General features: G+C 40.1%; 1 protein-coding gene across 3 annotated transcripts; it reads right to left on the reverse strand.

Annotated features, from left to right (window-relative positions):
* Positions 1 to 28992: 28992 nt before the first annotated feature.
* cdh24b (cadherin 24, type 2b) lies at positions 28993 to 185525 on the reverse strand. 3 transcript variants are annotated; one of them, XM_077614898.1, is made up of 14 exons: positions 185427 to 185525; positions 109879 to 111650; positions 97866 to 98160; positions 94836 to 94955; positions 87924 to 88091; positions 65587 to 65768; positions 55423 to 55679; positions 53903 to 54039; positions 49507 to 49628; positions 48327 to 48444; positions 41579 to 41899; positions 38381 to 38588; positions 33306 to 33795; positions 28993 to 30320 (listed from the first exon to the last, which is right to left on the reverse strand). In XM_077614898.1, the coding sequence occupies exons 2-14, from the start codon at positions 111367 to 111369 to the stop codon at positions 29340 to 29342; spliced, it is 4890 nt and encodes a 1629-aa protein (XP_077471024.1). In that variant the 5' UTR covers positions 111370 to 111650; positions 185427 to 185525; the 3' UTR covers positions 28993 to 29339. The 3 variants fall into 3 exon arrangements, with proteins under 3 accessions (XP_077471024.1, XP_077471023.1, XP_077471025.1); XM_077614897.1 differs by having other exon boundaries at positions 28993 to 30380; XM_077614899.1 differs by lacking the exon at positions 28993 to 30320 and adding an exon at positions 32423 to 33196.
* Positions 185526 to 245906: the final 60381 nt, after the last annotated feature.

The following is a 245906-nucleotide window of genomic DNA, read 5'->3' on the forward strand; positions in this document are numbered from 1 at the left end:
TGTTGGGTGGAACGCAGTAGAGTGTAAAAAGTAAAACAAATACATTAAAGGAAGACTAACACTGCCGCTGTAAGCATCTATTTTTTCCGTCCAACCGAGTGGTGAACTTGGTGAACTGGACATAGGGAAGTATATCAGCTAGTAAGTACGACTCTATTCTGTTGTTTTAGTCCTCAAGACTGCTATGACCAATGGTCAGTCAATGAGTTGGAGTGTTTTTTTATTACCTAAACTGTGTTAAAAGGTTATTATCCAGGCTTGTTCGTTAATGGCATGAGAACCAAAACAACAAGGCTTTAGCTGGCTTTGACAAAACCGCACTAATAAAAGATCCCATTCTTAATTTTAGATTTAAAAAAATATTTTTACGGTGGCCAGGTGTTGAGTGGTGGTGGTTAGCAGTCCGGCTTCACAGTTCCGAACACAAGAATTCAATCCCTGGTTTGCTCCTGCTTGGAGTGTGGATTATCACTCTGGGTTTCCATGTGTTTTCATTGGGTACACCAGTTTCCTCCGACATCCAAAAAACAATGCATAGCAGGCTGGTTGAATTCTCTAAATTGCCCCTAGCTATGAGTTTGAGCATAATTCTCCTTGTGCCCTGCGATTGGTTGGCAACTAATTTATCGTATTTATTCGAGTATAATGCGCAAAATTTTGTACCAAAAAACTGAAACAAAGGGTGAGCGTCATACACGAAGTGTTCGCTTTTATGACCAAATCCTGGTGAAAAACTGCCCTCCGCCGGTGAAAAAGTTACCTCCACAGCTATGATAATGGGGGATGTAAAACCCGTCTTTGTCCGCCAGATGGCGAAAATCTACCTTCTTTTACAAAAGCCAACCCTCTCCAAATAGCCTTCGGTTTAGGGGTAAAAGGGATAAAAATTTGAAAAATGGAGCTCCAGGGAAACGTTAACGGGGCACCTGCTCACACGAGTCCGCCCAGGGATCGCTATCCTCACTCAAGAAGAATGGAATCAATTGTTTGGTGAATCTGATGATGATGAATCAGACTTTGAAACATTTTAAATTTTATGATGATGAAGTAGACATAAGGATTTAAAATGGTAAACTCCATTTGAGAACTGTGTTCATACTGGTAGTAGTTTGTTTTACCAGGTTTCCGTACCATATGTTGTGAATAAATGTTTTGTCATGGCGACATGTGTTTGGCATTGGCCAGTTGGTGCAATCCTTGTTGTGAGAAAAACTGAAAAACAATTATATCAATTTTTAGTCACAAATAATGGGTGCGCGTTATACACGGGTGTGCGTTATACACAGGTGCATGTTATACATGGGGGCACGTTATACATGGGTGCGCGTTATACACGGGTGCACGTTATACATAGGTGCGCCTCATACTCAAATAAATACGGTAAGGTGTCCCGAGCTATTTTAATCAATTGGACAAAGAAGGCGGATTCATGTTCTGCTGTTCTGATGGTAACTTTGGAAGGTACTCTCTTTTTTTACCCCACCAAGTAAAAGGTCAGACACAGCCTAATGAATAGGGTGACACACTTCCACCGCATGGCACTCCCACAGAATACAGCAAATAGCACCGTTACCACACCTGCCTATTGCGCAAAGTGGGCTAAAATAGGCTCCAGAACTCCCCATGACCATTGTGGTATGGAGAATGAAATAATGAATGAATCAAAATTATTAGATTTACAATCGCCATGCATTAAAAAGTTAATTCATTTTCATATCCTCACAACAGTCGTGGGGATGCTGGAGCCTAACCCAGCCAACTATGGGCACCAGGCAGGGGACACTCAATCACTGAATCAGTGGCCAGCCATTGATGGACAACCATTCACGCTCAGACTCATACTTATAGTTGCAATTTGGAGTGTTCTTCAGAGTACTCGGAGAAACCCACGCATGCAAACTCCATACAGTGACGACACTGACCTCAGAACCCTTGACCTCAGAACTATGAGGCAGATGCGCTAACCCAGGGGTGGGCAAAACGGTCCTTGAGGGCCGCTGTGGGTGCATGTTTTTGTTCCAACCGATCTAGCACAGACACTTTGATCAATTAGATTTCTGTAGAAAACAAGAAGCACCTGACTGCAATCCACTGATTGCACTTGAAGGACACCAGATTGGTGAAAAGGTGTCCTCTTTACAGGTTGGAATGAAAACCTGCACCCACTGCGGCCCTTTGTGGAATAATTTGCCCACCTCTGCGCTAACCACTTCTCTACCAGACCACCAACATTTAAATGTTGAGTGTCAATATTTCGAGTTTTAACCTAGATAGAGTACTAACTAATCTATGGAGTGTACAACACCTCTGAAGGCAGAGTTAAAAGTGAGTTTAAAAATTGTGTCAAAATAATTCAACTCTATGCCGTGTTGTTGATGCATGCCACTTTGAGCATGAATTTTGGATGCTCTGCTGCACACAGAAAGATTCACTTCCTTCTAAAATTGTTCATTATTGTTGACTGAGTACTGTACTGCCCTCGAGTTAGGGTTTTGTGTCAGAAACAGAAAAGTGCCAAGACGGGCAAATGTTGCTTACTCTCTTTATTTCTCTCTCTCTATTTAACTATATATATTTGTTTTTTATGAATGAGTCTGAGATAATAATTTATCCATTTGAGTTATAGTGCAGCTTCAACAATTAAATATTGCTTATGTGTATGTTCATCCATTCATTCATTTCATTGCTTATCCTCACAAGGGTCGCAGGGGTGCTGGAGCCTATCCGAGCCAACAACGGGCACCAGGCGCAGGATACCTTGAATCGGTGGCCAGCCAATCGGAGGGCACAAGGAATCGGACAACCATTCACACTTATATGAGTAATTTATCATATGGATAATTAATCATATGGGTAATTTAGAGTGTTCAACCGACCCTGCATGTTTTGGGGTATGTGGGCGGAAACAGAGTTGTTAGAACACCTGCCTCACAGTTCTGGGATCATGGGTTCAATCCCCTGGATCCACAGAGGAGCGTCCTGTGTGGAGTTTGAATGTTCTCCCCAGGCTTGCATGGGTTTTCTCCAAGTACTCCGGTTTCCTCCCACTTCCTAAAAACATGTATGGTAGGCTGGTTGAACACTCTGAATTGCCCTGGGTATGAGTGCGAGTGGCTGGGATAGGCTCCAGCACCCCCGAACCTTGTGAGTGGTTCAGAAAATTAATGAAGGAATATATGGCCAACTGATGGTGAAGTGGTTCACTCACTTATACTAGTTGCGGGCTCGTTTCCCGTTGGTGCCGGTATGGTTGTGCAAATGGTCATCTGTCTCTCTATGTGCCTTGTGGTTGACTGGCGACGAGTCTGGGATGTAGCCTGCCTTGCACCCGAAGTCATCTTGGATAGGCTTCAGCAATGGCTGCAACCCTTAAGAGGATGTGCCTACGGATGATGGATAGTCCTATTTTTTAAAGTTGTTAAAATCTTGCTTCATCAGAAGTGGGCTGTTAAATGGACTGCTGATACTCCTGTTTTCAATCACCCCCAGATGATTATTTATCAATATAATCATTTATTCATTCATTCATTTTCTGAACTGCTTATCCGCACAAAACTCGCGTCACGGTTGGTTCCTGGACACCCTGAATTGGTCGCCAGCCAATTGCAGAACACTAGGAGACAGACAACCATTCACACTCACACTCATACCTAGGGGCAATTTAGAGTGTTCAACTAGCCTACTTTGCATGTTTTTGTAATGTACCTGGGGAAAATCCACGCAAGCCTGTGGAGAACATCCAAACTCGCCACAGTGAGGACCTGAGAATCGAACACACTACCCCAGCAGAACTGTGAGGCCGACACGCTAACCACTCATCCGCCCGTTATAGTATGTATGTGTCTATACACACACACACACACACACACACACACACACACACACACACACACACACACACACACACACACACACACACACACACACACACACACACACACACACAAAATATTGCAAAAAAAAGTTTAAGTACTTACTGCTATCACTCCATATCCGAATATCCGTATTTGATATGTACAAAATTTGTCAAAACTGCGGATTCTTATGACCACCATGGCACTACACAAATAAGGATTTTTTTTGTGTCTGTCTACTATTTGGACCTGTTTACCGTCACTTCAGAGCTGATATAGACTGTCCTCTTGTGGCCATGTGATGCAACAGTGGTCCTACGCCGGGTCCTCTTTAAAGCTACAATATGGAAGCCAGTCATGAATTAGAACGTATTTAACTTAAGGGCAATTGGAATATATTCATCTATATCTTTTTTGCCATTATCACACTCCTTATGCAGGTAAAACAAATCAAGTATAATTGTGATATTCATTAATTCATTCATTCATTTATTTTCTGAGCCGCTTTGTCCTCATTAGGGTCGCAGGGGCTGCTGGAGCCTATCCCAGCGGACTACGGGCCAGAGGCGGGGGAAACCCTGAATCGGCGGCCAGTCGATCGCAGGGCACAAGGATACGGACAACCATGCACACTCACACCCATACCTAGGGGCAATTTAGAGTGTCCAATCAGCCTACGATGCATGTTTTTGGAATGTGGGAGGAAACCGGATTACCCATAGGAAACCCACGCAGGCCCGGGGAGAACATTGAATTGAATTGATTAAAATTGAATTGATTTATTGTCATTATACAAGTACTATAATGAGATTTAAAGTGTTCACCACGTAGGTGGACCGACCTAGTTTTGAACCCAGGACCGTGAGAACGACATGCTAACCTCAGCCGCCAGCCTGCCCTTAATAGAGACTCTTATATCACAAAACATGCCTGAGATTTTTCTCCTCCAGTTAAATCTGCTTTAATCCATTCCTTCACTGTTCTACGACACTCACTATTGGTCTGAGTTTGTATTGCTCAGTAATTTGGAGTCCTATGTACTATCTCAGAGTTGGAAAAACTATTCTACAAGGGGTTACAGTGAGTGCAGGTTTTAATTCCAAACATTCAAGAGGAGAAGTTTTCACAGCCTGTTGTTTTACAAATGTAATCAGTTGATTGCAGTCAGATTCTGCTTATTTCAATAGAAACCTTAATGGTTAAACTATCTGTGCTGGAACAGAAAAAAATGCATATGTTGTATGTGTCATGTTCTGGTCATATGTGTGTCTGGGCAGATTTCTTTATACATGTATTCTATTTCATTGTGAGGAGGATGCCCTGCGATGATTGGAAGCTTCAGTTGACAGCAGCAGTTCACCATCTCTGTGTCAACGATGCGGTAACATTACAAAATATTAAAAAAAGACATTTTCTCAAAATGTAACCAGTATCATAGTCACAATAGTACAGTTTGTTCTAACCAACCCCTTTGTAAATATATATATATATATATATATATATATATATATATATATATATATATATATATATATATATATATATATATATATATATATATATATATATATATATATATATATATATTTTAAATGGCATGTTGACGCTTTCAAAGCAACAGTTCACATGCTATGTGGTAGGTTAGGTAATGTTCAAAGAGCATATTACATAAAGCCTAAAGCAAATGCCACACCGTTCTCCTTGAAAGCTCTTAAAGAGAATTCCCTTGCCGCTGGTGTCTTCCGCCATGTGGTGGGACCAACAGAGTGGTGTGCTGTCATTGTTAGGGACACTCCCCATCCCCTCCTGAGACCTGCCTCACCCAGGGTAGTACTAGCCTGAACGAGTACGTATTACGTATTTGTAACTAAAAAAAGATGACTGAATCAAGGGTACGGCTTATATGAGCACAAGACTTGTAGCGTTGCTATATACTCTTTTTCACCAGTAGATATTGGCAAATTACAATTTACTATTTGATGGTTATTTTCTGTTTTGCAGTGAGAAAACAATAATTACTGGATGACTGTGTTTTTGATTCATACAGTATCCCAGAAATACCACGTGAAATTATTTTTCTTAAAATGTTCCCTTCAAAGTAACACATTTGTACTGCCTATTAAAACCATGAATATGGAGGTGAAAATTGTGAATCAGGGGGCGGCTTATACGCGAGAAATTGTAACAATAAATGATTTGAAGGCAATTTTAAGGGTGCGGCTTATACAGGGGTGGTTTATATGCGAGAAAATGCAGTATGTGTGCCGTGAAAAGTACAGATTATCGTTTGTTTAACAGAGCCTTGGCATGCTTTGTGGAGCCAAAGTGTTCAGCAAGCTAAAATTTAATGTATGAGGTTCTGGCAGATTCCACTGAAAGAAGAATGAATTAAGTACACAATAATGTGCCCAAAAGGAAGATCAGTCAAAGGAGGCCAGCGAACAGGAACAGGTTGATTTGCAGACAAACTGACACTGAATGTCAGGAGACTGATCCCTAAATAAATCCAACAGAGCAGATGGTAACCACGTCTACATGGTGGTGATTCGGAGTAATTAGCTTCCTAAAAATTGGAATAGCAGCGGGGTGTGGCTGAATCTCTCCAGTAGTGGAGTCGAAAGCAAAATCATCAGTTCAATCCGTTTGTAACAATTCACACTCACAATCTCACCGCCACCATGTGGCAATCGATCCCACGTTGCCTGCACTGAAGTCAGGTGAAGGAACTACTGAACCACTGGGTTATTTATTTAATGCATTTGATTCTTTTTTTAACTATCCAGTTTAGCTGCTTAACCCATTTTAACACAATGTCATTTGAGGACAGCCTGTCATTTTTTTCTTTCTTGATATAAAGGAGTTTTCTCACATCATGCATTTCAAGTCAACTATGGAGAATACCAGATACGTTACAAAAATTTAAAAATTCTTGACTTGGTTTAAAATGGGTTAATATGGCAAATGTGAATCTTAGTGTCTTTATAAACTGAACAGTTTTAATATACTATGTGGGCATTTGGTATCCTCCCATTGTAGTTTTTCATTTACTCATTCATTTTCTGAATCACTTTTCCTCACAAGGGTCGCGCGGGGTACTGGAGCCCGTCCAAGCCAACGACAGGCAGTAGGCAGAGAACACCTGAATTGGTTGCCAGTCGATCACACTGTTGGTTGAAATTGTTTTTTTGTTTTTTGAAGAATGCATGGCCAGGAAGGGGTTTTTGGGTGACAGAGAAAAATACTTGTTTTAACAGTCCGAATAATTAATGAGTATTGTTTGATAACCCGCTCAATAAAGTCACACTAATGAGGGAATAAAACAAATTACCTGCCAGGACATCTGGATCTTTAAGCATCTTTCTGGATTCCGCATGTTTATTAATGGTGCTTTTCAATGATGTATGGTACATTAAATTATAGACCAGCTGTACCAAACACTAAACCGCATCTGCCTCTTAAACCCAACTTTCTACACACTCATTTAGTCTCTCCCTCTATTTCTACCCTTGATTTTATTGACAGATTGCTTTACCGATGCCCGGCAGAAGGAATCAAAGGAGCATCTGGGATATATATTTTCCACCAATGCAACAGTGAGGGACTAATGACAGTAATAAAAAAACACTATTGGTGAAAAGACAGGACATAAAATGCACAGTCTAAAAGGTTGCTTAACTAATTGGCTGGGAGAGGCTGGGAGTCGAAATATCACTGCAAGCCTATTCTAGTCGGGCCTGATTTTTGCTATGGGAAATCAGGACATCCACCCAGAGTGCAATTTATGTGGGAGCGCAAGAGTGCCCTATTTTTTTTTTCAATTGTGTTACCAGTTGTCCATAATATTAGCATAACACACCGTATTTTTTCGCATATAAGCCATATTTGTAACAAACAAAAAAATGATGACAGAATACACGCACAAGATTTACAGCGTTGCTATACTCTTTTTCATCAGTTCTTTTTCACACAATCACTTCACTCATCCGCCGGACCCCATCAATCAAATTCAATTTGACTTAAATTAAATAATGATTTTCTTATTTTATAACTGTTTTTTTTCTCTTTTTTTTAGATCAAATGTTCCAAGTCCTCATTCAATTGTTAGTTTAAAAAATTGATTAATTCCACCAGATGGCAGTAAGAGAACACGGGACAAATGATTTTCTTCACACAACAGTCATTTTGAACCAAGTTCCAATATATACATCCACCAAACGCAATTATAACCCCCCTTCGGCGAAAAACATGTCTCAAAAATAAAAATGTTTAATGTTTCTGTCAGTAAGCACGTGTTCATTAATATTTTACAGAACTACTACTCCAGTGTGTATCACATTATCCTTAAAGGTCTGTTTCTTAGATTTTATATTAACTTGCACAAGTATATATACATATAATTTTTTCTTTGGGTATTTTTTAAATGTATTCTTTTGATTTTCCCATTAAACTCTATAATTCATAATTCACCAAGGCAATAAAAATGACAAAATTCATGCATGAAAAAAAAGTACATTGATACAAAGAATACAGCATGATATTCTGAAAGAAATTAACCAAGCATAGTCTTCAATAAGGGTTGAAAAATCTAAACATTACCATGAACTACATCTTTTAAAATGACTCATCACTGCCATAGCTTGTGAAACAGAACATGCTCACAAGGAAGGTCAATCTTCGCAACCTAATTCCTTTCCCTAATTAATCAAGTCAAAAGATTTCATGAGAAGTCTACAAAAGTTGGAACTTTAAAGTCACTTTCCTGGTGTCACCTTCCCCCTAGTATCCAAAATTACAAATTCCTTTACGGTTCTTTAGCAACTTCCCTACATGTCATGAATAATTGGTGTCACTCTTTGACTGCTTAACATAGCACACCTAGCAGACATTTCTACCAACCACTCCCCATTCCCTTTTGCATTGATGTTGAAAGAAATGATTAATTATCAAGTCCATAAAACATTGAGCAAAGTCGCATTTAATTTTTAACCAAAAAACAAACAAACAAAACAAAACTAAATTAAAAAAAAACTAGGATGCTCAATCCTACTCAGCCCACATTAGCCCAATAGTGAAATAATATTTGGTGCAATCTTATTTCTTCCTGGTTATTTCTCTGCTAATTTCCTGGGTAGATTGACAAAACTAAAATTTCATCTACGCAGAGACACGCATACACACAAAGATGACAGAATTTTCATCCTAAGTCATCAGCTGCCACAGCAACATTACTACTACAGATATGATCACCCTGCTTGGAGCAATGGACAAGCTTGGCACCATGGAACCCACGCAAATCAAATAAATGAAACCAAGGTCCAGACTCTATCTTATGCCCTTACCCCATGGCAATACGTATCTTTACTTTTGTGTCTGGAAAAAAAAAACAGCAGGTGGACAGCTAGACAAATATTTTGTGTGGCGATTTTTTGGTGTTGTGGTAATGTGAACTGCACTAGCTGGGCTTATGAGATTGTTGCTCTGGGTACAGTACGAAACGTGGGGGTATGTTTATGTTTTGGATTGGATTGTATGACTTTATTCATCCCGTACCCGGTTTTGCAAGAAAAGATAAACAAAGGCCACAAAATCTAAACAGTGCCCTGATTCCGGATAAGAAAATATTTATAAGAAAAAAAAATCACGTGATACTTTTTGACAGGCAAAGTGCTCAAAATATGCTTGGAAATTCATTGAAAGTGATTTCATAGCACGCTCTAGAATCAAGGCGGCCCGGTGGTGCGAGTGGTTAGCGTGTTGGCTCACAGCTTTATGGTCCTGGGTGCAAATCCAGGTCACGTCCACCTGTGTGGAGTTTGCATGTTCTCCCGGGCCTGCGTGGGTTTCCTCCGGGTACTCCAGTTTCCTCCCACATTCCAAAAACATGCATGGTAGGCTGATTGGACACTCTAAATTTCCCCTAGGTATGGGTGTGGGTGTGCATGGTTGTCCGTCTCCTTGTGCCCTGGGATCGTCTGGGTGTCCCCCGCCTCTGGCCCGGAGTCAGGTGGGATAGGCTCCAGCACCCCTCGCGACCCTAATGAGGATGAAGCGGTTCAGAAAATGAGATGAGACTCTAGAATCAATGGTTTATTGTTGATAAATAAAATAATTATAAGGAAGTTTATGGTAAAGCACCACCAATTTCGTCATACGCAGTTTCTGGGTGTGATGACAAGTAGGCTTTTTTTGTTGTTGATGATGACGACAGGGCCTATGTCCGATTATTATTATTATTAAAAAAAATATTCAAAATGTTCAAGTAAGAGAAAGCTTAAAATCTCAAAATAAACTTGCACTTTACCAACAGTTACCTGTGTTGACAACTGTGTGAGCATGGACACGAGTGTGCGTTTATTCGGAGATAAAGGCAGACTTATGAATTGAACCTCTGAAAAGAGAGAATAGTGAAAAGTACTATAGACCTCTTTGGTAGCTGTGAAAAGGCAACTTCCTATTCAAAAAAATGATACAGATTGAAATAATTCCTTTTCTTAGACTTCTCTCGACTCAATGCCACTTTAGCCAAACCTGAAAGGCACTTCAGTTATTTACCTTTTTCATTCATTTATCATGTTTATAAAGTGTAAATACCTTTAGTCTTTTACATTGAAGGTGGCTAATTACCCCTCTAATCCTCCTCCACCAAGAACAAACCAACTCCCACACCAGGTTTCCCCCTCTTACACTATAGATTCCCTGTCGGTTTTGCATTAGGAGATCGAACACTAATTAAGATTGTTAATGAAGATTTAATTTTCAACTTCTAATGAGTCAGTGAACTCTAAAGAGCTACGCGCTTGAGCAAGAGACCACGAGTAAGCAAGACTGAGTGGAGGTGATGGTAGAACACCAGAGAAGAAAAGGTGAGGATCATTACAGCAATATTACATGAGGGGTCAAAATATCATTATGGTCACAATGGGAGACACACAGACGAGGAATGACTGCAATGTTCAGTTACCACCACCGAAGAGATGTTAATCATAATCTAATTCATTGTTAATGAAACCATGAATGAAATATTTAATGAGACAAATTTAATTGATGCAGAATATATATATATATATATATATATATATAATAATAATAATAATAATAATAATCGGACATAGGCCATGTCGTCATTACCACAACACAAAAAAGCCTACTTGTCATCACACGCAGAAACTGCGTGTGACGAAATTGATGGTGCTTCTCCATAAGCTACGTTTAGTCGGCAAAAGACCTAAATAAGTGTAAGTTACGGACTTGTAATTTGTCATTCCGCTGTTGTGGATACAGGTCGCTTACCTCGCGATTACATACAGGTCGCTTACCTCTCGATTACCGCACACTGTCTGCCACTTACCTTCCTTCAAGTCAGCTAGGAGGCGGCAGATCACCAACCAAACATCTATTCATATGCCGCAGAAGGGAATGTGTGTATGTTGGCGCGAGTTTAGATGTCTGATGGATGTGGGGAAAAAGCTATCCTTAAGCCTATTTGTCCGAGCTTTGTGGGACCTATAGCGTCTGCCAGAGGGCAGCAGCTGGAACAGATTGTGACCAGGGTGGTAAGGGTCCCCTATGATGTGCTTGGCTCTGCTGAGGTAACGCGGGCTGGCAATGTCTTCAAGTGAGGGCAGAGAGCAGCCGACAATCCTCTGGGCAGTGTTAATCACTTTCTGCATGGCCTTTTTGTCTGCCGCCGTGCTTCCAGCGTACCACACTGTGATGCTGTACGCCAGGATGCTCTCTACAGTGGTTCTATAGAAGGTTCTCAGAAGATTGGAGCCCAAGTTGTTCTTCCTGAGCACCCTGAGGAAATGGAGTCGTGTCTGAGCCTTCTTCACCACTGCCGTGGTGTTTGTAGACCATGAGAGCTTGTCCGTGACGTGGACCCCCAGGAATTTAAAGGACTGGACCCTGTCTACACATACTCCATTTATGAGGAGTGGGGCCAGATCTGTGCCGTGTTTGCGAAAGTCCAAGATTATTTCTTTAGTTTTCGTGGTGTTCAGTGTGAGATTGTTCACCGAGCACCACGAAGACAAATTGTTGACCTCATCTCTGTAAGCCGACTCATCCCCTCCTGAGATGAGTCCGACCACAGTGGTGTCGTCAGCGAATTTGATGATGGCGTTAGACTGGTGGGTGGGTGCACAGTCGTAGGTGTACAGGGAGTACAGAAGAGGACTCAGTACACAGCCTTGAGGGGAGCCAGTGCTTAGTGTAATGGAGGAAGAGAGGTGGGGACCAAGTCTAACAGTCTGTGGGCGGTTGGTCAAGAAGTCCTTTATCCAGCAGCAGATTGAAGAGGATAGTCCAAGGTGGGAGAGTTTGTTAGTCAGAATGTCCGGTTTTATGGTATTGAAGGCTGAGCTGTAGTCAATGAAGAGCATCCTCACGTAGTTCCCAGGGTGTTCCAGATGGCTCAGTGCTGTATGAAGAGCAATGGCAATAGCATCATCAGTGGACCTGTTTGCCCTGTAAGCAAACTGGTGAGGGTCAATTGAGGGAGAGATTGTATTCCTGATATGGCGGGCTACCAACTTTTCAAAGCACTTCATGATCACAGGCGTGAGGGCAACAGGCCTATAATCATTCATGCTGCCAATGGTTGGCTTTTTGGGGACAGGGATGACGGTGGCAGATTTCAGACAAGATGGAATGATGGATAGTTGCAGGGAACAATTGAAAATATTTGTCAAGACTCCAGCCAGCTGGTCAGCACAGGCTTTGAGCACCTTCCCAGGTACTCCGTCAGGGCCCGCAGCCTTCCTGGTGTTCACAGACCGCATTACCAGTCTGACTTCCTGTTCCCGGAACGTCAGTGTATTGCTGCAGGGTGGTGGTGGGGGTGTTGAGACTGGGCCTGATTTGTCAGTCTCAAAGCGGGCAAAGAAACGGTTCAAATTCTCCGCTAGTGAGGCATCTGCATTAACAGACATAGTATTGTTGTTGTAGTTGGTTATGTGTCGTATTCCTTGCCACATCTTCTTTGGGTTATTTTCTGTGAAGTGCTCCTCAATTTTTTTGGTATATGCTGCCTTGGCCTTTTTAATGCCTCTTTTCAGCTCAGCTCTGGCAGCGCTATATTTTATCTTGTCCCCTGATCTAAAGGCGGAATTACGGCATTTGATGAGTGCCTGTGTCTCATTGGTCATCCAGGGTTTTTGGTTAGGAAAAACCCGTATTCGTTTATCTATAGTGACGTTGTCGATGCAGTTTTTTATGTAAGAAAGAACAGAGTCCGTGTAGTCCTGGAGGTTGTCGTGTACAAAAAGTTCCCAGTTGGTGCGGGAAAAGCAGTCCTGCAGCTGAGAGAGTGCGTTGTCGGGCCAAGTTTTTATTGTCTTTATTTGTGGCGTTGTTTGCCTCCGGAGTGGTGTGTAAGCGGGGGTGAGAGATAGGCAGAGGTGATCTGATCCAGCTAGGTGGGGTAGGGAAGTGGCTTTGTAAGCATGTTTGATGTTAGAATAGACATGGTCAAGAGTTTTGTCTCCTCTAGTATTACAATTTACGTATTGAATAAACTTAGGTAAAACAGTCTTTAAACACGCCTTGTTGAAATCACCAGCGACAAGAAAAACTCCATCGGGGTGAGCAAGCTGTTGTTTGTTAACAGCCGCTAGCAGGAGGTTAAGTGCCGTGTTAACGTTAGCATTCGGAGGTATATAGACAGCCGTTGCTATGACGACGGTAAGCTCTCTTGGAAGATAATAGGGCCTACATCGTATTGCTAATAACTCTAAATCCGGGGAACAGTGAGTGTCAATAATTTTACTGTCGCAACACCATTCATTATGTACATACATGCACAGTCCACCGCCCTTGCTTTTGCCTGTTAATACTTTAGAACGGTCGTTGCGAAAAAGCGTACGGCTAGCTAGCGATACCGCCGCGTCGGGGATATGCGGATGTAGCCACGTTTCGGAGATGATAATAATATTACAGTTTCTAACAAAGCTGTTGGTAGCAATACGAAGTTCCAACTCATCCATTTTGTGGGTGATGGATCGGGCGTTGGTCAAAAGGATACTTGGAAGCGGAGCTCGGTGTGGTTGTTGTTTGAGCTTAGCAGCAAACCCCCCCCGGCAGCCTCGCTTCTGTTTCCTATCCCTTCGCCGCCTGCGACGTGCTTTTGGTGGGCTGGCTAGCCACGGAGATCCCGGAGAGTGTGTTAAGAAATCGGATGTATCGCATATCCTTCGGATAGTGAGTAAATCCTGGCGACTGTAAGATAACGAACGACACCGAACTGGAGAGCTTAGAGCCGCAGCGTCAGTGCGCGCCGCCATCTTGCATATATATATATATATATATATATATATATATATATATATATATATATATATATATATATATATATATATATATATATATATATATATATATATATATATATATATATATATATATATATATGTGTGTGTGTGTGTGTGTGTGTGTGTGTTTGCATGTGCAGGAAGTGCAGATTTATTAGGCAAATTAGTATTTTGAACACATCATCCTCTTTAGGCATGTTGTCTTATTCCAAGATGTATAGGCTCGAAAGCCCACTACAGTAATACAGGCTTAATGCATTTCGGGACCGAGCGCGTATGCCAATTTCCACGTATCTCAAATCATTTTTTCCCATAGAATATAACCAAATACAAATTAATCCATTCCCACCGTCTGAAAACACAGCAAAAGCAGGATATTATAATGGGGAAAAACATCATTTTATTTGTTCTAATTCAACACCCACTCACAAAGTAACAAATACCTATCTAGTGGTTATGATGTTCAATACTAAAATGTGACATTATTCATTACAGACACATGGTAGAAAGAGAGAGAGATAAAGAGAGACTGAGAGAGAGAGACTGAGAGAAAGAGAGAGAGATAAAGAGAGACTGAGAGAAAGAGAGAGAGAGACTGAGAGAGAGAGAGAGATAAAGAGAGACTGAGAGAAAGAGAGAGAGATAAAGAGAGACTGAGAGAAAGAGAGAGAGAGACTGAGAGAGAGAGAGAGATAAAGAGAGACTGAGAGAAAGAGAGAGAGATAAAGAGAGACTGAGAGAAAGAGAGAGAGATTAAGAGACGGAGAGAGAGAAAGAGAGAGAGATTAAGAGACGGAGAGAGAGAAAGAGAAAGAGATTAAGAGACGGAGAGAGAGAAAGAGAGAGAGAGAGATTAAGAGAGACTGAGAGAGAGATAAAGAGAGACTGATAGACAGAGCGAGAGAGAGAGATAAAGAGAGACTGATAGACAGAGAAAGAGAGAGAGAGAGAGATAAGAGAGACTGAGAGAGAGAGAGAGAGAGAGAGAGAAGAGAGACTGAGAGAGAGAAAAAGAGAGAGAGATAAAGAGAGACTGAGAGAAAAAGAGAGGGAGATAAAGAGAGACTGAGAGAAAAAGAGAGAGAGATAAAGAGAGACTGAGAGACTGAGAGACTGAGAGACTGAGAGACTGAGAGACTGAGACTTGATGGACGACAATGAATTTAGATTACGATACACACACTTGTATTGCTAATGTATTCAGCCGCGGCTTTCGAGTTGGAACTTGCTGTTTCTCCATGCCTCAGAACCAAGTGTATCCCCCCAAAACAACACATATAATGAAAGTTTAACCTTGTACCTCAGGTCAGGTAGTGCATCAAAATTCTTAAATTCTAGTTCAATTTTCTGAGTGTCAAAAATTCTCTAAATTCTTCGTCTGACTGGTTAAAACCCACCTGTGAAACGTGGAATTATTAAAGAAATACAAAGATGAATGAGTGGAAGTCCAGCAATACATTCCGAAACACACATTTTAATGGAGCAGAATTGCCACAGGGATTCGTTGTAAGGTTCAAACAGAATAAAAAATCAATGTACTTGAATTCAGCACTCACACATAACAGCTCACCAACTTGAGTGCCATGTGATGCAATCAAACAGAACCCTGTGTGTGTGCTTCAGTCACAACTAGTGTCATTGCCAGCTGTACACAGTGTGCCTTTCATCTCCATTGTTGCCATTATGCATGCAGTAATTATTGACAGTATTATTACAGCATATTTTACCTAGAATGCTGGATTGCAATGTTGGTGTTTGGGGGTACAATAAACATACCAACTGTAGTTGTAAATCACTCAGAATGTTTTTTTGGTTTCAGGTGATTGTTTTATCAGTTTATCTGTGTGTGTCTGTGTATCTGTGTGAGTAGCAGACAGCAGGTCAGAGTCAAAACTATTTTGCCTCCAAATAATTTGCCATCCATTTTAGACACCGTCTCTACCTTTATTCCTACTCCTCATATATCAGTGGCGGGCCGTCAGAGCCTTCAAAGCCTTCTCTGCTGGCCTAAGAAATATCTGAATCATATATTGTATTTTGTCCATCAATACTTCCAAATTGTCTGTTAGCTTCCTTTCATTGCTTTCCCCCCTGGTTGCACTGCTTCCAGATGTGTGTTTTCATATTGAAGCATTTAACCAATCACATTTCAGCCATTATTTGTTGCCAGGGTCAGAAACCTGCCTCAAGGCCTTCACAATCAGTTCTGCGGGCTCTGCCGCTTTAATCAAGCGTCGATAAGACTGTTGCTTTAACCAATCAGATTTCGAGTTGGCAACACCACAATGCATTGTCGCAAATATATTGTTGTGTTAATTTAAAGCCATTTTCAAGACGGACTATGCCAGAAATACGACAGGACAGGCTCGACTTTCAGCATTAGCTTCGATGGCGATAGAAAAGAAGGAAGAAAGAAAGGAGGATGGATCTTGTGTACAGTTAAAAAGGATTTTTGGTGAGTAAAATATGGCTATATTCCTAAATAATATTTCAATTGTGGGCCAGGTTCTGATATCTGAAAAGCTCCAGTGTTTGTATTTAAGCTCCAGTGTTTGTATTTAATCACTAAATGCTGCTAGGAAGTGGATTTTACCCCATTTTAGTACAATTTTGGCCGTTTCGCGTATGGACGTTCATCGCTGTCTTTTTCCCGGGGAAATGATACTCCGGGCCCGGTTCTGATGTCTAAAAAGCTCCAGTATTTGTATTTAATCAATAAATCCTGTTTTTGGCTGGATTTTACCCCATTTTCGGGCAATGTTTGCTGGTACGCCATTGACGTTCATCGCGGTCTTTTCCCGGGAAAATCACCCCCCGGCCCGGTTGTAATGTCTGAAAAGCTCCAGTATTTGTATTTAATCATTAAATGCTGCTACGAAGTGGATTTTACCCGTTGAAAGTGCTATGAGAAAATGCACGGACTGCCACTGTCATATATACTGCATATTTTCTTGCTGTGGTTGTCTCTTGCACAATGCATTATCATTTCAGACCTAATTACAAATACATTTTGATGAAATGCAATATTCTTTCAGATTAAGATCTAATATGCTTGTCTGTAGCTGCCTCTTGTTTCTGACTTGAGGCGAGCATAATCATTATTAAATGGCGGCCCGGCTAACATAATAATTTTCTAAACATTCTTGTAGAAATAATCCCCCTTCATATGTGATTATTTCAACAGATCTTTTTAACCAGCCGTTGAGTCACATCCCATGAAATCATCATTTGCAATAAATGATGTAGAATGAGGATTACACTCTTGGATAGAAGTCTTTGCATCAGAATTCCATCTGCACGTGTCAGTTACTAAAGTTTAAAAACAGTGCAAATTAAATAGCTTCACTTTGTGTGAACTCAGCTTTTTATTACTAATTTCACATTTGATGACTCGCGGCCCGGTAGCACGAGCGGTTAGCAGTCGACCTCACAGCTCTGGGGTCCTGTGTTCAAGTCCAGATCGTTCCACCTGTGTAGAGTTTGCATGTTCTCCCCGGGGTTACGTAGGTTTCCTCTGGGTACTCCAGTTTCCTCCCACATTCCAGAAACATGCATGGTAGGCTGATTGGACACTCTAAATTGCCCCTAGTGTGAGTGTGCATGGTTGTTCGTCTCCTTGTGCCCTGCGATCGGCTGGCCACCGATTCAGGGTGCCCCCCGCCTCTGGCCTGGAGACAGCTGGAATTAGCTCCAGCACCCCCTGCGACCCTAATGAGGATAAAGCGGTTCAGAAAATGAGATAATATTTCCTGACTCACAGCAAATATATTTTTCCTTCATCCTGCAGGCGACATACAAACAGTTAGTCACACACAAGCATAATTAGTGGGCAAGACCTGTGAGGGTAAATTTGTATGTACCCCACAGCTCTCACTGTTGCTCCCTCTCTATCTAACCATACCAAAAACACATGCACACTCAAAGCCAGGAGCACTTGAAAATCAAATTTAAGCACCAGAACTCTGATTATCCAGTAATTTGGGAGACAGCAGAAGAAGCACACAGTGAGCCTGATTCATGTCTTTGAAATAGTTGCTTTTTTATTCAAATTTACAAAAAGAACAAGCTCAGTTGAAATAAATACACTTTGTACATGCTATTTTAGAACTCTATTAAAGTTGCACAGAAACCACAACACAAAGTGGGGGTGCAAAACCAGTTGACTTTTTATTTCAAATTAAATGGCTCTCTGTGGCATATATTTTAAAACATTCATATAGCATCCAGAAATCCTTACTGCTGTGTGTTTAAATCACTGTCGTGAATGATGTAGGGAGCTCCAGCTTGTACGTCATTTTCTGCAATTTCAAGTTAATAACACATTTGATGGAATCAATTAGTCTTGATTATGAATTTTATTAATTAGTTCTGTTAAGTGGTTTTATTTGCTTAGTGCTGCATAATTTCAGTGACTTATTGCTTTGATTCAATCAGACGGTATAACAGCTTGGTTTTGAATTAGGCAAATAAGCGGAAATAAAGGATCTGGAGTCAATTGTGCATGTGGAACCATGTGTAGTGTGATTAATATGTAAAATACAAATAGGCCTATTAGATATTTATTGTTGCACTTCAATTGAGCTGATTGCCTTTGGAATTGTGCCTTAAAAATTTCTTTGGGCATCTATGTTGAAATAGTTAAAAGCCAAATATACACAAAAGCTTAATCATCAAGGAATGATTAAAATTTGTAAAATGATATAGCGATTAGATTTTACTATATTCTGGCAAAATCAGGGGTTAAAAGATAAGAACTCAAACGCAAATCATTATTCATGGCCAATTTATTTGGTTCCCAAATGATTGAATTGACTGTATTTGTCAATTTTAACCAGTTGTAGTCCAATGAGGTTCTGCACCCCCAGTATTTTCCATGTAGCATCCAGTTTAAATTTGTTTGATTCCAAGGCTCAGAAAAACCGTAGACAGGTCTACACAGTATATAAGGTTGAATTCATCTTGTAGTCTGACAGGTGTAAGCAGATTGGACTATATGTTGGACCAAAGAATTAGACTAAGTTCAACAGGGATGCTATACAACAAGGCTGTGAGGATTCTTGTTTTCTATGGCACAAGGAATCATATTCATTCACAGATTCATTTTATTGGATTTGGAATGTTTCACAAATCTCCCAATTTACAAGTACATACAGATTCGAAAACATACAAAAATATTTAATGATCATGAATGTTTTTTTGTCTCCTTGTGCCCTGCGATTGGCTAGCCACCAATTCAGGGTGTCCCCCGCCTCTAGCCCAAATTCAGCTAAGATAGGCTCCAGTATCCCTCGTGACCCTAGTGAGGCTAAAGCGGTTCAGAAAATGAGATGAAATGAGACTCCTTGGCATGGCCTCTCTGCGTTGAACGATGAGATGGAGACACTTTGGAGTTCTATTTAATGTTGTTTTGAATTCATCATTTGAAGTTGTTTAGATGTGTGTTTATGTGCATATATTCGTGTGCGTTGTCTGTTGCTAACATTAGCTACCTCCTTACACTTATGCACTTGGACGAATAATAAATGTTTTTGCATGTTAGTTATTTATTTTAATAAAAAAAATTCTTATCATTTTCTTTCATTTTTGTGTTTCTCACATCTTTCATATAAAATTGGGACACTGAGCATTTTTAAACCATTTACTTGGTAGTTTTTTTTTAAGACCATGGAACGAATTAGATAATTTACATATAAAGTCCTGCTCTATTGGCGAAAAATCCAAGTCACAAAAAAAGTTTTGAAACCAATTATTTGTGAAAGTAGATGTACCACTGTAGGACAAATAGTAACCAATAAAGAAAATTAAATGTGCCATGAAGCCTTTGACAGTGTGGGTGGCTTTGTATTTGGTGACATATCCTTGCACCCCAAAATCATGAGATTTGCTTGAAAGGCGCCCTTATCACAAGGGGTTGGGGGATACTTCACTGACTTCTATAAATTGGACTTCGCTGAGCCAGAACCCATAGTCATTTTCTTTGTAAGATAGACCTAACAAGCGCAAAAACAGTTCTAACCATATTTCGCCGTTGGGAGTTTACTCTGGCAGTTTTTTGTTTAGTTTTTTTTTTTTTTTTACAAAAATTTTGATCGTTTTATCAAAATATGGTAAATATGTGTTAGATAGGAATTTGGAACAACACAAATACTGCCAGAATCAGGAGTAGTGGAGCACCCACTAAGTACTGTTGTTGTAATCTGAATATTTTCCTCAAATTTGCGACAAATAACGAGTGGCCAATGAGTTAGGCTTTATTTTGAGCTAAATTGCAGAAAAAAACATACCAGTGTTAGATGGATAACATGCAGGCTAGCTGCCCTAGTCAATGGCATGGGAACCAAAAGGCTTTGGCCGGATTCATTATTCCAGCTGGCGTCACAGAAAGTACAACATAAAAAAAATCCTCATTTAAATTTCATATATTCTATTAGATTTTTAATCGCCAGCTTTGCTTGTAGAGTTGAGGGTCGTGAATGTAAGATATTTGCCATTCAGTAGATCCTATGTCGGGGTGGGCAAACCAGTCCTCAAGGGCCACTGTGGTTCCAAGTTTTTGTTCCAACTGATAAAGCACAGTTTAACCAATGATGTTTCTGTGAAAACCAGAAGCAACTGACTGCAATCCAATGATTGCACTTGCAGGACATCCGATTTGTGGAAAGGTGTCCTCATGATGGGTTGGAACGAAAAACCGCACCCACTGGGACTGTGTCTCCTTTTCTCTGACTCACATGGGCTGTGCACCTTGTCGTGCCTCAGCCTCCAGTTTGAATGTGTATAGTACAATCTCATGTTTTCTGGACCAACTTCCAATTTTGTTTTCCATGATAAAACCAATACAAACTTGTCTATACAACGTTTCTATTGATGATACGTGCTGTCTCCTCTACTCTTTTTACGTCATTGTTTGTGTCAGGCCCCGTGCTAGACGGGTGGGTGCACGCGCCTGTCACCCAATTACTGGTCCAGCACCAGATGGTTCAAGCAGCACCAGGTGTTACTCCTCACTATTACTGACCTACTTAAGCCACACAGAGCTTGACCACATCGCTGGATCGCCGCTATCATTTTACTGTCCATGCATTCTCGTATTACTTCTTGTTTTCCCTGCCTGATCTCTGACTTCTTGTTTTTGTCCTAGGACCACATCTACGCCTCTTGCACCTTTACCATGTATTTTCCTACGGACATCACAGTTCAACGACCTGCCTATGCTCCTTCCCTTGTGCTTTCGCTCTGTCGGGGAACATTGCAGTAAAGAGAAATCGCCACGATCTCAGCTGTCCTTGTGCTTGATTCGGGGCCCTCCGCCCACGACCGTACCAGTTTGATAAGAAAGCTAATGGTGACATTACACATTTTTTTATATAATTCCAATAATTATGGATCGGTGTGAGTCTTGATTGTTTATTTTTTAATCCTCCTTGACAGGATCTATCATTTAATTGGTGTGGAAAAATCCCCAAAAGTTGGCCTCTCAAGGTCTTTACTTTTCTGTGGACTGGACTTTCCAATAGGACATGGGTCGGGAACATATGTTTGTGAGCTATATCATCTTTTGATGAGCGCATCTGTTTTTCTCGCTGACTGGCTGGCTCGCCTAACATGAATGAGCTGTGACAAACTGCTCGTGCACACATTGATGTTGGGCACTTCAAACACAATATGTCGTAATAATATGCCTACATTCGACATCCATTGGTGGGTGCAATAGTGTTTGCCTTGCGAGAGTCAAAGCTGTTTGTCAAGAAAGTTTGTTAACCTGTGCTCAGTCTATAGCTGGGCTGGCTCCCCCGAATTCAGTGCTTAGCGAATTGTAGTATTTAAAAATGTGCAGGCATTAATGTGATTAATTAAATCACAACAGTGATCCTTCCGGTACCCCAAGTAACACACATGAGAATATGTATGATCAGTTCAACCTTTATCAGGCATACCATTTGTTGGCAGTCAAATTCATGTGAGAGGCCATACCAGCCATACCAGTGTTGCTACATAACAAAACCCAGTCCTTTCTAGGAGTTGTGTACTAAATGATGAATACAGTAATACCTTGAGATACGAGCTTAATGCATTCCGGGATTGAGCTCGTATGTCAATTTACTCGTATCTCAAATCATTTTCCCATAGAAATTAACTAACTACAAATTAACCTGTTCCCACACCACACCAAAAACAGGATATTACAATGATAAAAAAATATTTGTATTTGTTCTAATTCACCATCTACTCACAAAGTAACAAATACCTATCTAGACGTTTTGATCTTCCATACTAAATTGTGACATTATTCAGTACAAACAGACTTGCTTTAAAGCAGGGGTCTCAAACTTGCGGCCCGCGGGCCAACTGCGGCCCTCGGGACGATAATTTGCGGCCCCCGTCTTAATATGAAAGATTAATGTTCGTGCGGCCCGCAAAATTGATATGAATGACACTTGTGTTCGGAGCAATGTTCCCTCTAAGCTGCACGCGTGCGCAATTGCGCACTACTCTCGTCTTCTCTGCGCAGTAGCAATCATATGGCGCGCAGTAAAAAAAAAAATCGATTTTTTTTAATTTTTTTTTTTTTTTTTTACCCCTTTCCCCATGATGGCGCCGTTTAAGTGGCAGCCAGTGGCAGTAGCTCTGTCCACTCATGTTTTTCGTGTTTTACAGCATGTTTTACATGAAAAATTAGAGGGAACATTGACATGCACCTGCTTGTGGCAGGTGTGATACTGGTGTGCCCATAGCGAGCAATGATGATGTCGTGACCGGATGATTCGCCTAAAGACGTTTCGCCGACGGACGTTTGACAGACGGACAGGTCGTACTAGTATTTGTTAGTTTAATGATTAAATACAAATACTAGTATTTGTATTTAATCATTAAACGCTGTTTTCAGCTGGATTTGACCGAATTTGAGAGCATTTTGAGCCGTTTGGCGAATGGACGTCTATAGACGTTTTTTTGCCTCCATCGCTATATCATCCAGTATTTGTATTTAATCATTAAATGCTGTTTTAGGATGGATTTGACCCGATTCCTGTCATTTTACGGCTCGGTTCTGCTACATCTGCCTGCCCAAGAGTGCTTATTCCCGGACTGCCATGCCCGCCCAAGAGTGCTTATTCCCGGGCTGCCATTGATGGTAGACGAACATTGATTTTTACTATAATTTGGACAACACCGGCGGCGGGCCGGATTCAAAATCCTAACGGGCCGTGTTTGGCCCGCGGGCCGAGGTTGAAAAACTTGTACACACACGATCCGGCGGGGCGAGCGTTCGAATCCCGTTTCGGCGAAACCTCCGTTCGGCCGAATGAACGTTCGGTGGAACGTCCATTCGGCGACCTGCCCGTCTGTCAAACGTCCGTCGGCGAAACGTCTTTAGGCGAATCATCAGAGTACCGATGATGTCGCTCACACTGGTACTCAGTGCGCTCAGGGAGGTTGTCTTTCTGCTCAGACCAACAAAAAATTAGAGGGAACTTTGGTTGGAATGTTTTATCAGTGCTTTTCTTGAGGAAATCCTGATGCGGCCCAGTCTCACCCAGACTCGGCCTCTAGCGGCCCCCAGGTAAATTGAGTTCGAGACCCCTGCTTTAAAGGGTTTCGCTGGTGTCTGTTTCAGATGCTTGCTTTGCTTTCAAGTCCATGTAGATTCCGCTGTCTTTTTTGCAGATTATCGACTCGGTCACGCTATCTCTAGTAAAAAAGGCAACCTGTTCCTCGTGGATATCTTTACACAAGAGAGATGCGGTGAGAAAGACAGAGCGATGATGTTCTCAGAAGCAGCCTCTCGCATACTTGGCCACCTGGATGCTGCATCGGGAACAATCTGGTATGCTCGTATCTCAAGGCAAAAATTTGCTCGGAATTTTCTCGTATCTCAAATTTCTTGCATGTTGAGACACTTGTATGTCAAAGTATTACTGTATATTGTTTTCAGACCACATATACATTATATTTTTTCATTTATTTCCTTCTCATCTAGTGTGCATACAGACAGTTCTAACAGTGATTGATTTGGACGTGTACATTAAATTATACTTCTAATGATGATAAACAAAACCCATTAAGCAGTCTCTTTCAATAATAATACCCAGCACTATTTACATTTAAATTGTTTTTACATAGTCAAATATTTATTTGTCTTTAATCCACATCTTGTGAAGACAACAATTATTTTGAACACAATTCATCATCTATTACATAGCATGAAAGTGCATTCTAGCCCAAGGATTTTCATCCTGACCTTTTACAGCAAAACAAAGAGTCAAAATAACGTTGCTTTAACTGCACGGATCATTATTTGGGCAGGATGATGATTAAAGTAAAACTATTTTGAGGGGTTTCAAATTTATCAAAACCATGCATTCATTCCCATTGAGGCATCAAAAGAGAATATAGTTCTTCTATTAAACATTTTATGACATCAGTAATGAAATCATTATCAATCAGTACAGTAGATGTTTGTGTGTATTTTTTAAATTTTCATAACTGATTGGGGTACAATCAAAGCCTTAGTGCGTAAATTTCCATTTGTGCCGAAGTATGTATGTAGTATATTTGTAAACATAACAAGACTCAATTACTAAAGAAGCGTGGAAACGAGAGGGATTGGTGAGGGAAATCACATACAAAACTACTTAAATTTTAACAATCTGTTTTCCATGAGGGCTGAAAGGAGTTTCAATGTGTGTATGATTCAGTTATCATTTAGAATAAAACAACAAGCTAAAAAGTACTCCAGTGGAAAAAAAGCTTTTTTTGTAACCCCTTTACTTACAGCAGTAATATTCCCTGACCATCTCTATCCCTGTGAGGCTGACATGCTAACCATTCGGCCGCCGGGCCGTCTATATATTATTGGTTGGTTAGAGCATCGGCCTCACAGTTCTGGGTTTGATCCCAGGATGGTCCTCTCTGTGCTTGTGTGGCTTTTCTCCAGGTACTCCAGCTTCCTCCCACATCCCAATAACATATATATATATATATATATATATATATATATATATATATATATATATATATATATATATACACACCTATATATATACATATACACCTATATATACATATATATATATATATATATATATATATATATATATATATATGTACGCGATTTTCTCGCATATAAGCCGCACGCTTAAAATTACTGCAATAGTTGTCACATTCAAACAAGAAATAAAAATAAAACAAATAAAAGCGGAATTATTTAGTTCATAATCACAAATGTACAGTCACGCAGCTAAACCTTGAAAATCTTACATCCAGCAAGTGTGTCTGTAGCGGTCTACTTAAAACAAGTCTGCAATAATAGTATGAGATGCACATTATGCAGGTGTCAGGGCTGATATCTTAACGATTGACCACAAGACCTTCGATCAGCCTTAACAACTATTGTTGCTGTGCTGTGCTGACATGGTAAACGCTACAAACACATCTATCAAGGCTGCTCGCATCCTGACAGTCAGAGCACCTTTAACTACGGGACGATGGCGACGCCCTGAGCAAGCAGTGACAGGCACAAGTGAGGTTTTTTTTACATTTTTCTTGAATTTCATTCATAGACGTCAAAATATATGTTGTTTAGCGTTTTATCGGTTTCTCTTTTCTCCATTTTGAAATAAATGACCTTATCGGCTGCATTGTCTTGCATTAGGGCGTTTCGTCTTCGTCACCTTGCAGTTTTGTGCATGTCAAGTCTAATTTATGCACATATAAGCCGTAACCTGGATTCAGTCATCATTTTTTCAGCGACAAATACGGCTTAAATGCCACAAAATACAATATATATATTTTCATCCTTAGTGTAATACATAGACCGGTGAATGAAATCAACACTTAATTTAACAGTGAATCGATGTACCCTAATATTTTCATCACAGCACAAATGTTAACTTACACACATTGTTGTGGAGATGTTACGCCAGACCAGAGGAGCTGACGAGAGTGGTTTCTGCAGACGATGAAGAGGAGGTGGCGTGAGAAACAGGGTGTAGGGTTAGCTCAAGATTCTGTTTGAAGTTTACAAAACCATCCTTTCTAAACTGTTCACTTGCTACACGGGCGGCTTCCGTCCCCCTTTGTTTTCGGAACAGTTGGTATACTCCGTTAGTCGACTGCAGTGTCACCAAATTTTGAGAAGGGGTTACGAACACATCTTTATCCCACTTCTGACAGTAATATGTGGTTGTTGATTTTTTCAGTGGGTCCTAGATGATTACGACAGCACATCGATGACTTTTGAATCAAAACTCATTTGTTCTCAGGTTGCGCCCATGATTTCAGTTCTTTTTTTAAAAGATTTCATTTATTTCGGAAAAACAAAACAAAATGACCTTACACAATCTTTAAATGAGCCTATCACTTGAAGTAACTTTCACTCCCAGAATCCTAGAAAGTCTCTTATATGTAGGTGTTTTTTCTATGACAAGCTTCTTAGCTTATGGGCATGCAAGAAAACATCCATCTATCAATTGCTTAACACCCCTCGTCTTGTCAAGGTTGCTGTGTGCTGGAGCCTGTTGCACACAGAGAAAACAAATGCAAGCCTTCCCCATAAATGACACCAACTAGGTGCATTCACACGGGACTTTTAATTTTTTTAGCAACAGGCATACAAGTTGACAGCTGGATTGACTTGGCTTGAATGCAGCAAAAGGAAACAGTGAATTTTGGGAAGGTAGCAACAAAAATCAAAAGTACAATGTGAATGCTCTAGGTAGCAGCATATAGATTTCAAATCTAGCGCTCTATATTTTTTTAGCATTTTAATTTTCTGTACTGCTTATCTTCACAAGAGTCATGATGGGGCATTGAAGCCTATCGCAACCAACCAATCATTGAAGAAATATTGTGGTTAGAAGAGGGACTTCTTAGCAGAGGCCCACATTTGACTCTTTGTCAAGTTAATTACAAATCTAACTTTTGGCAGGTTCGCACGCTTTCATTGTTTTATTCAAACCCGTAAGTAAGTGATCACTCGTGACCTCGTATACATTTCAAGATGAGCAGATAAATGCTTTTATGTTATAGTTATTTAAAATCACCGCGCGCCACTCTAAATCCTGAGCGACTAACAACCATCAAAAACGATCAACCACATGACTAGAAGCACCAAAAAATGATCAACTACGGTCAAATTGTGGAACTCGAGTGGTAGCTTGAAGGACAAAATCATATTAAGTTACATTTTAAATGGGAAAATTAAAGCATTTTTAAAACAGGAGATACAATTTTAACCAGCAAAAGTGCCGTTTTCATCACGAGGGAGCTACGAGGTCAAATAATAATAAAATACTGGATGAATGATAACAAAATAAACAATGCGGGCGGAATTTCACTAATGCTGCAGCAGAGGTGACGGCAAATATTAGAACTACAGTACAAAGTGTTACTCTCACTTCCAAATATCGGTCAAGTATGAGGATTTTTTTCTTTTGTTGTCGTACTGTAGTACTGTCCTACTGTACTCATACTGTAGTCATTGACAAACACAGTGGACAGAAGTTGTAATTGTTTTGACCACCTAATATAGGTAGGAATGTTTCCATAGCCTCTTTACACAATTCTATACACTTGAAGTCATGTGTAACACCGCTCCCCGGCCTACTGACTGTTTGATCGCTAGTGGGATAATTTTATTAAGAATTCGAATTTGAAACAATAAAAGCAATTTGTCAAAAAATGAATTGATTTTTACAATAATTTAGAGAGTTTAAGAGAAGTGGTTTATGTATTTATACAATTACATCCACATCACATGGCACCAGATCTGCATAGCTGTGCGCCTGCACTGCACAAGATCAGTGGTCTATACTGAATGAAACATCGACCCCCAAATTCGTCGGCATTGCAACAGTGACTCAGCAAGAACACACATTTGCCGAGAAGCCGATAATGGTGCCGACCGGTCTACAAAATTCCAAAATCTACAAAGTGGGCTGTGCTGGTATGAAATTACACTTGTGGCATGTTTCATGAGGGAACAGGATACAAAAGCCCAAAATAAAAATGCTGTTAGAAAGACTGAAAACAAAAAAACTACCATCGATATGATGATATCAACCATTAAGCAACAGATATTTAATATTTACTGCTAGTAGCAATAGAAATTGAATATTCATTTGAACTAGGACACCAATATGTAGTAACAGAGAGAATGTATAACTTTACTTTGCATTCAATTCTAATATGTGTTCCTCTTTCAGCCATGCCAATGACTAGCACATTGAAATCAAGCTTGCATCCAAGTGGAGTTGGGATAGTCTGTACTTCTTGTTTTATTAAGTATAGTACTAATTTTGTGATCAGGACCACACTATACAAGATTTTCCTTGGAACAGAACTCACCGAGACCATGACATTTGCGGGTCAAGAAACACCACCAAGACAGACTGAGACAAGACAAAGACTATTAAAATAAATTTAAAAAAGGAGACCAAGATACCTCAAAATGTTATCTTGAGAATAACAATACTAGAGAGTGCTAATTTTCTTAACACAAAACATATAACAAATCTTCCTAATTGCTTTTGGGTGCTGGAATTGATTCATGATGTTTCAATTCAAATAGGAAAGTTGATTTTAGATGCAAAGGATTTGATTTACAAGCGTTGTCTAGCTAAACTTGAAAGTCAAAGAAACTGTCTTAGTTGTCTTCTATCATCTTCATTTATCTGAATTAACATTTTTCTTGACCTCAGTCTTGTCTTTGTTCGGCATATATACAGATAGAAATATACTGTGCGGACAAAAGACAATCACAAGCTTATTCTTATTTACTTACCTTCTAAAAACATATTTTAAATGACAAACAGTTTTTCCTGCTGTCACATGTGCACTGCAGATTCAATCATATATTGTTTATTTGGGTTGTTTTTCTGTGTACCAAGTTTTAACAACCAGTTGAAAGTTCCAGCAAAAGCATGCTCCTGCATTGTCTCAGTATTTGTGTTCAAGCGCTTTAACACTTATTGCTTTAAATTACATCAATCATTCCCTCCCCCCTTCCCTTGCTTTCTTCACCCTCCCTAGTCTCATTTTTCATTGTCTCTTTTTATTACGTTGCCTCTTCATCTTTCTCCCCTTGAACTTGTCTTCGCATTACTTTAGTTCTGGTATTCTTTTTATCACTTTCTTTCCTCAACTTCACTTTCTCCCCTTTACCTCCATTTTCCTTCTTTTATCCTTCTTCAATCTTTACTTTCGTTTCAAGCCCTTTTTCCTTTCTTCCCCTCACTCTTTTATTTGAAAACCCTTTGTCGTCTTTGTCAGTGTCTTCAATTTTTTCATTCTCTTCTTTTTCTTTCTCTCGGTCCCGAAATAGTTGAGCTAACTTATGGAACTGGGGCCCCCACTCTTCCAATCCCGCACCCCAGTCCTCGTTATCTACTTCCTTCTCACCTTCACTCTCAAGTGAGCTTAGGGATCCAGCCTGGGAACCATTACCCTCCAGGCCATAGATCTGCACTGAGTCATATGGTGGTTGTGTGGGGTCAAATGTGACCTGGGCAAGACGTAGACGTAGAAATTCGCCCACCCTCAGAGCCAAAGGAGTACCTGCAGCTCCTGGGGCTGCTCTTGCTGCCTCAATACCTGGAACCCAACCAGGACCAATGCCTACCACTCCCCCATAAGCTCCTCTGGGATGACCTTGGAAAGGCAATAACTGGGGTGTCATATCCATTCTTGCCAATACATAGCCACCCAAAGCCACTCGATCACACCAATCACCAATCAAACCAGGTGATTCTGGGTAAACAGATGGACGTGCAGTCAAAGATATCCCACTGCCTTCTCTGTCTGGCCTTGCCACAGTAAAGCTGCTCCCCATCTGTAGTCCTCCTCTTTCCAGATTGCCACGGTACTCCTTCTGCCCACGCCCGTCCACTTGCAACAGCGTGGCGTAATTTCGACCATTTGTAGCCTTCTGTTGCACATCGGCGGAAATAGTCCCACTTTCATTTCCACTTCCAACGGCTCCTCCGCTGCAGTCTGAATCAGCAACTTTTGGAGATGAGCCACCGCGTGAGCCTTTACGTCCTGCCATTGGGAGGGTGGCTGAATCGCAGACCCAACCCCCTACTCCATGACCTTGACCAATGATAGAGCCGGATCGCGTCAGGACAAGGTTATGCTCCCTTGGTAGCGTCTCCGACTGCACCTGTAAGGGATGAAGGTGAGCACGAATGGTTTCATTTTCGGATTGGGGTAGGGTAAAATACTTTCAGGTGGAGTCACAAATTAACCAGGCAAGGTGGATGATTTAGGAAGGATTATACATATGGAGAAACAAGAGTAAAAGCAATTTCAAATGAGAGGAAGGGAAGAGGTAGGAATTGAAACATACAGAAAAGAAAGGCGAGTGAGAAAAGGCATAGATTTAGATTTATTATACTTACTGTAATTTACACTACACAGTGAAAGTGAGATGGCAAAGGCTAAGATATAAATGAAGTAAATAGAAATGATGTGATGTTGCCTAATAAAAATTACAAAATATGATGGGAAAAAACACACAATTTCTTCACTTATCATCACATCTCAACTTTGTCTTCAAACTAAATATGATATGGACAGAGCTGAGAACAGAACAATGAGGTTAAATCCCAACCTAACTGTTACAAATTGCTCCTCTTGTTTGTGTATTTTATCCAAAATTAATTGTTAAAACAATATAATCTATTAATACATTTCAAATTCATGAGTTATTTACTCAAATTCTCTGGATCTAGTAAGAAGATGACAAATATACATTGATTCATTTTCTGTACTGCCTATCCTCACAAGGGTCACTGGGGTGCGGTAGCCTATCCAAGCTGACTTCGGGCACCGGGGGGCCGACACCCTGAATTCGGTAGCAAATTGCAGGGCACAAGGAGACGGACAACCATTCATGTTCACACTTATATCTAGCAGCAATTTAGAGTGTTCAACCAACCTACACTGCATTTTTTCGGGATATGGGAGGAAACTGGAGTACCTGGAGAAAACCGACACAAACCTGGTGAGAACATGCAAACACCACATAGGAAGGTCCGGACCTAGGATTGAACCATTGATCTCAGAACTGTGAGGCCGTCACCCAAGGCTCCCGCGCACAAAAAGAAATATGTTTTTATATTTTTTGTTTGAAAAATCGGGAGGGGGGTGGGGGGGAGAAATTTTGAACCTGAGTAGCAATGACTTCAACCAACAATTTCCGTGACCGGACAATTTGCCAAAATACGTTTCTTTCGCCGACGGACGTTTGGCTGGCAGACAGTTCGCCGAACGGACGTTTCGCCGAAACGGGATTCTCGCCCCGCCCCCGGATCGTGTGTGTACATGTTTTTCAACCTCGGCCCGCGCGCCGTATACGGCCCGTTACAGATAACATTCATTTAGGAATAACAAGGGCATGTACTGCCCCCCGCTGGACATATTTCTAAATACAAGTACGTTCTACAATGTGCTGCCAATTTTTTATATTTTTTATTTTATCCTTGCATATGTAATTTATCAAAGCTGGGGATTGATGTCTGACACTGAGAAAAAACAACACTAGAAGACTTATGTGAAATTCTAAGTGCCTTGGACAGACTAGAGGGCTTAGAGAACAATACCTGAAAACGCCATGGAACACACTTACTTCTAGTTTAATTTTAAATAATTTCCCATTATTTTAGGAAATACATATTCAAAATGATTTGCTGAGAACCTTAATTCAAAGATTAATCTCAACGTTTTCTATGCTGGTGTAAGTTTTCTGGAGTAAGATTTCTGGATTTACAAATTCATTACAGTCGTATTTACTGTTACTACTACTTTATTTTCTCTATTTCTTCTGTCACGTACTGTTCTGCGTGATCTCCAAATGGCTACTACTTTAAACGCAAGGATAAAATAAAAAATATAAAAAATTGGCAGCACATTGTAGTACATACTTGTATTTAGAAATATGTCCAGCGGGGGGCAGTACATGCCCTTGTATTCCTAAATGAACGTTATCTGTAACGGGCCGTATATGGCCCGCGGGCCGAGGTTGAAAAACATGTACACACGATCCGGGGGCGGGGCGAACGCACGAATCCTGTTTCGGCGAAACGTCCGTTCGGCGAACTGTCTGTCGGCCAAAGGTCCGTCGGCGAAACGTCTTTTGGCGAATCGTCCGAGTACCAACAATTTCATGTAATTGAAGGTCGGACATTCTAAACCATCAGGATGAATCTTGAATTATTCTCAGAACCAGATTTTTTTTTCCCAGCAAAATTCATAGGATATCTAGTGTACATAAATCTCATAATATCAATTCTGAATTAGGTTGAGGGGTGAACTATATATAAATTTGGAAAATTTTACAAAATGATCTTTAATTAAAAATATTAATATTCTATTAATCTATGATTTTACACATTACAAATGAATCGATAAAGATCCATAGTGGTCTGTCACGATGAAAAAGAAGAACCCTACAATGTCATACAAAGACTTTCAATACAATAACTGGAACATACCAACATATCTGTTGACAAAATTATCATACTTTAAAAAATGTACTATCACGGGCTTAGCATTGGAGAATAACGAAGAGGAAGCCATTTCTGTCTAAGTTTTCTTTTTCTGTTTGGTATTAGTTTAACCATAATCTGTTTCTTTTTGTCTTTTCTTTTCGAGTTTTGAGGCTTTCATCCATTCAATAATTTTCTGAACCATCTATTCTCACAAGGCTTGTGGGGTGTGCTGGAACCTATACCAGCTAACTATGGGGAGCAGGTGGGGGACACCCTGAATCAGTGGCCGGCCAATCGCAGAGCACAAGGAGATAGACAACCACTCACACTTTGAGGCAATTTAGTGTTAAACCAGCCTACCATGCATGCTTTTGGGATGTGGGAGGAAACCGGAGCACTCTGAGAAAACCTGTGAGCCCGGTGAGAACACGCAAACTCACACAGTGAGGACCCACCTAGGATCGAACCCTCGACCCCAGAACTGTGACACACTAACCACTCGACCAGCGGGCTGCCCTAGTTTCGATGTATTTCAGGTCAATTCATGCTGGAAATTAAAAAATTACAGACAGTTCAGAAACTTTTGTCCTTGCGGTGGAAAAACATATTTTAAAAAGAAAGGTTTAAAAAGAGGAGCGCTACTGTATAATGCTTACCCAGTCCATATCATGACTGCTGTGGATTTTGTCTTCACTGCTCTCCTCAGTACAGTTGCTCGATGTCCCCATTTTTCGACGTGTCTCCTGGCTGTCACTATTTCGAGGCGTTCCTTCATCTGATGTGCTTACACCACTCTGGGTTGCAGTCCCATCACGGCTGCCCGCATGGCTTCCCGTTCGGCTCCCTGTGCTGAGATCTGCTGGGGTGACATAAACAGTCCCAGGCTCCATTGGGCCAACCATTGCACCCTGGTTTTGGATCACCAGTGAGTGGTCCGGTTGACCTCCAGGAAAGCGGTATCCAAGCTCTGCCAGACCTGGTTGAAATATTTCGCCTGGTGTGCGGCGTAAAACTGGTAATGTGTGGCTACTGTAGCACACGCGCCCGTAAAAGGGTCCTCCTGGGCCCGAGTAATTGTGATCCACAATTTGATTTTGACCCCAGCTTGAAGTACGACTTTTATCTTGGCAACGTTGAGTGTAGCGTCTGAAAAAAACAAAAAACAATTCTAGTAACTTTTCTCTTTTGGACTTTTGAATGGATTCAATCTAAAGAGAGGTGACTGGAATGAATTGCAATGTTTTGCATTTTTGTAAGTGGATTAGATGAATAAGCCGAGTGGTTAGCACATCGGCCTCACAGTTCTGAGTTCGTGGGTTCAAGCCTAGGTGGGTTCCAACCTTCCTGTGAGAAATTTGCTTGTTCTCCGGGTACTTGGGTTTCCTCCCCATGCCTTGCGATTGGCTGGCCACCAATTTATACACTTTAAATTGCCCCTAGGTATGGGTGTGAGTGTACATGGTTGTCCGTCTCCTCGTGCCCTGCGATCGTCTGGCCACCGATTCAGGGTGTCCCCCGCCTCTGGCCCGTATACAGCTGGGATTGGCTCCAGCAGCCCCCGTGACCCTAATGAGGATAAAGCGGTTCAAAACATGAGATGATAAAATGGAAAACAACAAGATAAATAAGAATCTGTTAACATAGGTTTTTCAGGTAACTACAGCCTAAAAAAACAGGCAAGTTGCACTTTAGTATTAGACAGCCATGAAGCGAAACCATGAAAAAAGTGAGATTTATGGTCTAGAAAATATTGTACATAATTTATCAAAATCATTTTTCCAATTTTCAGTTTTTAAATTTTTTATTTTGTTTGGAACTATATTTACATCACAGGTGTCAAAGTGGCGACCCGGGGGCCAAATCTGGCCCGCCGTATCATTTTGTGCGGCCCAGAAAGTAAATCATGAGTGCCGACTTTCTGTTTTAGGATCAAATTAAAATGAAGAGTATAGATGTATATACATTTCCTGATTTTCCCTCTTTTAAATCAATAATTGTAATTTTTTAATAAAAAAATTTCTGTGTTTTTAGTTCAAAAAATGATTTTGTAAAATCTAAAAATATTAAAAAAAAGCTAAAATAAACATTGTTTTAGATCTATAAAAAACGGAATATTCAGGCCCTTTAATTTAGTTCATTTAATCGATTTATAAAAAAAAATCTAAATATTATATCTAAAATGGTCCGGCCCACATGAAATTGAGTTGACGTTAAAGCGGCCCACGAACCAACCCGAGTCTGACACCCTTGATTTACATGGATGGTTTCTTTTATCTAATGTGTATTGCATAAGTCACAGCAATAATAACAACACATGGTTGAGTTGGCCCGCTCTCAGAAACAAAAGCATGAATTGCATGAAATTACATTATATTTGAGGGGGGTGTTCCATGTTCTTTTTTCTATAAATGGCAAAGGAATGAATCATTAAAATTTGATTAACTAAAAGCAGTCTTCGTTCGTTTTCTGGCCTCTACAAAGCACTTGCATGATTTCACTGAAGCAAATCATTATACCAAAGGCAATTAAATGAACATCAAAAAGGCTAAAAACAAGTCATTGATGTAGCACAGAATAAGCAAGCTTTAACAAAATGAAAATAACAATGTGGCTCATGAGGACTATTTGGTTTGTTAGCACATATATGATGCCTGATCTTAACCTTGAATTTATGGCTTGATCACGTCCAAAAGTGGATCCATCATTGTACAAGTGGAGATTCAAGGTTCCACACTATACAAGTAAATTATTCCTTTTGAGGCCTCCTTCTTTGGCATGAGAAAAAGTGACAGGTCACGTCACTAGGCTTGTACATGATATTGTAACTTTTGGGAATGAATGGCTTGTCACCTGAGTGATACCATTTTCTATGTAATAATGGAAAATTAACTCATAAATTGGAAATACTAACACAAACCCCAGCTAATATAAAACTAGTCTTTGCGTTACGAACGAGTTTTATAATTTTTCTATTCTTTTGACTGAACCTAGATGACACAGCTTACTTCTTCGGGGCCATAATGTGAAAAAAAGAGAGCAAAAAAGGAAAAAAATATTCCCAGCCCAGAAACCAAGAAAAGGACTAAGAGGAGCTATGCAGAAACTATGGTCCAAGGGACTTAATGGAACACGAGGCACCAAGTCGTAAAGTCCATACGTCCTATCTTGAGGACATCACATCTCCAGGAATCCCTGTAACTACAAATCATGTATGCAAGGCCTTCCTCCCATCAGCTGTCAGGCTCTTTAACAAAAAAATGGCTGTGTGTTAAGACCTACCGTATGCATGCATGTACATTTATGTGTATGTATGTATATATGTGCTAAGCAACACGCTTATTTAATTATATATTTATTCATGTATTTATTTCTTGACCTACTTATTACCTATCTATTTATGTGTAAAATGCCTTTCCTATTCCTGCATCCTCACCGTCTTGCCACTGGAACAACGAAATTTCCCGAATACGGGATGAATAAAGTTATCCAATCCAATCCAATCCAAAACAAAAACTATTTTTTTGACTAGGTAATCATATAACTGTACTTTAACTTAAACTAATGATGCATCTTATTTTGCAATGGAGTTAGTCTTTTTTTTCTAAAGACAATTTTCCAGTGTACATAGGCTACCACATGACGGAAGTATTATGGAGGGACCTCCGAGTCGCATAAGACTACACAGTAATACCTTGACATACTAGTGTGCCAATTTATGAGAAATTTGAGATACGAGAAAAGCCCCTAGCATTTTTTTTCCATAATATACGAGACAAATTTGAGATACGAGATGGTTCCCGATGAAGCTGTCTGGGTGGTAGAGTATGTGAGAGGTTGCTTATGAGAACAGCATCACTCTGTCTTTCTCGCTCCATCACCCTTGTGTAAAAATATCTACGAGCAGCGGCCATACAGGTTCCATTTTTTACATGTTTTTTTGCATTAATCAGTGCAGAATTAAGGGGAAAACAATGGTTACAAAGCAAGCCAGTGCAATGAAGAGTAGTGCGAAGAATGACAATCGATATTAAGCACAAAATGATAGTGTTCTACACGTGACTGAGCTGGCTCGCCTATACAAGAGTGGTACCTCAACAATATGTACCATTTTCAAGCAGTAGGATGCTATAAAGATTATCAAGCCTTCCAAAGGACCATCATTTCCAAGCTGCGCACTGACATTCATAACAAAACGGAGAGCCTTCTTTTAATATGGATAAAAGATAAACAGTAAGCGGGAGAACTGGGATACACTCGGTATCAAGTTCCGACTCGAAAGCCGCGGTGGAATCCATTAACACATTTGCCTTGGTTATCGCACAAAAAAGTTTAAGTTTAGTGTAACGTATAGTGATCTAAGTTAATTTGAGTTAAATTTAAAGTTTATGTTTTGTTACGAGCGCATTGCCATCAAGTCTCTCTCCTGTCCTTTCTCTCTCATCCGTGTTAAGACGCTACCGTCTGTCTGTACTGAATAATGTCACATTTTAGTATTGAACATCATAACCACTAGATAGGTAATTGTTACTTTGTGAGTAGGTGGTCAATTAGAACAAATAAAAAGGTGTTTTTCCATTGTAACATTCTGTTTTTGCTGTTTTTTCAGAGTGGGAACGGATTAATTTGTATTTAGTTATTTCCAATGGGAAAAATTGATTTGAGATACGAGTAAATTGACATTTGAGGTTGGTCCTGGAGCGCATTAATCTCGTAGCTCAAGGTATTACTGTACTTCTAATCAACCAAATCCTTTTTTGTCATATTTTTCCTAAAATAGGGGTCAATGAAATCAAAAGAATTCACGTTTTGCCAGTCAAATGCCAACAATGTAAAAGTATTTTTTATTCATTAGCCTACTATGCAGCACAGAATCAGGTAACTATGTTAATTTCAGAATTTATTTAAGAGATAACCGATCAAACATGCAGAGTTAATTGAGAATAGAACAAATGTATATGCAATTTAGAAACTAAAACTGTCTAGGCCATTTCTCAGGGACGTCCCTACTTATTTGAGCAAGACAAAGTCACCTGCACAAAAATGGCTCTGTATCAAAAGAGTGTAAACTACTACTCCACTCTCGATTTATACTAAAGGTTACTGCGGACATGGCAAATTCATAATAGACTAGCTAAAGAAACCGACAGATGGGAGGGATCAGATGTTTTTGTCATGTGATCTACCAAGAGTACCATGGCGATCTACCGATAGTTCCTTGACAATCTATCGGTAGATGGCAATCTACGCATTGTACATTAACCACAAATTGAAAATAATTCCACCTAAAATGCTGCCACAATTATTCTTTTCAGTTCTGAAAAGGCCTATTTGGTGTTGTTAAAAGTAAAAGTGATATCACTCCTCAAACCACCATTGGTAACCATGCAACAGTGGAATGAAGGAAACATAAAAAAAAAAACATCCTACTCTTTTAATGGATTTTATGTTATTTCATAAATTAACTTATAAAATCATTTCCATCCTTCCCGGTCCAAACGGATTGGACATATGCAGAGAAACACATAACCACAAGTAAACTAACTATTCGACTGGATAATTGTCTTGGGACCTCAGGTAACTGTGGATATGTAGAAAACATGGAGCTTTGTTTTTTTCGTAGCAGAAATTGTCTCCTGTACTGTTCCATTTCTTACTCCAATTACTATGACTTGTTTTGAAAACCCATGATGGAATAAGCCAGTAGCCACAAGGACAACAATAAACAACTTACATGTTCCTGCTGTCCAGTGTGCGATAGCCATGTGACCGTGAGCTGTGGGGAGCACTCTGGAGTGCCGCGATGTCGAAGGCAGCCGTGTCTGCTTCTCCGCCGCCCTCGTCGTCATATGTTATAATGTTCTCACGGACGTCATCATCCTCCAGTGGTGATAGTGAGTCCCGCTTCTGACGCCTCAATGACAATGACAGGGCACTCACCGCTATGGTGTGATGGCAGCAGGAACAAAGAAAATCCAAGGGAAATTGTGGGAAGAAATTGAAAAAAGAATGATGAAAAGGGTAAAAATAAGTCATGGGGGAAATAAAATGAAGGAAGAGGAAAAGGGGTGGAGACACATTAAGGTAGACAAAGAGGTGAGACAAAACAAATTCAGAAAAGGCCTTGGGTTAGAGGGCAGGTGCATCATATCAGCAGGCTGCAAGCCAGCACTCTGTATTTTACTTTGAGCTAGGCCAACAGAAGCTTTATTCTCCTGTGACTCTGGATGTTCAAAACAGAATAAAATCTTACTGGGAATAAAACATACTGCAGTGCCTCGGATGGCCAATGATGAGAATAGATTCATTCATTCATTTATTCATCTTCCATACCACCCATCCTCCAAAAGTTGTGGGGGTTGCTGGAGCCTAACCCAGCTGTTTTCGGGCGAAAGACAGACTACACTCTAAACTGGTCGCCAGTCAGTCATAGGGCACACATGAATAGATCTGTGTCTAAATATATCTGGAGAGCTACAGAACATAAAAGGGGCAAAAACACTAATGAAGGCTACATACCATGAAAAGTAATTGGCTTCAAATAGACCAAAAAATCCAAGATCACATTTTGAAAGTCTTGGTTTTGTCTCAAGTCTTGCTTTGGTGTTGTCTCGTCCTCAGTTTGGCTGGCAGAGCAAACTGCATGATTCGTCAAGACCAACACTGATTTGCTATTCTTCAACTTTATTAATGTAAATCTTAAAGGAAAATCACTTGTAAAACTAGATTGAAATTCAGTTCTAGCAATCTATTTTCCCCCCATTTTAAAATTGATATTTCCATCTTGACTCGGGCGTAACTCACAAAAGTCTTGATCTTACTGCATTCTGGTCTCAGGCAAGTCTGGGTTAGGGTTGTGTGGTCTCAAGCACAATACCAGACTCAAAAATTTGACATCCACTATAACACTTCATTATTTGTCAACATCGGTAGGCATGCATTTGCATTCCTACAAGGCAAAGATTCTAATAAATTTGAAAAGGAATACCGTATTTTCATGGCTATAGCGCGCATTTAAAAGTGTAAACTTTTGTCTAAAATGGACGGGGCACCCATTCAGTCATGTGTATGTGCGCCTTATGTATGCACTAAATTCAGGATTCTGTGGATGTCGCTGTATGACCCTGACCATTTGACTGTCAGGGTACATTTCTTGCCGACACGCTGCTATATATAAGAAAACAGTGAATTTCCCGAATACGGGATAAATAAAGTTATCTAATCTAATCTCATCTAATCTAAATAGGAACATATTTAGTTATACATTTTGCAAAACGATATTGGTTTGACCCCCGAAAATGGCACCTGCAAAGAGATACGCTTACGAGGCACAGTTCAATCTGGGTGCTATCTGCTAAGCGGAGGAAGCTGGGAAATCGAGCTGCAACAAGGCACCTCAACAAAAACAAGTCCATGGTTCGCAAGTGGCAGAGGCTGGAAAATCAGACTCGAGAAGTAAAAAAGATGACGCTGAATGTATGGCGAACGATTTGGGAGCGATAGATGTCCTATGGCAATCATAGTTATATAAAAGAATGACAGGCAGTGCCGAGGGAGTTACGCGACGATTTGTGAAGGGTTGTGAATGCCTGGGCTAAAGTGTCGGCTAGCAAGGTGAGCATTTACCTAAGCCGGTCGGCATCACGACAGCCCACTGTGACAACTCTGACTTGGACGGATTTGTATGTTTGAATGCTTTGACGTATATTATTGTGAGTACACATTACGTCAATAACGCACAATCAAACTCAGTTTTGCTCCTGTTGTCTTTGTTAAAACATACGCATCATTACAATAGTATGAGCATGAAACATGGATGCTAGTGTATGTTTCATGCTAGCACTACCCTATGTTGCGCCCATTAAGGCCGAAGCGCCCTCTGTAAGGACAAAATACAGAAATTTCACCCGCAACTGAGACATCACCCTTTAAGTTGGTAAACCCTGTAAGTGTGAAAATACGGTACCTTAATATAGAATGGTCAATCCACCTCGTGGTGTAGAGGTTCACACGCCAGACTTTGGCTTAATTCCCGCTGTTGGCGGTATGACTGTGAGTGCGAATGGTTGTTTGTCTCTCCGTGTGTCCTATGGCTGATTGGCGACCAGTCTAGGGTGTAGACTGCATTTTGCCCGAAGTCAGCTGGGTTAGGCTCCAGCAACCCCCACAACCCTTTCGAGGATGCGAGGTATGGAGAATGGATGAATGAATGAATATAGAATTGTCCAATTAAGAATATTTGCTATTATGGCAATAATTTCACTAAAGGTTAGGGTTTAGCGTTATGCTAAACAATTCCATATACTTGAACTGGTTTACTATCTTAATACATTAAAAATCTCTGTGCAGCACCATCATTCTTTATTGCATTCTTATGTGAGTGAAAATGATTCCATCAGATTGGTAATGTTACTCTCAACAAGGCATCAGTAGGGATTTAACAGTATAAATAGAAATGATAATGATCCTGGTTTTGAGCTGGCAGTTTTTTTGTTTTTTGTTTTTTAGCACCTGGACATAATTCAATTGAACATTTTATGAATTCCTGCTCAGGTGAAAGTACCATTTCATTGTGCTGGTACCCAAAACATGAGCTGAGAAAATCAAGACTAATCGTTATGTTATAAGTAATTAGGGGAAAATAACAGTACCCTTCATGCAGCTGTGACTATGAAATAGTTATTACGTGCTTTCATATGGAAATTAAGCACGCTGGCAGTGGTTCAACAATAAATGTTCTTAAGTCTGTTTATTTGCCTCTTTAGATTCTAAAAAAAAGGTTTTTCAGTCTTTCAGATTTAATCACATAACTCGAACATCCATTGTATTGATTTGCATTGTAAAAACTATTCACAATATAAAACCGGCATTTTTGTTTATGTTGCGGTTTCTGACAACTATTTTATTTAACTTTTATATAAATAATACTTACCTAATAGTGTTGCAATACACGCTAATATAGCCAGCAGAGCTGCAGTGCTGAGGCCAGGCGAAGGCAACATGGAGTGCTGAGGAAGACATACTGCTTCTCGTTCCCAGTCCCATTCACCCTCAGCCTGTTTTCCCTTCTCCCTATCACCGGTCTTTGCGCCTCCTCTCAGGCAGGGACAGACAGAGACCGTGGCAGTGCCGGTGCTGGTCAGGCCTGATGTACCATCCCGTAAAACTAGCGGCACATAGATTGTTAGGGTGGAAGATGGAGACCGGGACAGTGGCTGTAGCTGAGACATCAAGACCAAGCTTGCTGTGGGCCCTGCAGAGATATCATTAAGGTGAAATTTCAAATAAGGGTAAGGTAATTTTTTTCAATACTTGCAGAAGCACAGAAATCTGACCGTGAAAATATTTATTCATTCGGTTTAGTTTCTTCAATTGCTCAGCTGGGTAAATTCTTTGTCCAAAAACAAATGATAAATGAAAACAATATATTTAGCTCAACAATTTAAATGAGTTCTAATCTTAATCATCAAGTATATCCCAGCAGCAAGAAGGGTTTAAGAATTTGATAACAAACTGAATTAATATTAATATGTTAGAGGGAAGAAAATACAATAGTCCAAAAATACACTGTTCAAACAAAAAGAATATCTATGAAAAGGGAAGGGTGGCCGAGTAGTTAACATGTCAGCCTCACAGTTGTGAGATCGAGGGTTCGATCGCAGGTCTGGACGTTCCTGTGGGGAGTTTGCATGTTCTCCCCGGGCTTGCGTGGGTTTTATCCGGGAACTCCGGTTTCTTTCCACATTCCCAAAACATTCTTGGTAGGCTGGTTGAACACTCTAAATTGCGCCTAGGTATGAGTGTGAGTGTGATTTGTTGTGTGTCTCCTTGTGCCCTGCGATTGGCTGGCCACCAATTCACGGTGTCTCTCGCCTGGTACCCCTAGTTCAGGGGTGGCCAACTCCGGCACCCCCCGCGACCCTTGTGAAGAAAAACGGCAAGGAAAATGAATGAATAAATGAAAAGGTGGATTTTTTGTTGTTGTTGAGCAGTATTGACCACTGGTGTAACTTTCTGATTTTCTCGTGAAAATGGAAAGTATGGAGAGACTGTGATCCTTGTAGACAACAGTGCTTTATTTTAAAAGGAAATAAGTTTTATTTTGTGCCAATGCTAAACATCCTTTCCATGAAGAAGGTATTGTGTGAACCTCATAAGGTCAGGTGTTAGGACACCATCCACAAATATATATTTCTGCGTCAAGCCTAGTTTCATCTGCCACGTTTTACACATTTTTGCAGGCAGTTAAATTTGTGAGTGATTAGTATGCTTGAGAATACCTACAACTCTGTGAATGCAACCTATCTTGTCTTAGCTTTAACTGATGTAATCTAGCCTTTAGACATGCGACATCTACAAACCCAACCGTACTGAGACTTTTAGCTCCCTTTTCTCATTTTTCAGGTTTAGAAACAGCATTATCATATTTATAGATCATCTCATGCTGTTTGAGCTATTACTTTTCACAGCTGGTACCTATATCAATCTACAAGTACCTTCTTGATCTTTTTCCACAAGAAAACCAAAGTTGGGGAAAAAAGATACTGCAATGACTTAATAATAAGGAATTGCTTACTCAACAAAAACTTATCTTAGGCTTCAAATTACAATTTCCACGTGAACACTCATTCGCACTCACAGTCATAAAAGATATACATACTACTTTTTATTGAATACCATATTTTGTATCAGCATATACATCTTGGTTCAAGAAAGGGAAAAGCTCAATCCTCTTATTAACTGGCAAAAAATGCAACCGAGTCAGAGATCTTCAGTCTGCAATTGCCATTTTCACCTACATAATGTGCTAATGTTATCAAAACAACCCCCAACTCAAAAGTCAAATGCTGACTTGAATTTAAAAAAAAACTATCCTTGATGACAGGTAAAGAGGAAAAAAAAGGTAAAAAACAAGTCTGAATATTTTTTGATTATGTTTTTATTCTTTTCTTTTCTACACTTGAATATTACAATGAAGACCTACAATGAAGAAACTGGAAAAAATAAATGATTTCAAATTGAAGTAACCTTGAATAACGTCCATAACTTATTTAGTACAACCTGAAGTTTTAACTCAATTTACACCATATTTTCACACCTAAAGGGCGGACTTAAAAGGATAAAATGTTCTGTAAAATGGACGCTGTGCCGAATAAGTTGGTGTGCGCCTGGTGTTTGCACTAAATTCAAAATTTTGTATGACCCTGACGGCTTGACTAACTGGTTTCATTTCTTGCCGACACGCTACTTACTGCGGTCAACCCAGCGGACGTTCATGTCCTCGTGGTCAAATGAGCAGACCCTAAAAATAGCCCGCCCGGATACTCCAAGCATTACGTTAAATTCAAAACATCGTGGACGAGTGATGAGGCAGTTGACTTTCATGTGCTCGCAGCTTTATTAACCCTTAAAACAGCCCCAATAGTCAAAGAAACGACACCTTATAGCACATGTGTCAAAGTGGCGGCCCGGGGGCCAAATCTGGCCCGCCGCAACATTTTGTGTGGCCCGGGAAAGTAAATCATGAGTGCTGACTTTCTGTTTTCGGATCAAATTAAAATGAAGAGTATAGATGTATATTAAATTACCCAATTTCCCCCTTTTAAATCGAGCATTGCTATTTTTTCAATCCATATTTTCTTTGTTTTTAGTTCAAAAATCATTTTGTAAAATCTAAAAATATATTTAAAAAAAGCTAAAATAAACATTGTTTTAGATCTATAAAAAACTGAATATTCAGGGCCTTTAATCCAGTTCATTTAATCCATTTATTAAAAAAAATCTAAATATTATATCTAAAATGGTCCGCCCCACATGAAATCAAGTTGACGTTAAAGCGGCCCGCGAACAAACCCGAGTCTGACACCCTTGCCTTATAGCTATACAGAGGAAAGGCCTGACGAGAATAACAAAAGGATGCCGGTGTGAATGCTTGGAAGATGGACTCAAGTCATGAATCGAACACGAAAGAGCAGCCGAGAGAAGCAGCGTTGCGAACAGTTTGGGAGCGATGGATGTCGGATGGTAAACATAGTTACATACAAAGACTAGCGTGTCGGCGAGCACTTTAGTTTGAGCTTTTGTCAAAGGTGGAATCACGATTACGAAACCCCACGGCAAAAACTCTGAACCTGACAATGAGATGGAACCTTGGTAAACGCGCCCACTTGGCCAAACTCTTTATGTCGGATACAGAAGATGAGGACTTTGATGGATTTATAGATGTTTGAATGCTTAAATACACATTACATCGATAAAACACAATCCAACTCAGTTTTTGCTAGCCACGACCGTTGCTGGGCGTCCATCGAGCCGAAGTGCGTTTTTTTCTGGGCAAAAAACATAAATTGCGCCCGCAACTGAGACAGTGCCCTTTCAGTTGGTGCGTCCTTAAGGGGTAAACGTACTGTAATCAAATTTCTTAAGCCACTTACAGACATATATATAAGTCAGGGTAATGTGTTCCAAGTTGAAACACAAATCTGACACAGAGATTAGCCCGAACATTACCAACTTTAGACCCTGTCACATGTGTGGCACATCATCACTGTCTGAATACACCAGGCAATGTTTGACTTCAGAACAAGGTTGATGACATAATTATTATGTGAGTAAAGTGTGCTGCACAACAATCCTTATATTTCTTCACCCTGACACAAAATAACAGTTGACGAGCAGCAAATAAATCACGTATTAACTACTAAGATATAAACAAACTAGAATTGACCATTGCTTGGTGATCTTAGAGTTTAGGAAGCGACTTTTGAAACGGACAGTCCGGGAATCAGCTGAGCAGAGGCAGGACGAGTGCTACCAATTGCAAAACCTACCGTTCACAGATTGGCGTGCAAAGAGTAAAATAAATAAGTAAATAAATATAATAAAAAGACTAATGCACACACATTATGAATTAATGAATAATATGTTTTGTTGGCAGCCTAATGACTTGTAATCAAACCTCATTTATTCTAATCCCATTCTCAGTGATTCACATTCATTTAATGTTTCTTTTTTTTCTTGATATGAATTGTGGAGATAAACAACTACAGTAATCCCTTGAATATCACGGATAATGTAGACCAGACATGGCCGTGATCATTGATAAACCGCAAAATAGGATCACACCTATAATTAATATCATACTACATGTTTTTGCGCCTATACAAACATACAAGTACACAATTACAATTATAGAGAATTGGATTTATTTAATATTACAGTTACAGTCGTACCTTTACTTACTAATGCCTCTAGGTACGCAATTTTCAGGTAAGAAACCTTTTGAGATGAAAATGAGTGTCTCAAGATCAATGTTCCCTCTATTTTTTTGTTTGTCTGGGCAGAAAGACAACCTCCCTGAGCACACTGAGTATCGGTGTGAGCACCATCATAATTGCTCGCTATGGGCACACACCAGTATCACTATACAGTATGTCTACTACACATAAATGATTTAGTAATAATAAAATGTAATGATTAATATCTATGAATGGGCGGCCCGGCGGATGAGTGGTTCACGCGTCAGCCTCACAGCTAAAGAAAAAAATAATAATAATAATTGGGATTTTATTTTGTGCGCTCCATACGATTTGCTGTGCGCAGAGAAGACGAGAGTAATGCGCAATTGCGCACGCGCGCAGCTTAGAGGGAACATTGCTCAAGATACGAAAACGTGATACATTTCCTGTATCCGTTATTTCATTTAAAAATTGTCATGGATGCATTGTTTCTTGCTTGACAATTTCATTCCACTCTACTGGGCTCCCATTGGCTGTCTCACAACAACAGCTCTCCATGTTTCTTTGACCGCCATTCGTCGTTGTGTGTTTGAACTTATGCTTGGAGGAAGCTGTGGGCGAGTGTCTTTGATGGACTCGCAGTCGAGCCTCAACCTGAACTGTAGGCTGCGGTGGTCGAAATTGTGTCGCGGGGGCAGGCAATAGAGCGAGTGGTCAGTGAGGAGGACATTGACGAGTTGGTCGAGGGGCACCAAAACGAACTCTCAACGGAGCAGGTGTTAATGCAATGCTCGGCAATACATGAGGAATTCTGCAATGCTCGGGCAATACATGAGGAATTCAACGAGAAGGCAAAAGAGGAGGAAGCAGCCACCACTCCAACAGCACAAATCAGAAAAAAATGGGGGAGAAATTTTACGAACTTTCCGACTTTGTGACAAAACATCGCTCACTTTGACCATGTTTGTGTTGTGCATTTTAGAAACATTATTAAAAGTTGTCAAAGGCAATTGTCTCTAGATCAATTTTTCTCAAAACGACCGTCAACAAGCACTGCCAAAGGCAAACTTATACCCAAACAGGTAAAAGCAGCGGTGATAAATAAAATGGGGGGAAAATTAGATGCCAAAGAAATCATAAAATGTTAATGAAAAATATTAAAAGTTCAACATAATGTTGTTTTGAATTCTTTATTTTATGTTTATTAGATGTGTGCATATGTTAGTGTGATCTGACTCTGTTGCCAACCGTTAGCTTCCTGACACTCGTGCACCTGCGTTTCAACATGAATAGATTTTGCACGTTTATTATTCATTTTAATGGCTTATTAAATAATATCATGATCATTTTCTCTCATTTTTGTGTCTTCACATGATTAATTTTAAAGGGTTTACTTTTGTCAAGACTGTGGAACGTATCAGAGAATTTACATTCAGTACTTTAAGTACTGCTATGCTTTCCAAAGTTTTCACTCAGGAAAAAAGTTCTGGAACCAATTCATTTCGTAAGTAGAGGTACGACTATATGTGCATATGAAGACTGTAATGTAATAATATTTAAATATAATCTATAAATAAAAAAAATGTTGGGGGGATTGAGTGACTTTCGAGCAGTCTGTTGACGTCCTCTCATCATGCAACCCCCACGACCTTATCTATCTATCTATCCCTCCCTCATAATGCTAGGTCATTTTTATTCCTAGTGGTTATCACCCAGCAGGGGTGTCAAACCAGTCCCCAAATGACCGCAGTGGGTGCAGGTTTTCATTCCAATTGAATGAGGATAACTTTTGCAAGAGTAATCAGTTGATTAAAGTCTGGTACTGCTTATTGTAGAAGACACCTCATTGGTTAAACTGTGAGCACTGGATCGGTTGGAACAAAGACCAGGACCCACTGCGGCCCTCTGCGGAATCGGTTTGACACGCCTGTTCTACGGTGTAATATCGCTTCTTCAGCGCTGAGTGCCACCCAATTCAGCACCGAAGAATAAGCAGGGCCCTGACTTCCGCCATTTTTATATTCCCTGTCTTCTGCTTGTGTGTTTCAGTGTGAATTTTGACATTTTTATGAACTTTTTTTTATACTTAATTTAAAAACAACAACAATGTACTGAAGCCGCGAACTGTTGAAGGATGAACGTAGTACAGCATATGAGACAAACATGGACAATATGTTACATGTCCCAGGACCTTTCTCAGCTTTGTATTAGCAGTATGTATTGACATAAAGCAGGTAAATAATAAGATCAAGTGGTACAACAGAGGTGATATATGGAATTAAAGTAGGTATGGTGATTGAAGCTTAGGAAGAAAAAGAACCAAACTAGAAAAGGATCATCTACTACAGGTATGGAAAAAGAGGCAGAATGAACAAATGATTGATTGATGAAACAAAAATGAATCAAGATTAATATAGTGATGAGGAAAGATTGAGTGCTTACCACCACTTTCCCTGACACTGAAGTTGAGGGCAGCCCGGGACTCGAGCGGGATGCTGAAATACACGGTGCTGTCATTCCCTCCCTCATCTCTATCAATTGCCCGCAACACCTGCACCACCTGAAACCCAAATATAGAGGGTCTGTTTGTGTGTGTATGGGGTGAGTTGTAAAAGCAGCTAGATGAGAAAGAAAGTCTAATGAGAAAAACACATACAAATTGCTTTCAGGAAGAAATTAAACCATTAGCTGGCATCAGCGGAAATAAAAACAAGCCAAACAATTAGTATATCAGCACGTGTGCATTAAGTATAATACACCAAATAAATTATATATATATATATATATATATATATATATATATATACATACATATACATACACACACACACACACACACACACACACACACACACACACAACACAAGAAAGAACATGCAAACTCCACATATTCCACCATCGACCCCAGAAACTGTGCTGCTGACATGCTAACCACTCAGCCGCCAGGCTGGCCACACACTTTAATATTTTTTTTCTTTTTTAATTCTTGTAATTCATATAAAAAGCATGTGTGTAGTCATAAATCCTTGTGTAGTTTTGGACTTTCAAAATGTCTTTTTCAAAATACACATTGACTTGGAAATTGAAAAGGCCTTTTGATTTTTGAAACCTGGTCCCATTAATAGGTATGGAAGAGTTCAAAATTGATCAATCAATTGAATTTAATTTTGAATATCAATTGAATATTTTATTCTGTCGCTAGATAACATTTCCTTTGTTCCACGCACTACGCGCCTCGAGCAAAACTAGAAGTGTTGCGTAGGGCTTAAAAATGCCAGGGCAGGAATGCATCTGAACAGGCAAAACACAGGTTGTGCAATAAAACAGCTAAATTCTAATGGTTGTATATTTAATCAAGCTTGCGTTCACTGCCAGATCACAGTCATTCTGAATACAATGAAACTGAACCTTTGTAAGTGAAGAGTCTGGTTAATTTTACGTGTGATGCTTTGATGAAAGTTAAAGCAATCCCATAATTAATACCTTTGTTTCTCCATTATGTGTTGGTTCAAAATGTCCCAGTTGGACTAATGAACTGCTATTTTAATCCATGAATCCAGTATTCCAATACTGTTGTTGACATTTGAACTAGTGCGTAAAATACCATGTAGGACATATTTACCTTTCCAATGGTGGATGAGTCGCATATGGCTGTTGTGTATTGTCTGTCCAGCTCAGGAGCATTGTCATTCAAGTCTAACGTCTCAATTGCAATTACAACTCGGGACACCTGGCTGGGGTTGTCTAAAAGAGATATTATAAAACAGATTGCTTACAACACAAAGTTTACATGAACAGTTACAAGTATAAAATTATATGAACAAAATTTGCACTTGCAATAAACATACATGTGAATGTAGGCACACTCCAAATACCCGCTCTATTGTACTGATGGGTAAACTCAACCATTTTGATGTTAATTCAATTCTTAGCACTCAGATCCCATTAGTGAATTTGCTGAATCTAAAGTCTGATTTGGCTGATGATGTGGTCTTTAAGTCCTCAGCTGGAAAAAAATGACGTTTTCCACTGCACACGGCAAAAATAATACTATCTATTTCTGAGGTAGAACAGCCTGAATTTTGTGTATGGAGAAAATGCAGAACATAGCCTGCATCTGCATGGAGTTACACAGTGTCGTTTAAATGGATTAGCAAAGGGTCTTCCATAGCTCTTTCACATGGATTGACACACTTGAACGCGCTCTCACAGCCTCGCTTGAATTGTGTGAGGTCCCATTCAGAGCTCAAAATTCACTCCTTTTCGACCAGGCAGAGCACAATTCTGGCTGATCAACACAATCTGGCCACACACAAAAAACAGCTCTCTCTTATTCACTTACACCCACAAACGAACATGGACATTTGATTAGTGTTTCCCATTCTTGAAAACAACTCCTAGTGTATCGTTATGCTATCAGGAGTGAACGGCTTGCCTTTGGCCATCCAGACAACTGCTGTGCTCATGTCATCACTCCCTCCAATAGTTTGTTTATTAGATGAAGCTCCTTATTAAAGACAGAAACTTAATATGCTTCTATGACAGAAAAAACACTGCCACCAACACAACCACTACTATAATTAAAGCAAAATGTAAGTTTATCCATGGCAAAACATATTGAGAAAAAAACGACTAAATCAGAATATCACTCTTTGAGTTGGTATAATGCAGTGGTCCCCAACCACCAGTCCGCAAGCCACCCCATGCTTGTCCGACAGAGAAACAATATTAACCTTTTCGACCTCATGCACACGAGGCACCCTCGACACTTGAGTATAGAGATGATGAGCCAATGCCACACTGCACCTAAGGTTTTCCAGATGACAAAAACTCCAAATCAATCTCAACATAAATATAACCCACTCAGTTTGGCGGGAAGCTCGCCCAATTTGTCAACACTGCTACATCTAAATGTGCACACACTCAATCATGTGCATTTCATAGGACAAATAAATGTTGCAGCTTGAAACAACAATAGGACTGCTGAGTTGATTTTGTCAATATTCCAAACTTTATTTTGCTTTCGATGAGGTGTGCACTAACTCCTATTTCTGACAACATTGCACTTTTCTCTTCTTTTATAACAACAAGATGTGTGCCTTGAGTGAGCTTGGAAATCACCATCTCACAAACAATAATTGAACTGAATTGAATGCTTTTATTGTCATTATAGTATAATGAGATTTAATTCTTCACCATGGGGTGCACAAATAACAGCAACAAACAAACAAACTTCAATTGCAATGCGGAAATACAAATAATATGGACAGAACATACAAGATTTATAAAATTTGGGGATTGCATGTGAAGCCTCTCATCTCCTCTTATTTTCTGAACCGCTTAATCCTCATTAGGGCTGCGGGGGATGCTGGAGCCTATCCCAGCTGACTCTGGGCCAGAGGTGGGGACACCCCAAATCCGTGTGCGGTCGTTTGGTCGCCGTCACAAACAAACTTCAATTGCAATGCGGAAATACAAATAATATGGACAGAACATACAAGATTTATAAAATGTGGGGATTGCATGTGAAGCCTCTCATCTCCTCTTATTTTCTGAACCGCTTAATCCTCATTAGGGCTGCGGGGGATGCTGGAGCCTATCCCAGCTGACTCTGGGCCAGAGGTGGGGACACCCCAAATCCGTGTGCGGTCGTTTGGTCGCCGTCTTTTGGTCGCCGGACTTTTGGTCGCGGTCTTTTGGTCGCCCGGACCCAAACAACGGGCGACCAAAAGACCGGCGACAAAACAAAGTAAAACAACACGGTCTACGCATCAATAAAAGCCAACAATGGCCCTGAGCAGTTTTACTGAGCGGACGTGTGAGTGTATAAGAGTTTGTATGTACATGAGTTGTCTCCTTAGGAAGGGACGTCAGTCAGGGTCTTAACAAGTTCTCCGAAAAAAAACCAATAATAGTCTGGGAAATTTGGAGCTTTTCTTTAGCCTAATAATTAATAGGGCATTAAGTATGACTAAATAGTAATTCACAGTTTGTATTTAGGGAATTTGAGCAACGATTTAAATGGTAATTATCACTTACCTTCCGGGCGACCAAAAGACTGGCGACCAAACGACCGAGTACCCCCCGAATCGGTGGCCAGCCGATCGTAGGGCACAAGGAGACGGACAACCATGCACACTCACACCCATACCTAGGGGCAATTTAGAGTGTCCAATCAGCCTACCATTGCAGGTTTTGTGAATGTGGGAGGAAACCGGAGTACCCAGAGGAAACCCACACAGGCCGGGGGAGAACATGCAAACTCCACACAGGTGGACGTGACCTGGATTTGAACCCAGGCCCCTATAGCTGTGAGGCCAACACACTAACCACTCGCCCCACCACGCCAGCTGCATGTGAAGCCAAGAAAAACAAATCATCTCTAACATAAGGCTGGTGAGATTTTTTAAATGTATTTTTACTACTGCACTTTTGGGGTGCATTGTTTTCAATTACCAAGTCATTGTTAAAAAAACTATTTACTGGCAAACCATCATTTGTCACCTGGTCAAAGTGATCGTCATCAAACTAAATGGATGTGGGCGCAGCATGCAAAAAAAGTCAACTGACTGTGTGGCTTCCTGCCCAACAGCAAATTAGGATTAAAAATATTGCTCTTTTTTGGTTGATTTTAAAAAGAGAATGACTACGGATTGTGGCTCAATTAAACCTAATCTATCAAATGCATTAAAGTGCTTCCTGAGGTGCTAGTGGGACTTTAATGATCCATCTATACCCTGCTGGAAGTGTCCATAATAACATTTCTCACTTTTCAAAGTTCAGATTTCAGTTTATACAGTTGAATTATAATTTCAGTATATGTTTAAATGTCCCCACCCAAATATCCCCACTGTGGAAGAGGAAAAATCCCGATTACGAGATGAATAAAATGTAATCTAATCTAATCTATTTAAATTGACCCTAGTAAGACAGTCCCCAAAGTCAGAAACCAGAAAAGTTTATGCAAATTAACACCATACAATTACTCGCAACAGTGCAGGATGATTACCATTTATTAATTCACTCATGTCTAAATGAAAGCATATTTTCAGCTTTCTTTCTTTGGGAATTTGTTGCAATAAAATACAATGCAAATAGAAGTGCTAATGCATTATTGCAAAGGGAATGGCTGGAATAATGAGATTCCACATGAAATGCACAAAATAAATGCTGTACGTGTCACTCACGTCCTAATATTGGTTTGTGTGTGTGTGTGTGTGTTTCATTAATTGTGTTATAGTGGAGAGTGAGTTTTAGTTATGTCTACGAGTCCGGATAAATTTATTCTTCATCTGCTATTTTTTGCCGTTGACTACCTCTTGATTACTTTGCTGAGCTGTCCAAGGTTTGACATAATACTAAGATGTTTGGAGGGGATTTGGAGGGTGTGGGGGGGTTTGGGCAAGCTTATATTATTCACAGACGAGCACCTAAAACCCCTGCGAATTAAAGTACTTCTCATCGTTGCTTCCTTTTTCATGTTTACTTTTTCTTTTCAGGTTGAATGTATGGCCTAATTGTATTGTTCCTTAGGGGTGTTGGGGGGATGGGGGGTGGGGGGGTGATGCGCTACCCTTAAGTTAAACTGATCCACAAAATAGATATGTTGTGTCTTTTGGCAAACTTTAATCTGAAGTTTTCACACTTTAAACACCCACTGTTGATTGGACATAGAGGTCAGCAGTGATAAACAATGGATTGATCACAAGCAGCGTACATCTATGTGTATGTATGTATATATATACATATATATATATATATATATATATATATATATATATATATATATATATATATATATATATATATATTAGCAACACATTTATTTATATATTTATTTATGTCTAAAATGTCTTTTCATGTGTCTGTATTCTCACCCTCTTGTTACTGTGACAATGACATTTCCCGAATACGGGATGAATAAAGTTATCTAATCTAAAAAAAAATAAAAAAGTTCAAGAGATCATGCTCTCATGATGTTGTCATCGTTAAGTGACAGGCAAAGAACGACTTCTAACCTCTCTGTGTGCCGATGACAGTAATGTTGTGCCAGTGCTCGCGTTCCCGATCTAGTTCCATGGCTGTAGTGATGAGCCCAGAATCTGGGGTGATATGAAATAGAGCCTCTGGGTCTGACTGAGGATCAATGGAAAACCTGAAAAAAAGAGACAAAGAAAAACTCTTCTGAGAGAAGAAAGGTGAAGTAAGGTACAAGAAAAAAGCGAGCATAGAGAAGTAAATTACAATAATAAAAAAAGATGCTGTGGGGAAGATGGGAAAACAAGCACTGTGGAAGAAGAAAACAGGGCACCAGTGTGCGTGGGAGTGATAAGAGAAAGTCTGCATTTATAAATGGCCAAAGAATTAATATGAGGAGATTATCAAAGCTGATATGGACTCTTTTGAAATGCAACGGATCATGTGAATAACTCTTTTGGTACATCAACCATCATTTTTTTCTCCATACACTCACTATTACCATTTCGCCTAAGCTAATTGGGGCAAAATTAGTTTTTGTTGTTGTCAAATAATTATCAACTACATCGGGACAAACTGTTAACTCTTGCTAAAGCCTGATCTACAAAAGTGTCTGAATAAATGTTGATTTTTTTTTCTTTTTCTGATAAGTTAAAAAACTAATGTTAAGTTTTTTTGTTGCGAGAAAAACATATACCTAAAATATGAATCTGTGGAAGGATATGGCTTTTTTAAAATGCAGGGTATAGAGAGCAATACATGTTTGTATATTGAAAGCAGTCCCCTGATGGTTTAGTGATTAACTCAACTGAATTCATTGTGGGCAAGCATGGGATCGATTCTCACTTTTTGCAGTATGATTGTGAGTGCAAGTGGTTGTCTATCTCTTTGTGGCCTATGTCTGACTGGCAACCAGTCTAGGCTGTAGTTCGCCTTTCGCCCGAGGTAGGCAGGGATAAGCTCCGGCAACCCTTGCAAGGATGTGCGCTACGGATGATGAATTAATGAATACATTGACCTGTGTGTTTAATCCTTTAGGCAACAAACTTGATCATCTGCTATATACATATAGACGTTTTGCTAAATATTAGGAAAAAGATTGTGGTGTGTATATATTCTATATTACTATTATTATTTTTAATGGAAATAAATGAAATTCACCATGATATCCACATTTGGGAAAAAAATGTGTGTTTAATCCTTTAGGCAACAAAATTGTTGATCAACTGCTATATACATATAGACTTTTTGCTAAATATTAAGAAAAAGATTATTGTGTGTGTATATATATATATATATATATATATATATATATATATATATATATATATATATATAATATATAATTATTATTTTTAATGGAAATAAATGAAATGCATCATGATATCCACATTTGGGAAATGTAATTTTTGGGAAAATGTTTTATATGTGTATTTGTAAAGTAACACAATTAGAGTGTTACCCAATTGAGTAATAACTTAAAGAGCATGAGACTTAGTTTGTTTATTTACCCATAGTTAATAGAAGCAATCTACTATCTGGATAGGAGATTTGAATATACCTGATGTTATTAGTCAGACCAGTGTCTGGGTCGACAGCACTGACTCGGCCTACAGTGCAGGCTGGAGGGCAGTTTTCTGAAACATCCATGTGGTATCTTGTCCTAGAAAACCTTGGAGGTTCATCTGCATCCAGAACAGCTACTCTGATTGAAGCTCGGTCTTTAATCGCCCCTCTACGCAAGAAGCGAGGGTCCACAGTTGGGTTGAGAACCTCCACAGAGAAAGCGTACGAACTTCTGCTTTCGTAGTCTACAGCCTGGAAAGGAAATGAATGTGTTCAGACTTTTTTTTCATTTTCTGAACCACTTATCCTCACAGGGGTCGTGGGGCATGCTGGAGCCAACTATGGGCATCAGACAGGGGACACCCTGAATCAGTGGCCAGCCAATCGCAGGGCACACAGAGATGAGCAACCATTCATGCTCACACTCATTCCTAGAGGCAATTTAGAGTGTTCAACCAGCCTAAAATGCATGTTTTTGGAATGTGGAAGGAAACCAGAGTACCGGAGAAAACCCACACAAGCCCGAAGAGAACATGCAAAATCCACACAGTGAGGACCCACCAGCGTTACGAACCCTTGACCCCAAAACTGTGAGGCCGACGCGCTAACCACTCAGCCGCCGGGCTGCCTTTAGACAAGTAAAATTCTTCAAGATGAAGTGAAAACCCTTTGTTACATAGCTGTACAGATTACTGAGTGCTGCATTTAAGAGAAGCAATATGGACGTAATCCCCCCTCTCTAACTCTATATGCCTTTATTAGCTCCAAAAACAACAAGTGTGTGTTTTCATATCAAAAGCAGAAAAATGGAAAATAAAATTACTGGGAGACACAACAACTCAAAAGTAAAATCAGCTTAAGACTGGACATTCTTTTACTCTGATATAAAGTGATTAAGATGCATTATGGCTTTATTCTACTGAAAAGAATACATGCAAAATTTAATATAATATTACATTAATACACACCAGAAAGTGTAAAAAAACAGATTTACTAGTTAATGCAACTTTAAATAGTAGCAGGTATTGTAATGATCAAATAATATAGGAAACAAAACTGATCCATAAAGCCGTTAAACCATCTGGATTTTTAAAAGCGCATATTTAAAAATAGAAGATCGTTGGTGTTATGTGGGAGGTATGCGGGTAGGTGGCATTAATGCAGAAAGCTATGTGCATGTTATGGAGCTGTATGTGTCATTCAAGCGAGGTCTTTTTCATGAATGTCCGTGCTTTTAAAGTGAGACAAAGCCAAGCGTCATTCTACACGTGTTATGCCATATGACTTGTAACAAATAGTGCAAATGGTCCGCTATAAAACCGAGATTCTTATTAAACCTGAGGAGATGAGTATATGAGTCCTGTTTTCTTAACAGTTGCTTGAAATCACATAACAAAAATTAAACAGAAAGTTTATTTTTATTTATTTTTTCTACAGAAAAATAAATTTTATTCTAATGTGTTTTTTTAAAGAGCATCAGTATGCTATTCATTCATTTGCTGTATTGCTTATACGCACGAGGGTCTCGGGGGGTGCTGGTTTTGGTGGACTTTCCACGACAACGCACTCGTAACCGAACAAACAGATTTAAATTAACTTGGATTAATATATACAGACACTCAAACATACGTTTAATGTAACTTTACACAAAACTGAATTCTAATTTTGTTTTACATTTTTATACCTTCTCCTGGCCGGGTTAGCTGTTTGCCACGCCTCCACCCTCACGTTCGCTATCGATGGGCTGTTTGCTGTTGTATTCCCTTCAAAATATTCAGAAAATGATGCACACAAAAGTCCTCAATAGGATAACGCACGACCACTTGCCAATGAGAAGTAGTCTTGAATGAGCGATCGCGGCAGCTAACAGGCTGAGGAAGGAAAAACACTGAAAAAATGCAACAGCTCAACCTACCCAGGTATTGATTGTGGGTAATGAAGTTTTATTCTGAGAAGGGGTGCCATTGGCTATCGGTGTTGTGTGCATGAGTATACTTCATTACCCAGAAAGCCCTCTTTTGCCCGTGCATGCGCGTTGTGCTTTTTCTGGTCCATGTGTAGGAGAAACTCATGTGAAGAAACCGTTCAGTGCCCGTAGGTATCTGTTATACACGAAAGAGATGCGGCAAAAGGCGCTACAATGATAAACAGCCTCATGTCATGGCCACCTGGCTTTCTCGGATCTCTAAATTTGTCTGGTATCTAGAGCTAATTATTTGCACGAAATTTTGCTTGTGTCTCGAGCATCTCGTAGGTATAGCTGCTCATATGTAGAGGTACCACTGTGTGTATGTGTGTGTATATATATATATATATATATATATATATATATATATATATATATATATATATATATATATATATATATATATATATATATATACAGTTGTGGTCAAAAGTTTACATACACTGTTAACCCATAATAAAGTCATAAAAGAACCAAACTTCATGAATGTTTTTTGTGACAAAGAAGTATCTGTTCCAATCACTCTATCAGAGAAAAATCAGAGTTGTAGAAATAACTGGAAACTCAAGAGAGCCATGCCACTATGTTCTTCATAGTATGTAAACTTTTGACCACAACTGTGTGTGTGTGTGGATATATATATATATATATATATATATATATATATATATATATATATATATATATATATATATATATATATATATATATGTATATAGTGTGCCATCAATGCACAAGAAAACCTCATTTTTACATCACAAGGTGGTTTTCTAGCCAAGCATAAGACTATACTAGTCAAACAGGTTTGGCTAATAGTAATTGATGATCTACTCAAGTGAAAATAATAGTTTGAATGCAAGGAGTACAGATTTGCTCACAGTTCACCACAGGCTGCTTTACTCCTAGAACATGTGTCCTGTTGTCCTTGGTCTTTTGTTTTCACTGCATACGCTAAATCAAAATCATACATCAAATTTGTCTTACGACAAGTGCTTTGGACGTTTCTGCCAACCACCATACCTCGAGTAATTGAAACAACAAAGCTTCCTCTTAATCTCCCTTTTGACTTTATTCTCCCTCTTACTGTCTTCACTCTTCTTTGCTCATGGTCTCTGTTCTTGTGCATCTCTCTCATTACACCGAAATGCAATGAGACTCCAATTTAAAACTACAGACTAAGACATTAGGGCGACCCAGTGCAGCAAGTGGTTAGCGCGTCGGCCTCACAGGGTTCTAATCCAGGTCATGTCCATCTGTGTGGAGTTTGCATGTTCTCCCCGGGCCTGTGTGAGTTTCCTCCGGGTGCTCCGGTTTCCTCCCACATTCCAAAAACATGAATGGTAGGCTGATTGGACACTCTAAATTTCCCCTAGGTATGGCTGTGAGTGTGCATGGTTGTCCGTCTCCTTATCCCTTGTGATTGGATGGCCACCGATTCAGGGTGTCCCCCGCCTCTGGCTCGGAGACAGTTAGGGTTGGCTCCAGCGCCCCCACGACCATAATGAGGAAAAAGCAGTTCAGAAAATGAGATGAGATGAGACGAAGACATTGGTCGCTCTCTTCTTTTATGCCATCTTCTTTTATGCCATCTTCTTGTGAGAAAACAAACAGATAATCCTGGGCTCGTTGCTGGTGTGTGACCAAGGATTAGCCAGCCGTTTTAAGGATGAGCATACGGAAATAATAACCACAAACTGACACATGCAAAGATTGCATGTCCCTCAGGTACATACGAGATTCTGTAGGTGCATAAACAGCAGGATTGCAAACGCTTCTCAAAATTGTATAATGATTCATGTTGATTAACATCGTTTTATTTCCGTGGTTTACTATTTTGTCCTGTCTACACCTATTCAGTCTTGTCACACCTGAGTGCCCACACCTGTGTGTCAATAGACCTGGTCTGTAAGTACCTCTCTTGCCCATTGTCTTTCACTAGTGCATCACCTATGGTCAAGGAACTCCGAAACAGTGTGACCACATAATGCCCTGCCCTATGTCTTTGTCTTTTGCCCTGGCTCTTGATTATTTTTTTGGTGCCAGATTATTTTTTGTTGTAATTTGTAGTTGGCCTGTGGACTTGTGCCAGGCTAATAAACATTTGTTCATGGCCTGCCCTTCACCATTGTCTTTTGCATTTGACTGATCCAACTGTGTTTTCAGTGTGACAGAACGCACTGGCCATAATGGATTCAGCCGAGAACGAAAACCTAAGAGGCGCCATTGAGGCCAAAGCAGTCAAAACATCTCAATACACTACGGCAGGCAGTCAAACAGACAGGCGGACAAAATAGTTTGTTTTCCATGTCTCAGTATGTGAGAGTCAGTGTGGATATTGGGAAACCTGTGGCAGGGAAAGTTCGGTGTGGCCGAATACGCAATCCATTTTCAGGCTGCAGCGGAACTCCATCCGTTGCGCGCTCTGCGAGTATATTTAAGAGATCTCAGCAGACCTGGAATCCATGGAGGTTTTGGCTTCGTGCTAGGTTTTTCTTCTCCGTAAATGAGAGAACGAGCAGCATCGCACCACAATGCAACGTCAAGCCCATCTGCCATCGCCAATTGATGTGAAACCACCCACCATCCCATCCAAGGAGCCTATGCAAAATCAGATGACCCAGGAGGAGACAATTGTATCTGCGAGAGAAGTGTTGCTTCTACTGTGGAGATGAGCGACATCAGAATGCATCATGCCTTGTAAGAAAGTCACGTTCAGCTTGGTATTCCCCTGTTCTAGAAAAAAAGTGTCACATGCCACCCGTTCCGAACACCTAGTCGTGATACCTGACTTGGGTAGATAAAAACACTATGATAATTGACAACCATGTGGAAAGGTAGGCGTTTCATGTAATCTGTTCTCCTACGCACCAGTTAGTTCTTGGCTTCCGATGGCTCAGAAAACAGAATCAGACTTTGAATTGGAGGGTTACAGCGTGGGTAAGTGGATATGAGATACCCTGTCTCATACTCCCCCATAAACTCCTTGAATATACAAACCAACAGCTGTTATGCACCCACAATTTCTGTCAGCCCATTTGGGGGCACTACTAAAGTCAAGGAGCAAATGCACCTTAGAGGCCTATGCTAATTCTGTAATTATGTTTCATTTCTATTTTGGCCTTGTTCAATTTCTCTATCAAAACTAAATTAGGTATATAAGGCAAAACATTGTAGCAAATGAGTGGGTTGTAAGGAATATTTACCAATTATAGCAACAACGACAAAAAAACTAAATAGACAACATGGAACATGGAATGAATTTGAAAATGTCTAGTTTCATTTACATTGTGCAGTGTATGTGGGCGTGCTCGCGTATGCGTTTGAAGGCGAGTGAGAGAGAGAGAGAGATTGTGAGAGAGGGGGAGAGAGAGAAAGAGAGAGAGACTGAGAGAGGGAGAGGGGGAGAGGGAGAGAGGGAGAGAGGGAGAGAGGGAGAGAGAGAGAGAGAGAGAGAGAGACAGTGAGAGAGAGACAGTGAGAGAGAGATTGTGACTCAGGCTTAGTCACACACAAACAATCCTTACTCTCTGACATGGCCTGTAGACACAAAATCCAGCACAGATGATGCAAGAGAGGAGGGAGAAAAGGGATGGAGAAGATTTCTTTGTGAGATTCCATCTGCTTGCATTTAAACGTGTGTGTCTATTTGTGGACACATTGGTCAGAGAGGGCGAAAGTAACGAAATGCATAGAGACAGTGGCTGATGATAGCTGGAGAAGGTGAGGGGGGCAGTAAGAGTAGATAGATATGTTTTTGTTGCTTGAGGTTTCTGGGGGACAGAAAGTAAATCAATAGTGATAAGCAGCTTCATCCTGTAGCTAGACTTGCAGGGTTTTAATGGCTTGCCTTCTTTGCTGCGTCATTTTTCAGTTGCCTCCACTGGCTCCCTTTATATCTCCATTTGCTATAGTTCCCCCCTTTACTCTTCCAATCTCGTTTTATAATTCTTTACATTATCTGTTTCTCTCAACCAGTTTAATGTCCCATCCAAGTCTTTTACCCACCTGTCACTGACATCCCATAGAGAGGTTCCATCCTTCTTCCTTTCCTTAAACGAACAATCTCACTTCATATCATCCTCATAGGTTAAATGGGCAGCGGCAAGGTCAAGTGTAATATTATGTGTCTGTGTGTACTTCTCTTCCTGTGTTTTATCAGTGCTTGTGTTTGACTACAATTTGTGTGTCCAGCACACGTCTGAGCTATCTTAGATCAGCTGTTAACAAGATTCAACCCACAGCAGTGATGTCAACAGGGGTGAAGGCTAACTTTGCAGCAACACAAATTGTTCAGCGCAGAAGTCCCTCTCGTCTCTGAAGTGATAAGGGCAAACTGATTCATTATCCTTACAGCTGACTGGCGACCTATCTAGGGTGTTGCCCAAAGTCAGCTGGGTTAGGCTCCAGCAACACTTTCGAGGATGCGTCATATAAATACTAAAAAGTATACAGTGATACCTCTATATATGAACTTAATTCGTTCCGGGACTGAGCTCGTATGTCGATATTCTCGTAACTCGAACAAACGTTTCCCATTGAAATGAACTAAACACAGATTAATTTGTTTGAAAAAACAGCAAAAACAGGATATTGGATTGGAAAAAAATGTTTTATTTCTTCTAATCGCCATCTATTAACAAAGTAACACATAACTATTGGTTTAATATTACTAAAATGTGTTTAATAGAACTAAAATTAGACGGATTGCGCGGAGGGTAGAGCGAGGGACAGAGTGGGAGGAGGGGGGGGGACTTTCCACGGCAACGCACTCGTAACAGAACAAACTAATTTAAATTAACTTGGATTAATATATAGAGACACTCAAACATATGTTTAATGTAACTTTACACAAAACTGAATTCTAATTTTGTTTTATATTTTTAGATCTTCTCCTGGCCGGTTAGCTGTTTGCCATGCCTCCACCCTCACGTTCGCTATTGATGGGCTGTTTGCCGTTGTATTCCCTTCAAAATAATCCGAAAATGATGCACACAAATGTCCTCACAATAGGATAACGCACAACCACTTGCCAACGAGAAGTAGTCTTTATCTGGTAGTAATCTTCTAATTAGCGATCGCGCCGCTAACGGGAGCTAACAGGCTAAGGGGGGAAAAAACACTGAAAAAATGCAACCCTCCTCTCAGTGCTCCCAGAGACGTTACAAAAATGTAGTTGCGACCAGAGATATTACACTAGGAGTTGCGGGGGAGAGAGCCAGTGCCCCTGATGTTCTTATGAGCAGCCAACGAGAAGTAATATACTATACTGCTCGTATTAGAGATCGCTCCGGGCTTCGCACTGAGTGACGGAAAAAAACACTGAAAAAAATGCAACGCTCCGCCCAGTGCTCGTAGATATCTGTTATACACGAAAGAGATACGGCAAAAAAGACAAAAAGTGTGCTACAATGATAAACAGCCTCTCATGTCTTGGCCACCTGGCTTTGTCGCATCTCGAATTTTTTCACATATCTAGAGATAATTATTTGCTCGAAATTTTCCTCGTATCTCGAAATGCTCGTATGTAGAGGTGCTCGTATGTAGATGAACCACTGTAGTTGGATTCATGATACGTGTGCAATGTCCATATTTCTTCTCAACACCTTGTGTGTGCTAGTTTATCAGAATTCATTCTAAATGACACACACAGCAAGCTGCAAAATGCTAAATCTTATCCTCTCGAGGGCCCTTGACTACTCATCAGGAAAATATAAATACAAACAACAATTCACAATTAGGAACAATTTAGAGTCTTCAATAAACTTACATTAGCAGACATCATGCAAACACCAGAAAGGCTGAAATCAAGATTTGGACTGCTGTACCTCTGAACTCAGGGGTGTCTGTCAGCCACCTATTCACGTCATGTTGAGTTGTAGAATCTCACAAAAGTGTAAAATTCTGAATATTGTAGCCATGTCAGTGCTGTCTGCCGAATGTAAATTTCAGGAAATGCTGTTTGTAATTTGTAGCATATAACATTATTCAATGTGAGAACCTTGAATCATGGTTCACTAGGGAATGCTAGTGGTTACCAATTCTGGTACATTTCTCTTCTTTTCATAGAACAGTAGCTCCAAAAATACATAAATACATCGATACTGCACCTACAGTCCGTGCAAAGATATGCACACACAGCATAGACTAGCACAGAACAAGAGAGATAGCAAGTATCCATTAAACACGTATTTCATAGTGTTCATTAACACAGGAGAAAATTCCTGGTTTTAGTAATTATCTTCACGTTTACTGAATTAATATCTTCAATGCATTGTGCATCTTGAATTTAGATAACATTTACACTCCTCAAATATGATCCTTTAATTTTTGTGTGTACTGGGGTGGCGAAAAAGTTAGACAAAAAGAGCAAAAATTTTAAACTGTGATAATCACAGAGCCCCACCTTACAGCACAAGCAGCATAAAAAAAATCCAATCTACCAAATTATTTTTAAATATAATTTCTTATTACCGTATTTTCACGACTATAAGGCGCACTTAAAAGTCTTAAATTTTCTCCAAAATAGACATATAATAATATATAATCCAGTGCGCTTTATATATGGACCAATGCTAAAATTGTTATCACGATAAAATAAAAAAATCAGTCGATAGGGTACACCATCCTCTACAGCTCTCACAACTACGGCAAGCAGCCCCCGACTCTACTATTTTCTCCGTAGAAAAAGTACTGCGCAGTGACTGCTGGGATATATAGTTCTTTTGTCAATACACCCAGTATGAAGGAGAGCACACTAATTTGGTGTTCGCCGTCATTCCGGCTGGATTTACAAAAGAACTCCTGCCGCTAGATGTTGGCGTGGACATTGACATCAACACAGCTTTGAAGCGTGGCAGGCAGCGCCGGGCTAGTTACGCTAGCTACTAGCTAGCTACTAGCTAGCTAGCTACTAGCTAGCTACTAGCTAGCTACTATTTGCGAATGGATTGTGGCCGCCTGGACAAACGTATAAAACTCAGCGTTTTCGATGACTCATTTGGACAATTGTTCAATTCGGACACAGAAAATGAGGACTTTGATGGATTTGTGATGATGACGTGAGTACATTGTAAAATGGCTAAATAAAGTACAACCGAACTCAGTTTTGCTTCCGTTGCCTTTTTAAAAAAGTGTTTTTAGCGTGTGTCCGTATGTTTAACCTGCGTACCCGGACATTTCGTCGACGAACACTTCGTCGCCGGACACTTCGTCACCAGACAGTTCGCCTAACCTTAGCCACTATTAAAGAAGACAAAGGAAATTCACATATTCTTTATTAAAGAAAATAAAACAGCAAAAACTCGCTCGACAGAATCAACGTGACAACAACTTAGATGTCACATTGATTCTTCATAACAACTAGGGAGACATCTTGCAACAGACGAGTTCTCAGGGACACTGAGTGACTCCGCTAAATTACTATTAACTTTGGTTTTTAATCGCGAATTGATGTGGCTACGATTCTGACTGGATGCTGATATTTGTTATGAAGTATGCCAAAAATACTGCAGCTCTGACTTTGATATAGACGCACATGTTTGATTTTAAATCAAGCAATCTATTGTCCTTTCAAAGAACAAATTCTATTGACTCTATTAATAGGAGCGAATGGGCCTGTTCTTAAAATGGCCGGCAAGCGACGACGTCTAGCTCCGTTGCCTCACAACGCGCATCAGAAATCTAGTCTGTATACACGATACCTATGGGAATACCAAGCAAAAAAAAAGGAGGAAGATGACGAAGAATATGTGAATTTCCTTTGTCTTCTTTTTAATAAAATTTTTAATAAAATAATTTTATTTATTGCCTTTTATTTTAAAAACAATCGTTCGCGAGTCCGGCGACGAATTGTCCATCGACGAAATGTCCGGTCACCTTAAGCTGGTGTATGTTTTGCCATGCCTGGCTGCGTCTTTAAAAACGGTGAGTCCTTTGTGTGTTTCAAATACAGAAATAGCACTCGTTACTGACACTGCGGCTTTAGATGCGATGCGCCATATAGTCGTGAAAATACGGTAGTTTTTATTGGGCCCTGATGAACCTGAGTGTGCTTTAAGAGAGAATAAAAATAAGAGAACCATGAAACAACAGTACATTCAAACTATGATAAGAACCAAAAGCCACGTGTTGGCCACGCCTGCTATAGTAAGTACAAGAAGGTACAAATGCAAATACGAAGATAATATTGTTCACCTTGTTGAGCATGATGATCGCCTCTTGATTTACTCCTGTGATATTGAACGTGTCACTTGTCTCACCATCCAAGATGGTAAAATCTAACTTGGCATTTTCCCCGAGGTCAGCGTCACTTGCTGAGATACGTCCTATTTCAGCACCTGGGATTGCCAGTTCGGATACAGAGAAGGACCACATACCTGAGGCGGAAATGAAAAATACATTAAGGGAAGCTGGGTCTCCACAATTCCACAATCTCATTAGTGTTACACTTGTGAGTTAAACATCAAAATTTTCTTTAGAAGGGTTTATCACGTGCAGTGAGTGAATATCTATGGCAATAATATTCTATGCAGATAATGTAGCCTTTGATGTCACATACTTGAGAGGATTAGATAGATAAAAGATAATGAGGCAAGGGTTCAAATTGATGTGTTTCTAAAAAGGTATTTTATGCCCAAATTATTCCCTGTATATTAGACCTGGGCGATAAAACGATTATGAAAATTATCGTCAAATAACTTTGTTAACAATAATAATAAAAATTGTGATCAGCTGGCCATCGATTCAGGGTGTGTCCACCGCCTCTGGCCCGGAGTCAGCTGGGAAAGGCTCCAGCAGGTTTGGCTTATAATAATATTTGTATTATTATTTATTTTGAAATTGGCGCGGTAACGTTGTGCTCTGCTTGACCCTGACACTGTATTTTTCTTTAGTTTTTCGAGCGTGGTTAGGACCTGGCGTCCACATGTGTGGACATCACATTTTTGGCTGTCACAAGACTACAATGTTAAATTTTGGACTACAAGGGTCTGGCATCCACTTATGATGTGGACATCATTTTTCTCAGAAACTACATCATGTAAAAAGTGAATTCTTTGTTTTTATGCTCATCGGGTCCCAATTAGCCTATATATCAAAGAGAAAATAAAAATGCATGCCTTGCAAGAGTTTGGGTCTTAGGAGGTAAAGCAACTTTATTCCTAATTTAAAATTATTGGTCCGAATGATGAAGAATCGGGCCCTGTTATCCATCCATGACTGATATTGCAAAGCAATACGACCGTAATCCCCCTACCAGCGCTACAATATTGAAGCAGAAGGAAGCATAAGAAGCGACAACTCCTTTGTATCGCCTCTCTGTACTAAACGACAAAACGGAGAGACTGTTATTTCTTCAGATAGAGGAAGAAATTGGTGAACATACAGTGACAGAGTTGACTATTTCTGAAAAATCAGCTATTTGATGACAAGCTGTTTTGAAGTCATATGTTTAGATGTGTGCTCATACACGTGTTCGTGTGCTTTGTCTGTTGCCTAACGTTAGCATGATCCTTACATGAATGCACCTGCACAAATTGAAAATGTTCTTCCATACATAATTACATCATTTTCTCTCATTTTCCTCCTTTTTCACATCTTTCATACAAAATTGGGACATTTTGAAATGTAGTTTTAAATAATTCAGTTGGTAGTTTTTTTAGGACCGTGGAACAAATTAGAGAATTTACCTCTGCCCTATTTACAAAAAATCCAAGTTGCGAAATAAATTCTGGAATGAATTAATTTCATAAGTAGAGGTAACATTGCATTTTTATTGTAATTGTGCAACTTTTGCAAAACCATCTTGTTTTTGGGACATATTTAGGCTACTATCCTGTAAGCGGCCCAATGAGGAGTGGTTAGAACGTCCGCCTCACAGTTGTGACATTGAGGGTGCAATCTCTGTAGGGTTCCAACTGTTTGCGTGTTCTCCCCGTAGCTGCTTGGGTTTTCCCTGGGTTCTCCGGTTTCCTCCCACATCCCAAAAACACTCTAAATGTTCCCTAGGTATGAGTGTGAGTGTAAACGGCCGTTCGTCTCATTGTGGCCTCTGATTGGCTGCCAACCAAATCCCTTGCCTACATCTCACAGTTGGCTGAGACAGCCTCAGCCCCAAACCCTTTTTAAAGATGTTTTAATCCTTCATCATTATCAATAATTTGAACATATAGTGGAAAAGCACAGATTACCACCTGGAAACATTTGTAAAAAGCCTTCGTATAGAGGAAGGCCCAATATATTTTCAAACGTTTTGATTAAAAATAGAATACCACCCACCACATTGAAGAAATACAATCTCTCTTGATGTTTTTGATTCATGCATGGCCCAGAATTAAGTTTCCAAAGACTCAGTAGTTATTTGGCTAACAGATAAACTCCCCCACAAACATATCCTGCTGAGCATAGGCATAACGCTCTTTCTGAAAGATGCAGCGTTGACATTTTTGTTTAAACTGAAAAGCAAGGCTGCTTTTCTATCTGCAGATATTTAAATGAGCAGTTAAAAGTAAGAAAGACTAACCCCATCTTTCAGACAAGCATATTTAATGGTGTATCAGCTGAATAGAAGTATAAAAAGGGAAATCATGCGTTAGAGTGAAATGACCATACATTGATCAATTTGAGAATTAACATGCTTTTGTGTTTTGAATATTTTTATTGTGGCTTCCTTTTCTGAGAAGAGATCTCAGTACAGATCTAATCTCAAGTTTGTATACATTCCTCTAGTGCAGGGGTAGGGAACCTATGGCTCGGGAGCCACATGTGGCTCTTTTGATGGGTGCATTTGGCTCTTTGCTAACCTGTGAGCTAAAATATGGAAATTGCTGGTGACAGAACTGAGATATTACATCTAGAACTGCTTTAATATTCATTTTTTTTCCAGTAGACTCTTATGGAATGCATCCTCTCACTGATTAGCAATAGCATAAGAATCTTTAAAAAATATTCAGTTTTTTCCACTTTAATAGTGGTGAAATTACAAAAAATAATTGAAAAGGCACTCGTTTACATGTATGTATTTTGACTTTTAAATTCGTAGTATGGCTCCCAAGGAATAACATTGGAAAATATGAATTGTTTGTGGCTCTCTTTGTCAAAAAGGTTCCCAACCCCTGCTCTAGTGGGTGCTGCTAACGAGCTTTGGTATATTAGTCAAACACCTCTCAGTGTATTTAGAATAAAGCAACACCTATACAAATTTTACCAGCACAATGTTCAGTTTCTAGCAAGCACTAAAGGAGCTTCTCTGCAAACATTATAAGCAGTAAAATTGACAGGCATGTTAAACTCATTGTTGGCCTTGTAGCTCAAAAAAGGCATTAAAAACCCAACTGATCTTTCTCAAACTCCAACCCAAATATAAATCTTGACCAAACATACGCCCTTGCAACCGTTTTTATGGCACAGTTTCTGTCAAGCACCTTTCATTTTCCCATTGTCACAATGTGTTTCTGTGGTTAATATAAGCGTTACCCAACTTCTACCTGAAATACAACTTTACGAAAGACTTGGAAGGGATAAATGAGCAGCCAATGTCCAAAATGGTGACGTGGTGCATGTAAATTTGACAGGTAGCCCAAGAGTTTATCTGGGGGAGAGCAATTTTTCCCTAGACAAAGTAAAAAAACTACTATATTTCAAATTACAATCTGGACTTGAAGTGTCAGTCTTAGCTAACTATCTCTAAAATAAACAAGATTAAACTAACAACAGAGGCTAACTAGTGAACTGTCTTTCTTAAATTTCACGAAGAGGCAAGAATATTTATAAAACCAGATAATGTTTTACTGTCATCAAATATCATGTCTTAGTAGGTTGACATCACTATAACATCTAAGTATATAGCTGTTTTGCTGGTTATAAATGATTGACTTCATGTACTCGTTCTATAAGTGTGCTACTATTAAAGCGATGCTTTTTTATCATGCTTTAAAAAACAAGAACAAAGCCTATGTTTTGACCGATTCGTTCAGAACAGACAATGATGTTTTTTTAGGTCGTTTTGTTACCTGACACGTTTCCATCCCACGCTTAGCCAGGCGAGTACAGTAATCCCTCGAATATCGCAGACAATGGACCCATGGCCACAAGAAGACAAAGGACTTGGAATAAAACTCCTATTAACCTGTTTTTTGGATTGATATCAAGCGGAGAGGAATTATTTTATTTTATATATATATATATATATATATATATATATATATATATTTATATTTATATATATAAATATATATATATATATATATATATATATATTTATATTTATATATATAAATATATATATATATATATATATATATGTATATATATATATATATATATATATATATATATATATATATATATATATATATATATATATCAGTGGCGGGCCATCAGGGCCTTCAAGGCAATCATTACTTATTAAATAATTCCAAATTGTCTGTTAGCTTCCTTTCATTGCTTTCCACCTGGTTGCACTGCTTCCAGATGTGTGTTTTCATATTGAAGCATTTAACCATTCACATTTCAGCCATTATTTGTTGCCAGGGTCAGAAATCTGCCTCAAGGGCTTCACAATTAGTTCTGCAGGCTCTGCTGCATTAAACAAGTGTCGATAAGACTTGCTTTAACCAATCAGATTTCGAGTTGGCAAAACCACAATGCCTTCTCGCAGGCGTAGGGATACGTCATTGCCTTCTCACAGGCGTAGGGATACGTCATCGCTTTCACCAACTATGATTGGCTAGTGATAGAGTAGGCAGGCCAAAGCCAGAGTGAGCCAGCTAAACTCAACCCACAATGGCCGACGGAGGAAAACAAATGGATTTGGTGGCAGATTTTCTCACAAAGCCATTTTCCAGATGGAATTTTCCAGAAAAAAATGGACATCATTAAGAAAGGGCAGTCAACTCCGAAACTAGCAAGCCTGTTACAGCGGCAAAAAGGTGTGTTTGCCACTTACAGTGCGCTAACTACAAAGAGCTACCAAACTGTATTTAGAGCTAGCTGCATAAGCAAACATATTGTTGTGTTGATTTAAAGCCATTTTCAAGACGGACTATGCCGGAAATATGACAGGACAGGCTCGACTTTCATCATTAGCTTCGATGGCGATAGAAAAGAAGGAAGAAAGAAAGGAGGATGGATATTGTGTACAGTTAAAAAGGATTTTTGGTGAGTAAAATATGGCTATATTCCTAAATAATATTTCAATTGTGGGCCCGGTTCTGATATCTGAAAAGCTCCAGTGTTTGTATTTAAGCTCCAGTGTTTGTATTTAATCAATAAATGCTGCTAGGAAGTGGATTTTACCCCAGTTTAATTTTTGCTTTTTCGCCATTGACGTCCATCGCTGTATTTTCTCGGGGAAATCACCTCCCTGGCCTGGTTGTAATGTCTCAAAAGCTTCAGTATTTGTATTCAATCAATAAATGCTGCTAGGAAGTGGATTTTACCTCATTTTAGTGCATTTTTTCACGTATGGACATATATGGACATATCGACGTTCATCGCTGTCTTTTTCCGGGGAAATGATACTCCGGCCCCGGTTCTGATGTCTAAAAAGCTCCAGTATTTGTATTTAATGGATGATATGTTGAAGGCGCTACGAGAAAATGCACCGACCGCCACTGATATATATATATATATATATATATATATATATATATATATATATATATATATATATATATATATATATATATATATATATATATATATATATATATATATATTTAAATCCATCAGCACACCGCACAGAATCAATCACCATTACCGAGAAAAACAGTACTTTTATTTCCCTTCTCATCTCTTCCTCCATCACTTCAGCAATAGCAGTGATCAGGTTGTTTTGTATTTTGCCCAACATGTCACTAAACACTTTATTAGTGGACAGGTGGTAATGTAAATCTGTGTTTCTCTCAGCAATGAGAGAAACAAGTTCCACATAATTTCCTTTCTTTGGGGATGCAGCGCTTTCATCCTTTCATTTCATGAAAGTTTACCTAGTCTTTCAAACTTTTTAAGATTTCCCTATTTTTCTTTACCTTTTCGTTGTGGCGCTCCTTTTCCCTGCCCCCTTGCTCGCTGAACTCGGGTTTCCCAAAAGGTTTTGGAGAGCACCGTTGGTGTCTCATTGCTGCTTTGGTTAAACAAGTCAAATTTGCAAATGCAGTGTTGCTCCAAACACCATGTCGATCGGTGGCAAATAACAAGCACTCCCAGCAATACAATTTGCAATGTTCCTCTGAGCCCGTGAGCCAGGAGTAGCGCTCGAATTGAAAGTGGCGGACACACCCTTTTCCCGGCTGTAACAGGCTTGCTAGCTTCGGACTTGACCGCCCTTTCTTAATGATGTCCATTTTTTTCTGGAAAAGTCCGTCTGGAAAATAGCTTTGTGAACAAATCTGCAACCAAATCTGTCAGCCATTGTGGGTGGAGTTTGCAATCTCTGGCTGCCTCCACATCCGGGTTTGGCCCGCCTACTAGCCAATCATAGTTGGTGAAAGCAATGAAGTATCCCAGCCAGCAAAATGCTAACGCCTATGAAAAATCATTGTGGGGTTGCCAACTCAAAATCTGATTGGTTAAAAGCAACAGTCTTGTTTAATGCAGCAGACCCCGCAGAACTGATTGTGAAGGCTTTGAGGCAGATCTGATCTGGCAACAAATAACGGCTGAAATGTGATTGGTTAAATGCTTCAATATGAAAACACACATCTGGAAGCAATGCAAACAGGGGGAAAAGCAATGAAAGGAAGCTAACAGACCATTTGGAATAATAAGTATTGATGGACAAAATATAATATGATTCAGATATTTCTTAGGCCAGCAGAGAAGGCCTTGAAGGCCCTGACGGCCCGCCACTGATATATATATATATATACATACATACATATATAGCAGTCTTTTGATATGATTATAGCTGTAATATTTAATAATTTGGATAATTGTACTTGTGTACTTTATTTCTGTATAGGCACGGAAACATGTATTGTGGTAGTAATAATGTGGGTGATCCTTCTTCGCGTTTTCTTTGTCCGAGGGATTACTGTATTTGGATTTAGTGTCAGGGGCCTAAACGGGTAATTTCAGAGGTTGAACAGTTTCCAGGAATTGAGTGATGCTATTAATATTGACTTTCTCAGAATGTCAACAACCTACCAAGTGTGGGTGACAAAATGACAGATGATGCAATATCGTTTTTGTATGTCTGAATCACTTTAATCACTTTTCTTAGTCACACTGCCATCATTCAAAAGTCTTGATGAGTGATTGAACATTTGGATGGGTGGCTAAAAGGCTTTAAAAAACTGACTGGCTCAGGAGGGCCTTGATGCTAAATGACAAAGTGTCAGGATGGCTGTTTGAATGAGTGACTGATGTGAACAAGAAAGGAGAAAGAACTGTCCGGAACCAGCTCAAGCCATTTATACTCTCTCCACCTGAGAGAACAAAGCAGTGCTCAATAGAGACATACGTATATGGCTAGAGCTTAAAGAGAGACAATACAAGTTATGACTAAGATGAAAGAATGACAGAAAGGATGAAAGCTAGTGTTTGTAAATATACATTTCCTTTGGTGAAAATATCATCACTGAATAGAAACAAAATAATTTGATATCTCATTGGCTGCTATGGGCCAATTCATTTTGACTGGGAGAGTTAGTTGTGATTTTTTTTAATGAATTAAGTAAATTTATATAAATGCCAGCAAAAATATAGAAAAATGAAATTATTCAAAGCATGCTGTTATTACCAAGCACTATTTTTATTTGCTAAGCCTTTTAACTTAACTGTGAAGATGTGAAACATAATTAAGGAATTATAATTATTGGGAATGGTTGCTCATTATTAACATAATCATTGTTAGTATTTGCAGATGCAACCAAGGAAAAGACCTCCAGAGATGTGTCAACCCTTTTTAACAATCCAACACTCAATTTTTCTCCATGCTAGACCATAAATTACGCAAAGGCAGAGGTTGGGTTCAATTAACACCATTTAACTCGAAGGAAGCCGATAGACTACACCTGATGGGCATAATTCCTCTCGAGATGAAATAAAAATAACAATAAAATGAAAATGTTGCTGACAATGTTATCTTAATGGCACTAAAATCAAATAAGTCTGCCCAAATATTAACTCAATATTCAAACATTAGAACTTGTTCGATATGGAGAGACACAAATTAAAAACTTTAAATGTACGCATCACAGTTTGTATTTACATCATGAAGAATAATAGATATTTTATCCTAATCCATGTAGATAAATAGATGTTTATCATGAAAAAATATTTATCAAAATAATTATACAAAATATACACAATCCTAATGTGTGTTTGATCAATAATTGCATTCTCTTTGAAGAAAAGTGATTCTGATGAGAATTGAAATCTCTAATTGGCAGAGCAGGGTTTATAACACACGCAGCCAATATTGGCAAAAGTAGGTTGAAAGAAAAGAATGTGCAGGTGCAGGAAAAATGCAGGAAAAATTTACATGCAAACCTGAGTGTCCTTTCTGTCTTTTCTCCTCAATGTTGTATCTAAGATTATTTCTCCTCAATGTTGTATCTAAGATTAATTAAGTCATAGCAGTCTATTCATTACTCTGAGTGACAGTATGATGTTATATTTGGGACAGGCCGTCTTTCCTGAGGCTTGAATTTTTCATTTGTATGTAAACATAAAAATGTTCACAATAAACTGCTGGAAAGCCCTACAGAGTCCAAAATGAAATTACATTCTTTAAAATCTTCAAAGTTCATGATCCAGCATCCATTAAATAATCATGTTTACACAGTTGAGATGAATGTAAGATTTATGAGGAAAGAGCAAAAGGATATTTACGCTTACCATCTTTTACATTATGTTTAAGGGATGAGGACATGGCGGTGAGATGATTCGTTTTGCACCCCTGGAGCAGAGCAGTTTACGCACTGCTGTTTTTCTGACAGAAACCTTGTAATAGATGGAGCCATTTAGCCCCTCGGGAGGAGACAGTTGACTCTTGGATCAGTTTGGGATGAGGCTCAAGCGTTTGGGAAAAGGTAGTTTGAGAAGGCCTTTGTGTGTATGTTCATTTGGAATTGCAAATTCACTAAGTGTATGGGAGCAACTGTCACCCAAATGGCAGTGATGATCAACCAATTTGTCTCACAAACTTGTGGAAACAACCATAAACGGCCCATAAGGATAAATTGTAACAATGCATTTATTGCTTTGCAAACTGGTCAATATTGTTATGCTGTGTTCAGAAGGGTTGCATTGATAGGTTCCCATAAAAAGTTAATGTAAACAAGCATGGAAAGGCAATGGATGGCCTAGTGACCAGTGATAAGCACCTTGCGCAACGCAATATTAAAAGTTTGACTAATTGGGCTCCAACACCCGATGAATTTACATGCTGCAAGGAAGATGGCTTGGTTGATTTTTCTGCGACAGATTTGAGCGACGACGAGTATAGTGGCAATAAAACACATTTCTTTCATGTGACTTCAGCTGCCGAGCCAGAATCCCATCGCAACTTCAGGGCAAGAAAGATCCAAAGAAAGAAAGAAAATGAATGAGACTATGAGAATGGTTATAATACTATGAGATTTAAGTTGCAATACAGTACACTTCTTTTATCGTGGTTAATAGGTTCCAAGAATAGGTGAATAACTGCGATGTATTTGTGGTGTTTAATATTATTTTTAAACCTTTCAGTACTATTATTTAACACACACATTTAAATACTGTTCAAAATTCCTGCACTAACAAGAACAATTGTTAAGAAATAACAATTAAAATTATATACAGTAAAGTTTGTTCTGTACTCTTTATTGTTGCCATGGCTAGTTTTGTTGCGTTTTTGTTGTGTCTTTGGGTAGTCGGCTATACATATTGTATTTTGCCACTTTGGCTAGTATCTCGACTCTTCCTTTATCCATAAACACACTGAATTGATACTAATAGCAGAAAAATAGCAGTACATTAGCGTGCATTGTGGAATACACCTTTAGTTTTGTCTTCAAGTGATAGCATTTCTAAAGCTACTTTTCCAAGAAGAACAGTTTTTTTCTTTTTTACAGGTACATGCCAACTTCTTGTCAAAGGAAAATCCTTAGTGCATCTACAGAGGAATGATTTAAGGCTAATCGTGGGTGGTTAGTACAATGAATGGCTATTCACATATGACAAAGCCTCTTTGTTATGCTTTCGATAGTCAAGTTAATGAAGCCTTACAGTGTACTACAAGGAAAGTTGCAATACTACTGGGACTAACTGAATCATCAAGCATTTGGGGATTTTACAGCAGGAGAAAGCTACGTTAGCAGAAAGAAAAAACCTCAAGTTAAAGTGCACTTTATGTTTTATTCTTTGTGATCTCAAAGACCTGTTTTTTTATTTATTTAGTTTTTTATAGTATGTTTGTACTACTGATAATGTTAATTAGATTTATATATAATATATATATATATATATATATATATATATATATATATATATATATATATATATATATATATATATATATAAATGTGGAGTTTGTATGTTTCTGGGTTGATTACAATAAGTAGCGTGTCGGAAATAAAACCTGTCACTCAAGGGGTCAGGGTCATACAAAAATTTAAACTTAGTGCACAAACAAGGCGCACTGACCGATTTAATTTGGGATAGTATATTTATATATATATATATATATATATATATATATATATATATATACAGTGGTACCTCGTCATACGACCGTTCGTCATACGGAATGCTCGTCTTACGGGGGAAATTTCGATCGAATAATTCGCCCGTGATGCGGTCAAAATTTCGTGATGCGCCCAAGCCAGGTTGCCATGGCATTTTTTTTGGCATATCTTTCGTGTATAACAATATTTACGAGCACCGGATGAGCTATTCAGACCAGGAAACGCACAACGCGCATGCGCGGTGAAAAGAGGGCTTTCTGGGTAATGAAGTATACTCGTGCTCACAAAAGCATCCCCGGTAGCAACTCTATCATAGGCGCCGTTCGAGGGGATGCGAACACAGATGCTACAAGCTAAAAGGAGCCGCTAGCCAGCGCCCCCGAAGCTCCCATAAGCAACGGGGCGATCGCTGATAAAAGACTCTGCTCGTTGGCTGCTCATAAGAACATCGGGGGCACTGGCTCGCTACAGCATCCCCGGTAGCAACTCTATCATAGGCGCCGTTCGAGGGGATGCGAACACAGATGCTACAAGCTAAAAGGGAGCCGCTAGCCAGCGCCCCCGAAGATCCCATGAGCAGCGGGGCGATCGCTGATAAGACTGCTGCTCGTTGGCAAGTGGTCGTGCGTTCTCCGATTGTGAGGACATTTTTGTGCATCATTTTCGGAATATTTTGAAGGGAATAGTACGACAGCAAACAGCCCATGGATAGGGAACGTGAGGGTGGAGTGTTTGTTCTGTTTACGAGTGCGTCGTGTGGAAAACAAACCGAAGCCCCCCGCCCCTTTTGTGCGTCTCTCTCTCCCCTCGGCGAAATCCGGCCAATTTTAGTTAGATTAAACACTTTATTTCTATTAAACCACTCGTTATTTATTACTTTGTCAATATATGGCGAATTATAAGAAATAAAACATTTTTTTCAATCCAATATCCTGTTTTTGGTGTTTTTTTCAGAGAGTTGGAACGAATTAATTTGTTTCCCATTCATTTCAATGGGAAACTTTACCTCGAGTTACGAGTATCTTGTCATACGAGCTCAGTCCCGGAACGGATTAAGCTCGTATCTCGAGGTACCACTGTATATATATATATACTATCCCAAATTAAATTGATTTTTTACATGACTAATGAGTATTATAATTACCTTGCAAGGTCAAAAAGACTCAAAGCAGGACTGGTGGAAGAAACCTAGACATCCCTAAAGGTACTTGGATTAGGGGTTTAATGCTTGAATTGCTCAGCACCACTCAGAAAAAACAAATCTACATGAATAAAATTTATCCAAACAATGATGGGAAGCACCTTTGTAGTGGGCCACCATACGCTGTTGGGATGTGCCTCTCTCAGTCCAGTGAGTCTATTCATCGTGTGCTCGACACACGGACGAGAGTGAGAGTCGGAGGAGGAAGAAATGATGTAAACAGACTGAGGCCGAAAGGTAACTTTGCAGGACAAAGAGCAGGATAAGAGAGTATTCAAGGACCGGTGAGCAAGTGAAATTGTGTGTGTTCAAGAGACAGGAAGTGAGGATGGACTGATGAAGAGAGAGAGAAAAGGGGAAAGTTCTATTAACATGGAAATCACTTCCTCTTCTGAGACTATCTGTGGCTCACTGATGGCTTTAGCTTCTATTATTCTGTGAGGGTATACGCTGCCAGGTGGCTCACTGATGACTTTAGCTTCTATTATTCTGTGTAAGTGTGAACGCTGCCAGGTCAGAAGTAATAAGAATAAAAATATGAAATTGTTAAAATGGTCTCTTTGCACCATGCCTTTTTTGTTCTGTGGGAGCAAAGGCCAGAACAGATGCTCTAAAACATGCAGTATGTGATCTAATCATTTCCTTTCTACACAGTGGAAGAGAATTGACCCCATTTATTAGGTTAAATAAAGGTTTACATTTTCCAGGGTTTCCTCAGAGGTGGCAGGTAAAGAAAGCATGGGATCATAGGAAAGTGCAAAGAATTTAAAACCAAATGGCGTTAAGAGGCTCAATTACCGCAATTGGATGTCTATTGGAAACAATTTTCTGTGTGTGAGATTACTGCACGATGAATTTTCTTCTCACAGGCTGTTTTGGATGGAGGAAGAAAATCCCATTTAAAAGCAAGACTGAGTTTGGATTGTATATACTCAGCAGTTGCTGATTTGATGCAGCTCTAATGCAACTGTGCATGCAAGTGAGTGAAAGAAGCACAGGAATATGGAGAGAGAGGGGTCATAAGCAGAACCACGAGAACAAAAAATGCCAATGCACTTACAGGACAAACTAACAACGGACTTAGTGGGCTGCAGCAGCACTCTCACCCAGCCAGCGTGAGGGCAAAGAGGAATTTATCCAAGCAGCCGTTGGTAATGCGCTACCATTGACTCCAGGGCAAAGGCTTTGCAATAGAAGACCCAACTGTGCGTTATGATATAAGGGAGCAATTTCTGTTTGGAAAGCATTTTCTTGCCTGAACAATGTCCTCTTCCCATGAGTAGAAGCCTTATACACATAGACGTGGACAATTTACAAGAATGCTCAGCACTGTGTGTTCTTCTGTAGGGGTGTGCGTTTGTGGGTTGTCACAATTCTAGAAATACATTTTCATTAAAATAATAATAATCTTCATTTTGGATCAGAACTCTCAGATTAGCATCCACACAAATGTATTTTTTGGGGTGTACTGCAGTTCTACAGCCCTTCAAACTAAAACTATAACATGTGATTTTTCTTTTTACCATTTCTTTTTTATTGTTCTAGCCAGAAAACAGTGGGCACTAAGATTTATCCAACCACTCTAGTGTTTCTCAAATTGTGGACCAAGATAATATTAAGGCTCCAATTTTTGCATTGGTGAATCCGAGTGTGAATGGTGGTAAATTTATGCGTCTGTTGATTTACTTTCACAGAGATGGTCATGCACCTTAACTCTCAGCTATATTATAGCAATATTATAACATATAGATGTCTCGTGTATTGATGACCCATTTGTAAAATGACTTTGTGCAAATAAAGAGAAATTCAAATGTTTCACAACCTTTTTTTTTGTTTAATTGCTTTCCTTTTCATTGTACTCTTACAATGTAGTAACTTAAATTTAGGTATTTATTTGATTCATGCTGAATGCAAAATGGTTAGTAAATATTGCATTTAAAATGGGATTGTAATTATTTGGACAATTTATTGATTTATTGTTGTTATTTTCCTCCTATGTGAAATAACAAAGGATTAATAATTATATTTGCGCATATAAACGTTGTAGATGTGTGTTTCCAAAGACAAGCTCGTGTTTATAAAGGTTTCCATCCATCAAAATGGGTTATGACTGAGAGCGCACCCACCCTCGGCTATTCGCTGCATCATGTCAAATTCTATTGTGCAAGGTGGCTGTTATCATTACCAACTAGAGCAGTCTTAATAACTATAAAGTGTACATTGACCTTATTTTTAGTTATTGTTTTTGACTACATATAAATCTTGAGTATTATACTCTCTACTGGGCATAGTGTCAGCGATCATGACGAACTCCAGTGAGAAGGGAAATCATTAGTGATCATGTATTCATTTATATGATTCAGGAGGTAGCAATAATTATTTGTGCTAGGCAAAGGACCAAGCATGCCAGAGAAGAGAAAGGGTCCCAATCAAAGGATTCACACCAGTGAAATGCAATAGGCTAAGGCACAGTTTGGGTGAGCTATTGTTTAGTCAATCCATTATGATCCTAGGAAAATGTGAGCCCAGGGTGAGACCAAAATTCTTGCTTTCCACAATTTGTCTATACTGTATGTAAAAAATTGCATGTTTAAACACACTACCTGCACTGGCTTTTAAAATCCAATAAAAACGGCAACATTCAATTTTGCAGCATCCACTCAACTCAGTGTGAAATTGACGTGCATTTCAGTGGGCCTGATTGTCAGTGTCAACCCATTAGCTTTCCTTTTTTCCTTTCTTTCCATTACCTTCTCCCTTTTTTCCATCCTTCCATCACGTTGTCTCTTTCCTCCCTCCTTCACGCATTGTTGCACTTCCCCTTGAGAGTTACTTTCATGCATTTTAAAGAGTGACAGCGTTCTGCCCCTTATCGTGCCATTACAAACAATGGCAGACATCAGCATGCGTATGATGGTCAATGGGAAGAATGACAAGGCACAGGAAAAAAAAATCACTGTACCCACAAGCCTAGCCCTTGATTTAACACACCCAGTTCGTTGAACGTGATCTTTATTTTTTAACATTTTACTAAGACTTATAATGGATTCAAAAGACATAACAACGCCTCTTCAATTAACACTTGTATTTGGTCCACATTGGAACTGTTTGCTTTGACAACAACAGGTCCCGGGACCCTAACACCCCCAACACTGGAAAACAATAATTAAAACGAAAAAAAGATGATTTGCAAAGTTGATTTACAAGCAAGATAGGAACCAATTGTTGAAGTTTAGGGACGATGTTCAGTTGAATAAAAGTCAATCGTGCTTGCTCACAGTGGGTCTTACGTCCATTCATAAAAAAGGCTCTTCATCTGGATCACGTAAGTAAAGCGGTTATGTGGATAACGCTTGTACAATAACTATGGGGCCATTACAGGATGAAAAATGTGAGGCATTACGTTAGATGTCACAGCAAAAAAAGTAGTTTTTTTTAATGGTACGTGACACATGTATTGGGGTTCCAACCCTGGTAATTTGTCTGCATCAACATTTTGTGTGACACTAAAATGATAGTTGGCTGTTAAAGCAGCATGTCAAAGCAGCAATTGATGGAGAGTGCCTATTATAAGAGACACTATGGTACTGGGTGTGAACAGACGACAGAAGGAATGATGTGTGCGTGTGGAACTGCATGTGTATGGGATTCCAAGCGTGTGACATTTTAGACCAAAGACGAGTTAATTGGGAACACAGGTCATGACCACAGCAACTGTGAGAGCCGGGCTAACTTTACTTGTGGGGGCTGACTGATATGTGGTGTATAAAGTAGTGATGAGGGGAAAAGGTAAAGGTCTGGTTACAGAATAAACTACAGTTGTGCGTGAAGGGGTCGGCAATAAATAATTGGTAGAAAATTATTGCAGTATATTGCCATAAATATATTTTCAATTGGGTTTTCACGATGTAAATATATTCATGGTTATGCTAAAAAAATAAAAATTATTGGTCGACGAACAAAAATTATTTCCAATAATTTTCACCCGGCCATTTTCCGTAGCGTGCGAGAAATTCCTAAACTTCAAAATCGACGAGCTAACACAGCAGGAAGAGGCAACCGTTGAGCCGTCAAACTGGATGCGAATTCATCAGATGATGGTGAAAATTTGTCGTCTGGAGAGTCCGAGATGTCCTTTGGCTAAAGTCTACTAAAGATAGGTCGTCGTCTTGGCATGCAGAAGCCCAGTCGCACCCAGTTTATGGACTCATTCTTCATATTGACAACTTCCAATATTGTTGAATGTTTTTTCAGTAGTTTTCTATTTTTCTATTCTTAACTTCGGGGTTGTAGTCCCAGGGGTCATCCAAATTAAATTTTGGCGTTTAAATCTATTTTTTCCATTAAAAAATAATAAAGATTTTCTCACGCTAAGCACCAATATAATTTTCGCCCAATTATTGAAATATATTTTGATTAATTTCTTACAGTGGCGTACTGAGGAATTTTGCGGCCTGGAGCAAGTTCTAAACGTGCCCCCTCAATGTCAGAACTCGAATGGAAAGGTAGCCAAATGTGATACATTTCCTTGAAACTTAGCGAGTTTCACACTGATTTTCTTTTGTAAATTTCCCAAATATTAAAAATTTGATTTAGAAATATATTGCTGTAATTTTCAATTATTGTTTTCTACGGCAAAAAAAATAATATATTTATTTTCTGCGGCTTAAATTAAAATATATTTATTTTGCGAGACAAATATATTTCTGACACAAAAATTTATATTTTCTAGGCTGTGTGTGTGACTTGGGTCAGGGAATCACTACTGCAAGGAGAATAAATGATAAATTTATGCAATCCTCAGTGTTATTGTACAATGATGTCCATTGGAGATGAACCACGGTTAAAGTATGGCTACCATGTTCAGAAAAGAGGCATTGGTCTATTGAAGTTTTAAATCGCCCCTAGTGTGAATTTGAATTGTTATTTTTGAGTTTGTCCTGTAAATTGACTGGCAGCCACTTGAGTGGTTAACCTTCAGAAGTATCAAGAAACACCAATGCAGACAATCGCACCCACAAAACTATAGAAAAAGTGAAAAAATATGTTCCTGAGAATTAATAAGTTTGATGCTTGCAAGTGCAAGTCACTTCAATCTTTGGATTTCTGTAGACACTTTCTTTTATAAAACTGGCGATGCTTTTGCCAAACACAATGTGTGAATCTTGATATTATTCTATAAATTATCTGACCTCATTTTTAGGCAGTACTGTATATATTTCATATTTTCCAGAAGACAAATCCTAATAAAATATTATGGCTCTCCCTCCGTTCATCTTGCTATGCTCCTCTCTGCTACCTTTCTTGTATACTTATCTCTACCTATCCAGTGTCTTTGGGTTTTCCACTCACATTTGTTTTTCTCGTGTCTCACTTCTTTAACAATTCTACCATACACTTATTGTTACACTTTACGAGTCAATGAATTTTACCAATTTTGATATCCAAACAGAATATTGACTTGCAAACAATTCCTCTCTAGATTTTCCAAAGCCATGATTTAGATCTGTTTATGACAAGTTGCTGATCAAACTACTCATATCCCTTCCCGCACTACTCGTCAACTCCTCCACACATAAAATGACACTGATCTTATCAGAGGTACATGTATAGTCATCTGTCAGCCCATTAATCTTTGGATCCATCACACCCTTGGGAGAGTGATGCTCCCTCAAATATATTTATGTGGCACTGTTGGCAAGCCAAGGCTGTTTGAAAACTACATCAAACTTCAAGATGGCATACCCATCTTTTGTAGAAGTAATGAGGAGCTCAAAATTGAACAGGTTCATGTTATAAGGGCCCATATAGACTTGGGAGTTTGGTGTGCATAGCTATGAAGCATAAACAAAAGCTCTCCCAAATGTCCTGATGAAGTAAATTTAAGTTTTACCCTTTGATAGGTCAAATCTCACGAACTGGGACTTTGCGACATCAGATGTTGACATTTAATCAAGCACAAGCAGTCAAAGGATGGCATTTCACTTTTTGATTTTCACACAGAATATAATGGTTCTGGAATGTCATTTTATTTTCAATTAAGGAATATAGCTTAAAGCAGGGGTGGCCAACTCTGGTCATCGAGAGGCGCTATCTGGTCTGTTTTCCATATCTCCCTCCTCATTCTCACATTTTAATCTAGAAATTGCTGAAGGATAATAATACAACAATAAAAAATGAAATACAATTTCATGTTTTGCTACTTAATGACGCTGAAAAATTTGACAATTCATGACAGGAAAACACAACAACTGGTGATATTTATGCTACATAGTTATTTCGTACATAGACTGGGTGTACTTCTGGATGACTCAATTTAGAGTCGTTATCTCCAAGACGAAGGCCCTCGCTACTAAATTAAGTGAAAATCGTATTCTTTGACAGAATGCTAAAAGTATTTTCCAATTAATTCTGGAGGGAATTCAGCAATACAGAAGACGGGACCATAAATTATTCAGAGATTGTAAACATGAAAAACTATGTCTGGATAAATGACTTGGTAATTAGATTCCAACTCTGCCCATCAACACAGTCGCAGTAGTACACAGCAAGACAACAGCATGAACGTTCCATCATTGTAATTTCCCTATGGATCGCTACAACAGGCACACATGATCTCATCAATGCCAATGCTTTGTAATAAGACGATGATCACTTGAAATGTGATTTGAGGCCCAACACGCTTGCTTGCGTTCTGACAATTCAGTATTCCACAACACTGCTTTCCCATAATAAAGATGGTAATTAGGCAGTAAGCTCATACTACCTCCCTCTTCGATCGAATTTGTAAAAAAAATAATAATAATTGAAAAGGGAGCTGAGTCCAATTAACCTCATGGAAAATGCTATTAAGAATCCAACTAAAATGCAAGTAGTAAGATGTGGAAAATAACAATGATTCAGTTATATTTATGAAATGCTGAGATCAAAAAATAGTTTGGCTTGAATAGTTTGACTGGGATAAATATATAAAGGGTTCTATTTTTTTGCTTATTATATTTGTCTAGGTGAACTTATTCAAAAGAAGCTTTTAACATTTAAAAGCTCATTTGATATGGATGAAGATTAAATTAAAATTTTATTTTTTGACATTTGAAAAGTACACACAAGGTAACTCAGTGATGAAACATCAAAAATATTTTGCTGTCCAAACACATTTGGAATATAGTGTGTCATTTGATAATGGGAACCAAAGGAAGCATCTCAAAATATCCCAGTTTACCCTCATCATTTGACAAAAAAACATCTTCTGTAGCCTACTTTTCCTCTCTACCTCCTCTAAGACATAAAAAAATCCCTTGATAAATTCCAAAAATATTCCCATAACACTTAGTCCCTCGAATCATGCTTTGAAGGATGAGAAACTTTAACATGTACTTTTCCTATCTACCTCCTTTAAGACATGAAATAATATTACTTGATAAATTCCAGAACTATTCCCATAACATTTAGTCCCTCAAATCATACTTTAAAGGCTAAGAAACTTTAACACGCTGGGAGAAAAGCCCACAAAGCAGGGGTTTTTATTTATTTATGTAGTCATACCTCTACTTATGAATGTCTCTAGGTACGGAATTTTCAGGTTACAAAAGCAAATGAGTGCCTCGGGATATGAAAAAGATCTAAGTTATGAAATCCCACAAAATTAAATGCATTTCCTGTTATTTTAATTTGAAATTGTGGCGGATGCATTGATTCTCAGTTTATAACCTCGCTACGCTCTACCAGGCTCTCATTGTCTGTCTCACAACAACCCTCCATGTTTCTTTGACCCATTGTCTGCTTAAACTTATGCTTAGAAGAAGCTGTGGCCAAGTGCCTTGGACGGACTCGCAGTCGACAACAACTCTTCATGTTTCAAGATTCTCTAATGGTTTTTTTTCACCGCCGTTCGTTGTCTTGAAGTCTTTCTTGGAGGAAACTGCGGTTACCGACAGCCTTCGACGCACACACAGTCGAGCCTCAACCTGAACCGCTATCTGCGGTGGGCAAAATTGTGTCGCGGAGGCAGGCGATAGGGCTTGTGGTCAGTGAGGACGTTGACGAGTTGGTCGAGGGGAGCCAAAACAAACTCTCAATGGAGCAGAAGTTAATGAAACGCTCGGCAATACACGTGGAATTCAACAAGAAGGCGGCTGAAGAGGGAGAAGCCACCATTCCAACAGCATAAATCAGGAAAAAAATGGGGGAGAAATGAACTTTCCGACCACGTGGAAAAAACATCCAGAAAGTGTGCACGAGCCATGCGATCGCCCACTTTGATGACATTTGTCTGTTGCATTATAGAAACATTATTAAAAGTCGCCAAAGGCAATTGTCTTTGGATAGTTTTTTTTTTCAAAATGTCCATCAACCAGCACTGCAGAAGGGCAACTTAAATCCAAACAGGTAAAAACCAGTAGCGACTAATAAAAAGGGTGAAAAATTAAATTCCAAATAAATCATAAAACGTTAATGTTTTTTTTGTTGATTAATGTTGTTGTTTGAATTTTTAATGTTGCGTTCATGTGTTCATGTTTATGTTGCCTACCGTTAGCTTCCTCTTGTTCCCCTGCGTTTAAAATTTGATAGATTTTGTATGCTTGGTATTCCTTTTAAGACATTAATAAATCATTTTCTTATAATTTTCTCTCATTTTGTGTGTTCCTCACATCTTTTATACAAAATTGGGACACTGACCAATTTTAAAGGGTTTAGTTGGTAGTTGTGTGAGGACCGTGGAATGAATTAGAGAATTTACATATTAAGTACTGCTCCACTTATGACATTTTCATGTTCTGGAACCAATTAACTTCGTAAGTGGAGGTACGGCTGTATTTATTCTTTTAATCGTGGTAAACCAATCATCTATAGTTGATATCTGGTTTGTATGCACCAATGTAATCCTCCCCTTCTTGTAAATGTCACAAGGAATCAACGTGACCATGGGAGACATGAGAGCTCGATCTGAAAGACAGATCTGAGTAACTTTTTTGCCTCCACGTGTCATAGGGTGGAAAGGGTTGCCGTCAATTGTGTATGAGGAAGCACAGAGACTAAAATAGATGTATTTTTTAAAAGAACACAAAAAGAAGATACAAACAAAGCAGTGTGTAAATACGCAAACATATAAACCAAATGAGGAAAGAAACAAAAGACATAATTGGATGCATTGACAGCAGGATGTGATTATGCCACATGCAGTATATGCAGTATATGATGCTTCAAGGAAGAAAATGTGCTTTTTTCCCCCTGTTTCAGCAACTTGGGGTCTCTTATTCACCAGAGTTATGAGAGTAATCCCAGATTTCATCGAAGAAACTTTTGCAATCCAAAACCCAATCTTTGAAAGGGGTTCAATTTGACAAGCACTCGGCCCACCGCAGGACATCATTAGTCCAATTTTGGCACTAAAGCCAAGATTCGGCTACGCAAGAGACAAGCTGCCGAGTCGTCAGCCTTTGCTAAGCCTCCTCTTGACTCACAATTCTCTGCTACAAATGCTGAAGTTTACATACAGTTTTAAAATGTTCCTAATAATATTTGTTTCGCGATTCTCGCATTACTCATTTCAACTTCACACAGACACACCTGACTTTATGTAATGTGTTACAAATGCTTACATGCACAAATACCCCCACACAAACCCGCACACATGCGCACAGGATATTTGAGTCATTTTTTTGTTAATTTACATTCCACTATAAACTGTGGCATTATCAAACATTGAACCACTGATATGAGCGTAATAGCACGTAAAAAAAAAATATAGCACTTAAATATAAGACATGCCCATAGTATTCCCCAATCAGTAGGTGATAAAATAACAATAGCTAAATCATTTGTGAAGGCTCAGGGATCTTAATATTTCCTTGACTTCATTCCGTGTAAACACAAAATGTGTAAACTACTACAAGCAACTTTATCAAACGCAATTAGGTATACGCCGATATTATTAAGTGCTATGGGCAACATTAATTAATGGCTAATATTTTAAGCGAAAACTTAATGAGGATTTTGGTGTATCCAAACTTGTGTGCAGCCTGTCAATGTTGCTCTCTTGTTAATCATTCTTTTTCTCTGCAGTTTAAAAAAATATTTAAAACACTCAAGCAGTCTTATAAATGTGTCACCGAGGGTAAACCAAGATGGTATTGTGAAAAAAATATAAACAATACTAATACACATGCATACATTATTATCCATAAATATTATTATTCATTGTTCAAAACACACATATTGAACTTATACTGAACATTGAGGTACTTTCCATGATCGCAATTTAAAAATACATAGGGATCTCGTTAAATTAAATTAAAAGAACCACAAGTACGAGCGAATATATGATTCTACAAAAGAGTGACCTAAAGGGTGAGGAAGCATTTCATGGCCCTGGGGGAGAATTCTCTGCCTGACTACTGCCGTGAAACTCTTAGTAGGACCTGTCTGTCATAAAGAGTCAAGAATATTTAGGGGTGTTTTAGTCAGCATGAGACAAACATGACGAAATAGTTTCAGCTGTTTGTTATTGGCTCTCATAAGGTGATTTCTTGTTGGAGGTCATTTATTCAGCATCTATTTTAGTTTGTCATTTATTTCTGAGGCATTGCTATATAAATATGGTATCATCCAACTGTAGAAGATTCTGTTATTGATTATTGATGTGAGATGTAGTTACTCACTCTGAGTGAAGCGTGGAGGGTTGTCATTGACATCAGAAAGGGTAACTGTGACTGTTGTTGTACCAGATAATCCCCCCAAGTGGCCCCCCATGTCCTTGGCTTGGAGGACTACAAGGTAATGGTCCTGGGTCTCCCTGTCCATGTCAGGGACTGCTGTTCGAAGAATACCTGGGGGAAAAAATATATATCAAAAGTAAAATTCTATTAAAAAATCATGGTCTGTTTTGACCAAGGTACACGGTCGATTGGTCGCCAGTCTTTTGGTCGCCGATCTTTTGGTCGCCAGTCTTTTGGTCGCCCGGAAGGTAAATGATAATTACCATTTAAATCGTTGCTCAAATTCCCTAAATACAAACTGCGAATTACTATTTAGTCATACTTAATGCCCTAGTAATTATTAGGCTAAAGAAAAGCTCAAAATTTCCCGGACTTTTATTGTTTTTTGTTGGAGAACTTGTTAAGACCCTGAATGACGTAGCTTCTTAAAGGGAAAACGAATGTACATACAAACTCTTATACACTCACACGTCGGCTCAGTGAAACTGCTCATGGCCATTGTTGGCTTTTATTGATGCGTAGACCGTATTCTTTTACCTTGTTTTGTCGCCGGTCTTTGGTCGTCGGTCTTTTGGTCGCCGGTCTTTTGGTCGCCCCGACCGCGACAACGGGCGACCAAAAGACCGGCGACCAAAAGACGGCGACCAAAAGACCGCGACCAAAAGACCGCGACCAAAAGACCGCGACCAAAAGACCGCGACCAAAAGACCGCGACCAAAAGACCGGCGACCAATCGACTGCACACGTTTGACCAAAATACAAAATTTCAGCTGCCTAATGGTTTAATGGTTCACTTTCCTGAAATGGGTCTGGGCAGCTCGATTTCCACTCTATGATCGTGGGTGTGAATGGTCGTTTGTCTCTGTGTGCGCTACAGCTGACTGGTGACCAGTCTAGGGTTTGGTCTGCCTGAAATCAGCTGGGAAACTGTCCGACAACCCCCTTTTAAAAAGTCAATTGTGTCTTGAATTTTCTTTTTTACATTTTACATGTTTCACTTTGCCACTTACCATGTTTAGAATAAACAGTTGTGAACCATAGCTATAGCTACTCATAAACTCCAATCTGCCGACCTCTTTTTTTCGAAGGAGAGAACAAAGAATTCTTTTAGGTCCCGAAACCCACGTAGTTTACTTTTTTACATTGTGACATATAAAAAGACTTCAGGTGAATATTAACTTTAATGATCAATTATGTCATGTTGTTTTTTATATATCTTGGATAGACATACAATTCTTATCCATGTAGGTATGAGCCCAGTTCAGGTTTGAAATCAATTACATTTTTTATTCATACTACATGAAAAATAAAAACAGATGTGTCACATATGGAAAAATAATTCTGAATTACCCTGCAGTGTAAGTTCCTCTCAAGGATCATTAAAAGCCTGAGTGTTGTGTGGTGTATAGCCACCTTCATTGTCATTCAGCAACAGCCCTCGGCAGTCTCGTTTTTTTCCCCACAATACCTTGTTCACTCAATTGATTGGCATTATTAGTTTAAAAGATTTTAGAATAGGTATATTTCTAGTAGCTTTCTACTGAATTGCTCTCTGGCAGCAAGCAATATGTAATCATATTTACAAAATTAAGTGTGACCGCAAGGGGAGGTTATATGCATCACATTACGATAGACAACCCTGCTAGTTTACACGTGACCTGCTAATAATGACAATCACAAGTGAGCCTTAAATACAGTAAAAATATATTTGTAATCTTGTCCTCAATCACTAGTAACTTGTAATTTAACATTGATCAAGACAAATGTCATTTAATACAAAATATTGCCAAATTGTTGTACCTCTGCAATGCTTAATCCATCATTTTTCTCAAATACACAGCTCTTGATGGTTGTACATTATCATATCTTAAAAAGATCTTGACGGCCCGGCGATTAAGTGGTTAGCGCGTCGTGCTCACAATTCTGGAGTCGAGGATTTGATCCCAGGTCGGTCCTCACTGTGTAGAGTTTGCATGTTCTCATTGGGCTTGCATGGGTTTGTTCCAGGTACTCTGGTTTCCTCCCACATCCCAAAAGCATGCACACTAGGGTGGTTGAGCACTCTAAATTGCCCCTAACCTATAAGTGATTGTTTGTTTGTCTTCTTGTGCCCTGTGATTGGCTGGCTATCAATTCAGGGTGTCCTCCTCCTGGTGCCTGAAGTCACCTGGGATAGGCTCTAGTACCCCCCGCAACCCTTTGTGAGGATAAGCGGCACAGAAACTGAATCAATGAATTAAGAGCTCTTTGTACCTAATCACACATTTGGTAGATAACAAGAAAATAACTGATTTTGTTTCTAAAATACTATAAACGATAGAAGTCAAGGAGTGATTTTAGCTGACTAATCTTTAAAGAAAACATTTTTCCGCGTTTAGTTGACAGGGAAGGATTTCCTACTTAGCCCCAATTTTCCTATTTGGGGTTAAGGTTAGAGCATTTTAGAGAAAATTGAGTCAGAATTGCCCTGAACTCTTCATTAATTCTGCAGCTTTCGACTGCCAGAGGACAGTGTAACACAGAAAACTCCACTGCTCACTTTCCCTCTAATCTACATGTACTGTATGTATGTATTAAAGCATTATATGAAACCTCTGGTAATTTAGCACTGTCTCGTTTTTTAATTTGTAGCCAGTGTTGAATCGCATACTCTAATTAAAGTTAGGTTTCATGAAAACCTATGAAAATTATCATATTATTGGAAAACACTGGACATGCCGATTTACCATATACATTTTGATAACTTCTTTGATGATGCGGCAAACCTCAAATCCTTCCACACATGAACTATGTCCCACCGTTCATCTTTAAAAGGCAGATCCACCACTTCTAGTTACTAACAGTAGACAAAAGTCATCAATCAACCATGTCCAATTTGCTTAACTCATCTAAAGATTTTAGTCATACTCATTCATCTTCTATACCACGAATCCTCAAAAGGGTTGCGGTTGCTGGAGCCTAATCCATCTGACGAAAGGCAGACTACATCCTAGATTGGTCGCCAGTCAGCCATAGGGCACACAGAGAGACAAACGCCCATCCGCACTCACCATCATACCGCCACCAGCGGGAAATGAGCCTGCGCTTGCCCGCACCGAAGTCAGGCGAGTGAACCTCCACACCAAGAGGCAGCTTTAAGGATTTTATGACCATCTTTAACAAAAGGCACAGTTCTAATGTGCTGCACAACATGACAATGTTAAGTATAATCCTAATAGGATAAAAAATAAATAAATATAATTTAATCTAATAATACATCTAAATTAGTGGTTCATAACCTGGGTTACCCCTAGGGGTTTGACCGAACCCTAGGGGTTCGGTGGAGCCTCTGCCACGGAGGTCAAGGCACATCGGCTCATCATGTCTATTCTCGATAACATGCCTCGCTTGACCACCACTGGCTGCAGATGATTATGTGACATTGCTTGGCCAATCGGTACACGGTCGATTGGTCGCCGGTCTTTTGGTCGCCGGTCTTTTGGTCGCCGATCTTTTGATCGCCGGTCTTTTGGTCGCCCGGAAGGTTATTGATAATTACCATTTAAATTGTTGCTCAAATTCCCTAAATACAAACTGTGAATTACTATTTAGTCATACTTAATGCCCTGGTAACTATTAGGCTAAAGAAAAGCTCCAAATTTCCCGGACTTTTATTGTTTTATGTTGGAGAACTTGTTAAGACCATGACTGACGTACCTTCTTAAAAGGACAACTCATGTACATACAAACTCTTATACATTCACACGTCGGCTCAGTGAAACTGCTCATGGCCATTGTTGGCTTTTATTGATGCGTAGACCGTGTTGTTTTACCCTGTTTTGTCGCCGGTCTTTTGGTCGTCGGTCTTTTGGTCGCCGGTCTTTTGGTCGCCCGTTGTCGCGGTCAGGGGCGACCAAAAGACCGCGACCAAAAGACCGCGACCAAAAGACCGCGACCAAAAGACCGCGACCAAATGCCGGCGACCAAAAAACGGCGACCAGAAGACCGGCGACCAATCGACCGGCGACCAATCGACCGCACACGGGCCAATCAGTGCTGCAAGGAATTCATATATCTTGAATATGAAAAAAAACATATTTCATTTTAATCAAATTTTACACTAAAGCAGGGTTCGGTGAATGCACATGAAACTGGTGGGCTTTGGTAGCTCCAACAAGGTTAAGAACCACTGATCTAAATGAAATTTTATTGCCATGTGCAGAGGTAGAATATTCTTTTTCCAAAACCGATTAAGAGTAAAATAATGGATACAAAGATTTCGGATAGCTGTTATCTGGTACATGCTCTGTCTTGACTTAGATGAGCAGTGACATTTAGGGGGGCTTCCAATACATGGGAATCTGGCAATTTTAATGATTATTTAATGCACAGGTGTCAAACTGATTCCAGAACGGGCCAAGAGGGTGCAGGTTTTCCTTCCTACTGAAACAGCGCAGACAGTTAGGGCAATGAGGAGGTCTGCTGGAAAAAGCAGAGAAAAGATTGGTGAAAAGGTGTTGTCTTGGTGGGTTGGAACGAAAACCTGCACCCACTTGGCTGTTTCTGGAGTGAGTTTGACACCTATGCTTTAATGTGATCTGAATTCTTCATTAAGAAATCAATGCTGCTCAGAGTCAGTCCATTTATAGGTATTATTGACATTTTTGTCTATCTTTAGAGCAGTGTATCAGACAGAGTTGTTTTTATTTGTTGCTGGAGTGACTTGCCGCCAAAGAAAGTATTTTTGAGTATTCCTATGTATCGTTTATTGGTGTGAAAATACGGTACATTAAACGCTTCATTTTAATGATGATTTTGTTTCTTTAGGATTTTGTGGTAATATTGATAAGTTAACAACTTTGTACATTTACACACATTTACAAACACTGTGAACCCTAGAATGGTAACCCTCTATTTCAGGGGTTAACTTTCACGCTTCTGAAATAGAGGGTTACCATGGTTACCGAGGGAAAACAATGGGTACCCTTCATTGCACCATCTTGCTTAGGACCCCTTTTTCCCCCCCGGTAACCATGGTAACCTTCTATTTCAGAAGCGTGAAAGGTAACCCCTGCAATTGAGGGTTACCATTCTAGGGTTAAATGCCAAATTAACAGAGGTAGCACAGCATTTAAAACTCGTTCAGGAATAAACAACAGCTCAAGTGTTCTTCATGGATATCAGTGCCGTTTGATTAGCGTGGCTCCGTCAATGTTACAGTGATATTTCGAAGCGAAGTGGTACAGTGGTAGCTCAACTTACGAATACTTTTACATGTGAAATTTTCATTTTACAAAACCCTTTGATATTAAAATTACTGTTCTAATATACCAAAACAAGGTCCCAGTTACAAAATCCCGCAAAACTTAAATACATTTTATTTTGAAATAGTTGCGGTAGCATTCCATCCTGCTTGATAATCTCCCTACACTGCACTGGCCTCCCATTGGCTGTCTCAACAGCAACAACCCTCTGTGTTTTTTTTAAATGAGGAAGCAGGCTTTCTGTTATCCATCATTGATTGATATTTCTAGGCAATATGGCCGTACCGCTCCTCCCATCGCTATGAAATTGAAGCAAAAGGAAGCATTAAAAGTGACGACTCTTTAGCATTGCCTCGCTGTGATTTTGAAAAAAGAGGTCACCAGTGAACAACGAGATAGAGAGACTGTTACTCCTTTGGAAAGAGGGGGAAGAAATTGCAGGACATACAGTGACGGAGGGGAATGTAAACTCAAACAGGTAAAGAATGAAAAAATAAATGCGAAAAACATCATAAAACAGAAAGACGTTAATAAAAAAGATATGTTCTACTTAATACTAAGTTGCCTTGAATTTGTAATTTGAAATTGTTTAGATGTTTTTTTATGTGCATGTGCTCATGTGCTTTGTCTATTGCTTAATGTTAGCTTCCTCCTTAAACTAATGCGGCTGCACGAATAGAAAATGTTTTTGCATGCTCGTTATTCATTTTAATACATTAACAAATCATTTTCAAACGTTTAGTTGGTAGTTTTGGTTGAGTACAGTGGAACAAATTAGAGAATTTACATGTATTACATACATATTTATATATGAATACTGCTCTATTTACGAAAAAGTTAGGAAACACGTTCTGGAACCAATTAATTTCATAAGTAGAGGTACCACTGTAATTCTACATTTCTGTCCATCCAAACTGCCAGGCTGCCATTAGGATTCAGCTGCTAGATGTGTTGAGGAAAAAGAGATGTCTGCAAAATTGTCTGCACATACAATGCGAGCTGAGGAGGATGTTGTCAAGGAAATGTCTAGTATTGCTGGTCATGTTTGAAAATTCCAAAGCATGCCATTGCATGGCATAAGTACTACCTTGTTTTTATGCAGACTTGCAGCGTCGTTCAAACGAAAAACGAAATCAAGCTCTACTTGTCTGTAATGAGGCTTTTTCTGTTGATTTGGTCAGAGCATCTTCATATAAACAGACCTTAAATGTAAACAACTGAACTATTTTAGCAACGGCTACTAGTCCCTCATTAGTGAGTATAAAGGTATATTTATGTCTACAGTTGAGCGAACAGGATTGTATTGGGTCTACTTTTTTTCATACCAAAACCGGTGAATCTCGAACCAAAAATAATACACTTGAAATAACATACAACCAAATTATTTTCAGGCTTAGAATTTGATCCACTAGCAATAGCTATGCATCTATTTATTTAAATGTTTTGACCATATATATATATATATATATATATATATATATATATATATATATATATATATATATATATATATATATATAGTCAGCTGGGATAGGCTTCAGCACCCCCCGCAATCCGGTACAGAAAATGATTAAATTAATGAATTGCAAGTGAAACAGAGAGGCACACTCACCTGTCTGGGGATCAACAGAGAAGTATTGCTGGCCTTGTACCAGTGTGTACACTAGCCTGGCGCTATTCCCATAAGTCGGGTCATCAGCATCTGTCGCTGTCACTTGGATTATCGAAGTGCCTGCAGGGAGGAAAGAAAAGGATGAAAGGACAGGAAGAAGGAAAACAGAGGGAATTGTGGTTGGAATAAGGACCATGTCAAATAAAACTAAAGAATAGTCAAGTCATCTTCCATACCGCGCATCCTCGAAAGTGTTGCGGGGGTTGCTGGAGCCTAACCAAGCTGACTTCAGGCAAAAGGCAGAATACACCATACACTGGTCGCCAGTCAGCCGTAGGGCACAAATGACCATACGCACTCACAATCATACCACCACCAGTGGGAATTGAGCCTGCGCCTGCCCGCACCAAAGTCAGGCGAGTGAACCTCTCCACCATGAGGCGACCAAACTAATGAATATTTGTAGTGAAATTGTCACTATACAGCACCACTTATGGTATATTCGACATTTGCTGTGCTATTTCCACACAAACACTTACTTTATTCACCAAATCTAAACACCCATACAAACACACCTTCCTCTCCCAGTGTTAAACTCCCTTCCCCTCCGGTCTCTCTCTGTCTCAGTTCATTTTTCTTCATTTCCCTCTCCAATTTCTTTTTGCTACCTTTTTGCTGGACCGTCGGAGATTTGGATCCCAGAGGCTCTTTTGTGCTGTTTGGCACAAAGTATCAACCCACTAAATGTAATAGCTGTAGGTTCAAATACAAGGAGGCCCCAATTTTTTTTTATTTTCAAGGGAGCACTGTCGAGCCAATTTGTGTGTTTTTGTTCTCTCGAAACCAAAAAATTATAAAATGACAAAGTTAGAAATGTTGTCAACATTTGAATATGTTAAAACCTCCAAATTGGCCCATTTTAATTGCTAGGAAAAATAATAATAAAGACCCTTAGAATTGCAATAGGGGCGACCTGGTGGAGCAGGTGTTTAGCGCGCCGGCCTCACAGCTCTGGGGTCCTGTGTTCAAATCCAGGTCACGTCCACCTGTGTGGAGTTTGCATGTTCTCCCCGGGCCTGTGTGGGTTTCCTCCGGGTACTCCGGTTTCCTCCCACATTTCAAAAACCTGCATGGTAGGCTGATTGGACACTCTAAATTGCCCCTAGGTATGGGTGTGAGTGTGAATGGTTGTCCGTCTCCTTGCCGTGCCCTGCGATCGGCTGGCCAGCGATTCAGGGTGTCTCCCGCCTCTGGCCCGGAGGCAGCTGGGATTGGCTCCAGCACCCCCCGCGACCCTAATGAGGATAAAGCGGTTCAGAAAATGAGAGAGATGAGAGAGAGAATTGCAATAGAGCTGGGGTGGCCAAGTCCGGTCCTCGAGACCCCCTATTCGGTCTATTTTCCATATCTCCCTCCACCAACACACCTGAATCAAATAATCTGGATCGGTATCAAGCTTCTGGACAGCTTGCTGATGAGTTGATCATTTGATTCAGGTGTGGTAGAGGAGGGAGATATGGAAAACAGACTTAATATGGGGCTATCAAGGACTGGACTTGGCCGCCCCTGAAATACAGCCTATCGCACCCAAGTATGCTCGGGCCCTAATAAAGTAGTAAGTGCCCATTTTAATTGCTAGGAAAAATAATAATAAAGACCTTTAGAATTGCAATACAGGCTATCGCACCCAAATATGCTCTGGCCCTGATAAAGTAGTATGTGCAAACCAATGGGTATACTGCCAGTTTTTTTTTGTAGGCAGCTGAATTGAAAAAAAAAAGTCTGATTGATGAGGGCCTCTCAATGTCAGGAAGTGACATGTGAATCGGTCTCTGTGTGACATCAGAAAAGTCGAGACATAAGAGGTTATCTCAGCCACCTATTTAAATTACCCCGCAACTCCACATTGTCGCCAGATCAATTCTTTTGGCTTTGTATCGGCTGCATCCTGCACTTCTTTTTGCACTCTTTTTATTGATCTTTCATAAGCGGATCTTTGTTCGACTTCAAGCTTGTGTGTGTCAAAAAGTCAGAGGAGCAGTTCATGTCTAATCCCCAAAGCACTTGGCAGATTTGCAGATTTTTCTGTGAGTTCTGCACTCCGAAAAATTTGTGCCCTCAATGATTTCCTTAAGGATGAGATGGCTTTCTTGGAAGAATCTTCCTCCCTTGAGAGAGTTTCTAACCTTACCACGTCAAAAAGTTAGAATAATATTTGACCATAAATAGCATGAAGCTATATCTTGACCCATAGTATGTACAAGTGTTTCAAGTTGACTTTTTTTCCAAAGTCTGAGCTGCTACTTGGTTAGCTTGCCTTCTGTTGTGGCTCAAAATCTAAGATACAAACATGTACAGATATTCCACTGTTCCAATGAAGTGGGTAAGAAATGTGACACTCTATGTACAGCCATGTAGTATATGTACATAGTCTATTGTGTGTATCACATTTGTAACTTTGACCACAAGTCAAATAACTGTAGATTTTAAACCTAATGTTGTTGGGATAGATTAGTGAAATTTAAATGCCTCGAAATTCACACCATCGCTACGGCCTCCGCCATCTTACTTACCCATTCTATTCAACTACACTGTAAACTGGATGAATTTGGTAACACGAGTGCATTGTGAATCATCTGAGCATGATAATAACAGTTTGATGTAAATCGTCCTACGTTTTTTTTTTTTTACATTTCATATCGATTTTGTGTGAATCGCATTCACTCCTGATGAAAACATAAAACTCCTGGGTACTCCCGAAATGTGGTCGATGAAGGTTGGCAGCTCTGCATTTGTACTCCCTATTAAACCGTGAATATGGAGGTGAAAATTGTGAATCAAGGGGAGTATTATTCGAGAGAAATTGTCAAATTCAACGATTTTAAGGCAATTTTAAGGGTACGGCTTATACGCAGAGGCGGCTAATATGCGAAAAAATACAGTAGCTAAAAAAGTAACCAATTCTGCTTGATGTTGTTGACTTGATTTCAAAAAAGGATAATGAAGAAAAAAAGTACTTCAATTATGTACCTATATTTGCCATCTCAGGCACGGTGGCGCTGTAAGGACCTTCGTCGAAGATAGGTGGGTTGTCGTTGATATCCTGCACTCGAATTATGAACTGTGATGAGGGCTCTAGGGCACGGTCTGTCTGCCTGTCAGTGGCCGTGGCAATGAGACGGTACTCATCCTTCTCCTCCCGGTCCAGTGGCTTGGTGACGTGGATGTTACCTGTCTTCTCATCAATCACAAAGACAGAGCCAGCCCCCTCACCTCGTAGGACATATTTAGTCCTTCCATCATTCCTGTCCATGTCAGTGTGCAGCTAGAGAAGAGAAAACAGTCAGGAAAAAAATATTAAGATCACAAGCAAAAATCATTAAAACACTTTGCTGCTTTTCCTGTTTTAGGTGGGGCTTGAATCAGAAAACATTCTATTCGAGTGGAAAATTGGGAATTAAAAAGACAACCACATGGTGTAAGGTTGACTAAGGGAAATATACACATCAGGAACTGTAAAAATTGCATTTCTGTCTTTCAGGGCCCATGTTAGCAATTTTTAGCCAAATTATTCATCGCTAATCATTCATTCATTTTCCAAACCGCTTATCCTCACAACGGTTGTGAGGGGTGCTGGCGCATATCCCAGCTGACTTCGGGCACCAGGCGGGGGACACCCTGAATTGATAGCCAGCCAATCGCAAGGCACGAGGAGATGCCTTCTCCAAGTCCACAAAGCACATGTAGACTGGTTGGGCAAACTCCCATTCCCAGACGAGGACCCTCCTGAGGGTGTAGAGCTGATCCACTGCTTCACAGCCAGGATGAAAACCACACGACTCCTCCTGTATCCGAGATTCGACCTCCGGGTGGACCTTCCTCTCCAATACCCCAGAATAGACCTTCCTGGGGAGGTTGAGGAGTGTGATTCCCCTATAATTGGAACACACCCTCCTTTTTAAAAGGGGGAACCACCACCCCGCTCTGCCAATCCAGAGGCACTGTCCCCAATGTCCACAATATGGTGCAGAGGTGTGTCAACCAAGAGCGTCACAGCCCCACAACATCCAGAGCATTTAGAACCTCCAGGTGAATCTCATCCAACCCTGGGGCCTTGCCACTGAGGAGCTTTTTAACCACCTCAGTGACGTCAACCCCAGAGATATGAGAATTTGCCCCAGGGTCCCCTGGCTCTGCTTCCTCATGGGAAGGTGTGTCGGTGGAGTTGAGGAGGTCTTCAAAGTATCCGGCCCACCGATTCACATCGCAAGTCGATGTCAGCAGCGCACTATCCCCACTACACACTGTTGATGGTGCACTGCTTCCCCCTCCTGAGACGTCAGATGGTGGACCAAAATTTCCTTGAAACCACCCGGAAGTCATTCTCCATGGCCTCACCGGACTCCTCTGGAGTCCCATGGGCCAACAAGGTCTAATAGGACTCCTTTTTCAGTCTGACGGCATCCCTTTCAGCCGGTGTCCACGTTCCCTGCAGACCCTCACAGAACGTTTGGGTCTACCGGGCCACACGAGCATCCACTCCCACCAACGGAGCCAACTCACCACCAGGTGGTGATCGGTTGACGGCTCCGCCCCTCTTTTTACCCGAGTCTCCAAGAAATGCAGAGTTAAGTTTGTTTTATTGTTCCGACAATATGAACATTTTATATTACATGTCTGTTTTTAGTTTTGAGATTTATCAAATAAATGTCCCCCAAAAATGTGATTTTTACTCCAGTGCGATTTGATATGTTTTTCCCCTTTCTTTTAACATTTTTTGGCGAGCGCAACTTATACAATTTATAGTCCAAAAAAATACGGTAGTATATTGGAAACTGAATATTCTATTGCACTATGCACACTGTCCCTTTAGATCACATTAGATCGATAATATTGCCTGGCTCTAGCTAAAACGCTAACTAAAAAGTTATTTTCTCCTCCTGTTTTTTTTAACGTCTTGCTGTCAGATTTGTTAGCATCCTGTCACTGCTGATGATCTGCTGAGTCATAAGCTATTTTCTAACGGTTGTCTTATCATTACTGCTATTTATTGGAGTCCACATTCCACCTACAAGAACGGAATATTTATAGCAGAGATTCTGTGTTTGACAGATTGCAACGAAACCAGTCATCACAAACAATTATATATCACGTCAGAGATCACATTTGCATGTGAGTCACTAATAGAAATATTATTTGAGCATTCTGTTGAAAATTCCATGTGTTTTTTGAAAAAATAGGATAGCTTAATTTTACACAAGTTTGTTCTGCACTTAAAGAATTAATAAATGGGGACATTTCAGGGTGAGTGCGACCCCAAAAGAGTTTATTCATTCATTCATTTTCTGAACCGCTTCATCCTCACAAGGTTCACAGGGGGTGCTGGAGCCCATCCTAATTGACTTTGGGCCAGGGGCCCTGAACCGGTTGGCCAGCCGATCGCAGGGCACAAGTAGACGGACAACCATTCACACTCATACCAAGGGGCAATTTAGAGGTTACAAGTAACCTGTTTTTGGAATGTGGGAGGAAACCGGAGTACCTGGAGAAAACCCACCCAGGCCCGGGGAGCGACCTGGATTCAAACCAAGGACCCCAGAGCTGTGAGGCCGACACGCTAATCACTCATCCGCCAGGCCTCCCAAAAGAATTTAATTGAATGGATTATATATGCGTGTGCTTGCCTATTTGTTTTGGATTTAAGTTCTCATTAAAATACAATTAGCACACTTTCCGACTGACTTCTTGGGTTTAAAATCTCACCTCAACACCAGCCAATGATCTATAACAGATCCATGTCAGCAAAAGCTATCGTCCAATTTCACTTGTCTTTGCATGGTTCCCCATCGGTGGACATCTATAATAATGCTGGTCAATCTCTCACATCTTTTTTTCCTCTCAGTGGTAGTATTGCAGGAACATTTGTTTACACAAGCTCATTCATTTATTTATTAGTCTGTCCATTAGAATAATGGGGTTCATGTGAGTGCTAGAGCATATTGCAGATGACTAAAGGGGAGGCAGGGTAAACTATTAAATTATTGCCAGTCAATCACAGGCTACAAAGAGAAAAATATATAATTATTAATATTTACAAGTGGCCCAGTGGTCGAGTTCTTAGCGCGTTGGTCAACGCATTGGTCAACGCATTGGTCAACGCATTCGTCAACGCGTTGGTCTCACAAGTACTGGGGTCGAGGGTTTGACCCCAGGTAGGTCCTTACTGTGTATTTTGCATGTTCTCTGGGCTTGCGTGGGTTTTCTCTGGGTAGTCCCATTTCCTACCCACATCCCAAAACACACAGCCCGTTGGTTCAACACTCTAAATTACCCCAAGGTATGAGTGTAAGCATGAGTGGTTGTCTGTCTCCTTGTGCCCTGCGATTGGATGGCCATCGATTCAGGTTGTCCCCGGCCTGGTGCCCGTAGTCGGCTGGGATAGGCTCCAGCACCCCCAAGACCCTTGTGAGGATAAGCAGTTCAGAAAACGAATGAACTACTAAATTTACACTCGCCAGAAAACACGATCCCCAAGAAAACTCAGAGGCACAGAGAGAAAATAAAAACTCCATAATCAAGGATTAAGCCTTATAATGGAAAGTTTATTTATCACTCAACTGTGAGGCACGCACTAACCAGTCATCCACTATGCTGTCAGTCAATTTCTGTGAGTTGCTTCAAAATGAGAATTTATCAGTCTTGTATTTATCAATTCAATTTATCAGTAAGTTATAAAACAAGTGATAACATAAGATAAAAAATACAATTTTGAATTTTAAAAAAAAATTAATAGCAGAAAAAAATCGCGAATAAGTGAAATCGCGATAATCGAGGAAGACTGTGAGTAAACTTGTTATCAGGCTCCACTGAAGATCCATTTGAGGTTCAATTATAGCTGGTAATAGTTTCACTAAATTCAACCTATTGAAACTTTTTTAACAGCACTGAACAGTATTTATTCGTCTATTACACAGGTATTTTTCCAACCACAAGTTCCTCTTAGAACGTTTTTTAAAAACTTGTTCAAGTTTTCTCTCATCCTTCATCTGACAAAAAACACTAAGGCAATGGACCATCCAGAATCTCCTGGGAAGCCTCACTTCTCTCTCTTCTGAATTAAGAGCCATTAACAATCAAAGCATTAACAGCCCTACTGCTTAACGACGGGACTTAATGAGCTTCTTAATGAAGCCCAGCATCATTACCAGAGTGAGTGGTGGCAGTCGTGATCGAAAGGTTTCCTTAGATTCATTCTCTACCAGGAGAGGCTTCTGTTTCACATCTATTTAACACTGACCTATCAACATTATCTTTGCTCCAAAGATTAATACAACGTAATAAAAGGAAAAACTATTATCTTGATTTCAATTTCAGACCCAACAAGGTACATGATTCCTCCCAAAACATTCAGGTTAGCTTTATGATGGTAGTTGGTAATTGAGTATATAATAAACTGTGTGGGTTTATTTATTTTAGGGTATTTCGGATCAGCTCCCTACAAATCTCTGTGAATACAGTCAACCAAGAACAACTGCAATGCATTTTTACGACCTCAAGAATCACAGCTCGTCTGTACCAAGTGTTTGAACCATCACTGAAAAGATGGTATTTCAGTAGAGTAGTACTACTAACTTAATGCGTTATGAGACCGAGCTCGTATGTCGAATTACTTTGCCTCGCTTCCACCTTCACTTTTAGCCGGAATTTTTAAAAGGGACCTATTTTGTTTGCTTTTGTCTTCCTTTCAAAATATTACAAAGATGGCGCACACAAATGTCCTCACAATAGGATAACGCACGACCACTTGCCAATTTGTCCGGTTGCTCCTCTCGTATTGGCAAGCCAGCTCCGTCACGTGTATACAACTCTCATGTTTTTCGATTATTTCATGATTAATATCGATTGTCATCATACGCCTTTTCTTCGCACTACCCTTCATTGAACCTGCTTGCTTTGGACCTATTGTTTTTCCCTTAAACACGCAAAAAAATGCAACGCTCTGCCCAGTGCTCGTAGATATCTTTACACAAGGGAGATCCGGCGATAAAGACAGTGCACTGTTATCATAAGCAGCCTCTCGCGTCTCAGCCACCTGGCTGTCTCGTATCTCAAGGCAAATATTTGCTGGGAATTTTACTCGTATCTCAAGGCAAATATTTGCTCGGAATTTTACTCGTATCTCAAATTTCACGTATGTTGGGGCACTCATATGTCAAGGTATTACTGTATTCTACCCAAATACCAACATGCAATAAAAATGAGCACGTGGATGTGGATATTTGGATTGAGAATGTTCTATATTGTTTTATGAAAATGTTCTTTGGCGGCCCGGCGACTAAGGCCTCACAGTTCTGGGGTTCTGGGTTCGAATCCAGGTCGGTCCATCTGTATGGAGTTTGCATGTTCTCCCTTAGCATGCATGGGTACTCCGGTTTCCTCTCACATTCCAAAAACATGCAGGGTAAGCTGATTGGTCACTATAATTTGCCTATAGGTATGAGTGTGAGAGGAAATGGTTTTCCGTATCCTTGTGCCCTGTGATCGGCTGGCCACCGATTCAGGGTGTCCCCCAGTCCGGAGTCAGCTGGGATAGGCTCAGCACCCTCCGCGACCTTTGTGAGTGAGGATAAGGAGTTCAGAAAATGAATGAATGTAATGTTCTTTGTAATTGTCAGAATATTAAGCATTGCTGCTATCTTGGTCCAAGGCTCACTTGGAAAAGAGATTGCCAATCTCAAAGAGTGTTCCTGATTAAATAATGGTTAAATTAAAAAAAAAGATATAGACGGGTGGACCAGTACATGATATATATTCCCAAATCAGCTAAAATAGATCTAAGCTCACACACAACCCTAATAACATTTAAGCCTTTTGTGCTTACTGTATTACAGTGACTATCAGGCAAGTTCTTAAGTGCAATACAAGCAGAGAAAAGATTTCTATCTGTAATTTACTCATCATAATTTACCATTGCCATATGACTATGGTATTCTGCTTGGTTGAGTACTTGTTCCTTTGATACAACTATTTTTCCTGTTTCCTTACAAGAAAATCATTTGTTACCTAAGTATAAAGTGAAGCATGGTTTGTTATTGGGTCTGGTTGGTGAAAGAGAAGGTGTCGGGAGAGAAAACAGAGAGAGAAACCACTCAGACCACCACTGCCAAGCATACCTGCCAATGTCAAATCTATTGAAAACAAAATGGACGATTTGGAATTAGAGCTTGCTCCTAATCGCTACACTCACGAATACTCCATGCTAATAATCACAGAGACGTCGCTACACCCACAAGTACCCGACACTACTCAGATCAGACAGGATGTGAAAAAAAGAGGTGGTGGGCTTTGCATTTATGTGAATGAGGGATGGTGTAACAGCTGCAATGTTCTCGATAGACACTGTTCCCCAGGCATGGAATTCATGTCGGTGAGATGCATACCCTTCTTTCTGCCCAGAGATAGCCATTGTTATCATCACTGCTGCCTATATCCCACCAGACGCTAAAGTAAGTACCGCTCTCTCCCCACTAATTGACACAATGAACACTCGTCTACCCACGTGCCGCGCACATAACTGCAGTGGATTATATATATATATATATATATATATATATATATATATATATATATATATATATGTATATATATATATGTATGTATATATATGTATATATATATGTATGTATATATATATATATATATATATATATATATATATATATATATATATATATATATGTGGTCAGGTAAAGTAAACGCAGTTTAAAATGATCAAATTTTCATTGTTATAATTTTATCGCCCAGTTCTAGGTGAATAAAATGGTTTTGTGTGTTTTTGTGTGTCTGTCTGTCTGATTTGGCAGGTCATCGCATGGTGTGGCTCTTTGACTCCCACAGTTTAAAATATTAGCTCTTTGTGTCGAACTTGTTCAACACCCCTGGTGTAGTGGTTCATTCACCCCACTTTGGTTTGGGCAGCTTAGGATTGATCCCTACTAAGTAGCAGTGTGATCGTGAGCGCTAATGGTTACCTTTCTAGTTTAGAGTGTTGTCTTTTGCCAAAAGTCAGCTGGTATAGGTTTCAGCACCCTGTAGCCATGGTGTTGAAAAATAATGGAAAAAAAAGAATGTCTCTCTCTCACACACTCTTTTTCCCTCTCTCTCTCTCTTTTCCCCTATATTTAATAACAGAAAAAAGTATAAAAAGTACTTCTTTCCTGAAGCAGCATGTCATACTAAACAAACACTATCCTTGAAGGACATATCAAGGGCCTCGCAGTCAGACAGTTTATCATTTATTAGTTGCACATTTAGTTTAACATCAAATTTATTGTACTTTAAAACAAAGTGGAAGGAGAGGAAGCACTCTTTAAAATTTATCCTCAGTGCTGTCACTGGTTCCACAAAGTTAGTCCTAACCATTAGATCATTTTTAGTTTAGTATGGAGCATTTGTCCTGTATTGACACCGTAGATTATAGCCTTGGCTCCTATTTCCAGCTTTAGAGATTTATCCAAACCGAATTTTCTGGGATAATACAAAAACAGCATAATTCAACGTGAGCATAAAAAACATGCATTGTATGATTTTCATTTTAGTAAACAAACCATGAACATGTAAATTATGACTTGCTAGCAATTGTTGGAGAGTTGACCTTTTAGCAATTATTTCCCTTTTTAAACATAACCAGGTTCCTAATAAAGTGTAAAAAGGCATGTTCATATTTATCTCCTTACCTATAGTGGGTGCCTACATGAGTGCTGATCAGGAGATTAAAAATTCATAAGTATAATAGGATTTCTAAGAGCATTATTTTCTCTTGTGTGCCACAACAGTCTAATACAACTGGGTCTAATAGTATGCATTTCAAGCCCAGGATACTCACATAATGGGTGTATTCCAAATATCAGCATCATAATATGAGTTTGAGTGTGTGGTCTGGCTTTGTTCCCTCTTTGAGAAATAGTTGATGGTCTAAAATGGTTTGACATGTAGGGTGAACTGAAAAATGTTTTGTTTGTGATTTCAAATGGTAAAAGTCCAATATTTTAGGTGTTCTCTTTTAGGATAGGCATAAATCAAATAAAGAACTTTCTCACAATTGCAAAAATGTCTTCCAAAATGGTCCACCAGCCTGTAGGCTCTGGAAATTTTCCTTTGCCGATTCAGATAAAATAGATTTTTATCTGTGATGTCAGTACAATAACGGTGATTGTTCCAAATGAAATGCAAGACAACAAAAACAATGAACTCGCAGGAGGACAGCGAATACAGTGATAAAAGTGTTTCTATTCTTTTTCTCATGCCTCAGGAATGTTTGACTTCGACTATGAAGCCATATCAGTTCAAACCCAACTCTCGACACCAAATAAGGATGAATGAAATTCAGAACACAAATCAGGAAGTGAAACAAAACGAGACACGCTTTGGAATATTTTTTAGTCTAATGTATTTTTTTTCATGCCTTATATCAGGGGTAGGGAACCTATGGCTCTCGAGCCAGATGTGGCTCTTTTGATGGGTGTATATGGCTCTTGGAGTTCTGAACGCACCAATAGGAGCGTCAAGTCGCACTGTGGCGCCGACTCCCTCTAGCGCCGCTAATGATAAATTTTTCTTCATTAAACTCTTTTGCATGCACCCTCATTGATTATCAATGGCGTAACCATGTTGTCATAAGAATTCAGAGACTTTTTGTACTTGGAAAGTGGTGAAACAACTAAAAAGGCACACATTTTCATGTATTTTGACTTTTGAATGCTGAGTATGGCTCTCCAGGAATAAAATTTGACAATCGGAATTGTTTACCGCTCTCTCCGTCAAAAAGGTTCCTGACCACCTGCGAGGACACTTTGTCAGCAAAAAGGAGTGCATAATTTTAGCAGTGTGCGGCCAGCACATACTTGGTAATACATGTGTTCTGGGGAGCCACCTGATGGTGTAGAGCAGGGGTCCCCAAACTTTTTCCTGTGAGGGCCACATAACTTTTCCCTTCTCTGATGGGGGGCCGGGGTCAGTTTGTAACAGAAAAAGTGTGACGATCGTAGGGGAGCTTAACATTTTTATTGTTTTCCAGAAAGCCACACAAAACCAAATAACCCTTTCCAGGTTCTTTACAGAAAAAAAGTCAGGAAACAAATAATAGCACTTAATGAAATAAATAATAACTAAATAACCCTCTCTGAGTTCTTCACAGAAAAAAACAGGAAATAAATAACACTATTTATGAAATAAATAATAACTAAATAACTCTCTCTGGGTTCTTCATAGAAAAAAAAGCCATGGAACATTAACTTTCAGTTGTGCCATGCACAATCTTCTCCCTTTGCTCTGAAGTTTATGCACGACACCACAACCTTCATTACAGAATCCCACGTCAACACTTTGCAGCACAGTGCTTGCTGGTGAATTAGGCAGTGGACTCGTAGCGGGGCAGTGAGACCCCTTTTTTCCAACTCTCGGTTCATGCGTCCTATTAGACCGTGAGTTTTGCCCACCATGCTAGGAGCCCCGTCAGTCGTGATGCTAGCTAGCTTTGACCAGTCCAGGTCCAACTTCTCCATGGTTTGGCACACTTTGTCAAAAATATCCTCTCCCGTTGTAGTCCCTTTGAGACTTTGGAGGGCTGCCAGATCCTTGCATATCTCAAAGTTTGCGCTAACTCCACGAATAAAAATGAGCAGTTGCGCTGTGTCTTGCACGTCCGTGCTTTCATCCAGTGCTAATGAAAAAAAGTCAAATTCTTCCGTCTTCTGCTGCAGCTGGGCATATACATTACTCCCGATTTCTTCAACGCGTCTGGTCATTGTACTCACCGACAGACTTACGGCATTAAATGCATCTCTTCACCTCCTCCGCGACAGCATCCATTTATTTCTTAACAAACTCTCCGTCAGTGAAAGGCTTGCCGCTGCTTGCTATCAGTTTAGCAACCCGAAAGCTGGCCCGAACGGATGCCTGGTTCAGCTGAGCTTGGCGTACAAATGTATTCTGCTGAGATAGTAGTCCACTTTTTAGCTTTGAGAGTTTGTCTGCTCGTATTTGACCTTGCAAGCTATAGTACTTATCTTTGTGACGGGATTCATAGTGTCGGTGAAGATTGTATTCTTTGAATACCGCCACCGTCTCTTGACAGATGAGACAAACAGCCTTTCCTTTGCATTGAACAAAAAAATAATCGTTTGTCCACTCCAGGTTAAATACCCTGCATTCTGAATCAATTTTTCTCTTACCTAACTTTTTCGCCATTATTCCTTTCTCTCTTTGACAGGGCGGGGCCTAGGATTTTTTTTCTGGAGGCCAAATAGGAAAAAAATCCGATAGCATCTCTGGTATTGTTCAGAGGGCCGGGCCAAATGTGCTGACGGGCCGTATCCGGCCCGCGGGCCGTAGTTTGGTGACCCCTGGTGTAGAGGTTCACTCGCCTGACTTCGGTGCGGGCAGGTGCGGGCAGGCGCAGGCTCGATTCCCACTGGTGGCTATATGATTGTGAGTGCGAATGGTCGTCTGTCTCTTTGTGTGCCCTCTAATCCTGACTGGCACCCAGCCTACGGTGTAGTCTGCCTTCCGCCCGATGTTGGCTGGGATAGGCTCCAGTAACCTCCGCAACCCTTATGAGTGATGCACGTTAGGAAAGATGAAACTACTTTCCTCAGATATTCCTAAAATAGTCATAGAAGGCTAGTTGAACGCTTTTAAATTGCCCTAGATATGAGTGTGTCCATCTCCCCGTGCCTTGGCTGGCCACCGATTCAGGGTGTTCCCCGTCTGGTGGCCAAAGTCAGCTGGGATAGGCGCTAGCACCCCCCGCCCCCCCCCCCCCAACCCTTGTGAGGATAAGAGGTTCAGAAAATGAATCAATGTTTTCCGGAATAAAATTTTTAAATAACACCAGTGTGAAAAATTGTTGGTGTTCTACATTGAAGATCCCAAATATTAGGATGTAGTGGAACCAAGGTAATTACTTTTATTTGTTAAAACAAGGTTTAAAACAGTATCTCTGTAATTTCCCACACCAGATTGAACTCTCAATCTCAAAAATGTGCGGCCAACGCCCTAACCACTCTTCAAGTGTTAATATAGCACTTTTATTGAATGGCAAAATAACAATAGCATTGGCAAATCTGTGATCAATCCAGTGTGGTTGGACACATAAATTGGATATTTTGACAATAGACTACAGTTATTGTCCACTGTGAGGTTTAAAGAAGCCTACAGCACTTATTCAGGGCTCATTAATACTCGTTTGATTAGCAAAATAGCGACTCAGGATTACAATTCACTTTCTATTGAGTACCGAGATGGTTGTAGGATAACACTAGGAGAACAGACCATCTATAACACCTGTCTCATTCTCATGACTGTCATTATGTTTCTCCATCGTTAATAGCGGAGCGTAATACACTCTAGGGATAATATGTGTAACCAGTTAGTCAGTAACGAATTACACAGAAAAAAGGATATGACTATAATCTCTTGTTTGTTGAGCTGAAAATATAGTGATAAATCCTTTTAAACCTGGAGTAAATCAGTTTTGATTGCATAGCCTTATTGGCACGAGACCATGAGGGACTTAAATTGACATACAGGAATACTCAGTTTGTGCCTTGGGGTAACGATCATTGCTGGAAGAGGGAATGTAAGACTGTTAGTTCAAGTGGTTATGTCAGTACCCAAAGGTGGGAGCAGATTGGTAGTAATCATGACCAAACCCTTGGTCAAATGGAATATTGGGATTATGTTGCATCTCAATTAACCATTGATTAGTTGAAGATTTGACATCTTCCTTTTAAGGCACAGTAGTAACCTGGCAAAATGATGATCATTTTCAATGGCAAATGTAAAACAATCCATTAAAAAAACTGCAGGGTTAGATTACGTAAAACACATCTTGTAAAATGAGTACCTGAGGGAACCTAAATTTAGATATTTTATGCAAATTGCTTGTAATAAAACCATCAGCCGTGTCATATTCATTTAAAAAAACATATCCACACAAAAATGAACCCATGTAAATGAGGAATCAAATGCATATTTTACTTACCCGGCCAATGAGGACAGGTTCAGGTCCAGCATATTCTTCAATCACAAAGAACTGGTTCCAAATCCAACTTCTCCTGCTACGAGAACGTGACTTCTTTTCTTTCAAGGGATCTTCAGAATCCTCCTTGCTTTCGGCTTCCTCGAACACAAGGCCATTCTCATTGTCTGGATCCAGCACCTGCACCCCAGAATCTTGAGAAGAGTGGTCCCATTCTGGAGCTGGATGGAGCCTCAGGACATGACTGCTGTTGACAGTCTTTCTGTCTTCATCTAGTGAGTAGTGAGTAGTGCCAAGTTCTGTTTGAGTAGTTTGAACTGACTTTGTTAATAGGTCTCTAAGGGCATCTGCCGTTCTGTTCCAAGGTCTTACTCCCTGGGGTTGGGTTGTCAGCATTGATGGAGTCGAGTCATTTGTTTCAGCAGGAATATGCAGTGGCAAATGTTTTGTCATCTGGAGAGGGGATTCTGTTTGGGTGATTGGCACTTCTTTGTTCAAGATGAGATTGACGTTGTCACGAGGTTCTGACATGAACAGCACATGTTTATTCACACTATCACTACCATCTGATACTTGTAGATCAACATTGTCTGTCCCTTTACTGAAACCTGGACCCATCACTCTTGGATTAACATAAGTGTTAGAACTCTGTTTCCGATTAAGATCTGGAGTGCTGACCAAATTTAGATATGGAAATGCAGTTTGATTATCATGTCCAGTATGTGTCTGAATGATAGGCGTATCTTGCCTTCCGATTTGAAGTGCCTCTAACTGCCTGTGATTAACGTCAATCAAATCTCTCTTTCTGCTCCGATTACTCTTACTGTTATGTTTCAGACTGGGAAGATTCTGCATTTGAGAATTAACTATCCTCACAAGGTTATCTTTTGACAGAACTTTCAGAACCTCATAAGTTCCACTGAAGTTAAGTTTTCGGTTTAATTCAATGCCCAATCCCTTCCCTGGTACACCTGTTACATGGACACTCATATCGGGTCTGCTTTTGTTTCTTGAACTCAATCTTATGTGACTTTTATTAGAATGTAAATCAAGTTTATGGTGCAATATGTTTCCTTTTCCAATTTTGGCCTCAACACTTTTTGTATTATTCTTCATTTTTAAATCATGACTTAGCTCCTTGCGCAGATTCACCTCTTTATTGCTGCAAGACTCAGCCTCCTTCTTAGCCATGGCATCTAGCCTCTCCTTGATAACAGCAGATGGAGTTGCATGATTGGGCAATGCTTTGGAGTGGGAAAGAGGCCCAAAGACACCTGCCTGTGCATGACTGATCAAATTTCTCAGAGTGACCATAGGCATTGCATTTGTGTCCATGCTCCCTTCCTTTTGGACTGGAGTTCGGTTGTCCTCTACCTTCATTATGTGTGAGCCACCTACTTCTTTCAATCGGACAACCTTACTGGCCGAGGTGACGCTCCACGGTCCTTCACATAGGCAGATGCAAATCAATAAGAGCAGATTGCTTTTAATCATCTTGTTTGAAGCGAGGTTTCCTAATTGGAGCAAGATATGCTTTGAGGAAGGCCTGGTTTTCCAGCTGTCTTCATTCTTTCTGTTTGTTTCCCTTTTTTCATGCCCTACCTGTCACGCTTTTAATCTTTGACATCCACTAAGCATGAGAGCAGGTGTCACTTTTTTGTTGCTTTGGCCACCACTTAATGTCTCTCTATCTTGCTCTGTGCTTTCTCTGATATTTCTTTTTATTTTACTCCACAGGGCCTTTAGTGATCGTCATTCAAAGAAGGTTGAACAACCTAAGAGAAAAATGATAAAGATAATCAAGGTCAAACTATAATCATGGCACTCAGTTAATTAAAAGTGGATAGACAGGTAAGGACACTCATGGTTGGGAGGGTTGATACATCAACAGAGGCGTAATCTCATTTCACAAATGAATGATAAAATCTAGAATACATTGTGTATCTTGATAATGACCTAAGTAGTGTTACGCTTGTATTTCTATAAACCGCACAATGGAAAAAATGAAATCCAATGTTGCACTCATTTGCATTACTTTTATAGATAAATTTCAAAGCATTTCAAACTGCTGTTTTAATTTCCTTTACATCCTTGATTAATTACCTGGATTAATATCGAAATGTTGATTCGTCACATACAAGTGCATGCCAAGGCAAATGCAAGCTATTCAAGCCGAGGGACTTAACATTGTCAGAAACTTTTAACATGTCTCTCTCATAATGTGACGTCTGCAGAGAATTCATACGCCACATCAACAAGTCATGTCACTCGTTTGAAAATTAGATCACAAATCAAAAGTTTGACCACCTTCGTATCACACCTAATAATTCATTGTCAGTCACGCTTACTCATCAAATGCAAGAACACAAAAACACAAACTTTCTGCTGCTTGTATTAAGGTATGGTCACACTATAACATACCTGTCAACCTCGGGAAATTGCTGCCGTTATTAATGATTGCAATTCCCCTTATTAACCGATAATAAACTGTACAAATCCAACGGTACACATAGTATTTATGCACATAGGACATACTTAAAAGTCCAAAATTTTCCTCAAAGTGAACGTAGTGCCCAATCAGTCGGTATGCCTTTTGTATGCATATCTTTATATAGTGAAAATGCAGACGTGTGGAAAGGGGAATGCCCGTGCGCATATCATGCTTAAAGCATAACAATATTAGCTGTCGACAATGACATTTTTGTCTCCTACAAGTTACCAAGACGATCCGGATTGGCCAAAACAAGATCGGTTTTACAAATAAAAGTATTTTAAAAAATCCTGTACAAAAGTTGTTATACGGCGTACACAATTTGAAATGATCAAAAAGCGTATAAAATACAGGAAAAACATATAAGTTGACAGGTATGCTATAAACACCCACTCCACGGAAAAATAATAGGTATAGTCGATGTTGCTCCCCCAAAAGAGTATGGCTTATGTGATGCATTGCATGACGGACAAGTACTTGACCAGATGTTGCCGCCACATGCCAAACATGGCCGCACACACATTGTAACATTCAACAATTTTAAGGCAATTTTAAGGGTGCGGCTCATATGCGCGGGCAGGTTCTATGCAATTAAATACTGTGTATTAAAAATAATAATTGTACAAGCAATGCATAACATGTCATTTGCAAGGTAGTTTATTGTTGAATACGAAATCGTACATTGTTTTCACCATTAGCCTCAATCGGTGCGGATAAATGCACAAAGCATATTGAATTTCTAGGCGCAATGTATGGTAATTATAATACTCCTAAAGTCAGACAAGGCATATACATGGCATTGACTGATTCAACGGTGATTCGAAGATTTACGTGGAAGTGGTGAAAACACTTAGCAGTAGTTTTCTTCTTCATTGGTGGATTAGCTCTGGATTTAACTGAAAGGACTGACTGCCCACCTTCAGAGGAAAACAAAGTTAGAGGTCGGTCGTATGACTTTGGTCAAATGACTAGGGTATATATTGTTGTGTATTGTATTATTTAAAAAGTGGTTACTTTATTGCCTCGCTCTCAGCAGCGCCACAACAACATACAAAATAGCCTCTTGAACTCAATTGGTCCATACAGCATGTAAGAAACATTGACAAGCGATATTAACACTGAGAAGTAAAGAGTGTGTGAGAAATATGGAACTGCCTACAGGACCCCACCCACTCAAACAAAAGGCCACAAGAGGAGCTCCACCCCTCCCCGCCCAAGCATTACGGTTAGGACACTTAATGAAATCTGTCATAAACTATCATTCATGTTGATTAGAGCTGTCACATCATCATTATGATAGTCTTATGGCTCTGCCCTAAGAAGCATTCAAATTATGTGTTACCCAGAATCCGTCAATGACATTGAGAACCCCAACCCCCTCAAGTAAATTCTACTACTTGCATCCAGTGCTGGCGTTTCATATCACACCAGAAGCACAATTTCCATCCAAGCCTGTGCGTTGTGTTTTACTTGTCAAACATACTGTATTTCATTTTGGCAATGTCAGATTCTGTTAGCAATTCACAGGAGTCTGACTGAAGTAAGGGTGATCGAAGGGATAATATTCTACCCCCTTTTTCTGAACTTGTATTGAAGCCTCTTTTTATCGCTACAAACAAACTTATGATTAACTGAATAGGGAAGGAAATATTATCCTTCCCTCTCTGTTTTCTGTGTTGTCTCTTTCCACATCTCCCACACACCAACTGTCGTCCTCTCAGCTCATTTAGGTACTTATCTCACAGCTCTTTAACTCATTTTGTTTTAACCTCCTCGTCTCTTGCCTGCTAGTTTGTCTCCCTTAAATCTGTGTCAATCACAAGGCTGTCACCATGTCCGTCACCCTTAGAGCACTGACGCTTCCATCAATCAGCCAATCTCATTCCTGGGCCTTGTAACATTGGACGTGACAGGGCTAGCGCCTCTTGACAAGAAGGCTACCGGAACATATATCTGCTGGGAAAAAAGCACAAAAATACATCTAGTATTGACATCGAAATAAACGGAAAATGTCTGATATTTGATAAAATATAAATATCATTGGAGCGAGTACAATGGTATGACATTGAATTCCACATTTGTGTTATCTCCAATGTACAGCATGAGGTGATGATCAGAGTGAATTCAATGACAGTGCCTTTTTCCCACCCAGAGGAACTTATCAGCAGGGATTTTGATGGCCAAGCAATCATTGCTAGGGGCACCTTGTTAACAAGCCTCGGGCAGGTGGTGGGTTTGTAGAGGAGCATATCAACATGGCACAGCTGAGCACAATTTTTTGAGGGGGAGGTTTTGCCAATTTGGTATTTATGTATATCACACGAAGTTAACATTAATCAAGAAACAATGATTCTTTTAAAAACAAAGCTAGTATGCTAGATATTTAAAATGTATACAAATTAATGGCGTAGTTTGTTACACAGGGCTTTGTTGAATACTGAAAGGTACTTATTGTCACATGTACAATGGAACAGATGACTGAGGTCACAAAAAGCGGGATAGACAATGGTGAGTTGATTGTATCCCACCTGACTGAGAGAGAAGTGGATACAACCTAAACTGGTTGCTACTTTCTCACTGGACATGTCATTTGGAGGCAAAAATAGCCAGTTAGATTCATAGCCTATGACAAGAATTTAAAGACTGAAATTAAATTATTGGTCATTAAAACGAAGTGCTTTGTCTTTGTTACATAATAATTACAGTTGCACTGGTTTTATGCGTGTATGTCTGTTAAAAATTTGAGGTTTCACAAAGCACGAGTTTGACCCAAAAATAAATGGTTAAAAGTCCATGTATTGCTATGCTCGGTGATTTTTTACCATTATCAGTATTAGTAATGAGAGAACCAAAACCCAGAGTGGAGCAGCTTTCTCATATTACATACCACCACTGTGCAACAGTGTATTTCAGCAAACTCATTTCATTTTAGATTATATAATAAAATGCTTTCAATTACATCTAATGTTATTTCCTCCTTTTACAAACGTTTAACAAAGAATGTCATCCCTCACCACTTCCCGGCTTCAACATTTGCAGCTTCAGTCTATCGCGGTATTTTATATTAAGTATCAAAATCAAAAGTGTTCATAAAAATGGGAAAATTCAACTGAAACTCGCAAGCAGAAAACAGGGAACCGCCACTCAACTCAGCGCCAATAAAGAAAGGGCGGCGAAGAAGAATTCCCCCAAAATAGAAAAATGTCGGCGAAGAAAAATTCCGCCGAATTAAAAAAAAATAGCTGAATAAGAAAAACTATGCCGTAGAAGAATGGCCGTAAAAGGAGAATAATGCCATTAATGATACTAAAGGCGAACGCCGTCAGCCTTATCTGAAAATAGATCCCTCTGGCCGAACAAGAAGTCGCGGAGGAGTGGAGTGGAATTTGGATTTCCCCCAAAGTGCGGGCACTGAGCGGACGCTATTGCTCTTGTCCAAAAATAAAGCTTTGTGGGTGGACAAGACGGCTGGACGCCGCGGAGGAGCGGAGTGGAAGTTGGATTTCCCCCAAAACGAAGACGTCAATAAGGATAAAGAATGTGGTCTTAGAACTTTGAACAATTGCCAAGAGATTTTCAATATAGCACACAGTTTGCAGAAAAGTGCCCCGAAGATTGATGACAGCATGGTCAAAGCCATCAAATTTGGCAATCGTCTTGACGGTGTCATGTCATGTCCAATTGAGATATAGCATGTGGAGCCTACAACCTATGTAAATTACATACCGAAAATTAAGTACATGCTACAGTCTTCAAATGCACCAGAATTTAAATTGCCCTTGGGCGTTGGTGCAAAAACAATCATTTTTACCGAGATAGGTTAGCGCAAAAAGAGTTACGAACACAGGTTAGTTTCTCATACTGTACTTTTCTCAACCAAATAACACACTAACAGATAATATTTCATTTGGTAATGCATTGACAGCATCCACAAAGACAACTTCATTGTTCCGTCCATTTTTGTCAGGAGTGGCCTGTTTGTCCCTCCTGACGTGCCGTCAGAGAGCAGATGCAGTCAATCTGCTGATTGCTTCCTGTTTTGTTATTTAAGGAGCAATGAGTCATAGGACCATTGCCGGATCGTACTTCTGTTCATGCGTGCGCGCAGCATGCTGCCGTTTTGTTTCCATGCCATTGTTGATTTATAGATCCCTGTTGATTTATTAAAGGATGTCGTTTGAAGCCAACTGGCTCGATTCAACTCCCGTTTATATTCCCGATCGCGCCGCGACGACGCAGCGAGATCGTAACAATTTTAATTTAAATTACTGACCAACACACTAACTTTGCTCTGGTCAACGGGCCCTGATACTACACAATGTTAGTACAAAGATGCCAACTATCTTTATTTTCCTATTGTCATTTTACCATACAGGAATGCATTAGAGGAAAAAACTAAAATCTCCATCACATTTCAAGGAGAAGTCTGACAATTTTGGCTTATAATTTCTCTCCATTGTTGAATGCATCCCCAAACCATATCCTTGTTTTTTTTCTGGATTTTTCATGGCAAATATGTATATATCAGAGATATATGTTGTTTTTTTTTATTGGTACATAACATTGTTATTTTGGACTGTGAATGTGGTAATAACCTGGATAGCCTAAAATCAAAACAAAATATCTCAGCTTAACCATTGAGAATTGTGTTAAAGGTTGAAAAAGACATGTTTCCTTGTGTCTATTAAAATGTTAATGTGATTTAACGAACAATTTAAGTACAAAAATAACATAATGCTACTTTAAATGAGCATTTTAAAACATGTGTATTTTCAGTCCTGTTTTCCGAGACACAATATTGCACTTATGTATATCTTCAATAGAAAAGTATAAGTGTAGTGGATCTCTCAGTGAGTTGATTAATTGGAGCCATAAATATCTTAATTAAATTTCCACTACCAGTCCCAGCCCACTTAAAAAGTAAATGATCTCAGGGTGTGTTAGTACTGGAGGCAGATCCTTACCATTGATTGTTCTGTGTCATCTGACTAACGAGACTGGAAATTGTAATTACGATTTACATCCTTGCTCACTGTCTTTTACTTCTGCTAACCCTCCTCTCTCCCACAGAGCAAGACACTGACTGAGTAGGAAGCCCACGCACACCCATTTCACAACAAGAAAAATCCCCAAAAATAAATTGTGTACTCTTCTACTCACTTGCTAAAAAGGCTAGGCTCATTGAAGACTATCATCCACTATCAGCCTCTCAAATAACCGTATTAAAGAGGCTCCAGAATAAACAGAAACCTCCAAACAAGGAAAAAACCTTTTGGGCTGCTTATGAAAGCAAAGAAAGCTCAGAGGAATGCCTCTCTGGCCTCAGCGAAGTCAAAGAGAAAACTGGAGTCAGCTCCCACACAAGAAAAAATGGACCTCAAAAGAATTATGTATAGCTTCAGAAGGTCAAATACCAGCAAAAAAGCCAAGAAAGATATAGGGAAGTTCTGAAGAAGTGATTGCGTGTCAATGGATCCAAATGTAGGGAAAGCCTGCATTGGAAGAGCACCCCTGGTGCTTCAGTGCAAAATGGTGTGCTGGTTTTTCCTTGAACCTTGGCAGATAAAAGTATAGCTGTCCATAAGTAAAGATAGGGGAAAAGCTCGGGAGCTCATTCCCTTTCTAATGCATGAATACTTGATTCAAATGGGTCCCAGCCTTGGCTTTGTTTCAGCCATGAAACCTTGAAAGGGGATTGGTTGCCAAATAAAGGGCAAAAAAGCCCTTTTCAAACTATAGTACAAAATATTACGTTATCATCTGTAGTAGTGACACTGTATGGCACTTCAGACTTGCACAATATATGTATTTTACATAAAGTATTTGGACAAAAGTAGTGGTGCTTAGCATCTTTAGAGCTGCACTATTGAAGAAAACATATTTCCATTACAGCTGCCTCGTAGTGTAGTGGTTCATTCGCCTGACTTTGATGAGGGCAGATGTGGGCTGAATTCCCACTGGTGGCGGGAGTATTGGGGATGCGTATGGTCGTTTGTCTCTCTGAGGGTACCTATGACTGACTGGCGACCAGTCTAGGGTGTAGTCTGAAGACAGCTGGGTTAGGCTCCAGCAACCCCTGCAACCCTTTCAAGGATGGGACGTTTGGAAGATGAATGAATGAATGAAAAATATTTCCACTACTTTGATGGTTGATAAGTGGTTCCAGCAAACAATATTTATTCAATTCATCATGTTTTTCTGTTTTTAATATTTGACACAATTGGACTCAACGCTATTCATTCTAGCGGAATGAAAATGCAGCGATGAACTATTGTATTCAAATGTTAAACCCTCTTTGAAGAGTAAATTGAAAAATTAAGATTCACCGCCACTAACTTCGTGGGAATAAGCTACATATGGAAGTTGAAAGAATGAATGTTTGTAAACAGTGCAGTATGAGATAACAAAAAGAAAAACTAAGAAGAAAAAGATGCAAAGGCTCATTTGCAATGAGTGTAATAACCTGGTACTATACAACCCTCCCAGCCATGGTTATGTTGCTTATCCTCACTATGATTGTATGGGTGATTGAACCAGTTGGGGTAAACCCTGGATTGGTCGTCGGCCAATCACAATGTATAGAGAAAAAAAAACCTCTTAACCGATACACAAATGAGTCTTGAATTAATAATCTTTTCCATGAATGGGATGTGGGAGAAAACCGGAATACCCTGAGAAAATTCACGTGGGCGCACGAACTGCCTGAAGAAACAGGCCACCCCTCTACTACAAGTTGGATGTACTAACATCAACTAGAGCTGGGCGATATGACAAAAACTGTTATCACGATAAAAAAATAATCAGTCTATTGATATTTATCACAATAACAATCACATCCTTTTTTGTTTCAAATTTGAAACTTCAGATGTCTGTGAATTAGTAAAAAAATACTTTTCTCCTTATTCAAATAAGAAAGTAACTATGTTACCTTACTTTATAAGAAAAGACAATATGAAATATGATGATTTTAAAAAGAATTTTTGTTGTTCTGTTGTGCAATAAAGATAAGACAACTCCCTCCTTACACTATGAAAAGTAAAGAATAAAACCTGCAGAAATTTTGACAGGCATCTTCATTTTTATAAATTTGCCTTCAAACCAAAAGTTGCTGTGCAGTATGAAATAAATAAAATAATCAACTGAAAACATCACCATTGGCAAGCTAAATAAACTATCTTCAGCCTCACGAAAAGAAATACACTCACAGCCATGCCTAGGGGCAATTTAGAGTCTCCAATCAGCCTACCATGCATGTTTTTTTGGAAAGTGGGAGGAAACCGGAGTCCCCAGAGGAAACCATTTAAAACATTTAAAAATGTCATCTTCAAATTACTGGTCAACACAAAACATCCAACACTTGTTGTGCAAAATAAGTTGTAACACTTGGCAGCGACTGGACTAGTCTTAAGTTGGTACAACAGCATTTCATACACTGCCTAATAGAAAATACAAGCTCCTCTCTCACTGCTTCCACTGCTGTAACTTAGGTTACGCTGAAGTGAGAGGCGCAATAAAAATCTAATAAATCTTGACAGGAGCGTTCAGAGAACCACAATGCCAGTGGGTCGTGACAGAGACTACGTTTGTGGACCATGTTTTACTGCCTTGGCCCAAGTGCAAGTTTTTCTAACACTGTTTGTGTGGTTGTAACATCTACTATTGCGGACGCGCTTTGTTGTCAAACCCAGTGATGGCTTTTAATCTGAAGCCTGATTTGGCTCATAATTTTTTAATGAAATAATGTGAAATATCAAAATAGTTATAAAGAAGTAAAGTTTTACATAACAATAAAAATAATTACGATAACTTTTTGCCTCTTTTCTTGAATGATTTGAAGAATAATTTTACAATATCCATCGCTATAGGTATTTAAGAGTGGGCTCCAACACAATGACTGTGAAGCGTTTAGTGTGAATACAGGTCACATTTTCCTGCCAAAATTGAGACTGTTCTCCATGCTCTCCGCTATTTAGACAACTTTAACATGTAGAGAACACACTCCTTTCCAAAATTTAGACTATATTCTTCATGCTATTTGGAGAACTTTGACATAGACTAGGCGATAAATCGATAATGATAATTATTGTCAAATATTTTTTGTCAACAAAAAAACGAAATTTCCCGAATACGGAATGAATAAAGTTATCCAATCCAATCCAATTATAATAAACACTTTTGATAAAATTTTATAAATTGAAACTGCAATTACAGCACACGAACACCACAAATAACGGGGCTGCTGATGCGACGTGAACGCTAGTTCCAGACCAACATTCAGTAGAAGAAGATGGTAAGCAAAAGCTTTTTTAGCATGGTTAGCAAAAGAGCCCCTAACACTGAGCATAAGAGTAAAAAGACTAATACAGTCAAAATGAGCGATTAGGAAATGCTGGACAACAGTGATCCAAGTGAAGTCTCCCCATCGTTATCTTTCTTTGTTTTTTTTAATCCCTCTTAAATACATTTGCACAAACAGCTGCCCTATTGAAACACTCTTTAACCCATTTCAACCCACACTGCTCATTTGAAGACAGTCTGTAATTCTTCTGTAATTTGATAACAAGGAGTTTCCCCATTTGGGCGGCCTGGCAGCTGAGTGGTTAGCGCGTCGGCCTCACAGTCGGGGACTTGCGTTCAAATCCATTTTGATCCACCTGTGTGGAGTTTGCATGTTCTCCCCGGGCCTGGGTGGGTTTTCTCCAGGTACTCTGGTTTCCTCCCATATTCCAAAGACATGCATGGTAGGCTGATTGGACGATCTAAATTGCACCTATGTATGAGTGTGAGCGTTGATGAATGTTTGTCTCCTTGTGACCTGCGATTGGCAGGCCACCAATTCAGGGTGTCCCCCACCTGTGTCCCAAAGTCAGCTCTGATAGGCTCCAGCACCCCCCGCCACCCTAGTGAGGATAGAACGGTTCATAAAATGAGATGAGATGAGATGAGTTTCCCCATGTTATGCAAATGTTCTTACAGTATTGCAAAAATGTAAACCTTGTTACCTTGGGTTAAAATGGGTTAAGTTCATCCTATTTTTTAAATGCCCATATGTGAGGTAAATTGACAGTTTCTTTTTGTGAGGCTGAAAATTGTCTGCTTGCCAATGCTGATGATGTCCTAAGTTGATTTTTTATTTCATATTGCACAGCAAGTTTTTGTTTGAAGGCACATTTATAAAAATAAAGACGCCTGTCAAAATATCTGTATGTTTTATTATATTTTACTTTTCATAGTGGGGGGGAGTTGTCTTATCTTTATTGCACAACATAACAACAAAACTACCTTTTAAAATGATCAAATGTTATATTCTCTTTTCTTATAAAGTATGGTAGCATAGTTACTTTCATAAGTCAATAATGTGGTAGAAGTAATTTATTCACAGAAGTGTAGAATTTGAAAGACAATGTGATAGTTATCGTAATAATCATCAATAATGACTGATTTAAAAAAAAAAAAAAAATCGTGATAACAATTTTTGTCATATCCCCCAGGTCTTGAGAGTGCAGTGGATGTCCTCACACAGCATCAATAATCTAAGTGGTCTTGATAGATATAAGACAATTTATGTCTTTGTTGGTTACAACTGGTAACCGATAAATCATGTATTAACCTTTGTTTTTGCGACATCGTGAAATGTGTGAAGAATGACACCCAACATTCAGAACATTGAATGCAAGATAAATATAAAATAAATTCACTCATCTTAAAAATCACAAAGCTTGCTCAAGTACAACTAAACATAATTTACAGTCAAGTCAAAGGGCTACACTTTTAAATTAAACACCTTCTTCTATGGCATCTAGAATAATTGACTTGTAAGGAATATATGCAAGAAAAGGTATAACGTGCAAATTCTGGATTCAAACAATTGTTTTAACTTTAGGAGCAGTCGTCATTTTGCCATGTTTCACCAAAAAGCTAATCATTATTGAATGTCTCGAAGAGTTTGAAGGAAAAATGTTTTGTGGAACACAGTATTGAAAAAATATTCTCATCTCATTTTCTGAACTGCTTTATCCACATTAGGGTCGTGAGGGTGCTGGAGCCTATCCCAGCTGATTCCGGGCCAGAGGCAGGGGACACCCTGAATCGGTGGCCAGCTGATCGCAGGGCACAAGGAGGCGGACAACATGTGGGAGGAAAGCGGAGTACCCGGAGGAAACCCACGCAGGCCCGGGGAGAACATGCAAACTCCCCATAGATAACCTGGATTTGAACCCAGGACCCCAGAGCTGTGAGGCCGATGCGCTAACCACTAATTTTGTAAATATGACAAATTATCATAATAATAACTTCATGTGTAAAACATGTGGTGTACTTGACATAGTTAAAATTAGCATGTAACAGCTAACAGATAAACAACTTATTTTCGTTTGGGCTTAATGACGAGCCACTAAAAGAGGAATGACTGAATATGACATGATTAGTTTCAGTTTCTGGATTTTTATTATAATCGGTGGCTGTTAAAACCAAATAGCCCCTTTTATTTTATGGTCAATGAAAATAAAAACGGTGCCTCACAGATTCCTATTCAACTCGACTTTACTTCCTGGGAACTTCATGAACAACTGTAGCTATAAGAAAATCTCATCTCATTTTCTGAACAGCTTTATCCTCACTAGGGTCGCGGGCGGTGCTGGAGACTATCTCAGCTGACTTCAGGCCAGAGGCTGGGGACACCCTGAATTGGTGGCCAGCCAATCGCAGGGCACAAGGAGACAAACAACCATTTACCCTCACACTACCATGCATGTGTTTGGAATGAGGGAGGAAACCGGAGTACCTGGAGAAAACCTACGCAGGCCCGGGGAGAAAATGCAAACTCCACACAGGTGGACCGACCCGGATTTGAACCTAGGTCCCCACTGGAATGCCGACGCGCTAACCACTCAGCCGCTGGGTCGCCAATGAATGAATAAATAAAATAATTAATATTTGGAAATAATATAAATAAAGTAAATTTTCAGTAGCCTAGAATCTAGATATCGCATTGATATGTATACAGTGGAAGAGCATTCAAATATGCATACAGCTATTTTACATTATTATAATTTTCCCATACAGCAAAAACATCTGAGGGCTCTTCAGCTTGAGCCTCTCTGAAGAGCTATGAGGCTCGTCAGTAACTATGTTTTACATGTGCAAAGTTCAGTGGATGTTTAGTGTCAGGGACATACTCTGATTGTTGCCAATGTCTTTCTTGGTTATACGTAAGGCCCTTCTTTTTTTTTCTCTAAATGTTGAATCATCTGCTGCCAAAAACCTTAGTGCAATTACACCTGATGCTTAATAAGCTTTTCTCGCTTCCTCTTCTGCCTGGCTGCATATGCAGCATCAAAAAGCTATGGGATCCTTTCAACACGCTGGCTGCTTTTCAGCTGCCGAGGACTCCACAGTACTGCTCCAGACTTTGTCCTCAGTCATTCAGCCGTATGCACCCATTAGTGTGTTAGAAAAAGTGCGCACAAGTAAAATAATGACATAGTAATATCTTTTAAATAAATGTTAGACATAAGCTCCATTTATTTGTCCTGCTCCTTTTATTCTTTGTGAATCCCATCTTTGTAGTCTAAATACTGTGGAAAATCTTAGTTACAAAAGCATCCGATATCACCTCGCTCCTAATCGTATCCATGCCCCAGTAACACCACCCCTTGCAGCCACTGCCATTTTCACATTTTTTACTTATCATTGCATGTTTTTCTTCATCCCAACCAAATTTCTCTTGTGACTCCAATTTAAAGTCATTAAAGGCATGAATGACTTTACCAGGATAATGATTTTAAATGCCTTGTTTGATACACTGATAGGCAGTTTTTTTCTCCAACTCAACAGTGTTTCATCAGTGTTACTTCAGTTTTTACCATGTTTATCAAATGTAAGGTTGCAAAGACATCTGGCCTAATCCTAGAATGTTTTCATTGACCCATCACAGTGTTATAAGGGCATTAAGACTTTATTGTGGAGACCAAGACCATAACTAAGTCTTGTTAAAGTCGAGCTAGGAAATAACCACAACCTTCCAAATGTTGTTTTAAGAGTTAGGGTTAGGTTATCTACAATGTACAAGACTAGGATATGACCATCTTTCCCCTTGTAAAATACTTGCAGTATGTCAGGTTTGCTATTAGACATTCCCAAATTCACACACAAATAAAGAGGAAAAAGACAGTCTTCTGGATTTTACTTGCAAGGAGAAAGACCGTTGAGCCAGCCTCCCAACTCTGTTCTGACCTTGCACATCTTTTCTGTTATTTTATTAAATTTGAGGGCTCTAATTACAATGTACGTCTCAACTCTAAGGGGAGGGGTGAAAACACAAATGGGACGTTTGAGCATGCGTGTGCATTGATATATGTGTAGTCAAAACAGGTGAAGGTCTGGAAGCCTTGTGGAGTGTATGTGGTGGATGCAGGTGCAGTCCAAGGCGTTCTGGATCCTCTTTGTTTAGTCTAACCAAGGTTTTCAGATTTTACTTTGTTGCAAGCAAGTATGATACTGTCAGGAGCGGCCCGTTTGTCCCTCCTGGCTTGCCGTCAAGGCAAAGCAGCAGCCATCAATCTGTGATTACCTCCTGAGTTTGTATTTAAACACCAATGAGTTTTAGTATTATTGTCGGATCGTCCTGCATATTCCTGGATGTCACTGCGTAGATTCCATGGTACACGGTCGGTTGGTCGCCGGTCTTTAGGTTGCCGGTCTTTTGGTCACCGAATCTTTTGGTCGCCGGTCTTTTGGTCGCCCGGAAGGTAAGTGATAATTACCATTTAAATCGTTGCTCAAATTCCCTAAATACAAACTGCAAATCACTATTTAGTCATATTTAATGCCCTATTAATTATTAGGCTAAAGAAAAGCTCCAAATTTCCCGGACTTTTATTGTTTTTTGTTGGAGAACTTGTTAAGACTCTGACTGACGTACTTTCCTAAGGGGACAACTCATGTACACACAAACTTATACACTCACACGTCGGCTCAGTGAAACTGCTCATGGCCATTGTTGGCTTTTATTGATGCGTAGACCATGTTGTTTACCTTGTTTTGTCGCCGGTCTTTTGGTCGTCGGTCTTTTGGTCGCCGGTCTTTTGGTCGCCCGTTGTCGCAGTCGGGGCGACCAAAAGACCGCGACCAAAAGACCGCGACCAAAAGACCGCGACCAAAAGACCGCGACCAAAAGACCGCGACCAAAAGACCGGCGACCAAAAGACCGGCGACCAAAAGACCGGCGACCAAAAGACCGGCGACCAAAAGACCGGCGACCAATCGACCGCACACGAGATTCCATAGCCATGCAGCCACGCTACCCTTCTCCTCGATACCACTTGTTCTCCTGTTTCCGGTTTGGTTTCGTTCCCGTTTCACAAGACCTCGTTTGTTTTGTAAGATCCCTTCTCAGTTATTAAAGTTGTTGTTTTGAAGCTAATTGCCTCATCCTGCTTCCCTGCAACTGGGTCCTAATCCTTTCCCGATCGCGCCGCGACGTCGTGGCAAACAGCTGTAACAGATACTAATAATGATGAGCAAAGCAAATGTATAATAACATTAAAGAAAATCCTGACACAATAGAACCTGGCGGGGATATTTTTACTAGGCAGTCAGAGCAAATGTAAGGCTTGCTCGGGACCCACTGAAATAATTTGTACTAAACATTGCAGTTGGCCTCCCAACAACAAACATCTTTGAGAATTGCGGACAATGCATTAACCTTTTTTTCCCAGCAAGGTGAGATGGATCATGACCCAGTTCTGACAAATTTTCGATGTGTGAAAGAACTTTATTTGAGGGGTCGTAAAACATACAAATAGATTTGTTGTCTGTCTGTCTCTCTCTCTTTCTCATGCAAACGGTTGCCATTGCATAATTGGCACCAAGCAGTTCTCTTTGAGTGATATTTCCTAGGGTTCAGTTTGTGAAAATGCCACAGCAGATATTTGTCAGTCTTGATCACCCTTTGTTAGAAGAATTTGTTTTCCTACCCTCATTAGATGTCATGTTTTGTTGGGGTTTTGTCGTTTGGGTGTTTTTCCTTTTGTGTCATGTCCATGTGATTACCCATTAGTTTCACCTGCTGTGTCTCTCCTGCTTGCCTTCCCTCGTGTGACCCAGGTGTTTCCTATTGTCTTGTCAACCCCTGCTGGTGTATTTAAATCCCACATCTCAGTCAGCCCTTGTTGGGCTATTTTTTGAGTAATGTCATGTTTGAGTTGTTTGTTTGTTTTTGCATTTAGCTGGTGTTATGTTGGTGTGCTTTGTGTCCCGTCGTGTTTTCCCACAGTGAGTTTAATTTTGTTGTGTCGGTATTTTTCCCAGTTTTTTGTATGTAAAGTTTTATTTTGGTAAACTGCCTTTGTTTATTATTATTACATTAGTGCACCCGTACTCCTTTTGTCCGCCTGATTTGCTGTATCGGGATCCGACTTTGTTCCACTCACCGCTTCATAACAACATGAGGTGTCTGAGAACCAAAAATAAACAGGAAATATGATTTTAATTGTCATTACCACACTTAAAATTATTAATTTAAACTATGTTTTGTACTTGAATTTGCTCTGGGTAACTAATATGCTTTGTATCATAAAACCATTAGCTGTAACGTCATTTGACATGCAGCAAAGACTTGGAGTATAGATAGTCATTAATGATTAAGCAATAGGTAACATCATTCAGTACTGAACATGTTTTGGGCAGATTACTGATGGAATATGGTATTCTTCAGATTACTGATGGAATATGATATTCTCCAGATTACTGATGCAATATGGTATTCATTCATTCATTTTTCGAACACCTTATGCTCACATCAGTCGCAGGGGGTGCTGGAGTCTATCACAGCTAACTGTGGGCAACATGCGGGGGACACCCTGAATAGGTGGCCAATCAAGGGACATGGAGATGGACAACCAACCAATTCACGCTCACACTCATAACAAGAGCAATTTGACGTGTTCAACCAGCCTACCATTGATGTGGGAGGAAACCGGAGTACAAAACCCATGCAAACCCAGGGACAGCATGCAAACTCCACACAATGAAACCAACCTGAGATCAAACTCTCAACCCCAGAACTGAGAGGCCAACGTGCTAACCAATCGGTCACTGGGCCACCCTGAATGTGGTATATTTTGATTAAATATAGTCCCCTTGGTACAAACCAGGTGCATTCATTTGTTTTATGAATAATCCTAAATGTCCCCAAAGTCACTAAAATTGGCTGGAGTTTAGGATTTAGGACAAGGACTATAAGGAAACTGTTACTTTGATCATATTTGACCATAATTAATTCATTAGGAAATAGGTTTAGCAGTCAATTCATCTATTTTCTTATATATGAATATATCAATATCAATATATCTTATTGTAACTTTCTCTATGATTCGCATTCCTTGAAGGCACACGTTACAATTGTTTACTTTTAATTTAGTATAAAAGTAAATTTGATTCGGCGACATACCAGGAAAAGCTTGACTTCATAGGACTTGAAGATGATTAATCTAAGTTTTAATAAATCACTGTCCCCCACTGCATTTTACAACTTCAGAGGCATTTGAATAGAACACAGCCAAGGTTGTCTGTGATTTTGAGTGATGGTTCGCCAAGCAGGAGCTGGCTGCTTTAGGACTCTCCTCTTGGCCTCGAAGGAGACTAAATAATGACACTCAATTATTATCCTCAATCTCATCTGAATTTCATCCCTTTAAAGTACATTTGAGTCATATTTTCATGTCTATCTCCAGCAGAACTGTGAAAGTGAAAAACTCGAGCTGTCTCTTTTAACAGCTATCAGAAATCTATGTATATACCTCTAATGTGCTTTGAAAACTGTGTGTTCACGTTTAGTTTTATGGTGGCAAAATACAGAGCAGTTAAAACTATTTGAAATATTAAATGTCAAACAATGCAGTCACAAAACTCCTTTTATGTCATGGTGAGCGATAATGTTGGTGCCTAGGCCTTTATTTAATTTACTGAAATTAACCCACCTTAAATACTGGCCCTATCACATCGCAATTATTAACCTTAAAGCATAATTTTTGCATAGTGTTGCCTGTGGGCGTGGTTGGGGTTAGTATAGGAAATAGTTAGGCTTAGTCATGTTACACCTTCTTAAGCATTTTACGTCCCTGAGAACACGTTAGAAACCCGTCTTTCAGGACGGTCTGACGGGTGTAACGATTAAAAAGATCATGGAAACCCACCCAAGGAATGTTCTTAAAACTGTGGCAGCAAACCCAATACATTTAATTAATAATTACAATTAGTGCATAATTGATATAATGTCAACTGCTAGTTATCCTAATGCAAGCATACATACAAGAAGTAAAGTGACAAGTGAAGACCATAAAAAAAGAGGAATGATCTCTTCAAATGTCCGTAAACACAGCCATGAAATAACTGATTGCTGAAGTACATATTCTGTATTTTATTTCCCACATATATCTTTTTATGACTAATGTCCCATTTGTGCAATTAAACCGATCACTGCTTGCCAACAACCATATTCCCCATAATTTTAAAGTGTTTTAAATGTCCTATAAAATTTCCCTTTACTGACGTCTTGTGAAATGTTTGAAGATGTGATGAAAATATGTGACATGGCTGACATTTTATTTCTGATTCACCGAGGTGTAGCATTAAACACCTTTTCACAAAATCATTCTGCATTTGGCTTGGCCAAACGGAATCATTTGTTGAATAAGTTGTTGCTGCTAAACAGTGTCAATTACTCTTTCAAGCAGGGCCAGGAGGCTTCAATTGGGTTTGCTTCCCTCAAAAAATTAAAATCTTTCATTCATTCATCTAGCCTACCACCCATCCTCATAAGGGTTGCGTGGATTTGCCGGAACCTATCCCAGCTGACTTCCGGCGAAAGTCAAACAAGTACACCCTAGACTGGTCGCTGGGCAGTCATGCTATTAAGGATATCAAATCAAGCCTTCCAAAGACTAACCATAATTTCCAAGCTGCGCAGTGACATTCATAACGAGATGGAGAGCCTTCTTTTAATATGGATAAAAGATAAACAGTTAGCAGGAGATAGCGTGACCGAGTCGATAAAATGCGAAAAAGCCAGCGGAATTTACATCAATTTAAAAGCAAAGCAAGCATCCGAAAAAGGGGAGCCTTCAACATCACCGAACCCTTCATTTAAGTTCTCTCTCTCGCTCTCTTTTTCTCCTGCGTGCAGCCTGCGTTGTACTGAATATAATGTGTAATTTTAGTATTAAACATCATAACCACTAGTTATTTGTTACTCTGTTAGTAGATGGTGAATCAAAACCAATAAAAATGTTTTTCCATTGTAATATCCTGTTTTTTTTGCGTGTTTTTTCAGAGGTTGGGAACGAATTTGTTTGTATTTAGTTCATTTCTATGGGAAATGTTGATTTGAGATACGTACGAGTAAATCGAGCTCGGTCCCAGAACGCATTAAGCTCGTATCTCAGGGTACAACTGTACTTACCTTTGCTTAACAACAGAGTCATATAGGATTGATGATGACTTATGAATTGACTGTATTGTTTTGCTTTTTGGCCCCTCATAATGTGTGTTCTAGATTAGTTATGAACACATGCCTGGAAGCTTGGTTTGCCAATGATATATATATAAATAATCCATACTACTGTTAGAAAGTCACTAGAGTACACACGCCACCCTTCTCCTGTAATTTTTGTCATCTTAATTAGTGGAACTGTGAAATGTGTGTTGATGTATTCCTGTTTACTCTGACAGTATATTTTTTTCCGGGCACTATTCATTCATCTTATGTACCGCGCATCCCCGTCAGGGTTGCTGGAGCCTATCACAGCTGACTCTGGGCGAAAGGCAGACTACACCCTAGGGCAACCAGAGGGCATACAGAGAGACAAATGAACCATCCGCGCGGGAATCGAGCTCGCGCCTCCCCACAATGAACTCAGGTGAGTGAAACTCTACACCAGGGGTCCCCAAACCGGTCCTCGAGGGCCGCTGTGGGTGTAGGTTTTTGTTCCAACCGATCCAGCACAGACACTTTGACCAATGATATTTCTGCAGAAAACAAGAAGCACCTGACTGCAATCCACTGATTGCACTTGTAGGACACCAGATTGGCGAAAAAAGGTGTTCTCTTTCTGGGTGGAAATGAAAACCCGCACCCACAGCGGCCCTTTGTGGAATAGTTTGAAGACCACTGCTCTACACCATCAAGCGGCTTCATGCCTCTACCTATAATAAATTCAATTTTTTGCAGAGCAAAGGAGGGGCTTGGATGGGAGTTTTTGCAGGATGCATGCATTTCTGATGTTGGCTTGCCAAGGTAACTATGTGACTACTATGAGTAAATGAGACCTAATACATCAGACACATGAAAAAGGAAATAGCCTGAGAACAAAAATGCATATGGGACAGAAAGTAAGTTTCTTGTCACCTTTCAGTGGTGAGCTCCTCCTCAGTCTAGGTGCGATAATGAACCCACCTTCATCACATGGCTGTGAGGTAAAGTCATACTCAAAGTTGTACCCTGGAAGCCCTAAATTCCTCGGCTTTAGGGATTTGGATGGAAGACATCACACAGTGGTGACAGATGGAGATGAACCCCACTCCACCCTTTGCTTTTGTCTCCAATATTGTGCTAACAGGGCCACTCTGTACGGAAAAGTCATGTGTTTCTAGCACAAAATCCACATCATGGTCCGTTGAAAAGCTTACACTTTAATCTTGCATGACGGATTGAACCTACCACTGCAAAAGTCGCTTTCTTCCCTTCCAAATTCTCTTATAGACACTTGTGTGTGAGTTAAAGGCTGTGTGTTTGTGTGGCCACATCAAAGTGAATATGATGTATACCATACACTTTCTCACACATCTCTATCAAATGAGTGTATGCCCTTCCTTCCATTCCTTGCTTTAAATATATTCAGCAGCCTATAGCTATTGAATTTTTGCAGCTATACTCGAAAGTGTGAATAAACAGATGACAGTGGCAAGAAATGGAAAATGGGTACCCTCCCCCCTTTTTTCACAGGGAAAAGAACAGAATGTAAAATAGACCGTCACACAGACTTGGTCTGTACGAGAGAACAAATCCCTACGGAAAATATCCAAGGAGGCATGCAGATGACCTGGATTTTGTTTCTACTCTCGTGTGGCATGGATTTTAGTACACTAGCAGAAATGGTCTTTGAGATAAGGAACGTTCGTACACTTGCAAATAAATGCTCTACCTGTGTGCTAATCTATGCCAAATCACCTATTTGTTCCTTCCCTCTTGCATATATTCTTTCTATTTCAAAATCTTCAGGTCTCTGTCACTGTGGGCATTAGGAATTCAAAGATATTTCTGTTGCATGCAATAGTAGTTATCACTGCATCTCTTTCCCTTCCTTACTCTTTCTCTCTAATCTTCCTTAATCTCCCTGCCCAGGGTGAAGTGAGAATTAGTTTCTCAACCTCTTTCATCAATCTTTCACAGCCGCTTCTCCTTCCATCTAACTCTCGTCACTTAACTTTTCTTGGACCCGTTCTCCTCCAAATTCACCAATAGTGTTGTTATTAGTTAGTTTGATTCTTCTTTTTTGAGCAATAGTGGTCCATTCGGTTTCACACCAGTGTCATTCTTCACTTTTCTTTGTTCGTCACCACTTTTGCATCTGTTAGGCTTAAAGTTTGTCTCTACTGCAATTGGGGTGTCATTTGTGGTGTGCTGCGCAAGACCCTGCACATATTCTATTCAGCAAACATACTGAACATTTTGCTGTTGCTTTGTTGGAAGAGATTGACCTGAGCCTTGCATTCTACCAACAAAAGGTAAAACATCAAAAGCTAAGGTACACTTGATTGTGTATGAGCACAAGGGCTTAAATAATCATCTTGTTCTTTTCTTACTTAATCGAGGGATTACTGTATATGTCCAGCCACATCCGGAACTAATGCAAGAAGTATTTAATTAACACAAATTAAGTGAAGTGGGAATGGTTGGCTTTCTCTATGCATACCCTACAGATGACTGGCGACCTGTAGTCCACCTTTCACACGAAGTCATCAGGGATAGGCTCCAGCATGCTGTGACTCTGACAAAGATAGATGGTGTTGAAAATGAATGAATGTATGGATAAATACCTACCATTGATTTGTCATGTAAATGTATGCACAAAACACAAACGTGCATGTCTTATATCCAAAGCGCTAATTATGTTCCTCAACTTTTATAATAATATAACAGTAATATTGGCGGCCATGCGGCTTGAGTAGTCAGCACGTCAGCCTCACAGCTCTGGGGTCCTAGGTTCAAATTCAAGTCGGTCCACCTGTGTCGAGTTTGCATGTTCTCTCCGGAACTAAGTTGGTTTTCTCCGGGCACTCTGGTCTCGTCCCACATTCCAAAAACATGCATGGTAGGCTGATTGGACACTCTAAACTGCCCCTAGGTATGAGTGTGAGAGTGAATGGTTGTCCGTCTGCTTGTGCCCTGCGATCGACTGGCCACCGATTGATTCAGGGTGTCCCCCGCCTCTGGTCCGAAGTCAGCTGAGATAGGCTCCAGCACCCCCCGTGACCTTAGTGAGGATAAATGGGTTCAGAAAATGAAATGAGATGAGAATAGTAATATTCTAAATCTTGTGTATTTTTTAAAGTGTCCCTCTGGCCTTAATGTCTAATGCCAAAACTTGCATTCAACCAACACTGCCGACATCCTATAAGTCCCCTTGCACTCATTTTGTTCTTTTAAGTATGCAGTTAATGTGCAGCTGAAGGGAAACGCTGAGCAAAGCCAAGAGACACATGAGAGTGGATACGATAAGAGTCAGAAAAAGGGAACACTGGGCATTAATGAAAACAGTAAGTAGTGGGAAGGGGCTGCTGTGAAGATTAGCTGTAGTGGGAAAAATAGGCTGTACAACAAAGTTAACAGAAATTGGAGAAATGCCCAAAAAACTGATGTAATAACTAACTCAATGTATTTCAGTTTTATTCCTCTTTTGTAAAAATAAAAAAGGATGAGAAGGAAAATAATTCAGGAATGAGTAAGAGAAAATGGGGATAGGCCTCAAGAACTAAGATTGATAAAGAGCTGCTTAGGCAGTAAATAAATGTTCACCAGGATTGAATCAGTATTTGTGAATACTGTATACCGATAGGTTGGCTTAATTCAGTGCCAAAGCTTTTGAGTAATAGCGGGAGATAGTTTGGGCTGTAGAAATCAACCAAGAGATGCGTGTTCGTTATTAGCATGTGTGTTAGAAGAAAGCATGAGAAATCACATTAATGGCGAAGAATGCTAATGAAAGTGATTGGCGTAATCAAAGCAACAAGAGCGGAAGGAAAAAGACACCAGGCGGTATCATCTCATTTGCTAATACAAAAAACGTTTTGAACAATTGAAAAAACATTTACTATGTATTTTGAAAACTGATCAATAAAATTCCCTATTATTGAAGTGTTATCGTGAGGGCTAGGCGTTATGACAAAAATTGTTATCATGATCAAAAAATGTATCAGCTGATATTGATAATTATCAAGATAACTATCACATTTTTTCTTTCATATTTGAAGCCTCAAGCTTCTATGAATAAGTGAATAGATTACTTTTCGCATTATTCAATTACGAAAGTAACTACATCACCTTACTTTATCAGAAAAGAGAATATGATGATTTTAAAAAGTATTTTTGTTGTTCTGTTGTGCAACAAGGATAAGACAAGTCCCTCCTTACACTATGAAAAGTAATGAATAATACAACCCTTAGAAATTTTGACAGGTGTCTTTATTTTTATAAATTGGCCTTCAAACTAAAAGTTGCTATGCAATATGAAATAAATAAAATAATCAACTGAAGACCTCATCACCAATGGCAAGAAGACTACTTTCAGCCTCACTAAAAGAAACGATGTAAATTTACCTCACGTAGCCATTTATTTTATTTTTTTTATGTTGGATGAACGTACCCAACTTAACTAGTTTTAGATTTTTGCAACGTTTTCATAAAGTTAGCATAAATTGGGGAAACTCATTGATATCAAGTAAGAAAAGAATTACAGACTGACCTTAAATGAGGAGAGGGTTAAAATGGGTTTTGACATTTTTATGAACTTTTTTAAGATAACAAAAACCACGATGTACTGAAGCCACGAATGTTGAAGCCACGAAGTGGTGAAAGATCAAAGTATCGGAACCATTATAAACCAAGGATAGGTTTTTTGTTTGTTTGTTTGTTTGTTTTTTAAGTTACTTGATCATTGGAATTGAAAAATGATTTTAGATTTGATTTTTGCTCATACAATCAATAATAAAGACGTGTAAAACTAATAGAAATATTTATTATTGGAGCATGTTCACACAATGACCCTCACTTACAAATGGTTGCCTCTCTGCAACTCATCATAACAACTGCCTTGTTGCATTCTAAAAGAATGATAACAATATGGTTTGGGAGCATGCCCCCAACCTGGAGCATGAAAAGGTGCATTTTCACACCATTCCCAGGCTAGTACTGTTATGTCTGTGTCTGGTTGCTTGAAATAAAGACGCCTGGCAAAACATCTTTTAAGACAACCATAAGAGTCCGGTTGTGATCGGTGCATTGCCTAGAGCAGGGGTAGGGAACCTATGGCTCGGGAGCCATATGTGGCTCTTTCCATGGGTGCATATGGCTCTCCACTCACCTGTGAGGTAAAATATGAAAATCAATGGTGAGAGAGCTGAGTCCCAAACATACTAATAGGAGCATCATTGTGGCGTTGACACTACCTCTACCACCACTTTAATCATAATTTTGTTTTTTATTACACTTCTGCATGCATGATATCATTGATACTGATTTATTAGCAACGTCATAAAAATGTTGTCAAACAAATTCGGAGACTTTTTATACTTAAAAGTGGTGAAAGGACAAAAAGATCACACATTTTCATGTAATTTTACTTTTCAATTCTGATAATGGCTCTCAAGAAATAACATTAGAAAATATGTATTGTTTATGGCTCTCTCCGTCAAAAAGGTTCCCGACCCCTGGCCTAGAGGTTGATTATCATATCAATGATCATATGTATGATCATTGGGTTGTTTAAATATTCGGGTGCCAACATTGAATATCTAAATTGAATATAGCTGTGAACTTCCTAATAACAAATGACGTGCCAGTTGCATTCCTGGTGGGATCCCGGGGGCACAGTATATCAACAATGAAGCCAATTAACCTGTATACATCTACTGGGATTGCTTGCTGTGGGGAATGACAATACTGTAGTTAAACAATGTAACATATGTACTAAAGTCAGGCTAGCAGAGGGCATCTGTTCAACAAATCAGCAAAGCTAGTACTTCTAATCACATTTCACACCACACTAATCACTTCAACCTAATTCATCATCCATATGAAATCAACCCTATGTTTTAAGACATAGAGGTGGAGGAAAAGGATTGGGGATGTAGATGAAGGGAAAAAATGGATAAAAGAAAAGAGAAGTGTATAAATGTCTTGATTTTTTTTTTTTTAACTGGTATTTTTTTATCTGAAGCTCACTAATTTAATCTCAGAACGCATGTGATTGACAAAACTCTAAGGCCTTTGAGCTACTACCAATTCAAGAACAGAATTCTGAAAATCCCTAATCCTTCTCCCGATAGCAACAGCCCGCAAGGAGGAGGCCACCTCAAAAGGAACCAAGAAACATGATGGAGGAGAATTTGGAAGAAAATGAACCCCGCCTGCTGCTTACATAAAATTCCTCTTTAATTAAAAGTCTAAATCCCCTTTACTTTAAACCCCTTAATAATTAAAACTGTGATCTCTCTCTTCCCCCACCCTCGCACAAAATTGAAAAACAATATCAAACTTTTGCAATTTTTGCTTAAAAACTCATTAATTAAATATTGCAAATGAACAGAGGTGCCATATCGAGGCAGAACCCCACTTTTCTCATTACCCGCTGGTTAAGTGATCCTAACGGCAATGTTTACCAAAGGGACACTAAAGAGGAAAATATTATAATTTTACCCCCGCTAATTGCAGTCGTTATAGTAAGGGGGCCAAAAGGGATATTCTGTATGACTGAGATCACAGGGAAAGTGGATTTCAGATGATCCGCTGCGGTTTCGTCTCCAAGGCTTCACGTTTTATAGCACTTATGAAATGTTATGAGATATTCAATATTACATTCCCAAACAATTTCGCAGGGGAACAAGGCGGGTAAAGTACCACAATCTTGGTATAATTCCGAAATGATCTTCATAAATATCCTCTGTTAAAAGTAAGATGATTAAATTTCCTCTACAACAATGTCAGTCAGAGCCCACTAATAATACTTTATCTAGTTTGCACAAATCAAATGTTCACTTTGCAAAAGGTTGCTTTTCATCTTGATGTTTATGCATTTTCCTTGCCTACCTTCTCACTGTGTTTCTTATGGGTTAAAAATAGAGATGCAGTGTGTTCGTTTCATGCTGGCACAATATTTTGCCAAATGACAAGTCACACAACAAAGCCACTGTTTCTCCTAATGTATGCACTTGTATTTCTAACCTAAGTTCAATAAGATCATAACCACAATGGTAAAACGCAAAAATATTACTGCCGCCAAAATACACTGCTTGATTTTATATTAAGCATTTTAAGTAAGTAACTCTTAAACTTCCATTTAATAGAATATTCTGGGGTCTTGGGTTCAAATCCAAGTCACGTCCACCTGTGTGGAGTTTGCATGTTCTCCGTTATTCTCCCCCCGCGACCCTGAGGATAAAGTGGTTCAGAAAAATGAGATAAATGAATACATCAATAAAGAAATAAAGAAATAAATCGTATTAGCAAGACCACAATTTAAACGGGTTAGCAGTAGAGCAGGGGTGCTCAATATATTGATCGCATGCCTCAGTAAGATTTGATCCAAGGATTGGATTTGTAATAGAATTTCATATGGGACTTGAGCTGGGAAATAGCGCCATTGCAAGTCCAAGCACAATTACTACCTGCTTAAGCTATGTTGGGTCCTGCTGGCATCAGGTATATATAGTACATAACTGCTGTGCTTTGTCAGGGGCCCGGAAAAAAAGGTAGATCGCGCAAAGTTGGCTCCCTGAAGAGTAGATCTTTGAGCAAAAAAGTTTGAGCACAACTGCAGTAGAGGATAATGATAAAAGTCCACAGTTTAGAGAGGTCAAATCATAGCATTCAGTAACTATATTGACATGTTTGTTAAAGATTGACTCAACACTGTGAAATGTATGAAATAAAATCCTTTGAATGTTGTGTGCAGTCATGAAAAAGGCCCGTCAAATTCACTTTAGGTACACAGATTTCTACAGGGATCCAACACACAGATTTCTACAGGGATCCAACACACAGATTTCTATAGGGATCCGACACACAGATTTCTACAGGGATCCAACACCCAATCACATTTTATTAATGAACCTTCCAATTCTCCAATATTAAATATCTAATTCCATTTTCCACAAAAATTTGGACATTTATTTTGCTCCCACTTTATCTTATCACCTGCTGGTTGCTCTCAAAGGACAAGGTGTGAATGTACAAAGTGTCTTTTGGTCATCTCACCGTGAAAGCCTGTTATGAAAAATTCAAGGCACTTGCTGTTTTGGCCACCGCAGAGCTTTCCTCTGTCATTCAAAGACTACAGAGCAGCTCTATTCTCATATCCAGTGGCTGTCCGTGCATTTCCTAGTGACGCCTTCAGCAAAAACAATTTTATGGCTATAAAACCTCTAATGCAGCTACAGCTGTGACACATAAAAAATAATCAATAATAACCTCATACAATTGAAATATGATTTAGGAATATAGCCATATTTTATTCACCAAAAATCATTTTTAACTGTACACAATAGACTCCTTTCTTTCCTCCTTTTCTATCGCCATCGAAGCTAATGCTGAAAGTCGAGCCTGTCCTGTCGTATTTCTGGCATACGTTTTTATTCGATTTAGTGCTGAAAATGTTTGTTCCCGATTGTGACAGGCTTGCTTGCTTTGGAGTTGTCCCACCTTTCTTAATGATGTCCAGCTTTTTTCTTGAAAAGTCTGTCTTGAAAATGGCTTTAAATCAACACAACAATATATTTGCTTGTGCAGCTCGCTCCAGATACAGTTTGGCAGCTCTGGCTAGTCCACGCTATCACTAGCCAATCATAGTTGGTGAAAGCGATGACGTATCCCTACGCCTACGAGAAGGCAATGACGTATCCCTACGCCTGTGAGAAGGCATTGTGGTGTTGCCAACTCGAAATATCTGATTGGTTAAAGCAACAGTCTTATCGACGCTTGTTTAATGCAGCAGAGCCTGCAGAACTGATTGTGAAGGCCTTGAGGCAGATTTCTGACCCTGGCAACAAATAATGGCTGAAATGTGATTGGTTAAATGCTTCAATATGAAAACACACATCTGAAAGCAGTGCAACCAGGGGGAAAAGCAATGAAAGGAAGCTAACAGACAATTTGGAATTATTTAATAAGTATTCATGGAAAAAATATAATTAACACCAGTGTGTGATTCAGATATTTCTTAGGCCAGCAGAGAAGGCCTTGAAGGCCCTGACGGCACACGACTGCTCATATCAATAGTCGATCCATTTTCCAGGTGAAAATATTATTGACTATATTAACATTCATCCCCATATTATTGGACTTTTTCCCCTAGCTTCTGCTACATGGTTTCATTTAACTACCACTCTTGATTTCTTATTTCAATCGATTTCTTCCCCTACCTATTTGCATCATTTGTAGGGCAGTGTAAGGTTTCACTCAGATTATTGTCATCCGTCGACAATGATCGACAGCAAAAGATGCTATTTTAAAAGGTACTTAATATTATTCACCAGGGTAAGATCGATCAAAAGAAAAGCATGCTGTGTTATTAACATGAGTGATGACATTTGCGTGTTGCACAGCCCTGTCACATTGTGAGCATGTTTGCAGTATGCCGTAAAAATTTGATCACAGGCTTTGGCTTTGATCCATTGCATTGCTGAATCGGGATAGAACCAAGGGACAGAACCACCAACAGCCACATGCTAACTAAAAAATAAAAGGAGAGGAATTTCAGGCAAACATATTCAAAAAACAGTCATTCCACTCCAACTAGATGGTTAGAATTCATCACTGTGGGCCATTCAACACACCAACTGCAATCTACTGTTCTGTTCACTGAAGTGGAAGCACCATATTTGTGTTGGCTTATTTGTTTGACCCAGTAGTAGCAATCAGCATTGAATGGCCTGAATTCTAAATTACCACAAACACAGGAGAATGCCTATAAGAAAGGTAACTTCTCATGCAAAATACAATACTAGCATTTGAACATAAATCCATGAAGATTACCAGTTCAATAATAAGAAAATAATGACTAAAGCTAATAAAAGATTTTTGAATGGCACCATTGGTACCATTCATTCTGCGTAATTGACAAAATCATTCATTCATTTTCTGAACCGGTATATCCTCACTAGGGTCACGGGGGGTGCTGAAACCTATCCAAGCTGAATTCGGGCCAGATCTGGGGGACACCCTAAATCAATCGGTGGCCAGCCGATCGCAGGGCACAAGCAGACGGACAAACATTCGCATTCACGCTCATACCTAGGGGCAATTTAGAGCGTCCAATCAGCCTACCATGCATGTTTTTTTTGGAATGTGGGATGAAACTGGAGTACCCAGAAGAAACCTACGTAGGCCACGCAGGAGAACATGCAAATTCCACACAGGTGGACCAACCTGGATTTGAACCTAGGACCCCAGAGCTGTGAGGCCGAGGCGCTAACCACTCGAGTCGCTGGGCCACCTTGACAAAATCAACAATCCAAGAACACCTAAATTGAATTTGATGAGGTTTGACTTCAAAAAGGCATTTAAATCTGTTTGGTGCCCCGCGATTGGCTGGATACCAATTCAGGGTGTTGCCCGCCTACTACCCACAGTTGGCCGTGTGTGGGTAAATGGTACAGAAACGTAATGATTGAATGAATATGTTTGGTCTGCTGACCCCAAAAAAATAACTACATGCAAAATAAAGAAAATCAAAGACAATTCAATAACTTCCCATTTTATTATTTTGGGGTTTTTGTTTTGTCAATTTGTGCTAAAAGTAACACATTTGACACAATAGTTTTGAGACATTCTTAGCATTCTAGAACATTAGCTATCCTGAAATTTCAATTACTAATTAGATATATATTTCTGCCGTTCTATTCCTGTTTGGCGCGTGCTAAACTGTAAAACTTGATTTGGCCCGGCATCGACGAAGCAGAAAATAGACCTGCTCCTTTTTTTTCATCGGGGACCGAAAAAACGCAGAGCTTAACTGAGTAGATGGAATTTCTCATATTGTAGACAATGGCAACATATTTGCTACATTGGCTGGAGCGGACTTTGTGGGATTTGGGGGTTAGGAAAACTGATGACACGAACTAACCACAAACAGACTCAAACCCTGACTTACTGTTTCTTCCTCATTGTGAAACTGAATTTTATTTGTTGTGCTTGTATTTGTTGTATGAAAAACCTCTGTGTTACCTAGGTTATCTGTCTTCTGTTAATTGACAATGCACTGTAGGTGGCAATAGATGATTCAACAGTGACAAAGGTTTGTGTGCATTTCTAAGTATTCCATTTTATATTGTCCCTATCTCAGAAAATGCATTCACACATTCATTCCCTTGCTCTATTATATTTTCATTTTCTCATGGTAATGATTTTTCTTCTTTCTTAGGGTATCTTAAGGCTTATGAAAGCTCTGTTGCTCACACTTCTTAAATGTAAGTGTCATTTGTGGTCAAACTAACTCAATAATGATTGATTACATAATTGCAACTCTTTAAGTTTGAATCAGACTGGAGCTCTAAAGGAAAATTGGCGTTTCAAACCCGCTTTTCTGTCTCTTCCCGCCTCCCTCGGAACAACAGCTACTTTACTTAAAGCCAATGCCACAATGGGAGGCTCATGTTAACTACTACTCATTTGTTTGGATTAAACTTCTGTTTCAAAACAAAAGCGCTCGTTTGCTTACTTTTGACAGGTACTATAGAGTAAGAAAAATGTCTACTTTTATGACTGTATAATTCTAAAATATTGAGAAAAATCTTTTTTTATTTAGATGTACACAGCCTTGAAGTTAAAAATATTGCCAAGACTGATTGGATAACTTTATTCATCCCGTATTCGGGAAATTTCGTTGTTCCAGTGGCAAGAGGGTGAGGATGCAGGAATAGCAAAGGCATTTTAGACATGAATAGATAGATAATAAGTAGGTCAAGAAATAAATACATGAATAAATATATAATTAAATAAGCGTGTTGCTTAGCACATATATATATACAGACATACATACACATAAATGTAGATGCATGCATACGGTAGGTCTTAACACACAGCCATTTTTTTGTTAAAGAGCCTGACAGCTGATGGGAGGAAGGATCTGCGGAAGCGCTCCTTCCTGCAATGAGGGTGCCGCAGTCTATTGCTAAAGGAGCTTCGGAGGGACTCCACAGACTCATGCAGTGGGTGGGAGGTGCTGTCCATGATGGACATCATCCTGGTCAGCATCCTCCGCTCTCCCACTTCCTCCACAGAGTCCAAAGGACAGCCCAGAACAGAGCTGGCCCTCCTGACCAGCTTATTCAGCCTGTTCCTGTCCCTCTCCGTGCTCCCGCATCCCCAACAAAGCACATCATATTGTAGCATTATACAAACATTGACCCAGGAAATAAAAATAATAGTAATGAACCAAATTTTGCTTCTTTGATGCCTGTTTCTTAGGTGCATTCTTTAAAACTGAGTTCACAACTTGAATAGATTATTGTCCATTATTCCAATGGAGTAACCATCAGAATAATGTCAATATGTGTCAATATTTCATTATTTAACCTAAAATCTTCCACTTTGTCCTTGATACATGCATGCGTCTACTAAAGCTGTCTACATTTGCGGCTTTAGTACATTGCATTTTTTTATATTAAGTATCCAAATCAAAAATTTTATAAAAATGTCAAAATTCATGCTGAAACTCACAAGCAAACGAAACTTCCCTGTCTGCCATTTGCCAAGCAGAAAAATGACAGAAGACCCGGGACTGTGATTCAACTCAGCCCCTAAGAAGAAAATTGGCGTCGCTTTTATCCGGAAATAGAGCTCTCTGAGCAGACTGGACGGCAGGGAGCCTTAGTGAAGATGGATTTTTTAAAGAAATGCAAGCACGGTGGAATTTCCCAAAAATATTTTTCAAGTGCAAGCTGCAGGCGACGTTACGGCGGACGCAAGATGCCGCGCAGCACCAAAGTGAAATTTTAACTTCCCCAAAAACAATGACGGCGATAATGATGAAGAATGTGTTCTTGGTACTTTGTTAAGTCGGCAAGAAATTTTAATTATTGCTCACAGTTTGAAACAAAGTTTTCATGAGATTGATGACAACATGGTCATAGCCATCAAATTTTGCAATTGTCTTGACATTGTCATGTCATTGTACAAAAGCATATTTGTACCAAAAAAAGAAACAGTGGTCACAACTTCCTATCCACATCTTTCTTGTGCACCGAAAACCTCTCACAAAAGCTCCTCCTCTACGGCGCCTCCTGAAGACTGCATCGATGATTCAATGCGAATCGAATCTGACAAAAAAAGACTTGGACTAAAGCTCCCAATAACCGTTTTCATACCTGTCAACCTCTGCCGATAACTGCCCTTATAAATGATTATGATTCCCCTTACAAACCCCCAAAAAACCTTACCTTTGTAAGGTATGCGTTTTTTTTAATTCAATTCAAGCGGAGAGGAACTATTTTTACTGTGAGTATAGTACTTGAAGTATTTACACTTTGTTTTAATATATAGACCAGGGGTGGCCAAGTCCGGTCCTTGAGAGCCCCTATCTGGTCTGTTTTCCATATCTCCCTCCACCAACACACCTGAATCAAATAATCCGGATTGGTATCAAGCTTCTGGACAGCTTGCTGATGAGTTGATCATTTGATTCAGGTGTGGTAGAGGAGGCAGATATGGAAAACAGACTGGATAGGGGCTCTCGAGGACCGGAGTTTGCCACCCCTGATATAGACTATATTTTGATATACATTGCAGTCTTTTCATTTGCCTTTAACTGATCCTACTTTGCAATTTTTCGAGGATCGCCGCCATGTCTGGACTACATAATTCGCAAAATTCCATGAACTACTGTACATTTAATGATTAATTCAGTTTTGTCATTATACTGTTTACATTTAGTTTTGTCTCTACATCATGTTATGTTAACCTGTTCTATTTACAGTACTCTTTTATATCTGCAGTTGTTCTTAAAGTACTTTACTGTCTAAACAAAAGTTGAATGTTATGTATATTGAGAGGTGGCCCAGGGAACGAGTAATTAGGGCGTTGGCCAGTGTCTTTGAGCAACCGTCTTTAAGATGGTCATTTACAGTATGTGTTGTCTGTCCGTTAAGTTTTTTAATTTCCTCTCATACATCTGAAATTAAATTTAAGGGTTTTCAGACCACTCAACCATGAATATTTATTCAAATCTGCGTAATACTAATGTGTTTTAAGTGTTCTCCTCTCTGGTGCTGTCACACTGTTTCCCTGAAAGTACTCTCAGGTCCTTCTCACTATTTTCACTTCATGTCTCCCTTTAACCTCCTTCCCATCCACAACACCACACAATTTTCTATTTTATATTCTCCTCTGTCATCATCTCTCAGTCTCATCGTCACTTAAAGCCCCATGTCCACAACACTTACCCCAACCCCTCTCTTACATTTAGATTCAAATACAGCCTGCCAGATGCCTCGATCGTTCAATGAAGGCAGCAGGGTGTTGCTGTTATCGTTACCACTAATAATGAAGCCCCCAAACAGCTAGTCTGATGCCAGACCGCCACAATCATGATCATCAATAGATGCCATTCCTCTTTTTGCTCTTCCTAAGCAATCACCAGCCTTATTACCATCATCTGAGCACAAACACAGACACAGTCGGGGGTGACACACTCACACACACACACACACCAATATGTCTGTATGAAGAGAATAAGACAAGCAAGTGGGGTAGATGGATAGATGGAGAGCCTGAGGAGGAGACAGGAAGAAGAATGAAACTGGAAGACAGTGGATGGAATGACAGAATAGATGTATATGTATGGAGGGAGTGTGTGTGTATGTGTGGTGGGGTTGTTGAGTGGGTGTGTTTATTGGGTGGATGGAATGACAGAATAGAGGTGTATGTATGGAGGGAGTGTGTGTGTATGTGTGGTTGGATAGTTGAGTGGGTAAGTGTTTATTGGGTTGGTTGGTGAGTGAGTAATATAGAGTGACAGAGCTAGTGGTGTGATGAGATTAAAATGTGAGTGTTAGACTCACACACACTGCGTCTTTGCGTCGATGTGAGTGTGTACCCAAGAATACCGGAGTGGCAGGCAGGGGATGCGGGAGGAGATGTTCGAGTGTGTACCAGCAGAGTGAAGCCCCTTGAGGCCATTGTTGCATTCTGAATCCAGGATGTACATCGACATGAATGTAATTGGTGGAAACTAGCTCAGTGTGTGGTTGAACTGAAACGGAGGCTCAGTAGTCTTAAGATTTGTCAAGCCTACTTTGTTCCTTTTTATCACACCAAACTGATATACTATTCTCCACTTGGCCCCTTTTGACCTCTTTCTAGACTTAAATGCTATGCTCCATGAGCCTCTAATATATATTAAACCTGTATGATGAAGTATGGGCCCTGAACTTGCACCATATCAACTAGACTGATTCCCCTATAATTCGAAAACACCAACTGGCCCCCTTTTTAAAAGGGGGAACCACCACCTGCCAATACAGAGACATTGTCCACAATGTCCACGCGATCTTGCAGAGGCATCTCTATCAAGACAACCAACAACATCCAGAGCCTTTATAAACTCCAAGCGGATCTCATCCACCCCCAGGGCCTTGCCACTGAGGAGCTTTTTAACCAATCCCTGAAATTGGAGAATCCACCTCAGAGTCTCCAGGCTTTACTTTCTCATGGGAAGGCATATCAGTGCTGATGAGGGGGTTTTCAAAGTACTCAGCCTACCGGCTCACAACATCCCAAGTTGAGGTCAGCAGTGCCCCATCATCACTATACACAGTCTTCATGGTGCACCGCTTTCCACTCCTGAGACATCAGATGCTGGACCAAAATTTCCTTGAAGCCATGCAGAAGTCGATCTCCATGGCCTCGCCGAACTCCTCACCGTGTTTGCTTCAGAATAAAAACCAGGCCCGAGTGCCAAAAAGGCCCGAAGAACTTCGTCTCTTAACACTGGTGTCCAATGGGATTCCCGCCACAACAGGCACTGACCACCCTGCAGCCGCAACTTTTGTCAATCGCCTCGGCAATAGGCTCTCCCTGGACATAAGAGAAGCTCTCTCAAAGGTGGGATTCGAAACTCCTTCTGATGGGGGACTCTGCCAGGCGTTTCCAGCAGACTCTCACAAAACATTTGAGTCTGCTGGACCAGAGCGCCATCTTCCTCCACTAAGGCTGCAACAATTAATCGATAAAAAATGATTATTAAATTTGTTGCCCACGAATTTGATTATCGATTATTATCGGCTACTATTTGCGGGTGTACACAATGTACTCAAAGATGGGTGGAAAAATGGGTGGTACACACTCTTGTACAGTAGGTGGCAGTATGCACTTCTGCTCTTTAATCATGTGATCAGCGGTGGCAGTATGTACCTAATTAAATATGGAGATGCTAAACTTCCTCTGTTTTAATAACCTACCATCGGAGCCAACTCACCACCAGGTGGTGATCGGTTGACAGCTCCGCCCTCTCTATCCCGAATGTCCAAGATATGCAGCCGCAAGTCCAATGACAAGACTACAAAATCCATCATCAAACTGTGGCCCCGGGTGTCCTGATGACAAGTGCACACACCCTTATGCTTGAACCTGTTGTCCATTATTGACAATCCACAGTGGGTGCAGAAGTCCAACATTACCAATGTCAAGTAAAAATTAATAAAAGGGTGAGTTGATAGGGTCACGGGGGTGTTGGAGCCTCTACCAGCCAACTGTGGGCAGTAGGCGTGCAACATGCTGAATTGGTTGCCAAGACAGGGCACATAGAGATGAATAACTATTCACTCGCACACTTATACGTTATACGTAATTTAGTGGTCAATCAGCATACCACGCATGTTTTTGGGATGTTGTAGGAACTAGCTGGAGTGCACGGAGTGTGTGCAAACTCCACATTGGTAGATCAAAACCCACTGGGAATTAATAACCACTTGAAAAGAATTATTTGAATTTAGTTTGATTCAAAATTTGATTTACATGGTTTCAAATCTGTGTACTTTCAGTTTATTAGACCCAAACATGGTGTGATCACACATCAGATGATTTTGTTTACACTCTTTATATAATAAAAACATGTATGTCACAATATAAAAAATGTACACTTCTAAAAGTGTGAAATACCTCCTGTGTATATTTTGTGTTTGTTTGTTCCTTTCTTTGGCAGAGCAGATTTCTTGCAAGTGTCCACATAGCCTTCTGTTATGGCAGCAATATGACGAAACCATTGATCACACAGAAAGGTGATTTTTTTTTCACTCACAATGAATAGCAATTAACTTAGTTGAACACTGGAAGTCTATTTAGCCTCTGAACAAAACAAATTCACTGTTGCACAGCACCTTTCCAATACCAGGCTCTTACCAGATTTCCGAAGAGAAACGTTCACAGGTTAATTCCTACACTAAAATGTACTCTGATGTGTCAACATTCAATTACCTTTGGTTAATAGACTCATTCAACCTCCTCTGTGAGTGATGGAGAGAAATGATCCTTTAAATTCAGTTTAGAAGAACGCAAGGAAATGTAGAAATAAAACAACTGACATGATGCACTCTGCTTTTTGGAGTCATGCTGACTGCTGTCAAGCGTATTGATGGAGTGGCAGAGCAAGTTAATATGAGATGCCCCAAGAACCTGTACCGTGCAAGTGGTGTACAAAATGTATTTGCCTTTGGTCATCTGAATGGCATACTCTCAAAGGTACTAACAATTGTTAGGAATGTTCCAAATATAAGTATAAAGTATAGTCTTCTGAGTAGAATACATGCTAACACACAATTGTGTACTGTGTGTCTCTATCATAGGATATTTATGTCAGTGCCAGTAAAGCACTTCATCCTCCTCAAAGCTGGAATGAAACCAGGGCTATAAATGTACACTGGGAAACGCATCCCAGACGTGCACCAATATTAAAATAAGTTGTGCTTACTGTTAAAGTTTATTTACAGTTTATGACATCATATAACCCTCTGTAAAATCAGCAGCGAGTGAGAAATAACTCCTGACTGAATGAATAACTATAGGCTTCGTTGAACACAAATCTTTGAAGGTGATAGAAACGAAATATATAATAACATAAACAAATATATCTAATCAAATACAACTGTTGAAAATTAAGAGAAAATAGGAATTAATTATGAGTCTGACTTTGTCTTAGTTTCTCTCTGTACTTATTAGGGGCTGACACCACAAAGCCCTTTTGAACTTTTCATAACACGACGACACTAAATGCCCATAAAAAGGGAGCTGAGGAAAAGAAAGGCTCCAGAGTCACTCTTTTCTAAGGGCTGGCGTTTTTCCTTTATTTTAAGGAAATGTCTGAGACCAATTTGAACTTATATTCATATTCAGTCCAAGTCGTCAAAGCAAGGTAATGACAAAAAATATTCTAAATTCTGTGCCATAAGGCTTCAGTGTGTAGTAATATGTTGTATACAATGTAGCATAAAGTTTTATACAGGTCAATCAATTTGGGTTGGTTGTTTAAAAAGTCCATAGTTTGTGTGGGCACCCCCTGCTTCATAGAGTCACAGTGCAACAGAGTTCCATTAATTATAAATGTGTCATTTATTCAGGGCATGATTAAAAAGTGGCGATCTGTGTTTTTGCGATAAAGACTAGGGTAGATGAAGAGATATGAACAGTGCATGCTCAATAAAAGAAACCGAAAGATGAGGCCTGGAGGATATGCATGATGGTTCATAATCCAGCGCCTACAGGAGGTCACTAGTGGGAAGCGGTACTAAGGGGCGGATAAATAAAATAAAGTAAGGTTCATACTCCAAGTTTACTGCATTACTATTGCCAATGTGTGAAGAGTAAATGTTCTGAGAAAATATCATCCCATAAAATAGGTGTGATGGTATAAATATGTGAGAACCTTCTATAATGCTCATAGAGATCTTTGATTACCTTCCCAGTGCACTGACATGAGTATTTATTCAGTAAAAACTTGAGTTAACCATATCCCGCTGTTTTGCCATGCAAATGCTAGATGTGTAGAACCAGTAATTATTTTGTGTCAACTATACCGTTTTGTACATCACAGTTCAGCATTTAGATCAGTATTTGCCAACCGTTTTTGAGCTGGGGGCCCTTTTTGCATTGAAAAAATCTCACTCACGCTAACAATTGAAAATCTACTAATTTAAGACTGTCGCATATATTACCAATATAAAGTTGTTTTCATCAAAGTTTTTAAAACAGGGATCAAATTATTACAAAATCATTTTTTTCACACGGACCTAATGTTGAGATCTGCGGAGCACGGACAACTTCCAGTTCGAATTATGTTAAAATAAGTAATGTAACGAAGTAATTTTATGACATTTTCTCCCAAAATTACTTAAATCTCCAAATATTACGCAAAAACCAATGTTGTGCTCAACAGACTTTATGTATGTCGCCAAAAGTCTATCCCTTTGAAACCAAACAAATTCTGGTTAAAATAACGTAAAAACAAGAAAAGACGTTAAATCTTGTAAAGTTACGACTTTTTTACTCCCAATATTATTTTAACTTTCCAACATTACACGAAGAGCAATGTTCCCTCTAAGCTGCGCGCGTGCGCAATTGCGCACTACTCTCGTCTTCTCTGCGCACAGCAAATCATATGGAGCGCACAAAATAAAATAATTTTTTTTAGCGTTGAGGATGACGCGCGAACCACTCATCCGCCGGCCCGCCCATTCATAGATATTAATCATTACATTTCATTATTACTAAATCATTTATGTGTAGTAGACATGCACCTGCTTATGGCAGGTGTGATACTGGTGTGTGCCCATAGCGAGCAATGATGATGTTGCTCACACCGGTACTCAGTAAGGTTGTCTTTCTGCCCAGACAAACAAAAAATTAGAGGGAACATTGACAAAGAGCAGTTTTGTGCTCACAGACTTATCGTCGACAAAAGTTGAAGTCCGTGAAGCCAAACAACTTCCAGTTCATATTACAGAAAAATAAGAAATAAAATGACTTTAATCTCAATTTGAATCAATTTATGATTTATAGTTTGTCATATTTTGACCTTTTAACCTTGTAATACTTAAATTTTAACCTCATAACAGTTCATTTTTAATTTCCTAATATTAAGATTTTTCTCTTGGGAATATTACAATGTATGACTTCTTGTAATTTACAACAAGCGGCACAGTGGTTAGGAAACACTGATGTCACTAAAATTTCATTTTAAAGCAAACTTGGAGAACTATGATTGTTTTTAGGATTTTTTTCTCTGATTCCATTTTAGCCAATATCAGGCTACCAAGTGAGTAAAGCTAATGTGGAAAAAGACTTGGCTTGACTTCTCTGACTTCTCTCAATCATTTTTCCTTTGTTGCCCTTCTCCTTTGTTGCTTGTTGTCCCTAACGGTAAGATACTAAATCCCTGGACAATTATCCATATGTATGCTGTACAGCTCTTAGCTCTTTGTGGCTAGTTTTTATTCATGAGGAGGTGAAGCAACAGAGCCAGAATTACTGTTTTCAATGTCTCAGCAAAAGTTGAAATGATCTTGTGGATGGCTCACGATTAACCACAGGCTGAGAGAAGTCAGACATCAATGCAACTTGTAGAAAGCGAGAGTGAGAGTGAGAGTGAATCTTTATAAATGAATTGAATAGTAGCAGTTGAAAAAAATCATTTAATTATGACAAAAATTGTGACATTGGGAGATGAAGTGCATAGAAGTGAACATATATTCTGAACTTTTTGTTCATGCGTAATCTTCCAATTTTCTCAGATACTAAAGTTTAGCCTTTAGAAAAAATCCATTTAGTTTAATATTTCAATTGCCATTATTATGTGTCATAATTGGTTATAATGTATCTCACATTCTGGAAGGTCTGAAAATAAAACATTCATGCTTTTTCCAAACATTATTTTTTTTCATAAGTCGCACCTGCACTTTGTGGTTCAAATACATATCAAATATAAGGTTGGCAAGGATTTAAAGGAAAAGCACAATCTAAAAATGTGCCATTGTACAAATGCTTCTACAACATACGCTTTTTTTACCATTAGACTAGTTCTTGTGTTCAATAATTTTGTGGTATGTCTGCTCTTCATCATATTTGTTTAAGGAATAAGAATGTCACTAAAACAAAGGAGAGAACTTCCATTTTTTTCTGCGTATATAAATGGGTATACACAGCATTATCACAATTCTGAGAATTGTTCAACCAATATGTTTTAACTATATTTGTTCATCTGCATCATTAAATTTAAATAAGACAAACCTCCCTTGCATTTGTTCAAATTTGAACGTATACAGTACACATCTGTGATTCAGCTGTATTTTAATTTGCCAAGTTCCAAACAAAAAAGTCTACAAAGGATTCTACATTAAGGGGAGAGAAGCAAAGGAAGGTGAATAAATAACAGTACAATGTTTGGGTTTTTTTTGCTTTTGTTGAAGAAGTTGAAAGTGTGTACACAATGCAGAATAGACCCTGCAATTATGATGACTGTTCAATAGAGAACAAGTGACTTAATAGACAATGAAAGTCAAGGTAATTTGTCAGGCATAGTTCATGAAAGAGGGAAATAAGACATTTGTTAAGGCAGCCATTCTATTTAGCAAAACCCTTCAACTGAAGTATTGTAAGGAGTCAGCTTCATGATCACGAGAAGCCACACAATACCATTCAACAAATACGCAAAAACACGCACACAGCAACAGAAGTATCAATCTAGCTTTTCCAACACTATCTCACACATTCACTCACATGTGGCCACAAGCGACAGGGACTGTAGTGCATGAACACACAAACGATATATCTCTGGCGGTAAAACAAAAATCCAGAGACCTGACACGAAAAGTCAAAAGGGATCTAAAGCCTTGAGGCAGAGGAAGCGCGGATGAAGCAAGGGACAGCAGATGACGGTTGAAGGGAGGAAGAACGATTTGTGGGTCTACAAAGACATGGGGGGATGAAAAGGAAAGGGAGGGTTGGAAAGTAACGACGCAGGTGGGCGATGTGGAAAAAGTGTGGGAGGACGCGGAGATGCAAAACTGTGGAGACGGAAGAGATGCTAAAGAATGAACAAGTGTGGGAGGAATAGGAATGGTATGAGGACAAGTAAAAAGAACAAAAAGAGGGGTAGCAGAGGAGATACATTTGGAGATTTTAAGTGGTCGGGTTGGGAGGAGAAAGAGACGCTCTGCAGATGAGAGCAGAGGAGACAAGGTGATGAAGCGTCAAATCAAACCACGAAACCAGAGTGACAGTAGGGAAGCCTTTATGCATTTAGATGTTAGTGGTGCATGTGCAAATGGCCTGAGTGGGGCTAAAACATGCAGTGGCATGAGTGAATGATGGTAAGCAAGGTAAAAAAGAGGGACAAAGTGAGTTGGGGAGATTGTGGCGGGGATTCATTGATGCTATCTAGCTAGGCACAGAGATGTGTGTGACACAATCTCAAATTGGAAATCGCTGTTTCAATCTCGCCTCACTCGCTGCTTGGCTACTCGCTCCACTGATAACAAATGGCCTAATTCTATTAAAAATATCCCATGAGTGAAAAGTTATGTATTAGGAGTGAGGGTGACGGTATGAGATGAGGGCAGCGTGGAAAAAGGAGGCCTGTGACCAAGCAGCAAAAGAAATGTGAAAGACAAGCAAGCTGAAAGTCCAAGAAGAAACTTTGGCTAGTCTGTCACTATCTTTATTTCCCATCACCTTTCTACCTGACAAATCACTCCCTACATATTCTCTATCAAATTACCTATTTGTCTATTTATCGCTGCATGTATTTTTGAGCTCATATCACCCCAGAGTTGACTCATCTCCTTTCTCTTTCCATCCTTCCCTTCTATTGTACATTGCATTTCACCCTACAGATATACTTTCCATTAACTCCATTAACTTTATCTGGTTTTCATACAAGACTCTTACTGTACGTCCGGGACAACATGTGCACTGTAACTCATCATCACGTATTACCGTCTTTACGGAAGTTCGGCGAAGATTACGCCACAAAGCAATTTAGAGGTTTTATGCTGCAAGAGCTTAGTAGTTCTTGGGTTCTTTTTTTTACTAGAAGCTTCACATGTATTATCAAGAAAAATAATTTTATGCACCTTCTTCTACCTTTGATGATTTGAGTCTTGAACCGCTTTATCCTCACTAGGGTCGTGGCGGGTGCTGGGGCCTATCCCAGCTGACTTCGGGCCATAGGTGGGGGACACCCTGAATTGGTGGCCAGCCAATCGCAGGGCACAAGAAGACAAACAACCATTCACGCTCACAATCATACCTAGGGGAAAATTAGAGTGTCCAATCAGCCTACCATGCATGCCTTTGGAATGTGGGAGGAAACCGGAGTACCCGGAGAAAACTCACACACGGCCATGGAGAACATGCAAACTCCACACAGGTGGACCGACCTGGATTTGAACCCAGGTCTGCCACTGTGAGGCCGACGCACTAACCACTCAGTCACCGGGCCGCCCTGATTTGAGTCTGTTATTTCTTTTATTGAAAAGTGCTGACAGATGTTACTAGTTAATAAATGGTAAATGGTGAGTACTTATATAGCGTATTAATCCATGTGACTTTACCATGCCCAAAATGCTTTAGCACCCATTCACCAACGCATTCACATACCTATGGTGCTGCTGCCATGTAAGAGGCTGCCAAGTCACTGGGGGCACAATAGGGGTCAGTGCCCTGCCCAAGGGCACTTCAAAATAGGGCAGTCTTAGCCAGGAATCACTGACCCTTCACATCCAGGACAATTCAAGCTACCAACTGCAGCACGGCTTCCCGGTGGTCCCTCATGTCGATGACTTGAGGGTCGTATTCATGCATTCATAATCAAGTTATACCGATTCTTACCAATATACCAATGGCGGATATGAAAAAAAAATTGGGCTCTTCAATCAAATACTACTGTGAAAAAGAAATCTGATCTTCATTACATATGTGGAAGGAAATCAGAATAGACTCGCAGTTTGAATGCAGCTAAAATTGTCAAATAATAAGAAAGTGGGTCCAATTACATTTTACACATTCCATTAGATACTTTCATTTGTGGTCCAGATTCTAAAATGATGCCATTTCCTCACAGGTTAAATGTGAGATGTGTCACTGAGCGCTTTTATCTACAACATTAGTGTGCCCAATTTCTCTTTCACTAACACCCATTTAAACACACATTAATACATCAGTTGACTGCCGCCATGGAACACGTTTCCGTGTTCTCTGGGAGAAACTTAAGGATGACCTACTCAACCAGATGTGCTGCACCCGCCCTACAATTAAACAGACAAATTCATTTCCATTGGAGCATCGACATCAGTAGCTCCAATGTCATTTCACAGAAGAGAGGTGATGTTTACAATGTCATAAAAATTACAATTTCTGGCAGTTTTTATGAGACAAAAGCAGGATTTTTGTGCTTTTCATGTTTTATGGGCATTCAGTTCTCTTTCTGGAGTTGCAGGACACTCAAAATTGATAAAGAAGTTAGTGAGGTGTTATACTCTAAAACATGTCTCACTTTAATGATAAACTTTTACAATTGTATGGGCTTTAGAAATGTGAAAAGATTATTTAAAACATGGCTTGTGCAGTGTAAAAATATTTTAAGATGGGGAAAATTTAACCTTAGAGCTATTTTTTTTTTTTCTAACGGGAACTTGAATACCATTTATAATTGACTTTTTTCTGGTAACATACTTTGCATATGTACATGCAAAATGCGATTAATGCTTTTTGAATAAGAAAACAGCACATTGGTGAGAGCAGCATTTCAATAAAGCAAGCTCAGTGCTTTTTTTAATGTTGTAATTTTACAGTAAAATAGGGCTGTATGAATATTGGCTCGTGTTAGAAAAATAAACAGTCATGACTCCAGAACCTGGCAATAAAGTGTTAGCCTAATGAATTAATCAAACAGTCATTAGTTCCCAGCTAATGTTGTATTTGCTGGCCATTCTCGCTCTTAAAAGAAAGAGAAAACAGGGCATGCTGGGAGTGGATGCTCATTCAGCTGTGAAAGAGGCTGTGTGTTTTAAGTGTGTGTGTGTGCATATGCGTGTGTATGTGTGTCCACCCACTGCCAACCTGCCTCTGTGGTGAACTACTGTGGCTGGTTTACATGAGTGGATGCGTGCTTGCACCCATTACGCTTAGTAGTTTCCTGCTGATGATGGCCTGTCATACCAATAAACTCCTTCTGAGAGCCTGAGAGGGAGGGGGCATCTGTTTAATGTAGATGGCACAAAGACAAGGTCAAGTATGGGTGGGAAAGGGAGGTGGGGGATGGCCCTGAAAGGGCAGACAGGATAGGATGGGATGGAAGAATTCGGTGCACAGTGGGGGGAGACTCAAAGATGAGCCGTAAAATACTTGGATTAGCAAAGTGAGAGATGAAGAGATTGAGAAGAAACCGCTTGTGTAATCTTGGCCTTTAAAAATGAGTCGGCTACTTCTGTGGTCACATGAGGGAGATTATATCTAAGGGATTGACTGCAGAGAAATAGTGATATGGTGCCACTAATAATGACAAAGAGAATTGGGGGTTTAAGACGATAGCCGGTTCTCAGATAGTACGTCAAATAATACTTAATCTCTTTGAAAGATCTCTTCATTTTGTGGCAGAAGAAGCAATTGTACACAGGCAATAAATTCACAAGAATGCAACACGTTGAAAACCAATTGTTTGTCCCAATGTTTCTCTTTTGGTTGTTCTCAAATTGTAGCCTATGCCACTAAACTCAGTGACATAACAAAGTACTGCACACATGCTTCAATTATTAGGCTGCATGCAAATTAAATACAAATAAGGGGGAAAAAGAAAGCGATACAAACAAAACAGAATAAATGAATTTATATAGGTATGAATGTACTGTCTCCTGCATTATTCACAAAAAATCCATTTGACAAAAAGACATGAAAAATGATTTTGGTTTGAGCTGAAGCACTGCCATAACAATTCTTAAAAAATGCAATGAAAATCATAAAACATAGGTTCCAACATTTGAATGTCTTAAAGCCCACTTTTGTCAAAACATATTGAATACCTAAATCTTCCACATTAGGCAATAATGTCCCCCCTCCTTTAATGGTATAACGCCATGGTTTTTAATGGATGTTTTACTTTCTTAAGAGGGTCGGTTAATTAAATAAACAAAAAACTTGCACTCCTCAAAGCAATAAATTCAAAATTTTGGAGGTTTAAAGATACTTTTATATATATATATATATATATATATATATATATATATATGATATATATAATTTACATTAAGCATACATTATTGTGTTAGAACTGTTTTTAAAAATTATATATGTGCATAGTTTTTAAGAAATACAATAGACCCCCACCCCACATTTCGTGTGGTTAGGGACCAAGCATTGTCGCGAATATTTCGAAATTGCAAATGCATCAAACCTCCTTAAAATCGCTGAAGACGCCTTCGTTAAATGTCTGTTGTCTAATTGCCAATATGCTCAAACTCCTTAAAGCTGCTTACAACAGCAAATTTTGATTCCTTAACCAAGGCCAGAGGTCACCAACTCCAGTCATTAAGGTCACCTATCCACTCTGTTTTCCATGTCTCATTCCTGAAACTTGCCTGAATCAACCAGAAGCCTGATAACGATCCTGATGAAGAAGCCAGTTGCTAGAAATGGACGTTCAGTATAACTTGGAAAGACTTTAAATGCAGAAAACTTTAATTCCATTCACCAGTGTTGTTTAGGTCAGTGTTTCCCGCGGCACACCTGAGCGACGCTCAGGTGTGCCGCGGGAAATTACAAGAAGTCATACATCGTAATAATCTAAGAGAGAAATCTCAATATTAAGAGATTAAAATTGAACTATTACGAGGCTAAAATTGAAATATGAATACATAGATTGTACTATAACAAGATTCAAATTCATGAGATTAAAGTCATTTTGTTGCTTAGTTTTATGTAAAGTAAACCGGAAGCTCTTTGGTTTTCCAGGCTTCAACTTTTGTCGACGTTAAGTTTGTGTGAGCACAAAACAGCTTTTCTCGTAATGTTAGGTGGTGGAAGTAATATTGGGAAGAAAAAATGTCGTAAAATACGACATCTAAGTCATTGTCCTGTTTTCACGGTACGTGAACCAGAAGTTGTTTGGTTTCGGGGGCATCAACTTTTGGCGACATCAAGTCTCTGTGAGCACATTACTTTTTGCGTAATTTTGGGAGAAAAAGTCAAAAATTAAAATAAGTTTAAAAAACATTGCATTACCGTATTTTCACGACTATAAGGCACACTAAAAAGTCTTAAATTTTCTCCAAAATAGACAGGGCGCCTTATAATGCGGAGCGCCGTGTGTAAGCTCTAAAGCCTGACTGAGAGCACTTCTTGCCAACACGCTTCTTATATAGAGAGAAGGCGGACGTGGGTGGGGTCAGACGCTAAAGGCACGCCCCTACAGGGTACCCGTATATAGTGTGGGCATGTGTTTATTGCAAAACAATTTCGGTTTGGTTTCTAAGGCCCCCCGAAAATGAATATAATACAAATAGACACGCTTACGAAGCTCAGTTCAAACTTCAAGCCATCAATTATGTAGGGGAACATGGGAATAGAGCAGCCGCGAGGGAATTTTAGATCAACGAATCCATGGTTAGCAAATGGAGGTAGCAGGAGAACGAGCTTCGCCAAGTCAAGAAGAAGAAGCTGAGTTGATTTGTGCGTGGCCATCTCGCAGCAGCGGTGAAAAACCATTTCACGAAAATGAACGCCGTCATTCCCGGAGGCTTAACTAAAGCGTTACGCCACTATTTGCGAATGGATTGTGTGGCCGCTTGGACGAACGTGTCTGCTTGCACTGTTGTTAAAGGCACTAACAACAGATGCTTGAAAACCGCTGGACATCGGCATCAACCGGGCGTTCAAAGCAAAGTTGCGAGCGGCATGGAAACAATGGATGATAGGTGGCGAACACAACTTTACGAAGGGTGGCATGCAACGCCGGGCTAGTTACGCCACTATTTGCGAATGGATTGTGGCCGCTTGGACGAACGTGTCTGCTTGCACTGTTATTTGAGCTTTTGCCAAAGCTGGCATCATTTCTGTGGAGCCACATGGCAATGACAGTGACTCTGACAACTTCCGTTGCCTTTTTAAAAACATGTTTTAGCGTGAGTCCGTATGTTTAAGCTGGTGTATGTTTTGCCATGCCTGGCTGCGCCTTTAAATGCGGTGCGTCTTGTGTGTGTGTGTCAAATAAAGAAATAGCACTCGTTACTGACACTGCGCCTTTAAATGCGGTGCGCCATATAGTCGTGAAAATACGGTAATTATTTTAACATCAGTCTAACTGAAAGCTGTTTGGGGTCTACGGACATCAACTTTGATGACGTTAAATCGGTGTGAAAAAAATAGATTTGGGAATAATTTGGTGGGGATTATTTAATTCCTGTTAATAAAACTTTGATGAGAATGACTTTTTAATGTTAATATAGGTGACGTAGTTTTAAATTAGAAGATTTTCAACAAGTGGTGTGCCTTGAGATTTTTTCAATGCAACAAATGTGTTGCGGCTCAAAAAAGGTTGGGAAACACTGGCTTAGGTGACTAATATTTGCATGAAAACACTATGTTCAAGATTGACATGGTAAAACGGCGGGAGGATATTTCAAACGCAGTATTTGTACTGAAAAAAAAATGTTTTGTGTGTGTTCTGTAAGGTAAAACAGGTATGTGTTGGTCTGTGTTGTACTACTGTTTCCAATTTCAATCAATGCATCAATCAAGGGATAGGATGGAAGGGAGATATTGAGTGAGAAAACATGCGTGCCTTCAAGCTGATGGTTAGAGTTTGTTGTTTGTTTTCCTTGACTGCGGCACACAGTTACCGTCCCAGCTGTCTCCGGGCCAGAGGCGGTGGACACCCAGAATCGGTGGCCAGCCGATCACAGGGCGCAAGCAGATGGACAACCATGTACACTCACACCCATACCTATGGGAAATTTAGAGTATCCAATCAGCCTACCATGCATGTTTTTTGGAATGTGGGAAGAAACCGGAGTACCCGGAGGAAACCCACGCAGGCCCGGGGAGAACATGCAAACTCCACACAGATGGACATGACCTGGATTTGAACCCAGGACCCCAGAGTTGTGAGGTCGACGCGTTAACCACTCGCTCCACCGGGCCGCCAGTTACAGTGTTCTATGGCCATATAACCATGAAAAAGGTTGAGTCTAATATAGATAATGATAATCTAACCCAATACGTATATACATATGTATATATTTTTCATCGTATTTTGTATTTTATTCGTATTTTTCATACGAATATTCCTTGTTTTGCCTATTTGTCTTTGAATTCTTTTAGTTCCCCTGTACAATCGGGCCGCAATTAACGTCAAACCATAGGTATAATTTGCACTTGACCAAATGGAGCAATCAGAGCAACAAAGTTGGTTTTAACTGAACAAAATCAGACAAATACCAACACAGACAAAATCATTTGTTAACTAAAGCTGCAAAAAGCCCTTCAATCTTGAGAGAAAGCATATAGGAGGTTTAATTTGCAAATGATATGGATTAGATGTATCTGGTCATCTCCAAAACTGTCTACATGTCGCTCTAAAAAAATGCATCAATAGTCTGCATCGATGGCTTCAAAGATTTAGCCTAAGCACTCCTCCATCTTAAACAGCCTGTCATTCACCGTTGGCTGGACTTGCACATCCTATTTAACGGCAGACAGGCTTCTGACTATGGGTGGAAAAGTGCTTGCAAAAAAGAGATGTTAGTTTTATGGGGAGGGTTAAAGTAGGAGTCAGGGTTCTCAATCTGTGAGGAGGCAAAAAGAGGAGGCAGTGCCGTGGAGAAGATTCACGGTTTTAAAAAAAGCCCACTCATAGTAGATGTAACCAGGAAATCATGACCACGGCATTTGGTTAAGGGTCTCGCTTGTTGTTATAGTAAAATATGATGCTGTGACAAAAGACAGGGTTGACAGGTGTGACTTCTGGTTCCAGCTACAGATAGTCTTATTTTGTTGAACACAGACCGCCTTTCCTACAACGGGCAGCACAATGAATGGAGTATTGGCATATGAAAGGAAGCCAAGATTTGCTTGCGGATTAATCCTTTCATTAGCGATAGTGAGGAGTTAATTGCGGTCGCAGCTGCATCTCTCATGTTTACACAAGTGACAGTTTTACACCAAGCCTTGAAAGAGACAAAAAGCAATTATCAAAAAATGCAGGGCAATTTTGGCATGATAAATTGAAGTTAAATTAGCCTTTCTTCTTTAGAACAGATTTGTCATCAACAGCTGTGTTGACTGGCAATGTAGTCTTTTCCGGGTGAATCGTCACACAACAAAGATAAAACACTTGACGTGTGCTGAAGAGTTCCCAGTGAGAGTGATCAAAGGTGAGCTAGCGACATGATTTCAAGCTCTTCATGAGACTCAGAAGAGAAAGCAGGGAGGCTGGGGATGGGGTGGTGTCAGGAATGTTGGGTTGTTATAAACTGCAGAACAAGAGCTTCAACAAAAATTCGTGCTTTTCAGACATCTGCCAGAAAACTAAACAACAAAGTTTTTTCAGACAATTTAGAGATGTTATTTGTGTTTTAGTGAAAATGGAAACTAGAATGAATATCAGCAAAGTATAAAACATAGCCAAGCCTTTACTCCTGCTAAAATGTTGACCGAATTTGAGATATTTGTCTGGCCTTTCGGCCCATTTTGAAGGCTCCATTATTGCAGATAAAGAAGAAGAATTTACCGTATTCATCATTACAGTAATCCCTCAATATCGCGGCTTCGACTATCTTCTACTATATATATTTTTTTAAATTGAGGTTTTTCGTTTATTGCGGCCATGTCTGGTCTACATTAACCGCAATAATCTGGGGATTACTGAAATAGGATTCATTTTAAGTTGTATTCTAATTAATGGTTAATTTGAGTGGCTCTTTTTCTAACTAGCTGGCAGAACAACAGTCGACTGACACGTAATTCTTAAAGATGGTGGTGAGACAGTACACAAATTGGCCACAATTTCTTTTGTTTTTTAACAGTAAACATTTAGCTAGGGCGGCCCGGCAGCTTGAGTGGTTAGCACATTGTCTTCACAACTCTAGGGTCCTGGGTTCAAATCCAGGTCGGTCCACCTGTGTGGAGTTTCTATGTTCTTCCCGGGTCTGCGTGGGTTTTCTCCGGGTACTCCAGTTTCCGCCCACATTCCAAAGACATGCATGGCAGGCTGATTGGACACTCTAAATTGCCCCTATGTATGGGTGTGAGTGTGAATGGTTGTCTATCTGCTGGTGCCCTGCGATTGGCTGCCCACCAATACAGGGTTTGTGTCCCACCTCTGGCCCAAAGTCAACTGGGATAAGCTCCAGCACCCCCACGACCCCGGTGTGGATAAAGTGGTTCATAAAAAGGAATGAATGAATATTTAGATAATTGTTCTACCATAATGTATACATGATTAGAGACAGATTACCCATTGTCATTATGTTATATCGTTTCAAGACACCTTGAGGTGATGCAGCAGTAACAGTAATGATTGTTATGTAATGAGGTGAGTGAAGCAGGACCCAAGTGCAGGTAATCAGGCTGACACATGGGAGTGCAGGTGCACTGACATAACATTCCATAACAAAGGCAATCCACAAAACAGTCTTCAATCCAAAAAGCAGGGAAAAAGTAATAACAACAAGGAAATTAAACCTACTGGGGAAAACACGACGGGACACGAGGCACGCCAACATAACAAATGCCAAACGCAAAGCAATACTCTGACAGTGGATTCACCGAGACACAGGGTTTAAATACACCAACAGGGTTTGACAAGACAATTAGAAACACCTGGGTCACATGACAGAAGGCCAGCAGGAAAAAGTCAGAAGGTGAAACTAATGGACAGGACACTCAAGGGAAACGCCCAAACTACAAAAACCCAACAAAACATGACAATAATAGCATGTAACAAAATGTAATCATTTAAAACTATCATTGCTAAATAACTGAGTTAAATTCTCATCTAATTTTCTGAATCGCTTTATCCTCTTTAGGTTCACGGGGAGTGCTGGAGCCTATCCCAGGTGACATCGGGCCAGAGGCAGGGGACACCCTGAATTGGTGGCCAGCCAATCGCAGGGCACAAGGAGACAAACAACCATTCACGCTCACACTCGTACCTAGGGGTAATTTAGTGTCCAACTAGCCTACCGTGCATGTTTTTTGTAATGTGGGAGGAAACTGGTGTACTCGAAGAAAACCCACGCAGGCCTGGGGAGAACGTGCAAACTCCACACAGGTGGACCGACCTGGATTTGAACCCAGGTCCCCCACTGTGAGGCCACGCGCTAACCACTCAACCGCCGGGCCACCCTACTATTCAAAATGAATGATCAAAACTCATACAGATCCATTATTATTGACATTATGCAATAAATAAAATTGAAATGGATTGCCTGTGCAACATAGTGTTTTTGGTTATAGTCCAAAAGACTGAAACAGAATGATGTGATGATCTATGCAAACCCCTGAGCTCTGACAGGCCACCTACTTGTTATTTTTCTTAAATCTAAACTTATGCTGAGCTCAGCATGTGGCAAATATCCTCTTGATCAGTAAGTAAGGATTCAGGGTGGAGAGAGTGATCCCTCCTCTATCTAGCAAGCCGTGTGCGGTATTTTGGTCGCCGGTGTTTTGGTCGCCATCTTTTGGTCGCCGTCTTTTGGTCGCCGTCTTTTGGTCGCCGGTCTTTTGGTCGCGGTCTTTTGGTCGCCCGGACCGCGACAACGGGCGACCAAAATACCGGCGACAAAACAAGGTAAAACAACACGGTCTACACATCAATAAAAGCCAACAATGGCCATGAGCAGTTTCACTGAGCCGACGTGTGTGTATAAGAGTTTGTATGTGCATGAGTTGTCCCCTTAGGAAGGTACGTCAGTCGGGGTCTTAACAAGTCCGGGAAATTTGGAGCTTTTCTTTAGCCTAATAATTAATAGGGCATTAAGTATGACTAAATAGTATTTCGCAGTTTGTATTTAGGGAATTTGAGCAACGATTTAAATGGTAATTATCAATAACCTTCCGGGCGACAAAAAGACTGGCGACCAAAAGATCGGCGACCAAAAGACCGGCGACCAATCGACCGTGTACCCTGGCAAGCACCGGAGTTGTCCCACCAGCTGGCGTCACAAGCGACTGTTAGGGAGGACTACTATAAAATACCATGAAGTGGATTTTTTTTTAAATGCAATAATTGGACCATTGCGATTAATTAATCAATTAATTAAGAGGAAGAAACATTTGGAGACGTGTTGCCCAAGGATCATGTCTTTTATAAGATGAACAAGAAGATCAAATACCTGTCCAATACAGAGATAAACACTGAAATATAACATTTGGGGCGGCCCAGTGGAGCAAGTGGTTAGCGCGTCGGCCTCACAGCTCTGGGGTTCTGGGTTCAAATCCAGGTCATGTCCATCTGTGTGGAGCTTGCTCCGGGTACTCCAGTTTCCTCCCACATTCCAAAAACATGCATGGTAGGCTGATTGGACACTCTAAATTGGCCCTAGGTATGGGTGTGAGAGTGCATGGTTGTCCGTCTCCTTGTGCCCTGCGATGGGCTGGCCACCGATCCAGGGTATCCCCCGCCTCTGGCCCGGAGTCAGCTGGGATGGGCTCCAGCACCCCCTGCGACCCTAATGAGGATGAAGCAGTTCAGAAAGTGAGATGAAATGGGGGAGATATAAAATTTGATATTCTTACAGTTAGCCTATTAAATTAGAAGAAAAAAATCAAAGGCTACCCATAGACGGGTGATAAAACGATAATGACAATTATCTTCAAATATTTTTGCTAACAATAAAAACATTCGATAAAATTCGATAAATTTAAACTGCAATTAAACACCGAACATCACAAAGAATGGGCGCGCTGATGCGACCTGAACGCTAGTTGCACACCAACGTTCAGTAGACGAAGAAGATGGTAAGGAACAAACAGCTGTTTTTAGCATGGTTTGCTATAGAGCAGCTAACACAGAGCATAATGGCAAAAAGACTACAACACAGCCAAAATGAGCGATTATGAGATGCAGGGCAACACGGAACCTACCCCCATAAAAGATCCAAGTGAAGTCTCCCTGTCATTTTCTTTCATTCGTTGGTTTTTTAATAGACTCTCCTCATTTGTGGACAGCCTGTTATTCTTTTCCTACTTGATATCAAGGAGTTTCCCCATTTTATGCAAATGTAGTAAAAACTCTGGTAACAAAAACTACCTTAAAATACATTTTCTGTTATAAACAAATAAGTCAAAACATAAATCTAAAATTTGTTAACTTAGGTTAAAAATTAAATGGCCATGTAAAGTAAATTCACATTGTTTTTTGTGAGGCTGAAAATAATCTGCTTGGAAATGGTGATATCATAGGTTGAATTTTTTTATTTTTTCATATTGCACAGCAACCTTTGGTTTGAAGACAAATTCATAAAAATATAGATGCCTGTCAAAATTTATGCAGGTTTTAATATTAATTAGTTTTCATAGTGTAAGGATTGAGTTGTCTTATCTTTATTGCACAACAACAACAACAAAAAATGAAAATCATCATATTTTATATTTTCTTTTCTTTTAAAGTTAGGTAAAGTTATTACTTTCATAATTGAATAACGAGGAAAGTAATTTATTTACTCATTCACAGAAGTTTGAAGTTTCAAATTTGAAAGAAAAAAGATGTAATACCGTATTTTCACGACTATGAGGCGCACATAAAAGTCTTGAATTTTCTCCAAAATAGACAGGGCGCCTTATAATCCAGTGCGCTTTATATATGGACCAATACTAAAATTGTTATCTCGATTAAAATAAAATAAATCAGTCGATAGGGTACTCCATCCTCTACAGCTCTCACAACTACGGCAAACAGCCCCCGACTCTACTATTTTCCCCGTAGAAAAAGTACTGCACAGTGACTGCTGGGATATATAGTTCTTTTGTCAATACACCCAATGGATTGTGGCCTGGACATCGACATCAACACAGCTTTTCGAAGCATGGAAGGCAGCGTTGGAATAGTTACGCTAGCTACTATTTGCGAATGGATTGTGGTCTGGACATTGACATCAACACAGCTTTACGAAGCATGGAAGGCAGCGTTGGAATAGTTACGCTAGCTACTAACTAGCTACTATTTGCGAATTGATTGTGGCTGCCTGGACGAACGTATAAAACTCAGCGTTTTCGATGACTCATTTGGACAATTGTTCAATTCGGACACAGAAAATTAGGACTTTGATGGATTTGTGGGTGATGATGACGTGACTAAGTTGTAAAATGGCTACATAAAGTACAACCGAACTCAGTTTTGCTTCTGTTGCCTTTTTAAAAACGTGTTTTTAGCGTGTGGGTGTAGCGTGTATGTTTAAGCTGGTGTATGTTTTGCCATGCCTGGCTGCATCTATAAAAACGGTGCGTCCTTGGTGTGTAAAACACAGAAATAGCACTTGTTACTGACACTGCGGCAAAAAATACGATGCGCTGTATAGTCGTGAAAATACGGTAGTTATCATGATAATTATCAATAACGATTGTTTTTGTTGTTTTTTTATCGTGATTAAAATGTTTGTCATATCGCCGAGCGACCTATGAAGTGGTTCATTTACCTGACTTTGGTGCGGACAGCGTGGGATTGATTCCCACTCGGTGGCGGTGATTGTGAGTGTGAATGGTGTTCTGTCAATGTCTGCCCTGACTGACTGACGACCAGTCTAGGGTGCGCCTTTCGGCTGTAGTCAGCTGGGATAGACTCATGGGACCCAGCGACCCTTTGGAGGGCAATCGGTGTGAAAATGTATGAATGAATAAATTGTGAAAGGCTTGAAGCCTAAAGCTGAAAGAATTGGCCTGAAGATATGCTTGGTGGACAGAGAACACATCACTGTTGAGAAGACAAAGAGACACACACTGTTACAGCTGATCAATTTCCCATCCTCTCTATAATAGATGTGACCAGGACTGAAGGCTGTTATCTGTCAGGCTTGACTGACCGAAATAAGATCACCACTGGGAGCTCACCCATACGCACAAACACACTTGCAAGCTTGCACACAATCACAAAACATTAGATTTCAACACACACCACTTGCTAGTTTGATTACTTCTAAGCTAAGATTTGGAGAATATTGCAGCAGAAATAGAGGAATATGATACAAGATCATAGAGAGTGACTCTTTCTATGTCATTTCCATGGTCACGCACTGATACACACACAAATTCATCAAGTAAACTTGATCCATTTCAGATAAAATGAACTCTAAATGGCTCAGATTTCTCTCTCTTGTGGCATATACTTCTAATCTCTCAGAATCTTCTGAAGAAGTAAATCTTTTGCATTCACACCCATCTTTCTAAGCATTAAATGGTGCATGCCTTAACATGGCTGATACCATCAGGTTGCCAGATAGTTAGCGGTTGTGTGGAGTGACAGCATGAGGTGAGCATGTTTGAGAAGTCTCAGTGAGTCAAGGCAGATTGTGAGCGGGCTCTTGCTCAGCCCATATCTGTCAGGACCCCCTTGCGTCGCTTTACCCAGATGTGTCAAACCACAACACTGGCACACACGACACATATTTCCTTCATTGCCAGCTGTCCCCCTGCAAATGTACAATGATTATAAATCTTCACATAAAGATCTGTTTGTTCCAACATTTGGGATGTGATTTTTGCTATACTACCTGTCACAACTACATTATATCTATATGGATGCATTCAAAGAAAAAGTAACAGATGGAGAACAGGGGGATTTGTTAATATAGATGGCGTTGGGACAACATGCTACGGAAAATGTCAGCCCAATGAAATCAAGAATTTCAATAAGAGCTGTTGTGTAAGTCGAGTCAAATATTAGGGTTAGACCAGTAAACTGTTCAAAAGTCAGCAAAATCTGAAAGATGTCAGGTTCAAAAGTGTAAACATTAAATACAAGTCAGCTTTTTCATTATCACAGCGTGTGTGTAACTGAACAGAAGGTGATGGCTCTGAATTAAAGCATCTCTCATGGTGACACCTCTCCCACCAATCATTCAAATAATAAATTGCTTATGCCTAACACAAGAGAAGTTATCAAACACTGTTTGGGAAAAAAAGTAAGGTTTGGTTAGATCTCATGTTGTCTGATTATTGTGCTAAATATTAATTCTTGGGACGAGTGCAGTTTTGGCCTCACACTTTTTCTGTTACAAACTGACACCGGCACCCCATCAGAGAAGGGAAAAGTTATGTGGCCCTCACAGGAAAAAGTTTGGGGACCCCTGCCTTAGACAAAGTACTGCGCAGTGACTGCTGGGATACGTAGTAGTTCTTTTGTCAATACACCCAATGGATTGTGGCCTGTATACATCGACATCAGTACAGCATGACGAAGCATGGAAAGCACCGTTGGAAAAGTTACGCTAGCTACCAGCTAGCTACTATTTGCGAATGGATTGTGGTCTGGACATTGACATCAACACCGCTTTACGAAGCATGGAAGGCAGCGTTGGAATAGTTACGCTAGCTACTAACTAGCTACAATTTGCGAATTGATTGTGGCTGCCTGGACGAACGTATAAAACTCAGCGTTTTCGATGACTAATTTGGACAATTGTTCAATTCGGACACAGAAAATTAGGACTTTGATGGATTTGTGGGTGATGATGACGTGACTAAGTTGTAAAATGGCTAAATAAAGTACAACCAAACTCAGTTTTGCTTCCGTTGCCTTTTTAAAAACGTGTTTTTAGCGTGTGGTTGTAACGTGCAAGAACCATATATCCCATCAGTAAAATAAAGATACAGAAATAGCACTCGTTACTGACACTGCGGCTAAAAATACGACGCGCCATATAGTCGTGAAAATACGGTAATTGTCATCATACCCAGAAACTGCGTATGACGAAATTGGTAGTGCTTCTCCATAAGGTGCGTTTTCCCGGCCAAAAAAAATATACATGTTATTATTATTATTATTATTAAGATGAAGGATTGTTTCTGTATACGTATGTGAAATACGTTGGAAAGTGCCAGATGGGGGCCAAGGTTTAGACCATCTGCTGAATTGAAGAAGCTCATTTTCAGCTTCTCAAACAGCTGGATTTTTTTTAAGTGCGCCTGAAGTGGTTCCCAAGTGACAGCACATCCTCCTCAGCTAGCCCAAACCACTAGAAAAAGTTAAATGCCACATGGCTATTCGATAAATTGCTTCCTCATTTAGTTTGTTATTAAGCTACTTATGAGTGATAGACTCCATATCCCCAAATACATTCTTGCATGTTTGTGTAATGTGGACTTTGTGTAATAATTTTGAAACTTTATTACCGATACTTAGCAATGTTTTCGTTTAAGCAAATTTGGCATTCCTGTTAAACAACATTCTTTTACTTTTGCCCCATCAAATGATTTATTACTGTTGACTCAATTGCATAGTCCTTCAAATCAATGCCCTAATTTCTGATCCTGCCGATTACAATTTCATTTTATTTTATTTATTTATGACCACAGATGCACACTAAAATGACAAGAATACAATAGGGGTCAGTCTCAAAGGGTATCCTTTCTGACAGCAATCATCCCCCTCTCATGGAACTTAAGCTTTTGCCTTCTGCCTCCAAGTACAGATGACCCCATTAAAAGCAATAGGTTTAGAAATGCTGCCCCTGTATCTCTTTTACACACAGGTAGAGGGATAAGTTAGGGTAGGGCCACCTGACACACAACTATATATACATTTTTACGCATTCATTTTTAGGTTTAGTATAATGTTGGTGTTCAGGCTGCCTCTGATTGTCATCATTATATTCAGACTTCATTCTAGCCGAGGCATGGGCAAACCGGTCCTCGAGGGCCGGTGTGGGTGCAGGTTTTTGTTCCAACCGATATAGCACAGAGAGTTTAAGCAATGAGATTCCCGCAGAAAACAAGAAGCACCTGACTGCAATCCACTGATTGCACTTGTAGGACACCAGATTGGTGAAAAGGTGCCCTCTCAATGGGTTGAAATGAAAACCCGCACCCACTGCGGCCCTTTGTGGAATAGTTTGCACACCCCTGTTCTAGACCTTACCCATGTCTCTTCCAGTACGTACTTTGCTGAACCAATGACTTTCAAGCAATCTCACAAATACAGTACTCCCTCGAATATCGCAATTAATGTAGACCAGACATGGCCGCGATAATCGAAAAATCACGAAGTAGGGTCAACCCAATTATAACTACGTATTTTTTTCAGTGCTGAGTCCTAGTAGCAAGCGGAAGACAGGGGAGTGGCTTGCGGTTGCGAGTTTCAGCGTGGATTTTCATATTTTTATGAACTTTAAAAAAGTAATAATAATAATTGAAATAATTAATAGCAGAAAAAAATCGCCATGAAGAAAATTCGCGATAATTGAAGTCGCAATAATTGAGGCAAGACTACAAATAAAAACATTTGACTTAAACTCAATGTTTGGCCTTCTCATCTGCTGATTGGTTGGCTCATTGTCCTACTGTAGATCTTGTGTTGAGTGTCGTTAAAAAGCTGTGCATAACTGCAGAATGGGGCACGCAGTTCTCCTGCCTCATCATTAGCCGGTGATAGTGAGACAAAAAATCTAAAATCAAAAATCAAAAGCCTTTATTTTCATTATACAACAGCTGCGTATGACGAAATTAGTGGTGCTACTCCACAAAGTGAGTGTTTGTCAGTAAAAACATAAATAAGTAATATAAAAAGTCACGTCCGGGAAAGGTAAATTCTAAGATATTGCACATTGGTATTGAACACCACGAGGTTATTGCACAGAAGGGATTGTGTGTTGTGCTAATGCAAGTTCAGAGCCCTGATGGCTCTGGGAAAAAAACTGTCCCTAAGTCTATTTGTCCGTGTTTTGTGAGACCTGTAGCATCTACCAGAGGGCAGCAGCTGGAACAGGTTGTGACCAGAAGAGACCAGGGAAATTTGACTGTACCTCACCAGGCATGAACCTCACCATATGTCACTGGAGATCACCCATATCATGGTGACCCTACAAAGTAATAGTGTAATAGTAATATAGCAGCCCATCAACTACTTAAGTGAAACAGCATGACCACACACATTTCTCATTACGAGGACTCTGAAGGCTTTGACAATGAAATAAGTATCCTATTCTCTGTACAGCATCATATTGATTTATTTTCAGTGATTTCAAAGTAGGGGCAGCCCGGTGGAGTGAAAGGTTAGCGCGTCGGCCTCACAGCTCTGGGCTCTGCAGGTCAAATCCACCTGTGTGAAATTTGCATGTTCTCTCCGGGCCTGCGTGGGTTTCCTCTGGGTGCTCTAGTTTCCTCCCACATTCCAAAAAATGCATGGTAGGCTGATTGGACACTCTAAATTGCCCCGAGGTATGGGTGTGAGTGTGCATGGTTGTCCAACTCCTTGTGCCCTGCGATCGGCTGGCCACCGATCCAGGGTTCCCCCGCCTCTGGCCCTGAGTCAGCTGGGATAGGCTGCAGCACCCCCCACGACCCTAATGAAGATAAAGCGGTTCAGCAAATGAAATGACATGAGATAAGATTTCAAAGTAATAACAGGGCATGATGTTAAAGCAATGTATTTTTGAAAAATTTCATGGTGTCAGTGTTCAAACTCTGCCTCAAGTATTTGTTGAATTTTTACGTCAGTGTGACTGTTTCCCTCAAAGAGATGCTTGTGCTCATACACATTAGTATTTATTTATCATAGACTGCGACCCATGTGGGGATTAACGGTGCACAAAATGAATGAATAAACTTAGAGGTGGATCCCAAAATTTGGTTTTCAAATACCTCTTTACTCTATTGAATTCCTACAAGGCAATGTTACATATTGCATACAGACAGTGGCAGCTGGTGACGTTTACTCTAATAAAAACGTTTTATTTCATTTTTTTTACATTATTTCTACATCCCTAAATGCCAGTTTAAAAGGTTTGCGTGACTGCAAAGAAAACATCTAAAATGTCATTTTTTTAAACCCAATTCAGTTGGTCCTTTTTTTTGCGTTTGTCATTAATATGCCATCGAGTTAATCTAATTTGAATATTCTTATTAGTGAGTGCGTGGGTCAATGACACCAAGCTTTTGCAACTTCGCAATGATACAAAAAAAAATAGTATTTATTTATTTAGTCACTCACTTATTAAACTTTACTATATTACTTCCACAAAATGTGTCTTAAGGCAGCCCGGCGACTTGAGTGGTTAGCATGTCGGCCTCACAGCTCTGGGGTCCTGGGTTAAAATCCAGGTCGGTATGACAACCTGGTTAAATTAGTATATTCAAATAAAACATTCACTTACTGTACATTCACTTCTGAAAATAGAATGGGGTTCCAGGGTAGACCCAAGAAGGGAAAATAGCATTAGCCTATTTTGACATTTCAAACACAAGAACAATTCACCGTTTATAAAATAAGGGTGTTTCCCAACATTAAAAAAGTAACGCCAGGACTATCATAAATAACGATTCAAGCCCTGTTCCACTGCACTGTTTTCACCATGTAGGCCAAGTCAAAACAAATGTGACGCTACTGCGATAATGAACGAGCTTTGTGTTTGAGTGGAACCGTGATAATTAGTCTCAAGATGGTGCATTTGTCAAGAGATGGTTCATAAAATATAGAGGCCATTTGGCAAGCACTCAAGAACAAATTTGTATTCTGAGCAGGAGAAGTGTTACGCAAATGCTCAACTGTTTATATCTGGCAGAAGCAACAAAGCTCTGACAATTGCAGGTAAATACAATTAAGAAAGAAACCTTCACCATGGTTGAACTCACGCTTGAGACGTCTGCCTTCATAATCTCGATTTTTAATTTGTCTAAAGGACTGTGTGTGCATCACGGTAAAAGGGTTTAGACCAAAGTTGGGGCTGCTTAAGTGAGCAATGACCCAAGGTCAGAAGAATGATAATGATATTTATGAAGTCTCTTATGTCGAAATCCACAAAATCTGATTCTGCTTTTACATCTTTCCAAGTGCCCAGACACGGTTTAGTGTTTAGAAACACAAGTGTTGTCTCCAGTACTATACTCAAATTAAGGAAAACACATATACCATAGAGGCTGGGTTGGGAAAAAAATCACTCTTTTGAAAATCTGTACCTTTCCAATCTTGACTTAAAAAAGAAGTAGCTCAAAATAAACTTCATTGTCATTAAAGTTTATTTATGAGTAGTTCATACCTAAAACCAGTATTCCATGAAAAATGAATTAAAATTAATTCAGGAAATCACTTCCACACTGGGCGGACAAGTTGTTAGCGCATTGGCTTCACAGTTCTGGGAATGAGGGTTTGATCCCAGGTCAGTTCTCACTGTGTGGAGTTTCCATGTTCTCGCCGGGCTTGCGGGAGTTTTTTTTCTGGGTACTTCGGTTTCCTCCCACATTGACATGCATGGTAGGCTGATTGAACACTATAAATTTCCCCTCGGTATGAATGTGAGTGTAAAGGGTTGTCCATCTCCTTGTGCCCTGCGATTTGCTGGCCACCGATTCAAGGTGTCCCCCGTCTGGGGCCCAAAGTTTGCTCGGATAGGCACTGGCACCCCCCGCAACCCTTGTAGGGATAAACACTTCAGAACATGAATGATTGCTGTGGGGTAACTATTTGTTCACAAATAAACAAAAAGCTCACTCTTAGAGTCAACCTTTGGCTGGCTGCACTTCACAAAAACCACCGGACGATGGCTAGTAACTGGAAAAATAAAGTCAGGTTACCACTGTGCACATTAAAGCTAATAAATCCAGGATGCTGCACAATGCACCATTTATGGCAGATGCATTGGGTAGCCACCATCCTTCTTTGTGCATGCATCTATCATCCACAGCCACTACGCTGAGCTCTCCCAGCGGCAGTCAACGTTTTGAAGTGACTTGTCTTTTACTCAATTTAAATTGCACAAAGGCAAAAAAATGTTGTATCACAAGATTATTGCCCCAAGCTTTAAAAAAAAATTGCCCCTAGGTATGAGTGCAAGCGTGAATGCTTTTCTCTCTCGTTGTGTACTGCGATTGGCTGGCCACCGATTCAGCGTGACCCCCCGCCTGGTGCCCAGTTAACTGGGATAGGCTCCAGCACCCCCACTACCCTTGTGAAGATAAGCGGTTCAGAAAATAAACAAATGAATGAATAATTAGCGTTAACGTTTTATCGGCCAGGTCTAGTTTAACAGCTACAGGTCGACTCTTGAATATAGCCCATTAAACAGGATATATGCTGTATCGTCTTGATGGAAAACAGTATTTTCTTTGAGAATTTCATTTTGTCTTTTCATTCCAATTATATTAATGATTCATGAGTTTCTGATTAAACTATCAAAATGAAAAAACTTAAGTGTACGAGAGGATTTCAGATAGAAGACTTGCCACATCTAATTGGACTGTTCTTTGATAGCATCAAAAACTCAGGGACTAAAAACAATGATAATCAGTTGGAGTTCTAAGTGGATAGAAAGCTCGGCTGAGACACTCAGCACGCTGCGACACAAGGACAGTCTTATTAGATCAATGTTGATTATCTAAATAAACTTAGAATAATAATGAACATTCACCCAGTGGGTGTATATATAGTAAAAATCTTATCCAAATTAAACATGTGCATCCAACTGTGTTTGACCACAATTGCCTCAAAAATTCTTTTCAAACTGCAACACAGAAATATACGTTTTATTGCCATTGTGTCGGTAGAAACCCAATTACAATTATATTCTGCATTGTTGGCTCCTCAGGGTTTGTGGTATCGATGATTCATTTTGTGTTTTATCAAAGAAAGAAGAGTGTCATTAAAAAGAGATCAGTCAGCCAGCAGGCATGAGGACTCAGAGACTAATTGCCCATTCATCAAAAAAGCCACCTCAAGAGGATTGTAGGACTGAAATATCACGCATGACAATTGAACCGCAACCGATTAATCCCAATATTGATGAACTTCATGCTCTGAAGCGTGCCCTCCTGTGAAAGAGCTCTGAAAAGGCTGGAAAATGAACAGACACAAACAAACCTGGACATAGGCATTTACAGCATGAAACATAGATATGCCATCTTGTCTTTACAGAGTAAAGTGACTTCCACTATTAAACTCGTTAATTATGTTTGTAATTTTGTACAGTATTCTCTTTATTGTTGTGGATTCTTAGCTCTGCGTGGAGCTGACAGTTCATTAGCTTGGCTGTGACAGCAATAAATCTGTTTTAAAATAGCCCCTTTAACCATTGGACTTCACATGAACAGCTGTTTTTTAGAGGGATTGAATACAGTGGTACCTCTACTTACGAATGTCTCTATATACGTAATATTCAGATTACAAAACGTCTCATTATGAAAATAAAAGTCAATTGAAGAAACATGAAATCTTAAAATCATCCCGCAAAGTGTAAATACACATGTAGCATCCTGTATTTTAATTTGAAATTACTGTGATAGAGTTGCTCTTCCATTTCCCAACACCTCACTGGCCTCCCATTGTCTCAGAGGGAACCGTGGCTATATGATGCCTCCATGTGCATTTGACCCTCACTCATCACGGAGTTCTATCATGCTGTTTTGTGAGTTTCTCTGAGTGTGCTTGATGCAACTTTATTCTCTGATTTCATCATGGGCCCCAAAAAAGTAATTCCCGGTGCAATTTAAAAGATGCAGAGGGCTCTTCATAGTGTTCACGAGTCGTGCTATCGCCCAGTTTGACAATGTATGCCTTCCGCATTTTAGGCAAATTATGAAAGGACGTCAAAGGCAATGGGCATTGGATCGATATTTCGCCAAATGTAACATAATTATAAACTGTTAAGTTTTGGGTTTTCGTCCGTGTATGTATGTTTTCTCAGCTGCTAAACATTTGCCTCCTCTCTCCCTCAGCCACCACCAACTCACCCTTCCAACTAAAAGGAAAATGTCAGTGTATGTCTTATGCTATTTCATCTCATCTCATTTTCTGAACCGGTTTATCCTCACTAGGGTCGCGGGGGGTGCTGGAGCCTATCCCAGCTGACTTCGGGCCAGAGGCGGGGGACACCCTGAATTGGTGGCCAGCCAATCACAGGGCACAAAGAGACAAACAACCTTTCACGCTTGCACTCATAACTAGGGGCAATTTAGAGTGTCCAATCAGCCTACCATGCATGGAATGTGGGAGGAAACTGGAGTACCTGGAGAAAACCCACGCATGCCCGGGGAGAAGATGAAAACTCCACACAGGTGGACCGACCTGGGTTTGAACCCAGGTCCCTCACTGTGAGGCCGACGCGCTAACCACTCATCCGCCGGGCTGCCCCTTATTCAAATTAACGGCTTAATATATTTACTTTTCATTTTTTGTCTTTCTCAAATATTTCATACAAAATTGGTATACTTTTATACCATATAAAGGATTTAGGTTAGGGGAGGGCAATTATCTTTTCCGGCGGGACAAAAAGCTGATTATATTGCGCTAAAAGTTTGAAATCTACTCTGTTTAACGATTTTATGTCTACGTTATAATAAGTAAATTTCATTGGTTAGAGAAGCTGCATATGTGCAATTTTTAGATAACAATAAATATTCTGTGACATTTTTGCAAGTCAATGGTAATTGTGCAACAGTTGTAACTATTTTTCAGTAACATTAACACTACAGTGCTTTTTGTTTTGAACTTACTTTTAAGATACCCCAACGTCTTTGTATGCCAGTAATAATGTAACATTTTTGTTCCAACTGCCAAACAATGTAGTGTTTTTTAGTTTGTTTGTTTTGCATTTTCTTGTTTAATTAGAAAACTCTAACCTATATATATACACATATGTGTGTGTGTGTTTTGTGTGTGTGTGTGTTTGATTAAAGGCGGCCGAGTGGTTAGCGCGTCAGTCCTCACTGTGTGGAATTTGCATGTTATCCCATGGCTTGCATGGGTTTTCTCTGGGTACCGTATTTTGATGTTTAATATACCCCCCATTTAATATACCTGGGTATATTAAACGGCAGGGGTATATTAAACGGCAGGGGTATATTAAATGGCGCACAAACGGGAAGGTACGATCTGCTACGCACTCTTTATGCCGTGACGGGGTAAGAGAAAGTCTGTTGCTGACAGCGATTTGGAGTCTTTGTCCGACTGGTAACTACTACTTACTGCTGAATAAAGTCTGACTTGGAATTTTAATGAACTTAAGTATCTATAATTATGCCCCCATGAACACCATACAAATCTTGCCAAAAAAGCTGAGTTGTCATTTAACATACCCGAGTATATTAAACGGCAGGGGTATATTAAATGGCGCACAAATGGGAGGCTCAAAAAAGCAAAAATCATTCAATATACCCGGTATATTAAACGGCAAAATACGGTACTCTGGTTTCCTCCCACATCCTGCTGTGTTACATTGTGCTTAGCATTGAGCAGCCATTTTGGCTGACTTTAGGCCAGACATTTGGGCTTTGGAGTGATATCTATGCAAATAGTCTTTCCTTTGTCATGTCACCTGAATAAATGGCACTTGCCAGTTTGAGAGCCCAGAGTTTTTTACCATGAGGAATGGTGGTGAGGTCTCTCCAAAAAGACAATGCTTCCCCTGAATTTTTCTCTATAGTTATCTTACACAAGTAAGAATTAAATAGAATTATACATGCTGCTTCTGTTTCTCACACACACATACTCTAGATGTGAACATCTGCATCTGGGTTAGAGGATTCACTCAGCAAGCTCTGCATCTCTCATTTTTCTAGCTTGGGCAATTTTGACCCTATTCCCCCAATTTTCCCAAACTGCTGCATCAGCTGGAGCTAAACAGTAAACCCTTGCCCTGAGGCAAGGAAAAATAGGCACCCGATGCGTGTGTGACTACTGTGAAACTTCGTTTAAAACAGGATTAAAAGAGTCAAATGTGACTTTGATTGCAAGTTCACTTTCATACCAGCTATTTGATTTAAAAATGACCTTGTCACTAACGTTTTGTTGGGGTTTTTGGGTGGAGGTGTGTGTGTGTGTTTGTGTTTTCCTTGTGTGTGCTGTCTGGGTGATGTGTGCGTCTCACCTCTTGTGTCCCTTCTGGTTTCCCTTCCTCTCGTAAACCAGCTGCGCTTGTTTATCATTACCCCTGGTTATATTAATTGTAGCATAATTTTCCAGTATGAAAAATTCTGGCATCGGATTGGTATTGGTTAAGTATCAGCAAAAATATCTTGAAAAAAATCTGATCTGATCGCAAATCAAAAAACTCAAATCTGAACAGTAATTACTGAAATCTACCTTGCATTGAAAAACCTCACTCGATGATTCTGTCCTGTGAGACAGGCACTCAAACATAATTAGATATTTCTAATAAGGTTCGGGAAATTAAAAAGAGCAGCAATCAATTGATAGCATTCAATTCCTGGCACCTGTTCAACATTACATCAAAAATAACTCTGGAATATTGTTACTTTGGCTTGCTGATCCTATTCTTCATCCAGTGGTAGCAAACCAAACCTTCAGCACACACACACACAAGAGCAAAAGAGGGATCAGCTTTCCAGTTCTGTCATTGTGTGATTTTCTGGTCTATTCGTTTTCAACACTGTAAATACACTAACAACACACACATTTCGCCCTGAGCCTCCTGCTGTCCTTCTCAATAGCTGGGTCTCCTATGAAGAGAAATTCTGCATCGTTGGAGTCATCCTTCATCTCACCCATCCAAATAACCATCCGCCTGAGCGCTCAATGTACTCAATAAAGTATACTTTCACAACACAACATTAGAAAAAGAGGATGTGCTTTGGCAATTCCTGCTAAGAAAAATCCAAATAATTCTTTATCTACAGTAATCCCTCAAATTTCGCAGATAATATAGACCAGGCATGGCTCGCCATAATCCAAACACCGCAAAGTATGATCACCCCTATTATGAATATCATACTACAGTAATACCTTGACATAAGAGTGTCCCAACATGTGAGAAACTTGAGATACGAGGAAAATTCTGAGCAAATTTTTACCTTGAGATACGAATATACGAGATGGTTGCCGATGCGGACGCCAGGTGGCCGAGTATGCGAGAGGCAGCTTATGAGAACAGCATTACTCTGACTTTCTCACCACATCTTCGTCGCGTAAAGATGTCTCTGAGCATCGGCCATAAAGTTTGCATTTTTTACATCTTTTTTGCGTTAAATAGTGCATATTTAAGTGGAAAAAAATGAGTCCAGAGCAAGCCGGCACAATGAAGAAGAAAAAGCATATGATGACAATTGATTTTAAGCATAAAATAATAGAAAAACATGAGTAGTGTACACGTGACTGAACTGGCTCGCCAACGTAAGATTACAACATATTTGGAAGTGTGTGTATATTAATTATATTATATTAATTATTAGTTCATTTAAGTTAAATGTAAAGTTTAAGTTATGTTATGTTTCGTGGTGTCACAAAAGTGTAGCGACCCGAATATGTTGCCGCAAGTCTCCCTCCTGCCCTTTCTTCTCCTCCTCCACACACACCGCCGTTAACCGCAACCGTCTGTCTCGAAGGTAAGAACTCCATACAGTACTGTACATAATAATGTCACATTTTATTGCAGATCATAACCACTAGATAGATATTTGTTACTTTGTGAGTGTAGATTGTGAATTAGAACAATTAAAAACATTTTCCATTGTAATATCCTATTTTTAGGTGTTTTTTTTCAGAGGGTGGGAACGAATTAATTTGTATTTGGTTATTTTATATGGGAAAAAATGATTTGAGATACGAGTGAATTGACATACGAGCAGTCCCAGAACACATTAAGCTCATATTTCAAGATATTATTGTATATGTTCTCGCGGCTATACAAGAATACAAGTACACAAGTATAAATATCAAGAAATGTTTATATTTAATGTTACAGTTATAGAACATGAAAAGACTGTAATGTATATCTAAATATAATCTCTTGAGATACGAGTTTAATGCATTTCGGGACCAAGCTCAAATCAACTTTTTCTATAGAAATGTACTAAATACAAATTAATTCATTCCCACCCTCTGAAAAACATCAAAAACAGGATATTACAATGGAATTTTTTTTTTATTGGTTCTAATTCACCACCAACTAACAGAGTAACAAATAACTATCAAGTTGTTGTACTAAAATGAGACATTATTCAGCTATTCACATATTGTTTTTCCCTTAATTCTGCACTGACTAATGCAAGAAAAAAAGCACGGAAAAAATGCAACGCTCTTCCCAGTGCTCGTAGATAACTTTACACAAGGGAAATGTGACGAGAAAAACTGCATTGTTATCATAAGCAGCCACCTGGCTGTGTCGTATGCTCGTATCTCAAAATGTGTCTCGTGTCTCAAGGCAAATATTTGCTCGGAATTTTAAACGTATCTCAAATTTCTCGTGTCAAGGTATTACTTTATATTAAAAAATTGTAAATACTTTAAGTACTCACAGTGAAAATAGTTCCTCTCTGCTTAATTTAAATAGAAAAAAACAGGTAATTGGGAGCTTTAGTCCAAGTCCTTTTTGTCAGATTCGAGAGGCATTGGATCATCGATGAAACATTTCTGGGAAATTCCACCATCAGCTCCACTACCCGGAGGCTCTTGGCCATCTTAGCCGCTCAGAGAGCTCTATTTTCGGATAAAGGCGACAGCGCCCGCAGTACGACGTCACCCAGAGCTTGCACTTTGAAACATTGCCGGGAAATTTCACCATCATCTCCGCTACCCGGAGGCTCCCGACCGTCCACTAAGAGAGCTCTTTTTTCGATTAAGAACGATGGCGTCCGCTGTAAGGTCGCCCAGGGCTCGCATTTCTGAAAAAAATCCACCCTCACCGAGGCTCCCTGCCGTCCAGTTCTCTCAGAGAGCTCTATTTTCAGATAAAAGCGATGGCCACAGCCCGCTGCCTACCATTTTTCTTCTTCGTTGCGGAGTTGAGGGACAGGAACCTGTCTTTCGCCATTTTTTGAGTGGCAAGCGGAAGACAGGTAAGTGTTTTCTGCTTGCGAGTTTCAGCGTGAATTTTGACATTTTTATTAACATTTTTAATTTGGATACTTAATATAAAAACATGATGTACCAAAGCCGCAAAGTGGTGAAGGATAACAGTATGACTCTTCAAGCATGGTTAAAATGCACGCCACCATGCGTATTGGAGTAAACACAGCGTCAGACTAAAAACAGTCCGAGCGTGACCGACAGCGACACCATCTGAAAACAGCCCTCACAGAGGAAAATCTCCATTCAACTGTATCCTCTAAATGACCATGCGCTTTTGCTCCCTCCCTTACTGCCACTTCCATCCTCATTTCTCGACAACCCAGGATGAGTTCGCCATGTCCCTTTCTAACCCCAATCTCGGGAGAACATTGCATCACAGGGACTACAGAGGAAAACAGAGGGTTTGACGCTTTGATCTCTTCCAGTCATTTACAAAGGAGCATTACCAATCATGTGTCTTCACCTGTTTTGATTGATCAGCATCAAAAGGGAAGCCTAGGAAACATGTCCCTCCTCATCTTCCACATCTATGAGAATTTTAAATCAAGCAGCAAGAAGCTACGGGTGAAAAATCACTCGTCAGTCATTCGCCTCGAGGATGTAATTGGAGAAGATATAGCAGAGAATCCATGTCTTGCAAAGTCAATGCCAAGTAACTAGGCTTTTCCCTCTCACTTTAAAAGCCCGACACAAGATGATATGCACTTTACTAAAGGTTTGATGAAGCTTATAAAATCTTTGCTGTTCCTAGGAATCAAGAAAGAACTTATAAGATGTTAAGAGATTCCTTTATTTCTTTTCTTATATGAATCAATTGCATCGGGAATGCTACCATTATCTTACCGCTTGCCCTAAGGGAGTATTCATGTCTCAATCACTAAGAATTTGTTTTTTCATTCCTAGGAGGCGATGATGTCTGATTCATTTTGCAGAATTGTCAGCTAATGAATGGTGCTCGTCCATTGTTTGCTGCACACTCAACCTGCAGTGTAAAGCCCCCATGGGTGCTCGTCTTGGGGGTTCTCCCACTCTCATTAGGAGCGAATAAAATGGAAGTAAAGGTTCACTGATCATTTACACACATTCCCTGTGTGCTTTTTCAAATATTGAGGGTGGGTATCTTTTCCTAAAAAGCAAATGATCATCAGTAAACATTTTAAAGGATGAATCACTGATGGGAACGGCATCATTTTTTCTTAGAACGGTCTTTAACAGCTATTTCTGCCATGCTGGCAAAACATTAAAACCAAGGCAATAATTATTTGAAGCACATAGTAACATCTCTCAGTTTCTTTACATTTTTTCACCTTAGCTATAATTCCAACCAAGTTGGACTTACTTTTACATTGGAGCGGTCAGGATGATTTCTAAATGTCAAGTCCCCCACCAACCCAATTTGTAACAATGAAATTGTAACTTTTATTTGTATCCCCATGTTTGAATAAATGTTTGCTAACTTTACTTTCACAAAAAAAATATTAATAATGAAACACAATGGATCTAGAATAGGCACAAATTAAGCCTTTCTTTGGGTAAATTGTGGTAAAAGACATTGGTATGAGGTAAGCGGGGCCACCATCATTTTTACTCCATATGATCAAATTGTGGCGGACGAGTGATTAGCACATTCGCCTCACAGTTATGAGGTCGAGGGTTCGATCCCAGTTCGATACTCACCGTGTGGAGATTGCATGTTGCTTGGGTTTCCTCCCACATCCCAAAAACATGTAGAGTAGGATGATTGAACACTCAAAATTGCCCCTACATATGCGTGAGCATGAATGGTTGTCCATCTCCTTGTGCACCGCGATTGGCTGGCCACCGATTCAGTGTCCCCCGCCTGGTGCCTGTAGTTAGCTGGAATAGACTCCAGCACCCCCTGCGACCCATGTGAGGATAAGTGACTTCATAAAATGAATGATCAAATTGTTTATTATTTAAATTGGATGCAATACATGTAAAATGTGACAGCACATCATGAACATTAGACAATAAAAACTACAAAATATATTATAAATTGTCACAACATTATGGATATCTTGACCAACAGCTTCAGTGACATTATTCTAATCCTAGGCTATCCATTCACTGATGTAGGGTCTCTAAGAAAGCAGCCACCAAGATTATGTTCAGATTTGACCTTGGTCGATTTACCATTGATAACGTCGAGACAATTTAGTAAATATTTTCTAGTTTTTAAACTCTAGTTAATGATGTGTTACTCTGTCACATTATATACTTTATATCTCATCTCATTTTCTGAGCCACTTTATCCGCATCAGGGTCACGGGGGGTGCTGGAGCCTATCCCAGCTGACTACGGGCCAGAGGCAGGGGAGGGCATCCAATCGCAGGGCACAGGTAGTCAAACAACCATTCATGCTCACACTCATACCTAGGGGCAATTTAGAGTGTCCAATCAGCCTACCATGCATGTCTTTGGAATGTGGGAAGAAACCGGAGTACCCAGAGCCAACCCAAACAGGCCCGGGGAGAACATGCAAACAGATGGACATGACCTGGATTTAAACCCAGGACCCCAGGGTTGTGAGGCCGATGCGCTAATCACTCGCGCCATGGTTATATATATATATATATATATATATATATATATATATATATATATATATATATATATATATATATATATATATATATATATACATAATATAATATATATAATGTGGCATTGGTGGGTGCATTATCTTCCCCAATATTCAAATTGAACAAAATAAAATTTGAGAAGAGGTGTTTTGTGGCAGTGTTTCTTAAAAAAAGGGTAATATGTTTTGACATAATCTCAGCAACCCACTGAGAAAGAGAGTGTCAAATATTATGCATCAAAACATGTTTTAACCCAAAAATAACTAATGCCTTGAAGTGCAGCCGACAAACAGGAACAATGTGGCAAATATATTTTAGGGGGGTTTGTACAAGTGAAGAAAAATTTAAATCATAATTAGTTTTTGCAAAAAAAAGTCCTACGGAAAAAATTACTATGTGGTATTAATTACCCAAGAAGCTCATATGGGAATAAATGTGCGTTTAATGTAATTGAGACTTAATCAACCACACCACTGAGCTAACAGCCAAAATATATAGAAAGTTTCCACACAATCTGAAAAGTGATTGACAAGTTGTGATTTGGTGCTCTCTTCAAATTTAGTCCAGTAACTTTACAACACATTTCCAATATGAACATAAATATAAATGTGCTTTTTTAAACTATGTATTATCAACATTGATTTGGCGAAATTTGTGCTCGCTGCAATTGAAATGACTTTTTTGCAAGGTGCTACAGTTATCAGAAACTGCTTTTTTAAATTTTCAGCCCTGAAAATTGATTGTTGCCAAGTGAAGAAGCCAATGGAGAACTCGATCATAGAAAATTAATCATTTGATTACTCTGCCCCAGTGGCGCGCTGGATTTTAACTGCAGACCTCAGATAAAAGCAGACGATTAAGCGCATGTCTGTGCTATTACGCTAGTGAGCCGCAAACCTAGATGGCACAAACGATATAACTATCATATCAAAATGAGAAGTATAAGACGGGGGATTCAGTATTCTTTAAGCATCCAGACTATGTATATGCCCTGCTTCCATCCTTTCTATAATTCCATCCGCAGCTGTAGCAATGTCCATGAGATTTGAAATAACTGTCTCATCAGTTTCTCGACCACACATCTTCTCCCTTACCATTCATTCAATTTTAACGCTGTTTATGGTGGTCAGGGTCGTGGGGTGCTGGAACCTATCCCAACTGACTTCGGGCAAAAGCCAGGCTACACCCTAAATTGGTTGCCAGTCAATCATGGAGCATACACAGAGACACAACCATTTGCATACACAATCACACCGCCAATGAGCGGGATTCGCTCGCACGCTGCCCGGACCAAACTCAGTTGAACGAGCCAATAGACTAACAGGTAAATAAATCCTCTGTATCAAGGCTAGCTAGTATTAAGAAAAAAATCAGCTATTCCTCCTTTCAAATAACCTCTTTGTTATGCCCCTTGGCATTTTTGGGGCAAAATGTGTGAAAAGTATTTATTCATTCATACTGCATTCCACGCATCCATGTAGCGGATGCGAGGATTGCTGGAGCCGATCACAGGTGACTTCGGGCGAAAGGCAGACTTTTCCCTAGACTGGTCGCCAGTCAACCGTAGGGCACCGTGTGAAAAGTATTGGCTGAATGTTGCCAAACAAACACGAGCACTGCACAAGCAATCTGTTTGTAAGTCTAAAATATGATTTTGCATGTAATATTTCACTAACATAATATTGAACCAAGATATTGAAGCCGACTAGAAAGTCTCATGCGCAATTCATGACACTTAAAACAAGCAAAAGGTGTCATGACATTGACACACACAATTGCCGCCTGATGCAAGAGGAATGAATGTATAATACATGAGCTTTCGGCATACATAAACATGCCTGGCACTGATCAGACTCATTACAGTCACTTAAAGCCCATCTTATGCATGCATATGTATGTGATCGCATTCATTTCCCACATTAGTTTTTGTGTTGCACATTAGGCTTTAAATGCACATTTTTCTCTATTGAGAATTGACCCTTCTTTCATATATATATATATATATATATATATATATATATATATATATATATATATATATATATATATATACATATATATATATATATATATATATATATATATATATATATATATATATATATATATATATATATGTGTGTCTGTGTGTGTGGCAGAGCCACTTTTCCTGCTCTTACAAAGACATAGTACATGGCGGGCAGTAATAATCGATATAACCTGGGAAAATGGGTCATAAATCCAAGCAAATTTATTTCCCACAGGCACAATAGAGTCCTGTGATGCTGCACAAACAGAAACATTAGTAGGTAGGTACTCATATAGAAAGGGTACAAATGATCCTTTTGCACAAGAGAAAACGGCTTACATCCTCCGGATATGAGACGAAGTACTTATCAGCGACTTCTCAGGTCGCGTAATAAATGGATGCAATCCAGTGGGGAGTTTGTAGCCGATTAAGCTCATTAGAGACGCGACGAAGCGTGTGTAAATTGCACATACGGGAGGTAAGGAGGTAAAAAAAATATTCTTCCCCTCGGGGACCGGTGTCGTTGCTCGGTGTGTGACAGACAGTCAGTCCGCTTGTAGACAAGCAGGGTGGGTGGCGGAGGGGCGCGTACGCCGTCTGTTCCGAGTCCTCTCACGCGTAAAAGATGTCCAATTGTCACAAAAAAATAGGAAGCCTCCCGTTTGCTGTAATCGTTAATAATCGATCAACACATCATCGACGTATCGAGTCAAAGCGATGGATAGGATAGGAACAATAATACAAGACCAAAGCGCGGCAGTTCAAAGATCTCTATTAATCATAAATAATAACTAATTTGGATTGTGACCTTCATTTAAACGTAATCATCACACTGATCTTATATCAAGTCATTGAAAAGTAAAGTCCCATCCAGGTGGGAGAGCTGGATTTTGTAAGGACGGACGGACAACTCAGGACGGACGGACAACTCAACGTCAAAAACACGTCTTTTGAAATTTCATCGCTCCAGTTAAACGTTACGCAAAGTGTATGTGCCGCAGCTTAATTCGAAATGATTAATTTACTGCGGAGTGATGATAGGTGCACATAGGAAGAGGCAAGAGAGACACAGACTTCTTAACGAGGGGAAACTGGGGCTTGATCCTCATTCGGTCTGACCTCTGCTAAACACGCTCATGTCGACAGGACGACGTGCAATTAGTAGTTCGATAAACTGGTCGAAATGTTACCTTAGACGGGAGATCTGTTGTAATGGTCTCAAGTTGTCACGACCGCTTCAGTATGGCGCGCTCCTCTTCTCAGCGGCGAAAACCTGCACGAGTCCAACCAAAAGGGACGCGTGCACACGCGCGCGCGCGCACGTAAAGATTCAGTCGCTCTCTCTTGATGTTCCTCCCTTTCCCGCTTTCCTCTCTAGAGTTAGGTCGTCTCATATTTGAACAGTGCTCGATTTTTTTATTTAAAATTATTGTCAAACAGGAGCGACTAGAGAATATAAGGGATGTTAAAATATTCAAACCCTTCGTTTCAACTGTCAAAATAATGAGCACACGCAAAACCTTTTTTATTACAGTAGTGCCTCTACATATGAATGCTACCACATGTGATATATTCAAACTCTTTGCTCCAAGATACGAAAAACTGCCCAAATTGCGAAACATCAACAAACAAATCAAACAGCCCCCAAAACGTGAACATTATTGTCAAACAGGAGCGACTATAGAACATAAGGGATGCTCAACTGTCAAAATAATGAGCACTCCATACATCCTTTAGTTACAGTTGTGCTTCTACATATGAATGCTACTACATATGAAATATTCAAACTCTTTGTTCCAAGACATGGAAAAACTGCCCAAATTGCAAAACATCAAACAGCCCCCAAAACGTGAACATTATTGTCAAACAGAAGCGACTATAGAACATACGGGATGCTCAACTGTCAAAATTATGAACACTCGCTACATCTTTTAATTGCAGTAGTGCCTCTACTTCTGAATGCTACTACATATGAAATATTCAAACTCTTTGTTCCAAGATACAAAAAACTGTCCAAATTGCGAAACATAAAAAAAATCAAACAGCCCCCAAAAGGTGAAAATTATTGTCAAACAGGACACAAGAGATGCTCAACTGTCAAAATAATGAGCACACGCAACACCTTTTAATTACAGTAGTGCCTCTACATATGAATGCTACTACATATGAAATATTCAAACTCACTGTTCCAAGATACGAAAAACTGCCCAAATTGCGAAAAATCAAACAGCCCCCAAAACGTGAACATTATTGTCAAACAGGATCGACTATAGAACATAAGGGATGCTTAACTGTCAAAATAATGAGCACTCCATACATCCTTTAATTACAGTTGTGCTTCTACTTATGAATGCTACTACATATGAAATATTCAAACTCTTTGTTCCAAGATACAAAAAACTGTCCAAATAGCGAAACATTAAAAAAAATCAAACAGCCCCCAAAAGGTGAAAATTATTGTCAAACAGGAGCAACTACAGGACACAAGAGATGCTCAACTGTCAAAATAATGAGCACCCACAACACATTTTAATTACAGTAGTGCCTCTACTTATGAATGCTACTACATCTGAAATATTGAAACCCTTTATTCCAAGAAGGAAAAACTGTCCAAATTGCAAAACATCAAACAAAATCAAACAGCCGTCATAACTTATATGCACTTCCTGTATCCAGTATTTTTTAAAATTGACGTGCTAGAGTTGGTTTCCCATTGGCTATTTCCCAACACATCGCTGTCCTCCCATGTCCCCTGTTAGCAGGAAGCTGCATTTCCATGATGCTGGAACCGCGGTTAGCACAGAGTAGGCAAAAATTAGCTAGCTTGTTCAGGGTAGCCAACCAAAAATAGCATGCTCCAGGTGGACATCTGGACACCAGAGCCAGCCCAAAATGGGATTGTGCCCACCAGCGGCATATGAACCAACCATAAAAAGTCCCTTTTCCTGCGCTTTTTAAACTTCTCCAGGACCATGAGTGATCAGCTCCGGCTGGCGGTAAGTTACTGACTTGCGTTCCTTTAAACCTTGTTTGTCACAGATTTCTAACACATTTATTGAATTTTTCTTAGTGTACGCAACATAGATTTAAGTTGTGTGTTTACAATGGTGTGTGTGTTACATATGCCGGGGTATGGAGCGTGGTAGGACCCAAAAGCAGTGAAGCGGGCAGAGACAGGGAATTAAGTTGTACTAACAAAACTTTAATCACTTGGCAGGCTCTCAAAGATAACCAAGACTTAACAACCAAGAGAACAAAACTAAACCTTGATGGAGAAAACACAGAGAGACTAGGAGCACAGGATACAGGGGAACATAGGTGAACACAGGTTGACACAAGCGACATAAGCGACACAAGGAACGATCGAACCAGGATTGACGAATACACAGGGTTTAAATAGACAGACGTGGATTGACGAGACAATCAGAAACACCTGGGTCACATGAGCGGTAGTAAGCAGGAGATACATAAGGGGCGGGGAAATGACAGATGAACTCAATGGCCAATCACAAGGACAGGTCACACACACGGGAAAAAAACCCAACAAAACCTGACCAACCCAATGTGTAACAGTGCGTGCATGCGTGCGCGCGTGTGTGTTTGTGTGTGTGTGTGTGTGTTTTTTGTGTGTGTTTGTGTGTGTGTGTGTGTACGTATGCTTACTCAGCTGTCACTCACAATTCAAGCCCAGTAGAAAATGACTTTACAGTTATTTCTCATTTCTGTCTCTCTCTCATTTTATGGACCGCTTTGGCTCCAGCACCCCCCGTGTCCCCCTGGTGGAATAGCTGTTTGAAAGATGAATGCATTTTTTTAAACTGTGAACTGCAAGTCTTCTTTTCCAACGGTCACCAGCAACCAACATTTCCACAATGGGTGTCACTCGTTTTAATGCAGTGGTCCCCACCACCGAGCTGTGAGGCATTTATTTCAAGAAGGATGTGTTTTCACGTGACCGGACATTTCGTCGAAAGACGTTTGGTCCCTGGACGTTTGGCCCCCGGACGTTTGGTCGACCGGACGTTTGGTCGACCGGACGTTTGGTAGAACGGACGTTTGGTCGCCGGGTTCGCTCGCTGTCAAATTATGACAGAGAGTTTACTGCTGATATTTTGATATTAGATATTTAGATATTAAACTCTCTCTCTCTCATGATTATAATTTTGAGAGCTGGTTTCAACAGTAACAACCCGGCGACCAAACGTCCGTTCTACCAAACGTCCGTTCTACCAAACGTCCGTTCTACCAAACGTCCGTTCTACCAAACGTCCGTTCTACCAAACGTCCGTTCTACCAAACGTCCGTTCTACCAAACGTCCGTTCTACCAAACGTCCGTTCTACCAAACGTCCGTTCTACCAAACGTCCGTTCTACCAAACGTCCGTTCTACCAAACGTCCGGTCGACCAAACGTCTTTCGAAGAAACGTCCGAGTACCGTGTTTTAATGTGGTGTATAATTTATTTTCTAATCAGATGAACTTGAATTTTCAAAAACAACTAACGTAACAGTGCCTCTGCCTTTTCATCAAAATGCCTGTAGTCACAACTGGTTATTCCAAAATAAAACAAAAACCTGTAAATGTGAGTAAAAAAATGGGGGGAAGAACTTTTTTGGAAAATAAAATGGCTATCTGCGGGGTCAGAAAAGGAACTTCGGACCTCCCAGGAAAAGAACGCTTGTGTTAACAGACAGAGACATGCCATTAGATAGTGATTACCATTTCATTTTAATTTCATAAAATATATTTGGTGCTGGGCGGCCTGGTGGGTGAGTGGTTAGCGTGTCGGCCTCACAGTGGGGGACCTGATTTCAAATTCAGGTCGGTCCACCTGCGTGGAGTTTGCCTGTTCTCCCCCAGCCTGTTGAGGTTTTCTCCGAGTACTCTGGTTTCCTCCCACATTCCAAAGACACTCATGGTAGGCTGATTGGACACTCTAAATGGCCCATAGGTAGGAGTGTGAGCGTGAATGATTGTTTGTCTCCTTGTGCCCTGCGATTTGCTGGCCACCAATCCAGGGTGCCCCCCGCCTCTGGCCCAAAGTCAGCTAGGATAGGGCTCCAGCACCCCCCACGACCCTAGTGAGGATAAGCAGTTCAGAAGATGAGACGAGATGAGAAAAATAACTATTAAATTAACTGAAATGGACTCACAAACTAAAACAAACACAACTGAAAAGTAATTGTTACAGTTGTTTGGAATTTCTCTTATTGGTGAATTGGGCAGTCGATATGTGGAGAGCCCACCCATCCAAAAAAAAAATCCACACTCTTAATTGCTTATTTTGACCATATGTATTTATTAACACTTCACATGTCAATGAGTAAAAGCAATTATCAATGTCATAAAATCTAGTGTCACAGTGTTATTGAACATCAGTAATGAGACATTGCTACTGCATATATCACCAGAGTACCCGGAGAAGAGCTACGTAAGCCCGGGTAGAACATGCAAACTCCCCACAGGAAGGTCCAAACCCGTAATTGAACCTTCGATATCAGAACTGTGAGGCCGACACTTGCCCACTAAGCCGCTAATAGTATTATATCATTTTATATTCTTTATTAAATAAATAAAAAAGAGCACTACGTACTAGTACATTCGCTCTCACACTCACATTGTCACTGGGATTCATGTTATGCCCTAGGCATCATTCCATCCAGGACAACCCCTGGGTATAAAGGAGGCATTGCTTTATTTTTACCTTCCAGTAAAACAATGTTTGAACTAATAAAATTGCCCTTGTCAAAGATGAAAATAATTTGACCACAATACTACATTTTTATTTTTTGAAAACACTGTAGTGAGATGATTTGTGCATCACAACTCAATTTTCATGGGTCTCCCATTAACCAGTGTTCCGCAAACAACACATTCAATTATTCATTGTTCAAATCGCTTATCCTAACAAGAGCCGCAGGGGGTGCTGGAGCCTCTCCGAGCTAACTACGGCAACCAGGCGAGGTACGCCAACCAATCCCAGGGCACAAGGCTCACACTCATACCTAGGGGACATTTAGAGTTTTCAAACAGCCTGCTTGCATGTTTTGGGGATATGGAAGGAAACCGGAGTACCCGGAGAAAACGCCCGCAAACCCAAGAAAAACATGCAAACTCAAAAACACCTGTTGTTTCTTCGATACAAAAGATTGAATTTCGTGGGTAAAAATAACTAAAATGCTCGCCAATGAGGCTAAACCCCTGCGCATTAAATATCATGCCTTTTCTTACTTACACCACGTCCAGTTACTGACTCTAGGTTCTTAGCTATAAGCGAAATGGGATTGAAACTGTGTTTGGCACATTTATGGTTTATTTTGCAAAGAAAAGCACGATGAGTTGAGGAATTCAGTAAAGTCCCCCTGTTGTGTTTGAAGGACTTCAAATTGCAATGGTGGTGGACTTATCCCCTCTGGGGTCGCCTAGCTGAAACCATTGAAAGCATGCAAATGTTCACAATAGATTTTAGGTCACAAACATCGTCTAGAGCACATGTGTCAAAGTGGCGGCCCGGGGGCCAAATCTGGCCCGCCGCATCATTTTGTGTGGCCCGGGAAAGTAAATCATGAGTGCCGACTTTCTGTTTTAGGATCAAATTAAAATGAAGAGTATAGATGTATAATAAATTTCCTGATTTTCCCCCTTTTAAATCAATAATTGTAATTTTTTAATCAATTTTTTCTGTGTTTTTAGTTCAAAAATCATTTTGTAAAATCTAGAAATATATTTAAATAAATGCTAAAATAAACATTGTTTTAGATCTATTAAAAAAAACTGAATATTCAGGGCTTTTAATCCAGTTCTTTTAACCCATTTATTTAAAAAAATCTAAATATTATTTCTAAAATGGTCCGGCCCACATGAAATCGAGTTGACGTTAACGCGGCTCGCGAACCAACCCGAGTCTGACACCCCTGGTCTAGAGTATCTGGACATACAAGATATGGAATACATTGATAGATATTGTATTTACTAGATTTGTTTGCTGAAGAAAACTGTTAGTAAAACATGATGAGTACTTGGTAGCATCATTTGAAATTTTTTCATTCATTTTCTGAACCGCTTTATCCTCACTAGGGTTGTGGGGGGTGCTGGAGCCTATCCCCTCTGACTCCAGGCCAGAGGCGGGGGAAATTCTGAATCGGTGGCCAGCCGATCGCAGCAACACTCTCCTGTCCAGGTCATTATTCAATTTGTAGTATATAGGATAAAACCATACTAAGAATGAGACCTACTTGTCAGCTGTTTTGAGACAATTTGGAACATAAAACGCTATAAGAGTGATACCTCCACTCACGAATGCTTCCACATCCAAAACATTAAGGTTATGAAAAGCTTTGAAGGGTAACCTTTTTCTTTGAAGATACAAAAAAATGTCCAAATGATAAAGATCAAACTAAAATTTTAAAAAATAAAACTAAAAAATACACTTCCTGAATCCTGTGAGTTGCTTTCCCATTTGCTATCTTCCATGATGGCGGAACCAGAGCTTAGCGCGCTGTAGGCGAACGAGAGCTAGCTTGTGCAGCCGCCGGCTGCGACAAGGGAGCACGATGCCAAGCTCTAAAACGGCGCACTCCAGGCGGACGCCAGACCCAATGCTGGAACATTTTCAAAACTGCGAGTGTGAGTGAGGTTGCACGTGAGTGTGCAGACAAACTGAGTGTAGGATTGACACAGTGGCATCCACGAGGTTGAAAACTACAAGAATAACAATAGGCCTTTATTCTACAGCACTTTGAAACCCACGGTCCTACCTATCCATGTTATAGCTAGGTTGGCATGAATAATGAGTCCCTGAAAATAAAAAAGCTGAATCTACCAACACCATATCATATATTGAAAGGGAACCTGATACCAGAAGGTAAAATGAATTTATTTGTAGATCATCTATTATTAATATAATCCATTTATTTATTTGTTATGTATATTCAACATTGACATTCAATAGTTTCCAGCTTGCAACATCATGACATATTAAACAAATATGAGCAATCAAGCCGTAATGAACACAACTTATCACAGTAACTACCTTTCAAAGAAACAAACAAACACTTTTAACAGTGTTGTTCATTGGCTGTTCAAACTTGTGCTCTTTAAATATTAAACCACAGCTTTAAAGAAATAGAAAGTGTCCTCTTGTGCCATTAAAAACCATTCAACATAAATGAAAAGTGTTTCAACAAAAAAAATGGAGTCTTTCTCCATCTGACGTTTAAAAAAAAATCAGGAGTGTGCAGGCATCTTAGTCAAAAAATAAAAAATATCATTAATTCAACTTTAACCCAGAAAAAAAATTGTTGTATCTACCATTAGGTCTTTTTATGGATAGTTAATTTATATTTTTTGACACTTTTGTTTGGTAGTGTTAAAGCATTTTTTAATGTGAAAATTGTTCAATGGCTCAATAAAGGCCAGAAATGATCAAAAACTGCCTAAAGCAGCTACATACTCTTAAAAATTGGTTTGGTTCTAAAATTACCCTTTTTTTCTTTTTTTTCTAACAAATATAAATGCAAATCCATGCAATTCAAATCTCTTCAGTTACTTTTTTCAATAGTTGGAGTTCAAAACTTCTCTTATGTCATTTTAGTCTATACAATGGATTACTAGCTGTAACATAAACGTGAACACAGAGCTATCAAATGACTACACTTTGCCATCACTTTACAATGTTTCTTCTCTTCTCTCTCTTCCCTTCTCTCTAAGTAATATACAAGTATGACCTCTCAAAAGAAAAATGAAACTCCAATGACTACTGTTTCTGTTTTAAACTGTTCTGTTGTACACTGATAGATTCCTTAAAAGCAACCCTTTGAAGAAGTGCGAGAAAATGAAGGCGACACAAGTGTGGCCATTACAATGGAAAATAAGAGAAAGCGCATTATGGAATTACAGAGTACAACAGCCCAGGCTCAGCTGAACAACTGAGAATGAAAGTAACGATTTCACTAGTCAGAGAGAGCGAGAGAGACAGAAATACAAACAGCAGACAGACAGACAAAGAGAGATAGAACACAAGATTCATCAAGAGGAAATGTAATCTCTTCTTTGCTGCCCTACTGCTCACATGTAATTTGTGATTGTTCTTGTTTTCCCCTAGCAAGCAGGCCTGGATAGAACACATCTTTTTGAAACCAGGAAAGTCGGTTTTGTCATACATACTATACAGCCCTTGTCTGTCTATTTAAACCTCGTGTGTTTTTTTTAGACATTGTCGGATCGTTTGCTTTGCTTGCTTCATGCCACGTTGCCCTGCCATGCTCCATGTTCCATGTTTCTTGTTTTTCCATGTCTTCCATGTCAGGTTTGATTTTGTTATTTATTGCTAAGTCATTGTTATTTTCTCGAATCCCCTCCTGCCTCATTTATTAAAAGTTTTGTGAGTGCACTCCATTCCACGTCCTCGATTGCCTCCCTGCAATTGGGTCCTCCAACCTCGTTCCACGCTCGACGCCACACTTAACGTAACAGAGCCGCTATTTTGACATGTTGTTGCCCCTAGCCACAATGCATCTATTACCCCTATTTACTCAAATGACTTAAATTAGTTAAAATTAAATAGTACGTCCACAGTAGGAAACAATAGCAGAGCTGCCAAATGTCAATATTTCATATTGGGTAAAGAGAATTTTCAGATTTTGTGACCCTTTTTCCTAGTGGCATTTACCAATGACGTGTGCAAATATAAAGCTCAATATTATGTAATTTTCTAATACTTATCAAATTGTCTCCTTTTTTTCAATATTTATTTCTTACAAAGAAATAAAAAACATAAACAGAAAATCAACTATCACTCATGTTTTCGTTTTGTGGACATAGCTAAACCAAATCACTCCTTTCAACAACTGATAAGAATTAACATATTGTTAAAAAAATAATTGAGCACGCTACTTACATTTAAAAAAAATGCGTATTTAGTAATTTGGAACCTATTATTGCCAGATGGAACCAACAGTGCTATTTTGTACAAATGTGACCAGCTGTACTGCAATCCAACCCTTCGATAACAGGCTCACTGTGGTGCATCACTTTGAATATTTTCCACATGTGCATGTGTGAACAACAATCTATATAAATCTGCAGAGCCACTTTGTCTTTCTGACAATTTTTTTCCATCTATCTCCCCTAATTCAGATCTTCATTACTGGCAGGGAAAAAGGATTTGGCCGGGCAGCAGAACCAAGCTGGCCATACCGTGCGGCGTGCACATACCCAGAAAAATCATCTCGCCTCTCTCAAAGATAGCCTACTACATGGGAGTCTTTAATTCTGTCATGTTTCCCAGTCTTTAACCTCCTAGAACCTGGCGTCCACATGTGTGTGGACATCACATTTTTGGTTGTCACAAGACTACAATGTTAAATATTGGCCTACAAGTGTCTGGTGTCCACTTATGATGTGGAAATCATTTTTCTCAGAAATTAAATCATGTAAAAAGATAATTCTTTGTTTTTTACACTCATTAGGTCCCAATTAGCCTAAATATGAAAGGGAAAACAAAAATGCATGCTTTGCAAGAGTCTGGGTCTTAGGAGGTTAAACCTGGTGGGTTTCCTCCGGGTACTCCGGTTTCCTCTCACATTCCAAAAACATGCATGGTAGGCTGATTGGACACTCTAAATTGCCCCTAGGTATGGGTGTGAGTGTGCATGGTTGTCCATCTCCTTGTGCCCTGCGATCGGCTGGCCACCGATTCAGGGTGTCCACCGCCTCTGGCCCGGAGACAGCTGGGATAGGCTCCAGCACCCCCCGCGACCCTAATGAGGATAAAGCGGTTCAGATAATTAGATGAGATGAGAGACATTTTCAAAACCCCTCACAGTGTCATGCCATCTACAATAAATTGGATGTTTTCAAGATAACAATTACAAAGATCTCAGCCTTCACTCTCCTACTCAGAGATGAATTGTAATGTACTTGGGTGGTTGTGCTCTCAATCATAAAAAATTACATTTCAAAGAAAATTGACAGAGTTATTTCTTCTTAGAATCAGCATAACATCCTGGATATGGAAAGTCAATTGCTAAGAAGCCCTAAGACCTCCTTAAACATAGACTGCTTGAATATATACAGTAATTCCTCATTTATCGTGGCTAATAGGTTCCAAGACCTGCCAGAATAGGTGAATAACTGCGATGTAGGCACAGTGTTTTTCATGTCTGTTTAATATTTGCTGAAGGTACACTTACCCCTAGTGGCCAGTGAAATACTTTCCAATTGTCACTTGCCATTTTCCCCATTTCATGTTTGTATTATTGTTCATACAATATAAACCTTTCATATATTTGGCGGATGCAAGCTGCGATGTAATGAGTCCATGATAGTTGATCTGATAAGTGATCAGGTATTCTCATTCTCATTTTCTCAAATCCTCATTAGGGTCGTGGGTGGTGTTGGAGCCAAACCCAGCTGTCTCCGGGCCAGAGGGGGGGGGGACACCCTGAATCGTTGGCCAGCCGATCGCAGTGCACAAGGAGACAGACAACCATGCACACTCACAGCCATACCTAGGGGCAATTTAGAGTGTACAATCAGCCTACCATACAGGTTTTTGGAATGTCGGAGGAAACCGGAGTACCCGGAGGAAACCCACACAGGCCTGGGGAGAACATGCAAACTCCACACAGATGGACATGACCTGGATTTGAACCCAGGACCCCAGAGTCTAGAAAGTTTATACTGCATTATAGGTTCATCCTTAAATTTCACTATGTAGCTAAATATATAAATACAGTAATACCTTATCAGAGGCGGCCCAGTGGCGCGACTGGTTAGCGCGTCGGCCTCACAGCTCTGGGGTCCTGGGTTCAAATCCAGGTCATGTTCATCTGTGTGGAGTTTGCATGTTCTCCCTGGGCCTGCATGGGTTTCCTCTGGGTGCACCGGTTTCCTCCCACATTCCAAAAACATGCATGGTAGGCTGATTGGACACTCTAAATTGCCCCTAGGTATGGGTTGTCTGTCTCCTTGTGACCTTGTGATCGGCTGGCCACCGATTCAGGGTGTCCCCCGCCTCTGGCCCGGAGAAGCCTGGAATTGGCTCCAGCACCCCCCGTGACCCTAATGAGGAAATAGCGGTTCAGAAAATGAGATAAGGTGTAGGAAATTTAACCAATGTAAACACTGCCAATATAAACCTCTGCTTTTTTCCATCAGACCAAGCGGTAAAATGAGTGGCTTAACCACTTAGAAAGTAGTGGACCAGCCGATAAGTAGCCTACTCGGTTGTTTTGATAAAAACATTTTGTGGAAGACTGCTTTGACGAAGTGACAAATGACAAGTGGCCATTTTTCATCTTCCGTGCTGTGCATACTCGTGAGAGTTGCCCTCTCTGGATTTAGCAAGCAAGACAGGCACACTTGCAACTCACCTCATTCTCAACATCCACGCAACATAGCCTCACTGACACCTATTTACCCTCAAGGCGTTGTACCCATCAGCCCTTGCTCCCGTGAATGCATTGAATCGCCACACACAAGCTATGCTACAATACACTTCCTGCACCTGATATGTTTTGTTTTTTTAATTTTTGTGCTGGAGTCGGTTTCCTATTACTTCCCATTCGCAGTGGCTCTATTAATGTGCAAGGTTAGCACCTTCTAGGTCTAGAAGCAGGCCAGTTTAGCAGAGTAGCCATCACGTCAAAGAGTAACTGCTCAGTCAAGATAGACTGTCCTTGTCTCTTTGGCAGTGATTCATGATTCTTGTGCCGCTCTTCATTCATCACGGAGTTGTTACTTGAGTTTTTGTCAGTGTGCCTAACGTAATTTGAAGTAGTGGGTTTTTTATTGGGGTGGGTACATTATTATATTTATTATTTGTTTACATAATGTAAATAATTGGGTTCTTGAGTTGATATAAATGCTGCTCCGCGTGAGTGACATAAAAGTTAAAGAGAAAGAGCGAGTGAGCAAGAGCGAGAGAGAGAGATAGCAACAGTCCAAAAGAGCAGGACTTGGTTTTTTTTGGTTCAGTATTGTGGCATCATTTTAATGACTTTAAAATAGTTTTGTTATATTTCTGCTCTTTTTTGCCATCATTTTAATGGCTTAAAAACAATTTTCTTATATTTCTGCTCTGTTTTTGCATACTGACATACATTTGCATACGTATTTCATACAATATTGGTATACATTCATCATTTTTAAACGGTTGTTAGTGACTAGTATTAAAAATTGTGGAACAAATTATGCTAATTCAATGTGGAATGCTGCTCTTATGAAAAATCCAAGTTACAAAACAAGGTCTGAAAGAAATTAATTTTGTTAGTGGGGGTACCACTGGATTTACCATTCAGTAGGCACCCGAGAGCCGATGTTAATGAAGTCTAGGATACTTCCATGTCGACAAATTTTTGAGTCACCCGATGGTGCAGTGGTTCTTTCGCCTGACTTTGGCTCGGGCTGTGTGGGAACAATTCCCACTCAGTGTCGGTGTGCTTGGGCGTGTCAATGGTTGCTTGTCTCTGTGTGCTCTTTGACTGACTAGCCAACTGTTTAGGATGTAGTCACGCCTATCACCTGAAGTCAGGTGGGATAGGCTCTGGCGCCCCACAAACCTGGCGAGGACCCCCTGATGGAAATGATTGAATGAACAAATTTCGTTAGGGACTGTCATCGTACCCTCGTATACTTTACGGAGTATTAATAACTTTAAAATGTAGACATAATAAAATTTCACCAATGAGTGGTTAAGTTTGCTTTGTCATTGACATGTATAGGATGGCAGAGCCAAAACTACCCCGGCCAGATTCTAGTCAACGGGGGCCGTGAGACAGACAAATTTTGAACATTTATGGATAGACATTTCACACTGTTATGAAAATGTCTCTATAAGTGTGCAATGGGAATTAACTTATTTCTATGGTGTTAATTAGTGTTAGGGGAAACAAACTGATATTCAAATGACAGCAAGGGTGGTAATCACATGTTGGTTTCTTTTTCACAGACAATATTAGATTAGATTATATAACTTTATTCATCCCGTATTCGGAAAATTTCACTGTCACAGTAGCAAGAGGGTGATAATACAGACACAGGAAAAGACATTTAGATATAAATAAATAGGTAATAAATAAGTTCATAAATAAATAAATTAATAAATAAGCATGTTGCTGATATATATATATATATATATATATATATATATATATATATATATATGTGTGTGTGTATATATATGTATATATACATATGTATACATATATATATATATATATATATATATATATATATATAAATATATACATACACATATTTTGGAGATGTCTAGTTTCTCTTCAATTGTTTACAAATTATTGCCAAAATACCACAATATCCCTATAAATATATCCAACTATTGCCAATTAGCCTAGATATGAAAGGGAAAATAAAAATGCATGCCTTGCAACATTCTGGGTCTTAGGAGGTTAAACTTGGTGGGTTTCTTCTGAGTACTCCGGTTTCCTCCCACATTCCAAAAACATGCATTAGGCTGATTGGACACTCGAAATTGCCCCTAGGTATGGGTGTGAGTGTGCATGGTTGTCCGTCTCCTCATTAGCTAGCACATAAAGCACATCTGTGACTGTGCAAAGGGTGCATAATGACAACATGGATGTTGTAAAAAGCACTGTCGTCAGTTGTAGGGAGGAGGAAGGAGGATTCAGCCCGCTGCAACTTCAAAGCCCTGATCAGTATATTTCTGGACATAAAAAAATCCATGTCTGACAAAAGTCATGCACATACTGGAAGTTTTAATATATAAGAACCATAAGGAAAGAAGCATAGGATACATCTTATCGACAAGTGGGTGGGCTAAACATGTCCATACTGGCAAAAGAAACATTCAGCCTTCCAGGCAGACAAAAATGAGGGGAGACAGGCAGAGTGACAGATAGCATGAGGGAAGCAGAAGGCTATGCTATTGCGTGATGGTGTTCCACATCTACGGCCTGCTACAGCTCCTAATACGAATAGCAGTCAGTACGACATGGACAGGTGAGACGCGATAGATATAGTTTGAACGGAGAGGAGACAGACAGATGCCCTTCTCTAAGCTGGAAAGTTGCCATGCCTCTGCATACATACACACACAAACACACACACACATTATCTACCTCCCCTACACCTGTCTGCCCCTTGCTGTCAGGCCGCCAGACACAAGGTGATGTTTGCTCCCTCGGGTGCTGTCGTTTTCTCTTTTTCTCTCATTCATACCTCATTTTATATGCTTTCCCTTCCCCTTATTTCGTGTGGCATTTACCATTTAAAGTGTCCTCAGAATAATGGCGCGAAGAGTGACAGCACAGCACAAACTAGTTCACTGGTATCTGCGCATGGCCAGATTTGAGATATGCCCAAGGACTTTGTGTCAGAAGAGGAGCATGGACAGTTGTCTGAATGCAAATGAATATAAATGGATGCATTCACATATTTTCATTTCAATCTGTATCTTTGTGGGTCATCCAGTGGACAAGTGGTTAGCGCGCCAGCCTCACAATTCTGAGATCGAGGGTTCAATCCCAGATTCGGTCCTTACTGTGTGGAGTTTCCATGTCTTCACCCTGCTTGCATTGGCTTTCTTCCACATCCCAAAGACATGCATGCTAGGATGGTTGGACAGTCTAAATTGCCCCTACCTATAAGCTTTAGCCTGAATAGTTGGTTGTTTGTCTCATTGTGAATATGAGCACTTGGCTGCATGCAATTCAGGGGCCTGGTGCCTGTAGTTCGCTGGGATCCAGCACCCCTCGGGACCCAGCACCTACTGCGATCTACTTGTGAGGATAAGCGGTACGGATAATGAATGTATATGTCACTGGGTCTAAAAGCAGATATTATTCAGGAATCATGTCAACACCTGAAAAATTGTTGTTCTGCAAAAGTAATGAAGATCTGAATTAGGAGAGATAGATGGAAAAAAATTGTCAGAAAGACAAAGTGGCTCTGCAGATTTATATAGATTGTTGTCCACACATGCACATGTGGAAAATATTCAAAGTGATGCACCACAGTGAGCCTGTTATGGAAGGGTTGGATTGCAGTACAGCTGGTCACATTTGTACAAAATAGCACTGTTGGTTCCATCTGGCAATAATGGGTTCCAAATTACTAAATACGCTTTTTTTTAAATGTAAGTAGGGTGCTCAATTATTTTTTCAACAACACGTTAATTCTTATCAGTTGTTGAAAGGAGTGATTTGGTTTAGCTATGTCCACAAAACGAAAACATGAGTGATAGTTGATTTTCTGTTTATTTCTTTGGAAGAAATAAATATTGAAAAAAAAGGAAACAATTTGATAAGCATTAGAAAATTACATAATATTGAGCTTTATTTTTGCACACGTCATTGGTAAATGCCACTAGGAAAAAGGGTCACAAAATCTGAAAATTCTCTTTACCCAATATGAAATATTGACATTTGGCAGCTCTGCTATTGTTTCCTACTGTGCACGTACTATTTTATTTTAACAAATTTAAGTCATTTGAGTAAATAGCGGTAATAGATGCATTGTGGCTAGGGGCAACAACATGTCAAAATAGCGGGTCTGTTACGTTAAGTGTGGCACGAGCGTGGAACGAGGTTGGATGACCCAATTGCAGGGAAGCAATTGAGGACGTGGAATGGAGTGCACTCACAAAACTTTTAAGAAATGAGGCAGGAGGGGATTCGAGAAAATAACAATGACTTAGCAATAAATAACAAAATCAAACCTGACATGGAAGACATGGAGAAACAAGAAACATGGAACATGGAGCATGGCATGGCAACGTGGCATGAAGCAAGCAAAGCAAACGATCCGACAATGTCTAAAAAAAAACACACACACGAGGTTTAAATAGACAGACAAGGGCTGATTACAAAGTACACTTTGCTGGTTACGAGAGGAAGAGAAGCCCGGAGGGACACAAGAGGCGAAAAGCAAACAAATGTACAAGCAACACAAAGTACGAGTATGCATTATTTTTCCACTCGCCAACATGTTGCTACCGTAACCGTCCCTGGTCGTGACCGGACGTTTTGTCGAAAGACGTTTGGTCCCCGGACGTTTGGTCCCGGGACATTTGCTCGACCGGATGTTTGGTCGCAAGCAATTGATAGATTTTAACATTGGGTGAATAGGGATTTAATGACTATTATTTAACATTGAGTGAATAGGGTTAGGGTTAACAAATGAATGTCTCGTGACTCAAACCTCGGGACTCGCGAACCCGTCCTACCAAACGTCCGTTCTACCAAACGTCCGTTCTACCAAACGTCTGTTCTACCAAACGTCAGTTCTACCAAACGTCCGTTCTACCAAACGTCCGGTCGACCAAACGTCTTTGGGGAGGTTGAGTTCAGTCTGTTTAAAGGTGCAGATTTTTTTCAGTTTTCACACATTAAAAGTGACATAAAGTAAACCTTTTCCAGTAAGAAAATTTTTTCCAGTTGCTCTAGTAACATGAAACCAGTGGATCACAAGCCCAATGTCAACTGTAGGCATTTCGGGGACAAGTAATTATTTACACATTGCTTCCAAATATGTATATTAATTATATTTATCAATAATGCCAATTTTGAGGAAAAAACGACTTCAAGTACGTATGTACGTATGAAAAAATGGACCATCATGGCTGAGGGTTCCCTCTACGTTGTGATGAAACACATTGTATTTTAGGCGTCCCTTTAAATCAGGGGTGTCAAACTCATTTTTTGTCGCGGGCCGTTTTGTCTTCCAACTAGGCTGCCAAAATTAATCGATTAATAAATTGACAGCTTTCTCGATTGTGCTAATCAATAGATCATTTTTGGACATTTAAATTAGTACAAATTGTTTGCAATTATTGATTTAAAATGAGGAAACACAGGAAAAAATCTACAATCTTCATTTGGAATTTCATCATAAAACAGAAAGTTGGCACTCATCATTTACTTTCTCGAGGCCACACAAAATGATGCGGTGGGCCAGATTTGGCCCGTGGGCCGCCACTTTGACACATGTGCTTTAAATCATCAAAGATTTACTGGTCATAACATTTTTTAATTAGCTTCATGTTAAGAGTCTAGTTTTTATATCAAATTGAAACATCTGGATCAGCCAGCATTCACTCCTGTTTGAAACACACATCATCATTCTGAAAATTTACAGTAAAGTAAGACATACAGTAAAGTCTTGCTATTTCCAGAGCATAGAGACTTTCTGCCAGTGCTCTGTAGGTTTGACCAATATAGCTCTTACTTCATACCACAGCTTGAAGTGACCCAAATCGGATCTTAGTGCATTTAAGTTACTCGAGTGAAGTTCTTCCATGAGTGTCTAATTCGTCTGGAGGAATATCTGATCTGGATTTATTTCATGTTTTTAATTCTGACACAGGTTTGATTTTTCTGGATTTGACTGCAGTATGGCAACTTGATGTTGTAGTGGTTCACTTGCCTGACTTTAGTGTGGGCAGCATCGGATCGATTCCAGTGTTGAAAATGAATGACTGACTCCAGTATGAATTGTTCAGTGACCCAAAATCAGAATGGATGCAAAGATGACCACAGCAGTAGCGTAAAAGCAGGAGTACTGGCATAGACAGAGATGTACAGTGAAAGCAAAGTAAAATGTGATAGCTCACAATTATTTGGTAGGATGAAGTAATTCAAAGGCAGCTTTGGGGATTCTATATTACTGGTGAGTGTTTGAAAGTATTCCTGACTAAATGGCCAAGGGAAAGTGGGGAACACCGTGCGTTGATGCCAGAGAAAACTAAAGAGCCTTCAAACTAGATTTAGGAGGCAAAATACCCCAATCAGCAAAGCAGCCGGGGACGGATAAAATGTCCGTTTTTACAATAAACTGTTATCGTCGAGGGCGGAGGGCCCCAAAACAGGCACAAGGACAACTCTGGCCGTTTGGGTTTCACTTTTTTTATGTGTTGTTGTTTATTAAAATGTACCAGAGCAGGGCAAAGGTACGAGGGAACCAGCGTAGGCCGGTCGGTGAACGTGCCAAGGAGGTCGGTAGCCGAGAGGTCCGGATCCGAAACGAAGGTACAAGTTGCGTGGTCGTGGCCGTGGTCGTGATTGTATCCCTAAGGCAAAACAAGAGGTCGAAGGTCACTCTAGCGATGTTATGTACAGAAAATGAAAACGGCGGCCTGAATGGCCACACAAAGTAAACTAATAGGACAAAAATTGGATTTCTGCATGAAAACCTACTATCTGACATACCTGTCAACCTCTGCCGATAACTGCCCTTATAAATGATTATGATTCCCCTTACAAACCCCCAAAAAACCTTACAAACACCATACGAGTCGTACAAGAACATTCGGTTCATTTGCTGACGGACAATGTTCCCTCTAAACTGCGCGCGTGCGCAATTGCGCACTACTCTCGTCTTCTCTGCGCAGCAGCAATCATATGGCGCGCAGTAAACAAAATCCAAATTATTATTATTATTATTTTTTTTTTTAACCCCTTTCCCCATGATGGCGCCGTTTAAGCGGCAGCCAGTGGCAGTAGCTCTGTCCACTCTTATGTTTTTTTGTGTTTTACAGCATGTTTTACATAAAAAAAATAGAGGGAACATTGACATGCACCTGCTTGTGGCAGGTGTGATACTGGTGTGCTCATAGCGAGCAATGATGATGTCATGACCGGATGATTCGCCTAAAGACATTTCGCCGACGGACGTTTGACAGACGGACAGGTCGCCGAATGAACGTTCGTTCAAACAGCGTTTAATGATTAAATACAAATACTAGTATTTGTTAGTTTAATGATTAAATACAAATACTAGTATTTGTATTTAATCGTTAAACGCTGTTTTAAACTGGACTTGACCGAATTTGAGAGCATTTTGAGCCGTTTGGCAAATGGACGTATATGGACGTTTTTTTGCCTCCATCGCGACATCATCGCGACATTTTACCGAGGAATTCACTTCCCTGGGCTCGGTTCTAATGTCCAAAGAGCTCCAGTATTTGGATTTAATCATTAAACGCTGTTTTCGGCTGGATTTGACCGAATTTGAGAGCATTTTGAGCCATTTGGCGAATGGACGTATATAGACGTTTTTTTGCCTCCATCGTGATATCATCACGACATTTTACCGAGGAATTCACTTCCCTGGGCTCGGTTCTAATGTCCAAAGAGCTCCAGTATTTGTATTTAATCATTAAATGCTGTTTAAGGATGGATTTGAACCGATTGCTGTCATTTTACGGCTCGGTTCTGCTACATCTGCCCGCCCAAGAGTGCTTAATCCCGGGCTGCCATGCCCGCCCAAGAGTGCTTATTCCCGGGCTGCCATTGATGGTAGACTAATAAATTGAGAGTGATGAGCGGCAAAGGGAAATGAATCATTGATTTTTACTATAATTTGGACAACGCCAGCGGCGGGCTGGATTAAAAATCCTAACGGGCCGTATATGGCCCGCGGGCCGAGTTTGAAAAACTTGTACACACACGATCCGGGGGCGGGGCGAGCGCGCAAATCCCATTTCGGCGAAACCTCCGTTCGACGGAACGTCCATTCGGCGACCTGCCTGTCTGTCAAACGTCCGTCGGCGAAACGTCTTTAGGCGAATCATCCGAGTACCAATGATGTCGCTCACACTGGTACTCAGTGCGCTCAGGGAGGTTGTCTTTCTGCCCAGACCAACGAAAAATTAGAGGGAACATTGCTGACGGACCTCCAGTTTAAATGGAATCAATGTTATCGAAAATAACAAACTCTTTTAAATTCACATTAGAAGAATGAAGACAAGCAACATCATTGGGCATTGTCACTGGCACTGTAAGAGTTAAAAGAGCGATAAGTAACATACAATCATTCATTTTCTGCAACATTTTTTCTCACTAGTGTCTCAGGGGAGGAAGGGGGGGGTGCTTGGATCCAATCCCAGGCAACTATGGGCAGCAGGCAGGGGATGCCCTGAATTGGTTGTCAGCCAATCGCAGGACATAATTAAACATACAATCATTTACGCTCACACTCATACCTAGGGGCAATTTAGAGTGTTCAACCAGCCTAGCATTCATGTTTTTTGGGAAGTGGGAGGAAACCAGACCCACGCAGCCCCATGGAGAACATGCAAACTCCACACAGGAAGGTCGGCATTGAACCCTAAATCTCAGAACTGTGAGGCGGGATGCCCTTATGTGTGGCTAAAACCAGAGTCAAAATATTGATGTGCACAAAATCCTCATCCCTTTTGGGCTGCAAGATAAGCACTTCACAATTCACTTCTCCGGTCTGACATCTCATCTCATTTTCTGAAGCACTTTAATCTCACTTGGGTCACGGGGGGTGCTGGAGCCTATCCCAGCTGGCGGGCCAGAGGCGGGGGACATCCTGAATTGGTGGCTAACCAATCGCAGGGCACAAGGGTACAAACAACCATTTACGCTCACACTCATACCCAGGGGTTATTTAGAGTGTCCAATCAACCTACCATGCGTGTCTTTGGAATGGGGAGGAAACTGCAGTACCTGGAGAAAACCCACGCAGGCCCAGGGAGAACATGCAAACTCCACACAGGTGGACCGACCTGGATTTTAACCCAGGTCCCCCACTGTGAGGCTAACGCGCTAACCACTCAGCCACCAGGTTGGCTTGGTCTGAGATTTTTATCACAGATGGTAATCATACAATGTCCATCAAAAAAGAAAGAGGCTAAGAAATGACACACTGACATTAGCAATGATCACGTGACCATACAGCATGCATAGTCCACATTAGGGTTGGGCAAAGTGGTCCTGGGCTGCTGTAGCTGCAGTTTTTTGTTCGAACCAATCCAGCACAGACAGTTTAACCCAGGGGTGGGCAAATTCCACAAAGGGCCGCAGTGGGTAAGGGCTTTTGTTCCTACCTCTGAAGAAGAAACATTTCCACAAATCTGGTATCTTAGAAGTGCAATCAGTGGATTGCAGTCACGTGCTTCTTGTTTCAGCAGAAACCCCAATGGTTAAACTGTGCTGGATTGGTTGGAACAAAAACCTGCACCCACAGCGACCCCCGAGTACCGGTTTGCCCAGGCCTGGTTTAACCAATGATGTCTCTGTGGAAAATACAAGCACCTGACTGCAAGCCACTGATTGCACTTGAAGGTCACTAGATTGGTGAAAAGGTGTTTTCTTGGTGGGTTGAAACAAAAAAAAACACCCGCTGCGGCCCATTGTAGAATAGTTTGCCAACTCCCGGTCCACATATGTCTATTATCCAGTGTTGGAACTAATGCTGTTGCATACATTACGTCATATAATGAAACTACTTTTTTACTGTATCTTCTAGTCTAACGTCTTACATTTTCAACCTATAACAGCGCTGTAGTTATTGTACAAGTGTTACCCGTGCTATCGCTTTACTACGTCCTAATCTGTACTTTGGAATGGACATGAGACAGACTGTGGCAAACACAATTGATTTTTCTTCAACTGAACATCATCCCCAAACTTCATTGGTCCCAATCCCTCAGCCTACAGACAATGTTCAAGAACAAATCTTGACATGGCTCATTCTGGAGTGGGCATTCTGATCATGAACCAATCAACAGCGGCAACTGCTGCTGTTACATTATACCAGGAAGCAACTATATCTGGTTGAATACGACACCAGGTTGCAAAGCGGTTCTGGTGGATAAGTACATTTTCCATGTTTTGTCTGAAATACAATTACTAACCTCCTCACTAAAACAGGAGCAAAGAACCTCAGGGAACAATGTTTTCGCGCTTCCCCTTGAGCTATACATCAAACCGTGGCTTAATATGGATTGATTAGTGATTGTTGTGATCAGAAAAGCCATCGTCCAATCAGCAGCCATATATTTTTTTACTCTGGCTACCCCAGTTTACTCCCACATCCGAAAAACATATATGATAGGCTGATTGAACACTCTAAATTGCCCTTATCTATGAGTGTGACAATAAATAGCTGTCATTCACCTTACCCTGCAATTAGCGGGCCACCAATTCAGGGTGTTCCCAGCCTGAGCCCCATAGTTGCTGGGGATAGGCTTCAGCACCCCCCGTGATGCATGTGAGGATAAGCGGTACCAAAAAAGAATGAATTCAAAATACACTTCAGGAAGATACGCTTTGTTCTGAAAAATACAAACAGAATACTAAACATGCAGTGGAACCTCTAAACTCAAATACAATATGCTCTGGGACGCTGGAATGACCTCCAGTTGGATGTGATTTAGAAACAATGCTCCTACGGGACATAAAAGTAATTGAAGTATGGTGATGTTCTGCTCTGCGCGTCTGCAAAACAGCCACTGGGACATAAGTGAAGCTTCCATGTTTCACCTGTGTTTGCAAGTTTTTTTCGGGGAGGAGAGGTACTCAAATTTCCTCCTACATTCTAGAAAATATGCACTACCATTTTGAATACCTTAAAATAGAACAATCTACTTGTTAACACGCACTTTTGATTTGATTTATTACTGTGTAAACTGTGTCCCAATGAGAAAATGTGAATGTGTTGTTGAACCTTGTCATTTTATGTTACCTTGTGGAACAGACAATAAAGGATTGTATTCTACTGCACGAGTGCCAAACGGATCTTTAAAATGTGTCCTAATACTCTTTATTTAGCCTCTTAACTGCGAATATTATTGTTTTCATTCTATAAGTTGTTTAGATTGTTTTATTTTAAAACAAACATTATGGAAATTATTTATATTTATTTATTTTTTTCATTTATTGTTTGTGCATTTACATTTTTGCCCAAAACATGGGGTAAAATATTACATTTTCTCTTTTCATGTATGATTTTTAAAAAATCAATAACTGTAAATGTTCTCTAGAAAGGAGCAACTGGCAAATAGTATATTCTGTTGTTTTAATCCAAATATTTAACTAAAACTGCTTTGACGCATTCACGAATGATGTGTGGCCAATGAGTTGGCTTGTTTATACCGGTTTAGATGGTTAGATGGGGGCTAGCTCCTTTAGTCATTGACATGGGAATCAGAAAAAAGGCTTTGAACTGTGTTGTCTTTCCCAGGGACACCAAAATTATCTGTCCTGTTCTTTTAATCCGAATATTGTTGTCTTGGTCAGTATTGACAAAGGTGCACCATTAAAAATACATAATTTCAGATGAGGAAATATAATAATAATAATAATAATAATAATAATAATGATGATGATGATGATGATGATGATGATGATGATGATGATGATGATGATGATGATGATGATGATGATGATGATGATGATGATAACGATGATAACGATGATAACGATGATAATAATAATAGTAGTGGTAGTAGTAGTAATAATAATAATAATAGTATAATTATTAATACATTAATAATAATATTTTCAATTGTCAGGTTTGTTTGTAGAGTCGAGGGGTTGTAAACGTAAGTTATTTACCTGTAGTGTGTATTTATCAGTTGATCTATGTAATGGAGCCCAAGATGCATCCATGCCGGGAGGCCGTAATAAGGTGCGGTTTGAACTTCTACGGTACAATTTCATGTCTTCAGGACCCATTTTGAATTTTGGATTCCTTGATAAAACCAAGAGGGCCCCGGTGGTTAGCGCGCCCGAATCACAGTTCTGGGGTCAAGGATTCAATCCTAGGTCGGTCTTCACTGTGTGGAGTTTGCATGTTCCCCCCGAGATTGTGTGGGTTTTCTCTGGGTGCTTATTTCAATCATATTTAATCATATTTTAATGATCCACCACAAGACCTTCTATCAGCCTTAACATCTATTGCGATGTGCTGACATGGTAAACACTATGAACACGTATCAAGGCTACTTGTGTTTGGTCAGTCAGACGTTTAACTACCGGTAAGATGGCGGCACCCTGAGCGAGCAATGGTAGGCACAATTAAGTGAGTTTTTTCCCGTTTTATGCAAGATATGGGGTTTTTCTTCAATTTCATTCATCGACCTCAAAATAAATTTTGTTTAGCGTTTTATCAGTTTATCTTTATGTATTTTAAAATAAATTACCGTATCGGCCGCATTGTCTTGCGTTATGGTGTTCCATGTTTGTCACCTTGTAGTTTCGTGCATGTTAAATCTAATTTGTGCGCTTGTAAGGCATACCTTTGATTCTGTCATCATTTCTTTTAGCGACAAATATGGCGTATATGCGAGAGAATACGGTAGTTTCAGGGGGCATACAAAATTGAAGCTGTGCATTAGAGGTGAATTACAGTTTCTAAATTGTTCATCGGTGAGAATCTGAGTGATGCCCCATTCATCAAGAAACGTGCACAGTGTAAAATCACTACAGAAATGCATAACACAGGAGCTTCTGTTCATGGAGTGTGTTGATGAATGAGCCTATAATGCATTAAATCATGCATGTATCTGTGGTTTATGCATTTTTTTGTGGTAAGATGTTTTTGCATTTTTAATAGTGTGATAAAAAATAATATACTAGTGGCAATAACCTGCTCACTCTGAAAAACAATATGCTATCATAAAAAAAATGTATGTCTACCCTTACACTCATCAAAATAAATAAAAGATGTAACTGTGCCAAAACCAATCATATCCGTTAGCACAACGTTAAAGCAGAACAATTACTTACTTGGCCGACAAATTATCTAAATAATTAAGTGATGAACATTAGTGGCTTTGGTGAGCATATTAATTGTAGTGTGAATACTTGAGAGAAATATACGCGAATAGAGCTCCCACAACCAGATGTAAGCTGTCTACCAGCTGGAGCTTAAATGCAAAACAACCTTAATGGAACCTTGAAGCAGAATATATTGTTGACATGAGCAGCAGCTGCTCCAGGAGAAAAAAAAACAGGTAATGCACGCACACCATGGGCAAAATCAGCCTCATTTAAGCCGCTAGAGCAAGCATAACATTTTGCAACACTTTAAGGGGATAAGAAAAGCTCCCTGAGCACCTTAACACCCTTTTGGGTTGCGTCTATAGCAGGTTAAATACTTTTTCCCTTGAGCATGCATGTGAAGAATGTAATCTTTTGTCTACTTAGTGTATCCAGAGTTGTATTGTATGTTCCCTGAATTAAAATTGATATAGAAGTTTTGTTGTGGGTCATCAGAAATTTTAACACATCTTTTTGAGACACATAACATAACACGAATAATCTACACACCATCCATTCATTTTCAACACCATTCATCCCTTGTCAGGGTTGCTGTAATTTGCACATTGTATGACACATGTATTTTCTGTTAATCAATCAAAAATAAACGGTATAATTCTGTACAGTATACTGTTGCATTTATACTGGCCACATTTTGTCGTGAGAAAACGTGTAATTTACACTACACATACCAACCTTAATGTTGCATACTTACGTAATTCTGTAGAACTTCCAGATCACGTAACGTAAAAATAAGTAACTAAACTTGGAATTTTTCTAGTTTTTTTTCCTCCTATTATCTTATTTAATATTAATATTACACCAAAAGTAATATTATGCTCCCCGATGAGTCATCACCTTCGTGGTGGTGGGGTTTGTGTGTCTGAGTGATCCTTGGAGCTATGTTGTCTGGGGCCTTGTGCCCCTGGTAGGGTCACCCATGGCAAACTGGTCTGGGGTGAGGGACCAGGAAAAGCAGAAGACCTCTTATGATGAGCAACATTATTGGACGACGTCTTCCCTTGCTCGGACGCGGGTCACCGGGGCCCCACTCTGGAGCCAGGCCTGGAGGAGGGGCGCCATGGTGAGCGCCTGGTGGCTGGGCCTACACCCATGGGGCCCGGCTGGGCACTGCCCGAAGAGATGACGTGGGTTCCCCTCACATGGGCTCACCACCTGTGAGAGGGGCCAAAGAGGTCAGATGCGTTGACAGTTGGGCAGCAGCCAAAGGAGGGATCCTTGGCGGTCCGATCCCCGGCCGCAGAAACTGGCTCTTGGGACGTGGAATGTCAGCTTTCTGGTTGGGAAAGAGCCTGAGCTACTTCGTGAGGTTGAGAAATTCCGGCTCAACATAGTCGGGCTGACCTCTATGCAGAGCTCGGGTTCTGGTACCACTCCTCTCGAGGGGTTGTTGGACACTTCCACTCTAGAGTTGCTCACGGTGAGAGGCGCCGACCGGGTGTGGGCATACTTGTTGACCCCCCGGCTCGGTGCCTGTATGTTGGGGTTTACCCCAGTGGACGAGAGGGTAGCATCCCTCCGTCTTCAGGTGGGGGGACGGGAACTAACTGTTGTTTGGGCATATGCCCCAAACAGCAGTTCAGAGTACCCACCCTTTATGGAGTCCTTGGAAGGGGTGCTGAAGAGTGCTCCTCTGGGGACTCCAGTCCCGGCCGACGCAATAACCACTCTTTTTCTTTCACGCGATTTTTCCTTCTTTTTTAAAAATAATGTTCACAATTTCATAAAAACAATCTGAAGTGGCAAAAGCTACCTTTCATATTTCATTAAAAACCTGAGCATGCGATCAAACCTTGAACACAGTGTAACCAGTGCTTAATTTGTAAATCATAAAGTGCCTGAATGCGGTCCTGGAGCACATAAAAATTGGGCCTGAAATTCAACATGCAAATCCCAGCTGCCATGCATACACTTTACAAGCCTCAATTTCAGATAATATCCATGGTAGATGTTGATGACCAAAACAAACTAAAACAATAATGCAATTGTGAGTCCATGCAAATAATAAATTCATTCGCACATTAAACAGATAAGTCTGTTGTTTAAATCAACAGCAGTTCATGCAGACATCAACACAGTATAGATTCTATACTGTGTTGATCTTTGCATGAACTGCTGTTGACTTAAACAACAGACTTTATCTGTTACAATACTATGCTGGTATATTCTATACTATATAATTTACCAGCATAGTATTGCTATGTTATGCAATGTTCGTTAAACTCACTTTATTAACTTACGGTGGCAAAAAAAAGTTGAACAAGCACTGTTGGCCAACTGTCTTCTCTCTTCCCCATACGTTATACCTCCATCACGTCTATACTCTTAATGGCAAGACAAGTAAGTACAGGGTTGGGACTGTGTAATGAAACTTCTTAGCCAACATGGCTAAAGAGTTTATATCATTTCTAGCCACATTTAAGTGTAGTATGCCACAATTTTGTGTGTTGATAGAAATGCAAACTATGTGACTACACGACCAGAAATCCCCTGAACACACTGTGGAAGACACATTCGAGCTGTCTCAGGCAGAGCACCAAGTTCTAATGCCGTTGCTTGCACAAACTGTTATTGTTGTACCATACCTCACATATTCATGATATGAATAATAATGAGCCACCTGACTCCTTGTCTTTTACATTTTTTCGCCAAAATTCAAGGAATCGGCTTCTTGTTAGTGCTCAACAGTTAGGTTATTGAAAATGAAATGTCATTGTATTTACTTGAGGATGATAAATATAGGTTGAAGCTGTTTTTTGTTGGTTAAATAATTTATTAAATAGTCATGTAATTTTAGTATTTGTTTATGCATCAGACAGCTCCTTAAATCATTCACCAATGAAGACGTGTTCATATATTTTTGGAACACTTACGTTCACTACCAAAGATGTATAAACAATGTTATTTTAGAACCTTCTTCAGGGTCCTTGCTGACTTTGAAGTGTTTGTTTACCCCACATTTTCACTCTCTTTACAACCGTTTTCCTCCTTGTATGTTGCAGCTATATGGGATTTTTTGTCCATACCACTCCATTACATCTGAAAAGATGTGTCCTGATAGTAGAAAGATTTTACCTGCTTCACTTTTTTAAAAACAACTGGCTGCTAGGCCTATTGCACCATTTAAGGGCTGGGGGGTTGTGGAAATATAAAAATATAGGTTAATAACTAGGCCAACCGATGGTGAAGTGGTGCTTCCGCTTGGCTTTGGTGTGGGCAGTCTGGGTTTGATTCCCACTCGGTGGCAGTGTGACTGTGAGCGTGAGTGGTTGTCTGTCTCTCTGTGTGCCCTACGACTTACTGGCGACCAATCTAGGGTGTCAGTCTGCCTTACGCCCGAATTCAGCTGGTACAGTTCTAGGGATCAATCTACCAATCAATCCATGAAGCCACATTTTTTGATTAATTAATTGAGGATTTGTGGGTTCTGAATTAGTCAGGACAGGGGATTTTGCTGGTGGTGATGCTGTTTAGGGGGCCTAGTGGTTGTAGTTCAATTTGATCTTGTTTACCGTAGAAAAACATCACCATACTGGATGGTGAATTTTCCATATCCTTCTTGTTAATTATATTTCTAACAGTAATTAAGGTACTTAATAATATGCACAGAGTTCCATTGTTTCAGCATGATTACAATGCCATTTATGAATAGAATTGTAGAATGCCAAATGTAAATATAAAAACACAAATACTAAAGACAAAGAACTACACATATATAAACTAAAAAGAAAATATATAATTTGGATAGCAATATGAATAGTAAGAAAGATGTATTCATTTACTTTATTGCTGTTGATTAGGAATATAATTGAGTTTTTCTCTAAGAGAAGAATAGACCACAATCAACTTTGTAGTTCCCAGTCTTTGTTTGAATTTCTAGATTTCCTTTGATTTATTCCTTTTCTTTGTTAGGTTGCAGCATCACTGTAACATTGGAAGTGTTGTGAATTATTGACAAAACTCTGGAGGTGCTTGTATTGATGTTGCACAAGTAGTGTGTATAAAGAAAAAATGTTTTTTCAAATGTACAGATAATACTAAATATAATATCATAATGAATCAGTTCATAATTTAATGGTTGTCAGTAGAAGCATAATTTATTGGTTTGTGAAGGAGGAAGTTTGACAATATACTGTTAAAAGTACCATTACTACATTTAGCCCCATTGCATGGGTGACAGCTGAATAATGAAATGTAACAGTGCACAACATATTCAAGAAACCTAATTTTCGAAATGACCTTGCACATTATAATTCATGAATGTATTATTAGAAACCCTGGAGTCGAAACATTTCTCAGGTTTAGCTTGGTGCTGGTTATGCGTGGGATCCAACAAAACTCACGTTCTCTTCATCTTCCAGCAACTGCAGGCTACCTTTTGTGCCATCAAGCCTGCCAGTGTGCGTGGCTCTGTTGCTTTTCTCGTGGCCAACTCACAACTGTCTCCTACAGTGATGCAGCTTTCTGCTCCACTTCCAGGGACCGGGCCCAAAAATGACAGGGCTTCGTTCCCTATTATATGAGTCCGAGCCAATAACCATGCAGTTGCTGATTTTTAACCTAGAGAAGCTGAAAATCTCAAGATGGTGGTTTCACATCTGGTCGCATTTTAGGGTGTCACATTGAATTTGAAACTTGTGCCACCACCAAAGCTGTGGTCTCTCAATTGAAATCAGATTAATTTTAAGTAAGATGAACCATCACATCTTTTGCAAGTTTGGCATTCACAAATTCAGATGCTCTAGAATTTCCCTGGTGTAAAAAAGTTTTGGTTATTTGTGTTTAACGAATTGTCTAACTTATGCTATATCATTTCTAAAAATAATCGAGTTACAACCTGTTGAGTGGGGCCATCTGATAAATGGTGTAGAGGTTCACTTGTCTGACTTTAGTGTGGGCAGGCGCAGGCTCGATTCCCGCTGGTGGCAGTAGGATTGTGAGTGTAAAACAGTTATCTGTGTGTCTGTGGCCAGTTTAGGGTGTAGTCTGCTAACCCGAAGTCAGATGGGACACAAATTTTAAACTTCTCCTCTGCCACCGTAACCCCATCATCTTGAAATTTGGTATCTTTAGATTTGATTTGATTAGATAACTTTATTCATCCCATATTTGGGAAATTTCATTGTCACAGTAGTAAGAGGGTGAGAATACAGACATAGGAAAATATATTTTAGACATAATTAAATAGGTAATAAATAAGTTAATAAATAAGCGTGTTACATACATATATATATATATACATATATACATATATATATATATACATATATACATATATATATATACATATATACATATATATATACATATATACATATATATATAAACATATTGGATTGAATTGGATAACTTTATTCATCCCGTATTTGGGAAATTTCATTGTGACAGTAGCAAGAGGGTGAGAATGCAGATACAGGAAAGGCAAAGATGCACATGTATACATACCGTTGGTCTTAACATTCAGCCATTTCTTTTGTTAAAGCGCCTGACAGCTGATGGGAGGAAGGATCTGCAGAAGGGCTCCTTCCTGCAATGAGGGTGCAGCAGTCTATTGCAGCATGGTTGTAGCATGGGCCAGTATCTAACAGTCCTCTGAGTCCAATTTCAGTTTTTTTTGTTTTGTTATTTTTTGCATCAGGGCTATTTCAAAGATTGTAGAATTATTAGCCAGTAGAGAGCAGCCTGTTGTACGTTAGGAGGTTTGGTGGTACAGCACAGTAGGACAAAACCTGTTGTCCTTTTTTTTGTAAAATAAATTGGAAAAGTGTAAACACAGGAAGCCAGAGTAAGTTACCGAAGGTGATGTAGTGGAAGTAGGCTTTTTCCCACGCTGCACTCTCATCCATTAGTTCCATACTGCTGTGCCGGTCAACGTTTTAGCCGTTTTGAAGAAATCCGTTCGTTTTAATGGAAAAATGGGGAATACATGTTGTGTAGGAAATAGCTCAAACACAAAAACTTCAGATGTAAGTCTATTTTTAAGCAGATTGTGCACATAGAAGGAAGTGAACAAGACAGTGGACCAGTAAAAAGGGTGCAATCCCAGGTCAGTCCTCACTGTGTGGAGTTTGTATGTTCTCCCTGGGCTTATGTGGGTTTTCTCCGGGTAGTCTGGTTTCCCACCGCATCCCAAAAACATGCAGGGTAGGCTGGTTGAACACTAAAAATTTCCCCTAGGTATTCTTGTGAGGATGAATGTTTGTCAGTCTCGTTGTGCCCTGTGATTGGCTGGCCATCAATTCAGGGTGTCGCCCGCCTGGTGTATGTTAGCTGGAATAGACTCCAGTACCCCCTGCGACTCTTGTGAGGATAAGTAGTTTGGAAAATGAATAATGAATGTTATTTGTTTTTCAACCACGATTCTTGCTTCTATAGTCCAGTGACATGAATGTCAGATATATTTACCATTCAGTAAGTAAGGAACACAAAGATGCTTTCGTGTCGGGAGCTCTATATTTTTCACTCACCCAATCGAGCCATTATTTGGAATGGATTGGATAACTTTATTCATCCCGTATTCGGGAAATTTCGTTGTCACAGTGGCAAGAGGGTGAGGATGCAGAAATAGGAAAGGCATTTTAGACACAAATACTAGATAAGTAAGTTAATAAATAAATACATGAATAAATATATAAATAAATAAGTGTGTTGCTGAAGTATATATAGTATATATATATATATATATACACATCAGTGGCGGGCCGTCAGGGCCTTCAAGTCCTTCTCTGCTGGCCTAAGAAATATCTGAATCATATATTATATTTTGTCCATCAATACTTATTATTCCAAAGGGTCTGTTAGCTTCCTTTCATTGCTTTTTCCCCTAGTTGCACTGCTTCCAGATGTGTGTTTTCATATTGAAGCATTTAACCAATCACATTTCAGCCATTATTTGTTGCCAGGATCAGAAATCTGCCTCAAAGCCTTCACAATCAGTTCTGCAGGCTCTGCTGCATTAACCAAGACTGCTGCTTTTAAGTACACATACGTGTACATACACCTATACATATACATATACACATACACATATATAAGCACATATATACATACATACATAGATGTACATGCATGCATACGGTAGGTCTTAACACTCAGTCATTTTTTGTTAAAGAGCCTGACAGCTGATGGGAGGAAGGATCTGCGGAAGCACTCCTTCCTGTTATGAGGGTACCGCAGTCTATTGCTAAAAGAGCTTCGGAGGGACTTCACAGACTCATGCAGGGGGTGGGAGGTGCTGTCCCTGATGGACATCATCCTGGTCAGCATCCTCCGCTCTCCCACTTCCTCCACAGAGTCCAAAGGACAGCCCAGAACAGAGCTGGCCCTTCTGACCAGCTTATTCAGCCTGTTCCTGTCACTCTCCGTGCTCCCGTGCTTTGGCACTTACTTCTTCCTCTTATTCACTTTCAGGTTATTATTCTGACTTGTCTCATGATAAAACAAAGTTTCAACAACTGCTTAGCATTGACCCATACTCTCTACCGGAGACTAATTTATATTATAGATCTGCATGAGTCTTGATAATTTATTTTTGAATATACTTTGACGTCTTCCCTGGTGAAAGACAGGTTACCAAGTCTGCCTCACAGTTCTGCGATCGAGGGTTCAATTCTTGACATGTTCTGAACTTCTGTGGAGTTTGCATGTTCTACCCTTGGGTTTTCTCTAGGTTTTCCTCCCACAATAGGAAAAAACATGCAAGGTAGGCAATTTTCCCTCTAATCTTTTTTATGTCTGGGCATACAGACAACCTCCCTGAGGACACCAAGGACCATTGTGCGCAACATTAGGAGTCAGTGACCGAGAAAAAGTGACGTTGCTATGCTAAACAGCGTGGCACTCCATTGCGGCATAAATGAATCTACTGTGCGTTTTCCCAAGAAAGATGAAGCGAACACCCATAAGGAGGCCACAACATCATTTTCCAAGGACACTAACCGAGTGATAACAACTATGAACAAAAAATTGAACGAGCATTATGAGGGATTTACGCCGCAGATAGAGCCGTGAAGATGACATGAAAAGACATCTGTAGGAGATCTTCAATATGGAACGCAGTTTGTAACAATGTCTCCAGGAGATTGATGACAACATGGTCATAGCCATGGAATTTGGCAATTGTCTTGACAGTGTCATGTCCTCGTACCAAAGCATATTTGTACAAGAAAAGAAACGGCGGTCACGATGTTCCTTGTGCGCCGAAAACCTCTCACAGAAAGAATCTCCTCCTGTTACCCCTACGGCATCTCCTGAAGATTTCATTGATGATCCAATGCCTCTCGAATCTGACAAAGAGGACTTGAACTGAAGCTCCCAATAACCATTTTTTTCAATTATAATTATTCAAATCAAGCGGAGAGGAACTATTTTCACTGTGAATACAGTACTTAAACTATTTACATTTTGATATTAATACATGCCTATAACTGGCTGTTGGTGGTTGTGTACTTGTATTTCTTGGATAGGCGCGAAAACATGTAGTATGGTATGTAGAAATAGGAGTGATCCTACTTCGTGCTTTTTCGATTATCGCGACAACGTCTGCTCTACATTATCCGCGATATTCGAGGGATTACTGCACATATATATCTAATTCATTTGCATTGCATTCACTGCACTGGATACGTTTTCTTGTGTGCTGAGAGGGTGCAACTAGTGCGCAATTGAGCAGTTGTGCAACTGAGAGGGAACTTTGATGGTAGGCTGGTTAAACACTCTAGGCACCTATCCAGTCTGTTTTCCATGTCTTCCTCCTCCAACACACCGGAATCAAATGACTCATCAGCAAGCTGTCCAGAATTCTAATAACAACCTTGATTACTTGATTCGAGTGTGCTGGCGGAGGGAGATATGGACAACAGACTGGACAGAAGCCTTCGAGGACCACAGTTGGTGACCACTGCTCTAAATTGTCCCTAGGTATGACTGTAAGCTAAAATTGTTATCTGTCTCCTTGTGCCCTGGGATTGGCCGGCAACCAAATCACGGTGTCCTCCACCGGCTGCACATTGTTGGTTAGGATAGAGTCCGGCATCCCCTGCAGCCCTTGTGTTATGGAAAATGAATGAATTAATTTATCATTTATTTAGTGATTATAGGACTTTAAGGACAGAGCAAGACCCAAGATTAATTTAAAAAAAACAGAGGACCTTGAATACACTGCTAAGATACTATTTTGGGATCATATAGTGAACGAAATTGTGCGTTGGAGGACCGCTTCTGGCTCACCCCTAATGTCGACAAAAGCACGCAGCCGACTCATGAGCACTGATCATCTCTGGGGAGAGTCACTGTGATGGATAGTCTTGAGAATGGGTCTTCAAATATTTTGATATGTGGTTCTTTAAATCTTCCTGCATGGTTACATCCATGGAATCCAATTTTTATTATTTGTATCAGAGATGATTCATTTATTGTAGACCTATTGTCCATTTAGACTTAGAGTTAGCTAGTCGAGGGCATACAGGCACATGCTCCTCCTCCAATACCCATAAATTGGTCAGAATTAAATTTCGTGGATATATTCTTTTACCTATATTTTTTGTATAAGGGCTTATTAAATAAATACAGACTTACTGGTGCTTCTAGGTTAAGTCGGTTAGGGATATGTGCACTTTCCATAATAGCCTTCAGCCTGCAGTCATTTCAACACTGGAAACTGCAAATTCTGACAAGAAAAGAGGAAACCAATCATTTAAAGAGAACTAAGGCCGTATTCACACTTGCACTGACTGGACTAAAACTGTGACATCACAACTATAATTTATAATCATTCTTGCTTTCTGGTGCTGCACTCGCTAGCACCCATTGATGGAATGACAGAACAGTCACATGGCAATGAAAGAATAGAAAGCCTACTTATATATCTACATTGTGAAAAATGCCATGTTACCACATAATAAGCTCAATCTTGATTTGCAAAAACCTATAGCCAAGAGAAAAAGAGATTTTGATTCAGCACCAAAAATTAAAAAAATGTTTGCACCAATGCAATCATTTTATTATTGTCCTATCGACTAATGACGTAAGGAGAGTAATAATGTTTCCCAAATATTGAACCTCAGCCAAAGGTAGAGTGACTGTTTAACATTCTATCATTTAAAAACTGTACAATAGTAGGATCTGTTACGATCATGGGCGAAGGGCCCGAAGCAGGCAAATACACATAAGTCTGACATGGCGTTTTTTATGTATTGTCAGTATTCCAGGGCCGGGTGAAGGTACAAAGTCAAGTCGGTTTACTTAGCGTGGCGGTCAATAGCCGAGAGGTCTGTAGAGGGATCCAAAGTGAAAGTATAAGGCACATGGTCGTGATCCTATGGCAAACACAAGAGGTCGGAGATCAGGCAAGACAAACAAGGAGGTAGCGTAAGAAAGTACTTAACAGTAAACTGATTGATGATAGATGATCCAGCGATGTGGTCAGGCTCTGGGTGGCTTTAATAGCTCTGAGATTGTTGATGAGCCATACCTGGCATTGCTTGACCCATCTGATGCTGAACCTGCGATTGGCTGAATGGCGCATCCTCCCACACATAATTATGTTTATATTCTCATCTCATTTTCTGAGCCACTTTATCCTCACTAAGGCCATGGGGGGTGCTGGAGCCTATCCCAGCTGACTTTGGGCCTGAGGCGGGGACACCCTGAATTGGTGGCCAGCCAATCGTAGGGCAAAAGGATACAAACAACCATTCACGCTCATGATCATACCTAGGGGAAATTTAGAGTGTCCAATCAGCCTACAGTGCATGTCTTTGGAATGTGGGAGGAAACCAGAGTACCTGGAGAAAACCCACGCAGGCTCGGGGAGAACATTCAAACTCCACACAGGTGAACCGACCTGGATTTGAACCCAAGGACCCGCACTGTGAGGCCGATGCGCTAACCACTCAGCCGCCAGCCCACTTTATGTTGATGTCAAACTAAACAAAAAAAAGCCTGGAAAGCCTGGTAAACAACCCTAATAAACAGATTAAACAGTCCATTTATAATAACAGTCAATAATTCTTACATTAGATACATTTGGTTCTATATGCATTTAAATAATGTCTATCAAAAAAATAACTATTGTGATAAATTGCCCCATTTCATTTCCCAATGTACCTTCAACCAAGTAGCAAATCCATGCAATATAAGGGGAATGTGTGTGTGTTCGTATCTGTGCAGATGGATTCTTCAAAAAATCTTACAATTTCCAATTGAGGTAGTTTTCAAAGAACACCAATTTGTATGCAGAATATGCATCTGCCCCTTGGTATATAGTTAGTCTCTAGCAAAGGGTTGCATCAGTTTGTTTGTCAAAATGTGTTTCATTGTAGCCAGAGGTGAAAAACAGACTAGATTAGTTTTTTAAGGAGAAAGAGTGTATGCAAGAGAATGAAATAGAGGAGTGGACTGGAAAAAATAGAGTCATTCAATGAGTGAAAATGATCATACTGAATCTTTCCAATTGTTGAAATTGTATTTCAACAGTTTCACACAAGCGTTCATGCGAACAAACTTTGAGGAATCACAAGACAAATGTAGTATTGCTTAATTGTGTGCCACATGGTTTAGAGTTTCCCAATACAGTACAGTAATATCTTGACATGTGAATGCCCCAACATACGAGGAATTTGAGATATGCCTTGAGATACGAGACAAATTTTGAGATATGAGCATACGAGACAGCCAAGTGGCCGAGACGCCAGAGGCTGTGTTATTCAGTGCAGAATTAAGGGAAAAAATGGTTCCAAGAAGGCCGGTGCAATGAAGGGTAGTGCGAAGAAAAGGCGCATGATGACAATCTATATTAAGCACGAAATAATCGAAAAACATGAGTAGTGTACACGTGACTGAGCTGGCTCTCCAATACGTATGGAGAAGTAGGAAGTTCGCCTCGAAAGCCGCAGTTGAGTGCATTAACATCTTTGAGTCGGTTCCTCTTCTACTTTTTCAATGGGCGGCAGAAACTCGTACCGGTGAGGCCTCTCATACAAAAGGTTGAAACGGAAGAAGTGACAATCTTTGATGCTGTATGTGTTTGACATTACTTTGTGAGTCATTCTCTTGTTGGCCTTCATGACGTAAGGACATTTTCTATGCAAGACTGTGTCTCCGTCTTTCTTCCATCCCGCTCTAAATTGTGAAGTTTTCCCAAGACATGTAAAATGCTACAGTTCCATTTGGAAACTATGTCATAATGTGAAATCACTTCTCGTAGCTGAGATGGAAGTTAATCATTGCCGCACAACTGACGATGTACCCCACCACTCTATTCATACATAATACTAATGTGTTTATGGCTGAATAAATGAGTTGTATAAATAAAGGAAGGGGTGTGTCGAACATTCTGTAGCTCAGTATGCGTACATATTTATCATGTAAATGTCCTTGGAGAAACAGAATACGGAAATGCTACTGGCAGTTGACACAGAGTCAGTTGGCGCACAATTGTATAATATACAGTAGTGTATGGACGTTTTGTAAATGTTTTAATGTGGCAGAGGCACATTAAATTACAGCTGTGTTAGGTAGTCAGTAAATGTAAATTACTAGGTAGGTGTTCCCCACAGTACGTCATTAGCCGCATGGCCGGTGTTGTGACAGGCGACGGTCCAGTGAAGTGACTCAAGATGTGCAATTTGATGTTTCACCTTCACAAGACGCTGGACCTAATATATCCTTTAGGACACGCAAGGGAAATGGCAGTAAAATCTTTGGGAGAATGCGCTTCAGGCGAGATTTAAACGGAGCACAATTCTAGTATACCGCCAGATTTCAGCTAAAAATTGTTTTTTACATATACAGTGGGACCTTTACGTATGAATGCTTTTACATAGACCTGGGTGATAAAACGATAATGATCCTTGCCATGGGATAACCAGCTGTGGGAGGGGTCAAAGAAATCGGGTGCGACGACAATTGGGCGGAGGGATCTCGACTGCAGAAACTGTCTCTTGGGACGTGGACTATCAACTCTCTGGTTGGAAAAGAGCCTCAGCTAGTGCGCGAGATTGAGAAGTTCCATCTCGATGTAGTCTGGCTCACCTCTATGCACAGCTTGTGTTCTGGCATGACTCCTTTCAAGGGTGGTTAGACATTCTTCCACTCTGGAGTCGCTCATGGTGAAAGGCGCCGAGCAGGTGTGGGCATACTTATTGCCCCCTGGCTTAGTGCTTGTACATTGGGGTTCACTCCGGTAGACGAGAGGGGAGCATCCCTCCGCCTTCAGGTGGGGAGACGGGATGTGACTGTTTGCGCATATGAACCAAATGGCAGCTCAGAGTACACACCCTTTTTGGAGACTGTGGAAGGGGTGCTGGAGAGTGCTCAATCTGGGGACTACTTCGTTCTGCTGGGGTTCTTTGATGCTCACGTGGGGAATGACAGTGAGACCTAGATAGGCGTGATTGGGAAGAATGGCCCCCTAATTGGAACCCCAGTGGTCTTCTATTGTTGGATTTCTGTGCTCGCCTTGGATTGAAAACAATGAACACCATCTTTAAGCATAAGGGTGTCCATATGTGCACTTGGCCCCCGGAAACGTTAGGCCACAGTTTGATGATTGACTCTGACACTTGGGTAAAGAGAGTGGTGGCGCTGTCAACGGATCACCGCCTGGTGGTGTATTGGCTTCAATGGTGGGGGAGGATGCTAGTGCAGCCTAGAAGACCCAAACAATTTGGGAGGGTCTGCTGGAAATGCCTAACATAGTCCCCTATCAGAAGGAGTTTCAATTCCCACCTTCGCCAGACCTTCTCTCATGTCCAGGAAGAGGCAGGGAACATTGAGTCCGAGTAGACGATGTTCTGCACCTCTATTGCTAAGACGGCAGACCGGAGCTGTGGCCGCAAACTGGTCGGTGTCTGTCATGGTGGGAACCCCAGAACTGGTGGACACGGGCAGTGATGGATGCCTTCAGGCTGGAGCAGTCCTGTCCATGGAAATAATTGGATTGTGTAATTACTCAATATATTTTACGGCCACTATATTTTTTTGCGTCTTCAAAATACTATGAACAAAACTTGTTACGTTAGTGAGCCTCAAAATCTCAACTTCTCCTTTACACACATTAACTTGACTACTCGTAAAATTTGCGAACAGACTGTAACATCTAAAATACTAAAGGGTTTCTTTTAAATGTCTTAACCAAGATAGATGACTCTATAACAAAAACAACATCTCAACATGACAACCATTCCAGATTATTGATATGCTGTCTAATAACGTTGTAGTATAATCATGATTGTCATCTGTATCAGTGTTCTCCTCAAAACTTATAATTGAAAAACTGATAGGTACACCATCTAAATCAATATTTCATTTGCTGTTTCAGACCACATATTTCAGATGGAACCTAAAAAAGATCATGCAACAATCCTAATAACTACATACATACTTTTCAAATGAACCCACTTTAAAGAATCTCTTTAAACCAGTATAAATAAATGAATGTCTCTCAGATTTTCAAAGCACATTTTTCAATCTCCCATAATGCATTGATAATGTGTGAAATGTCTGAAAATGTATGCAGCAACTTAAAATGTAAAGTTCAAATATTTGCGTAAGTGAGCGGGAAGTGTCACCTTTTATCTGTGGGAGTTCAGCCTTAACATCAACCTGCCAGCTGATAAAAGACTTTTCTGCATTCCTCCTTCCCTCTCTGCATTTCTCAACGCGAAGTTTGTGCCAGGCAGATGACAACCCCCCGGAATACTAAGACAATAAAGATTGAGAGTGTTGGCATCAATATCACGAGACTCATAAGGGAGACAAAAGCAGGTGTTTATGTGCACATTCACTTGGGACAAGCCTGAAAGGAAAAAGATATGTTCACAGACAGCAAACACGAGGCAGGCAAAGAGAGCAATATTCCCAGTAATGTTTATAATCTTCAGTCATCCGAGAAAGAGGAGGCAAAGTTATTACATGCTGGTTAATTACCCTCAAATGAGCCCAAACCCTCCCATCACTCACAGAGAATGGAGTAGTCATTGGCTCAAAAGCCTGCGGTGATGAATTGCTCATACCTGCAATCGCACTAACAATGATGGGGTGCGATGAAAGTGGACTCTGACCAGAATACAAATCGGTGCCATTGATGGTGGAATATGAAAAAGGAAGCCGTATAGTGCTGCACTATCCATTCTTATATTTCCATCATGATCATGTTGGCATTCATCAGGGGACCTTATTGTTCCAGTTGACAGAGTGTAAATTACAGGTGGAGCCAGACTTCCTGCCAGTCTCGATAAATTGGGCCCTATTTTCCCACATCTGTGTGATTTCTTTGATCTTTTACAGGCCAAATAGATGCTTTTTGGTATTCCATTTTACATCATACAAAGCTTTTCTGTCTGTCTTCTGGCCGCAGAACCTTCCTCCCATCAGCTCTTCAAACAAAGAAAATGTCTGAATGATAACACCACCTGTGTCCATTTTCACCTCTGTCATTATAGACTGCAATGTTCATATATATATATATATATATATATATATATATATATATATATATATATATATATATATATATATAATCTCATCTCATTTTCAGAACCGCTTTCTTCTCATTAAGGTCACTGGGGGTGCTGGAGCCTATCCCAGCTGACTCCGGACACCCTGAATCGGGGGCCCGCCGATTGCAGGGCACAAGGAGACGGAAAACCATGCTTTTTCACACCCTTACCTTAGAGTGTTCAATCAGCCTACCATGCATGTTGCAACCGGACCTCCTCAACGCTACAGCTGCGCCTAGATATTCTGTCCATAAAAGTAATGAACAGAATCAGTGACTGGCGTAGTCCAACCCCCACTGGAAACAGATCCGGCTCTGTCACAGGTCATGGAAAGACTGGACCCCGTATATCAGGGGTTCCGGAACCCCTTACTCCCGGAGTTACCACCAACAAGACTCCCTGGGCGACACGGTCGAACGCCTTCTCCATATCCACAAAGCACATGTAAACTGGCTGGGCGAACTCCCATGCTGCAGAATTCTTAGACCAAAAGCAACCGGTAAAGATTGATATGAGTCGTTTTTGAAGACGTGATGCATCCCAATCACAGCTTTAGGCAGTGTAATTTCCAAGATACATAATAAAAAATATCAAGTTTCCTCACGGTTTTTCTCACGTGTGTTTATAAATAAAATTAAAGTACACGACAAAGATGAGGTATAAAGAAATGAAGGATGGCAACAGGAAAAGTGGGGCAGGGCGAAACAAGTGCTGTTTTTATTTATTATTAGACGGCCTTCTTGGGGACAAGCCCAGCGTTCGCCCACTGCTTTTGCTCGGGAGTGCTGCATCTTATGAAGACAGTGAAAAGGAGGTTATAAATAATGACAATGTATTAAGTAATGCTACTTTTTGCTAGTTAGTTCAACTGCTGTATCCTAGATTATGTACTGGTATAGTAATGGTAGTTGCGTACCAAGACTTAAATGCTTTTTTTCCACTGCTTTACAATGCACGTTGCCAATTTGTTTTGTTACAGCCGAACTTGATTTTGAGCTTTTTCTCAAATCATGTTTCACTCGAACTGACCTCGGTGCGGGGAGGTGGGCTCAATTCCCGCTGGTGCCCGAATGATTAGGAATGATTGGGAGTGTGGATGGTCGTTTGTCTCTCTGTGTGCCCTACGACTGACTGGCGACCAGTCTAGGGTGTAGTCTGCCTTTTGCCTAAAGACAGCTGGGTTAGGCTCCAGCAACCCCCGCAACCCTTTCGAGGATGGGCGGTATGGAAGATGAATGAATCTTTCCTACATTAAACATATTCACAGCAATTTTATGTCATCAAACACTACACACGCCGGATGACTTTCAGATGTGTCAGTAATGTGTCCCAGTCAGAACAGGGCCAATTCCGATTGTGAGACTTTCTAAAACCAAATGTGAACACTCAGCCCTAAAAAATTGTATATGAGGACAAAACAGATTGAAATCAGATATGCCTCCAGTATAAATGCACCCCTACCTCCCCTGTAGTTTTAAACAGTGTGAGCAATATTTGCATGCACTGGTTGTCAAGTCATGGATGATGTAACTCAGTATGGTGGCCGTATCATGTAGTTGGAAGCTGCTTAAATGCATAAAGGTGCACTTGCAGAGGAATGTTTTTATGATGCAGCAAACAAAAAACATTGTGTGATTTTGCGATTTCCCACTTGATGGGTGGGCACTGTCAGGTACTCCAGAGAGCTAACTATGTAAAAGCAATTAAAAAGTCAATTTTCCATAATATGTGCGCCTTAATGTCCACATAAAACCTCAGAGTCCTTTGATGTCGATTGCGTACGTGTTCAATTGCATGTGTGTGTGCACTCACCATTGGCACCTGGCTATTGATGATGGACCCCTCGTGAAAACATAAAACTCCTACACAAGACTTGCGCTTTATCTAAAGACACACACACGCATTCCCCATTCCCATTGTACACACAAACACATACACACAGTAACACTCCTGCGCTCGCCATCCTCTTTTCATGTTCCACTCTTTTCCTTCATCTACCAGATGGCTGACCCATCTGCGCCTCTTCTCTTTCCCTTACTTGTGTTCTCCCTTTCTTTCTCGACCTGCTATTTTGTGTTTCTTGAGGTCTGGATCCAAGTTATGGATACACAGATCCCTCACTTCTCTTTACGATGTACTACACTCATGGGGACAACCTCCCCGTTTTGCATCCAATGCACTTTCATTAACATCTGTTTGCTAGGTACTCAATGGGGGTGAATGCCTATGGTTTGAAGGGTTTACAAACAAAGCTTCCATTTTTTTTTAATTTGTTTGTGCATTATTTTGTTCATCACATCGACTACTTGGGTAGCCACATTTGTCTGTGCATCAAGCATGCCATCTGTTTTTGTAATGTTCCATTTGAGAGGGCAATTATGTGTTGTCTGATTAAAGGTCGAAATGGCTTTCCACTTGAATTTGAAGTGAACGATTTACTATGTTTTTCACCTCAACAGCAATGTTTAATTTGCGCTATGTCAGTAACGTATTTTATAAAAATAAAACGGAGGGGTGCTGAACCTATACCTATTCCTCTGCCTGAAAATGGAATGAGGAGCCCAGGCCTGGGAGGTTTGCCAGTAGCTGTTTGCGTCTTTGTGTTCTGTTATGCTTTGACCTTGCCTTTACAGAGTTCTAATGTCCTGCTGAGAGATGTGTGACCGGAGGCAGTCCTGCTCAAACAGAGATGAACACACTTTCACCAAGAATCAATGCAAATGGAGAGGCACCGGCACATGAAGGACACGTTTGGTAGAAGACAAAATCAGCATTGAAAAGAGCAAAATAGCAGACATGCTGGAGTTCATGTGTTTGCAGTCTAACTGGCTAGATTTCCGAAACGGTAAGACAGAGCTGCTTCTTGAAATATAATTTCATAAAAGAAAAAAGAAAAGAAAGTGAAAACACACATTGAATATGAACACAACCTTTTTCGGAACAAAGCCTTCATATTTCAGATGTGGAGTGAGTGATATTTGATTTACAGATAGAAGATCTGTGTCACAAATGTGATCACAGTCTCCTGAGGGAAAGCGGTGGGAATACAGAGTGCAGAGAGGAGCCATTTTGTCAGATGTTCTGCTTGTTCAAATATTCTCCAAAGGACACCAAAACAATATAAGGCACATAAACAGGATAAGAATCAAACACTTAGTCGACTCCTATTGACTGTATCTGTATCTAGAATACATAGCAGAGACAACAGCCTATAGGCCACAGGTGTAGCAAGACAAAGCAGACCATTTAGAAAGGAAGCGGGAGAGCGAAACAAGAAGGTCACAGGCCTCGCTTTGGGAACCAGGCCAAATGTATTCAAGTGGAAGACCATCACATACTCACGTCCCCCTACGGTCAAGGGGAAACCGTACGGAAAATAAGGCGTGGCAGGCTTGGTGTCGCCCATGTGGAGTCCCTCTTGATGTACAGATGCTATCCTCCAAATGTACAAACATAACCATCAAAGAGGCATAACTAATTAAAGTAGCCACCACAAGCAACGACTCAAAATGCATCCCAATTGTAAAAAGCGGTATTGTGCAGACTAGAAATGGTCGCACCCTACAATTAACCCCTCAAGGGATTAATTTTAGAGCACATTAGTTCACTCAGCATTGTCCAACCTCACTTGCTGCATGCAATGAATTTGAAATGTTGAACCTTCTCTGCACAATAAACATTGTTCATCTTTTGTCCGGGTCAACTTCAATTTGAGTTGTGGTCAATGAACCCCACCCCCTTTCCCTGCCTACACTATAATCAACAATGGCCAATAATTTAAACCGCTTTGAACTGTGTTTAGTGTTAAATTGGTGGGAAATTATTTTCGTCTCCACTTGCAGGTACAAAAATGTAAGCTATTTGAAAGAAGCTTGCAGCAGAGCTGGTAGCAATTACTTGACCAAACTCTTCCTTTCACCTTTTGAGCTGACATTATTTCCAAATCCTGTGTTCTTTTTCTAATTCTCTCCAGCAGGCTAGGCTACGTTCAATGTATTCTTGTACCTAGAGAGGGACCACATGATTTCTCTATGGTAATCTGATCATTTGGATCGTCTTTATCAGTTCACTGTAAAGTACCATCTCGCGTTACCTCCTTGCTTTGTTTAGTCTGATCTTCGACCTCTTGTTTTTTTTCCCTAGGACCACGATTACGATCACTGACCACGATTACGATCACTGACCACAATTACAATCACTGACGACGATTACGATCACTGACCACAATTACGATCACTGACGACGATTAGATCACGCACCCTGTACCTTTGTTTTGGATCCCTCCACGGACCTCTTGGCTATCGACCTCCACGCCACGTTCACCGACCTATCTACGCTGCTTCCCTCGTACCTTCGCCCTGCCCTGGTACTATTTGAATAAACTGAAACCACCATGACCAGAGTTGTCCTTTTGCCTGTTTTGGGGCCCTCCTCCCACGACCATAACAATAGGTGTGTAGGAAGTATTCAGTCAATGATTAATTCAAAAATCAATGACATTTATCAGCATTAAATGTTATCATGTGTTTTCAATACATATATATATATAAACCCTGGATTGATGGCCAGCGAATAGCAGGACACAAAGAGATGGACAACTATTCACGCTCACACTCATACCTAGGGACAATTTAGAGAGTTCAACCAGCCGACCCTGGATATTTTATACATTGATTTTGGTGTGTTTTATAGTCACTTACTGTTTTAAACTAGACTGTTGCTTTTAACCAATCAGATTTTGAGTTGGCAACCCCACAATGATTTTTCATAGGCGTTAGCATTTTGCTGGCTGGGACATGTCATTGCTTTCACAAACTATGATTGGCTAGTAGGCGGGCCAAAGCAGCCAGAGATCGCAAACTCCACCCACATGGCCGACAGTGGCAAAAACAAATGAATTCTGTTGCAGATTTCTCTCACAAAGCTATTTTCCAGACGGACTTTTCCACCAAAAAAAATGGACATCATTAAGAAAGGGCGGTCAACTCCGAAGCTAGCAAGCCTGTTACAGCCGGGAAAAGGGTGTGTGCGCCACTTTCAGTGTGCTAACTTAGCTCCACAAGCAAATAGTATATTGTTGTTTTGATTTAAAGCCATTTTCAAAACGGACTATGCCAGAAATATGACAGGACAGGCTAGACTTTCATCATTAGCTTCGATGGCGATAGGAAAGAAGGAAGAAAGAAAGGAGGATGGATATTGTGTAAAAATGATTTTTGGTGAGTAAAATATGGCCATATTCCTAAATAATATTTCAATTGTGGGCCAAGTTCTGATATCTGAAAAGCTCCAGTGTTTGTATTTAATCACAAAATGCTGCTAGGAAGTGGATTTTACCTCAGTTTAATTTTTGGCGTTTCACCATTGACGTCCATCACTGTCTTTTCCCGGGAAAAATCACCCCCCTGGCCTGGTTGTAATGTCTCTAAAGCTCCAGTATTTGTATTCAATCAATAAATGATGCTAGGAAGTGGATTTTACCTAATTTTAGTATTTTAGTGCATTTTTTGTCATTTCACGTATGGACGTATCGACGTTCATCGCTGTCTTTTTACCGGGGAAATTATACTCCGGGCCCGGTTCTGATGTCTAAAAAGCTCCAGTATTTGTATTTAATCAATAAATGCTGTTTTCGGCTGGATTTTACCCCATTTTCGGGCAATGTTTGCCCGTACGCCATTGACGTTCATCGCTGTCTTTTCCCGGGAAAATCACCCCCTGGCCTGGTTTTAATGTCTGAAAAGCTCCAGTATTTGTATTTAATCATGAAATGCTGCTAGGAAGTGGATTTTACCCCATTTTTGTGCATTAATTTATTGATTATTTTTTATGTGTTGCAGCTGTAGCTGCAGTAGAGGTTTTATAACCATAAAATAGTTTTTGAGGGTTGGATTGATACGTTGAAGGCGCTACCAGAAAATGCACCACCCGCCACTGTTCTTAAGATACTGTAATGTCATATCAGCCAGATCAGTCGGTCTGTTTTCCATTTTAGCAAGGACCAATACCACAATGCCTTTAATGTACGCGTTTCCTGGATCCCAAAATGAACTATGGTGATGTTTTTTAATCTATGGAAAAAAATTAGGAAAGACTTAAATAAGAGCCACACAAATGGAAAAAAAATTGTAGAACCCCTCTCACTTATTGGAACAATTGGTATGCTCTATTTGCAAAACGGATCTACTACAATATTCCTTAGGACTTCCCAAAAAGTCAACAACACTATGGTTTGAAAAGAGAGATAAAGACATGCAAAAGAAAAAACGTTTTTCCCCCACCTTCTCAAATTTTGGTGACGCTGGAGTCGATTAATCCTAGAACTGGGGACAAGCCGTTTGTAAAGGCTTATTACATGCATACTCTTTTTATTATTCATTCAAATTTGTCAGGGTTGTTAACAACAATCTTTACTTTCACCCAAGCCAACAATTTATTCATTTTAATTTGACTTTACAGGTACTTTAAATTTATAACAATTGACTGTCATTGGGGAGGTCCCGCGGTTGAGTAGTTAGCGCTTCAACCTCACAGTTCTGGGTTCCTGGGTTCAAATCCAGGTCATTTCACCAGTGTGGAGTTTGCATATTTCTCTAGGGGCCTGCGTGGGTTTCCTCCGGGTACTCCGGTTTCCTCCCACATTCCAAAGACATGCATGGTAGGCTGGTTGGACACTCAAAATTACCCCTAGGTATGAGTGTGAGCGTGAATGGTTGTCTGTCTCCTCGTGCCCTGTGATTGGCTGGCCACTAATTCAGGGTGTCCCCCGCCTCTGGCCTGGAGTCAGCTGGGATAGGCTCCAGCACCCCTTGTGACCCTTGTGAGGATAAAGCGGTTCAGAAAATGAATGCATGGATGATTGCCATTGGCAAAGTGGGGCAGATATGCTTTAAGCTTTTCATCTTTTTTCAACATCCCATCTGCCAGCCTGTAAGGAGAGGTTTATGGAGCCTCACACGCTGGTTCGACCTCATGTCCTCATCTCATCTTTTCTGATTTAACCCTTCATTAATCCGATGTGGTGCTGTTTTTAACCCTTGCCATCAGAGCCTTGTATGCCCTGCTGCGTCTTCCAAAAATTCCTGGCAGAGGTAATTAGACATGATCAAAGTCATTCTAAAAATGATTAGAGAGACCCAGTTGAGTTAGCAGTAAAAGATTTTAGCATACACATCATTATGATATGTCATATGGGGAATGAGAGGCAATGACAACTGCTCCAAGTGGCTTGCACTGTTGTCCTTTTTCATATCAATACAAAAGAGTCTACCAATTTTCTAGTAAAAAAAGGGTTTATTGACAAAAAATACTTTATACTATCTGTGTATTGCCACTGGGTGCAGTTTTCTAAGTTTGTGAAAAATCGTGTGTTTTCAAATTAATAGAGAACAAAACACTAATAAGCCCCCTGATAGTGTGGTGATTCACTTGCCTGACTTTGGTGCAGGCAGACGCGGGCTCAATTCCTGCTGATGCTGGTATGATTGTGAGTGGGAATGATCGTTTGTCTCTCTTTCCCGGGAAAATCCCCCCCTGGCCTGGTTTTAATGTCTGAAAAGCTCCAGTATTTGTATTTAATCATGAAATGCTGCTAGGAAGTGGATTTTACCCCATTTTTGTGCATTGATTTATTGATTATTTTTTATGTGTCACAGCTGTAGCTGCAGTAGAGGTTTTATAGCCATAAAATAGTTTTTGAGGGTTGGATTGATACGTTGAAGGCGCTACCAGAAAATGCACCGCCCGCCACTGCAACCCTTACAATGGCGCGTGGTACGCAAGATGAATGAATCAAAACAGTAGTGCTTTTTAGTGTCTAGAGGTCGCTAGTAACAACAAACTGTAGCAGCAGAAGAGAGCAGTAAAAAAAGAGGACGGTCTAAAGCTCGAAAGGGAAAGAGTTGTCACAAATACTTTGAGGATTATAGGCAACAGAGGAGATAAGACCAAGAAATTATTGTGCTATGTTTTACAATGAGAAAAGAAGGAAGTCAAATATGATATCTGTTTTCAGGCTCTAGCTTGAATATCTCTATATATTAATTAGAAGACGGTGCATGGCTCTCCTTGTGCCTTGCGATTGGCTGGCCACCGATTCAGGGTGTCCCCGCCTCTGGCCCGGAGACAGCTGGGATTGGCTCCAGCACCCCCCGCGACCCTAATGAGGATAAAGCGGTTCAGAAAATGAGATGAGATGAGACTCTAATTCTTTTCCTCGTTTCTCTTATTTTAATTTTCTCTTAAAACACATGCAAATTCATCAAGGCCCATTAAAATCAAATAATAAATTACTACATTTCAAAAATAATTTGGCAGATTGGATTTTTTGCTGCTTCTGACATAAAATGTGGCTCTCTCACTCTCACAGTTCAAAATTTTGGCTCTTTGTGTCTAACTTCTTCGCCACCCCTTACTTAAAGTATTCACATTTTTTTAATTTAGAGATTATATTTAGATATGAATACAATAAAGTCTTTTCATATGCCCATATCTGTAATATATCATATATACACTCCTTGTTTTTGTACTTGTGTACTTGTATTATTGTATAGGCGCGAAAACATGTTGTATGGTATGTACTAATAATAATTCAAAAGGGTGATCTTCTTTCGAAGTTTTTCAATTATCGCGGCCTTGTCTGGTCTACATTGTCCGCAATATTCGAGGGATTACTGTACTCAAAAATATGCAGTGTCCGTCTCCTTGTACCCTCCGATTGGCTGGCCACCGATTCAGGGTGTCCCCCGCCTCTGGCGCGCAGCATTTTTTGGCATAACACCCACGCTTTAACCTCCGTGCGAGTGGAGCAGCCGACAGATGTCACGTTAGAAATGTTGATCTGGCAGCGGTGGCTTGTTTTCTACATCTATAAAGAAAATTTAGAGAGAGTTAAGCGTTCTGAAGCGTGAAAAAGTGTTAGACTGGTTTGCCCATGGCAACTCACTGGATTTGACCCACAAACACAGAGCTCTGTGCAATTAGAGGTATTCATCGTGGCGCTTTTGCTCGAGGGGAAAAGTGTTTTCCCCCTTTTTCGGCGTGGGCATCTTAACAATTCAGAGTCATAACTTTATGTATGGTGGCGGCTGCAAGTAGAGTTGGAGTCGGGGACTATTCGTACTGATGTGGTATGTGCTTAGTTAACCCTCGTCTGGCCCACCAATGGTTTAATTCTCACTAAGCCCCAGTTAAACCCCAGTTTTCAGCCAATGTGTTTTAGATCGAATGAGGAAAAACTGGTGTTTTTAGGCACAAGTCTAGAAGAGCACCAGCTCCGATAAAAAAGGACCCGTAAGAATTGGTGATTGCCTCTCACAATTTTAGCAGTTTTCCAGAAGTTTATTCATTTTTTTGGAGAGGTAGGGTGAGTGAATTCGAATCACAAGCAGTCATGCAGTAGTATTGAGTTAGTAAAGATAAAAAATGTGACTTTTATTTGGTTGCTAGTTTTCACCTTTTACCAGATACTTATTTTTTACATCCCTTTTTTTGTCTGCTTATACTGCATCTTGCAGAGCACTCCTAAATGTTTCATGGTGAAAATATATTAAAGGTAGGAAAGCAAACTGTTATAAAAACAGCAATCACCATTGTTTATAAACCTCTTGCCAACAACTTGCAGTCTGAAAGTGTGTCTCATCTCAACTCATCTCATTTTCTGAACCACTCACTAGGGTCGCGGGGGTGCTGCAGCCTATCACAGCTGACTTTGGGCCAGAGGCGGGACACACTTAGAATTGGTGGCCAGCCAATCGCAGGGCACAAGGAGACAAAAAAAATTCACGATCACACTCAAACCGAGGGGCATTTTAGAGTGTCAAATCAGCCTACCATGCATGTTTTAGGATTGTGGGAGGAAACCGGAGTACCCGGAGAAAACCCACGCAGGCCCGGGGAGAACATGCAAACGCCACACAGGTGGACCAACCTGGATTTGAACCCAGATCCCCTACTGTGAGGCCGACGCGCTAACCACTCATCCGCCGGGCCGCTCACCTTAAAGTGTGTAAACACTTCATTTAAGATGCATAGACCTCAAGACGAATCCCAATCACGAAGGCTCTTCATATATTATTGCATGGACATCATCATCAAATAGATACAGAGACTAGTCCTTAATATACGGTTTTGATATTTTCCTCTTTTTTAAAAATCTTACCAAGTAAAACTGCCAGTTCTCATTTATGTGAAAGACGTAGCCAGATTATAATCTGGATCCAGGGAGAGATTTCCGAGTGAAATTGGGTGCAAAAAGCATGCAGTAGCTCTTGAGCCTGGTGGTAGAGGACAGTGCCTTTCTCAAGGGTACCTAAACAATTGCCTAGAAAGCTGACCCATACCTGTCAACCTCTGCCGATAACTGCCCTTATAAATGATTATGATTCCCCTTACAAACCCCAAAAAAACCTTACAAACACCGTACGACTCGTGCGGTGTTTGTAAGGTTTTTGGGGGGTTTGTAAGGGGAATCATAATCATTTATAAGGGCAGTTATCGGCAGAGGTTGACAGGTATGCTGACCCCTAATTGTTTCTCCAACAACCAGTTGCCATCACAGTAGACGTGCTGAAATGATCAGAAACACTTCCAAGATGAATAGGACACACACTTTGATGACAGCATAAGGTTTAGCATGCTATTTAGATTCTGTCAGCCTAATGATGAGGCATAAAGTTACCGGGGCGGGAAGAAATGTTGCACAGCATTATATAAAGCTTGCGCGTTTGTTATTTGCTAAAATTGCAGTGGTAGCGGACAGAGTCATCCATAGTGTGGGTAATTCTGAAATATGCACCATTAAGGATGAATAATAGAAGGAAGCCATTTTTCAGGGCAACATAAGTGCTAGCATTTGACTGTGTAGTGCAAAGATGAAAGGAGAAAAGCTTCCGTCTGAGAACTGGAAAAAGATTTGTGAGAATTTATGCCACTTTATTAAATGTATCCACAAAGTACATTTCTGAACGCGCACAATTCCTCACACCTTGCCTTCACAATCAGATACCTGTGTATTTTGGGAGACATATCCCTGTATTTAGTATGCATTTATAGACAATTCCGTGTGTAATTCAATAGGTCGGTTGAACAGTGGGTGCCAGGATCTCATGACCACAGTGATACAACTGAAGCCACATGAGCACGTTGCAGAACAAGGGCCGGTGAAGCGACACCAGGACAAGATTGTTACATTCAAGGCAATCATAGTGTAATGTGTGCAGATTGGTCCTGAGTATAGACAAGAAAGATGGGAGATTGTGATAAGCATTGATGGGGATGGAAGAGAGCCGAAAGATGTTGCCGTCATAAAGTACAGAGAATGAGACGATACGGAAAGTGCAGGTGATAAAGTGATAAACTGAGAATGAGGTGGGCCATGTTTGACAGTGAATGCAATGAAAACATCAGGTGGTGAATAATAAACAGTGTTTGCCAGCTGGACACACTGAAGCAACAAGCTAGAATTTTATGATGCAGACAATTATACTGAAGGATAAACAAAAGGGGGTAATTAGCAAGGAGCAATTAACCTAAATCTTTACTATTCAGCACCAGCAAAATATATTGATCAGTTATAGTGTCTCTAATGGGGTATTGTTATTAGTTTGCAAAGTCCTCCGTTTTAATTCAACTGCTTCCCGGAGACTTAGTTGACTATTGATTCACTATCATTACTGCATTAGTTTTGTTATTTTCACAGCAGTTAACCCTGGGCTAATGCTGGCAATCTGGACAAGTGAACTTCCAAAAGCTCATTACTGTCATTTGCAGAGCTGCCAACCTCCAACCCCATTTCAGGTGTACGCTTGTCCCATTTCCGGAGTTTTTCCAGTGACTGCGATTCACACAAAATCGTTATAAAATGTAAAAAAAAATAATGAAGGACAATTTAAATCAAACTGTTATTATCATGTTTTTACGATAATTGAAATATTCTGATTTTGCAAACTATTGAAAAAGTACAGCATAATGAAAATAAGATTATCTTAGTGTTTGGGTCCTTCTACGTGCGATTTACAGTCAGTAATTCCACCATGTGTCATGCTGAAGTCCCACATGCCTGTTGTGCAATGTACAAATGGAGACGGCTTCAACATGGGATATTTCGTCGAATACGAACCAATAAACTTCTGCGAATGTATGGGGTTTCTTATTAGAAGTTTCATCCAAATTGCCATCCATTTTGCACTTAACCCTAGCAGGTATATTGATAAGACTTACCAGTGCTGTGTACTCCTACTTCCTTTGGAACAATCCTGGAATTAATAGGATTTATTTCAAAACAAAAGACTAGTGGTTTAGTCAGCCTTAATAATACTTACTTCCCTTATGAAAAAAACCAAAAAATTTAAAGCAATAGAGGCTACCTATACAATTGATTCCGAATTGTTTGCCACGCTTAAATCGCACAAGACGAATCATTTGTAAGAACTTGTAACTGGGATGATTCACAATGCACTCGTGTTACCAAATTCATCCGGTTTACAGTGCAGTTGAATCAAATGCAGAAGTCAGACACAGAAGCCGTAGCGATAGTATGAATTTGGAGCCATTTAAATTTGGTACTTTTCCAAAATGGTTGCTTCAAAAAAATTATGTGAATTTTTTTTTATTTCTGGAGTTTAGGGAGGTTGTCCGGGCAAACTCCGGAAATTCCGGAGAAGTTGACAGGTCTGCATTTGTTTGAGTTCTGCAAAAGGATTCATGAAGTAGAATTTGTCACTCATGAACCCAGTACAAAAACTAAGTGTCAATTAGTTGTTAATCATTCTCGACAGCTACAATATCACTTCTGTCATGTCCTGCATAGTGGATAGTCTATCACTAGGCCACTATCCGTTTGGATGGGTACCCACTGTTATTATCCACACCCTCTGGGTCTGCAGCTGAATTACAATTGTGAATTTTGCGAAGCTGAAGTGGCTGAACCTTGGTAACGAGCTCTGGCCTGGGTAATTAATGGCTTCATTCAAACGTTACCTATATTCCGAAGTCAGGTGTAGGGTTGCATGGATTAAAGCAGGATCAGACCTAAAGGGAGTAGGTGATCGGATGGACGGACGGACGGATGGATGGATGGGTTTTGGGTGGATGGATGGCTCGCTAGATGGGGTGGAAATATACTGAAAAAAATATGTGACATACACCATTGATGCTCAAATAGGGAACTGACTTAGTAATTTAGGGGTTTAATTCATTCATTAACAGTGCAAATCATACCTCCAGTGGTTGAATGAAAACATATTGCTCAGGGAGGAATACTATATAGTTTGATAAATATTTGCTCTTTAGCCTTGAATTGGCAAAACTATACTCCTACTATGTATGCTCGAGAGGCCAATCTGTTGTGCATTGAAATGGCAGTCCCCCCATGAAAAGGATTTTAAGCAATTATAGGGAAATGTTCAGTGTATGAATGTCTCATTATCGAGTGAAATAAACCAGCATAAGCACTACTTTTGCAAGCCTACGCTTGTTAATTCAGAACATTCTTTTGATTGCAGAATATATGACAATAATGATCCAGTACATCACTCAGTAGCAAATGGTAGAAGCAGACTAAAATTTAAAAATTTAAAAAACTTTGTAGGAGATATGGAAAATGTATATAGCATATACAAGATACTATATACATATATGGATCCACAAATGTTTGGTAAACTCACTGACCCTACTGAAAATACACTGATAACTCATGCTCTCCCGTCCCATGCAAGGGCTTTACAGTACCTCTACATTCATTTTCCATTATGCTTATCCTGACAAGGTCTACGAGTGGGGCCAAAGCCTATCCCTGCCAACCATGGGTACACCTTGAATTGGTTGCCAGCCAATTGCAAGAAGCAAAGACATGGATGACATTCACGCTCACACTCTTAGTTACGGGAAATTTAGTGTCCATCCACCCTCCCGTGCAAATTATTGGTATGTCGAAGGAAATCGAAGTACGCAGAAAAACCCACACTGGGGAAATTATGCAGAACCCGCCATGGATTGAACCCTTGATCTCCGAACTGTGAGGTGGATGTGCTAACCACGCTACTCCCAGGCCAGCCATTACAGGACCTTAATTTGTATATTTCTTTCACTTTATGTACTTGGATGCGGAGGTGCATCGGAAGTTCGCTCGTATCTCTAATTTTGTTCCGCAGCACAAAGACAAATATCACCCGAGGAACAGCCTGAAACTAGGAAAACTTAATAGGAAAATTCATAAATCAGTGCACCACTGTGAATATTCGTTCATTCATTCATTTTCTGAACGCTTTCTCCTCACTAGGGTTGTGGGGGGTGCTGGAGCTTATCCCAGCTGACTTCGGGCAGAGGCGGGGGACACCCTTAATCGGTGCCCAGCCAATTGCAGGGCCCGAGGAGACAGACAACCATTCACGCTCACACTCATACCGAGGGGCAATTTAGAGTGTCCAATTAGCCTACCATGCATGTTTTTCTTGAAATGTGGGAGGAAACCAGAGTACCTACAGAAAACCCACGCAGACCCGGGGAGAACATGCAAACTCCTAACAGATGGACCGACCTGAATTTGAACCCAGGACCCCAGAGCGATGAGGCCGTCACGCTAACCACTCAAGCCGCTGGGCTGGATTTTTGTGTGTAACTTAAAAAATTGTAAAAACATATTTTAGAGTCTATCAAATAGTGTGGAAGACCATATCACAGTAAACTACCCAACAATACTGTTTCAAGTAAGTTAATTATCAAATAAAATAAATAAAAATTAAATATAATAAAAGCTGGCGGCCCGGCGGCACGAGGGGTTAGCGCTTCGGCCTCACAGTGGGGGGCCTGGGTTCAAATCCAGGTATTCCGGTTTCCTCCCACATTCCAAGACATACATGGATGACTGATTGTACACTCTAAATTGCCCCTAGGTATGAGTGTGAGTGTGTATGGTTGTTTTTCTCTTTGTGCCCTGCGATTGGCTGGCCACCAATTCTGGGTGTCCCCCACCTCTGGCCCGAAGTCAGCTCGAACAGACTCCAGCACCCCCCGCGACCCTGGTGAGGGTAAAGCACTTGAGAAAATGAGATGAGATATAATAAAATCGTGACCAGACATTTCGTCGACGGACAATTCGACGAGATGTTTGTCGACGGACAGTTTGTCGACCGGACATTTTGTCGACGGACATTTCGTCGACGAACTTCTCGTCGACGGACATTTCGGCGAAGGACATTTCGAGGAAATGTGCGTTGCCGAAATGTCCGTCAACGAAATGTCCGTCAACGAAATGTCCGTCAACGAAATGTCCGTCGACGAAATGTCAGTCAACGAAATGTCCGTCGACGGACATTTCGGCAACGCACATTTCCTTGACGGACAATTCATCGCAACATTTCGTCGACGGACAATTCGTTGCGTGGTTAGAATTAGGGTTAAGGATAGTGGTTAAGGTTCGTGACCGGATGATTCGCCGAAAGACGTTTCGCCGACGGACGTTTGGCCGGCGGACAGTTCGCCGAACGGACGTTTCGCCGAAACGGGATTTGCGTGCTTGCCCCGCCCCCTTATCGTATGTGTACATGTTTTTCAACCTCGGCCCGCGGGTCATATACAGCCCGTTACAGATAACATTCATTTAGTAATAACAAGGGCATGTACTGCACCCCGCTGGACATATTTCTAATTACAAGTATGTACTACAATGTGCTGCCAATTTTTTATATTTTTTTATTTTATCCTTGCGTTTAAAGTAGTAGCCATTTGGACACGCAATGTAATTTATCAAAGCTGGGGATTGATGTCTGACACTGAGAAAAAACAACACTAGAAGACTTATGTGAAATTCCATGTGCCTTGGACAGACTAGAGGGCTTAGAGAACAATACCTGAAAATGCCATGGAACACACTTACTTCTAGTTTAATTTTAGATAATTTCCCATTATTTTAGGAAATATATATTCAAAATGATTTGCTGAGAACCTTAATTCAAAGATTAATCTCAACGTTTTCTATGCTGGTGTAAATTTTCTGGAGTAGGATTTCTGGATTTACAATTTCATTACAGTAATACTTACTGTACCACTACTTTATTTTCTTTATTTGTTCTGCCACATACTGTTCTGCGTGATCTCCAAATGGCTACTAATTTAAATGCAAGGATAAAATAAAAAATATAAAAAAATTGGCAGCACATTGTAGTACGTACTTGTATTTAGAAATATGTCCAGCGGGGGGCAGTACATGCCCTTGTTATTCCTAAATGAATGTTATCTGTAACGGGCCGTATATGGCCCGCGGGCCGAGGTTGAAAAACTTGTACACACACAATCCGGGGGCGGGGCGAGCGCGCAAATCCCGTTCCGGCGAAACGTCCGTTCGGCGAACTGTCCAACGGCCAAACGTCCGTCGGCGAAACGTCTTTCGGCGAATCGTCCGAGTACCGTTAAGGTTAGTGGTTAAGGTTAGGGTTATGGGTTAGGGTTAACCTAACCTCAACCTCGCGAACGATTGTTTTGTTGCATAAATAATTTGTTGAAAGCGATCAACCAGGTAATCTCTCTCTCTCTCAAAATTATAATCATGAGAGTTTTTACTTCAGATTTTTTAAAGGAACTTTGACATTAAAATAAAAGGCAATAAATAAAACAAAATGTCCATTGACAAAATGTCCGTTGACAAAATGTCCGTCGACGAAATGTCCGTCTACCAATAAAAGCTACTCAATGGTAAAAGCTCCTTTGGTGCTATCTAGCATCAGAAACCACAATTCAATTTTGTCCTTCCCATTGGGCCCGGTTGCCCCATTGAATAGGTAGCAAGGCAATATAAACTAATCCTGCTCACAGTAACAGGGGAGGCAGTTCAGTGACCATTATGGGTACCATTGCTCTACAGCCCTGTCGTTTTCTGACCCCATCTTTGCTGCCCAGAAGGCAAGGCCGGCCACACTTGACAATAAAACAAATCGACGGGCACCATTTACACAGTCAGGTGTCATGACAAGGGATAAACAGCCAGCTGCCTTAGGCCTCTTAAGTCACAGTCTGCATTAATCGTATAGACTATCGTCCTCAGCCTCGCGATTACCTTCATGATCATCATCATCATCATCATCATCATCATCAAGAGCAACAATGGCTGTGTTGGATAAAGCCCCTGAGTGAAACTGAACAGAAGTCAATGGCTGGTTACTTTGTGCAAAGCAGTCTGCTTTTGTGACACTGAATTAATCAAGTCCTAAAAAATGTGGCACAGATCCTCACTCTACCAGCTTGGGGAGGAAAAGAACAGTCACGAGCTTCGAGATGGCAGCAGTGTCAAGCACGTGGAAGGAATAGCAACAGAGCGGGTGTCATCACAACAGATGAAAAACAGCTCCTCTGAAAGCAGGCGAGGCTGTGGCTGCCTCTTGCACCAGTGAGGAAGAGGATGCCCAAGGACCAGAAATGTAATTTTGTTCATGCCAGCTTTGTTGTTTGTCAGAATTGCATGTGTTCAAAGGACTAGGCCTAGGGTCTGCTGATAAGATGAAACCAAGAGAATATTTGGGGTGGACACATCAAGTTTGCACCCTCATCTTGGTTTCTCTGAACCAATCACACAGTATTAGCATTCAGTAAGGCAGCAAGTATGTCTGCATGTTTGTGTTTTTGTATTCATAATTTGCCACCACTGCATCATTGGGTTCATTGCATGGAGAGCAGAAATAATTATAAATTATCTTGCGCGTATGAAGTCAAATTCCAATAAAGTCGTTTGAGCTGTAAAATGCAATGATTTGCAAATCCTTTTCAACCAATTGAAAATGCTACAATGACAAGATGCTTATATTTTGCCTTCATTTTCAAAAGGATTTCAGCTTTGACTTTTTGCAAATATTCACTTTCTGCAGTGTTTTGAGTAAAAAAAATAGTAGAAAAGAAAGTGTTCACAATCATTGTGATCAATATTCAATGCACAGTGTCCTAACATCATTGGAATTGAGGTTTGGATTCCAAACTTAATTGATCTGCATAAGATCGTCACTTAGAAACATATGCTCGCTGTCCTTCCAAATGTGGTTGATTACCAGTTTGATTAGACAACACCTGCTCCATTTTCAATCTGCCCGGAAGAGTTGGATGGAGTGGTTGAAGAGAGTGATGTCTTCCCTTCTTAAGATGCTTCCCCGTGACCTGACTGTTAAATAGAGGGAAAGATGGATGGCTTGATGACCAAGTTGTTTAAAGTTGTATACAGCAATTGCTGCAAGTACTAGTTTCATTAGCTGATCTCAGATGTTTTGCATGATACGTTAGCATTAGGCTACAGGACTCTCTTAAATCAATGGAAATCATTAAGTAAATATGACCTTTATGCGAAAGACATTTTCTCAAAGATCGGGATTTTCTGAGAACTATGATAACAGAACATAATGTTAAACAGAAAATGATGCTGACATTTGAGAAAGAATTTAAGCTCAGATAAAGTACATTTTTTGTGCAGTAAATATGTTACGGACTGTCAGCTAGAATGTCAGAATAACATGATACAAAGGAAACAATTCCCAAGCACAATTGCATTCATTTTTCTTTGTTGCACAAGAAATATGCTATGCTTTTCCCATTTCAAGTAGGGTTGTAAGATTGAAACTGCTGTATAGTACGTAATGCCCTGGGCGACATGCACATTAAAGGGGTTTCTGTGCTACAAGCGCCACAGGTGCAGGCCAAAAGTGAAGCGTTATGCCCGGTAGCAGTGGGGCGCTTCTTAGAGTTGCCCGTGGGCCACCTGGTGGCTGGCGGGCACCGGGATCAAACCTCCTCGGCCGTGCACTGGAGGCGCCACCCGGGAAACAATGACCGCGTTACCCAGGCCCGTTTTCTCAAGAGCGTCTCAGTTCCACTAGAGCTCAGTGACCTGGCCAACCTGCGTTCTGACCTGGAGGACCACTAGCTAAGCCAACATGGAGCAGTGAAACGTCAAATTCAGATTTTAAAAATGGCTTTCTAATGCCCACTTCCTGAAAGGGTTAGCCTTTAGTAATGTTTTTCCCCACTATTAAACAGCAGAAAAACAGAATTCTGTCATTTTTCAACTTCTTTAACAAACCTATTTCGGCAGAAATGCACATTATCAAAAAGATTATAATTCCAGTCAGGCAAATCTTTATGAACCACTCTACACATGTAATTTTCTTTGTGATATGCAATATTCATTTAGGCAATAAACTTCTACTGAGAGTAGAAATTGACAGAACTTACTCTTTACCTCACACTGCCAAATTGTAACGTGTGAAGTTAGCTGCCATCATCCAAGCCTGGCGTATCAAAAGTAGGGGAGGATCGGCCTACCAGTAATTCTCGGGCCTCAGATTTGGTTCTGAATGACAGATACGTTTCATGTATAATTTTATGCATTTTTTTATTTTGAAACAAGCCCTGTGAAACCAGAAGTGTGAGACTCAAACCTGCAAACTGAATGAGTTTGACACCCACGACTTACTATGAAGACCCGAATAATAGTAGGCACTGGAATAATAGTAGGGAGTGGAAAATTCCAAATGAATTAATAATAGTAGGCACCGGAATAATAGTAGGCAGTGGAAAATTCCAAAAATAATGAATATTAATAGGCACGAGATAATTAGTGTCTAAACAGAACTGCTAATATTGTCATGCTTTAAGCATGATATGCGCACACGCATTCCCCTTTCACACGAAACAGGAAATGATTAAATCATTTCCTGTTTCGTTATTTAAGCAGCTATGAGTCATAGCGCTTGGGTCCGAATACATTCACGGTCGCGTCACGACAACGCGGCGCGACCATAACACTTTTACGTGCACCCTATGTGAGTAAATATGTGCCGCGTTGCATTTTTACGGTTTTCTATTGCTTAATACGGGGAATTCCAATCATTAATACGGGGAGGAATTGGCCCAGGTTGACAGGTATGACATAGTAATTATGTATATTGCAACTCTACCAGTGGCAATTGCACGTTCTTACTAGTACTAGTACGTTAGTAAAAACAGCACGTGCTTTACACGTAGAAAGTTAATGACATAGAACAATGTTGCTGCTGCACGGACTTAATTGAGGCAAAAATTAATAATCGTAGGCACCCGAATAAGAATCGTAGGCATGCGGAAATTTGAGTTGAAAAAATAATCGTAGGCATACGATTATTCGGGTCTTCATAGTAAGCACTTATATCTCAAATTCTGCTCAAAAGTCTTAAATCAGCTGGGGAACAGCCCAGGTCTTGAGAAACTCATAAATCGCTTCGCACTTTAGTGTTTCCTGGTGGGTCATTTTGTTTGGGTCTTTTTTTTGTCGGAGTTGCAGCAGGAGAGGGCGGCCCGGCGGATGAGTGGTTAGCGCGTCGGCCTCACAGCGGGAGCCCTGGGTTCAAATCCAGGTTGGTCCACCTGTGTGGAGTTTGCATGTTCTCCCCGGGCCTGCGTGTGTTTTCTCCGGGTACTCCGGTTTCCTGATTGGACACTTTAAAATGCCACTAGGTATGAGTGTGAGCGCTAATGGTTGTTTGTCTCCTTGTGGCCTGCGATTGGCTGGCCACCAATTCGGGGTGTCCCCTGCCTCTGGCCCAAACTCAGCTGGGATAGGCTCCAGCACCCCCGCGACCTTAGTGAG

Source organism: Stigmatopora argus, chromosome 12, assembly GCF_051989625.1.
Source record: "Stigmatopora argus isolate UIUO_Sarg chromosome 12, RoL_Sarg_1.0, whole genome shotgun sequence".
NCBI classification, from domain to species: domain Eukaryota; kingdom Metazoa; phylum Chordata; class Actinopteri; order Syngnathiformes; family Syngnathidae; genus Stigmatopora; species Stigmatopora argus.

Excerpts from the sequence above, each read along its gene's own strand:
- cdh24b (XM_077614897.1), bottom strand. The coding sequence starts at position 111,369 with ATGATTAAAAGCAATCTGCTCTTATTGATTTGCATCTGCCTATGTGAA. Across the intron at positions 54,040-55,422 it reads GGTCTGACTAATAACATCAG|GTTTTCCATTGATCCTCAGT; the intron begins GTATATTCAAAT and ends TCTTTTTTTCAG. Across the intron at positions 41,900-48,326 it reads CAGTGTCAGGGAAAGTGGTG|GGCCCACAGCAAGCTTGGTC; the intron begins GTAAGCACTCAA and ends ATATCTCTGCAG.